Source organism: Bubalus kerabau, chromosome 6 (genome assembly GCF_029407905.1).
Source record: "Bubalus kerabau isolate K-KA32 ecotype Philippines breed swamp buffalo chromosome 6, PCC_UOA_SB_1v2, whole genome shotgun sequence".
NCBI classification, from domain to species: Eukaryota; Metazoa; Chordata; class Mammalia; order Artiodactyla; family Bovidae; genus Bubalus; species Bubalus kerabau.
The window spans coordinates 9,826,899-10,067,633 of NC_073629.1; the positions used below are offsets into that span (position 1 = coordinate 9,826,899).

The 240,735-nt window shown below is 44.1% G+C and overlaps 5 protein-coding genes and 1 pseudogene across 10 annotated transcripts; 3 read left to right on the top strand and 3 right to left on the bottom strand.

The window, feature by feature from the left end:
• The first annotated feature begins 76,744 nt into the window (after positions 1–76,744).
• LOC129655934 (cyclin-C-like) lies at positions 76,745–77,806 on the top strand (annotated as a pseudogene).
• Positions 77,807–89,097: 11,291 nt separating this feature from the next.
• VANGL2 (VANGL planar cell polarity protein 2) lies at positions 89,098–141,869 on the bottom strand. Of its 4 annotated transcripts, XM_055583851.1 has the most exons (11): positions 141,746–141,869; positions 140,341–140,540; positions 139,178–140,034; positions 119,706–119,881; positions 101,565–101,825; positions 101,306–101,426; positions 98,829–99,436; positions 97,926–98,062; positions 97,290–97,425; positions 93,421–93,652; positions 89,098–92,632 (listed from the first exon to the last, which is right to left on the bottom strand). In XM_055583851.1, exons 5-11 carry the CDS (start codon positions 101,633–101,635, stop codon positions 92,372–92,374), a joined length of 1,566 nt encoding a protein of 521 aa, XP_055439826.1. In that variant the 5' UTR covers positions 101,636–101,825; positions 119,706–119,881; positions 139,178–140,034; positions 140,341–140,540; positions 141,746–141,869; the 3' UTR covers positions 89,098–92,371. The 4 variants fall into 4 exon arrangements, with proteins under 4 accessions (XP_055439826.1, XP_055439827.1, XP_055439829.1 ...); XM_055583852.1 differs by lacking the exon at positions 139,178–140,034; XM_055583854.1 differs by lacking the exons at positions 119,706–119,881; positions 139,178–140,034.
• A 4,534-nt stretch (positions 141,870–146,403) lies between these two features.
• Positions 146,404–146,805, bottom strand: NHLH1 (nescient helix-loop-helix 1). The gene has a single exon (XM_055586728.1). The coding sequence runs from the start codon at positions 146,803–146,805 to the stop codon at positions 146,404–146,406; it is 402 nt and encodes a 133-aa protein (XP_055442703.1).
• Positions 146,806–158,124: 11,319 nt separating this feature from the next.
• Positions 158,125–172,410, bottom strand: NCSTN (nicastrin). 2 transcript variants are annotated; one of them, XM_055583858.1, is made up of 17 exons: positions 172,254–172,410; positions 170,706–170,810; positions 168,240–168,363; positions 167,694–167,815; positions 167,132–167,277; positions 166,212–166,362; positions 165,442–165,551; positions 165,053–165,205; positions 164,310–164,414; positions 164,050–164,127; positions 163,039–163,211; positions 161,149–161,251; positions 160,947–161,042; positions 160,385–160,472; positions 159,955–160,109; positions 159,498–159,710; positions 158,125–158,912 (listed from the first exon to the last, which is right to left on the bottom strand). In XM_055583858.1, the coding sequence occupies exons 1-17, from the start codon at positions 172,336–172,338 to the stop codon at positions 158,790–158,792; spliced, it is 2,130 nt and encodes a 709-aa protein (XP_055439833.1). In that variant the 5' UTR covers positions 172,339–172,410; the 3' UTR covers positions 158,125–158,789. The 2 variants fall into 2 exon arrangements, with proteins under 2 accessions (XP_055439833.1, XP_055439834.1); XM_055583859.1 differs by lacking the exon at positions 172,254–172,410 and adding an exon at positions 171,755–172,190.
• Positions 172,411–172,440: 30 nt separating this feature from the next.
• Positions 172,441–216,414, top strand: COPA (COPI coat complex subunit alpha). Of its 2 annotated transcripts, none has more exons than XM_055583855.1 (33): positions 172,441–172,595; positions 177,779–177,892; positions 178,078–178,151; positions 181,401–181,481; positions 182,962–183,038; positions 183,750–183,859; positions 188,067–188,176; positions 189,721–189,820; positions 190,677–190,812; positions 192,101–192,183; positions 197,401–197,551; positions 198,475–198,541; positions 199,486–199,561; positions 201,479–201,561; positions 202,637–202,776; positions 203,490–203,575; positions 203,663–203,828; positions 206,817–206,979; positions 207,081–207,227; positions 207,954–208,143; positions 208,266–208,361; positions 209,512–209,600; positions 209,990–210,113; positions 210,956–211,045; positions 211,206–211,315; positions 212,129–212,206; positions 212,373–212,441; positions 212,958–213,094; positions 213,326–213,512; positions 213,600–213,710; positions 214,246–214,407; positions 215,309–215,503; positions 215,761–216,414. In XM_055583855.1, the coding sequence occupies exons 1-33, from the start codon at positions 172,556–172,558 to the stop codon at positions 215,818–215,820; spliced, it is 3,702 nt and encodes a 1,233-aa protein (XP_055439830.1). In that variant the 5' UTR covers positions 172,441–172,555; the 3' UTR covers positions 215,821–216,414. The 2 variants fall into 2 exon arrangements, with proteins under 2 accessions (XP_055439830.1, XP_055439831.1); XM_055583856.1 differs by having other exon boundaries at positions 203,690–203,828.
• A 5,214-nt stretch (positions 216,415–221,628) lies between these two features.
• PEX19 (peroxisomal biogenesis factor 19) lies at positions 221,629–227,131 on the top strand. The gene is made up of 8 exons (XM_055583869.1): positions 221,629–221,737; positions 223,131–223,240; positions 223,652–223,817; positions 224,251–224,336; positions 224,550–224,711; positions 225,439–225,615; positions 225,781–225,825; positions 225,994–227,131. Exons 1-8 carry the CDS (start codon positions 221,668–221,670, stop codon positions 226,075–226,077), a joined length of 900 nt encoding a protein of 299 aa, XP_055439844.1. The 5' UTR covers positions 221,629–221,667; the 3' UTR covers positions 226,078–227,131.
• The last annotated feature ends 13,604 nt before the right edge of the window (positions 227,132–240,735 follow it).

The following is a 240,735-nucleotide window of genomic DNA, read 5'->3' on the forward strand; positions in this document are numbered from 1 at the left end:
CATTCATTTTTCTGAAATTGAGCTGTAGGAGTTGCTTGTATATTTTTGAGATTAGTTGTTTGTCAGTTGCTTCATTTGCTATTAGTTTCTCCCATTCTGAAGGCTGTCTTTTCACCTTGCTTATAATTTCCTTTGTTGTGCAGAAGCTTTTAAGTTTAATTAGGCCCCATTTGTTTATTTTTGCTTTTATTTCCAATATTCTGGGGGGTGGGTCATAGAGGATCCTGCTGTGATGTATGTCAGAGAGTGTTTTGCCTATGTTCTCCTCTAGGAGTTTTATAGTTTCTGGTCTTATGTTTAGATCTTGAATCCATTTTGAGTTTATTTTTGTGTGTGGTGTTAGAAAGTGTTCTCGTTTCATTCTTTTACAAGTGGTTGACCAGTTTTCCCAGCACCACTTGTTAAAGAAAAGCTAACACCTATCCTACTCAAACTCTTCCAGAAAATTGCAGAGGAAGGTAAACTTCCAAACTCATTCTATGAGGCCACCATCACCCTAATACCAAAACCTGAAAAAGGTGCCACAAAAAAAGAAAACTACAGGCTAATATCACTGATGAACATAAATGCAAAAATCCTTAACAAAATTCTAGCAATCAGAATCCAAAAACACGTTAAAAAGATCATACACCATGACCAAGTGGGCTTTATCCCAGGGATGCAAGGATTCTTCAATATCCACAAATCAATCAATGTAATACACCACATTAACAAATTGAAAAATAAAAACCATATGATTATCTCAATAGATGCAGAGAAAGCCTTTGACAAAATTCAACATCCATTTATGATATAAAAAAAAAACTCTCCAGAAAGCAGGAATAGAAGGAACATACCTCAACATAATAAAAGCTGTATATGACAAACCCACAGCAAACATTATCCTCAATGGTGAAAAATTGAAAGCATTTCCTCTAAAGTCAGGAACAAGACAAGGGTGCCCATTTTCACCATTACTATTCAACATAGTTTTATAAGTTTTGGCCACAGCAATCAGAGCAGGAAAAGAAATAAAAGGAATCCAAATTGGAAAAGGAGAAGTAAAACTCTCACTGTTTGCAGATGACATGATCCTCTACATAGAAAACCCTAAAGACTCCACCAGAAAATTACTAGAACTAATCAATGAATATAGTAAAGTTGCAGGATATAAAATCAACACACAGAAATCCCTTGCATTCCTATACACTAATAATGAGAAAATAGAAAGAGAAATTAAGGAAACAATTCCATTCACCATTGCAACGAAAAGAATAAAATACTTAGGAATATATCTACCTAAAGAATCTAAAGACCTATATATAGAAAACTATAAAACACTGGTGAAAGAAATCAAAGAGGACACTAATAGATGGAGAAATAGACCATGTTCATGGATTGGAAGAATCAATATAGTGAAAATGAGTATACTATCCAAAGCAATTTATAGATTCAATGCAATCCCTATCAAGCTACCAATGGTATTCTTCACAGAGCTAGAAAAATAATTTCACAATTTGTATGGAAATACAAAAAAATCTCGAATATACTAGAGTTTAAAATGACTTGTGTGGCACTATTACAATCCTACATTATTCTTCCTTGAGTTACAATGGGATTATTTCCCCAAAAGCCCAGTGGAAGTTGAAAATGTCATAAGCCAAAAGGCATTTAATAAATCTGCTGCTGCTACTGCTGCTAAGTCGCTTCAGTCATGTCCGACTCTGTGCAACCCCATAGACAGCAGCCCACCAGGCTCCCTCATCCCTGGGATTCTCCAGGCAAGAGCACTGGAGTGGGTTGCCATTTCCTTCTCCAATGCATGAAAGTGAAAAGTGAAAGGGAAGTCACTCAGTCTTACCTTAAACTGCTCAGGATATTCACGTTAACCTACAGATGGGCAAAATCATCTAACACAAGGCCTATTTTATAATAAAGTATTGATGAATTCTCATGTAAGTTATTAAATACTGTACTGAAATAACTGAATGGACATATGGGTACGGAATGGTTATAAATGTACCAGTTATTTGCCATCATGGTCATGTGGCTGACTGGCAGCTGTGGCTCACTGCCCTTCCCAGCATCACAAGAGAGTCTCATAGCACACATTCATAGTTGGGAAAAGGTCAAAATTCAAAGTGTGGATTCTACTGAATGAATAACACTTTCGCACGATTGTAAAATCAAAAAATTGTAAGTTGAACCATTAGGGATTGCCTGTGCTTACCTTTATCAACGAGATCTGTACTTTCCCTTGCTTTGGTGTTGCTGTTTAGCACCCTTTCATTTCAATATGAAGAACTTCCCTTAGCATTTCTTGTAAGGCAGTTCTCCCTCAGTTTTTATTTGTCTGAGAAAGTCTTTCTATTTCATTTCTAAAAGATAGTTTTGCCAGGTATAAATTATTCCTGTTGGCAGTTGTCTTCTTTCATCACTTTGAATATATGATTCCACTCCCTCCTGGACTGCAAGGCTTCTGCTGAGAAACCTTTGACAGTTTTATGTGGGAATTTACTTGTATTTGACAAGTCATTTTTCTCTTGAGGCTTTCAAAATTCTATTTTTGACTTTTGGCCATTTAATTACAATGTGTCTTAGTGTAGACATTTTTGGACTCAACCTATTTCTATTGCTTTAAACTTCATGAATCTGGATATCCATTTTTCCCCAGATTTGGGAAGTTTTCTGCTATTATTTCTTTAAATAAACTTCTGCCACCTTTCTCATTCTTGGGTTTTATGTTCCACTGGGGTGCTAGAACCACTCAGCTGGACTCTGGAGCACTCATAAATGTATCTTTGTCCATGAATGGTTGTTAAATTGGTGTTTCTGTCGTAGGACATGGACTAGAATCTCTTATTCTACCATCTAATTGAAGTCATTCTAATATATCTTTTTATTTTTTTTTTTTTTCTAATATATCTTTTTAAAGTGTATCTTTCTCTGATCATAAAATAACAAATATATGCACATTGTAAATAACTCAAACATTTCACAAGCAAAAATTGCCTACAATCTCTAAGATAACCACTATTAATGATTCGATATTTTTAATTTTTTTGTTTATTTGGCTGTGCTGAGTCTTAGTGGTGGCACAGAGGATCTTCAACCTTCATCACAGCATGTGGATTCTTTTAGTTAGAGCACACAGAATCTTTAGTTGTGGCATGCCAGATCTTTTAGCTGTGGCATGCCAGATCTTTTTTATAGTTGCAGCATGTGAATTCTTAGTTGTGAGATGCAAACTCTTCATTGTGGCATGAGGGATACAGTTCCCCAACCAGGAATCAAACCCAGACCCCCTGTATTGGGAGCATGGCATCTTAGCCACTGGACCACCAAGGAAGTTCTGTGATTCCATATTAAAAGAACTTTTTTACCAGAATGGAGTTTTTGTAGAACTTGCTTTTTTTTTTTTTGCTTATGAATATTTCTTAAATAAAATTTAAATGTCAAAACATGTAGCTCTATGACATTCTTTTTGCTTTTGATTAAGTTTTTACCTACAGATAGTTAAAATACAAATAGAGCTTTAAAATGCATGTAGCAATTAATTACATCTCCAGTTGTGGTGAGTGGGGGCTTCTCATTGCAGTGGTTTCTCTGGTTGCAGATCATGGGCTCTAGGTGCACATTCAGTAGTTGTGGTGCATGGGCTCAGTAGTTGCAGCTCACAGGCTGAGTTGTCCAATGAATGTGAGATCTTCCTGGACCAGGGATCAAACCCCTGTCCCCTGCATTGGCAGGTATATTCTTTACCACTGAGCCACCAGGGAAACCTTGTTTGGTGGATTTGAAGCCAATCAAATTCTTCTGAAATTTAAAAATTTCTTTAAACAGCCCAGGACTGTTGGAGAGGGCCCATGTGCTGGAGACTATGTAATGGAGACCAGCTCTCAAGACCTCAAGATTTAATGGGAAGGAGTGGGAGAGTTGAATAAGGAAGAACTGAAATAATGATGGGAACAATAAATGAGCATAACAAAATTCACCAAAGTTAAATTAATCTCAAATACTGACTATTAATTAGGGCTTTCCTGGTGACTCAGATGGTTAAGAATCTGTCTGCAATGCAGAAGACCCAGGTTCAATCCCTGGGTCAGAATAATCCCCTGGAGAAGGAAATGGCAACCAATCCCAGTATTCGTGCCTGGAGAATTCCGTGGAAAGAGGAACCTGGCAGGCTCTAGTCCATGGGGTCACAAAGAGTCCAACATGACTGAACGACTAAAACACACACTGGCTATTAATAATATTATCAGTCAGCGGAACAGGATTGAGAAATTTGTTCAGGAAGAAGGAAGGGCTTCAGTAATAGAGTCATGGAGGAATCAAAGAATAAAGAAGAGTTATGTCTATGCCCATGCAAGATGGCCTAAAGTTTGGGGAAAACTTCTTTTGGTAGAGAGTGCCTTTTTCTCAAGGAGATCAAGAAAAAAATAAGATTTCCAAGGTCTTTCAAAGGAGAAAAAATCAGAATGTGGAAGTCAGGGCAGGTAGAGAAACATCTTCAACATCTAGGATGCCCCAAAAACAGCAAAAACAATTAGAAATCATGGCATGGAAGGGACTGCTACATCATCAAGAGTAGGAAATCTACCAGAATTCACCTTAAGTAGGGATAGCACTGGGGAATTACTACTAAAACAAGAACTAGGAATGTGTCTATGAATACCTAAGAGGTAAATAAGAAAAGAGCTTATAAGAAAAACTAAGCTTACATTTCAGTATAGACCAGGAAATAAAAGATAGACTTCTTGATTCTTATATTTCCTTGAACCTTTTAAACTTCCACCATATGTATTACCAATGACACGCTCTTTTCCTTTGGAATCTATAACACCAGATTCCCCTAGCCTTCCTCCTTTCTTATTAGCTGCTTCTCAGTCTCTTTCTGAACCCCCTTCACCTATGCAGGACCAGTAAGGACTGGAGCTAAGGCTCAGACATGGGCCCCTTTTACTTCTCCACCTACATGTTCTTCTTATATGATGTCAGTGATTCTCATTGTCTTAATACAATTTATAAGCTAATGGTTCCCAAATTTATATCTTAACCCTAACCTCTGACCTTACCTCACAGACTGTCTCTTTGGAATCTCAACTCTACCCCTAATTCACATATCAAACTTAAGAGGTCAAAAAGGAGGGGTAAAAAAATCTCTAGATTTAAAATCTCTGGATTTCCCTCTCCAAGCCTTTCCTTATGCTACTGTTTCTCATAAGAGTAAATGGCACCACTGCTATGGGACATTCTCAGTCAGAGCTCTCTCTAGGCCTGAAGACCACCCAACACTCACCATGTAATTAATTACCTTTTTCTTTCTTGCAGGAGACAAAAGGAATTAACCAACTGTAACTAATCTACTATTCTGTAGGCAAACCCATGAAGATCTGCATGCTCCATTCCCAAAAGATAAATTTTGTAATCAGGGAAGAAAACATGCAACGCCTACAAAATTTCTACCAAAAATTTTTTTTCTTTGTCTAGAAAGTAAGCTTCTTCCTTAATAAAATGGAGGAAAATGCATCACCATTAAACTGCTTTGACTGAGGTAAGACAATTGTGACTGACTGTCCTGGAAAGGTAATAAAAAGGAAGAAAAGTCCTTTTCCCTTTTAAGCAGACTCCAGTCACACCAACTGGTAGTTCCAAACCTTTGGCATGGCCTCCAACACCCCTACTACCTTGTCACCCCTTCTTTCACAGCATCCCAATCACACTGATCTTCATTCAGCTCCTAGAATTCTCCAAACTCTCTTGCTTCTGTGGCTTAACATAAAGAGTTCCCTCTGCAATACCTTTTACACACATACATACAAACACACACAGCACACACAGCAGGTTAGCTAATTCTTATTTAGTCTTCCAGATCTAGCTTCTACATAATTTCTCTGGAGAAGTCTTCTTTGACATATTCATCCTCATACCCAGTTAAGTCAGCTGTCTGTTATATAATCTCATAGCTTCCTGTATTTCCCCAATTATTTATAAAGCTTATAATTTTATAAGATTTTATGTAATTTTATGATTGATATATCCATATATCTAGACATATATCTCCACTGGAATTGAAATTCCAAGAAGGTAGAAAATTCTCCAGAATCTCACATGGTATCTCAGGTACTGTAAGAGAAACCCAATAGCCTTCTTGTGAATTTGAGAAACTAAAAGAGTTGGAAAAGCTACACAGTCTTTTCCTCATTCCTATCTTTTGGGTATTGCCCATCCTTCTACTTCCCTCAAGGCCAACAGATAAAGATGGAGGAGAAAATAACCCAGAATCAATCAATGAGTGCTTTAGAAAAAGTGGCCCAGGATGCCATGAAGTATTGTAGAGGTGGGGAGTGACCAGTATGAATTAAGGAAGGACTAAAATATTCCTTGGCATACTTTCTTACATTCTAAACCAGAAATCACAAACTAAGAATTCCTTGGCACTTCAGTGGTTAGGAGTTTTGCTATCATTGCCAAGGGCCCAGGTTCAATCCCTGGTTGGGGAGCTAAGATCCTGCAAAATGTGCAGCAAAAAATTAAAAAAAAACAATCACAACTGGAAGCTGGAGACCAGGATTCTATCTACAGGTATTTGGCCCCCACAGTGCTTTTTTAAAAATTAATAACATGAAAATAAAATTTATAAGGAAATGCAAAAACAAAATAGTAACATGAGAAATTGGAACAATTCACTTAAAGATCCTGGTTTTTTTTTTTTTTTTTTTTAATGTTTTCCATATATCTGACCACAGTGGAACCACATTTCTACAGAGAAACAATTATCTGGTGCTGAGTAGCATTGGGGAGTAGCATTAATCCTATTCTAAATGGGACTTGCACTCTACACTTCATCCCTGGCCTGACCTGCCCATTTCTTTCATTTATTATATCTGCCTGGTAAATGTTTAAGTTTTCAACTCCTGGACTAAACCATGAAGCTTTGCCCGATATCATGTTGGTAAAAGGGGCAAATTAGCCACACCCAAAATAACAATGCTTGATCTTCCTTACCCACTCCCCAATTCACCCTCAAAACAATGCTTGGACCCTGTGTGGCGTTAGAATGTTTACCTGAAGTTTTTAGTAAAGAACCACCCAACCTGTCCCCTCGGGGTCCAGTGTATGAGAAGACTGCTGCAGATGGATGTGGGACAGAGAGAAGGGAACCCTATTCCAGAGTCACTAGACAGACATTTCATCCTGAATTTCAAGGCGACAACAATGGATTGAGATGTGACTTTTCAACTAGAGAAGAAGCGAGTATGACCCCTGACCTTCCTCTTCCTGGAGATGGGATATAGATAATTCCTGTGTGAAAGAAGGAGAGGAAAAAAATCACTGCTCTTTTACTATCAGAGCTCCAGAATGAATGGCATATGTCCAAAGATTTCACTTCCTCACATCTAGCCTTACCACTCTTCTGAAGCTGCAATCATAAAAGGGGCCGATGTCTAGACACAGAGGTCTTTACTCTGTATTCTGGTGCTCGCTGCAGCATTTGACCTTACAGAATCCTCCCCACCCTTAAGTTTCCCCCTTTCAGCTCTCGTTAAGTTGCACCATCCTAGTTTTCTTTTCCATCCTTCTGGCTCTTGCTTACCTCTCCTTAACTTGGCTTCTCTTACGATTCCTGTTCCATAAACAGACTTGTGTCCCTAGACTCTGTTGATTGGATATCTCGTGAATGTCCCATAATCACCTTAAATTCTACTTTTCTTTCTCCCTTTATTCATTTCTATAGGCTAACTATAATTAATGCTTATAGTGACCCAAGGAAAGGAGAGCGTCTGTATGAAAGCCCTTCTTGGGGTCCAATAACAATCCAAATCACAGGGTGAATTCACAACAATTGAAAACAAAGGGAAAAGAAACTTTAACATTAAGCTTCTTAGAACAGATATTTTCAAGGGAGGAAGGGCACAGAAAAAGAGCCTATTTACTATAGTGGACAGGATATGTAGTTTGAAAAAGCATAGTAAAAATTATAATTCTATAATTAGAAAACAAAAAGTACCATTTCAATAACTAATACTACAAATAAAATTTTTTACTAAATAGCTATTACTATTTATTTATTCAATAAACATTGAACTACTCACTCTGTGCCAGGTGCTAAGTATGGATCTTTAAAAAGATAAGCACAGCCTTGGTCCTCAGGAATCATGGGAATAAAAGACAATAAACAAATAAAAGATAATAAATATATATAGATCCAAATAGGTAAACAAAAATAAACATGTTGTTACATGTGATAAGTGCATTGTGATAAGTGATAAATGTGATAATCACTTATCACTGTGATAAGTGATTGAAGGAGGCCTTCAGAGATATTGACAGCATCTTTGAACATGCCAACCTCCTACACCTCAGGGTCTTTACAATTGCTCCTCTCTCTTTGTGGAGATCTCTCTCCCGAGCTCCTTGTCTAGCTAACTTCTTCTCATCATTCATATCTACACTAAAACCTCATCTTCTCAAAGATCAGGCTTTCCTTGATTTTCCTACCTAAAATTGCTCCCAGCCTCCCCACCATTTATTCTGTTCTATTATCCTTTATTTTCTCATAGCACTATCACTATTCAAAAATACACTGTGCATTTCCATATAGATTTACTTTTCTTTTCCATACAGGTTTCCTGTTTGACTCCCCCCACCATTCTCAAGATCAATGAAAATATGGATTTTGTCCCTTTTCTTCACTGTATTCCTACCACTGAATAGTGCCTGATGCAAAATAGGCACTCTATGTATTTGATAAATCAATGAAGGAACAGTTAGAGAATAATAGGGAAAAGCCTACCTAGATAGGGTGATCAAGCAAGGCTTCTCGAAGTAGTGAATTTTTCATTTTTGTTTTTTAATTTACAAGTATCAAAATGCAATGAAAACTTCTTATCTGATGTATATAAACACACACAAAAAATAGAAAAATTCTCTTCCTCTTTGAGAAGCCCCATACCCCATAACTGATATGTCAGAGTGATGAGTAGACATTCAACATCCTTTCCATCTTCCTTCCAAGTGCCTTCCTGTGCTATAGAAAATAGAACATTAGATAAACTATATTTTCTATAGTTCCATGAGACTAGGGCAATGCCTTTTTCTTCACCAAATTTTTGATATACAGATATGACCTTGAAGAAGTCAAAGAGTTGGATTTAATCAGTGTTGACAATTCAGAAATAGAATTCAGTTGAGAAATGAAATTCACAGAAATTCATAACTTGACTATATTTGGGAGATGAGAAAGAGGAATTGAATTATGATGAGTCATCTTAGTGACTGAGATTCAAAGATGAAGAAAAGTTGAAAGAAGAAGATAATTAATTCAGTCTTGAATGAATTTAAGGTGTCTGAAGCGTGTGTGTATGCTCAGTCTCTCAGTCATGTCCAATTCTTTGTGACCCCATGAACTGTATCCCACCAGGCTCTTCTGTCCATGGAATTTTTCAGGTAAGAACACTAGAGTGGGTTGCCATTTATTACTCCCAGTTATCTTCCTGACCCAGAGATCGAATTTGTGTCTCTTTGTTTCCGGCATTAGCAGGTAGATTCTTTACCACTGCATCACCTGGAAAACCCATCCTCATGCTATTCAGTGGGCAATCAGAAATACAGGTCTAGAGCAAGGGAGCATAGCTGTGGCTGGAGCTACAGATTTAAGAGCCACGTGCATTTGTGTTACAGCTAAAGCCATGAGATTGGTGAGATCACTCAGGGAGTGTGCGTATAGTGAGGAGAGAAAAGAACATATAGGGAGCCGGGAATAACACCACTGAGAAGGAGAATCTAAGAGATGAAAAAAAGTAGAATTGACAGGTAGGAGAACCAAGTGATCACAAGGTCATACAGTTTAAAGAAAAGAGAAGTTCAAGAAAGTGGAAGTATGACAAATTCTGCAGAAAACTTAAGACAAAATTTTTTGTAAGTAGCATGTCATGCATGACCACAAGATGAGCAATTTTAGCTTCTAACCTTGTGTTTTAAGACTATAACACCACTGCTTTGTTACAGTCATCAGCTATCCTCAAGCCACTGCCCCCCATTTCCTGAAAAGTTTAGCTTCTAGCTGCTCATGTCCTTCAACACTACTACTGTCATAATTCTATCCATGCATTAACCTAGTTTTTCAGATTCTTGACCTCCTCTCCTCCTCTCCTCTTGAACATCCTAGTATATTCCTCTTTCTAGCTCCTCCTCACCACTCCTTGACTTGGTTTCTCTTCTGATTCTTGTACCATCATAGACTTGTCTCCCTAGATTTCACTGACTGGTTACCTCCTATAGCTATGGGCTAGTACCAAAAGTTACAGTTCTTCTATAATTTAATTCCAAGCACTCCACTCTCTCTAATCACCACCTTTCTTTTTTCCATTTCACTCCCTATTTTTCCCCAATACCAATAATCCTTTAAGCTCCATCCTCTGATCTATGGTCCATTAATCTAACCACTATTCATGATCCATCATGTCTCTTATGTTATCACTTTTCCCCTTACCTAGTTTAAATTCTGTGTTTGGTTATCATCCCCACTCCCTCCCTTACACCCTCAACTACCTTGTTCCATTTGGGGTTGTACTTGCCTAACAAAAAATAAAAAAATCAATACTGATTAAATCCAAGTATTGGGCTCTTTTGTGTTTAAATTTGCACATCTAAAGGTAGATGGAGAAAGGCATACAACTATGCTATGACTAGTCTCTCTTACATGTATGATCCCTGACTTCAACATGTGTGTTCAACTCAGTCATGTCTGACTCTTTGCGACTCCATGGAATGTAGCCCACCAGGCTCCTCTGTCCCTGGGGATTCTACAGGCAAAGAATACTAGAGTGGGTAGCCTATCCCTTCTCCAGGGGATCCTTCCAACCCAGGAATTGAACCAGGGTTTCCTGCATTGCAAGCAGATTCTTTACCAGCTGAGCTTCCAGGAAAGCCCATGCTGCCAGGCAATTGTATTTTATTTCCCCAGTGCATTCTCTCATTCTCCTAAACAACTAGCAGATAAGGGCAGGGAAGAAATAAGGGGCACCGCTTTTTCAATTCTTCTTCACTCATCCTCTCACTCTCATTTCCCTTATTGAGAAAAATAGAAAGCAGAAGAGTATTTCCATTCGCTACCACTGTAAGTATCTACTTACCTATGTCTGTACCCTATTCTGTCCTCTCTCCTGTTACTATAGACAAATTTAACTGTGTTGGGAAAAGGATTGTTCTTTTCCTTATGCACCAGAACCCATCTCCTCTCACCTACTCAAGGACATTGCTCCAGCAATTCTCCCAATTCTCTTTCTACTCTGACAAATTCCCTTACTACCAGATCTTCCCTAACAGATTACCGACATAAACAAAAGAAAAATCTCTTGATCCTACTTCCCTCTCTAGCTACTGCTTCTTTTTTTCAGTAAAATCTCTCTTTATTAACCCATTGAAATGCTCTGTTCTCAATTTAATTGACCTATTAGCCACATTTGATGGTCAGTCCCTCCTTTCTTCTTGAAACATTTCTTCAATCATCTTCCAGGATATCAAACTCTCTTGATTTTGTTTCCATTTACTGGCTACTCCTTTGTTTCTTTTGCTAGTTTTCTTATCGTCCTTGCCTTTTAACAGTAGATTACTCCAAAGCTCAGTTCTTAGAATATTTACCTTTTCTATCTATTCTCATTCCAGTGATGATCTCATCTACTGTCATAAGTTTAAATGTTATTTATGGAAGATAATTGCCAAATTAATATCTCTAATCCATTTAAGCACTAAACTCCATCCTTTATCCAGATGCCTCAAGACTTCTACACTTGAATGTCTCCTAGGTATCTCATATATAAATGGTTCCCACAACCTTCTTTTTCTACAAAGTTCCCCACCTCAGTAAGTTGTGACCCCATCCTTCCAGTTACTTGGGACAATAATCTTTGAATACTCCTTTGATCTCAGACTCCACGTACAATCTGTCATCATATGCTATTGGTTCTCCCTTTAAAATAGATCCATAATCAGCTCCTTCACTGCTATTACCCTGGTCCAGATCACCAACATGTGTCATCTAAGTTACTGCAGTAGCCTCTAATAACCCAGCTTCATATCTTGCTCTTTCAATCTATTCTCATCACAGAATGATCCTTTTGAAAACATCAGACAGAACACATCACTCCTCTGCTAAAATCTCTCCACTGACTTTTCATCTCACTCTGAGCAGAAGTTTGGGTCATTAAAATGATCTATAATAAGACCTTACATGACATGACCTTCTCCCATCCATTACTTCTTTGACCTCATTTTCTATTAATTTCCCCCTCACTCTCAGTCATTCTTTGAACATGCCAAGTACACTCCCATCTCAGGGCCTTTATACCTGCTATTTCCACACTCTAGAATGATAGTCTTCCATATGTAAGGTTCACTCCCTCATCTCCTTCTGGTTTTTGCTCAATTGTCATTTTCTTTGGTCTGAACAAAAGAGAATGGTTGAAGCTGGAGATATAGATTTGGGAACAATTTGTATCTGGGTGACAGCTGAAGTTATAATATTGGTAAGGTCACCCAAGGAGTGTGTATATATGTATGAAAAGGAAAGACATGAAAAAAAAAGATGATTACCTACACAGAGCCCTAGGTAATGTGGTTAAGGAAGAGACTCCCACCTGAAGAAGAAAAAGGAATCAAAAGAGAGTTTAGAAAAACCAGAAAATCCTAGTGTTGCAAAAATTCAAGGAAAGGGAATTCTTTTAAGAAATAGGATATATGTAAATTCTGCAGTAAACTTACATAATATATGAGTTTGATAAGTAGGAAGTTATAAGGAACCTTAGCAAAGACAGCCTCACTGACATGGTTTGTTGAAGCTGGTAAACAATGAATTGAGAAAATGGCTAGAAGATATGGAAGTAGAGACTGAAATTGGAAATTACTATTTTAAGAAGCTTAGTTCAGTAGAGAAAGAAGATTCAGATGTTAGATGGGAGTGAATGCTGGTAAATGAGAAGGAAGGATTTTGTTTTCATCATTCAGCTCTGTTTGCTTCTGTTTGACTTCATTCTCTCCCAAATCTCTCCAAGTACGCATGGCAGGACAACCTCCAGAAGCTCGACTTTTATTTATTCTTTACAGCTCATGACCTCACAGGCTGACCCTGATCATTGCTCTCATTGTGTACATATCAATCCCTAACAAGGATTGCCCAGACAGCCTGGGTCAGGGGCATGCATCTATGATAAGGATGGCTAGAGCACATGAAATGTGATCAGCAGCCCTACCAATACCATGTAGAAGGAAAGAAAAGGAGTTTCCAAAAGATATGGGTATTCAACATACAGAAAATCAAAGTGATGCTAGAGAGAAGACAAATAAATTGAGGGGAAAAAAAGAGTGGGTCATTGGACTAGAGATACTGATGAGGCTTGTAATTTGTGCAGAGAAATGACACAAAAGCTAGCAAAATTAAAAGCTGTCAAAAGGTAGGATATAGAGGTTTAATATTCCAGACAGGTAGAACCATTCTAGATGGAATTTGGCAAGATCTAGTTTGTGGATATAGAAGAGGGTGATAAAAATGAAGATCTGGGACTTCCCAGTGGTCCAGTGGCTAAGAATTGGCCTTCCAATGCAGGGGACTTGGGTTTGATCCCTGGCTGGGGAACTAAAATACCACATGCTGTTGAGCAACCAAACCTGCGTGCTGCAACCAAGACCCGATGCAGTCTAAATAAATAAATAAAGTTTTAAAAATGAAGATCTGAGTCAAGAAGATTAAAATACTAGGTTAAGATTATTAGCGATAGATTTAAGGTCTTAAACTAGTAAAACAGTAAACTTAGGAAAACCATCTGTGGTACCTGAATTAGTTATCTAACAAAAATCTGTGAGCACCCATTAAAACATGTAAAGCACACAAGGAAACAATTCATTATAATTTAAAGTTTGCATATAAAAAAAGGAAAGTTAAAATTAGAGCCCTCAAGCACAGAAAATAGTAGGTTGACAAAAACTAGTGATTAATGCTTAAAATTATTAAAGACATAAAGTAAAACAAAAAGTAAGATTTATAAAATTAATTTATAGAAATGAAGCATATAATCACTGAAATTGAAAGCTCAATAGATATTCAGCCTTAAAAAAGAAGGAAACCCTCTTATATACTTCAACATGGATGCATCTTAAAGACATTATGCTGAGTGAAATAAGCCGGACACAAAAGAACAAATACTTTATGATCCCAGTTACAAGAAGTATCTAGAGTCATCAAAATCATAGAAACAGAAAGTATACTATCATATTCACAATGTGTTTGACATCAGATATGTGGTATTCTACACAGCAAGCAATTCTCCATTATCAGCTGGGTGTCCTACAATTCAATTCAGTTCTAACACTATCTATTAATACCTGGAGCTACTGATAGATCTGACAGGTCCCATCAATTCATGGAAAATAGATGGGAAAGCAATAGAAACAGAGACTGACTTTATTTTCTTGGTCTCTAAAATCACTGCAGATGTTGACTGCAGCCATGAAATTAAAGGATACTTGATCCTTAGAAGAAAAGCTATGACAAACCTAGATAGCACATTAAAAAGCAGAGACATTACTTTGTCAACAAAGGTCCATATAGTCAAAGCTATGGTTTTTCCAGTAGTCATGTATGGATGTGATAGTTGGACTATAAAGAAAGCTGAGCACCAAAGAATTGATGTTTTTGATCTGTAGTGTTGGATAAGACTCTTGAGAGTCCCTTGGACTGCAAGGAGATCAAACTAGTCAATATTAAAGGAAATCAGTCCTGAATACTCATTGGAGGACTGATGCTGAAGCTGAAGTTCCAATACTTTGGCCACCTGATGCAAAGAGCTGACTCATTAAAAAAGACCTGATGCTGGGAAAGATTGAAAGCAGGAGGAGAAGGGGACCACAGAGGATGAGATGGTTGGATGGCATCACTGACTCAATGGACATGAGTTTGAGCAAGCTCCAGGAGATGGTGAAGGACAGGAAGCCTGGCATGCTGCAGTCCATGGGGTGGCAAATAGTTAGACACAACTGAGCAACTGAAAAACAACAGTCAACAGATTAAGGGCTCAGTTGGATGAAACTGTACCCCAGCTCTCACTTCAGATGCCAATCACAAGTTCTCAATTGTTATCTGAACTTCTGTCCAAATGGGCTGTAAATCAGGGTTCCCACAACTCCTTCCTTGGGTTCCATAATTTACTAAAATGTTTCAGAGAACTCAGGAAATTACTTATATTTATTCATTCATTATAAATTACTTATATTTATTCATTCATTATAAAAGGACATGTTAAGGGATACAGAAAAACATCCAGAAGGAGTTGTGTAAGGCAAAGAATGGGGGAAAGGGCTCAAAGTGTTCACACCCTCACTAGTCACGCTCTCTTTCCAGCACTTCCATGTGTTCAGCAACCCAGAAGCTCTCTAAACCCCAATACTTGGGGGATTTTTATGGAGTTGTCATCACACAGAGATGATAGATCATTAATTCAGTCTCCAGCCCTCTCTTCTTTCTGGAGGATGGGAGATGGAGCTGAAAGTTCCACACTTTTAATCATACTTTGGTCTTTCTAGTGACCAGTCCCCAACCTGAACTATCCAGGATCCCACCAAGAGTCATTAGTACAAAAAACATTTCTGCCTCGTGAATTTCCTGAATTCCAAGATATTTAGTTGCTCTGTGTCAGAAGCTGAAATCAAAAACAAAATATTAGAACAAAAGATATTCCTAGTGCCCTTAAGAATTAAGAAACTACCAGGATTTTGAGAATTCTGTGCCATGAACTGGGGAAAGGGAAATATATATTTTTTCTATTATTTCATATGAAAATTTATGAGTCCGGTTGTAAATAAATTGAGAATGAGATTGAAAGCAGAACATCAGATGGAAAAGTGTGGCCAGAGGCATAATTTAGACTTCTTGTTAATATTCAAACAAATGACTCTGACAAATTAGGAAACTGGTTATACATATGGCAAAACCAATACAATATTGTAAAGTAAAAAAAAAAAAAAAAACTCAGACAGAGGGACTTCTCTGGCAGTCCAGTGCTTAAGACTTGCTTCCACTGCAGAGCGCACAGATTTGATCCCTGGTTGGGAAGCTAAGATCCCACATGCCACGTAGCGTGGCAAAAGAATAAATAAATAAATAAATAATAAAATCTAAAAAAAAAAAAATCAAATGTAAAAGTTAGATAATAAATCTGCATGCACCAGGATCTTTAAGGAACAATGTGATTTGTATTAATGCAACTTGTTCAGGAACTGAAGTTTACCTGTTTAAGCAATTTTCTTGTATTATAAACATTTATGGAAATCTGTCTAGAATAGTTAGTTAATTAGCACCCTCTTTCTTAAACAGAAGATAGCAACTATTATTTTTCCATTTCTTGATTAATCATGTATGTCAGTATAACTATTAACTACTGTATTCTACCAGGTTTTCCTGAATTTTGCAAGACATCACATTGCCAACAAAGGTCCATATGGTCAAAGCTATGGTTTTCCAGTAGAATGTGAGAGTTGGACCGTAACAAAGGTGAGCACCGAAGAATTGATGCTTTTGAACTGTGGTGCTGGAGAAGACTCTTGAGAGTCCCTTGGATTTCAAGGAGATCAAACCAGTCAATTGTAAAGGAAATCAATCCTGAATATTCATTGGAAGGACTGATATTGAAGCTGAAGCTCCAGTACTTTGGCCACCTGATGCAAAGAGTTGACTCATTAGAAAAGGCTCTAAAGCTGGGAAAGATTGAAGGCAGGAGGCGAAGGAGAAGGGAATGACAGAGGATGAGATGGTTGGATGGCATCATCGACTCAATGGACATGAGTTTGAGCAAGCTCCGGGAGATGATGATGGACAGGGAAGTCTGGTGTGCTACAGTCCATGAGGTCACAAAGAGTCGGACACAACTGAGCAACTGAACAACAACAGTCATGTTTTCCTAAAGTCTCCTACTATATCAGGAGAACAATAGTTACTTCCTTTATCGTAGAAACTGTCTCTTATAACCCAGTACCTTCTAGCCTGATGTTTCACTTTTGCTGTGGTCTGCAAAATACAATTGCCATTGATTTCATGTGAATTAAGATTTGGTAGACTCTGAAAGATGATTCCAGGGCCTCTCCTACAAAGCCATAAACAAAGGCATGGTGGCAGCCATTTTAGGAGCCTAGCTTTTCTTTATATACTATTCCTCCTGGTCAGGTAATCTGAATGTCTGAAGTTTCTGGAATGGCTTCCCTGGTTTCTCAGTGGTAAAGAATCTTCCTGCCAGTGCAGGAGACATTGGTTCAATTGCCGGTCTGGGAAGATCCCACATGCCTTGGAGCAACTTAAGCCCGTGCATCACAACTATTGACCTCGTGCTCTAAATCCCAGGAACCACAACTGCTGAAGCCCACACAACCTAGAGCCCATGCTCTGAAACAAGAGAAACCACCTCAATGAGAAGCCCACATACCATGACTAGAGAGTAGCCCCCACTCACTAGAAAAAAGCTCATGCAGGGAGGAAGACCCAAGACAGCCATAGGAAATTTTCCTTCTAGGTTCTTCTGGCTAACCCAAGAATTAAGTCAGCATGAGAGAGATGATCAAAAGAAAATAAAAGTTTAATAGCATGCATACCTGGGAGAGACACAGGAAAACTGAGTAACTTGCAAAATAGTCCAAACTCTAACCTTATATACCATATTTAGCTAAAAACAAAGAGGGTGTTGGGGTAGTGGTTTGGGATTTCAAGGGGAAAGAGGGCAATTCACATGGAGATGGGAAAGCAAATGTTTGGTAAACAAATGTTTGCCGGGCCAGGCAGAAACTATGGGACACAGAGTGGATCCTGATCGCTAGGCCCTGTTGAGTTTCCCCACCACTCCTAGCCCATAGTCTTTGCAGGTATCTCTGGTGATAGCTCTATTCCAGGAAAATCCCTCTGTCTGAATTCTTTTAGGCAATTAGGGAGAAGGTCAAAGTTTCTTCCTGAGTCTTTTGGGACCTGCTTGTTTTCAGTTCAAAATAATTCTCATGCCAAAGAGATATTTTGGGGTGGCACATTTTGCTCACCTACACTCTGCTTGCTTGAGTGTAAAATATGCAAGCCAACTCTGGGCTCTATACTTCCTTGCTTTTGCCTTATTCTTTATCATATAAGAGCTCCTGCCAAAAAGAATCTGAAAAAGTGTGTGTGTCTGGATATATATATATGTGTGTGTGTATATATATATATATATATATATATATATCATCAGTTTATATTCTATCATGTTTTTATGAAGAAGCTGAAGTTGAACAGTTCTATGAAGACCTACAAGACCTTTTAGAACTAACACCCAAAAATATGTCCTTTTCATTATAGGGGACTGGAATGCAAAAGTAGGAAGTCAAGAAACACCTGGAGTAACAAGCAAATTTGGCCTTGGAATATGGAATGAAGCAGGGCAAGGACTAATAGAGTTTTGCCAAGAAAATGCACTGGTCATAAAAAACACCCTCTTCCAACAACACAAGAGAAGACTCTATGCATGGACATCACCAGATGATCAACACCAAAATCAGATTGATTATATTCTTTGCAGCCAAAGATGGAGAAGCTCTATACAGTGAGCAAAAACAAGACCAGGAGCTGACTGTGGCTCAGACCATGAACTCCTTATTGCCAAATTCAGACTTAAATTGAAGAAAGTAGGGAAAACCACTAGACCATTAAGGTATGACCTAAATCAAATCCCTTATGATTATACAGTGGAAGTGAGAAATAGATTTAAGGGCCTAGATCTGATAGATAGAGTGCCTGATGATCTATGGACTGAGGTTCGTGACATTGTACAGGAGACAGGGATCAAGACCATTCCCATAGAAAAGAAATGCAAAGAAGCAAAATGGCTGTCTGGGGAGGCCTTACAAATAGCTGTGAAAAGAAGAGAAGCAAAAAGCAAAGGAGAAAAGGAAAGATATAAGCATCTGAATGCAGAATTCCAAAGAATAGCAAGAAGAGATAAGAAAGCCTTCTTCAGCGATCAGTGCAAAGAAATAGAGGAAAACAACAAAATGGGAAAGACTAGAGATCTCTTCAAGAAAATCAGAGATACCAAAGGAACATTTCATGCAAAGATGAGCTCGATAAAGGACAGAAATGGTATGGACCTAACAGAAGCAGAAGATATTAAGAAGAGATGGCAAGACTACACAGAAGAACTGTACAAAAAAGATCTTCACGACCCAGATAATCACGATGGTGTGATCACTCACCTAGAGCCAGAAATCCTGGAATGTGAAGTCAAGTGGGCCTTAGAAAGCATCACTACAAACAAAGCCAGTGGAGGTGATGGAATTCCAGTTGAGCTATTCCAAATCCTGAAAGATGATGCTGTGAAAGTGCTTCACTCAATATGCCAGCAGATTTGGAAAACTCAGCAGTGGCCACAGGACTGGAAAAGGTCAGTTTTCATTCCATTCCCAAAGAAAGGCAATGCCAAAGAATGCTCAAACTACCGCACAATTGCACTCATCTCACACGCTAGTAAAGTAATGCTCAAAATTCTCCAAGCCAGGCTTCAGCAATATGTGAACCGTGAACTTCCAGAAGTTCAAGCTGGTTTTAGAAAAGGCAGACGAACCAGAGATCAAATTGCCAACATCCACTGGATCATGGCAAAAGCAAGAGAGTTCCAGAAAAACATCTATTTCTGCTTTATTGACTATGCCAAAGCCTTTGACTGTGTGGATCACAATATACTGTGGAAAATTCTGAAAGAGATGGGAATACCAGACCACCTGATCTGCCTCTTGAGAAATTTGTATGCAGGTCAGGAAGAAACAGTTAGAACTGGACATGGAACAACGACTGGTTCCAAATAGGAAAAGGAGTTCGTCAAGGCTGCATATTGTCACCCTGTTTATTTAACTTATATGCAGAGTACATCATGAGAAATGCTGGACTGGGAGAAACACAAGTTGGAATCAAGATTGCCGGGAGAAATATCAATAACTTCAGATATGCAGATGACACCACCCTTATGGCAGAAAGTGAAGAGGAACACAAAAGCCTCTTGATGAAAGTGAAAGTGGAGAGTGAAAAAGTTGGCTTAAAGCTCAACATTCAGAAAACGAAGATCATGGCATCCGGTCCCACCACTTCATGGGAACTAGATGGGGAAACAGTGGAAACAGTGTCAGACTTTATTTTTCTGGGCTGCAAAATCATTACAGATGGTGACTGCAGCCATGAAATTAAAAGATGCTTACCCCTTGGAAGGAAAGTTATGACCAACCTAGATAGCATATTCAAAAGCAGAGACATTACTTGGCCAACAAAGGTTCATCTAGTCAAGGCTATGGTTTTTCCTGTGGTCATGTATGGATGTGAGAGTTGGACTGTGAAGAAGGCTGAGCGCCAAAGAATTGATGCTTGTGAACTGTGTTGTTGGAGAAGACTCTTGAGAGTCCCTTAGACTGCAAGGAGATCCAACCAGTCCATTCTGAAGGAGATCAGCCCTGGGATTTCTTTGGAAGGAATGATGCTAAAGCTGAAACTCCAGTACTTTGGCCACCTCATGCGAAGAGTTGACTCATTGGAAAAGACTCTGATGATGGGAGGTATTGGGGGCAAGAGGAGAAGGGGATGACAGAGGATGAGATGGCTGGATGGCATCACCGACGCGATGGACGTGAGTCTGAGTGAACTCCGGGAGTTGGTGATGGACAGGGAGGCCTGGCGTGCTGCGATTCATGGGGTCACGAAGAGTCGGACACGACTGAGCGACCGAACTGAACTGATATACATATACACACACACAGACACACACACACACACACACACACATACATATACATTTACCTACAGCAATGTATACGTTGCAGGAAGGCGGACCCCTTCCAGGGCCCAAAACTGGGCTCTTGTCTAACACTCGGAAATGAATTGTCTGAGGAGACACGTGTGCTGACAAAGCAAGAGATTTTTTTTTTAATTTATTTATTTTAATTGGAGGCTAATTATTCTACAATATTGTACTGGTTCTGGGAAAGGGCACCCAGGTGGAGAGCAGTAGGGTAAGGGAACCCAGGAGAACTGCTCTGCCGCATCACTAGCAGTCTCGGGTTTTATGGTGATGGGATTAGTTTCCGGGTGGTCTTTGGCCAATCATTCTAATTCAGAGTCTTTCCTGGTGGCGCACGCATTGCTCAGCCAAGATGGATGCTAGCAAGAGGGATTCTGGGAAGTGGACGGACACGCGGTGTCTCCTTTCGACCTTTCCTGAAGTCTTCTGGTTGGTGGTGGCTTATTAGCTCCGTATTCCTTATCAGGATTTCCTGTCATAAAACAACTCGTGCATATGGTTACTACGGTGCCTGGCCAGGGTGGGCGGTTTCAATCAGTGTGCTTCCCCTAACACATATGTATATGTATGTGTATGTATATGAATGACATTGCTGTACACCTGAAACTAACACAACATTGTAAATCAACTATACTTCAAGAAAAAGAGAAACAGAAAAAAATAGAAAAGCTCCTGCCCTCTGCCTCATTTTGCAGTTGTCCAAATGGAGATTGTCTACTTCATAAAATGTTAAGTAAAGATTGCTTGTATCACCTAAATTGTCTTCTTTAATCATTATTTAACAGGCCTAAGATTTGAGGGAAAAGGCTGGACTAGAGAACAAATTTAAATTACTTTATTTAAATCACTGTCCTCAAAGTCCATTGGTGTCTATGCACAGAGAGTTTCTCATTGGGCATCACTTTGCTGTCATTTTGGCATGTACACTTCCTGAGAGCCCATTCTCACTCTCTTTCCCCTCCTCTCAAACTTTCAGGGCCCCCAAAGCTAGTGGAATGCCCATCATTGCATACAGGTTCACTTAAGTCCATTGTTAAAATTTCAGAAATTTCACAAGCCTGTTGTTAAACACAGCCATTATTAAAAGCGAAGTTATATAAGGTTACATTTAAATAAAATACATTTTTTAAAGATAATTAGTACTCACTTCCCAATTATTTTACTACACTTTACTATTCTATGCTCTTGAGACTATTTACATGTATTGTACAGGTAAAGTAGAAATACTACATAATGGTACACATCGCTACATTTAAATAAAATACATTTTTAAAAGATAATTAGTACTCACTTCCCAATTATTTTACTACACTTTACTATTCTATGCTCTTGAGACTATTGTATTGTACAGGTAAAGTAGAAATACTACATAATAGTACACATTTTTATGCAAATGATACCACAGAATAGACAGGCGCTACCAATCAGTGTTCTGTGGGTTTTTGTTTGCTTGTTGTTGTTTTTATTAGAGAAGTGGTTTTTAAACATATGGTAGCACACCCCAAGGGGAAAACTGAAAGACATCTGTTACTCTATTATGCAGACCAATTTCAACTATCACAGTAGTTCCCGTTTCAGAATGGGATCTGAACAGCATCTGAACCAAGAAAAGGCCTGTTAAGGAGCTTTTCTAAACCTATCACTTCTCTGAAGGATTTTACCAGGCCCATAAAATTTGCAGCTGCTGCTGTGGTTTTTTATAAGCAATGCATTTATAAATCGTCGACTATGCCTTTATCTTCAGTAGCAAATATTCAACACAAGTATTCAGCTGAAGAGAAGTCAGAGTGAAAGAAGAGGCCAGGGAAGTTTGTCGTGACTTCTTTGGAAAAACTGAACATGCCTCATAGGAGGGAGTTAGGAGAGGCTGAGTTGTTGAAGGAAAGCTCCTAAAAACAAAGCAATGGAAATGCTTCTTTCTGTGAGATGAATGATCAAAGTAAAGGAAGTGCCCCTTTCTATGGTTTATGAGTCATTTTCTGTTTTAATTCTTCCTGTTTGGCCTTGGTTTTTCCACAAGTAACAGTTGAGTCTGTACCTTTCTTACCTCCCCTCCCAGGTGGGCATTACCAGAGCCCTGGGGTTAAGTGAATACACTGGGGACTCTGAAGCACTTTGATGTTGAAAGCTGTTAGGGAGTCAGAAATGACTTACAAATTTGCAAACTTTCCATTCATTAATCTGTAGAAACAAGCTCCGGAACTAGCCCTGGTCTGAACCGCATCTTTGTTTGTTTGCTTTTTCTTCCCTCTTTCCTTTCTTCCCTCTCTGTCTTTGTCACCTTTTCTTTCTTTTTGATCTGTTCCCCCTCTGTCCTTCTTTCTTTTTTCTCTTGTGTTGTTCTTAGTCGTGTACATGTATCTTGATTAGGGAGTCCTGCCACAACAGGAGGAAGTAAGATTCTGAATATAAGGTTTTGAGGCTTGTAACTGAACTAGTTATTTCACTGGCTGCTGCTGCTAAGTCACTTCAGTCGTATCTGACTCTGTGAGACCCCATAGACGGCAGCCCACCAGGCTCCCCCATCCCTGGGATTCTCCAGGCAAGAACACTGGAGTGGGTTGCCATTTCCTTCTCCAATTCATGAAAGTGAAAAGTGAAAGTGAAGTCGCTCAGTCGTGTCTGACCCTCAGCGACCCCATGGACCACAGCCTTCCAGGCTCCTCCGTCCATGGGATTTTCCAGGCAAGAGTACTGGAGTGGGGTGCCATTGCTTTCTCCCTATTTCACCAGAGGCATGAGAAAAAGATAGATAAGAGAAAGAAGCAAAACAGTGTTCTTCTGAAAGGAGAACCATAAAAATAAAAGCTCTTAGCCTTGTTTACCTTTCCTACGCTATGCTATGTTATGCTAAGTCACTTCAGTCGTGTCCGACTCTGTGCGACCCCATAGACGGCAGCCCACCAGGCTCCCCTGTCCCTGAGATTCTCCAGGCAAAAACACTGGAGTGGGCTGCCATTTCCTTCTCCAATGCATGAAAGTGAAAAGTGAAAGTGAAGTCGCTCAGTCGTGTCTGACCCTCAGCGACCCCATGGACCACAGCCTTCCAGGCTCCTCCGTCCATGGGATTTTCCAAGCAAGAGTACTGGAGTGGGGTGCCATTGCCTTCTCCGTTTACCTTTCCTAAGTAACATCAAAGTACCTACATCTGAGGATAATAATAGCTCAACTCCGTGTGGATACTGTCTCCTGAGTATTCATCAAATAGCTGGAAAGATTATGGACTTTGTCATGAATCAGCCCAGAAAATTGTCCAAGCCCCTCCTCATTGGTTGTTTGACCTGTGTGAGCTGCTCTGTAAGCCTGTTTCTTTGAGGCCCACACTCAGGCAGGTCTCAAGGGTGCAGCCTACTGACTGTTAATGGCCAGTATCATCCTAATTGGTCATTGACTGTGCTATACTTGTTGCTAAATGATTTTAGTCAATACCAGTTACATTAAATAGTAAAGAGCCTCTCACAGAGCCAGCCTGGAACATAGTAGTGGATGTTCAATAAACTTTAATCCTACCAATTCTTTTTCCTACTCACCAACCCCTAAATCTCCTCACCAACACCAACCAGGAAGGAATAGAAAAAAATAAAATAGAAGTATTACTTTTATGTTCCACAGCTCACAGAAAGGAAAAGTGAGACACAAAGGTGAATGGACCAACACCATAATGAATCAGAGGCACCAGCATTTGATCAAGGCTCCTCACATCTGATTCAGAGCATTAACCACAAAACTCTAGGCCTCCCTGGTAATCAATTAACACTTTTAAAGTTAAAGACGCATCAAGATCTGGGAGTCAGAAAAATCTGGGTTCAGAGTCTATCCCTGCCACTTATTCTCTGTATGATCTCAAATAGTCACTTAACCTTTCTAAGCCTGTTTTCTCATGTGTAAAATGGGACCAATATACTGAAATGTTTAAGTGAAGTAATGCTTGTACGTGTGTGTCTGTTAGTCCTTCAATCCTATCTGACTGTTTGCAATCCCATGGACTGTAGCCCACCAGGCTCCTGTGTCCATGGAATTCTCCAGGCAAGAATACTGGAGCAGGTTGCCATTCCCTTCTCCAGGGGATCTTACCCACCTAGGGATCAAACCCAGGTCTCCCACAAAGTAGGCAGATTCTTTACTGTCTGAGCCACCAGGAAAGCCCAATGCTTGTTAAAAGGAACTTAAAACAGTATTCTTTCTTTGTGAGTTTGGGCTAAGTCTACAAAACCAAAAATAAAACAGTAGATGCCAAGCTCTCCTCACAAAGCTTGCCCTTTATTGAGGAGTTTACAAAGGAGATAATCAAAAGCAGGCTTTGTGACCCTCAGCATATTCCCTATAATCAAGAGTTAAAGTTGAAGAGATGAGGAAGCACAGAATCTCTTTAGAAGAGTTGTGTAAATGCTGTGTTCACAGTGCGGGGAAGGGGAATTTTCCATCACCTTAAGCTGACTGGAAGGGCTTCAGTAGAATCATAAGCAGCAGATCATTCAGCATGATCTGTGTCCTCTGGAGTTTGGAGATAGACAGGCCTGGGGCCACAGAGCAGAGTAAAAAAGAAGGCTGACCATCCACAGATGGCAGAACAGAAATAAGAATATTTCCTCATACCAGACACAGGCTGTCTAAAATGGAGTTCACACAGAGCCAGTTTGAAAGTTCATGATGCCATAGATGTACCCTATGTTGATTATAGGAGGCTCATTCCTGGGAGGTGAAGTTAAAAACCAGCCAGTCGGATAAGAAGCATCACCCACATGACAAGAATTACAGTTAAATAGTCCCATCAGGGGAATCTTGGAAGAACCTACAACACCCCATTGTAATAAGCCAACAATATTAATCTGCCCCTTTCCAGGTAACAGAGGTACATAAGAAGGGCTCAAATCTCCACACTACATCTTTTGCAATCCAATGCCCTCTTTCATAGCATTATTCTCATAGTCACTTATGGTTCCAAATTCCTGCTTCTGCTAAATTAGTTCAGTTTAAAAATCCTGCTTCTGCTAAATTAGTTCAGTTTATGGATCATTTGATATCTATGTGTATTTCCCTATTCTTTACTACCTTAAACCAGACCTTTGGAAGGCTTAAGATCCCTTTCAAAATTTCTACCTAAAAAAATTCCATTTACACAAACCTGTTGCTGGAAAGAAGATTGTACTGAAGGTTTTTGAAATGGGGGGGAGGTGGTTTAAGCAACACAAAGATTTCACTATCATTTTTATCTTCCCAGTAAACATTTCCATCTCCATTCTTCTGATAATAGACCCTTCCTCTCTAGGCCAAAATATAGTCACATGATTTGTGTAGGACAATCATTGTGCCCTATATCACTGGCACTGATGATTGATACAGGGATGGACATGTAATCCAAGTAAAGCTAATTAGAGAAGATCCCTAGGATTGTTATATATATATGTGTGTGTGCTAAGTCTTTTCAGTTATGTCCAACTCTTTACAACCCTATGGACTGTAGCCAGCGAGGCTCCTCTGTCCATGAGATTCTCTAAGCAAGAATACTAGAGTGGGCTGCCATGCCCTCTTCCATCAAACCCTGGTCTCTTACAATCTCCTACACTGGCAGGCTAGTTCCTTACCACTAGCGCCACATGGGAAGTCCCATTATATGCATACTGCTGCTGCTGCTAAGTTGCTTCAATCGTGTCCGACTCTGTGCGACCCCATAGACGGCAGCCCACCAGGCTCCCCCGTCCCTGGGATTCTCCAGGCAAGAACACTTGAATGGGTTGCCATTTTCTTCTCCAATGCATGAAAGTGAAAAGTGAAAGTGAAGGCGCCCAGTCGTGTCCGACCCTCAGTGACCCCATGGACTGCCCCCGACAAGGCTCCTCCGTCCATGGGATTTTCCAAGCAAGAGTACTAGAGTGGAGTGCCATTGCCTTCTCCGATATGCATACTAGTACCCAAAGAAAACTCTCTGTTGTCATTGAGATGGGTCTGATAGTAGTCATATCTCTTACCACATGGCAAAGTCCTGTCTGCAGTAGAGAAGAGTAAGATGCACATGGAGAAAGAAAGAGTTAAGCAGAGATTAGCAAGATAGGAGAAGGAAGGAGAGAAGGCAAAGAGAGAGAGAGAGATCTGGCAATGTTAATTTAAGTTTCTGGCTCCAGTTCCCTCAGCTCTGGTTTCCATAACTCTTCCTTAGATGCTACAGACTCTCCTAGAATCTTTCCAAACTTTATGAGCCACTAAGATTTTTTTATTGAAACTTCTTTGATTTGGGTTGTGTTACTTTCAAACATAGGAAGGCTAATTCATACAAAATTTTTTAAAAACCTCCAAAAAAAAAAAAAAAACCCCACCTCTCTAGCCTTAAAAGCCCTTTCCTGGCAGTTTCAGCTGCATGAAACAAATTTTGGTAAATCCTCTTTTCATTTTTATTCTGTCATAAATATTTTCTAATTTTCCTTGTTATGGCTTCTTAGAGACCCATCATTTAAAAGTGGACATTTAATTTCTAAATACATGGAGTTTTTAAAGTATCTTGAATATTAATTTCTCATTTTGATATTAACTTCTCATTTAAATGCTTTCTTCTCTGCAATCACCCTCTGTTTTTTCAGTCTTCTAACTTTACTGAGGCTTTCAATGGCTAAGTCAAAGATCTCTCTTAATAAATATCACATTCCATTTGAAAATATGTGGGTTATTTTCAAACATCTTTTGATGTTGATTTCTAACATAATTCCACATTGATAAGAGAACAGACTCTATGATTTCAGTGCCTTTAGACCTTGAAATTTTTGCACCTTGTTTTAGGTCCCTGTATATGATCCAGTGTCTCCTCATTTATAGTCCATGGGAACTTGAATAGAATTTGTATCCTACTGTTGTGTGAAAATTATGTAAATCTTAATTATGTTGAATTGGTTTATAGTGCTTTTCAGGTCTACTATATGCTTCTACTTTTCTGCATACTAATTTTATTAATTTTTGAGAGTTTGAGGTAGAAACTCCAACTAAAAATCTTATCTACTTAAAAATGATTGTAATATATAGTGGAACTATGTATAACTTTGTTCTGCATTTTCCAAGTCTCCTGTAAATGTGGTATCATACTTTCATAGTTTAAACAATATATAAAAAATAAAGAAAAGAATAAAAAGCCCCTTCCCCATTCTACCCCCAGGACAGTTCACCCCAAGTACATCTATAGCTTCTTACTCTTTTGCTAGCTTCACGCTTTTTCCTTGCTTCTTTCTTCTCTTTTATGTTCCCTCCTAGAATCAAAATTAAATGCCTTCCCTTTTTTATTCAGAATAGTTCAGCCACTTTTTTTCATTATATTAGTCCCAAATCCATTTCCTCAGGTTACATCCTTCACCATGAGTGCTTTATCAAGGTATTTTTCTAAAGACAGTTCAATACAAGAAAAGTCTTGTGCCATTTGTTGACTGTTGGGAAAAAGTTCAATCCAGATCAGTTCAGTTTAGTCACTCAGTCATGTCTGACTCTTTGCAACCCCATGGACTGTAGCATGCCAGACCTCCTTGTCCATCACCAACTCCCGGAGCTTGCTCAAACTCATGTCCATTGAGTCGGTGGTGCCATCCAACCATCTCATCCTCTGTCATCCCCTTCTCTTTGTGCATTCAATCTTTCCCAGCATCAGGGTCTTTTCCAATGAGTCACTTCTTCAAATCAGGTGGCCAAAGTATTAGAGTTTCAGTTTCAGCATCAGTCCTTCCAATGAACGTTCAGGACTGACTTCCTTCAGGATTGACTAGTTTGATCTCCTTGCAATTCAAGGGACTCTCAAGTGTCTTCTCCAACACCACAATACAAAGCATCAATTCTTCAGTGCTCAGCATTCTTTATACTCCAACTATCACATCCATACACAACTACTAGAAAAACCATAGCTTTGATAGATGGGCCTTGTTGGTAAAGTAATGTCTCTGCTTTTTAATATGCTGTCTAGGTTGGTCATAGCTTTTCTTCCAAGGAGCAAGCGTCTTTTAATTTCATGGCTTCAGTCACCATCTGCAGTGATTTTGGAGCCCAAGAAAATAAAGTCTCTCATTGTTTCCCCATCTATTTGCCATGAAGTGATGGGACCAGAGGCCATGATCTTAGTTTTTTGAATGCTGAGTTTTAAGACAACTTTTTCACTCTCCTCTTTCACTTTCATCAAGAGACTTTTTAGTTCTTCTTCACTTTCTGCCATAAGGGTGGTGTCATCTGTGTATCTGAGGTTATTGATATTTCTCCCATCAATCTTGATTCTAGCCCAGCATTTCACATGATGTACTCTCAATATAAGTTAAATAAGCAGGGTGACAATATACAGCCTTGACAGACTACTTTCCTGATTTGGAACCAGTCTATTGTTCCATGTCCATTCTAACTGTTGCTTCTTGACCTGCATACAGATTTTTCAGAAGGCAGGTAAGGTGGTCTGGTATTCCCATCTCTTTCAGAATTTCCCACAATTTGTTGTGATCCACACAGTCAAAGGCTTTGGCATAGTCAATAAAGCAGAAGGAGATGTTTTCCTGGTATTCTCTTGCTTTTTCAATGATCCAGCAGATGTTGGCAATTTGATCCCTGGTTCCTCTGCCTTTTCTAAATTCAGCTTGAACATCTGGAAGCTCATGGTTCACGTATTGTTGAAGTCTGGCTTGGAGAATTTTGAGCATTACTTTACTAGCGTGTGAGATGAGTGCAATTGTGCAGTAGTTTGAACATCCTTTGGCATTGCCTTTCTTTGGGATTGGAATGAAAAGTGACCTTTTCCAGTCCTGTGGCCACTGCTGAGTTTTCCAAATTTGCTGTATATTGAGTGAAGCACTTTCACAGCATCATCTTTCAGGATTTAAAATAACTCAAATGGAATTCCAGCACCTCCTCTAGCTTTGTTCGTAGGGATGCTTCCTAAGACCCACTTGACTTTGCATTTCAGGATGTCTGACTCTAGGTGAGTGATCACACCATCATGGTTATCTGGGGCATGAAGATCTTTTTTGTACAGTTCTTCTGTGTATTCTTGCCATCTCTTCTTAATATATTCTGCTTCTGTTAGGTCCATACCATTTCTGTCCTTTATTGTGCCCATCTTTGCATGAAATGTTCCCATTTCATGTCTCTAATTTTCTTGAAAAGATCTCAAGTCTTTCCCATTCTACTGTTTTCCTCTATTTCTTTGCACTGATCATGAGGAAGGCCTTCTTATCTCTCCTTGCTATTCTTTGGAACTCTGCATTCAGATGAGTATATCTTTTCTTTCCAGATATTCCTTAACAACATTTTGGATAATTGGACAGGTTAATTATTTAAGGTTTCTCAGCTATAAAATTACATTTTAGAGTTAAAAGATCTATATAGGTGAGCTAGCCCAAACCTTTAATAAGCTTAGAGAAGTTGAGTAGCTTGTTAGGTTCAAAAAAGAGTTAGTAGTGTGTCAGGGCTCTTGCGTCTTTGTCCAGGACCTCAGATCACCAGATAAGAGCAAAACTCTTTATGACCTATTGCCATAACATAGGTTGGTTTAGGTTTGCAAACTCAGTTTTCAGAAGGAACCTCTAAGCTCCAGTATCTAAACTATAAGTGACATAAAACAGATCACTAGATCTCAAAAAAAATTATATCTGGAATCTTTTCTTTAAATGAAATCTATACTGTTGAAAACAAAAATAAAATAATAATAAATATACTAGTTCAGATCCTCCAAGGAACAAGATGTCAAAGATTTATTGGGGGAGATTTTTAAGAGAAAAAGAGAAAGAACTGGAGAAAGAGGGAAGCTCTTGAGACCATGTTGTAGACCAGACCCTTAGGAAAAGAGAGAGGAAAGGAAAAAGAATTGTGTGAATAGAGTTTCTGACTGACTGCCATGCAGTTCTAAGACAGTCTCAGCTTCTAAGACAGTCTCAGCTAGGCTGATGAATCCTCAAGTTAAAGTCACCCATCAGAGGAGTCTGAATCTTGCAAGGAAAAGCCTGCATTAGTATTCATATCACATTCAATCATTGAAAAAGAGCAGCCCATGAAAACCATGACTCCATTATAAGCACAATGTTGGATTCAGAGCATGCTGCTAGAACTATCAATCAATTAACCTTCGTGCAACAAAAGATCTCAGTGGCACACTTTCATGACTACCTCATTTTTTTGGTTTTAAACTGATGCTGCATTTGGTTCTTTTCTCTATCTTCCACTTATATTCTTATTGTTTTCATGGGGGGAAAAATGAAAGACACAGGAAACAATCAAATGGAAGTTGTAGCGTTGAAAAATACAAGATCTGATATGACAATTCCCTTGTTGGGCTTAACAATTACAAAATAAATGATCAGTGAACTTGATGACATAGTAATAAAAACCATCCAAATTTAATAATAGACGAAATACTTTAAGAAAGAGATAAAGACAGTACTTCAGTGAAGTATGGCACCATTAAGCAGAATAACATAAATGTAGTCAGAGACCCAAGAAGGGAGGAGCAAAGAGCTATTTCAAGGAATAATGGACCAAAATATTCCAAATCTGGTAAAACTATCACTATAAACTTACAGAGCCAAGAATTTCCATCATCCCCAAGCAAGATACACATAAAAACCACAAAAAAGTGATATCATAACCAAGTTGTTGAAAACCAGTGATAAGAAAAAAAAATCTTAAAAGCAGTCATGGGAAAAGGAGTTTTACATACAGAGGAAGAAAGATAAGAATTATTGCAGATGCCTATTAAAAAGAAATTGCAAGCAAACAAACAACATCTTTAAAAGTATTGAAAGAAAAAACACTAAATCTAGAATTCTATCCAGAGAAAATGCCTTTCAGAAAAGAAGGCCTAGAAAATAGACTTTTAAGAAAAATAAAAGGACAAAATTCAAGTTCTTAAGGCTAAAACTTAAAGATTTTAGATGGAAATTCAGGTATATACTAAGGAATAAAGTGAACTGGCCCTGATCTCACCTAACAAAGCTCAAAAGGAAAACTCAAAATATTAAACTGCTTCCAAGTAAATTAATAGCACACACAACTTAGAATTATTTTTTAAAAATACAAAAACTTCCAATAACCTAAAATTCACGGTATGTGACATCCAAAAAAAAAAAAATGATCAGGCATGCAATAATATGACCCATTATGAGGACAAAAAAATAACAGAACCAAAAAATGACACAGATCATTAAAATAATAGAAAAAGAAATTCAAACAGCTGTTATAAACATATTCTATATGTCCAAGAAGGTAGAAAAAAGCATGAGTATGTTAAGGAGACACATGGAAAGGAATTCCCTGTTAGGACACAGCACTTTTGCTTCCATGTGCGTGTGTGCTAAGTCACTTCAGTCATGTCCAAATCTGGGACCCTATGGACTGTAGCCCCCATGCTCCTCCATCCATAGGATTTCCCAGGCAAAAATACTGAAGTGGGTTGCCATGCCCTCCTCCAAGAGGTCTTCCCTACCCAGGGATTGAACCCAAGTCTCTAACATCTCTTTCATTGGCAGGCAGTTTGCTTACCACTAGCACCACCAGAGAAGCCCTTCATTGCCATGATCTGTGTTCGATCCCTGGTCAGAGAACTAAGATCCTGCAAGTCATGTGGCATAGCCAAAAAAAAAAAAAAAAAAAGGAGAGACATGGAAGATATAAAACAGGCCCAAATTGAACTTCTAAATATGAAAAAGTGCAACATCTGATATGAAAACATTCACTTATTGAAATTAAGAACTTATTAAACTCTGCATTAAAAAAAGATTAGGGTACTTAAAGACATAGCAACAGAAACTACCAAAATGAAACATAGAAAAAAGACTGAAAGCAAAATAAGAGTTATTGACATTTAGGGCAATTTCAAATCGACTAGTATACATGTAACTTGAGTCCAGGAAAACAGAAGGGGCAAAAAGTTTGAAGAAATAGCAGTAAAATTTTTCAAGTTTGATGAAATTATAAACTCATAAATACAAGATAGTCAATAAAATCCAAATACAAAAAGACTTAAGAAAACTCTACCAAGATATATCAATCAAATTTGTTTAAAACCACTGATATAAAGAAAGAAGCTTAGAAGCAGCCCAAGGAAAAGGGGCATATCATGTACAGAGGAATCAAGATAAGAACAAAAGCAGACTTCTCACTGAAAATAATTCAAGACAGAAGGCAGTGGAGCAACACCTTGAGAATGAGAGACAAAAACTGTCAACCTAGTGGACTTCCCTGGTGGCTCGGTGGTTAAGAATTCACCTGCCAATGTAGGGGATGCAGCTTTGATCCTTGGACTGGGAGGATTCCGCATGACTTGGGGCAACTGAACCTATGTGCCACAATTACTGAACCCACGCACTACAATTATTGAAACCCATGTGCTCTCTAGAGCCCATGCTCCACAACAAGATAAGCCACCACAGTGAGACATAGCCCCTGCTCACCACAACTAAAGAAAGCCCGAGGGCAGCAATAAAAACCAGCATAGCCAAAAATAAATAAATAATTTAAAGGAAAAAAACTATCAACCTAAAACTCTATACCCAGTGAAAATAGCCTTCAGAAACAAAGCTGAAATAAAGACTTCTTCAGACATACAAAAGCTGAATCACTACCAGCAGACTGGCACCACAAGAAATGTTAAAGAAAGCCTTTCAGGAATAATGATAATGATACCAAATGGTTTAATCAGAGGAGGTAACACAGCTACCACTCAGGCCCTTTCTTTTCCCCTTTATTAAGGTGCTCCAGGTGGGGACTCAAGAGATGCCTAACAATGCCTCAGTACCATCTCAAGTGATCTAGAAAGGTCTTTCTAGTCCTTACCATTTAAAGTGACTTGATTCTGGGTTGTGTTTTCTCTTGGGCACTTTTCCTACAAGCAGAATGAACAACCATCAGATAATATAAATAAATATTTATGTTTATTAGTGAGTGAGTTACTGAAATGCAGTTTTACAATGCAAAGAGTCAGGAATTAACAATGAGATGGTAGTCTAAAATCATCCTTTTCCAGCATTAGTGATATATTCCAAGTATTGTTTTGATCATCAGCAATGGGGAATATGGCAGAGGAACTACAATGAGGCAGAATTTGTGCTGGAACTGAAAGTCAGACAACACCAATAGTAAAAACCATGTTATGTAATTGATAAAAGCATACTGAAATCTGACTCTTAAGAAGCTAAGTGCTAATATGCAGAGTCAATGCAATTCCTATCAAATTACCAATAGCATTTTTCACAGAGCTAGAACAAAATTTTTAAAATTTGTGTGGAAAGACAAAAGATCCAAAGTAGTCAAAACAATCTTGAGAAAGAAGAATGATGCTGGAGGAATCATGCTGTCTGACTTCAGCATACAATAATCAAAACAGTATGGTACTGGCACAAAAATAGACACATAGATCAATGGAGTAGGATAGAAAGCCTAGAAATAAACTCACACACTTATAGTCAATTAACTTGCAACAAAGGAGGCAAGTCTCTTCAATAAGTGGTGACGGTAAAACTGGACAGCTACATTTAAAAGAATAAAATTAGAATCTTCTTGAACCTCAGATATACAGATGACACCACCCTTATGGCAGAAAGTGAAGAGGAACTTAAAAGCCTCTTGATGAAAGTGAAAGAGGAGAGTGAAAAAGTTGGCTTAAAGCTCAACATTCAGCAAACGAAGATCATGGCATCTGGTCCCATCACTTCATGGGAACTAGATGGGGAAACTGTGGAAATAGTGTCAGACTTTAGTTTTTGGAGCTCCAAAATCACTGCAGATGGTGATTGCAGCCATGAAATTAAAAGATGCTTACCCCTTGGAAGGAAAGTTATGACCAACCTAGATAGCATATTCAAAAGCAGAGACATTACCTTGCCAACAAAGGTTCATCTAGTCAAGGCTACGGTTTTTCCACTGGTCATGTATGGATGTGAGAGTTGGACTGTGAAGAAAGCTGAGCACCGAAGAATTGATGCTTTTGAACTGTGGTGTTGGAGAAGACTCTTGAAAGTCCTTTGGACTGCATGGAGATCCAACCAGTCCATTCTGAAGGAGATCAGTCCTGGGTGTTCTTTGGAAGGAATGATGCTAAAGCTGACACTCCAGTACTTTGGCCACTTCATGTGAAGAGTTGACTCATTGGAAAAGACTGTGATGCTGGGAGGGGTTGGGGGCAGGAGGAGAAGGGGATGACAGAGGATGAGATGGCTGGATGGCATCACCGACTCAATGGACATGAGTTTGAGTGAACTCTGGGAGTTGGTGATGGACAGGGAGGCCTGGCGTGCTGCGATTCATGGGGTCGCAAAGAGTCAGACATGACTGAGTGACTGAACTAACTGAACTGGGGAAGGGATGGGGGAACCAACAGTTAGGGAGTTTGGGATGGACATGTACACACTGCTATATTTAAATGGATAATCAACAAGGACCTGCTGTACAGCACAGGGAGCTCTGCTCAATGTTATGTGGCAGCCTGGATGGGAGGGAGCTTTGGGGGAGAATGGATACATGTATATGAATGGCTGAGTCACTTTGCTGTGCACCTGAAACTATCACAACATTTTTAATTGGCTATACTCCAATAAAAAAAATAGTTTTAAAAAATGGAAAAAATAATTAAAAATAAAATTAGGGCATTCTTTAACACCATATGAAAAAATAAACTCAAAGTGGATAAAAGACCTAAATATAAGATAGGATACTATAAAACTCCTAGAAGAAAACATAGGCAGAACCCTCTCTGACATTTTTTTGGATCCATCTCCTATAGTAATGGGTTCCCTGGTGGCTCAGGTGGTAAAGAATCTGTCTGCAATGCAGGAGATCCACGTTCGATCCTGGGTAGGAAAGATCCCCTGGAGAAGGGAATGACAACCCACCCCAATATCTTGCCTTTAGAATCCCAAGAATAGAGGAGCCTGTGGGCTACAGACCATGGGGTTGCAAAGAGTCAATAGGACTGAGTGGCTAACACCTTCACTTTCTTATAGTAATGAGCTTCCCAGGTGGTGCTAATGTAAAGGACCCACCTGCCAATGCAGGAGACATAAGAAACACTGGTTCAATCCCCTTCTTGGGAAGATCCCCTGGAGGAAGTCATGACAACCCACTTCAGTATTCTTTCCTGGAGTATCCCCCCTTGAGAGAGGAGGCTACAGTCCATAGGGTCTCAAAGAGTCAGACCCAACTGAAACAACTTAGCACACACACTTGCCATAGAGAAATGGAAACAAAAGCAAAAATAAACAAATGGGACCTAATTAAACTTAAAAGCTTTTTCACAGCAAAGGAAACCATAAACAAAACAAAGACGACCTACAGAATGGGAGAAAATATTTGCAAATAATGCAACTGACAAGGGTTTAAAACAGCTCATACAGTTCAGTATCAAGAGAAAAAAAAAGCACAAGACTTAGACATTTCTCCAAAGAAGAACATACAGATAGCTAACAGACACATGAAATGATGTTCAGCATTGCTAATTGCTACAGAAATGCAAATCAAAACTACAATAAGATATTGCCTAACAACAGTCAGAATGGACATCATCAAAAAGTCAACAAATAATAAATGCTGAAGAGAGTATGAAGAAGAAGGAACTGTCCTACACTGTTGGTGGGAATGCAAACTGGTGCAAACACTAGGGAAAACAGTATGGAGCTTCCTTAAAAAACTAAAAATAGAGTAATCATATGACCCAGCAATCCCATTCCTGGGCATATATCTAGAAAAGATGAAAACAGTAATTCAAAAAGATATATGCACCCCAACGTTCATAACAGAACTATTTACAATAGCCAAGACACAGAAGCAACGTAAATACCCATTAACAAATGAATGGATAAAGAAGATGTGGTATATTCATACAGTGAAATACTACTCAGCCATTAAAAGGAATGAAATAATGTCATTTGCAGCAACATGAATGAACCTAGAGATTATCATACTAAGTCAGAGAAAGATAGATATCATATGCTATGATTTATATGCAGAATCTAAAAAAATTATATAAATGAACCTATTTACAAAGCAGAAATATACTCACAGACATAAAAACAAACTTATGACTACCAAATGGGGAGGGATAAATTAGGAATTTGGTATCAACAGATACATTCTACTACATATAAAATAAATAACCAGAAAAGACTACTGGATAGCACAGTTCAGTTCAGTTCAGTTCAGTCGCTCAGTCGTGTCTGACTCTTTGCGACCCCATGAATCGCAGCACCCAGGCCTCCCTGTCCATCACCAACTCCCGAAGTTCATTCACACCCACGTCCATCGAGTCAGTGATGCCATCCAGCCATCTCATCCTCTGTAGTCCCCTTCTCCTCCTGCCCCTAATCCCTCCCAGCATCACAGTCTTTTCCAATGAGTCAACTCTTCACATGAAGTGGCCAAAGTACTGGAGTTTCAGCTTTAGCATCATTCCTTCCAAAGAACACCCAGGGCTGATCTCCTTCAGAATGGACTGGTTGGATCTCCTTGCAGTCCAAGGGACTCTCAAGAGTCTTCTCCAACACCACAGTTCAAAAGCATCAATTCTTCGGTGCTCAGCTTTCTTCACAGTCCAACTCTCACATCCATACATGACCACAGGAAAAAGAATAGCCTTGACTAGACCGACCTTTGTTGGCAAAGTAATGTCTCTGCTTTTGAATATGCCATCTAGGTTGGTCACAACTTTCCTTCCAAGGAGTAAGCATCTTTTAATTTTATGGCTGCAATCACCATCTGCAGTGATTTTGGAGCCCCAAAAAAAATAAAGTTTGACACTGTTTCCACTGTTTCCCTATCTATTTCCCATGAAGTGATGGGACCGGATGCCATGATCTTCATTTTCTGAATGTTGAGCTTTAAGCCAACTTTTTCACTCTCCTCTTTCACTTTCATCACAGGGAACTGTATTCAATTTCTTGTAATAATCTATGATGGAAGAGAATCTGAATCATATACATATAACTTTGCTGTACACTTGAAACACTGTAAGTCAACTATATTTCAATTTTTTTAATTAAATTTAAAAAAAAAAAAGAAAGAACCTGACTGCCAGGTTGATGTTACAGCTAGTTAGATAAACTTGAAATCTTTCTTCTCTGGATCTCAGTTTCTTCATATTTAAAATTAGGATTTTGGTTAAATGTCTCTAAAACTCCTTCCAGTTCTAACTTCATGTGAATCTATACATACAGCTGAATTCAGGCTAACCTCATCCTGTCTGTGACTATCTCGGCCCTCTCAGTCTGACTCGTTAGCAGTAGGGAAATTCCCACAACCCCAAAATAGCCATTATTTTTTTAATTCAAAAGTTAAAATTCAACAAGCTAGATGGACCTTAAGGGCTCTATGCTGAGTGAAATAAATCAGACAAATATCATATGATCTCACTCACATGTGGAATCTAAACCTTCCCCTCACCCACCTCCAAAGAACAAAAACAAAAAACAAGCTTACAGATACAGAAGAGAGATTTGGTGGTGTCATTTGATGGGAGTGCGGCAAAATAGGTGAAGGGGGTAAAAAAATAAACACTTCCAGTTATAAAATAAATAGGTCATCAGGAGGCAATGTACAACACGGTGACTATAATTCATAATACTTTATTGTATGTTTGAAAGTTGCTAAAACTGTAGTTCTTAAAAGTTCTCATCACGAGAAAAAAAATTGTAACTACTTTTTTTGTATGGTGACAAATGTTAACTAGACATATTGTAGTGATCATTTCACAAGACAAACAAATATTGAATCATTATTTGGTACACCTAGAACTAACATAATGTTATATGTCAACTATGTCTCAGTTAAAAATTAAAATTAGTAATTGTTAAGTTTGAAAATCTTTTCAAAATTTATATATCATTTAATATCCTTGAAAAGGCAAAACGATAGGGACAGAGAACAGCTCAGTGGTTGCCAGGGTTTGTGAGTGGGAGACAGGCTGACTACCTATGGGCAGCACAAGGGGATTTTTCAGTGTGATGGAACTGTTTCATATCTTGAGTGTGGTAGTGGTTATATGACTATATGCATTTGAGAAGACCCACGGAAGTATATATCACAAAGATTGAATTTTACCATATGTAAATTTAAAACTAATTAAATAAGTCTTTAAAGAATGAGTGAATAATTTCAGTGGTGATTCACATTCTTTCCTTTAAAGTTTACATCATTTTAACATATTCCAGGTAACTTTCCAGGTATTAGATTTAACTTCTCATTTGAAAATCTAGTCTCTTAAAAATGTCTTAGCATATACTTCAAACATATATAATGTGTAATTTAAAATAAATACTTAAAATATTTATATTTTCTGATTTACATTGATAATTTAAAATTTTTTCACTATTAAATTGTAAAATATTTTAAAAATTTAAAATTCTCAATGTAAATCAGAAAATATATATATATTTTAAGAAAAAAAGGGAAACTATGATGATTGTGATTCAGAGGTAAAATTCATTCCATTTTATGGTAAAGAAAGACCATGTCATTTTACCTAGACAGTCTTAAAAGTAAATCTTCTTTACCATCTATTAACAGATTATTTTATTTGCTTTACCAAATTAATAACATCTATTGAAATATCAACTTCTGGTGTTTCCATGTAAATGTTTTGTCACCTTTGTTTTGCCTCTTTTTTAGAGTGTATTTCCCAAAAAAGTATCCTTTGTGAAGTTTTGCTTGTTTTCCTTATTTGTAAAGTTTGTATGTTTTAATATTTTGTACATATGTAAATATTTCTGTGTTTTTTATGTCAGAGTAAGAAAATAAATGTCTTTTGTATATACATGTAATTTTTTTCCTATTATGAATAAAATTGTTACAAGCTTGATAAAAAAATAAAAAATAAAATACATTGTTTTTAAAATGTATTTCTCAATACAGTGTATTTCTCAAGAACTTAAAAAAACCAGATTTATTGAAGTAAGTTACACATCATAGATCCATCTGTTTCAAGTGTGTACACTTCAATTATTATTAGTAAATTTACAAACTTGTGCAATCATCACTATAATCTAGTTTGAACACATGTCACCATCCCAGAAAGATCCCTTATACCCATTTGCAGTTTAGTTCAGTTCAGTTCAGTTGCTCAGTATTGTCCGACTGTTTGCGACCCCATAAATTGCAGCACTCCAGGCCTTCCTGTCCATCACCAACTCCCGGAGTTCATTCAAACTCATGTCCATTGAGTCGGTGATGCCATCCAGCCATCTCATCCTCTGTCATCCCCTTCTCCTCCTGCCCCCAATCCTTCCCAGCATCAGAGTCTTTTCCAATGAGTCAGCTCTTCACATGAAGTGGCCAAAGTACTGGAGTTTCAGCTTCAGCATCATTCCTTCCAAAGAACACCCAGGACTGATCTCCTTTAGAATGGACTGGTTGGATATCCTTGCAGTCCAAGGGACTCTCAAGAGTCTTCTCCAACACCACAGTTCAAAAGCATCAATTCCTCAGTGCTCAGCTTTCTTCACAGTCCAACTCTCACATCCATACATGACCAGTGGAAAAACCATAGCCTTGACTAGACGGACCTTTGTTGGCAAAGTAATGTCTCTGCTTTTGAATATGCTATCCAGGTTGGTCATAACTTTCCTTCCAAGGAGTAAGCGTCTTTTAATTTCATGGTTACAGTCACCATCTGCAGTGATTTTGGAGCCCAAAAAACTAAAGTCTGACACTATTTCCACTGTTTCCCCATCTATTTCCCATGAAGTGATGGGACCAGATGCCATGATCCTCGTTTGCTGAATGTTGAGCTTTAAGCCAACTTTTTCACTCTCCTCTTTCACTTTCCTCAAGAGGCTTTTGAGTTCCTCTTCACTTTCTGCCATAAGGGTGGTGTCATCTGCATATCTGAGGTTATTAATATTTCTCCTGGAAATCTTGATTCCAGCTTGTGCTTCATCCAGCCAGCATTTCTCATGATGTACTCTGAATATAAGTTAAATAAGCAGGGTGACAATATACAGCCTTGATGTACTCCTTTTCCTGTTTGGAACCAGTCTGTTGTTCCATGTCCAGTTCTAACTGTTTCTTCCTGACTTGCATATAGGTTTCTCAAGAGGCAGGTCAGGTGGTCTGGTATTCCCATCTCTTTCAGATTTTCCACAGTTTATTGTGATCTACACAGTCAAAGTCTTTGGCGTAGTTGATAAAGCAGAAATAGATGTTTTTCTGGAACTCTCTTGCTTTTTTGATGATCCAGCAGATGTTGGCAATTTGATCTCTGGTTCCTCTGCCTTTTCTAAAACCAGCTTGAACTTCTGGAAGTTCACAGTTCATGTATTGCTGAAGCCTGGCTTGGAGAATTTTGAGCATTACTTTACTAGCGTGTGAGATGAGTGCAATTGTGTGGTAGTTTGAGCATTCTTTGGCATTGCCTTTCTTTGGGATTGGAATGAAAACTGACCTTTTCCAGTCCTGTGGCCACTGCTGAGTTTTCCAAATTTGCTGACATAGTGAGTGCAGCACTTTCACAGCATCATCTTTCAGGATTTGAAATAGCTTCACTGGAATTCCATCACCTCCACTAACTTTGTTCGTAGTGATGCTTTCTAAGGCCCACTTGATTTCACATTCCAAGATGTCTGGCTCTAGGTGAGTGATCATACCATCATGCTTATCTTGGTCATGAATATCCTTTCTGTGTATTCTTGCCACCTCTTCTTAATATCTTCTGCTTCTGTTAGGTCCATACCATTTCCGTCCTTTATTGAGCCCATCTTTGCATGAAATGTTCCCTTGGTATCTCTAATTTTCTTGAAGAGATCTCTGGTCTTTCCCATTCTGTTGTTTTCCTCTATTTCTTTGCATTGATCGCTGAGGAAGGCTTGCTTATCTCGCCTTGCTATTCTTTGGAACTCTGCATTCAGATACTTATAGCTTTCCTTTTCTCCTTTGTTTTTAGCTTCTCTTCTTTTCACAGCTATTTGCAAGGCCTCCCCAGACAGCCATTTTGCTTTTTTGCATTTGTTTTCCATGCAGATGGTCTTGATCCCTGTCTCCTGTACAATGCCATGAACCTCAGTCCATAGTTCATCAGGCACTCTATCTATCAGATCTAGGCCCTTAAATCTATTTCTCACTTCCACTGTATAATCATAAGGGATTTGATTTAGGTCATGCCTGAATGGTCTAGTGGTTTTCCCTACTTTCTTCAATTCCAGTCTGAATTTGGCAATAAGGAGTTCATGATCTGAGCCACAGTCAGCTCCTGGTCTTGTTTTTGCTGACTGTATAGAGCTTCTCCATCTTTGGCTGCAAAGAATATAATCAATCTGATTTCGGTGTTGACCATCTGGTGATGTCCATGTGTAGAGTCTTCTCTTGTGTTGTTGGAAGACGGTGTTTGCTATGACCAGTGCGTTCTCTTCACAAAACTCTATTAGCCTTTGCCCTGCTTCATTCCATATTCCAAGGCCAAATTTGCCTGTTACTCCAGGTGTTTCTTGACTTCCTACTTTTGCATTCCAGTCCCCTATAATGAAAAGGACAACTTTTTGGGTGTTAGTTAAGGGATTTTTCAACCTGATAATGACTTTGCTAACACAGAATCACCAGACTCTCAGCATTGTAAAGCTCTTAATACCATCTTGCTCACACTTCCCCCACATGCTCAAATGCCTCTGTAGTTACTGAGCCTAGTTGGACAACCTTCAGTGAGAAGTGATTGCCTTACTTAGCAACCCATTTCATTCCTGGGCAAGTCAGCTTATTGCAGTTATTCTTTAAAGCTTTGAAGCCTCACATGGGCCACCTCCCATAAGCCCTAACCCTCAGCTTAAAAATCTCAATAAGTCCTAACTCCAGAAAACTTAAGACTGTAAAAGTCAAATCTCTATTCTAGGAAAAGATTTGGGATCTCTGGAGCTGAGCATTAAACTATTATCCAAGGGAAGAACCAGGGAAGGTTTCAGTCAGTTCAGTTTGGTCACTCAGTCATGTCCAACTCTCTGCAACCCCATGGACTGCAGCACGCCAGGCTTCCCTGTCCATCAGCAACTCCCAGAGTCCACCCAAACCCATGTCCGTTGAGTCAGTGATGCCATCCAACCATCTCATCCTCTGTCATTCCCTTCTCCTCCTGTCCTCAATCTTTCCCAGCATCAGGGTCTTTCAAGTGAGTCAGTTCTTCACATCAGGTGGCCAAAGTATTGGAGTTTCAGCTTCAACATCAGTCCTTCCAATGAACACCCAGGACTGATCTCCTTTAGGATAGACTGGTTGGATCTCCTTGCAGTCCAAGGGACTCTCAAAAGTCTTTTTCAACACCACAGTTCAAAAGCATCAATTCTTCGGTGCTCAGCTTTCTTTATAGACCAACTCTCACATCCATACATGACCACTGGAAAAACCATAGCCTTGACTAGATGGACCTTTGTTGGCAAAGTAATGTCTCTGCTTTTTAATATGCTGTCTAAGTTTGTCATAACTTTTCTTCCAAGGAGCAAGCATCTTTTAATTTCATGTCTGCAATCACCATCTGCAGTGATTTTGGAGCCTGAGAAAATAATGCCTGTAATTGTTTCCATTGTTTTTTCATCTATTTTCCATGATGTGATGGGGCCGGATGCCATGATCTTAGTTTTTTGAATAAGTTAGGTGACACCAAAGGAAAAGTCCAAGAGATTGTTTAAAACCATTCAAGGCAGAATTTTGAAGTCAACCAAGTCAAGGGGATGCATCAGTAAAGTAGATCAAAAACACTACTGTGTAATTTTAAATGAAACTAAGAATACTTACATTTTAGTATATTACCCCACGCCATGAATTCTCTCACTTTCTACTAAGTAATAACTTGTATGATTGATCCTTGTGTATTACACTGAGTGAAAAATGAGTGGGTGGGTCATGATCCACCAAGGGGTACTAGGAGAGTTAGATGCTGGGGAAATTACAAAACCACCGGTGGCTTCACGGGCTCGTGGCCTATACAGTCACAAAGCCACATACTGAGAAGGTCCCTTTGTTTGGTTGCTGTCCTGCAATTCTTAATAACTTTTTAATAAGAGACCCTGCTTTCATCTTGCAACAGGCCTGCAAATTACATAGCTACTCATGAAACCCATTTACACATACCAGGGGTATAAAGTGGGGAAGATAGAAATAACCACACATCACATTCACACAGCCCCCTAAGATTTCAAAGTCCCTCTGCACATCTTTCTTGACCCACAATTTTTCTTTTAAGAAGGGGAAAAAAAAAAAAGAGGAGGAATAGTTTTAGTTTCTCCAAGGGCCCAGAGGATTTAAAAGAGATGTTATCAACTGTATGGTTTAATCTTTCCCTGCCCATTTTGTAAATAAATGAGATCAGGTTTGGGGATGTTAAAAGACTTGTCCAAGGTTACACAACATATATAATACTAGGAGCATGGCTTCTTTTTCTACAGCAGTATTTTTTCCACTATACCGTGTTGTCTCTGTGGATTGTGAGCTCCAGAGGCCTGAAACTGATTATGTGTTGTCTTTGCAGGATTGGAGAGAGTAACCAGAGAGTGTGTATGTAACTACTTCCATTTTTTAAATACATCATTATTTACATTTGGAGTATCTCCTTTGATCTTCTCAATAAGTATATAAAGTAATGAAGCTGGTACTGTTATCCTCACTTGCAAGTGAAGGAAACAGTTTCAGAGAGGTAAATCTTTTGTTAAAGAACTTTATGGTGATTGAGGGGGCAGAACGGTGGGCCTTTCCCTTTCTTGTAAACTTCTGATCATCTCTCACCATGTGGGATACCTTCTTTCCATTTCTGCTATGGATACACCAGTGCTATTCTCCCCAAATGGGTAAGAAATCAGATGTTGATTAAACACTCACACTGAATAAGCACCCAAGAAAAACTAGAGCTATAGAAAAAGAAGCTAAAATCTATATATGTGTATACACATATGCATGTGTGCTAAGTCTTTTTAGTAGTGTCCAACTCTGCAATCCTATGGACTACAACCCGCCACGCTCCTCTGTCCATGGGATTCTCCAGGCAAGAATACTGCAGTGGGTTGCTGCTGGGGTCCAGCCCCAGTTGGATCCAGGGATTCCCTTGGGAGGACGGCGTTGGCTATTAAAAGGGTAGATAAAAGGAGAAAGAGACAGGGAAAGAATTTTGCAGTTAAGGAAATAGAGGAGAGAAAAGAGGCTGATATTCCTTGGTTTATACAGAAAGCCAATAAAGCCCCAGCACGGGACTTGCTCTGTTCACGTAGGCCGCAGGCGCCCTCTCAAATAGCTGAAGGTGCCGAATGGGTCTTAGAAGCCCAGGCAGGAAAGTGAATGCAGAGGGCCCCTGCACTCCAGGGAATCAGCCTGAAAAGGAAAAGAAGAGAAAGAAGGACATGGGGAGACCAAGCTTCGGTGAGCAAGGCCCACACTTTATTTTCCAAAGTAGTTTTTATACCTTAAGTTGTGCATAGAGGATAATGGGGGTGGTGGGGTGGTGGTGGTAGAGTCATGCAAGGTCAGCAGTCCTTGATCCTTATTGAAGCCAGGCTTTCTTTCTGCAATCTTATCATATGCAAAAGCTTTAGGTGATTTACACCATCTTCTGGCCAGGAGGCCTGTTAACATTTTATGACCCTTTCTTCAGAAAACTTATTTTTCTCTAAAGGTGATTATTCTAAAGTCAGGCACCACCCTCCAAAAGCATTAGATAAAGTTGCATTCCTATAGGGCAAAAGTGTGGTGGGCTATGACAAGAAAAGAATTAACTCAAGGGTCCATGGCTACAAACATTAAAGCTACTACTTACATTTCTATACACCAACTAAATTAATCAATACACTCCCAGGGACACAGTAGGTAATGGATATGGAAACTTGGCAGCAAGAATTAGCTCAACAAAGAAATCCTCTACTAGTTCTATTCTAACAATTTTAATTCTCTGAGAAACTCTGCTTGTTAGAATATCTTAAACTTCCCGTGCCTCTCGTGGTTGGGAGGCTGTGAGCAATCACATGCGTAGCTGCACGAGTCCGAACAAATCTGTCAGGCAAGCTAGAAAGTCATCAGAGGGGTTTGAATTGAACACTCCTATTATACCCAAGAGAATTATTAACTAGAGCTCTAAGTTGATTTTCTTCAGAGAAAGGTGGTTAGGGATAGCCCCCTGTTAATGTCAGAAGAGTTGGTGAAAGTCATGAAATAGTAAAACAGACAGATTTTGGTTTTAGGGTAGATGCTCGGACAGGTCCAGGGGGCCTCTTGAGCCCTGACTCGCCTTGCCCGTCAGGGCTCTCCCACATGACCTTGTCATGGGTGGGAACTCCCGTGCTGGCTCCTGGCAGGTTGCCATTTCCTTCTCCAAGGGATCTTCCCGACACAGGGCTCAAACCCAAATCTTTTGTGTCTCTTGCATTGGCAGGAGGGTTCTTTACCACTAGCACCACTTGGGAAGCCTCATATATACATATAGTCACTCAGAAAGGTAATGACTTAGTCTTATTTGAATTTTAGGAGTGAAACAGTCATTGTTATTCATGTAGCCCAACATATAAGAAATCTGAGGTCAGCCCAAGGTCACACAGAAAACAGTTACAGAGGGGACCCAGGCTTTCTTGCTTCCAGGCCCAGAATGCAACTTGGCTGCCCTGGTTCCCTTCCTAAACTCTTTGCTTGGTTACTCTGTAAACCTGAGAGTCAGCTATAGACAACAGTCACCACACAGCATCTCAATCTGTGTGGCTTGGGGCAAGATGACAGATGGGGCAGGATCCAGGGGAATTTACAAGTCATTATGATTGTGTTAGTCCTCAATGCAGACGAAGTTAAGAGGTAGTCAAAATTTATTACACTGTAGTATTTTCATAATAGTACACTTGTGAAATAACCACACAGAAACAAGTGAGAGGAGGAAACAGCAGGTTTACAAAGTTAATAATTACATTGTTCCCAAATCTGGAACAGGATGGCTTTCATTACCTATGGTGAAAAGTGGTGGTGCATATCACTAGGATGAAGATGAGCTTTTTAAATAAATTATAATGAAACAACTAGACCCTTCCCACCTCTTTGATGCCATACACAAGCATAACTCCAGGAATATTAAAGACCTTAATATCGAGGCAAAAATATAATGATTTCCAAGATAATACAGGAGAACATATCAATGATCTTGGCAAAAGAAAGGATTCCTTAAGCAAAAGATAAAATGCACTAATCATACTCACACATTAAAATTTTTTTCAATCTGTTCACCTAAAGAAATCACCAAGAAAGTAAAAAGCCAAGTCACAAACTGGGACCAGATATTTTTAACATATATAATGACAAAGGACTAATATCTGGAAATATATAATAACCTCCTATGAAGAAAGAGAAAGAAAAACAATAAGACAAAGAGACAAAAGATAAAAGCAGGCAATTCCCAAAGGGCAAAGGAGAAAATCAAATGTTCGGTGAAGACATGAGAAATTGCCCAACCTCTTTAATAATCACAGAAATGCAAATTAAAAGCACAGTGAAGTACCATTCAGATCAGATCAGTTGCTCAGTCGTGTCCGACTCTTTGCGACCCCATGAATCGCAGCACGCCAGGCCTCCCTGTCCATCACCAACTCCCGGAGTTCACCATGACTCATGTCCATCGAGTCAGTGATGCCATCCAGCCATCTCATCCTCTGTCATCCCCTTCTCCTCCTGCCCCCAATCCCCCCCAGCATCAGGGTCTTTTCCAATGAGTCAACTGTTCGCATGAGGTGGCCAAAGTACTGGAGTTTCAGCTTTAGCATCATTCCTTCCAAAGAAATCCCAGGGCTGATCTCCTTCAGAATGGACTGGTTGGATCTCCTTGCAGTCCGAGGGACTCTCAAGAGTCTTCTCCAACACCACAGTTCAAAAGCATCAATTCTTCGGCACTCAGCCTTCTTCACAGTCCAACTCTCACATCCATACATGACCACAGGAAAAACCATAGCCTTGACTAGACGAACCTTTGTTGGCAAAGTAATGTCTCTGCTTTTGAATATGCTATCTAAGTTGGTCATAACTTTCCTCCCAAGGAGTAAGTGTCTTTTAATTTCATGACTGCAGTCACCATCTGCAGTGATTTTGGAGCCCCCAAAAATAAAGTCTGACACTGTTTCCACTGTTTCCCCATCTATTTCCCATGAAGTGATGGGACCAGATGCCATGATCTTCGTTTTCTGAATGTTGAGCTTTAAGCCAACTTTTTCACTCTCCACTTTCACTTTCATCAAGAGGCTTTTAAGTTCCTCTTCACTTTCTGCCATAAGGGTGGTGTCATCTGCATATCTGAGGTTATTGATATTTCTCCCTGCAATCTTGATTCCAGCTTGTGTTTCTTCCAGTCCAGCGTTTCTCATGATGTACTCTGCATATAAGTTAAATAAACAGGGTGACAATATACAGCCTTGACGAACTCCTTTTCCTATTTGGAACTAGTCTGTTGTTCCATGTCCAGTTTTAACTGTTGCTTCCTGATCTGCGTACAAATTTCTCAAGAGGCAGATCAGGTGGTCTGATATTCCCATCTCTTTCAGAATTTTCCACAGTTTATTGTGATCCACACAGTCAAAGGCTTTGGCATAGTCAATAAAGCAGAAATAGATGTTTTTCTGGAACTCTCTTGCTTTTGCCATGATCCAGTGGATGTTGGCAATTTGATCTCTGGTTCCTCTGCCTTTTCTAAAACCAGCTTGAACATCAGGAAGTTCACGGTTCACATATTGCTGAAGCCTGGCTTGGAGAATTTTTAGCATTACTTTACTAGCTTGTGAGATGAGTGCAATTGTGCGGCAGTTTGAGCATTCTTTGGCATTGCCTTTCTTTGGGATTGGAATGAAAACTGACCTTTTCCAGTCCTGTGGCCTCTGCTGAGTTTTCCAAATTTGCTGGCCTATTGAGTGCAGCACTTTCACAGCATCATCTTTCAGGATTTGGAATATCTCAACTGGAATTCCATCACCTCCACTAGCTTTGTTCGTAGTGATGCTTTCTAAGGCCCACTTGACTTCACATTCACACCTTCAAATAACAAAAATATATGTCTGATAATATCAAGTGTAAAAGAGAACACAGAGCAGTGGAAACTTGGTAAAAGTTATACATGCTGGATGCAGAGAAATTTGGTATAAATAGTTTCACCTTTTCTTCCACTTAGAAAGTTTACCCATAATCGTATACCCTAGACTTGAAGGAATCCCTGACATGTGCACCAAAAGACACGTTCGAGAATATTCACAGAAGCATTGCGCTTACTGACTCAAACCCAGAAACAACCCCAATGCTCTTCAACAATAAAATGCATAAATAAACTGTGGTTTATTCACATAATACAATATTATACAATAGTAAAAAAAAAAAAAATCTATAGGGAACTTCCCTGGTGGTCCAGTGGTTAAGAATCCCCCTTGCAGTGGAGAGGACTTGAGTTTGATCCTTGGTCGAGGAATTAAGATCCCATATGCCATGGAGCGACAAAGCCCATGTGCCACAATGACTAAGCCTTTCTCCCACAACTAGAGAGTCCATGCACTGCAAGAAAAGATCCTGCATGACACAAGACCAAAGCAGCCAAATAAATGATTTACCGAAAAAATAAAATAAATAACTACATTAAAAAAAAAAAACTATCTATCTCAATCTCATAGCATAGTGATGCATGAAATAAGATAGTCAAAATAACATGTGTGGTATGATCTGTTTATATAAAGATATAACCAAACAAAAAGAAGCTATATTTTTTAGGGATGCCAACAACCCTAAGGGCTTCCCTGGTGGCTCAGATGGTAAAGAACCTGCCTACAATGCAGAAGACCTGGGTTCATTCCCTGGGTTGGAAAGATCCCCTGGAGAACAGAATGGCAAACCACTCCAGTATTCTTGCTTGGAAAATTCCATGGACAGAGGAGCCTGGTGGGCTACAATCCATGGTGTTGCAAAGAGCTGGACACGACTGAGCCACTTTGACTCACTGACTCAACAACCCTGAAGTTTAAAAGTTGTTAAGCCATAAGGGAAAAAAATGACAATCGTAAAGTCAGGACAGTGTTACCTAGAAAGCGGAAAAAGGAGCAGGTACCAGGGAGGGACACAGAAAACAATGCTCTATTTTTAAAACTGGATGGTGTATATGCTAGAATTTGCTTTAAGTTTAAACTAGTTCATTAAAAAGTATATAGTATGTTAAAGCATGAAATTGCCATTTTATATGTCAAATCTGAGAATATATTGATATTTTACATGGTTTGATATAAAATACACATATGAATATGAGTTTACGCAATACAGTCTGAGTAGGATATATATCACAATAAAAAATGAAGAAGAGGGATTTCCCTGGTGATCCAGTGATTGAGAATCTGTCTTGCAATGCAGGGGATGGAGGCTTGGTCTCTGGTCTGGAAACTAAGATCGCACATGCATTGGAGCAACTAAGCCCATTTACTGAGCCTGCATGCCACAATTAGAGTCTGTGCGATGCAATGAAAGATCCTGCATGACACAGGGAAGATCTCATGTGCCACAACTAAGACACAATGCAGGACTTCCCTGGTGGCTCAGCGATAAAGAATCTGCCTGCCAATGCAGAAGACACAGGTTCCATCCCTGGTCTGAGAAGATCCCACATGCCCCGAAGCAACAAAGCCCATGCACCACAACTACTGAGCCAATGATCCAGAGCCCAGGGACCACAACTATTGAGCCTATGTGCTGCAACCACAGAAACCTACATACCCTAGAGCCCGAGTGGGTAAGCACTGGGCTCTGGAGTCAGACAGACTTAGGTTTAAATCTCAGCCTGCTCACGAGCTGCATCCCTGTAACCTGATGGATTGTTATTAAGGTGTTGATTCCCTCATCTGTAAAACTGCTGTAGTGATAGCACCTATCTTACAAAGCTGTTATGAGGTATATGTGCATGCTTAGTCACTTCAGTTGTGTCCGACTCTGCGACCCCGTGGACCATGACCTCCCAGGCTCCTCTGTCCATGGGATTCTCCAGGCAAGAGAACTGGAGTGGGCTGCCGTTTCGTTCTCCAAATCTGACCTGAGACGAGCCAAAACGACCACCACAAGTATGAAGGATAGACATAAATTTAAATGAAAAAGGTGTTAACAGTGTATATAAATAGCTTAACACAATGCCTGGCACTTTGGAAATAAACTGATGTTAGTCATATTATTGAATCCCTTTCTCTTTCCTCATATTTCTTCAGAAAACTTCAGAAATATACAAAAAGTTATGTGAACATGTTTAAAGAGCACATTCCCAATGCAAGTGCTATGATTATTTTTATGCTCTTGCATGTCCACCTTAGTCCATTATCATTGATCACCCTGACAGCACTGAAGGGAAAGCAGCTACTAGGAGTTAGGACAGAGCTACCACCACTTCCACATAGTAAACGTGAAAACAGCACTTGAGTTCCTCAAGAGAGAATTAAATCATATTCTTCCTAACCTTAACATCCGAGTGCAAAATTGAGATCCCTGAACTCAATAAAACAGGACGCTTCAAAAAGTCACCTAGAAGTCAACCAGTCGAATCCCTTCAATTCACAAAGAACCAAAGCCCAGAAAGGAATCTACAACAAATGCCAACCTATCTTTCCAACAGACCCAGCTGTGCCACTGAGGCTTGGTCAGACTTCCAGGGGAGCAGTAGGAGCAGTCCCTTTTCAAACAGAGCTACAGGCTGTTCAGACTAGGGTGGATTTCTGCCTCATCCGAGTCAGCAGATGGCTTGGTTTTTCTACTCTGAAACTTTTTTAAATTTGGATTTGTGCTATTTTGTATAGAACATTAAAAAATAAATAGGAAGTGGGAGGTAGCCATGCAAAATCAGGATGGACCTTGCCAAACGGTCCACATTCCATCTTCGTAAGTTACCCCACCCCACTCTCCATCATCAAGAGGTACCGAAGACTGGAAGTTCAGCTGAAACCTGGAACCAGAAGAAAGCTTAAAAATCTCTGGCTTATTTTATATTCTGTTTCAACCAGCCTAATTAAAACAAAAAAGCATATGGAAAGAAGTCCAGTTATACAGAAGTGTAAACATAGTGTGGCTCTCTTCTTCAAACTTCAGGAAAGGACATCAGGTTTCACATTATAGTTTGGCTGGTACTCACAAGTGAATTAAGATGAAGCGAAGGGGGCTCCCCTGGTGGCTAAGTGGTAAAGAATTCACCTGCCAATGCAGGAGACATGGGCTCCATCCCTAAGGGAAGATCCCACATCCCCCAAAGCAACTAAGCTTGTATGCCACAACTACTGAGCCCCTGCCCTGCCTGAGAGCCCAGGAAGTGCAACTACTCAGCCCATGTGCCGCAACTATTGAAGCCCGTGAGCCATAGAGCCTGTGCTCCACAACAAGAGAAGCCACAAAGTGAGAAGCCATCATCACTACTGCAGAGTAGTCCCCGCTCACCACAACTATAGAAAAGCCCACACAACAACAAAGACTCAGCACAGCCAAAAAATAAATAAAATTTTTTAAAATTCAGACAAAACAATGGGCTTCCCAAAATTTAGAGCCAAGTGCCCAGCTGCATCCTTTAAAAAATTCCTAAGATACCCTCAGCCTGTGGTGTCACAGATATCTAACAACTAATCCCTGGGCCTCTGTGTTCTTGAATTAATCATTTAATAATACAAAAAGTCCCCTTGGTAGCCCCACCATAAATTATGGCCCAGTACGACTTCAGAAACTCTAAAGAAACTTAAACATGAATTTTTTTTAATTCAAAATGAAAATAAATACTTATACTGAACATGCATATTATCTTCCCACATTTAGCTTACATTACCTTTTACTCAAAAGATGCCCCTTTCAAGGATACTTGTGTGGGTATGTGTGACTTGAGTTGCGGTGGTGAAACCAGTCATCAATGATTACTTACTTCATTTGAAGCTGGTAAACCCCACAAAGCATGGCCCAGAAGTGGAAAATTGTGGATGATTTCACTGCTGTGTGGTGAGTTACCTTGTAAGGAAACACCTATGAAAGTGTTGTAGGGATTCTTCTCAGTCCTGGAGCCTGTGTGAAAAAGGCCTTAGCTCCTCAGTTGCACTGGCCAAGACTCATGTTGCTCCAGTTCTGCTGTTACTCACATAGACCAACTCCAGTGTTTAAAATTGAGTGAATACTATGGTCCAGCTACAGACATAGCAGCATATGGAGAAGATTCTTGTCTATTAAATTCTTATTCCAGTCTAACATAGTGATCATGACGCTAAAATTGAGGTATTATCCCATTAATCATTTGACGGGTGTCCAATTGCTGAGCTTAGAATGCCATGTTGCAAGTGATGGGAAATCTGGCAAATCTTGGTGACAGCTGCCCTTCATCAGACCACTTCAGGGTCCCATAGAAATCTGCACTGTTATCTTGGGCTAGTCACTAGCTTGCAGTGGACGAGGGCCACAGTGATAAGTAAGGTATTTATCTATCAGTTTGCTAAATATAATTCAACCCCTCCAGCTCTTTTGTCTGTGACACATTGCTGCTTATGGGGAGCTGGTAGGCCTGCTGAGGTACCAAGGAAACACCTCACCCCTTTGGGCAAGTGTAAAGTTTTTCCTGAAGGGAAGGTCTTGGCCATACTCTGAGGAAGTGAGTGGAAATTTGTGAGTCCACTGTTGGGTCATAAAAACATAAATGAAAAACACCCATGGGTAAGGCAAATGGGGAACAAAGAACGATGCATGTGGGAGAGCTGGTACCTGGGCTCAGGCTCCAGAGCTCACGTAGAGGCTCCCTACATTGGCAAACTTCTTTTTAACTCTGCTAAAATTATATGAGTTAGCAGATTTCTTTACCACCAAGGATCAAATATTATGTGTGGGTTAAATAAAATAAGAAAATGCTTTGGAAATTTTAAAGTGTTATTCAAATGTTCAATTAACATGAATATTTGAATATTATAACATTTGGATCTCAGCAAAATTAACAGCACTACACAGAACCACAGATTTTTTTTTAACATTTCAGACAAATGAAAAATTTAAGGGATAGTAATAAACATCTACATAATCAACACCTAGTTTAATAAATTAAAATTACCATATAATTTTAAAAAGAAATCACCTTTTCTTTAAAAATGTAAAGTATACTTGCCAGGTTTACTGGTGCTTATTATTCCTGTGCATTTTTAAAATATTTTCACTACATAATACCTTTCACAAAAGTGTTATGTTGCATGTTTTCAAGTAGTATACTACATATATTCTTCTATAATTTTCTTTTTTGTACAACATTGTGTTTGAAAATTATATTCATGTTTATTCATGATGCTGTAGTTTGTTTTCACTGCTGTGTAGTATTTCACTATGTGAATAAACCATAATCAGTTCAGTTTAGTTCAGTTGCTCAGTCATGTCCAACTCTTTGCAATCCCATGGACTGCAGCAAGCCAGGCCTCCCTGTCCATCACCAACTCCCGGAGTCCACACAAACTCATGTGCATCAAGTCAGTGATGCCATCCTACTATCTCATCCTCTGTCATCCCCTTCTCCTCCTGCCCTCAATCTTTCCCAGCATCAGGGTCTTTTCAAATGAGTCAGTTCTTTGCATCAGGTGGCCAAAGTATTGGAGTTTCAGCTTCAACATCAGTGCTTCCAATGAACACCCAGGACTGATCTCCTTTAGGATGGACTGGTTGGATCTCCTTGCAGTCCAAGGGACTCTCAAGAGTCTTCTCCAACACCACAGTTCAAAAGCATCAATTCTTCGGCACTCAGCTTTCTTTATAGTCCAACTCTCACATCCATACATGACCACTGGAAAAACCATAGCCTTGACTAGATGGACCTTTGTTGGCAAAGTAATGTCTCTTCTTTTTAATATGCTGTAGAGGTTGGGCATAACTGGGTATTTAATTAAGGGTTTTTTCCCCCTTTGCTTTGCTTTTCTATTTAAAAGAAGACTGAAAATGCACATGTCTCCTTGTGCCCATATTTAGAGTTTCTTTAGGCCCTCTTCTCGGAAAAGGCAATGGCACCCCACTCCAGTACTCTTGCCTGGAAAATCCCATGGACAGAGGAGCCTGGTAGGCTGCAGTCCATGGGGTCACGAAGAGTCGGACACGACTGAGCGACTTCACTTTCACTTTTCACTTTCATGCATTGGAGAAGAAAATGGCAACCCACTCCAGTGTTCTTGCCTGGAGAATCCCAGGGACGGGGGAGCCTGGTGGGCTGCCGTCTATGGGGTCACACAGAGTCGGACATGACTGAAGTGACTTAGCAGCAGCAGGCCCTCTTACTAACTGCAGAATCACAAGATCATCAGGTGGGGGCCTCAACAGGATTATCGAATATTATGAAATTGTTCTCCAAATAACTGAAGCAATTCTCATTCCTGTTGCCTCATCTATAACCAGTATTGGTTAGATACTAATAACCAGTATATTGTCAGACTTCCATTTTTGCTGATGACTGTGGAGTGTTTAATTCATATTGCAATTTTAATTTTTATTTCTCTGATCTTTTAATAGTTTATTGGGCATTTGGAGTCCCTCTTCTGTGAATTTCCAGTCAACTTTTCAGCCCAATATTACTTTAATTAATTAATTAATATTAATTTGTTTCTTTCTCTTGACTCATAAGAGATTTATATACATATATGCACATATATATATAACATAGTCGAGGCTATGGTTTTTCCTGTGGTCATGTATGGATGTGAGAGTTGGACTGTGAAGAAGGCTGAGCATCGAAGAACTGATGCTTTTGAACTATGGTGTTAGAGAAGACTCTTGAGAGTCCCTTGGACTGCAAGGAGATCCAACCAGTCCATTCTGAAGGAGATCAGCCCTGGGATTTCTTTGGAGGGAATCATGGTGAAGCTGAAACTCCAGTACTTTGGCCACCTCATGCGAAGAGTTGACTCATTGGAAAAGACCCTGATGCTGGGAGGAATTAGGGACAGAAGGAGAAGGGGACGACAGAGGATGAGATCGCTCGATGGCATCACTGACTCGATGGACGTGAGTCTGAGTGAACTCCAAGAGTTGGTGATGGACAGGGAGGCCTGGCGTGCTGCAATTCATGGGGTCGCAAAGAGTTGGACACGACTGAAAGACTGAACTGAACTGAACTTATACACATATAACTGGAGAAGAGAATGAGAACCCTCTTCAGCATTCTTGCTTGGAGAATTCCATGGACAGAGGAGTCTGGCGGGCTGCAGCCCATGAGGTCACACAATCAGGCACAACTGAGTGACTAACACACGTGTGTACATATATGGGCTTCCCAGATGGCTCAGACAGTAAAAAAACTGCCTGCTATGTGGGATACCTAGGTTTGATCTCTGGGTTGGGAAGATCCCCTGGAGAAGGGAATGGCAACCCTCTCCAGTATTCTTGCCTGTAGAATTCCATGGGCAGAGGAGCCTGGAGGTCTACAGTCCATGGGGTCTACAAAGAGGCGGACACAACTGAGTGACTAACACTTTCACTTTTCATATACGTATATATCCCTTACATAACACACGTATACACATTGCAAATAGAGAAGTCCCAATCTATGATGCATCTTTTTAACTCTCTTCAAAGAATTTTTTTGACAAACAAAAGCTGTTTTATTTTAATGCAGTGAAACTTATCATACAGCTTATCTGTTTTATGTTTTAACACAAGATAACAAAGTAGTTTAGATACAGTAGATTATCATCTGTATGAAAAGTGGGAAGAGAAGAAAATATAAATGTATTTCCTAGACACACAGAAAGATTGGAAGGATAAACAATAAAGCATTAACTTTTGAGTGGAGGATAGTGGTACTAAGCTCGTGGCAAGGTCAAGAAGCAACAGTTTCAACCAGATATGGAACAATGGACTAGTTCCAAATTGGGAAAGGAGTATGTCAAGGCTGTATATTCTCACCATGGTTATTTAACTTATACGCAAAGTACATCACGCAAAATGCCAGGCTGGATGAAGCACAAGCCAGAATCAGGATTGCCAGGAGAAATGTCAGTAATCTCGGATATGCAGATGACCACCCTTATGACAGAAAGTGGAGAGAAACTAAAGAGCCTTTTGATGAAGGTGAAAGAAAAGAGTGAAAAAACTGGCTTAAAACTCAGCATTCAAAAAACTAAGATCATGACATCCAATCTCATCACTTCGTGCCAGATAGATGGCAAAACAATGGAAACAGTGACAGACTTTGTTTTCTCGGGCTCCAAAATCACTGCAGATGGTGACTGCAGCCATGAAATTAAAGGACGCTTTCTCCTTGGAAGAAAAGCTATGACAAATCTATACAGCATATTAAAAAGCAGAGACATTACTTTGCCATCAAAGGTCCATATAAGTCAAAGCTATGGTTTTTCCAGCAGTCGTGTATGGATGTGAGAGTTGGAAAATAAAGAACGCTGAGCACGGAAGAATTGATGCTTTTGAACTGTTGTGTTAGAGAAGACCCTTGAGAGTCCCTTGGACTGCAAGGAGATCAAACCAGTCAATCCTAAAGGAAATCAATCCTGAATATTCATTAGAAGGACTGATGTTGAAACTGAAACTCCAGTACTTTGGCCACCTGATGCAAAGAGCCAACTCATTAGAAAAGACTCTGATGCTGAGAAAGATTAAAGGCAGGAGGAGAAGGAGACGACAGAGGACAAGATGTTTGGATGCATCACTGACTCAGTGGACACGGGTTTGAGCAAGATCTGGGAGATGGTGAAGGACAGGTAAGCCTGGTGTGCTGTATTCCATGGGGTCACAAAGAGTCAGACATGACTGAGCAACTGAACAGCAACAACAATTAACTTTCAAGTGGAGGATAGTGGTGTAAATGTTGTTCAAGGGAAGAAATAGGTACACAGTCTAGTTAAGAATAAATAAATGAATCTAGTTACAATCTAGATTACACTTTAGGAACAAATAAATGAAGTCAAAAATGAGATTTTCAACAAAAGACAAGTAGAGGAACTTCCCTGGTGTTCTCCTGGTGTGACCCAGAACCCACCTGCCAATGCAGGGGACATGGGTTCAATGAACCATAGGGTCCAGGAACTAAGATTCCACATGCCACATGGCAATTAAGCCCACCTACCCCAACTACTGAAGCCTGCATATCCTAGAATCCATGCTCTGCACAAGAGAAGCCACCACAATAAGGAGCACACATACTCCAACTAGAGAGTACCCTTTGCTCACCACAACTAGAGAAAGCTCTCGAATAACAATGAAGACCCAATGTAGCCATAAATAAATGCATTTTTTTTTTTAAGTTGAAAGCTCTCTGCAAAGTTCAAGCAATGTCCTCTGAAAATGCAACTTGATCTGAACCCATTGAGTCAGGGCTTCTTAAACCTGTGAATGAATTGCCCTTAACACCTTATAGGAGAAGGTAATGGCACCCCACTCCAGTGTTCTTGCCTGGAGAATCCCGGGGATGGGAGAGCCTGGTGGGCTGCCGTCTATGGGGTCGCACAGAGTAGGACACGACTGAAACGACTTAGCAGCAGCAGCAGCAGTAACACCTTATAATAATTTAATGCCACATTATCCATCATGTATGGGTGTTTCACCAGTTGTGGCCATGAGTGACCAGACCTGTCATGGGCCTACCCATTGGTATTTCATTTGGGAAGAGTTCTAGCTTTCTATTTGCTATAACATTCAGGTTCATTAAAGTTATGGACAGAACATCTGGCCATTGTGGTTTGGATAAATAAACTGACACAACCCTGGGCCATTTTGTTTTTTAAGTTCTATATCGATGTTTTATTGCTCTCTTTTCCTTCTGGAGAGGTGGGCAGTGAAATCATTGAATTTCAAGGCAGTGAATCTCAAGGTTTACAAATTTCATCATCTCTCCCACCGAATGTGTGCCCTGATGACTATTATTAGACAAAGATATTGCAAAGTGAGAGATAATGTCTTTAGAAATCATTTACTGATTCCTAAAGATTTCTAAATGATTTACAGAAATCATTTACAACAGTCCTAAGTGATTACTTATGAACACATGTTATAAAGGCATAAAGGTACATAAGGTCACTAAAGCATCTGCAGGTGAAATTCACTTCTCTTGTATACAATCAACCCAATTCAGTTCAGTTCAGTTCACTCACTCAGTCCTGTCTGACTCTTTGCGACCCCATGAACCACAGCACGCCATGCCTCCCTGTCCATCACCAACACTCGGAGTCCACCCAAACCCATGTCCATTAAGTCGGTGATGCCATCCTACCATCTCATCCTCTGTCATCCCCTTCTCCACTGCCCTCAATCTTTCCCAGCATCAGAGTCTTTTCAAATGAGTCAGTTCTTTGTATCAGGTGGCCAAAATATTGGAGTTTCAGCCTCAGCATCAGTCCCTCCAATGACCACCCAGGACTGATCTCCTTTAGGATGGACTGGTTGGATCTTCTTGCAGTCCAAGGGACTCTCAAGAGTCTTCTCCAACACCACAGTTCAAAAGCATCAATTCTTCGGCGCTCAGCTTTCTTTATAGTCCAACTCTCACATCCATACATGATGCTGGAAAAACCATAGCCTTGATTAGATGGACCTTTGATGACAAAGTAATGTCTCTGCATTTTAATATGCTGTCTAGGTTGGTTGTAACTTTCCTTCCAAGGAGTAAGCGTCTTTTAATTTCATGGCTTCAATCACCATCAGCAGTGATTTTGGAGCCCAAAAACATAAAGTCAGCCACTGTTTCCACTGTTTCCCCATCTATTTCCCATGAAGGGATGGGACCAGATGCTATGATCTTAGTTTTCTGAATGTTGAGCCTTAAGCCAACTTTTTCACTGTCCTCTTTCACTTTCCTCAAGAGGCTTTTTAGTTCTTCTTCACTTTCTGCCATAAGGGTGGTATCATCTGCATATCTGAGGTTATTGATATTTCTCCTGGCAATCTTGATTCCAGCTTGTGCTTCTTCCAGTCCAGCGTTTCTCATTATGTACTCTGCATATAAGTTAAACAAGCAGGGTGACAATATATAGCCTTGATGTACTCCTTTTCCTATTTGGAACCAGTCTGTTGTTCCATGTCCAGTTCTAACTGTTACTTCTTGACCTGCATACAGGTTTCTCAAGAGGCAGGTCAAGTGGTCTGGTATTCCAATCTCTTTCAGAATTTTCTACAGTTTATTGTGATCCACACAGTCAAAGTCTTTGGCATAGTCAATAAAGCAGAAATAGAGGTTTTTCTGGAACTCTCTTGCTTTTGCCATGATCCAGCAGATGTTGGCAATTTGATCTCTGGTTCCTCTGCCTTTTCTAAAACCAGCTTGAACATCTGGAAGTTCACGGTTCACATATTGCTGAAGCCTGGCTTGGAGAATTTTTAGCATTTACTTTACTAACGTGTGAGATGAGTGCAATTGTTTGAGCATTTTTTGGCATTGCCTTCCTTTGGGATTGGAATGAAAAGTGACCTTTTCCAAAAGTGACCTTTGGGAAACTGCTGAGTTTTCCAAATTTTCTGGCCTATTGAGTGCAGCACTTTCACAGCATCATCTTTTAGGATTTGAAATAACTCAACTGGAATTCCATCACCTCCACTAGCTTTGTTGATAGTGATGCTTCCTAAGGCCCACTTGACTTCACATTCCAGGATGTCTGGCTCTAGGTGAGTGTGAGTGATCACATCTTTGTGATTATCTGGGTCTTGAAGATTTTTTTGTACAGTTCTTCTGTGTATTCTTGCCACCTCTTCTTAATATCTTCTGCTTCTGGTGAATGGTGAGGTCCATACCATTTCTGTCCTTTATTGAGCCCATCTTTGCATGAAATGTTCCCTTGGTATCTCTGATTTTCTTCAAGAGATCTCTAGTCTTTCCCATTCTATTGTTTTCCTCTATTTCTTTGCATTGATCGCTGACGAAGGCTTTCTTATCTCTCTTTGCTATTCTTTGGAACTCTGCATTCTTATAGGTATATCTTTCCTTTTCTCCTTTGCTTTTTGCTTCTCTTCTTTTCACAGCTATTTGTAAGGCCTCCTCTGACAGCCATTTTGCTCTTTTGCATTTCTCTTCCTTGGGGATGGTCTTGATTCCTGTCTTCTGTACAATCAACCCAAACATTTACCAAAGCCACCATGAGTGAGGATGAGCTGCCTTCTTTCCTTTGAGGCCTGACAGAGCATAATTTGTACAATACCACTGGACGCTGTGGACCCATGGGGCAAACTAGCCTGCCTGATCATTCCTAGAACCCTTCTGTTAATGTGTGCCATGTAGTAGGCTATACAAGCCTGGGGCCACCCAGCACCCATTTAAGAGGCCCTAAATATGATCTGGTGTCAAAAGAAAAAGAAGACGAAGCACCACAGGAGTCCCTAAGATTTCGGAACATGGGATCTTACTTTGGAACAGAGCAATATTTGAGAGAATTGTCAGGAGAATACAGTCAGTTGATAAAGATAAGAACAAAGATAGCAGGACTTCTCTGGTGGTCCAGTGGTTAAGAATCCGCCTTGCAGTGCAGGTGATGCAGGTTCGATCCCTGGTCGGGGAACTAAGATCCCACGTACTGCATGACAACTAAGCCCGTGTGCTACAACTAGAGAGTCTGTACCCCACAATGAAACATCCCTCATGCCACAACTAAAACACAAGGCAGCCAAATAAATAAATATTTTTTAAAAAGATACCTATGAATAGAAAATGACCGCAGCCCTGGTTGTGTTATTAACCAAAGAAACCATTTTATAATGACCAAAACAAAGTTAGAAAAGAATTTGAGAAATGTTTATTTGTCCAGAAGCGAGAAACCCCTGTTTTCACAATTAATGCAGTGCCCAAAAGCATAGCCAGATTCAGTGTAAAAGTTAATTTTGAGAAGAGCACCCACTTTGGTAAGACAATATTTTGCCACCTAACAGAATATGCAGAAACAAAAAGACTCTTCATCTCCCCTACAGAATGCTTCAATTTTACACTTTTTTAAAATTCAAAACACTATTACACTCAAAACACTACACTTCTGACACCAGCGTGTGGGTTTCCTGCATGTCAAGCAATTCTCTATGACACCAACTGTGTGTCCTGCAGTCATTTCAGTCCTGACACTGTCTACCTGGAGTTAGCATTAGAGCCCACAGATGAAGGGCTCAGTCCCATGAAACTACCCCCACTTTACAAGTCTCAGGTTATCACCTGTGCTTCTGAACAATCAGCCATAAACCAGGGTTCCTAGGACCCCTTCTTGGGTTCAGTAACCTGCTAAAACTTCTCACAGAACTCAGGGAAACACTTCTGTTTATCAGTTTATTATATAATAAAGAATATTAGAAAAGACACAGATGGACAGTTAGATGAAGACATAAGGTGAGGTCTGGGAAGGTCCCATGGAATTGGGGTGGTCCCCTCTCCCAAAAGGTGAATGTGTTCACCAACTCAGACTCTCTCTGAACCCCATACTTTGGAGCAAGTGGTGGACAAGAACTGAGGAGTAAGAGTCCCCCATATTCTACCTGTTCATGCAGCTGAGATGTGAGAGTTAAGATTGAGGCAAGCTGTTCAAATAGTGTTTGGCTGTTCCTTTTCTGCTGAGAGAGAGATGTTATTGCAGCAGCGTAACAGCAAGCCCCACAAGTATTAGCCAAAAGGCTATAAGGAAGTGTTCACTTAATCAAAGTATCCACAAAGTTAAAATTAATGCTGTCAGTAGTAAGGAAATAAGGGTTTTTGGTAGACCAAAACCAGAAGTTCAGTTCCTCAAGCCTGGGTCCATCACATGAAACAGTAAGTGCAAAACCTCACATTCCTGACTCAGTACATGCTAAGTCACGTCAGTCTGTAACCCGCCAGGCTCCTCTGTCCATTGGATTCTCCAGGCAAGAATACTGGAGTGGGTTGCCATACTCTCCTCCAGGGGATCTTCACAACCCAGGGACTGAACCCACATCTCTTATGTCTCCTGCATTGGCAGGCGGGTTCTTTACCGCTGAGCCACCTGAGAAGCCCAACTGACACAGAGCCACTCTCAAGTGTCTGGTTAAATCATTGCCTTCTGCTCCACAGAGAAACATTTGCTTTGTCCTTCAAGGTTATTAGAGGTTGAGCTACTTTGTATTAACTGTTTATAGAAATCCTCTCTTGGAGGTGACATTAAGCTGACATTTGAATGACAAGAATCTGGCAAAGGAAAGTCAAGTGATCTACATTTCAGGCAGAGAATACCTAATACAAAGACCCTTCACTAAAAATGAATATGTGTTCCAGGAACAGACAGAAGGACTGAATGTGGAGAATGAAAAAAAGATAACCCATATGTTTTTTAGCTTGAGCATGTAAGTGGATGGTGATGCTGTTTAATGACACATAACCACCAGTGTGAAATAAAATTCATATTTTATGGCAAGATGAGAAAAATATAAACATAAAAATTCTTCTCTGCCCTTTGACCTCTGCTCTCCCAACACTCAGCCTTGGACAAATGGTGGTGCTTCAGACAGTAAAGAATCTGCCTGCAATGCAAGAGACCCGGGTCAGGAAGATTCCCTGGAGAAGGAAATGGCAACCCAGTCCAGTATTCTTGCCTGGGAAATCCCATGGACAGAGAACCTGGTGGGCTACAGTCCATGGGGCCTCGAAGAGTCAGAAAGGACTAAGCGACTAGCACTAACTAACTAACTCTCCTAGCACTATGCATTGCATATCCACATCATGCACTGACCAAATCTCCCTCATCAGCAGGAATACTTGTTCAACCATAAACAGCAGCATTTTCCTGGCATCAACAAGACAACTCTTTAAAAGATACCTTTCCTTCTTGATCACTTATCTGTAAGAGAGAAAAAAGTGGCCTCCACAGCCGTGGCTTCTTTCCACCAGAGGCGTCCCTCCCTGCTCCAGATGAGGGTGTAGACAGACTTTCCCCCAAAGTTTTCCTTCCCTAGCTGGACTTAGTCTGTCCCTGACCAACGCAGGCCCTTACTCGTCCCTCCCGGTTTTACCACCAAGGCGGGAGGAGATGCACCAGGGGTAGATCTGATGACATCTCAAATTGATTTCTGGTTCCTTACCACCAAGACCTTTGCTTGATTTGCCTTTTCCTCTGATACCACCAGGGACGGAGCAGAGTAGCGTTTCTGGAAATGTTTTCCGAGGTAGGACTAGCAGGGGAAACATCCATCTTCCATGCGCCCATGCACGTTCCTGAGTATAGTCCTCTCCGCAGTAGCAGCAGTCAGTCATAAAGGGATGAACAACCAAGATGTCCCTTCTGAGGGGCACCACACCGGTATATGTGATAGCAAAAGGGTCACCAGTGAGGAAAAAGCGATTTTTGTCCTCAAGCTACTAGGGCCGATCCTTCCAGTTCATTCCCACAGATTCCATAAAAGAAGTATCTAAGGAGTTGAGACAAAAGCCACCAGAGAGCCTCCTCTGATCCACTAACAGCACTACCGAAGGAAGAAGCCTGCTGTACTTCCAGTCCGGACTTCTCTGCCTTTATTCTTAGAAACCTCACGCTCGCTAGCAGCGCTTCCAAAGCCCTCTAGCCTGAGAGACATTCCTAGAGCTAGAGCTCCATCTCACTCCCAAACGTGCTCTTGTAACTTTTGGCTCCTAGCAAGGCTAGACACTTCCATACATGGGGTCTAAGTAAAAGCACATGGTATGGATCACAATTCCCTTGAAAGTCTATAACCTGATAGATTAGGTTAGTAGTTTTAATTCCCCCACGCAATTACAAAATGGTCAAAGAGATCAGGAAAATGTGACCAAGAAAAGAAAGTTCGGCCCACAAGATTTGCCCATCTCTGGCCACTCCCCTTGGACGGATGTTGGGTGTCTCTTGGCATTGGCAGGTCAGTATAAACCCACAACAATGCTCCCCTTTTTGGGCTTCCTTCAGTCATTATGTGCACCTCAAAAACCACAGAGCAGGGCTCATCACTTGTTTCACGCAGGGTGTGTCATTCATTCACACAAGCACACAGTAGAATTAGTAGAGTTAAGAGGAGAAACATGTATACTGAGAAAGCAGAGAGGCTAGAGTTCTTGAGTGTTCTTACCTTGTCCTGAAGATCCCGGATGAGCCCCCAAGATGTTGGCTTATGGTGAACGATGTCAGATTCGTGATCTCCGAAGAAGATTTAGCTTTGGGACCAGGGACCAGGCTTGATCACTCAAGAGCTTTTGTGTAGCAGAGTTTTATTAAAGTGAAAAAGGAACAGAGAAAGCTTCTGACACAGACATCAGGAGGGGGGATGGAGAGTGCCCCCCTTGCAAGTCTTAGAAAGGGAGTTATATAATTTTTCAGTTGGTTATTACAGTAAATCAAAAGAATGTCTCAAGGTTGTAAAGGTCTTACCAGATCCATGAAGGAGAAACATGTCCTAGAGCAGGATCCATTGTTGTTATATAAGCCTTAGTACAGAGTCTAAACTGAGTTGTTTCATTGTGTAATCATCAGCTCTGGACTTAAAGAAAAAAAGGTTTGTCCTTTTCTCCTCTTTGAGAACTCCAGACCCCTCTCTCCTCCTCAAGACTCCAGACTTATTATTGACCTACCTAGGAATTGATTCTCTTATCTTTCCAGGAATTCTGGAAAATAGGATTTCCATGTGGCTTGTTAAAAATTCAAGGAAAATAAAATTCTGAACTAACAATTCTTAACTCAGGATTTCCTCAAACAGTGCACACTGTTTTATCATCTATTTATAAGTTTTGCAAGGCAAAAAGCTTGCCCTATGGATTCTGCGGTCTAAGCATGAGGGATTTCCATAGTCTCTCTTTCCTTTGCATGCATGCTAAGTGGCTTCAGTCATGTCTGACTCTTCGCAACTCTATGGACTGTAGCCTGCCAGGCTCCTCTGCCCTAGGGATTCTCCAGACGAGAATACTGGAGTGGATTGCCATGCCCTCCTCCAGGGGATCTTCCTGACCCAGGGGTTGAACTCTGATTTCCTGCATCTCCTGCATTGCAGGCGGGTTCTTTACCATGGAGTCACAGGGGAAGCCTCTCTTTCTTTTAGTTTTGAGCAATTGTTATATAGATATATATATATCAGCAGGGCACATTAGATGCTCCACTTCTCTCTCACTTTAAATTTCCAAAGAGAGTTTTTGTTCATTTATTTATTTATTTATTTTTATTTTGGATTTGAATTTTTTTTAATTTTCACACAATTTTTAAAAGTTCGTTTACATTTACAGTCATTACAAAATATTGGTTATATTGCTACCCAATATATTGGTTATATTTGCAAATGGTGAAATTTCAGTCTCTTTCTCTTTTTTAATTGAAGAATAGTTGCCCTACAACATTATATTAGTTTCACAATATTAAAGATTCACAATATTAAAGGTTACATTTCACATATAGTTGCTATAAAATTTTGGCTATATTCCTTGTGTGTACAATATATCTTTGTAGCTTATTTATTTTATACATAGTAGTTTGGTCCTCTTAATCCGATGCCCCTATTTTGCCCCTCCTTCTTCCTTCTCCTCACTGGTAACCACTAGTTTGTTCTCTATGTCTGTGTATCTGTTTCTTTTTTATTATATTCACTAGCTTGTTCTATTTTTTAGATTCCACATATAAGCGATATCATAAAGTATTTATCTTTCTCTGTCTGACTTATTTCACTTAGCACGATACCTTCCAAATCCACCCATGCTGTCGCAAATGACAAATTTTATTATTTTTTATGGCTGAGTAGAATTCCATTATGTGTGTGTGTATATCACATCTTCTTTATCCATTCATCTGTTGACACACACTTAAGTCACTTTCATATTTGGAAATTGTAAATAATACTGGTAAGAACTGAGTCTGATCCTTGGGTCAGGAAGATCCCCTGGAGAAGAGACTGTCTACCCACTCCAGTATACTTGCCTGGAGAATTTTATGGGCAGAGGAGCCTGGCGGGCTACAGTCAATGGGGTGGCAAAAAGTTGGATATGACTGAGTGATTAACACTTTTACTTTCTCAGACTTTTAGAAGAACATTGGGGTGCATGTATCTTTTCAAATTAGTGTTTTCATTTTGGGGGGGGTATCTGTTTAGGAATGGAATTGCTGGGTTCTATGGTAGTTCTATTTTTAGTTTTTTGAGGAAACTCCATACTGATTTCTACAATGGCTGCACCAATGCACATTCCCACAGTATACAGGAGTTCCTTTTTATCCCCCCCACCCCCCTGCCAACATTTGTCACTTGTGTTCTTTTTGATGACGGTCATTCTGACTGGTTTGAGGTGATAGTTCATTGTGATTTTAATTTGCATTTCTCTGAATATTAATGATGATGAGCATCATTTCATGTGCCTGTAGATCATTTGTATGTTTTCTTTGGAAAAATGCCTATTAAGGTCCTCTATTTTTTAACTGAGTTTTTTTATATTGAGTTGTATTAGTTCTTCATATATTTTAGATATTAACCCCTTATCAAACATATCATTTGCAAACATCTTCTCCCATTCGGTAGACTGCCTTTTCATTTTGTTAACAGTTTCCTTTGCTATGCTAAAGCTTTTGAGTTTGGTTAGATCCCATTTGTTTATTTTTGCTTTTGTTTCCCTTGCCTGAGGGGCAGACCCAAAAAGATACTGCTAAGACCTATGTCAAAAAGCATACTGTTTTCTTCTAGGAGTTTTATGGTTTCTGTTTCTACATTTAAGTCTTTATTCCATTTTGAGTTTATTTTTGTATGTGGTGTAAGTGTTCTAATTTCATTCTTTTACATGTAGCTAATATTCCTAGCACCACATACTGAAGAGGTTGTCTTTTCCCCTTACTTCCTTTATCATAAATTAATTGCCCCTAAGTGCATGAATTTATATCTGAGCTCTCTATTCTATGACTGTTTTTATTACCATACCAGACCCATACTGTTTTGATTACTATAGCTTTGTAGTCATAGTCTGAAGTAAAGGAGTATGATACCTCCAGCTTTGTTCTTTTTTTTCAAGGTTGATTTAGCTACTCAGGGTATTTTGTAGTTGCATATATATTTCAGGATTATTTTTCTAGTTCTGTGGAAAATGTCATGTCTATTTTGATAGGGATTGCATTAAATCTGTAGACTGTTTTGAGTTGTATGGACATTTTAACAATATTAATTATTCCATTCTTTTGGATTCAGTGGGAAAAGGCGAAGGTGGGATGATTTGAGAGAATAGCTTTGAAGCATGTACATTACCATATGTAAAACAAATTGCCAGTGCACATTCCATGCATGAAGCAGGGCAACCAAAGCCGGTGCTCTGGGACAATCCAGAGGGATAAGGTGGGGAGGAAGGTGGGTTAGGATGAGGGGGGCACATATATACCTGCAGCCAATTCATGTTGATGTATGGCAGAAGCCAGCAAAATGTTGTAAAGTAATTATCCTACAATTAAAATTAATTAATTAATTTTTAAGAAGTCTTCCATTCTATGAACATGATATAACTTTCCATTTACTTGTACTATCTTCAGTTTCCTTCATTAGTGTTTTATGGTTTTCAGAGTATATGTCTTTCACTTCCTTGGATAAGTTTATTCCTAGATATTCTCTTCTTTCCCTCTCTCTTTTTTATTTTATTCTTAAAACAAAAGGTTTATTTGTTTAAAACTTTTATTTTAGTTACCATTGCTGACCTGAATAAAGTAACTCCTTCATTAATCAAGGAAACCTATTGACAAAGTCCTAAAGTCCCATGATTTAACACTCACTTTTTAGCAATTATTTGGACACAGTTTCCTTATTGAAGAGAAAGAGAGGCTCTTCCTGGTCAAAAAGTTTTTGTATCCCTTGTTTTCAAGCAGAAGTTTTTCCATGGAGCTAAAATGACATTTTTATCAAAGGAAACCTTCCAAGTTGGCTCCTCTTGGTTAGGTTCCTATTATAAGGTCCCATTACTCTTTCATTACATTCAGTATTTTGTTATCAATACCTGTGAACAAAGACCACATCTGTAGTATTCATTGCCATATCACCAATACCTAGCATAGTTCCTGACACATAGAAGATACTCAACAATTATTTGTTGAGTGAAAAACACTGGACACATACAAAGAAGCTTCCAGAGCATCAACCACAAGATCATTATGATCTCAAAGACTGCATAGTAATTGCAATGACTTTCATAAAGAAACTTGAGAAGGCATTTATTGGTATATTAAATTCTTGATACATGGTGGTAGTTTACTTTCATTCTATACATATGTTCAGTTCAGTTCAGTTCAGTCTCTCAGTCGTGTCCGACTCTTTGCGACCCCATGAATCGCAGCATGCCAGGCCTCCCTGTCCATCACCAACTCCCGGAGTTCACTCAGACTCACGTCCATCAAGTAAGTGATGCCATCCAGCCATCTTATCCTTTGTAATCCCCTTCTCCTCCTGCCCTCAATCCCTCCCAGCATCACAGTCTTTTCCAATGAGTCAACTCTTTACATGAGGTGGCCAAAGTATTGGAGTTTCAGTTTTAACATCAGTCCTTCCAAAGAACACCCAGGACTGATCTCCTTTAGAATGGACTGGTTGGATCTCCCTGCAGTCCAAGGGACTCTCAAGAGTCTTCTCCAACACCACAGTTCGGAAACATCATGCTTCGGTGCTCAGCTTTCTTCACAGTCCAACTTTCAAATCCATACATGACTACTGGAAAAACCATAGCCTTGACTAGACGGACCTTTGTTGGCAAAGTAATGTCTCTGCTTTTGAATATGCTATCTAGGTTGGTCATAACTTTCCTTCCAAGGAGTAAGTGTCTTTTAATTTCATGGCTGCAATCACCATCTGCAATGATTTTGGAGCCCAAAAAAATAAAGTCTGACACTGTTTCCACTGTTTCCCCGTCTAGTTCCCATGAAGTGATGGGATCAGATGCCATGATCTTAGTTTTCTGAATGCTGAGCTTTAAGCCAACTTTTTCACTCTCCTCTTTCCCTCTCATCAAGAGGCTTTTTAGTTCCTCTTCACTTTCTGCCATAAGGGTGGTGTCATCTGCATATCTGAGGTTATTGATATTTCTCCCAGCAATCTTGATTCCAGCTTGTGCTTCTTCCAGCCCACCATTTCTCATGATGTACGCTGAATATAAGTTAAATAAGCAGGGTGAGAATGTACAGCCTTGACGTACTCCTTTTCCTATTTGGAACCAGTCTGTTGTTCCGTGTCCAGTTCTAAATGCTGCTTCCTGACTTGCATACAGGTTTCTCAAGAGCCTGGTCAGGTGGTCTGGTATTCCCATCTCTTTCAGAATTTTCCACAGTTTATTGTGATCCACACTATCAAAGGCTTTGTCATAGTCAATAAAGCAGAAATAGATGTTTTTCTGGAACTCTCTTGCTTTTTCGATGATCCAGCAGATGTTGGCAATTTGATCTCTGGTTCCTCTGCCTTTTCTAAAACCAGCTTGAACATTTGAAAGTTCACGGTTCACATATTGCTGAAGCCTGGGTTGGAGAATTTTGAGCATTACTTTACTAGCGTGTGAGATGAGTGCAATTGTGCGGTAGTTTGAGCATTCTTTGGCATTGCCTTTCATTGGGATTGGAATGAAAACTGACCTTTTCCAGTCCTGTGGCCACTGCTGAGTTTTCCAAATTTGCTGGCATATTGAGTGCAGCACTTTCACAGCATCATCTTTTAGGTTTTGAAATAACTCAGCTGGAATTTCATCACCTCCACTAGCTTTGTTCGTAGTGATGCTTTCTAAGGCCCACTTGACTTCACATTCCAAGATGTCTAGCTCTATGTGAGTGATCACACCATTGTGATTATCTTGGTCGTGAAGATCTTTTTTGTACAGTTCTTCTGTGTAGTCTTGCCACCTCTTCTTAATATCTTCTGCTTCTGTTATCTCCATACCATTTCTGTCCTTTATCGAGCCCATCTTTGCGTGAAATGTTCCCTTGGTATCTCTAATTTTCTTGAAGAGATCTCTAGTCTTTCCCATTCTGTTGTTTTCCTCTATTTCTTTGCATTAATCGCTGATGAAGGCTTTCTAATCTCTTCTTGCTATTCTTTGGAACTCTGCATTCAGATGCTTATATCTTTCCTTTTCTCCTTTGCTTTTCGCTTCTCTTCTTTTCACAGCTATTTGTAAGGCCTCCCCAGATAGCCATTTTGCTTTTTTGCATTTCTTTTCCATGGGGATGGTCTTGATCCCTGTCTCCTGTACAATGTCATGAACCTCATTCCATAGTTCATCAGGCACTCTATCTATCAGATCTAGGCCCTTAAATCTATTTCTCACTTCCACTGTACAATCATAAGGGATTTGATTTAGGTCATACCTGAATGGTCTAGTGGTTTTCCCTACTTTCTTCAATTTAAGTCTGAATTTGGCAATAAGGAGTTCATGATCTGAGCCACAGTCAGCTCCTGGTCTTGTTTTTGCTGACTTATAGAGCTTCTCCACCTTTGGCTGCAAAGAATATAATCAATCTGATTTCAGCATTGACCATCTGGTGATGACCATGTGTAGAGTCTTCTCTTGTGTTGTTGGAAGAGGGTGTTTGCTATGACCAGTGCGTTCTCTTGGCAAAACTCTATTAGCCTTTGCCCTGCTTCATTCTGTATTCCAAGGCCAAATTTGCCTGTTACCCTAGGTGTTTCTTGACTTCCTACTTTTGCATTCCACCTGTTACTCAGTCACTAAGTTGTGCCTGACTCTTTGAAACCCCATGGACTGTAGCATGCCAGGCTCCTCTGTCCACTGTCTCCCAGAATTTACTCAAATTCATGTCCATTGATTCAGTGATACTATCTAACCATCTCATCCTCTGCTGCCCACTTCTCTTTTGCCTTCAGTCTTTCCCAGTAACAGGATCTTTTCCAATGAGTTATCTCTTCACATTAGTTAGGCAAAGCACTGGAATTTCAGCTTCCAGCATCAGCCGTCCCAATGAATATTCAAGGTTGATTTCCTTTAGGATTGACCTGTTTGATCTCCTTCACCCCAAGATACTTTCCAGAATCTTCTCCAGCACCACAGTTTAAAAACATCAATTCTTTGGCACGCAGTCTTCTTTATGATCCAACTCTCACATCTGTACATGACTACTGGAAAACTATATGGACTTTGTCAGCACAGTGGTGATATCTGTGTGTGTGTGTGTGTGTATATATATATATATATATATATATATATATAGTATTTCAGTCACTCAGTCGTGTCTGACTCTTTAAGATCCCATGCACTGCAGGATGCCAGGCTTCCCTGTCCATCACCAATTCCCAGAACTTGCTCAAACTCATGTCCATCGAGTTGGATCTCCTTGCAGTCCAAGGGACTCTTAAGAGTTTTGTCCAACACCACAGTGAAAAAGCATCAATTTTTTGGCGCTCAGCTTTCTTTATAGTCCAACTGTCACATCCATACGTGACTACTAGAAAAACCATAATTTGACTACACAGATGTTTGCTGGCAAAGTAATATCTCTGCTTTTAATATGCTGTCTTAGTTGGTCATAGCTTTTCTTCCAAGGAGCAAGCGTCCTTTAATTTCAGGGCTGCAGTCACCCTATGCAGTGATTTTGGAGCCCAAGAAAATAAAGTCTGTCACTGGTTCCACTGTTTCCCCATCTATTTCCCATGAAGTGATGGAACCAGATGCCATGATCTTCGTTTTCTGAATGTTGAGCTTTAAGCCAACTTTTTCACTTTCCTCTTTCACTTTCACCAAGAGACTCTTTAGTTCTTCACTTTCTGCCATAAGGGTGGCGTCATCTGAATATCTGAGGTTATTGATATTTTTCCTGGAAATCTTGATTCCAGCTTGTGCTTCCTCCAGGCAAGTGTTTCTCATGATGTACTCTGCATATAAGTTAAATAAGCAGGGTGACAATATACAGCCTTGACGTACTCCTTTCCTGATTTGGAACCAGTCTGTTGTTCCATGTCCAGTTCTAACTGTTGCTTCTTGCCTTGCATACAGATTTCTCAGGAGGCAGCTCGGGTGGTCTGGTATTCCCATCTCTTTCAGAATTTTCCAGTTTATTGTGAACCACACAGTCAAAGGCTTTTGCATAGTCAATAAAGCAGAAGAAGATGTTTTTCTGGTATTCTCTTGCTTTTTCGATGATCCAGCAGATGTTGGTGATTTGATCTCTGGCTCTTCGGCCTTTTCTAAAACCAGCTTGAACATTTGGAAGTTCATGGTCCACATATTGTTGAAGCCTGGCTTGGAGAATTTTGAGCATTACTTTACTAGCGTGTGAGATGAGTGCAATTGTGCGGTAGTTTGAGCATTCTTTGGCATTGCCTTTCATTGGGATTGGAATGATAATTGACCTTTTCCAGTCCTGTGGCCACTGCTGAGTTTTCCAAATTTGCTGGCATATTGAGTGCAGCACTTTCACAGCATCATCTTTTAGGTTTTGAAATAACTCAGCTGGAATTTCATCACCTCCACTAGCTTTGTTCATAGTGATGCTTTCTAAGGCCCACTTGACTTCACATTCCAGGATGTCTAGCTCTAGGTGGGTGATCACACCATTGTGGTTATCTTGGTCATGAAGATCTTTTTTGTACAGTTCTTCTGTGTATTCTTGCCACCTTTTCTTAATAGCTTCTGTTTCTGTTAGGTCCATACCATTTCTGTCCTTTATTGTGCCCATCTTTGCATGAAATATTCCCTTGGTATCTCTAATTTTCTTGAAGAGATCTCCAGTCTTCCCCATACTATAGTTTTCTCCTATTTCTTTGCATTGGTCACTGAGGAAGTCTTTCTTATCTCTCCTTGCTGTCTTTGGAACTCTGCATTCAGATGAGTCTGTCTTTCCTTTTCTCCTTGGCCTTTCACGTCTCTTCTTTTCTCAGCTACTTGTAAGTCCTCCTTAGACAACTATTTTGCCTTTTTGCATTTCTTTTTCTTGGGGATGGTCTTTATCCCTGCCTCCTGTACAATGTCATGAACCTCCATCCATAGATCTTCAGGCACTGCATCTATCAGATCTAATCCCTTGAATCTATTTCTCACTTTCACTCTATAATCATAAGGGATTTGATTGAGGTCATACCTGAATGGTCTAGTGGTAGTGGTTTTCCCTACTTTCTTCAATATAAGTCTGAATTTGGCAATAAGGAGTTCATGATCTGAGCCACAGTCAGCTCCCGGTCTTGTTTTTGCTGACTGTATAGAGCTTCTCCATCTTTGGCTACAAAGAATATAATCAATCTGATTTTGGTATTGATCATCAGGTGATGTCCATATGTAGAATCTTCTCTTTTGTTGTTGGAAGAGGGTGTTTGTTATGACCAGTACATTCTCTTGGCAAAACTCTGTAGGCCTTTGCCCTGCTTCATTTTGTACTCCAAGGCCAAATTTGTCTGTTACTCCAGGTATCTCTTGAATTCCTACTTTTGCATCCCAGTCCCCTATAATGGAAAGGATATCTTTTGGGGGTGTTAGTTCTAGAAGATTCTAGAAGGTCTTCAGAACCATTCAACTTCAGCTTCTTCAGCATATTAGTGAGGGCATAGACTTGGATTACTGTGATATTGAATGGTTTACCTTGGAAACGAACAAAGATCTTTTGTCATTTTGGAGGTTGTATCCAAGAACTGCATTTTGGACACTTTTGTTGACTATGAGGTCTTCTCCATTTTTTTTAAGGGATTCTTGCCTATAGTATTAGATATAATGGTATTCTGAGTTAAATTTGCCCATTCCAGTCCATTTTAGTTCACTGATTCATAAAATGCCGGTGTTCACTCTTGCCATCTCCTGTTTGACCACTTCCAATTTACCTTGATTTATGGACCTAACATTCCAGGTTCCTATGCAATATTGTGCTTTAGAGCATCAGACTTTACTTCCATCACCAGTCACATCCACAACTGGGCATTGTTTTGCTTTGGCTCTGTATCTTTATTCTTTCTGGAGTTATTTCTCCACTGATCTCCAGTAGCATATTGGGCACTACCGACCTGGAGAGTTCATCTTTCAGTATCAAATCTTTTTGCCTTCTCATACTGTTCATGGGGTTCTCAAGGCAAGAATACTGAAGTGGTTTGCCATTCCCTTCTCCAATGGACCACATTTTGTCAGAACTCTCCACCACGACCCATCCATCTTGGGTGGCCCTACACAGCATGGCTCATAGTTTCATTGAGTTAGACAAGGCTGTGGTCCTTCTGATGACTTTGATTAGTTTTCTGGGATTGTGGTTTTCATTCTGTTTGCCCTCTGATGGATAAGGACAAGAGGCTTGTGGAAGCTTCCTGATGGGAGAGACTGACTGTGGGAGAAACTGGGTCTTGTTCTGATGGGCGGGGCCATGCTCAGTAAATCTTTAATCCAATATTCTATTGAAGGGTGGAGCTGTGTTCCCTCCCTGTTGTTTGACCTGGGACCAAACTATGGTGATATCATATATAAATATAGTTAGTTTTTTAATTAGTTAGTAAGTTTTGGCTGTGCCGGGTCTTTGCTGATGCTTGGGCTTTCCTCGAGTTGCAGCAAGCAGGGACTACTCCAGTAGTCGTGAGAAGTTGTGCAGTGCACAGGCTGCTCTTTGTGGTGGTTTCTCTTGTTGTGGAGCACTGGCTCTAGAGCACTGCAGGCTTCATAAGCTGCGGCACATAAGTGCAGTAGTTGTGGCCCTGGGGCTCTAGAACACGGGCTCAACAGTTGTGGTGTATGGGCTTAGTTGCTCCATGGCATGTGGAATCTTCCTGCAGCAGGGATCAAATTCATGTCTTCTACATTGGCAGGCAGATTCTTTACCACTGAGCCACCAAGAAAGCCCTGATATCTCTGCTTTTGAATATGCTGTCTTTGGTTTGTCATAGCTTTCCTTCCAAGGAGCAAGTGTCTTTTAATTTCAAAGCTGTAGTCACTATATGCAATGATTTTGGAGCCCAAGAAAATAAAATCTGGCACTGCTTCCTCTTTTCCCCTTTCTATTTGCCATGAAATGATGGGACCAGATGACATGACCTTAGCTGGGTTTTTTTAAATATTGAGTTTCAAGCCAATTCTTTCACTCTCTTCTTACACCTTCATCAAGAAGCTCTTTAGTTCCTCTTCACTTTCTGCCATTAAAGCAGTATCATCTGCATTTCTGAGGTTGTTTATATTTCTCCAGGTAATCTTCATTCCTGGAGAATCAACTGGAAAAGGTCAGTTTTCATTCCAATCCCAAAGAAAGGCAATGCCAAAGAATGCTCAAACTACCGCACAGTTGCACTCATCTCACACACTAGAAAAGTAATGCTCAAAATTCTCCAAGCCAGGCTTCAACAATATGTGAACTGTGAACTTCCAGAAGTTCAAGCTGGTTTTAGAAAAGGCAGAGGAACCAGAGATCAAATTGTCAACATCTGCTGGATCATCGAAAAAACAAGAAAGTTCCAGAAAAACATCTATTTCTGCTTTATTGACTATGCAAAAACCTTTGACAGTGTGGATCACAATAAACTGTGGAAAATTCTGAAAGAGATGGGAATACCAGACCACCTGACCTGCCTCTAGAGAAACCTGTATGCAGGTCAGGAAGCAACAGTTAGAACTGAACATGGAGCAACAGACTGGTTCCAAATAGGAAAAGGAGTACGTCAAGGCTGTATATTGTCACCCTGCTTATTTAACTTATATTCAGAGTACATCATGAGAAATGGTGGGTTGGAAGAAGCACAAGCTGGAATCAAGACTGCCGGGAGAAATATCAATAACCTCAGATATGAAGATGACACCACCCTTATGGCAGAAAGTGAAGAAGAACTAAAAAGCCTCTTGATTAAAGGGAAAGAGGAGAGTAAAAAAGTTGGCTTAAAGCTCAACATTCAGAAAACTAAGATCATGGCATCTGGTCCCATCACTTCATGGGAAATAGATGGGGAAACAGTGGAAACAGTATCAGACTTTATTTTTTGGGGCTCCAAAATCACTGCAGATGGTGATTGCAGCCATGAAATTAAAAGATGCTTACTCCTTGGAAGGAAAGTTATGACCAACCTACATAGCATATTCAAAAGCAGAGACAGGTCACCGCCGCAGAGCGGACCTGAGGCCATCAGATCAAGGAGCGCGGTGACGGGAAGGGTTGGGTCTATGGTCTCTCTGTGCGCCGCTCCAGAGGCTGGCGCTTTTTTATCAGAGCAAGCTGTGTTCCATGGCAGGGAACTTTTGGCAGAGCTCCCACTATTTACAATGGATTTTGGACAAACAAGATCTGTTGAAGGAATGCCAAAAAGATTTAAAGTTTCTCTCGGAATAAGAGTATGGGAAATTACAGATATTTTTTACAAACGTTATCCAAGCATTAGGTGAACATCTTAAATTAAGACAAGTTATTGGCACTGCTACGGTCTATTTCAAGAGATTCTATGCAAGGTATTCTCTGAAAAGTATAGATCCTGTATTAATGAGTCCTACATGTGTGTTTTTGGCATCCAAAGTAGAGGAATTTGGAGTAGTATCAAATACAAGATTGATTGCTGCTGCTACTTCTGTATTGAAAACTAGATTTTCATATGCCTTTCTAAAGGAATTTCCTTATAAGATGAACCATGTATTAGACTGTGAATTCTATCTTTTAGAATTAATGGATTGTTGCTTGATAGTGTATCATCCTTATAGACCTTTGTTCCAGTATGTGCAGGACATGGGCCAAGAAGACATACTGCTTCCCCTTGCTTGGAGGATAGTAAATGATACCTACAGAATGGATCTTTGCCTACTGTATCCTCCTTTCATGATAGCTTTAGCTTGCCTGCATGTAGCCTGTGTTGTACAGCAGAATGATGCCAAACATTGGTTTGCTGAGCTTTCTGTGGATATGGAGAAGATTTTGGAAATAATCAGGGTTATTTTAAAGTTGTATGAGCAGTGGAAAATTTTTGATGAGAGAAAAGAGAGGCAACTATTCTTAGTAAGATGCCGAAACCAAAACCTCCTCCAAACAGTGAAGGAGAGCAGGGTCCAAACGGAAGTCAGAACTCTAGCTACAGCCAATCTTAAAACATTCTGAAGAATTTCATAGTGGACCAGTTGGAAATAAACCACTGGACAGATTTCAGTAATGTCTTCAATGGAACACAAATGAAAATGAATAGCTTGTTTCTGTCAAGCATATTGGGAAGTGATTTTATTTTTGCAAAATGTTTTCCTTACCTAATTTGATTCTAATACATAATTGATTAAAGTCTATTGTTTATGAAAGTTTGGAAAGGTTCTAAGAGGACCTACAGACAGACAGACATAGAGTTTTGAAAATTAATAGCTTCTGATTAGTATAATTTTTCTTAATTTGGATAATAGAAATTTTAACTTTTTATTAAGCCAGAAAACATGAAACATAATTTGTTTAAAATTCTCTTTGGTCACTGAATGACCAAAAAAAGGAAATAAGTCAAATATATGAGGGTCTTTTTTTTTTTCTCCCCTCCTTAAGTTAAACTTTAAAATTGTATTTAAGGAATCAAATCTTACAAAATCCTGGAAGATTTTGGTGATGATGATGATGATGATTTCAGGGAAATGAATCAATTACCTATGATTTTAAAATGTATTTTATGCTGGAGAGGGTGTGGAGAAAAGGGAACCCTCTTACACTGTTGGTGGGAATGCAAACTAGTACAGCCACTATGGAGAACAGTGTGGAGATTCCTTAAAAAACTGGAAATAGACCTGCCTTATGATCCAGCAATCCCACTGCTGGGCATACACACTGAGGAAACCAGAAGGGAAAGAGACACGTGTACCCCAATGTTCATCGCAGCACTGTTTATAATAGCCAGGACATGGAAGCAACCTAGATGTCCATCAGCAGGTGAATGGATAAGAAAGCTGTGGTACATATACACAATGGAGTATTACTCAGCCATTAAAAAGAATACATTTGAATCAGTTCTAATGAGGTGGATGAAACTGGAGCCTATTATACAGAGTGAAGTAAGCCAGAAAGAAAAACACCAATACTGTATACTAACGCATATATATGGAATTTAGAAAGATGGTAACAATAACCCTGTGTACAAGACAGCAAAAGAGACACTGATGTATAGAACAGTCTTATGGACTCTGTGAGAGAGGGAGAGGGTGGGAAGATTTGGGAGAATGGTATTGAAACATGTAAAATATCATGTATGAAACGAGTTGCCAGTCCAGGTTCAATGCACGATACTGGATGCTTGGGGCTGGTGCACTGGGACGACCCAGAGGGATGGAATGGGGAGGGAGGAGGGAGGAGGGTGCAGGATGGGGAATACATGTATACCTGTGGCAGATTCATTTTGATATTTGGCAAAACTAATACAATTATGTAAAGTTTAAAAATAAAATAAAATTTAAAAAAAATAAAGTGTATTTTATTCAGTAGTTTTGGTATCTTGCCATGGAGGATACTAGCCCAGCCTAGCAGAAAAGTGCAATATGTACAACATACTTTGACATTTTAAAAGTTATACTCCATTACCATTTTGAAATGCTGGGCAAACATTTTTTAAAATTGCATTTAATTCAGTTAATCGGGCATTTTGAAAGCTAATGGATGAAAACTGTAATATGGTTGAAATTTGGTAACATTTTTGTTATTTTTACTGTGAAGTTTTTATATGACATACACACCCTAGTTTATTTTTGTGTCTTAGTGTGGACTTACAGATTTATCACAGGAATCCTGAGCCAGGAACACAGGTTTCAGGCTAGTTAGATACTGCTGCTGCTGCTGCTGCTAAGTCACTTCAGTCGTGTCTGACTCTGTGCGACCCCATAGACGGCAGCCCACCAGGCTTCCCTGTCCCTGGGATTCTCCAGGCAAGAACACTGGAGTGGGTTGCCATTTCCTTCTCCAATGCAGGAAAGTGAAAAGTGAAAGTGAAGTCGCTCAGTCGTGTCCAACTCTAGCAACCCCATGGACTGCAGCCTACCAGGCTCCTCCGTCCATGGGATTTTCTAGGCAAAAGTACTGGAGTGGGGTGCCATTGCCTTCTCCACAGTTAGATACTGGCTGTTCTTAATTCTCATCTGAGTGTAGGACTTCAGACTAAATGTTATATCACTGGGACTTTGCTGCCTGTAGAAGTTACTAAATTACATGATCGTTTTCTTCAGACTTGAAGGAGAGTGATAAAATTTGGAGTCATAGAATATTGATGTACAATTTAAGGATTAAAAATTTTTATAATTCAATTGTAAATAATGGATTATTAAATGTTGACTTCCTAGTATAAAACTACAAGAATAAAAATACATTCTTTAGCTAAAAAAAAAGAAAGCAGAGACATTACTTTGCCAACAAAGTCTGTCTAGTCAAGGCTATGGTTTTTCCAGCAGTCATGTATGGATGTGAGAGTTGGACTGTGAAGAAAGCTGAGCACCGAAGAATTGATGCTTTTGAACTGTGTGTTGGAGAAGACTCTTGAGAGTCCCTTAGACTGCAAGGAGATCCAACCAGTCCTGGGTGTTCTTTGGAAGGTATGATGCTAAAGCTGAAACTCCAGTACTTTGGGCACCTCATGCAAAGAGTTGACTCATTGGAAAAGACTCTGATGCTGGGAGGAATCGGAGGCAGGAGGAAAAGGGGACAACAGAGGATGAGATGGCTGGATGGCATCACCGACTCGATGGACATGAGTTTGGGTGAACTCCGGGAGTTGGTGATGGACAAGGAGGCCTGGTGTGCTGCGATTCATGGGGTCGCAAAGAGTCGGACACGACTGAGTGACTGAACTGAACTGAACTGAATCTTGATTCCAGCTTGTGATTCATCCACCTCAGCATTTCACATGATATACTCTGCCTTTAAGTTAAATAAGCAGGGTGACAATATACAGCCTTGATGTACTCCTTTCCCAATTTTGAATCAGTCTGTTGTTCCAAGTCCTGTTTCTTCTTGACTCACATACAGGCTTCTCAGGAGACAGGTAAAGTGGTCTAGTACTCCCATCTCTTTAAGAATTTTCCACAGTTTGTTGTGATCCACAAGAAATGAAGATCATGGCATCTGGTCCCATCACTTCATGGCAAATAACTAAGGAAACAATGGAAACACTGACAGACTTTATTTTCTTGGGCTCCAAAATCACTGCAGATGGTGACTGCAGCCATGAAATTAAAAGACAGTTGCTTCTTGGAAGAAAAGTTATGACAAATCTAGAGAGCATATTAAAAATCAGAGATATCACTTTGCCAACAAATGTCTGTATAGTCAAAGCTATGGTTTTTCCAGTAGTCATGTATGGATGTGAAAGTTGGACCATAAAGAAGGTTGAGCACTGAAGAATTGATGCTTTTGAACTGTGGTGTTGGAGAAGACTCTTGAGAGTCCCTTGGATTCCAACGGGATCAAACCACTCAATCCTAAAAGAAATCAATCCTGAATATTCATTAGAAGGACTGATGCTGAAACTGAAGCTCCAATACTTTGGCCACCTGATGCAAAGAGCAGACTCAGAAAAGACCCTGATGCTGGGAAAGATTGAAGGCAGGAGGAGAAGGGGACAACAGAGGAGGAGATGGTTGGATGGCATCACTGACTCAATGGACATGAGTTTGAGCAAGATCTGGGAGATGGTGAAGGACAGGGAAGCCTGGTGTGCTGCAGTTCATGGGGTCACAAAGAGCTAGATACGACTGAGTGACTGAACAACACAGTCAAAGGCAAAGCAGAAGTAGATGTTTTTCTGCAACTCCCTTGCTTTCTCCATGATTCAGTGAATGTTAGCAACCTGATCTCTGGTTCCTCTGCCTCTTTGAAATCCAGCTTGGAATCTGGAAAATCTTGGTTCACATACTACTTAAGTCTAGCTTGAAGGATTTTGAGCATAACCTTGGTAGCATGTGAAATGAGCACAGTTGTACAGTAATTTGAACATTCTTTGGCATGGTTCCTCCCTGTAGCTCAGACAGTAAAGAATCTGCCTGCAATGTGGGAGAACTGGGTTAGATCCCTGGGTCCAGAAGATCCCCTGGAGAAGGGAATGGTAACCCACTCCAGTATTCTTGCCTGGAGAATTCCATGGACAGAGGAGCCTAGTGGGCTACAGTCCATGGGCTCACAGAGAGTCGGACACAACTGAGCAACTAACACTTCCTTCCTTACTTGCTTCTTTGGGATTGGAATGAATGACCCTTTCTAGTCGGAGAAGGCACTGGCAACCCACTTCAGTACTCTTGCCTGGAAAATTCCATGGACGGAGGAGCCTGGTAGGCTGCAGTCCATGGGGTCGCTAAGAGTTGGACACGACTGAGCAACTTCACTTTCCCTTTTCCCTTTCATGCATTGGAGAAGGAAATGGCAACCCACTCCAGTGTTCTCGCCTGGAGAATCCCATGGACGGGGGAGCCTGGTGGGCTGCCATCTATGGGGTTGCACAAAGTCGGACATGACTGAAGAGACTTAGCAGCAACAGCAGCAGCAGTCCTGTAGCCACTGCTGAGTTTTCCAAATTTGCTCACACACTGAGTGCAGCACTTTAACTGTTAGGATTTTTAAATAGCTCAGCTGGAATTCTGTCACCTCCACTAGCTTTGTTAATAGTAATGCTTCCTAAGGCCCACCTGACTTCACAGTCCATAATGTCCGGCTCTGGGCGAATGACCACACCATCATGGTTATCCAGGTCATTAAGACCTTTTTAGTGTAGTTCTGTGTATTCTTGCTACCTCTTCTTAATGTCTCCTGCTTCTGCTTAGGTCCTTACCATTTCTGTCCTTTATTGCATCCTTCCTTACATGAAATGTTCCCTTGATACCCGCAATTTTCTTGTCTTGTCTTTCCCAAGATCTCTTGTCTTTCCCATCCTATTGCTTTCCTCTATTTCTTTACATTGGTCATTGAAGAAGGCTTTCTTATCTCTCCTTGCTATTCTCTGGAACTCCACATTCAGTTGGGTAGAGTTTTGTCTTGTCTTTCCCTTCATCCCTTGCCTTTTGCTTCTTTTCTCAGCTCTTTGTAAAGCCTCCTCAGACAACCACCTTGCCTTCTTGAGAGGCAAATTTCTCACTGCACTCACTGCACTTGGTGTGTGAGCAAATTTCTTTTTCTTTGAGATGGTTTTGGTCACTGCCTCTTGTACAGTGTTTTGAAACTCTGTCCATAGTTCTTCAGGCATTCTGTCTACCAGATCGAATCCCTTGACCATCTGGTGATGTCCACATGTAGAGTCTCTTGGGTTGTTGGAAAAGGGTGATTGCTATAACCAGCATGCTCTCTTGACAGAACTCTGTTAGCCTTTGCCCTGTTTCATTTTGTACTCCAGAGTCAAGCTTGCCTGTTACTCTGTGTATCCCTTGACTTTCTACGTTTGCATCCCAATCCCCTATAATGAAAGGACATCATTTTTTGGTGTCAGTTTTAGAAGGTCCTGTAGGTCTTCATAGAACCAGTCAACTTCAGCTTCTTCAGCATTAGTGGTTGGACATAGACTTGGATTACTGTGATAATGAATGGTCTGCCTTGGAAAAGAACAGAGATCATTCTGTTGTTTTTTTAGACTGTACCCAAGTACTGGATTTTAGACCCTTCTGTTGACTATATGGGCTATATTCCATTTCTTCTATGGGATTCTTGCCCACAATAGTAGATATAATGGTCATCTGCATTAAATTCTCCCACTCCTGTCCATTTTAGTTCATTGATTCCTAAGATGTTGATGTTCACTCTTGCCATCTCCTACTTGACCACATCAAATTTACCTTGTTTCATGGACCTAACATTCCAGGCTCCTATGCAATGTCATTTTTTACAGCATTGGAGTTTACTTTCACCACCAGACACATCTACAACTGAGCAATGTTTCCACTTTGCCCCAGCCACTTCATTCTTCCTGGATTTATTAGTAATTGCCCTCCGCTCTTCCCCAGTAGTATGTTTGCATACCTTCTGACCTGAAGGGGGCTCATCTTCCAGTGTCATATCTTTTTGCCTTTTCATATTGTTCATCAGGTTCTATCTGCAAGAATACTGGAGTGATTTTGTGTCTCCCTCTCTAGTGGACCACATTTTGTCAGAACTCTTCACTACGACTCGTCCAGCTTGGGTGGCATGGCTCATAGCTTTGTTGAGTTATGCAAGCCCCCTCACAACAACAAAACTGTGATTTGTGTGTGAGTTCTCGGTTATGTCTGACTCTTTGTGACCCCATGGACTGTAGCCAGCCAGGCTCCTCTCTCATGGAATTTTCCATGCAAGAATGTGGAGTGGGCTGCCATTTCCTCCTCCAGGGAATCTTCCCAACCCAGGGATTGAACCAGCAACTCCTGCATCTCCTGCTTTGACAGGTAGAATCATTACCACTGAGCCACCTGGGAAGCCCAAAGGGGACTACACCATAGCAATTAATATAGCATTGAAGTACTAATACACTAAGGAAGCTTATCTGAGCCTCTCCACACTTGGTAAAACTCTTGAATTTCCTCTGTTCTATTGATCATATTGGCAAAAATTTATGGTCAGATACTTTATATTGTAAACTGTTCCTTTAATTTCTATGGCCTCTAGTGATAAAGTCTAATCAGCTTGGCTCTTTTTAGGTCATTATAAATGTCTCTCTGGGTCAGTTATGTGGTCCATTGAATTGGTTTGCATAAACTCTACACATAAGGCTATACCACAACATGTCATTCAAGAGTGCCATAAATAACAGTTTGATGTAGATGGTGCAGTTCTGTAAAACAAATAACAATGAGTTTACCAAGCTATTTATTTTTTAAAAAAATTTTTTTAACTTTTATTTTTAAATTTTATTTATTTTCTTTTTGCCTGTGCTGGATCTTGGTTGCTGTGTGCTGGCTTTCTCTCTGTGTGACCAGTGGGGGTTACTCTCTAGTTGTGATGCAAGAGCTTCTTGATGGCGTGACTTCTCTTCTTGTGAAGTACAAGCTCTGGACTACAAGGGCTTCAGTAGTTGCCACATGTAGGCTCAATAGTTGTGGTAAGGGCTTAGTTGCCCGGCAGCATGTGGGATCTTCCTGGGCCCATGATCAAATCCATGTCTCCTGCACTAGCAAACAGATCCTGCCTGCCACTGGGCGCCCTGGGAAGCCCCGACCTTTCTTACTATATTCATGAAATTTAGATCTCAACAGATCTCCTGGACCAAGTATCTGAGTGTTAAGGCATATGTGGGCCCCTGAAGCTGTCATAGAAACAAAAGCTTCTTTTAGGGTCTTGTTCTACAGAACAACAGCAGCAACACCTGGCACTGTGGACTGAATTGTGTTCTCCCCCAAACTGATATAAGTTGATACCCTGACTCCTAATGTGATGGTTTTGGAGTTGGGGCCTCTTAGAGTTAATTGGGTTCAGATGAGGTTTTGAGGGTAGAAGCCCCATCGTGAGATTATTCTTTGTATAAGAAGAGGAAGAGTCCAGACCTCACTCACTTGCCACCAAAGCCCTCACCAGAATCTGACCACACGAGCACCTTGGTCACAGACTTTCAGCCTTAAGAACTGTGAGAAAATAAATTTCTGTTGTTTAAGCCATCCAGTCTAAGGTAATTCTATGACAAACCGAGCTGACACTTGGGAGCTTGTTAGAACTGCTGAATTTTAGACCCTATCTCAGACCGATTGAATCAGAATCTGCATTTTTATTAAAACTTCAAGTGATTTTCATCCTTGCTACATGGCACAATTAAAGTTTGAGCAGCTCTATTTTCAGGACCTCCCCCAAGATAGAATAAAAACCATCTTAACATTTCAATTCTAGGAAGTAGGTTCTGGGGTGTCAAATTCTTCAGTATTGTCCCAACCAGAAGTACCAAACCACAGACAGGTCCTTGAAAATGAAATCTCCAGAATCAGTTTTTCTTGCTTCTTTTTAAACTGGATTTCATCTTTGGGGTCAGAAGTAAAGTGTTAAGATGTAGGCAAACAGGCGGAAGACAAGTAGGTTTTCAACAACTGTTTTTTCAGCCTTATTAAAGTATAACTGACCAATAAAATGTTATATATTTAAAGTGGACAGTGTGGTGATTTGACATATCTACTTTGTGAAATGATTAGCACAATCGGGTTCACACATCCAATATCTGACATAGTTACCTTTTTTTTTTAAATGTGTGTGATGATAAAGCTTAAGATCTACACTCATCACAAGTTTCAAGTACACAACACACAGTCACGATGCAGTCCATTAGACTCCCAGAGCTTCTTTGTCTCATAACGGAGGCAACATATCCTCCAACAATTCTTCCCTGCATATCCTCCAACAACTCTTTACTGCAGTAAAAACTATTCTAGTCAACTCGCCCTCAAGTCACACATTCTTATGAAAATAAGAACAAGCATTAACAGGAACTTGAAAGGCATCAAAACTGTAACTAAGTTAAACCACTGTGGACTCATGCAAATGTTCAACTGTCACCCTGCTAATGGGTCACCAGACCCTCCTCTTCCGTTACCTTTATCAGATTTCCAAACTTCATGGAAACACCTGAGGAATCCTGGCGAAATAGTACAGGCTTTCTTCTGAATCACAAGTGCCTATATTATTTCTTTTATTGCTAGGTCTGTGTCTAGAACTAAGATTATGCTTGGTTTTGCTTTGTTTTTAATAGGCTTTATTTTTCCTCCTAGTTTTATTGAGATATAATTAACATACAGCACTGTATAAGTTTAAGGTATACAGCATAATGAGTTGAATAACATGTATTGAGACATGATTACCACAATAAGTTTAGTTAACATCCTTCATCTCATGTAGATACAAGAACAAAAAAAGAGAAAACCCCTTTTTTTTCCTTGTGATGAGAACTTTTAGGATCTACTCTCTAAGCAACTTTCAAGAATACTGCCCAGCAATACGAACCATTGTCACCGTGTTGCTGTATTAATACATTCCCAGCACTTATTTATCTTTTAACAGAAGTTCATACCTTTTGGCCAGACTTTATTTTTCAGAGCAGTTTTGGGTTCATGGCAAGATTGAGCAGAACGTACATAAAGTTCTCATATGGACCCTACTCCCACATATGCATTGCCTCCCCCATCAGAGTGGTTCATTTGTTACAACTGATGAACCTACACTGACCTCCCAAAGTCAATAGGTTACATTAGGGGGTGTTTTGTTTTAACCATAGCTTTATTTTTTATTTATTTGACTATTCTGGGTCTTCATTGCTGCATGCGGGGTTTGTCTAGTTGCGGTGATTGGGGGCTATCCTGACTATCCATCAAGGTGAGTTCCTAACTTCAGTGATAGATGCAGTACTTCCATTAAAAAAAAGAATGTGTCTTTTCAGCTAAGTTACAAATATTCTTTGTTATATGACCAATAAGTGGGATTATCTGAAAGCACCTTTGCCTTCAGAAAACGCCAAGAGAAAATACAATTCCATAGATTAAATATTGCAATCTGACCTTAAATCTGTTAATTCCTAGGGCTGGCGTTAGAGAAAGAGGTTCATGAGGTTAAGTAGACTCCTCCAGGGTCCACAAAGATGGATTCAACAAAGCCAGGAACATATCCACTCTTACCAACCTTTAGTCCCAGGCTGGGAATATCATAGTAAAAATAGGAATAACTTCAGAGGCATGGTAAGGTAGAAATTTGGTCACAGTAAGTCAAAAGCTGGCTTTGAGATGAAAGTGAAAGTGAAGTCACTCAGTCGTGTCCGACTGTTTGAGACCCCATGGACTGTAGCCTACCAGGCTCCTCTGTCCATGGGATTTTCCAGGCAATAGTATTGGAGTGGATTGCCATTTCCTTCTCCAGGGGATCTTCCCAACCCAGGGATTGAACCCGGGTCTCCCACATTGTAGACAGATGATTTACTGTCTGAGCCACCAGGGAAGTAACAGTTTGAGATGAAAACAGTACGTGAAATTAAAAGCCTAGTTACAGAAGGAACAGAGCCATAAGAATGAGGGGCTATAGTTTCAAGGGAAGTTTCTAAAAATTTTTTTACATTTATTTTTGCTCTTTTGGCTGTGCTGGGTCTTCGTTGCTGCACACGGGCTCTAGAGCACATGGGTTTCAGTAGGTGTGGCACAAAGGCTTAGTTACATGTGGAATCTTTCTAGACCAGGGATCAAATCATGTCCCCTTCATTGGCAGGATTCTTGACCACTGAACCACCAGGGAAGTCCAGAAAAAAATTTTTTAACTCATTCTCACGAGACCTGACCACAATTTTAAAGGGAGAAGTAAATATATGATCCTTTTTACATGTCCCTATTCCACGGTGGTTCAGTGGTAAAGAATCTGCCTGCAAGTGGGAGATGCAGGAGATGGGGGTTCGATCCCTGGGTCAGGAAGATACCCTGGAGGAGGAAATGGCAACCCACTCCAGTATTCTTGCCTGGAAAATTCCATGGACACCAGAGCCAGGCGAGCTGCATGAGTCGCAAGAGTCCGTGGGGTGGCACAAGAGTCAGACACAACTGAGTGACTGAGCACAGAGCACACACATTGTATCATTAGTTCTTTATAATTCATTATTCATTCAATACACTTTTTAATTGAACACTGACTGTACGTGAAGAACTGACATAGATGCTAGGAATATGAACAAAGTAGAGAAAGTCCCTCCCCTCAAGAAAGTACTGTTACTGGTGTTGGTTCTTAAACAAATTACTTAAATTTCTTAAAGGTAGGCTCTCTGAGCTCCTTGGAAACCTGCTAGGGCTAACCTGTGCTCTGCTTGTGAACAGGCCACACAGTCTTGTGTTAGGTTATCTGGCTTGTCACCTCCCTGTAACTCAGATCTTCCTCCAGGACAAGGACAAGACTCTGGTCTTTGCATCCTCAGAGCATGGCAAAGGAGGGGACAGGGGAGAAGAGGACAAAATCCAGTAGTAAATGGGTTAACTTCACACAGGGATGTTTTCATTTGTTGGTTTGTTTATTTTTAACCTTAGAAAGAATTTTCTGTGCTAAGCATTTTGGCCAAAGTCACAGAGAAGCTTGGGTCTGGGTAGAGCTGAGAGAAAGCCCCTCATCTCTCAACAATAATTCCAGGGCTTGATTACAAGCACAGTGTCAACTTAAAATTCCCATTTTAAATAAATGACTCCTGCTGGAATATTCTTTTGTACAGTATCTGAAAGATTAGAGAGATACTGGTAGAAATAAAGCGATCCTTAGAAATATGAGATACACTTCAGGAATGTGTCTTAGTAACAAGTGAGGGGCTGTCACTATTGAATGAAATCATCAACTGTTCTCTGAAATTCCCATGAATTTACCCAGAAAGGAATCTTTCCCTCCTCCTTATCTTGACAACCACCCCAGAGAACAGCTAAGTCTTCACCTTCCCAAGTGTTTCTCTTCTCAGAATCAGAGTTCAGAATAAGCAGCTTCCTTTTTCATTCACCCTGACAAGGGTGGAGCAGTGACGAGCTCACACTGCCCCCTCCTGGTCCACGCACTCCCTAACAAGGAACATACATGCACTCCTTCCTGACCTTCTCAGGCCGTTTTCACTCCTGTTAAAAAAAAAAAAAAGAGGAGAAAAAAAAACCAACAGAATGCCCCCACAAAAGTCAAATGCCTTTATTTTATATATAAAAAAAATTTGTACAGTTTTAATTCCTATGTTTAAGAAAAAAAAAAAAAACCTAAAATTGCCATAATGTTTAGATCCACTGCAAACTGTAAAAACAAGCTTTTTATATATTAAAAAAAAAAGAATTTACATTTTACAACTTTCTACATGCATGCACAAGGTCTCAGCTCTGTAACCCAAAAAAAGGGGGGAAAAAATCTAGATCCAACAGTGGAAAATTCTACATTTACAATCTCACTTGGAAGGAACTCAAAAAGCCCCCTTCCTTGCACACACAAAAGAACAAATCACAACAATCACACACCAGGACCAACTCCATCAGCAGATGCTGCCCCGTGGGGAAGGCAGAGGAAAGAGAAGACAGACTGACAGACACCACAGAGGGGCAAAGGGAGCTCATCCAGGCCCAGAAGAGAAGGACAGAGGCTTCAACTCTGGGAAACAGCTGTTTCAGATGAGAAGGGATCCCAATGTCTCATCACAGGTATTGCAACAGGGTTGGCAACAGAACTGAAGTGGGGAGGGGACGTGAAAAGGAAAGGGCTGAGATGAGGGATGCGGTAGGAAGAAAAAAGGAGAGGCGAGAGGGAAATAAACAACAGAAATAGAGAGCACGAACAGGAGCGGAAGACACAGAGACCAGTGGGGACAGCGGCAGAGTGGTGAGGTAGGCGCAGGACTGAGGCACAGCATCCGGGTGTGGAGGGGAGGACCACCGGCCTTCCCAGGCGGTGGAAAGGAAGGCCTGGGAGCTGTGGTGGGGACGAGCTAGGACGCCATGGGGCCACAGAAAAGAGCACTGGAGAGACGCAGCCACAGCATCCGTGATGACGGTATGCGGGGTGGGGGTGGTAATGGGTGGGCACACCCCCACGAGGGAAGGATGAGAAAATCCAGCCTGTGATGGGACCGACAGAGTGGGGGACACTGGTCAGAGGGACCGAGGCAGCTACAAACCCTACCTCAGTTCACAGTATGGAGACAACTTCCCATACAGGAGAAGCAAAAGACAAACACAGCCATACACGTGACAGTTCATCCTGACATTTTAAAAAATAACAATAACAGTAATCAAAGAAGACAAGGATACCACAGTTCTGACGCAAAGGACCAAAACACTACCAGTCTCAGTCACAGCCCTTAGTGCTTAGAGAGAGAGTTGGGGGTGGGAGGGGGGAATGTCTTTTTGTTTTAGTTAAAAGGAATGAAAAAATCACAGTGATTAAAAAACATGGCAGGTTCTTAAAATAAACACTCCCCCACTCCTCATCTAGGGCAGCAACTATGATCACAAATACTTTCCCTCTCCCCACCCAACTCTTCCCCAAACCACACCACATCCCACTCCTGCCCACAACGGCAGTGACCCCAGTCACCATCCAGGCCCCCTTTTCCAGGATAGTGAGGTATTTAGAAATGTGACCCAGAAGGGATTCCTCTGAAACCAGGTCTTTGAAGAAAAGAAAAAAAAATACCTTCCCAGGACCCCCAGGACAGGATGTGTATCCTCAAACCCACAGCCCCAGCCCAAGGCTGCCCTCCAGGTCCTGCCTAAGTCAGCCGTGTAACCCACCCATGTGCAGACAAAGTAAGCACTGGCTGAAGAGCCCTTCTCGAGGAAGTGGTGTGTGGACAGATGTGCTTTTCCAGAAAGGACGGCAGGACAAACAATCCCCAGGCTCCAGGGTTGCCAATACAGAGAGGAAGCCTCTCCTAGAGATCAATGGGGGTCTTATCCCAGGGTGCCCTCTGCAAGGCGAGAACCAATGCGTTTTCCAGGGGAGAGATGGGCCAACAAGGGGCATTGTGAGTTACTCTGAGGACGGGCCCAGGGACTGCTCCAGCCGGGCCACGAGGACACTCCCTGACCTGGGTGCTGGCTGGAGGTGTGTGAGTACTCCTTAGTTCTATTCCCCTTGGCTAAAACTATATCATTTAGGGATGTCTGATTTCAAGGCTCAGATTTACAGTGAAATTAAGTATTAGAAGGCCAGCAACTTTTGCTCAAAATGAGAGTGAACCTCTCAAGAATTCAGATTGGGTGCAAAGACTATGGAAGCTAAATGGGGTGAGGGGCTAAGTACCCAACAAAGGCAGCAGTCTTGGTCCCTCATCCTTTACAGAGGGAGACCAGAGCCCAGAAAACCAGGCAGAGAGGGAACGGGGGGGAGGGGGGGGTACCCTGGCCAGCCAAGGAGAAGAGACCCCTGAGGCAAAGAAGTGGACTTAAGGCAGGGGATGAGGAGGAGCTGCTGGCTACCCCCCAAAAAAGTGATGAGGCAACAGGTCTCTGGAGCTGAGAGAAGAGACAGCAAAATGGGGTGGGGGGGTGGCTGGTGAAGAAAAGAAAAACGTTTGTCTGAGACCACTGGGGTGGGTCAGGGTCCAGCCAAGCCACTAAATCTGTACAGAAGTCTACGTGGCACCCTTCACCAGGAAGGGGGAGACCCACCCCAGCATGGTGGGAGCAAAGGTGTGGGGAGTTCAGAGGGTAGTGGTCAGCGATGTTCACGGGGCTCTCTCCTGACCTTCCCCAAGGGGCTGCCTAGGAAAGACCCCGTGGAAGAAAGATACTGCCCCCCAGGGCCCAGGAACTTCCCCTGCTCTGAACATGTGGATGGGGAAGAGGTTCGAAGAGCTGGAAGCAAACAACACTTGTTGGGAGGCTCCAACTCGGGTTGTGTGGAAGGACACGGGGGGTCCCTGCTTAAGAATTCCGGGTTTGCTCAGGTGGGGTGAGCCAACGGGGGAGCAGGTCCATCTGCCGCCAGGAGGCTGTGGGCAGCGCTGCCCGGGGGTTTGGCACTGTGGCTCTCTGGAGTCAGATCTGCGCTCCCTGCCCCCCGCAACCCCCAGAGAAATCATTTGGGGAACCACTGGAGAGAACTGCTCTAAGAACCTGGGTTCGAGTGGGGCTCTGCCGGGCCCTTCCAGAAGAGACTGTTGGCGGGGAAAGGAGAGGGCGAGAGGCACTGATTCCTGCAGGGCCCGGAGTGACACAAAAGTGAGGGGGTGGGAGGAGGGAGGGGGACTTCCCAGGCACTGTTGACGGCAGGATGGTCTCTCCAGGTTCGCATGGGGTAAGTAAGGACGGGGGAGGAGATGGGATGGGGAGGGGGATAATTCAAGTAAAAAAAACACTAGAGCAAGAGGAAGAAGGGCCACGGGCACGGCAGGGCCTGGGAGCCACGCCCCCACCGCCACCGCAGGAGCCCCCGCGCCTCCCAGGCCCTCTGCCGCTGCGGTCACACGGAGGTCTCAGACTGCAGCCTCATGACAAACTTGTGCGACTTGGGGTCCACAAATTCCTCGGAGAGTTTGAAGAATGGGACCTTCTTGGTGCTGACCACCAGGCTGAAGTCCTGGCGTTTCAAGAGGAAAACAATGCCATCCTTGAGCCCATTGGTTACCGGCTCCTCGCTCACAAGTGTCCACTGTTTGGCCAGCCAGCGTTCCTTGTGATACTGGATGGTGGGTCCAGCCGCCAGGTACCGCTCCAGGAAGGCCTGAGGAAGTGAAAGGGGACTTCTCAGGAAGTTTTCCCTCCCACCTACCCACCTCCCCTTTACCCCTCTGGGGGTAAAGCTTCCAAAGACCACCAAGATGTCCCAAGCTCACTCTATGAAAACGATCTCAGAATGTTAGAGCAGGAAAGAGCCTGAGATCATCTGCCTGGGACCCTGGTTTATCAATGCAGGAGCGGGAGCCCACAGCGGTGGTGTGGCTCAGCAGGGTCAGGTCTGGGACTGGCTCTCCTGACCCCTACATCTCCTGCTCTTCCCAGGTACCTGCTATGACCCGGGAAAACCCTCCCTTGTCCTCCTTCCTCTTTCTGCTCGAGTGGATAGCACTCAACAGAGCTGCACCAGCAGAAAGCCAGAGGCCTCACAGTTGAAGTGCAACATCTGTAGTGACCTGGTCCCCAAAGATGGCTCAGGGGAGGCAATTCTAGGAAGCTGGCCACAGAACTGGACGGTGGAACTGGCTCAAAAAGAGCATACAGCAAACAACGTCTGGTGGGAGTTTGGATCTGAAAATTCTGGAACCTCTACAGAGATGAAAAATAGGTCTCAGTTATTCCCCAAATGGTCCGCAAACTCCCTCTTCTCAGCACCTAAGAATGCTACCCCATTCAGAGATGGAGGAGATGGAGTAGGGATGAGAGACTATAAGGAGGTAGGGACAGGAGAGGGATGGAGGATAGGGAAGGAAGTGAAAGAATCAGGGAGAGGAAGCAGAAGGGAAGGGGCCAGAGTCAGGGAGAGAGAAAGGATGCTGGGGCAGGTGGACCAACCTTGGGCGTCATGTCGTGTGTGATGCAGAACTCAAGGTGCTGTAGGATGCTCTCCATGGTGTGGTAAGGCTGCTGCTTGGTCGTGCGAAGGTACTTCTGCATGGCACGGGCCATGGATGCGAAAATGGCCTGGGCTGCCTCCCGGGGGTCCATCACCTCCCTGGGGTTCTTCTGCTCCTCTTCCTGCAGCCGCTTAATGTGAGTGAAGGCCTCCTCCACTGCTACCACAAGCCTGGGGGAGACAAGGGGTGTGGACCAGGCTCCCACCTTTCATCTTCCCCCCAGCTTCAGCCCTCCAGCAGCCTGAGAGAGGTCAGGCCTTTGTGCTCTGCCTGAAGCTATAGGCTCTCATCTGGACTCAAGAACCAGGCTTTGGAGGCTGTGTTTGTGCATATGAGAATGCATGTGTATGGGTGGGAGGCAGAGGGTCTTCACCCCTCTAGAAGTAGGAAACAGCTGTAGAGCTCAGTGAGCCCAGCCCGCAACCCATAGAGGACAATTCAGTGTCAGAGAGACAACTATAGATTGAGCCCTAGAAAAAGCCTTCTTAATTAAGAGCCCCCCTGAACTGCACTTCAGTGGGTGAAACATTATTAGATATAACTACATCAAAATCACACATGTCTATTCAACCGTGATAGCATGAGCAACATTAACTAACACCTGGGGTGGGCAAAGGTAAGGCAAAACAATGTGCTACAAATCAAGAAGGAAAAGGTAAGAACACAATAGAAAATGGGCAAAGAAGTGAACCAATAATTCATAAGAGACCTGAAAGGCTGAAAAAAGATGATGCTGTTACTAGACAGAACTAAGAAAATTAAATGTTAATAGGATACTACTTATTCATCAAAATGGAAAAAAATTAGGCAAATGACTATCATCCAAATACTGGTCAGGATGTTGAAAGTATTCTCTGAGTACTAGACAGCAATAAGATGCAACAAACCAGATATACAGACAGAGTGAATCTCAAAAATATGTTAGTAAGAGGGAAGCAGGAAAAAGAAGCCCATTTACATTAAAAGTATAGAGACGTGCAAACGAACACCAGTATTGGGGAAACCCAGGAACCTGGGGACTTCAAGTAGCTTAGGATAGCATTCTGGGCCAAGTACACATGTGGATCTGTGTAATTCTGCTGTATCTCTGTTTATTCTTTTGTCTCCCTGAGGGTCTCAATAAAGTTCCTTTAGAAAAGATCCCTCTGTCTGAGGTGAACAAGGGGGAAAGTTTTCTCTTGTTTACAACCAAGGTAATGGGGAAGGAAAGGGTCCCCTATGGTAGCAGCAGCCCAGGAGATCCAGAGATCATGGTCAAGGCAGAAGGCAGAGGAGGCAGGAACTTTTCCAGCTTCCTTCCCACAGCAACTGGAGACTTGCTGCAATGTCACAGAAATGGGGCTGTTAATCTTCCATCTACTGCAGCCTCGTGTAAAAACAGGATCAGATGCTGGAGAAAAGGGAACCCTCTTGCACTATTGGTGGGAATGTAAAGTGATACAGCCACTACGGAGAACTGTATGGAGACTCCTTAAAAAATTAGGAATAAAACTTCCATATGATCCAGCAATCCCACTATTGGGTGAATACCCTGAGAAAACCATAATTCAAAAAGACACATGTACCCCAATATTCATAGTAGATACTAGTACATACAATAACTAGGACATGGAAGCCACCTATTTGTCCATCAACAGAGATAAAGATGTGGTATGTATGTGTGTGTGTGTGTGTGTGTGTGTGTGTGTATATAATGGAATATTACTAGGCCATAAAAAAGAATGAATTTGAGTCAGTTCTAGTGAGATGGCTAAACCTAGATCCGATTATACAGAGTGAAGTAAGTCAGAAAGAGAAAAACAAATAAAGTATATTAATGTATATATATATGGGATCTAGAAAATGGTATTGATGAATCTATTTGCAGGGAAGGAATGAAGATGCAGATATAGAAAATGAACTTATGGACACACTGGAGAAAGGAAAGAGTGGGATGAACAGAAAAAGTAGCACTGACATATACACACTGCCATGCATAAAACAGATAGCTGGTGAGAAACTGCTGAATAACCCAGGAAATCCAGCCTGGCGCTCCCTGGCGACTTAGAGGGTAGACTAGGGGGAGAGGAGGGAGGCGATATATGCATGATTATGGCCGATCTCTGCCACTTTCTGCACCTTCTGGCAGAAATCAGAAATCACTCTATGGCCGAAAGTGAAGAGGCACTAAAGAGCCTCTTGATGAAGGTGAAAGAGGAGAGGGAAAAGCTGGCTTAAAACTCAACATTAAAAAAACTAAGATCATGGCATCCGGTCCCATCACTTCATGGCAAATAGATGGGGAAACAATGAAAACAGTGACAGATTTTATTTTCTTGGGCTCCAAAATCACTGCAGATGGTAACTGCAGCCATGAAATTAAAGGACACTTGCTCCTTGGAAGAAAAGCTACGACCAACTTCAGTTCAGTTCAGTCACTCAGTCGCATCCGACTCTTTGAGACCCCATGAACCGCAGCACGCCAGGCCTCCCTATCCATCACCAACTCCCAGAGTCCACCCAAACCCATGTCCATATGACCAACCTAGACAGCATATTAAAAAGCAGAGACATTAGCTTCGCCAACTAAGGTCCGTATAAGTCAAAGCTATGGTTTTCCCCAGTAGTCATGTATGGATGTGAGAGTTGAGCTATAAAGCTGAGCACTGAAGAATTGATGCTTCTGAACTGTGGTGTCAGAGAAGACTCTTGAAAGTCCCTCAAGGAGATTACACCAGTCAATCGTAAAGGAAATCAGTCCTGAATATTCACTGGAAGGACTGATGCTGACGCTGAAACTCCAGTACACCTGAAACTCCAATACTTTGGCTACCTGACTCATTGGAAAAGACCCTGATGCTGGCAAAGATTGAAGGCAGGAGGAGAAGAGGATGACAGAGGATGAGATGGTTGGATGGCATCACCGACTCAATGGAAAAAGGTACAGGGTCAGGGCTACCTTCCTCCTTCGAAGCCTGTAGATCATGTGTGAGGAAGGGCAGTCCCAAGACCCTCTGTTCCTCCCCTGTAGAAATACCAACAGATGAAGGGCCCTGGCAAGCAGTCGACACCAAGAAAGAATCTTCAGGCATGAACAACATTCACATAACAATATGAACAGGAAAAAAGGAAGCATGAGGACAGTGTTTAAGAATTTACCAGGATATGGGCACTAGAACCTCATTTTTTGCAGATAAAAATGTACCATCTGCTGAGCAAGCCTCCAAGATCTCCTGGAAGGAGGGCTGGTCCAGCCTCGGTCCCTGCCACTGCCAGGGAGGCTCACGGGCTTTAACGGTCCCTGCCCCACTGTGCAGGCAGAACTCAAAGGCCCCATCCACCTCCACCAGATCCCCGTCCCCTGGTCATCCAATAATCTTGGTATGTTTTGCAGAGGTAATGAAAGTGCCAAGTTGGCTGACTTTAAAATAAGGAGATTACTCTCCAGCTGGTGGCAGAAGTCAGAGACCTGGTCTTGCTGGCCTCAAGGAAAACTGCCTTTGGGTCCAGGTGACCAGGAATTGATTCTGCCAGCAACCAGTGAGCTTGGAAGGGGACTCGGGCTAAAACTAGATTTGCTCTCGATTTCAGCCCGTGAACCCTGAGTGGAGGAGGGTTCAGCTCACCTGCGCCTGACTCTCAGGACTGCAAGACAGTAAGTGTGAGTTGTTTCACAGCGCCCAGTTCATGGTGACTTGTGAAGGCAGCAACAGAAAACGAACGCACACATCGCATCCACATCATCATCGGTTACAGAAGCTAGGTGGTCCTCCTCTCCCCAGCCTCCCCAGCAGCCCCCCAGCAGCCCCACTCCTCCCCAAGACCCACCTGGCCCTCCGCTTGCGCACCCTCCGCTCATGCTCGGCCTCCTCGTAGTAGTACTCGTTGTGGCTGTTGTCCCGCCTGCGGGCCGCCGCTGCGATCACAGCTCGGGACTGACCCGTGGAGTTGTTGGTACTGTTTTCTGCACAGAAGCAGGAGAGAGAGAGGCTGGTCCCTTCAGAGCGCCGCCTTGATTCCCACTCCAGGAAGGCTGGGGCCAGCCCCCCAACATGTCCAGAGGAAGCTGTGTCCACCCCCAAGAAACACCCCCCTTTCCCATCCCTCCTGGCCACGATGTCTGGGCAAGGCCCACAGGAAGGCCGCCAGGAGGGCACCAGAGAGCAGGAGTCCCGCACGGGCTCCTCCCCAGGGTGGGAGATTCGGGCCTCCGAGAGCGAGGGCTGAGGAGCAGACACAGTGGAGCCAGAGCAAGGGACACACCGTAGCATAAAGGGAAAGAGAGGAGACTCAGCAGCTAAAACTAGCCACCTGGTGTGGAGGGAGAGGACAGAACAGGAGGGGCTGGGACACAGTCCGAGGAAGGAGAAAGCATGGGAAGATGGGAGAAAGAGGAACGGGAGGCAGGAACTTGGGAGTCCTGCTTGGGAGGAGACCAGGAGACCAAGGAGCAGGGCCGCTCACCCTCTCCGAGGGAATACACCTTGAAGCCAGACACTTTCTTGGCCAGGACGGACTTGGGCAGGTTGAGGAGGGCAGGGTTGTAGACAGGGAAGTCATGGTAATACTTCTCCAGGATCCACACTGCCACACGCTGGATGCTGTGGGGGAGACGGCAGGAGGGGGAGGCAGAGAAGACAGACAAGGGGCGCAGGGGAGGGACACAGCAGGGCAGGTCAGCAGGGCAGGAGAGGACAGAGGGTAGGGATAAGCTGCTTCCAAGAAGCCTGGCTCGGGGCCTGCGGTCTACTCACCAGGCCCCTAAGCCTTCCCCAGGGCTGGGCCTGCTACTCCTTCCCTGCTGTGCTGAAGCCCAGGGGAGAAAGGGCAGGGGGCCAGGATCCCCAGCCAGGGGTCACCTCCTCCCCTCCAGCATTCCCCTCAAGATTCCCTGCAGGATTGATGACAATCTGGGTGGCGGGGGGGCATCCTGCCCACAAGTCTGGGGGGCCGAAAAACCTTCCTCGTCATCTTTTCCCTGGGGGGGCCCTTCCTCTGGCCAGCGCATCTCATTGACTGCTCACTGAGTGCCCTCAAGAGGCTGTGCCTCCAAGAGCTAGAAGCGTGCTGATTCAGAGAATCACACCTATCTCCTCTTTGGTCCATCCCTCTATAAGATCCCCAGTCTCTGTTCATCTATTCACTCCAGCTCCTAACTCCCACCCTATCTGCTCCAGGACCCTCAGCATGCTCCCACCATCAAGCAGCAAACACTGCTGAAAACCTAGAATGTGCAGAGCACACAACTGCCCACCCAGCCCTCCGAGCGCGCCACCTCGGGCCCGCCATCACACCCCGCCGCCCTAAGCCCTGCAGCCCCCTCCGCCCCCGCCCCAGGCCGGGCTGCCTGTCCCCACGCGCCGGCACCTGAGATGGCCCACGTTGTAGAAGCGGCTGGCCCCGTCGGTGGAGCGCACGACCTTGAGCGTGAACTGCGGCTGGAGCTGGCGCAGCTCCAGCAGGACCACGGCCAGGTAGTGCACAAAGAGCAGGGCGTCCACCAGGGACACGGCAAACTGCACCACGCCCTGGTAGCTGCGCTCGCGGGCGTCCAGAATGCGAACACCGTAGAAGAGCCAGTAGGACACGACGAGCAGGAAGACGAGCACCATGAGCAGGGCGCGCAGCACGAAGACGCGGGGCAGAGAGGCCTTGGGCCGGCGGAAGAACAGGGCCCAGCTGCCCAGCAGCAGGATGAGCAGCTTGAAGGCGACGGAGATGAAGAGGCCTTCGCAGGCCGTCCCGCACGGCTCCAGCTCCTCCCGCCACAGCAGTGGGGGCAGCAGCAGGAAAGCCAGAGGAGTGAGGAAAGAGAGCAGGGCCAGCGTAGCCCCCGCCGCCACACCCAGGTGCCGGGAGCAGTCCAGCGGGACGCTGTCTTCCATGTCCTTGGCGATGCGCGTGAGGTCATCGTGGGAGATGCTGTGCTCTGAGGTGCCCGTTACCACTGTGGTCGTTTCCCCCCAGTTGTCGTCCTACAGCCCGAGCGGCCGTGGTGAAGGGGAAGAAGAGGAGGAGGAGGAGGCAGGGACATGGGAGAAGAGGTGAGTGGGAAGAAGACAGAGAGCAAAGCAGGGAGAGGAGAAAAGAGGGTAATCAACACACACGCAGCCATCCAAGTATTTACTGAGCTCCACTGTCAGAGGAGCCTGGCGGGCTATAGTCCATGGAGTCACAAAGAGTCGGACCCAACTGAGAGACTAACACTTTCCCTGCATGCCCAAGTCTGGCCTCTGCAGGGATGGCACATCTGAGACCTGGGCCTTCGGGGAGCTTCATGCTGTCAGCCAACCAGGAAAAACATGCACCCTCAGAACAGAGGGTCCAAGAGAGACGCCAGGGAGCTGCTCAGTCAGAGAATGGGATCTGAGGTCAGACTCCCAGGCAAAGCAGGCAGGCTCGAGCAACCCACTTGCAAGGCCAGGATGAACCATGCTGTGCTGTGCTAAGTCGCTTCAGCCATGTCCAGCTCTTTGCGACCCTGTGGACTGTAGCCCATCAGGCTTCTCTGTCCATGGGGTTCTCCAGGCAAGAATACTAGAATGGGTTGCCATGCCCTCCTCCAGGGAATCTTCCCAACCTAGGGATCAAACCTGAGTCTCTTACATCTCCTGCATTGGCAGGGTTCTTTACCGCTAGCACTACCTGGGAAGCCCAAGGCCAGAGTAGGCAATAGGCACCTAACCTCGGAGTACAGAGAGCCACTTGAGTATCTGGTTAAGGGAGTGACCTGACCAAGGCAGCATGGGGGAGAGAAGAGGACACTGAGAGGAAGGGATGGGGAAGGTGAGAGACTAATGCAGGGCATGCAAGACATGGTGCAGACTCAGGGCCACACTGGGTCTCTGGTCTGCCTGGCTGGCTCTTCTGGCCCATCTGAATGCCCACCACATGGGCATTTCCCCAAGGAAAGCGGAGTCTGAACAGAAGGCGGAAAGTGGAGGCACTGCCTGTCTCAGCTCAGGGAATCCGTGAGTAACCACAACCACTAGACCTACAAGTGTGCTCCAAGTTTCAAGAGCCTGGGCACACCCCCCAACAACAGAAGAGCTGATCAGGATCACTTCAAGAACTCAGAAGGCCAGGTCTCTGGGAGAAGACGGGATTGGGAAAGAGGGAGAAAGATCATTTCCCTCAGGTACTGATCTGCTTCCAAGCCCCAGGAATCCCCAGGGTCAGTCATAGAGATGTCTCGTGAGGTCTCCAGCTCCCTAAGATGCTCCCAAGGAGGAGGAATGATACATGGACCACCTCAGTCACCCCAAATCCTGCCTCTTCCCTCTTCTAGCACTGGGCACTGCTTCCTGCCCTCCCTTCCAGGGGCACACAGTGGGCCAGAGAGGCCGGAGCAAGAACAACCAGCAGAAAACCCCCTTCCATCTCCCCAAGCTCACTTCTCTTTCTCTGTCAACTCCTCCCTCTGACTAGCGGGTGCTATTCTACAGTCGGACACCAGAGGGCACCAGAGTGCCCAAGGGAAACTTAGGGCTGCCACACCTCCAGCCCCCACCCACCACCATCCTCCCACTCCAGATTCCCAGTGCCCTAATTGGCTGGCATGAGCCCAGAGAAGAGGCAATTCCCATTACACAGCCCAGGTCACATGGGTCATAAAAGATGACGGAGGCTGCTGCTTCCAAAGGGATCTCTGAATTCTACCAAGATTCTACAGAATTCTACTGAGACGAGGTCCTACCTTGGGACCCTTAACAGAAGTATGACCCAAAATGCCCTCCTCTCTCTGTCGAAAGAGGCCAGGTTTCCAGTCCCTTTCCCTGGACCTCCAGCTTCTCGAGGGATCCAAGTGGAAACACCTGGTCCAGACCTCAGCCCCTGACGCTCACCCGCTCATCCCCTCTCGTGGACTCATTGTCCAGCAGGGGCTCCCCTGGAGCCTGGATCGTCACCGACTTGTCCCCCCGGCTCCCGTCTCGGCTCTTAGAGCGGTGTCGGTCCCGGCGGTCCCTGCAGCAGAAGGCCAGGGGAACGGGCACGGAAGGTCAAGGGGAGGACCCGTGCTTCTCAGCGGCCAGCCTCAGCCCGCCAGCCCTGTGGTGCTCCCACCCCGCTCCCCGACCTGCGTCAGCCCTCATGCACACCCACCTGTGCTTGCGGGAGCTGCGGGAGTGGCCAGACTTGTAGGAGTAGCCCGAGTACTGGGACTCGGTGTCCATGGCGTCCGAACGCCGCGCCTTGTAGCGCTCCAGGGCCACAGGCTGGGGCCTTCTGGGGGGCCCCCCTGCCACCTCCTTCAGCACTGGCTTCTTCAGGCCAAGGGGCACCTTCAGGAAATCAACCGTCACCCTGAGGGACTCTATTTTGCTGGACAGGTGGGCTTGTCTCAGAGAAAATCAAGCGGCGCTCCTGAGGAAAAGAAGCAGCTGGTCAGGGTGGGGCTGGAGCTCTCTGTGGGGTCAGAGCACAGAGGGAGGCCGTGCCCAGGAAGCAGCCGCAGGAAGCTCAGGGGAGCCTTGCTCCCACCTGAGAATGCACCCCCTCCCCCAGGCTCCTGCTCTCTCCAGTGAGCCCAGTTCCTCCTGCCCTGCCTCCTAGAAAGAGCAGCCCCAGACTGTGCCCCGGGGTGGGGAAGATGACCGCAAAGGCCACCCAGAATGACCCAACTCTGGACCCCCTGCAGGGGAGAGCTGGGCAGCACTTTCCTATTCTCAGCCAGGAACGGGGAACGTGGGTTCTGGCCAGGCCAACTGGCTGGTCCAGTGTAGACCACAGCAGGAGGCAGCTAGCTTCAGTCCAGAGGCTACCCCAGGCCTCTCATCTCCTCCCATTCTTAATGTCTGAGTGCCCACAGGGGGCTGCCTATGGCGGCTGCTCTTGGCGTTGTCTCCCCAGCATGTATGTCAAACATACCCACAGTTACTGTGAGGTTAAGCTGGCTGCTCCCCTTAAGGCTGTGTGTGTGTGTGTGTGTCTGTCTGTCTGTCTGTCTGTGAGTGGCCTAACTTGTGTGCATGCACAAATGTGCTCACATGGCCAGGGTGAAGAATGTAAACTACAAATCACGTGGTGAGGGGCAGGAGGGGAAGGTAAGCAGAAACCATTCTCTAAAAACCTGACATCCTGAACCAGGCAATGTCAGGAGCTTGTCTGACGGCTGTGGATCAAGGGGCAGCGTCTTTCTTCTACATTTTCACCTTCCAGTTCAGCAGAGGAGAGGACCTCTCCTTCTCCCGTCCTCCCTAACTCTCACCCAACCCTGCTTACCACCTCACAACCCAGCCCCGACCCCTCCACAAAAGCCCCCTTCACCCCCAGCACCCAATGGTACATCCCTGGGCACTGAGCAGTTATTTCCCACCTTCACTCACTGAGTCATCGCCTTTTGCTTAGGCCCCATCTAGAAACCATATCCCCTGCCAAGCCCTGAGTACAGTGGGGAAGAAACCCCGGATTCACGGCCCAGCAGGGTTGGTGCATGTAAACAGGGGCATATAAAGAACTAACTACATCAGTGATGAAAGGAGAAGGACAAGGACAGTATGACAGACAAGCCTGAGGAGCAGGGCTCCTTTAAACTGAGTGGTTCTGGAAAATCTGAGAGAACAACAACCAAGCCTGAAGGAGCACAGGGGCTAAGCAGGTAGAGTGGAGGGGAAAGCCTGCAGAGCAGACAGCCACCCACAGGAAGGCCAAAGGCAGCAGAGAGTTGGGTGGCCCAGTGGAGCCAACTGGGTGTGAGGAAGGGAGAGGCAATGGAAGGTGAGGCTGAAGAGGTGGCCAGGGGTCAGGGTATTGCAAACCCCATGGGTCAGGGAAAGTGTGCGTGTATGCTAAGTTGCTCAGTCACGTCAGACTCTTTTCGACTCCATGGACTATAGCCCGCCAGGCTTCTCTGTCCATGGAAGTCTCCAGGCAAGAATACTGGAGTGGGTTGCCATGCCCTCCTCCAGGGCATCTTCCCGATCCAGGGATCAAACTCGCGTCTCCTGTGACTCCTTCACTGCAGGCAGATTCTTCGCTGCTGAGCCACCGGGGAAGCCCCGGGTTGGGGGAAGAGCTGGGTTCATTCAGTGGGAAGCCTGGGAAGGGTGTTAGCTCTCCAGACAGAGACTGGAAAGAAGGGAAGGCAGAAGTAGGGAGATGAGGAAAGAGGGGACTGCAGTGATGGGGCAGAGCAGCAGAGGAGGTGTGAAATGGTCACCTTCCTGACACATGTTGGGCAGGACCAGCAGGACTTAATTGGACCGGCGGAAGGGGAGGGGAGCATCAAGATCTCTGGCCTGAGCATGAGAGGAGGTGGCAGTGCCATTATCAGGTGGGAAGACTGGGGAGGAATTGGTGAGTTCGGTTTCCGGCATGCTGAGTTCACGGCTGTGAGACAGGCAGTTAAACAGGCAGCTGAGTGTCAGAGGAGCTAGACTCAGACAAGAGTCTGAGCTGGAGGTATGGATGGTGTGCAAGGTCAAGGGAATGAATGGGATCACCCAGCGAGAGGGTTAAATGGGGGTCCCTTAGAACCCCAACATGTAAACATGTCCGAGGACACAGAACAGGCAAAGGGGTGAGGCCATGAGGCCAGAGGAGCAAGGAGACCAGAAGAGTGGGCTCTCATGCAGCCAAGAATTACTGTTTCAAGGTAGGAACAGAATCAGCCAGGTCAAGCGCTGCCACGAGGTCAATTATGCTAAGAACTAAAATGAATTTGCTTTATGTAGTTGTTAACTTTTCTCCAACCGAACTGAACCATCAGTAACTTGAGAATAAGAACCATGATTGGTACGGACCTGTATCCACCACCTTTCCACTGGCACACAGCTAGTAACTGATACCGCCTGACTCTCGGGGAAACTGCAAACACTGCAGGGAGAGGAAATAGATGCTACCTCATTCATTTATCTTCCTCACAGAGGTATGTGGAGACACTCCATGGCCTGGTGATGTTTGTCCACAGCCCCATATCAAGACAAGTATGTGACAAAGACACACGCAGGCAACGGAGACAATATCTCAACCCACCCACCCTAAACCCTTCTAGAAACCTTTGCCACAAACAAGGCCCTATTCACCTTCTTATCTGCAAATTATGTTGGACTCCTCTACCCCATCTCCCAAGAACCCATTCTACTGGTCTCGTCCCTGATACGGTTCAGACACATCGCCTGTATCTCTCCTGTTGTGGTTCAGCCCATTCTTTCTGGTCTTCCACCTACAAGCTCAATTTCACCAGGAGGTTCAAAGAGAACATGTGGGTGACAGGGTGAGGGAAGTGGAAAAATAAAGAGAAAAAGGACTGCCATGGACTCAAGTCTAGACAGAGACACAATAACCCAGACTCTCTGAATTCTCACGTCTGCCAGAGGACTCAAGAGCAAAAAGAGCCTGGGATTTGAACCCGAGTATCTGAGTTTAAAACCTAACTCTCCCACTGAGGAGCTGTGTGCTCATGCGCAAGTTACTTAACTTTGCTGTGCCTGGCAGCCTGGTAGGCTCATTGGTAAAACAGGGGAAATGATGTTTTACATCAATACCTCATGGGGTTGTTGTTAAGTATACTGGGGATAAAAGAAGTACTTTAACAAACTGCTCAGCAAGTAATAAGTTAAGCAATTAATACACTCTGACTTCAGGGTCACTCCTGCTCCAATCCCCAGACACTTCCTCTGAGACTTGGGAAAAAGGTGGTATAAATAAATCTTGCTGCTTGTACAACTAAAGTCACACACACACAGCAGATCAGAACCACCACTTCAAACACAGCCAGGAGGGAAGCTGATGCCATTGTGCTTCCCCTACAGATAAATTTCAAACCAGACAGGGTGCCAGTCCCCTCCCAACCCTTTGTTCTAAACTGTTCCAGCCTAGAGCTCCCTACCTTCCTCCCAGCTGCTGATTAAAGGCCCAACATAAACCTGGCTCCCCTGGCCTGCTTCTCCCACCCCTACCCCAGCTCAAGGTACTCAGAAAGCACCCAAACATGCTGCTCCCTCCCCTGCCAAACAGAGAGGCCAAAAATGAACCCAGTTTCTGAGACCTTTGCCTACTGTCTCATGGAGCACCCCAGGAATCTAACCCAAGCACTGGAGAGGCTATGGGGAGGGACTTAAGGTGAGAAACGAGAAGGGCAGAAGTTCCCCTTGTTTAATCGGACCCAGGAATTAAGGGTTTGGAGGGTCTCCCGGGTGGGCAGCATTCCCAGGGAAGAGGGTGGGGGAGGGGATCACTGGATGGGATCAACAAGTGGAAATATGGGAGGCATGACGGACCGGGAGGGAAGTCCGGACTTCGTCCAGGGCAGGGAGGGCCCTGGTTTAAACGGTGGGAGGCTGTAAAAGGGAATGTGTTCTGTTGCTTTTCACCATGCCCCCAACCCCACCTCAGGAACAAAAACACAGAGACTCGGTCCCCTGCTCAAGCCAACCATGGATTATCTGGGGTTAAAAACAGGCCAGAGAGGAGTAAGCGAAGGAAGAGAAAGTCTGTCACAAAAAGGAGACCTTTCTCCCCTCCAAAGGCCTTTCAGAAATAAAATTAATGGAATGTGTCTCAGTATCATCCCGTGAGGATTGGGGTGAGGACCAAGGGGGAGAAATGTGGGGGCTTTTGTCCCCGCTGCCCAGCTTCTCCCACATTGATCACCATGGCAACCAAAGCCCCCTGTTGCCTAGGTGATGGCAGCCAGGTCCTGGAACCCATACCCAGCATCCAAAGCGAGAGAGGTTATGGAGGTGGGGGGGTAGGGACAGAGCGGGAGAGAATGGGGTTTCTCCTCTGGCGGCCCCAGCTTTTGTATAAGCTCTGGGATCAGGTTTCTTCAGGAAACAATCAGAGGCCTTTGGAAAAAATACACTCAGAACCTGGCAACAGGCAGAGGGAGTAAGGCCCTGGGTAGACAGGGAGGCATGGGAGGGCTTGGTGTTGGCCAAAAGGCAGACCAAGACTAGACCCTTCCCCACTGCCCCACCCAGAGGAGCAGCCTAGGTGGATGAGACCTTGGACACAGACCTGGCAGCCTCTGGCCAGGCGCGGGCTGAGGACCAGAAGGCAGGCGGCTCGGGTCCCCACCTCTCCCCACTGCTCAAGGCCACCACACCACCAGTCCCAGCCCCTGTCAGGAGTGGGGAAAGAGGGCAGTGAGGACCACCCAGACAGGGCTGGGGACAGCACCGTGGGGGCAGGGCAACCAGGTGGAGAAGATGGTGGGGAAGGACAGAACAGACATGCACACAGAAGACAGGGCCGGGAGTTCCAGACCAGTGTTGCCACGGAAGGCACTCGCAGAGGAGTTCAGAATGAACTTCCAGCTGGAGCAGGCAAGAGGAAGAGAAAGAGGACAGGAAGCCAGAAGTTCTCCTCTGACAGGGGCAGCACTCTGATCGGACCATCTTTTAAACAAATGGTCTTCCTCTCCTCAGCCCAGGACAGAGGAAGTGTGGTCCTGCCTGAATGCAAGGAAATGGACGTGATCACCCCTTTAGACCCCTCCTGCAGAGGAGTCTGTGGACCCTTGCCCACGAAAGGTCTCTGGTTCCTGTAGCCTTCAAAAAGACTGAATCACTGTGCTGTACATCTGACACTAACACAACAGTATAGATCAACTATACTTCAATTTTTGTCAAGTGTCTGATTCCTACACAAGAACCTAGGTCTTACTGCATGTACCGTGCACCCCCTTCCCCACTAAAACCCATGGGAGGTGTGGCCATGTGGGCCCCCAGCCTCATGGCTCCCTAAGCGTCACCCACCACAGCCTCAGTGTCCAAGGATATCAATGTGAGTTCCACCCAAAATGCTGGATGCCCACCCTCCAGAAGGCCCGCCTCCCAGCCCAGTATCCAAGGAGCTAGATGTCTGTCCACAGAGACGGAGCCCCTTGCCAAGACATCAGCTAGTGGGAGGCAGGGCAGATTCCAAGTCACAGCTGACTGTCCAGCTTGGTCCTCCCCTTGCCACATCGCTCCGAGTCTCACGGGCATGCTCAATCCAGGCCTCCCTCTCAGACACTGGTGGACACAGGAAGTGTCTGGTGTTGGGATTGGGGGAGGCAGCCCCTAACACACTCCCACAGAGGAGAGGGAAGTGCCAGGGCGTCTGATTGCGCCCTCATCATTCCCCATGCTCACCCCACCCACCACGGGAGGAACAGTGGGCTGACCCATGCAACTCTTGGTAGGCTCCAGCACTAACACAGAAGAGGCCTTCCAAGGTGCGACCCCAAGTTTCACAGATGAAAAGGTAGGGCCAAGAGAAAAAAGGGTGCTCGCGCCTGGTACTGCATCTGAGGCAGCCCTTTCTGGCCTCTTTGTTAGAAAGTCCTCACTGACACTGTGACCCAGGCGTGCTCCTCTCAGAGTGAGACCAGGTCTCTCCCTGGCACTCCTTCCAGACTCTGGTTCTTGAAACAGCCAAGACTAGAAGATGGCCAGGACAGGAGAGAATTCACTGGCTCCTGCCCTGTCCCTTCTCCTCTCCAGTGACATAGGGACAGAGACTGGACAGGGCTCAGCTTGTTGAGATAGTTGAGACTGAAGAGCCCCTGCCCCTTGCCCCTTCCCCTCCCCACCCAGCAACCACTCCTGCCTGAGGATCTCCACGTTTCCTCGTCATTCCCATCTAGCCGTGCATTGGGGACAAGCCCTCCATCCCAGAAGGCCCATGCTGGGTTCTCTCTACTACAAAAACAGCTGAGGCACAGAGTGGGCCAGGACCAGCCCCAAGCCCTAGACCAAAAGGGGGCTTCACCCCCCACCCTCATTCCTGTACCCTGAAAAAAAACACCAATGTCCTTAAGTGACAATACCGTCCAGGGGGCCAGAGAGAACAGTTGGACCTCAGTGGACCGAGGGGTAAGAAAGAGCTGGACCCAGGAGTCTAAAAGCTGGCACCGAGCCCCGCCCCCGCCCTATAAACCCAGCACTCTCCCAGGGCAGCCCCAGACATGAGCTCACCATCCTGAGAGCCCTGGGGCAGGGGGCACGATCCCTCTCCTCCCTGGGCTGAGTAGCAGGGAAGGCCTATGCTTGGGTCACCCAGACAGCCCATGCGGCTGTTCACCACCAGACCCCGGTGCAAGGAGCCTGCCAGGGAGGGGGGTGGGGGAGCCTCAGACTGGGCTCCTGGCCAGGATACCTAATCTGGCGTTCTAGCTGAAAGGAGCTGGGGGAGCCAGAGGCAGGCCTTTCTCCATCTATTTCCCTCACTTCCCTCTATCTCAAGCAAGGGGGAGGCTGAGTACCCTCCAAGTCCATAAACACACTTGAACACAGATACACGCACGTGCACCCCCACACTCATATTCCCCCTCGGAAACCTGGAATGGCTCCTGACTGCCCCACCCAGCTCCACCCGCCCTGGCCAGGCAGGTTCTGTAGAGACCTGCTCCGCTTTCTCGCCAGCACCCCCACCCCCACCCCGGCGCTCAAAGCCCTGCTCCCAACGCACTGCACACAAGTACACGCATGTTGCACACACACCACCGCGGTCCATTCCCTGACTCCCCCAGACCCATTCCCAGTCCGTCTGGAAGGGAACCCTGGGTGGGAGGATGGAGCATGGGGCAGAAAGGGTGAGTAATCCCTTTGGCATCTCTCCCAGGGGCAGGCCAGAAGGGAGTCGGATGCTGAGCTGGCAAGAAGGGAACCAGGGCTTCTAGGTGGCTGGATCCTCTGTTTAATTCTCACCCATGAGCAGCCCCCTAATTCCCACCCACCAGGCTCTGAACTTCTTCCTCCCTCAGCTGGAGCAAAGGCCCAACCCCTGCGTGCCCACCAAGGAAGCTGTGGAAGAGTCAGGCAGGAAAGCGGGCCCCGTGAGTTGTCCTCAGGGCCAGGAGAAGGTGGACCATGGTGGGCAGACAAGCTGGGTTGACCCAGAGGCCACGCCTCTCCCTCTTCTCAGCCTGCTCTCCGAGGCGGGCCCCAACCGCCCCTAACCCTGAGACCTACAAAGCCTGCTCACCCAGCCGCCGCCTCGGGGTGGGGTCAGCGGGAATAGAAAGCAGTTTTTCAGGATGAGAAGTCAGCCACCCTTAGGTCTACACGTGGATGGGAAGAGCTGTGGCGTGGGGACACGGGCAACAATGGCCGGTTTGCGTGGCAAAAGAAGCAGGGTGCGAGACGCAGTGTGACTAGGGGCAGGGGTGGCAGACCCGGGTCTCCCCATTCTGAAAACCTTTTCCTCCTGCTTCATTCCAGGGCCTCTGACCTGGTAAATCAGCCAGTTCCTATCCAGGAAAACCGTGCCAGCTGAAAGGCCCAAGCACCAACCAACCTCCTCCATCTTGACAAACCCACAACCTGAGGTTTTCACTCTTTCGGAGGAGCCTCAACATGCCCCAACCCTTGTATCTGCCACCCCAATCCTGGAGTCAAGTAGGTGACAAAGTGTTTCTGTTCATACTCAGTTGCTTTTTGAGACACTGCAGTCACGCCTCCTCGGGCTCAGCACCTGCTTCTGTGCACCCCCACTCCCCGGACTCCCTACACAGACACACCCTCTCTTCTAGCCAGAGTTGGGGAGCCAGGAGCTCTCTGGTGAAACTCTCTGGGGTCTGAGGGGATACTGTTAGGGGGTTGCTAGAAAACTCTCCAGGGAGAGCCAGGCCCTTCCAAACAAGACTCCTTGGGTCACGGTGCTGGAGCCCCCACGTGCGAAGTGACCCAGCAGAGAGGAAGAGACCAGCCCCCGAGGACGTTCTGTCCAGGCGGCAGGCCTGCCCCAGGCTGTGCCAGCAAGCTGCTCTACCCGGGAGACCCCCATTCTTCCAGCAGACTGACACCCTCTCTAAGGACAGACTTCTTTTACAACTCAGGCTGACATCTGGACTCATGTCTGCTTTTCAGGAGACAGAGAAACTATTCAAGTTCAAGAATAAAGGCAATAATGAGCAAACCTGAACACATGAAACGAGAGGATGGAAAGGCGGAAAGAGCGCCTTGGGAAATGGAAGAGAAATGACATCAGACAGACCTGGCACAGCCTCTGACGAGCTACGTAATCTTAGATGAGCCCCTGGCCCTCTCTAAACCTCAGTTTTCTTACCTGCAAAATGGGGATAATGGTGACAACTTCAGAAGGTTGAGGATTCAACAAAATAATGTACACAGAATATCCCAGAATCAAGCACGTAATAGATGCTCAATAAAATGTTAGTTTCCCACCTCTTTCTCCAATAGAGGGTGAGCAGCCAGTTCCTTTCACTCACTCCCTGTTCCCAAAACCTCACTGTGAGAAGTAAGACCCCACCCAGAATAAGATGGAACCAACACTCTGGCTACCGTGTTGGCCTCAGCCCCTATATGACGGCCGCTCTCTAACCTAGACCACACCCAGGTCTGAGAGAGCAACCAAAACCCTTCATCCCACTCTCTGCCTCTTTCCTCGGAGGCTCCTGGATCCCCCAGCCTCTCTCGTCCCCTCCCTGCTTCCACATTTAGAGTGAGGCAGGGCCTGGGCTCTAATCACCTCCTTCTCTCCTGCAGGTGCTAAGCCTAGCGGTGTGTGCAGTGGTAGAAGGGGCCCCCAAGCCTCCCGCCCCACTCAAGCCCCCAGCTTCTTCCCACTCTCCCCTCTCACTGCCCCACCCTGATTACCAGGATATCCTCAGCTCTGCTGATTCTAAGCCGCTTCTCCCAAGCCCGTTCCCAGCTGTCATGTCTGTAATTACCAGCCTTGCCAGGGGCATCAGACAGGCACAGCAACACCTAATTTCCAAAGTGCTCTTGGAAACTAAGTAGAGGCCATACCAGGCCTCTACTCTGTACCAAGCAGGGTGGAGAGAAGGATGGAGGGATTCTTCCTGACCCACCTCATTTCCCTCTAGAACACAGGAGAAGAGGTGACAGAAGGCTGCCCAAGCCAGATCAGCAAAAGACAGGATTAAAAAAAGGGAAGGCTTCTGGGGAATGGGTGTGAGTAGGATTTACTCCCAGGCCTTTTCCTTCATCTCTGCTATCAAAATCTCCCCATGAACAGGGTTACCCACCTGGAGACTGTGAGAGAAATTTCAGGTCAATTCAGAGAGAAGGAAAGTCAGTGCCCAGTAAAACAAGAAGATGGATACCCACAGGGAAGACGGCAGATGCATACAGGAGGGAGCTGCCCAGGAAGGAGGAAAGAAAGCAAGTTTTTAAAAGTCCCATCTGCGACCCAGACTCTGAGAACACCAATAACATCCCAGCCTCTCCTCTCCCTAATACCTCCAACCTCACCCACCACACAAGGCTTCGTTTCATAGGCAGGAAAACTGAGGCCAACCCCCCAGTTAATACTTCAGGATCCAGTAACAGCCACTGCGTGTGGCTCCCTGGCACCCCTGCTCCTTCTTACTCGTGCTCAGCCTCTACCTGCAGCGCCCTCCCAAGTCCCTCCCTGCTTGCCTAACTCATCCTTTAAATCCAGCTAAGGTGGACCCTCAGGGCTAACCCTGAATCTTCACTGGAAGGACTGATGCTGAAGATGAAGCCCCAGTACTTTGGCCACCTGACTTAAAGAGCCAGCTCAGTGGAAACGACCCTGATGCTGGGAAAGATTGAGGGCAGGAGGAGAAGAAGGCAATAGAGGATGAGATGGTTGGATAGCATCAACGACTCGATGGACATGAGTTTGAGCAAACTCTGGGAGATAGTGAAGGACAGGGAAGTCTGGCGTGCTGCAGTCCACAGAGTTGCAAAGAGTCAAGCATGACTTAACCACTGAATAACAAAGTTTGATCCACACAGTGGAATATCATTCAACCACAAAAAGGAGTGGAGTTATGATGCTCTAATGTGGATGAGCCATGAAAAAATTATGTTAAGTGAAGGAAGTCAGACACAAAGGGTCACACATTGCACCATTCCATTTACATGAAATACCTTGAATAGGTAAATCCATAGAGATAGAATGCAGACTGGTATTTGCCAAGGGCTGGGAGAAAGGGAACGGGGAGCAACCTCTTAATGCATACAGGTTTCCTTTGGGGATAATGAAAGTGTTTTCAGAAAGAGGCAGTGACAACACTATAGGTGTACGAAGCGCCACTGTTCACTTTAAAACAGCTAACTTTAGGGAATCCCCCGGTGGTCCAGTGGTTAGGACTCCGTGCTTTCACTGCTGAGGGTGCAGGTTCAGTCCCTGATGGGGGAACCAAGATCCCACAGGTTGCATGTGCAGCCAAAATAAATCAATAAACTGGCTAATTTTATGTTTTGTGAATTTCACCTCAGTTAAAAAATTCCCAGTGGTCACGTACAGTTATGTACAGTTGTAACAGTTGGACCATAAAGAAGGCAGAATGTCAAAGAACTGGTGCCTTCAAACTGTGGTGCTGGAGAAGACTTCTGAAAGTCCCTTGGACAGCAAGGAGATCAAACCAGACAATCTTCAGGGAGATCAACCCCGAATATTCACTGGAAGGACTGATGCTGAAGCTGAAGCTCCAGTATTTTGGTCATCTGATGTGAACAGACGACTCATTGGAAAAGTCCCTGATGCTGGGAAAGGTTGAAGGCAGAAGGAGAAGAGGGCATCAGAGGATAATATAGCTGGATGGCATCACTGATGCAAAGAACATGAACGTGGGCAAACTCCAGGAGATGGTGAGGGACAGACAAGCCTGGCGTGCCGCAGTCCACGGGGTCACAAAGAGTCAGACATGACTGGGCGACAGAACAACAAAAACTTTCAGTGAAGGGCACATCTCCTCTGGGAAGTCTCCCTGCCACCCACACCTGGACCAAGCACTTTTGCTCCATGCTCTGGTAGCCTCCTCAACACACCTCCATATACTACTCAGGGGGTTACAATGAATCAGCATGTTTATGCACGTCTCCCCTGTGAAAACCCATCTTCTTCACCTTTCCATGCCTGTACTTCACACAGCACCTGGCAGAGAATAGGCAGTGCCCAACATGGTCTGCCAGAAGTGCAGAACCAAAGTCTAGTTCTCCCCTCCAACCCAGAGCCCACTCCCTTACTAATCATGCATCAGAACCTGAACCATTCCAGTTATCACTTGGTGAGAGCATCCCAAGCGCCAGGCACTGTGCGAAGTGCTCTCTATTACTTCATTTAATCCTCATAAATGGGCTTCCCTGGTGGCTCAGTGGTAAAGAATCCGCCTGCGGCGCAGCAGTTGCAGGAGCCACGGGTTCCTTCCCTGGGTAGGGAAGATCCCCTGGAGGAGGGCATGGCAACCCACTCCAGTATTCTTGCCTAGAGAATCCCCATGGACAGAGGAGCCTGGTGGGCTACAGTCCATGGGATCCCAAAGAGTCAGACATGACTGAAGTGACTTAGCACACACGCACAATCCTCATAAACCTAAGAGGAAGGGCCTATTATTAACTCCGTTTTACAGGTGAGGCTTCAAAAGTTATCTAGTCTATCCAAGGTCTCAGATCTAGGAAGTGGCAAAACCAGAATTTAACAGCTAGCTGACACCCAGGGAAGGAGGCCCAATCTGGGGTAGGAAGATGGTGTCTTAAGACATCTAAGAGGCTAAGGAATGGGTTTTAAGAACTTGCCCAATGTCCTAACACTTCTAAGTCCTAATTCCAGCCAACTCTGCTGGACTCTTCATTTTGGCCTCACAGTGTGAGATGCTCAGGGGAAAAACAGCAAAGAAGACTGGAGATCCGCAAACTCAGGGGATGGGGGTGGGGGTCCCAGATGTCTTCCCTGTTCTACTGGAAGCTTCTATATAAGTCAAGTTCATGCCTTCTTGACTGGAAGGGGTCTTGGAAACCAAATGAGCAAATAAAAGTCTGTCCTGCTCTAGAGCCAGGGAAGGGTACCCTTTCTCGGATCTTTAAGAAGCAGAAGGAGCCGAGGGGGGCATACCAGAGAGGTCAGCCCCCAGAAGAATTAGGGAGAGAGAGGGGAGGAGCAAGACAATGTGGGAGGAGGGGCCAACTCAACCACTAGTTTCAGCGTGAAGTACTTTCAAAGGCAGCCTTTCCTAAGGTCTGACCACAAGTCCTCCTCCTTGGAAGAGCTCCCCACCCCCCAAACACACCAGTATAATATATCATGCATTCGATCAGAGGACAGAAGCAAACAAGGCACCCCAGAGCACACCGTCCAGATTCAAGTGCCGCACTCGCCCCTGGGGACCTTACCCAACGGAAGGAAGGGTGTCAGGTTTGGGGCAATCGTGCATTTCTTTAATCCAGTCTTTTCCTTCTCTGCCCCACCCATTTTCTAACTCCTACTGCTCTTATCACGGGGACTTAAGAAAGGTGGGGAGCCCTGGGGGCTAAAATGCAAACATTCCAACTGCACATGCCCCTTAAGGACTCCCATTATGCAATTACCCAGAGACCCTAACGGGCCTGTGCATTCACAGTCTCAGCTTCTAAAGCTGGATGCCTTGACCAGTTCCTCTGGCACCAAGAGGGAAATGACTGAGTGTGAGATGTGCAAACAAGGCATGCATGCCTACCCTTCCCCTTCATCCCAAAAGAGAAATAATAACAGAGAGAAAACACCCTCAGTGGGTGCTTGCCCCTTCCTCGACATACGGACAACCGCCCTCCTGGCAAGTTGAGCCCCCTATCCATCACCCTCAGACCTGGCCCCAGATCGCATCTCCATCCCAATCATGCTTCTCACCAGGAAAAAGGGGAAAACTGTGAGATAAATCTGTACAAACTCCTGAAAAAACATCCCCCTCTGCTCTCCCCAGACCTCCCATGCCACCTTCTGAACCCCGTGCAACAGAGAACCGAAGATGTCCGGACCAGGTCTCATCCCTCCAGGCGTGCTCCTTCCCACGCCTCTATCCCATACCAGAATCCCCAGACTCCTCAGGAACTGTAGGGTCCCAGAGGCAGGGCAGAGTTGAGTGGGCTCTGAAGCAGCAAACTCCAAGGTGGCTTTATAGGACAAGTGGAGCCTGAGGGGAGCTGAACATGGGCTAAGAAGCCAAGAATGTGGCCTCTCCAAGCACAAGAACCCAACCTATAAGGTGGAATAAGAGGATATCCCTCTGATTCTTTCCCCTGACTTCTCCAACCCCTCAGACTCCCCTTGGACTACAACCCAAATCCCTATTCCATATTCCCCACCACACACACAACCTTTATCTAGAAAAGCCCATTTCCCAAAACAGGTACCTCAGGGGTCTCAGATACTTAAGGCACTACCCTCAAAACCAGGGCAGGGCATCCAAGAAGCCTCAGAACCCCTCCAGACAGCCCTCCCTTTGGGCTCCCTGCCAAGAAAATCCGCCTGAAGAGCCAAGTGGCAGTACCCCCAACACACACTCAGAAATACACACACCACCTAAAGCAGGCACACGGTGGCACTTATCTATCAACACAGGTCGTACACAAGAGAACACAGATTCACTCACATCTCTTTCTAGTACACAGGTGTACACACACCTACCCAGGTACACCCTATTCTGCTCTTACACACCCACCTTCCTCAGAACCTCTTTCCCATAAACCCCTCCCCAGTTCACACACAGAGACACACACCCCTTCCCCAGAGTATACCCATAAATACATATCCAAACACACCACACATGCATGATCAGCTGCTCCTTGCGTGCACACACACTCAGGCACAGATAAACACCTTCATCTCCAAATCCAGGGGCCCACCTGCAGGGACACGCAGCATGTCAAGGCGCACACATACACAAAAACAAAAGAATCACGCACACTGATGCTTCACCAAGCCTCTAAAACTCACAGATGCAGAGCCCACAGCCCCTTAGACGGGTAAAGACAAGTGGAGAGAAGGATGCCGGCGCCTGTCCTCTGGGCCCCGGAATACAGTGCCGGGGTCTCCAGCCTCCAGCCCCATCCTCGAGCCACACACACGCCCCCTCCACTCTCCTCGGGCGGCTCCCGGGACTCCACCTCATGCCCTGAACGCATACCTGCCCGGGGTCCTCCCCACACTCCTGAGGTGGGTATGCACCCCTAAACATCCTCGCCTTCCAGTACCTCCAGACCGCGATCCTTGCACTGCCTCTGCCTCCACCTCCAACACACACACACTCCCGAGTCTCCAGCTCCAACCGGCTCCCCTGGGAACACTGAGGCCCCCGCCCCGGCCCCGGGCCCAGGAAAGTCCCCGGCTCTCCAGGCCCGGGCTCCGCCCCCTCCCCAAGCGCCCCTTCCTCTCCCCAAAGTTGGGGGGCACTCCGCTGTGCAGTGGGGGGATGGACCGGAAGGGGGTTACCCCACGCCCCCTTTCCCCATAAGCCACCCCGCTCGCTCCGCGGCTGGGCACCCCCTGGCCCCTTGCATGATTGTCCCTCTGTTTCTTTTCTTTTTTTTTTTTTTTCAAACTTTGCTCGCGCCCCCGCGGCCCGGCACTCACCCGCCGCTGCGAACTGCCGGGTGGGCTCGGCCGGCGCCCGGCTCGGCCCGGCGCCTTTGTATCCGCAGCGTTCGGGTCGCTCCGAACTCCGCGCTCGTAGACGGGCAGCGCGGACGTTGGGGGGTGTAGAGGGGGGCTCCTGAGTCCGGTCGCCCCCTTTCCGTCCCAGACCGCTGTCTCTTCCCCCTCAGGGCCCCGGGGGCAGGGGGCCAGAGGGGAATGGGGGGCGCTCAAGCTCCCATGGCGGGACCAAGGATCAAGGAATCAGGGATCAGGAATCAGATCGGGAGCCCGCGGAGGAGGGGGAGGGGGCAGAGGGGGAGGGGACGGGAGCCGAGGGGGTGCAGGGGGCGGGGGAGCGCGCGCTCCCGGGTGCCGCCTCCCGGCTGTTCCCGCAGCCGCCGGCCCGCCCGCCGCCGCGTCCATTGTCTGCGGCCCCGCTCTTCCCCGAGTCGCCGCCTCCCCCCCCAGCCTTTCGCATCCAGATGCCCGGCGGCCCCCCAGGATCCTGGGAATCAGCAGCGGGGCTGTGACCCCGGCCCAGGACGGGGTCTGGGAGATGCCTCGATTCCTGGCCTGGGCCCAGCCCGCATCCCCTCCTGGGGCTGTTTCCCTCTACCCGCCTGCGGGAGACCTAGCCCCCAGACCCTCGGGGATGGCGATGTTCAATTCTTAGTGCCACAGACCCGGCTACACGAAATGCAGTGGAATCGGGGACGTGGAAAGATTGAGTTTTACCCCCCGAGGGCTGCGAGAAGAGAAAGTCATCCTTGATTTTAATTACTGGCGAGAAACGCTCCCTTCTTGCCATTCCTACGGGAGTTTTTCTGACACTGTCACCACCATATCCCCCCCGCTTCCCAAAATAATTTAATTACTTGGTGTTCTAGCTGCGAGCGGCGACCGCCCAGTCAGTCTGGGATGCTCTCTCATTAACACTTTTTTTCCTCCCCTCTGGTTTGAGCGTTGAGATTAATTACAAAGGGAACCCTGCCCTAGGGGAGTGGGGGAGGAGGGGACGACGAGGGCGCCCGGGAGTTTGGATGGCGGGGAGAGAGGCCCTTCTCCCAGGAAACCTCCAAGTGTAAAAATGCGTTGGCCTGTCGGGTCCCTAACCCCAAGCAGGCAAGGCTCTCGTCCCCAGGGGTTTCACATATCCTGGAGTTCATAGCACTACACCAAGGATTGTAGGGTATCACCAGTATCCAACATAATCAGTCATTCCTGCCTTAGAGTACGCCAAGAAACCAGTTAGGTTCATGAAGTTGGGTCATAACAGCTTTGAACCCAAAGAGACTGACCCCATTATAAAAGTCTGGGTTTGTGAGAAGTCTATGTAGCCCTTGGAGTGAGTGAAAACGGAAGTATTGTTACAAAATCATTAGTATTGTGTGCAATTCTCCACTTACTTAGAATAGTAATACTTCAAAACACCTTTGCACACTTCTCCAGCAGGGCAAGGTCTCTCCACATCTCAACATCCTCTGGCTTCCAATCTTGATACCTTCTCACCCAACCCTGTGATTAAAAGTCTCAGAGTAGGAGACTCCCAGACTCTGTACCTGACTTGTTTGGGGATTTTTCTCCTCTCTGATGAAAAAATTTTTTGAGACTTAATCTCATTCCCTTTGGTCATCCATTCTAACCTGACCAAAGATGAGAACAGAGTCATCTTTGTCCCTTGCACTGTGACCATTCCAATATGTCATTCTTTAGGTCTTAAGAGAGCCTTAGGATACACTTCCCTTCTTCACCCAAACACTTGCCTTTCTTCATCCTCTTTCCCACATCACAGGTCAGCAAGTGACTCAGCACCAAGATTACATGAAATGTGCAGATTCATCATTTCAGGTACCCAAGTCCCTGCATGCCTCTGAGTGCTCATGTTCTGGGTGCCTATCACGTGCCAGGCCCTGGGCTGCACTGGGGGCCTTGGCGGTGCCCATGACCAGCTAGCTGTATGGGGGATAGCTGGCAGGAGAGCTGGGGAAGGATAAAGGGAGGTAGGCTTAGGGTACTACCAGCTCTGCGCAGAGCACCCCCCACACCCCCGTGCTGGGCAGCAAGTGTGTAATTTGACACAGTGTTAGGCTTGCCCTAGCTGCCACAGCCCTGGCTGACTATCCAGCAGGTTTACTGTGAACTGTGTTCAACATGACAGTAGCCTGTTTCACAGACCTCAAAAGGGCCCAAAGAATGGGAAACGTGACTTCTGGTGCCAGAATTACAGATAACTCTGTAGTTTCTCCCCACCTAAAGCTTGAAACCTAAGTCAGGATGTCAACAAATGAAGCTTCAGGATTAACAGAAATCAGGCATCAAACTGGAATAAGTTCCATCCCTCTTCTCTCTCTGAGGATGACATCGGGGGCTTTCACTTTTAGCTCTGTAACGAAACCACTGGATTACAGAGGAGAGGTCCGACATTAAATCTGATTGGTGTGTGTGTGTCCCATGTGTCTATGCTCTGAACTACCCTCCACCCTAACCCCTAGGATGGAAGCCCATCTGGACTTCACATATCCTTAATTCACAGAATGAAGAAATGGAGACCCAAAGAAGAGGCCCATGCACCTTGGGGCCCAAGGGAACTAGTCTAATTCTTTAGCAGGGAGGAGAATGTTGAGGTGACAGGATTTCCCAAAGAGGTCAACCTAGAGTGACAGAGGAAGGTCAGGAGCCTGAAGGACAACAGAGTGGAGCAGACTGGACTCCAAATGCACAGCTCCTAACTTGGAGCACGTGGGCAAGTTTCTTAATTTCTTCAAGCCTCAACTTCTGCATATAAAATAGAACTAATAAGGTAACAGAAGGAACCCCCGAGCAAAGCCATAGTGCCCCAGTCCACACCCAGCCAAATGTCCCCATTCTCTTATGTGCCTCGGGGATTCCTGGTGCTTTGGTGAATCTTGATTAAATAAGGGGGCATCCAGACAAAAGCCAGGGTCCTCAGTAGTAATCCTTTCAACTCCTTACCAGCTCATGGGCCTGAGGCAGCAGGGTTGGGGCAGGCCGACCACAGGCCCCTCCGGAACCCTGGAAGTTTGAGTCTCCAGCAGAGATGCAAAGAGCTCAAGACATGGCAGTGGACACTCTCCAAGGAAGGGTCAGCGCTGAAGAAGCATGTGCTTTCCGTGCAGGTGAAGCTGTTCCTGGAAGTAAGGGCCCGTACCAGAGTGGCAAAGGTTAGGTCTTCAGTTTTGGTGAAAAGTAGGGCCCTTCCCCAGCTTCACTGCTTAGAAAGAGGAATCCTTAGTATCTTGACCAGATATGGAAGTCACAGCCTATAGAATAGCCATCAAAGGTTTCCAGTGTCTGTGATTAATAATATCAGCCACCTCCCAGGTACAGGGAACCCCAGTAATGTACCCCATGCAGGACCAGAACCACCATCTTTTTAACCCTGTTGATAAAACTGGAGACAGTTCAATCTCCCAGGTTATCTCGTGCTTTCTCCCCAGCACCCACTTTCCTAGAAAGGCTAGTCTCAGTGCTTACAATAGTATTTCCAGACCCAGTTTGTATTGTGAAATAACTGGATTTTTTTCACTTTTGGTGAAAAAGGAAACAAACTAACTAACTAATAAAAAGCCCATACTTGATTAAGAACTGTGAGATGTAATAGGTTTGCTGTGAGGAGTCTTTTTCAGATAAGCTCCTGATCTCTTTGAGAACAAGGACCAAACCTCGTTCATATCCACATGAATGTCACATAAAAGTCACTAAGTTAGTACTGGTTTCCTTCCCATCTAACTTTCCTTCTCTTTCTCTATTCCACATGCACATGTGTGTGCTAACTCACTTCAGTCGTGTCCGAGTCTGTGCAACCCTATGGACCATAGCCCACCGGGCACCTCTGTCCACGGGATTCTCCAGGCAAGAATACTGGAGTGCGTTGCCATGCCCTCCTCCAGGGGGTCTTCCTAATCCAGGGATTGGTCCACGTCTCTTTGTCTCTTGCATTGGCCAGAGGGTTCTTTACCACTAACACCACCTGGGAAGCCCCTCTATTTCTCACCTACCCCCAAGCTTTACTATTCCCTATTCGTCCAATCTTTATCAAGCGTGAGCTTCCTCAGATCCCATCCTATTATCACCAATTTTAAAAGTTGCCTATAATTAAACCAGTGGTTCTCAACCGTGACTGCAGATTTTAATCACCAGGGAAGCTCTGAAAACATACCAATACCCAGGACCCATGCCAGACTAATTAAACCAGAAACATCCAGGTTGTAGCCCAGCTATCAGCACTTTTGTGTGTGTGTTACACTGGACATTTGTTGCTGCATGAGCGCTTTCTCTAGTTGTGGTGTACAGGCTTTTCTTTGCGGTGGCTTCTCTTGTTGCGGAGCACGGGGCTCTAGGGTGCTAGGTTTCAGTAGTTGTAAAACATAGTTTAGGTGCCCCGTGGCATGTGGGATATTCCCAGACCAGGGATTAAACCCATGTCCTCTGCGTTGGCAGGCAGATCCTTAACCACTGGACCATAAGGGAAGTCCCAGGTAAGTTACCTTAGTGATACTAATGTGAGAACCACTAAATCAAACTCTTTGTGATACTCTTCCTCCTTTCTTGGCACAATGAATGCCCCCACCTCCCCTGCCTAGGACTAATCCCTCCATATTTCATTAGATCCTGTCCGTTCCCATTTCCAACTCTTATCCCCAGGCTCTCCTATATCGATTATAACTTCCAACTCTAGTAGCAAAATAAAATATCTCCCACCACTCTGCAGCCTCTTCTTGCTTCAGCCCTCTCTTTTATTTTCTTATCATCCTGTGTTCTCTAAACAATGGGTTCCTCTCTTGCACGTTGGTAGGAATGTAAACTGATATAGCCAAAACAGTGGGAGACTTCTTTAAAAACTAGGAATAAAACTACCATCAGTTCAGTCACTCAGTCATACCCGACTCTCTGCAGCCCCATGGACTGTAGCACACCAGACTGTCCATCACCAACTCCTGGAGCTTGCTCAAACTCATCTCCATCAAGTCAGTGATGCCATCCAACCATCTCATCCTCTGTCGTCCCTTTCTGCTCCTACCTTCAATCTTTCCTAGCATCAGTATCTTTTCCAATGAGTCAGCTCTTCACATCAGGTGGCCAAAGTATTGGAGTTTCAGCTTCAGAATCAGTTCTTCCATTGAATATTCAGGACTGATTTCCTTTAGGATGGACTGGTTGGATCTTATTGCTGTCCAAGGGACTCTCAAGAGTCTTCTCCAACACCACAGTTCAAAAGCATCAATTCTTTGGCGCTCAGCTTTCTTTATAGTCCAACTCTCACATCCATCCATGACTACTGGAAAAACTATAGCTTTGACTAGATGGATCTCTGTTGGCAAAGTAATATCTCTGCTTTTTGATATGCTGTCTGGATTGGTCAGAGCTTTTCTTCCAAGGAGCAAGTGTCTTTTAATTTCATGGCTGCAGTCACCATCCGCAGTGATTCTGGAGCTCAAGAAAATAAAGTCTGTCACTGGTTCCATTGTTTCCTCATCTATTTGCCATGAAGTGATGGGACCGGATGCCATGATCTTAGTTTTTTGAATGTTGAGTTTTAAGTCAGCTTTTTCATTCTCCTGTTTCATTTTCATCAAGAGGCTCTTCAGTTCCTTTTTGCTTTCTGCCATAAGGGTGGTGTCATCTGCGTTATCTGAGGTTATTGATGTTTCTGCCAGCAATCTTGATTCCAGCTTTTGCTTCATCCAGCCCAGTATTTCTGATGATGTACTCTGCACATAAGTTAAATAAGCAGGGTGACAGTATACAGTCTTGATGGATTCCTTTCCGGATTTGGAACCAGTCTGTTGTTTCATGTTCAGTTCTAACTGTTGCTTCCTGACCTGCATACAGATTTCTCAGGAGGCAGGTCAGGTGGTCTGATATTCCCATCTCTTGAAGAATATTCCACAGTTTGTTGTGATCCACACAGTCAAAGGCTTTGGTGTAATCAATAAAGCAGAAGGAGATGTTTTTCTGGAACTCTCTTGCTTTATCGATAATCCAGTGGATGTTGGCAATTTAATCTCTGGTTCCTCTGCCTTTTCTAAATCCAGCCTGAACATCTGGAAGTTCACAGTTCATGTACTTTTGAAGCCTGGCTTGGAGAATTTTGAGCATTACTTTACTAGCATGTGAGATGAATGCAATTGTGCGGTAGTTTGAGAATTCTTTGGCATTGCCCCTCTTTAGGATTGGAATGAAAACTGACCTTTTCCAGTCCTGTGGCCACTGCTGAGTTTTCCAAATTTGCTGGCATATTGAGTGTAGCACTTTTACAGCATCATCTTTCAAGATTTGAAATAGCTCAACTGGAATTCCACCACCTTCACTAACTTTGTCCGTAGTGATTAACCCTAAGGCCCACTTGACTTCACATTCCAGGATGTCTGGCTCTAGGTGAGTGATCACATCATCATGGTTATCTGGGTCATGAAGGTCTTTTTTGTATAGCTCTTCTGTGTATTCTTGCCACCTCTTCTTAATATCTTCTGCTTCTGTTAGGTCCATACCATTTCTGTCCTTTATTGTGCCCATCGTTGCATGAAATATTCCCATTTCATGTCTCTAATTTTCTTCAAGAGATCTCTAGTCTTTCCCATTCTATGGTTTTCCTCTATTTCTTATAAAACTAAATAGAGTTTTCTATTTCATATAAAACTACCATATAACCCCGCAATCCCACTACTGGCCCTATACCCTGAGAAAACCATAATCAAAAAAGATGTATGTGCCCCAGTGTTCATTGCAGCATTATCTATAATAGCTAGGACATGGAAGCAACTTAGATATTCATCAACAGATGAATGGGTAAAGATGTAGTACATATATACAATGGAATATTAGTCATAAAAAGGAACGAATTTGAGTCAGTTTTAGTGAGGTGGATAAACCTAGAGCTTGTTATACAGAGTGAAGTAAATCAAAGAGGGAAAAACTAATAATGCATGCATATGGAATCTAGAAAAACCGTACTGATGAACCTGCTTGCAGGGCAGGAATAGAGATGCAGACCCAGAACAGAATTGTGGATACAGTGGGGGAAGGAGAGGATGGAATGAATTGAAAGAGTAGCATTGAAACACACACATTATCATATGTAAAACAGATAGTTAATGGGAAGTTGCTTTACAGCACAGGGTGCTCTGTCACAGCTAGAGGTGTGGCATGGCATTCGAGGTGAGAGGGACGTTCAAGAGGGAGGGGCTGTGTGTACACTTATGGCTGATTCACGTGTTGTATGGTAGAAACCCACACAATACTGTAAAGCAAATATCCTCCGATTACAATTTTTAAAAAAAGAATAGGTTCCTTACCCCCATCCTTCACTCTTCAGCTCCTTATAACCAGCCTTCCTCTCAATAACTCCCCTTTTCCTGATTTCACATATCTATATTTCGAAGAATGCAGCCTTTGGCCCCTTGACTCCTTACCTTAAATGCTTTCCTGAAGTAATGTCATTCTCTCCCTTAGCTTCAATCAGTACTTACTTATTGTTGTTGTTCAGTCGCTAAGTTGTATCCAACTCTTTGTGACCCAATGGACACAGCACCGCAGTCTTCCCTGTCCTTCACTATCTCCTGGAGTTTGCTCAAATGCATGTCCATTGAGCTGATGATGCTATTTAACCATCTCATCCTCTGCCACTCCCTTCTCCTTTTGCCTTTAATTCTTCCCAGCATCAGGGTCTTTTATTGATGCTCCTAAATCCAGATCTCTCTTCTGAACATCAAGCTCATAGTTCTAGGAGATTTTAACTTGCCTATTCTTTGGGTCCACTAAATGTAATAGGTTTAAATGAAACATATTATCTTCCCTCCCCCATCCCAAGTCCTTTGGCTTATTCAGACCTTTCTCACTTCCAAACTTGGATCACTCCCTTCCACTCTATCTTTCTCTCTGTTGCCAGTGTGATTTTTCTGAAAGAGAAATCAGTCTACCCCTCCATTGCCTAAAACAATTCAGTGACTCCCCACTGTCCACAAGATGAAGTCAAAACTTCTTGGCACTCCGTGTAAGGACCTTGAGTCTCCCCCTCCAGCCTTATCTCCTATTGCTCCTTGTGTATTCAAATCTCAAACTTGCAACATGCACATTTTCTAACTAGACCCACCAACTGATCTACCAGCTTGAGGCTTTGTTACTGCCTCTGCCTTTACATGGTATCACAAAAGTCTTCGCAACTAAAACAAAGTACTCCCTTTACATCATGTTTTTTTTTTGCCTGATATCTCATCCCCCCACTCTCTGCCTAGAGATTCTGTATGTCCTTCAGGACTCGGCTTTGGTCTTCTTTTTGTGCACGTGTGCTTAGCTGTGTCCAACGCTTACAGCCTGGAGTGGGTTGCCATTTCCTTCTCCAGGGGAATCTTCCAAACCAGGGATCAAACCCACGTCTCCTACATCTCCTGCATTGGCAGGCAGATTCTTTACCACTGGAGACTTCAGGGATGCCCTATGTCTCCTTGTTGACTCCTCCTCTACTTTCCTGACAAGAATTAGATGTTCCCTTCCCCAGAGAGCCTCCTTTGCACTCCCAGAGCTCTGCATTTTACGACATTCTATGGTAATTTTCTATTTACTTTTCTCTCTGTCCTGCTGGTCTGTGAGCTTCTGGAGTGAAAGAAGCAGTGCCTAATGTATCTTTCGACACCCAGAACTTGGCTCAGTAAGTTAGAGTCAGCAGTAAATGTTGTCTAGTGAAACAGAAAGGAGAAGAGTATGAGAGGAGATAAACTAGAATGCTTGATGTCAAAGGGATCTTTCTGTATTTTACAGATAAGGAAATAGGGGTGGAGCAGGTAACTCATTGTACCAGAATCATACAGCAAATTAAATGGCAACACCAAAACTGGAAACTAAATGTCCTGATTTCTTGTTCAGTAGTCTGTCAACTGTACCACATTAACTGAATATTCATTGTTTCACTTGAAATAAAGCTACAAGGCAGTGGCTCTTAGCTTTTTGTGGACCCATGCTCTCATTGAGACTTTGGTGAAAGCTACAGGCTCTCTCCCCCCCAAAAAAAAAAAAAAAATTGCACATAGAATTTCACATCCATTTTCAGGGGATTCAGGAAGTTAGTGGTTGAGTGGAGGATGACTGGAAGGAAGAAGAATCTAGAAATGGAGAGACCAGTGGAAGACTAATGCAGTAGTTGAGGAGTGAGAGAGAACAAGCAGGCTGCAAGAGTAGGGGGATAGAAAAGAAAGTCCAGCTTTCAGATGTGACCTGCAGGTGGGATGCACAGAGCTGAGAAAAGAGGAAGCATTTAAGACGACTCAGGTTTCTGGTATAGATGTTAAGGAAGATGGTGATGTCACACATCAAATTAGGAGCTGCTGAGAGAGCAGGTTTGAAGGGTAGATAAGGTGTCTCATTTGACAGGTGTCTTAAATGTCTGCAGGCCATCAGGGTGGGGATATCTATAGGAAGCTGGCAACAGCACAAGTACCTTCCACATCTACTCCCCCCACTCTTCCTCAGGCCATCTGGATGATCTATTTTTCCCTGAACCAGATGCATACTTTCCTGCCTCCATCCCCTTTGTTCATCCCACGTACCTTACACTACATTCACCCTTATCCAAAATATTTCAAGGTCCAATTCAGGTGCTGTTTTCTCTGTTAAGTTATTCCTGACACCACCAATGTGATCAATTTAATCTCTCCCCTCTCTAAAGTCCTAAATTTTTCTCTGAACCTCTCTTACCATATTTTCTATTTTGAATTTCAGTTGTCTTATTGAGAAAAGGGCAGAAAAAGAGAGAGAAAGAAACCAAGGAAAGATATCACAAATAAATGACAAATAGCGAGATGGAGAATTTAAACCTAGCTATATCAATAATCATATTAAATGTAAATGGTCTAAACACACCTATTAAAATGCAGCATTTGTCAGATTGAATTATAAAGAGTGATATTAAACTATATACCGCCTACAAGAAACACCTTTAAATATAAAGTTATGAATAGGTTAAAGGTAAAAGGATGGGAAAATATATGCCATGCTAACACTAATCAAAATAGAGTTGGACTTACTATATTAATACTGTGCTAAAGTAGATTCCATGGCAACGCACTCCAGTACTCTTGCCTGGAAAATCCCATGGACGGAGGAGCCTGGTAGGCTGCAGTCCATGAGGTCGCTAAAAGTCAGACACGATTGAGCGACTTCACTTTCCCTTTTCCCTTTCCTGCATTGGAGAAGGAAATGGCAACCCACTCCAGTGTTCTTGCCTGGAGAATCCCAGGGACGGGGGAGCCTGGTGGGCTGCCATCTATGGGGTCGCACAGACTCGGACACGACTGAAGCGACTTAGCAGCAAAGTAGATTCCAAGGTAAAGGTATTAATAGAAATAAAGAGGATCATTTTTAAATAATAAAGAGGTCAATTCATCAAGAACACATAATAATTCTAATCACATGTATGCCTAGTAACAGAAATAAGTACATGAAGCAAAAACTGATAGAACCACAATGAAAAATTGACACAGTTATAATCAGAAATGTCAATAAACATCTCTCAACTCATAAGACAAGAAGACAGAAAATCAATAAAGATATAAAGGACTTGACCATCACTATCAACTCACTTGACCTAATTGACATTTATAGACCATTCCACTCAACAACAACAGAATACGCTTCTTTCTCAAGTGACATGGAAGACTTTCAAAGATAGACCATATCTTGGGCCATAAAAATAGGCTTGATAAATTTAAAAGGAATCAGACGGTACAAAATATATTCTCTGTCCACAGTAGTATTAAATTATATATCAATAATAGAAAGATAGCTGGAAAATCTTGAAATATTTGAAAACTAAGTAACACATTTCTAAGTAATTCATGGATAAAATAAGAAATCAAAAGAGAAATTAAAATTTTTGAACTGAATGAAAATAGGAACACAAACATAATCAAATCTGTGGGATGTATCTAAAGCAGTACTGAAAGGGAATTTACAGCTTTATCAGCCTATTAATAGAAAAGGAAATATCCTCAAGTCAAAGATAGCAGCTTCCACTCTACAAAATTAGGTGAAGAGTGCAAGTTAAGCCCCAAGTAAGTGAAAGAAAGGAAGTAATAAAAACCAAGCAGAAATCAATGAAATAGAAAATTAATAGAGAAAATCAATGAAACCAACAGCTAGTTCTCTGAGAAGATAGGCAAAATAGATAAATCTAGCCAGACTGATCAGAAAAACAAGAAAAAAAAATATGAATGACTAATATCAGTAATGAAAGAGATGGCATTACTGCAGATTCTAAAGATGTTAAAAGGATATTAGAAAATAAGTATTAAGGTGGCTCTATGCCAATAAATGTGACAGTTTAGATGAATGTAAAAATCTCTTGAAAGTACCAATATGTCAAACTCACTCAAGAAGAAATAGATTTTCTGAACCACCCTGTAACTATTAACGAAATTAAATTGTAGTTAAAAACCTTCCCACAAAGAAAACACCAGGTGTAAATGGCTTTACTGGTGACTTTTACCAAATATTTCAAAAAGAAACAATATCAATTTTATACAAGCTCTTCCAGAAAAGTAGAACACAGGGAATACTTTCCAAGTCATTATATAAAGCCAGCATTACTCTGACACTGGAATAAGACAAACAAATTACAAGGAAACTACAGACCAATATCCAATATAAAATAGTTGAAGAATCCTTAACAAAATTTTAGCAAGTCACATCCAACATCATGTAAAAAGGATAATACATCCGGACCAAAAAATTCTAGGTGGATTTAACGTTTGAGACATTGAAAACATTTTAAAAGATTAAAAAGGAGGCAAAGGGAATACATGGTCATCTCAATATCTATCAAAAAAACATTTGACAAAAATTCAATATCAATTTTTAATTTCAAAAAAATTTTAATAAATTTGGAGTGATAATAGTGGGCATCTACAAAAAATTATGGGTAACATCATATTTAAAGATTGGTTCTCCTAAGATCAGGAAAAAGGCAAGGATGTATGTTCTCCCCACTTTTGCTCAACATTATGCTGGAGGTTCTGCTGCTGCTGCTGCTAAATCTCTTCAGTTGTGTCTGACTCTGTGCGACCCCATAGACAGCAGCCCACCAGGCCCCCCCCATCCCTGGGATTCTCCAGGCAAGAACACTGGAGTGGGTTGCCATTTCCTTCTCCAATGCATGAAAGTGAAAAGTGAAAATGAAGTCGCACAGTCGTGTCCGACTCTTTGCAACCCCATGGACTGCAGCCTCCCAGTCTAGCCAGTGTAATATGGCAAAAAAAAAAAAAAAAAGCATTGGAAAGATTGGAAAGGAAGAAGTAAGACTGTCTTTATTCAGAAACAACATAATCAGACTTCCCTGATAGTCCAGTGGTTAAGAATTTGCCTGCCAGTACAGGGGGCACAGGTCTGATCCCTGGTCTGGGAAGATCCCACATGCCATGGGGCAACTAAGCCTGTGTGCCATAACTACTGAGCCCATGTGTCACAACTGCTGAAACCCACACACCTGGAGCCCATGCTCTGCAGTAAGAGAAGTCACTGCAATGAGAAACCCATGCACTGAAAGCGGAGAGGAGCCCCCGCTCTTTGAAACTAGAGAAAAGCCCATACACAGCAATGAAGACCTAGCCCAGTCAATAAATAAAGGAATAAATAAATGAATAATTTTTCCTGCTGCTGCTGCTAAGTCGCTTCAGTGGTGTCTGACTCTGTGCGACCCCGTAGTCACATAGTCCCATAGTGTTCTCCAGGCAAGAACACAGGAGTGGGTTGCCATTTCCTTCTCCAATGCGTGAAAGTGAAGGCATTCAGTCATGTCCGACTCTTCGCGACCGCATGGACTGCAGCCTACCAGGCTCCTCTGTCCATGGGATTTTCCAGGCAAGAGTACTGGAATGGGTTGCCATTGTCTTACATAATCATCTTTAAAGAAAATTCAATGAAATCTTTTTTAAAAGTTATTAGAACTAATAACTACATTTACCAAGATTTCAATATATAAAATCAATATGCAAAAATAAATTACATTTCTGAATACTAGCTATATGAATTTCCTAAAGCTGTCAAAACAACAAAATATCACAAACTGAGATGGTTTCAAACAGCAGAAATGTATTATCTCACAGTTCTCAAATCCCTTATGATTATATGGTGGAGGTAACCAGTAGACTGAAGGGATTAGATCCGGTACACAGAGTGCCTGAAGAACTATGGACAGAAGTTCATAACACTGTACAGGAGGAGTAACCAAAACTATCTCCAAGAAAAAGAAATGCAAGGCAAAGTAATTGTTTGAGGAGACTTTACAAACAGCTGAGTAAGATTGAAGCTTCCCTGGTAGCTCAGACGGTAAAGCATCTGCCTACAATGTGGGAGACCTGGGTTCAATCCCTGGATCGGGAAGATCCCCTGGAGAAGGAAATGGCAACTAACTCCAGTATTCATGCCTGGAAAATCCCATGGACCAAGGAGCCTGGTGGGCTACAGTTCATGGGGTTGCAAAGAGTCGGACACAACTGAGCAACTCACTTCACTTCATACAAACAGCTGAGAAAAGAAGAGAAGCCAAAGGCAATGGAGAAAGGGAAAGATTATCCAACTAAATGCTGAGTTCCAGAAAATAACAAGGACAGATAAGAAGTGAAGTGGAAGTGAAGTCACTCAGTCGTGTCCGACTCTTTCCGACCCCAAGGATTGTAGCCTACCAGGCTCCTCCATGGATTTTCCAAGCAAGAGTACTAGAGTGGGTTGCCATTCCCTTCTCCAGAGTATCTTCCTGACCCAGGGATCGAACCCAGACCTCCCGCATTGTAAGCAAGACACTTTACTGTCTGAGCCACCAATGAACAATGCAAAGAAATAGAGAAAAACAATAGAGTGGGAAAGACTAGAGATCTCTTCAAGATAATTGGAGATATCGAGGGAACATTTCATGCAAGGATGGGAATGATAAAGGACAGAAACAGTAAGGATCTAATGGAAGCAGAAGAGATTAAGAAGAGGTGGCAAGAATACACAGAAGAACTATACAAAAAAGATCTTAATGACCCAGATAACCACGATGGTGTGGTTACTTACCTAAAACCAAACATCCTGGAGTGTGAAGTCAAGTGGGCCTTACGAAACATCACTAGGAACAAAGTTAGTGGAGGTGATGGAATAACAGCTGAGCTATTTCAAATCCTAAAAGATGATGCTGTTAAAGTGCTGTACTCAATAGGCCAGCAAATTTGGAAAACTCAGCAGTGACCACAGGACAGGAAAAGTCAGTTTTCATTCCAATCCCAAAGAAAGGAAAGGCCAAAGAATGTTCAAACTACTGCACAATTGCACTCATATCACATGCTAGTAAGATTATGCTCAAAATCCTTCAAGCTAAGCTTCAGCAGTACATGAATCAAGAACTTCCAGATGTACTACCTGGATTTAGAAAAGACAGAGGAACCAGAGATCAAATTGCCAACATTCACTGGATCATCAAAAAAGCAAGAGAGTTCCAGAAAAACATCTACTTCTGCTTCATTGACTATGCTAAACCCTTTGATTGTGTGGATCACAACAAACTGGGGAGGATTCTTAAAGGGAAAGGCATACTAGACCACCTTTCCTGCCTCCTGAGAAACCTGTGTGCAGGTCAAGAAACAACAGTTAGAACTGGACATGGAACAATGAACTGGTTCAAAATTGAGAAAGGAGTATGACAAGGCTGCATATTGTCACCCTGCTTATTTAACTCATATGCAGAGTTGCTGCTACTGCTGCTAAGTCGCTTTAGTCGTGTCTGACTCTGTGTGACCCCACAGATGGCAGCCCACCAGGCTCCACCGTCCCTGGGATTCTCCAGGCAAGAACACTGGAGTGGGTTGCCATTTCCTTCTCCAATGCATGAAAGTGAAAAGTGAAAGTGAAGTTGCTCAGTCGTGCCCGACTCTTTGCGACCCCATGGATAGTAGCCTGCACCAAGCTCCTCTGTCCATGGGATTTTCAAGGCAAGAGTACTGGAGTGGGTTACCATTTCCTTCTCCAGGGAATCTTCCCAACCCAGGGATCGAACCCAGGTCTCTCACATTGTAGACAGACCCTTTACCATCTGAGCCACCAGAGAAGTCCCTTCTTATCTCTCCTTGCTATTGTTTGGAACTCTTTTCTCATGACAAATAGAAGGGGAAAAAGTGGAAGCAATGACAGATTTTATTTTCTTGGACTCTAAAATCACTGTGGATGGTGACTGCAGCCACGAAATTAAAAGAAGCTTGCTCCTTGGAAGGAAAGCTATGACGAACCTAGACAGCATATTAAAAAGCAGAGATATCACTTTGCTGACAAAGGTTAATATAATCAAAGGTATGGTTTCTCCAGTAGTCATGTACAGATGTGAGACGTGAACCATTAAGAAGACTGAGCACTGAAGAATTAATGCTTTCGAATTGTGGTGCTGGAGAAGACTCTTGAGAGTCCCTTGGACTGCAAGAAGATCCAACCAGTCCATCCTAAAGGAAATTAACCCTGAATATTCATTGGAAGGACTGATGCTAAAGCTCCAATACTTTGACCACCTGATGTGAAGAGACGATTCACTGGAAAAGACCCTGATGCTGGGAAAGATTGAAGACCAGAAGAGAAGGGGGTGAGAGAGGATGAGAAGGTTGGATGGCATCACTGACTCAGTGGACATGAGTTTAAGCAAACACTGGGAGATAGTGAAGGACAGGGAAGCCTGGCATGCTGCAGTCCATGGGGTAGCAAAGAATTGGACATGACTTAGCAGCTGAACACTTCCCTGGTGGCTCAGACGGTAAAGTGTCTGTCTACAATGCAGGAGACCAAGGTTCGATCCCTGAGTCAGGAAGAATCCCTGGAGAAGGAAGTGGCAACCCACTCCACTACTCTTGCCTAGACAATCCCATGGACAGAGGAGCCTGGTGTCCATGGGGTCGCAAAGAGTCAGACGCTACTGAGCAACTTCACTTCACTTAGCAGCTGAACAACAACTCAGTTCTGGAAGCTAGAGGTCTGATATCAAGCGGTTGACACATCCATGTCTCCTCTGAAGGATCTGGGAGAGAATCCTTCCTTGCCTTTTTTAGCTTCTGTTGTTTTCTGGCAAGCCATGGGTTCCTTGGCTCATAAATGCATCACTCCAATCTCTACCTCTGTTTTCACATAGCCATCTGTTCCCTGTGGATTTTTACATTATCTTCCCTCTCTGTATGTTTGTGTCCAAATTTCCCTCTTTTTATAAGGACACCAACCATATTGGATTAAGGACCCACCCTACTTAATAAGTATGACCTCATCTTAACTCTAATTACATCTGTAGAGAGTCTATTTCCAAAGAAGTTCACATTCATAGGAACTGGGGGTTAGAATTTTTACATAACTCTTGGGTGAGATACAATTTAGCCCATAACATTAGCAAAGAACACTCAAAATATTAAAATTATAATCTATAATAGCATTAAACAATATAAAATATTTAAGATAAGTCTGAGAAAAGATGTGTACTGAAAACTAGAAGACATTGCTCAGATGAATTAAAGATGACCTAAATAAATGGGAGGATAAACATTGTTTATGGGTCAGAAGACTCAATGTTGTTAACATTTCAGTTCTCTCAAAACTGATCTAAATATTCAATGCTACCCCAAACAAAATCACAGCAATCTTTTTTAATATAAACTGACAATATGATTCTAAACATGATATAGAAATGCAAAGTACTTGGAAGAGTCAAAACAACTTTGAAAAAGAAGAATGAATTTGAGCAATTTATATTATATAAATTCAATATTTATTATAAAGCTACAGTAATCACGACAGTAGAGCATAGGCAAAAAAAGATAAATAGATCAGTGGAACAGAATAAGGAGTTCATAAATAGATCCACATACATATGATCAACTGATCGTTGATAAACATGCAGAGGATAGTCTTTCTAATATAGAGCATTTGGGTATCTACATATCCAGGAAAAGAACATCAATCCATATCTTGCATCATACACAAAAATTAATTCAAAGTTGATCACAAAACTAAATGTAAAACATAAAACTTCCAGAGAAAATGTATGAGAAAATCTTTGTGACATTTGGATGGGAAAAAAGCTCTTAGATATGACATTCAAAATGTGATCCTTAAAAGATATAAAATGATAAATTGGACTTTACCAAAATATAAGAACTTGTGCTTTCAAAAGACACATCTAATAGGTGAAAAGATAAGTCACAGACCCAGGGGAAGTATTTGCAAATCACATATTTGATAAAGAATTTATCCAGATTATAAAAATAATTCTCAAAATTAAAAAAAAGAAGTGATATATAAAAATACTGCAAAGGTATAAATAAAATTGCTCTTTTAATTAAAAAAAAGATGGATTGTTCAATAAATGGCATTGGGATAATTAGCTAATCATTGGGAAAAAGCAAAATTGGATTACTATCTCATTTCTTATATCTAATGAAATGCAGGTAGATCAAAGGGCCAAAGGTAAACAGCAGCAACACTAAAACAATAATTATAATATAAATACTAGAAGGAAGCCATGGAGTTTCTTTTTTATCTTATGATCTTGGAGCAGGGAAGGCCAAGGCTTAAATACAGAGTCCGTAAAAGAAAACAACTATAAATTTGACTAAATAAAAATGTTTTGCATGGCAAAATAGTTAGTATCTATAATTCCATAGATTTTACAATCCTATAATCCTACAATCAATTAGAAAATCCCCAACAATCAAACAAAACAGTAAAACAATACTTACCACTTTACCTCTACCTGAACAGCAAAACTTACAAGCAGAATAATGTCACTTGCTAGTGAGGTGGTAGGAATTAGAGACCATCACAAGCTGCTGGTATGAAGATGCGTTGATACGTCTTATAGTACAGTTTAGAGGTGTCTCATAAAATTAAATATGTGTGTAGTCTATAACCCAGTTCCATTCCTAGGGATATAATCACCAAAAATGACCCTGCAAAGGATAAATAAACTGATATATTCAAGGATATCCATTGCAGGAAAAAACTGGGGGAAGATCTTATATAATGAATACATGGTATCAATAGTATATGCATATGGCATATGCAGATAAAAAAAGAACTAGTTCAACATATGTTCAGTCACTTCAGTCGTGTTAGACTCTCTGCAACCCTGTGGACAGTAGCCTGCCTGGCTCCTCTGTCCATGGGATTCTCCAGGCAAGAATACTGGAGTGGGTTGCCATGCCCTTCTCCAGGGGCTCTTCCTGACCAGGGATCGAACCCGTGTCTCCTGCATCACCTGCACTGCAGGCAGATTTTTTTACTACTGAGCCATCAGATCAGATCAGATCAGTCGCTCAGTCGTGTCTGACTCTTTGCGACCCCATGAATCGCAGCACGCCAGGCCTCCCTGTCCAACACCAACTCCCGGAGTTCACTCAGACTCATGTCCATCGAGTCAGTGATGCCATCCAGCCATCTCATCCTTTGTCGTCCGCTACTCCTCTTGTCCCCAATCCCTCCCAGCATCAAAGTCTTTTCTAATGAGTCAACTCTTCACATGAGGTGGCCAAAGTACTGGAGTTTCGGCTTTAGCAAAATTCCTTCCAAAGAAATCCCAGGGCTGATCTCCTTCAGAATGGACTGGTTGGATCTCCTTGCAGTCCAAGGGACTCTCAAGAGTCTTCTCCAACAACACAGTTCAAAAGCAGCAATTCTTCGGCACTCAGCCTTCTTCACAGTCCAACTCTCACATCCATACATGACCACAGGAAAAACCATAGCCTTGTCTAGACAGACCTTTGTTGGCAAAGTAATGTCTCTGCTTTTGAATATGCTATCTAGGTTGGTCATAACTTTCCTTCCAAGGAGTAAGCGTCTTTTAATTTCATGGCTGCAGTCACCATCTGCAGTGATTTTGGAGCCCAGAAAAATAAAGTCTTACACTGTTTCCACTGTTTCCCCATCTATTTCCCATGAAGTGATGGGAGCGGATGCCATGATCTTCATTTTCTGAATGTTGAGCTTTAAGCCAACTTTTTCACTCTCCACTTTCACCTTCATCGAGAGGCTTTTTAGTTCCTCTTCACTTTCTGAAGCCCATATATTGAGCTTTAGATTCCATCTCACAGGAACAGCGGAATAGGATTTTAAAACACAATGTTCAGTAAAAATAAAAAAATAAGATATATTATACATCACAGTATTGTCCTGAAATATAGAAACATGCAAATAATGTAATGCACTGATCATGGATACACTCATGCATCAATAAGGGGATGAAAGGGAGATTCAAAGACATGCACTAAGTAAATGAGTAGATTCCTGTGGGAGGGGTGGCAAGGAAAATAGGGTCAAGGATGGGGAAAGAGGGTGCAACAAAAAGTGGGGCATGGACAAATCATTCAGTGTGCCACAAACTGAGGCATTTATTTGATAAAATCATTGCAGTTGAACAAAAGCAGAACAGAAACATTTTTGTTTTACTTAAAATCAACTGTATTATTTTATTTTATGCTTATGCATTGATTTGGCTGTTTCAGGTCTCAGTTGCAGTACAGCAGCTTAGTTCCCCACAGCATGTGGGATCTTAGATCGCCAACCAGGGATCAAACTGCATCCCCTGCATTAGAAAGTATATTCTTTATCACTGAACTACCAGGGAAGTCCTCAATTGTATTTTTAAAAGCAAAAATATTGCATAAAAATTTTGAAAAGATAAATGAAGAAGCTTTTTTCAATAAGCCAGTGAAATGAACAGGCAATTCACAGAATAAACACAAACATCTAATAAGCATATGAAATTATCATCAACCTCAGATAAGGAAAATTCTTGTTGAAGAAAAATTTGATATTTCTTTTGCCCATAAAGTTAGAAAAAATTTAAAAAGAATGATAATATCCTTTGCTATGAAGGGTATGAAGAAATGTACACTCGTGTGTGGTTGGAAATAGTATAGAAAATAACTTATGAGAACTTCATCTGAAAAGTCAAATGGACTGGAATAGATGAATACATATTCTCAAGGTAAATGGTAACAGGTGCATGTTCAGACAATATAGCAACAATAAAAGCATAATTTCTCCTAATATAACCACTGCATATTGACCTTTGTTATGCATTAACATGGGGTTAAGGGCTTTACATGTTATCTCTAATAAGAATACAGATATTTGAAGATTTCAAGTAACTCACTCCAGGTCACACCAAAACCCATGTGATAGTAGGTAGATGATCTCAGTACAATTCAACTTGGTGATTGAGATGTGCACAGAAACATGCATTGAAAGTAAGAGGAAGCAGGAGGAGCCAAGTTTGGGATGTCCTGGAAGAGAAAACATCTCTGTTGTCTTGAAGGATGAGTAGGACAGACGTAGGTGCAGTAAGCAGAGAAACCACACGAGCAAAGGCACAGAAGCTGGGAACGATGTGGAATGTGTCAGAGACTTCCTTAGAACATCAGAGCACAAAGTGTGAAGGATGGGATAGTATTAATAGTTGGGGTGGAAAGGTTTGCAGGAGCTGCACCATGAAGGGACTTTCATGCCATGTTGAAGAATTTGGATTTTATTCCAGAAACAATGTTGTTGTTGTTCAGTCTCTAAGTCACGTCCAACTCTTTGATCATGGACTGCAACACACCAGGCTTCCCTGTCCTTCACTATCCCAGAGTTTGCTCAGATTCATGTCCATTGAGTTGGTGATGCTATCTCATCATCTTATCCCCTGCCGCCCTCTTCTCCTTTTGCTTTTAATCTTTCCCAGCATCAGGGTCTTTTCCAATGGGTCTGCTAGAAATAATAGGGAGCCACTAAAGGATCTGATGAGTTTGGGTGAACTCAGGGAGTTGGTGTGGACAGGGAGGCCTGGCGTGCTGCAATTCATGGGGTTGCAAAGAGTCAGCCACGACTGAGCGACTGAACTGAACTGAAAGGATCTGAGTCTAGAACTGTCCTGATTAGATATGCACTGGGGGTGGATCACTGGTGGCAGTCTGGTGGGTGGACTTAAGGAAAGGAAGCCAAGAAGCAAGGAAACAGCTTGGCAGCTGCCATGGTCCAGGCAGACAAAAGCAGGGGTGGTACTGGTGGAAATACAAAAACAGTTCCAAGTCTGCTTTAGAAAGCAGAATGGATAGATGTTGATGGTGGATTGGAGGTGGGAGCAGAAGGAAAGAAAAGTGTGACAGTCAGGGCAATTGCATGTGGATGGTTCATTATTCATTTAAGAATACCAAGGGAAAAGTTGGGTTGAGGGGTGGAGAGAATAAGGAGGCCAGTTTAAGGTTATGAAGGTGGAGATTTCTGGGAGCTATCCTAGTAAAGAGGCCCAGCTCTTTAGTCACAAACCCAGAGAACTAGCTTCTTTCTGGACAGTTCTTCAATGGCTCTTAAAAAAAAAATATGTATTGATGTGGCTGCAGCAGGTCCTAGTTGCAGCACTCGGGAACCTCTCGGTTGTGTCATGCGAACATTTAGTTGCCGCATGTGGGATCTCTCTGACCAGGGAGACAGCCTGAGCCCCCTGAACTGGGAGCGTGGAGCCTTAGCCCCTGACCCGCCAGGGAGTCCGCCCTCGGCAGCTCTTGTTCATCGTGCCCTTAGTGTATCACCATCACTGCCAGCATCCCCGCCGCAGCCTCCCACGGTCCCTCCCTCCACGTCGTTGGTTTTGGAAGGTAGTACCACCGTTCATTCGGGCTCCCAAGCCAGAAACCTGGCAGCTGTCTCCTAACCTAACATGTTTCATAAATCACCAAGTCCCACTGAATCTACATTTAAACAGCTTTCCTAAATCTGTCCTCTCCTCTCCATGCCCTCTGCCACTGCCTAAAGAGACTCTCTTTTCCTCTCACCTGACCCTCTAAAACTGTTCACAGCACAGAGCCTACTGCTGCTTGTTTGCCTTCAGAACTGACCTTAGAGTGATATTTCTAAACTGCAAATCTGAGCGTTTATCCACCCTGCTAGATAACATTTACTGGGCTTCCCAGGTGGCTGCAATACAGGATACACGTGTTCCATCCCAGGGTCAGGAAGATCACCTGGAGGAAGGCATGGCAACCCACTCCAGTATTTTTGCCTGGAGAATCCCACGAGTAGAGGAGCCTGGTGGGCTACAGCCCACAGAGTCACAAAGTGTCAGACACAACTGAAGCAACTGAACACACACTCACAGACAGCATTTACTATTTTCCCATCTCCATGTGGCAAAGGACATGCTCCCTAGCATAACAAACACCACTGCCATTCATCACTTCCTGCCACACCAGCCCACTGTATTTTTAAGTCCTAACAATACCAGACTGTTCACAATGTACCGTTGCTCACAAGGCCTCTTCAGGCCTCCATGCCTTCCTACGCACAGTGCCTTCTACCTGGAATACCGCTGTCTCAAGTTGGGTTTCCTGGAAAAGAGATTCTTACGCACTGAGGTATACGCAGGAGGGCGCTTCCCGGAGGGAACTCAGGAATACCTGTTAGGTGTGAGAGAGGCTGGATTAAGCTGCAAGAGAAGTTGAAATACACTGCGACTGCAGAAGAGGCATCCGGCAATCCCATGGGGATTCTCAAGCTGGGCTAGCCCTTCATGGCTGTCCCTGGAAGGGGGCTGTGTGAACCCACACACCAAGCAGCCCTTGCGTGCACACTGCCTAGGGAGGGCATGCAGCCTGAAGCAAGATGGCTTTCCTCCTCCACAGGCAACTCTGGACAGGCTTGGCTGTGGGTCAACACTGCTGTATCTGGGGAGGCGAACGCTTTGTCCAGGGAAGGAGGAGATTTGTAAAGGGGGGTCCTGGCAACACACTGCAGAATTCTCTGCAAGCACCTTCATAGATCTGGCAAATCCCCTTCAGTCTTTGAAACCCAGCTCAGATTTTACCTGCTTCCTTCCTCATCAACACTCCCTCTGAATAAAGCCTGACTTCTGTTCCTTGCATAGGCTTTTCATCCTCAGGAAATGCATGTTTCCATGTCTGCCGCCCCAGCAGATAGTGAGGAGAGTGTAGGCCTGTATTTCAGAAACTACAACAGTGTCTAGCCCACATTGGCTAGCTAATAAACGGACAATGTACTGAATTAAATGGGATTGACTCGTGAAGGAGACAGCTACAAGGTTATAAAAGAAGGCTGGAGTATAATCGCCAGTAAGGATGGCAGAGAGGTACTCGTCTTAGGTCCCTCTCACTTCACTTGGGAACCAGGTGAAACCCAAGAGTCCCAGATTAAAGCAACACAAGGCTCTCCTGCTTGGAATAATCAAAGCAGGGCAGGAAGACTGTCACCTGTAAATAACCATGAGGCTGATGGAGCTGAGAGGCAGAAGTAAGACCTAGAGGGAAGGAGAGGAAGTTAAACAGCTTCGGGCCTCTGCACCGTACCTGATAATTGTCACTTAGATTCCAATATGAAAAATGACAGAAAAACAAGCACACCGACATGCACATACAGCTGCCAAAGCAGCAGCCAAGCGTCCGCAGACACAGAAAACACACACACACACACACACACACAAAATGAATAAAAAGGAACACAGGAAAAAACAATCTGAAAATTATACAGCACTGTTATATGTAAATGAAACACCCATGAATTTCTATCTTTATTTATCCCCAGACATCAATCAACCCACATTCACCTTCCAGAAACCTCTGGCAAGAACAGGAGTTTGGATTGCAGGTCCCACCACATCTCCTTCATCCTTTGTCCCCAGTCCAGCATGGTCTTCTCTTTTCCTGTTTCTTAGCAGCTCCCACATTCAAACGCTTAAGCACAGCACAGCATGTATATGTGTATTTATAAGGGCTTCCCTGGTGGCTCAGATGGTAAAGAATCCACCTGCAATGTGGAACACCTGGGTTTGATCCCTAGCTTGGGAAGATCCCCTGGGGGAAGGCATGGCAACCCACTCCAGTATTCTTGCCTGGAGAATCCCATGGACAGAGGAGCCTGGCGGGTTGCAGTATCGTCCATGGGGTCGCAAAGACTGAGCAACCAAGCACAGCACAGCAGGTCCCAGCCAGAGGGATAAATGTGAGAACATTCCCTAACTGTGGCCAGTAGGGGGCAGTGCTCCACAAGAAACAATCAGAACTGGCTTAAAGAAACCTGCTTTAAGTGAAGACCAGGGAAGAGGAGGAGCAAGAGGTCCAACCAACGCCGCCTTCTGATCATATTCCCTGACCCAGGACTTCCTCTTTTTCAGCTTCCTCCGCACCCACTCCCTCTTCTCCTCAACGGCACTGTCTCCATCCTCAGTTTAGCAGATGCCAGACTTTGGCTCTACTCAACTTTCCAGAGAAGCCTGGGCTAAGGGATCCCATTCTCTAGTGCCCCCCACCAAGTCTCTAGTCCCCTCCTACTCTATCATGGTTTCCAAGATGGTCAGGACTCTTGAGTTTTTGGTTGGACTCCTGACTGATGCCCAGGAACCCACACAGGGAGCTTGATTCCAAGGCCACCTCTTGGAGGAGCCATGCATCCTCCCTGGCACCAAGGGCACAGCTAGTCTGGTGGCCCTTTGTCTTCTCTGGCCTGGCACACGGTACACGGCACAAACCGGGCAACAGTACAGGTCGGCCCTCTTACTTACAGCCCCTGAGGTGCCCTAAGTGAGCACGTATTCCCTAGTGGCTCCGACGGTAAAGCGTCAGCCCACAATGCGGGAGACCTGGGTTCGATCCCTGGGTGGGGAAGATCCCCTGGGGAAGGAAATGGCAATCCACTCCAGCACTCTTGCCTGGAAAATCCCATGGATGGAGGAGGCTAATAGGCTACAGTCCATGGGATCACAAAGAGTTGGCCACGACTAAGCCACTTCACTTCACTTCACTTCATCATGCTAAGCACCGCCAGGATGATCTCATTTAACCTTCCTAACATCCCTGTGTTGTTTTTCAGGGGCCAAGTCGTGTCCGACTCTTTTCGACCCCATGGACTGCAGCATGCCAGGCTTCCCTATCCCTCACCATCTCCCGGAGTTTGCCCAAGTTCGTGTCCATTGAATCAGTGATGATTCAGCATCCCTGCGAGGCAGGTCTTACCTTCCCATGTGGCAGAGGAGGAAGTTGAGGCGCAGGGAGGCACATGCTTTGCTCATTATGGCACAAAGCATAAAAGTCAAGGATGGGGCTAGGCCACAGGGCATTCTCTCCCCTCCGGCACAACGCTGCTGGTTCTGCTGTGGCCACCACACTACCTCCCTTCTCCCCAGCTCCCTCTCTGCTCTCTTCCCTCTTCTCTCTGGCAAACTAGCATTCAGGGATTGTGACCTTCCTGTCAGCTTCTTTCTCCTGCCTCCAATCCTCACTCAATCAGATTTCAAGAGCTTATGGAAAGGACATAAGAAAGCAGGAGTCAGAAAGAGAAGGCAAAGAAGGCCAGCCCCGCACTGGGAAGGAAGGAAGGTGAGTGAAAGAGGGAGAGGAGCCCTGTGCCCAGATGAAAGGGGCACAGGCAGGGTCTCCATTGTGTGGGTACAAAGGGGCCATATGCCTGGCAGCCTACACAGTGTGTGTGGGTGTGTGTGTGTGTGAGGGACGGGAGGAGTGGCTAAGAGGTCCCCTTCATCCTTTCAAACCCCTGAGGCCCTGCTGTCTGTCACTAGGGGTGGAGTTTACGGATAAAAGGGCAGAGGGGAGTAATTATGACAGACAGCACGGGAGGGTCAAGGCTGGAGTCAACCGGGGATGGCAGAGGACTTGGAAAGCTGAAAGGGGCGGGGCTTGATGGGAAGGGGCTGGAGGAGGAATGGGTAAGACCCATTTGCCAGGTGCCTCCAAACCAGCCCTGCCCACCCACTGGCCCCACGTGCTGCATTTTGGAGGTTGTGAAATGAGGACCCCCCAGATGCTTCCTCTACTAACCTGTTCCTCCCCGCTCCCTGAATGTTAGCCCCGGAGTGCTCTCTCTCCCCTCATCCAGGGACTTCTACCTCCCTGAGAGTCTCCTCTCCCAGGGCCTGGTCCCCTGCTCCCTTCCCCCTCCCACTCCCACCTCCTCCATCTCCAGTCCCGTGGAGCAGAGCAGCAGCCGAGGCCAATTGATTATCTGAAGAAATTCGGAGCTAGCAGCAGAACAGCTGCAGCTGCCCCCTCTCACCACCTCCAGGCCCTCAGGGATCCTTGAGGGGAGGGGCCCAGTAACCCCTTCTGCTTTCCAGCAGGACACAGTGTTGAGAGAGAGGCAGGGCGCTCAGGGGACTGAGGTTGCTGTGCAGGGGAAAGCACAACGACCTCGGGGCCAGGAATGGAAGACACCGGTTCTAAATCCACCATCGTGGAGGAGTTCCATCACCTTTGCATTTTACTGGCTCTTTAACAAGGGTGTTGGAGTCCGCAAATTCTGTGTTCCCTTCCAGCCCTGGCCCCTTGTAGTCCTCAGATTCTCCCTGGTCTCTGCTCAGCCCTCCCTCTTGCCGGGCTCTAGGCAGAACACATTTCCTCTAAATATCAGCCTCTTCCTCTATGGGAGTTCCTCCCTGAGTCTAACTCAAACTGCTCCTGCTGCTGATGTCATCCTTTGCCCATCAGAGATGACAACAGCACCTATCACGTGCTGAAGGACATCCCAGCATTTTCCACCCAGTGTTGCGAGCTTATGGTTGAAAAGGGTCTTCAAGTCTACCTAGCCAGTGTTTCATCTGGGCAGGAATGGCTCACTGGTAATTCTGCCTATTTGGACTCCTCCTCCTTGAGGCAGGCACTCCCACTGCTGGACAGCTCCAGATGTTGCAAAGTTTTTTGGAGTTAAAAATCTGTTTCCTGTCACTTCCACCTGCTGGTCTTCATTCTGCCTCCTGGGGCCTCATAGAATGTCTGTTTTTGTTTTTCTTTCAATATTTGAAGATGGGTATCCTATTATCCCTAAGTCCACACTTGTAAAGGGCTTCCCTGGTGGCTCAGACGGTAAAGAACCTGCCGGCAGTGCATGAGACCTGGATTGTTCAATAAATTCAATCCCTGGGTTGGGAAGATCCCTTGGAGAAGGAAATGGCTACCCACTCCCGTATTCTTGCCTGGAAAACTCCATGGACAGAGGAGCCTGGTGGGCTACAGTCCATGGGGTCACCAAAGTTGGACACAATTGAACAACATTCACTTTTTCTACACTTGTAAAGACACATATCCTCCGTGTTTCACCTGTTCCTTCTGTGAAGTTATTTCCAGACTTCACAGACGTGAAGTGTGTGGTGCCTTCTTGACCACACAGCTCTGAATACTCTCTAGTTTATCGAAGTTCCTGTTAAAATAGGAGTCCCTAGAGCAGCACCTGGCAGGCTGGGTCACTTCAGAGAAGCAGAGAGGTACTGGCAGTATAGGACACAGAAAAATCTGGGTGTGAACTTCCTCTCTTCCCCTAACTAGCTGTGTGACTTTAGGCAAGGCTCTTTTCCTCTCTGGACTCTAGTTCCCTCAACTATAAGGTAGCTTTAGAGCTGCTCCCAGGACTCCTTTGCTATTCCTTCAGCTCCCCTTTGCATCCCTGCCCCTATTTCCCTCTTAGTCCCGGGGGCTCCACTGTGTTCTTTCCAGCATCCAAAAGCTGAGGAACACAAAATGGGCCAAGAACTGTGACCGCGAGGAATTTTGACCCAGCTCAGAGGCAATAATGATTCATAGCCACAGCACGAATTGTTGCATAGCCCAGCAGCAGGGACCCACAGACACACATTTACCATGGGTTTCACTAGGACACTCAGCTCCTTCTCTGATCCACAGAGCACAGGAGCAGAAGCACAACATCAGAAGAGTCAGTAGGTGTTCCTGGATGGGGATCAAGATGGAGGCACTCCACTCTAGGTGGAGGAGCCTAGGACCTGCTACACATTCCCCTACACACTCTGGCACCCCTCTTCTCTCTTTTTTCATTTTCCCACCATAATGAGCTCTCGTGACCCCATAAGAAGTCTTCAAAGCTTGGGACCCTCAATGCCTGCCCTACCATAACCTGCAAGCCAGCGTCCCAACCCGGTCGAATGATCCACAGCCATACCTGGTGCTAGAATGAGGTCACTTTAATTTCTCCTTGTATATGAAATCAGAATTTCAACAGGAGGGACTCACACATGGGACACAGACCCCTGAGGGCCCACTGTTGGGGAGAGGTTCTTAGGAAGAAGTGAGGATCCTAGGGGAAGGTTAGAAAGAGAAAAGAAGCAGGCAGGACTGGGGTGGGATTGTCTGGGGATGAAGGAAGCTGAAGAAGGATCCAGGAGTGCTGGAAAGGTAAAGGGGGTATCATCCCAAGGATTAGGGTATCAGGACAGATGGGTCCTAGGAGGGGATATGGGTGTGGTGAGGGAAAGGGATCCCCCACACACCTGGAGTTGCAGAAGGAACAAGAAAGGGAAGGGAATAACCAGGGAGGAAGTAAGAGAGGCCAGGCGAGGGCTGCCAGGAGCCTCCTCACTCTACCCCAAAGTGCACGACTCGGCAATAAATAGCAATATTTATAAATAAATAAGTAAATAAATAGATGAATAAATAAATACGTAAATAAATAACATCCTTGTAGAGCTAGGAGTTTGGTGTGAGGGAGGTGGAACATGGGGAGTGTGAGATCGCATCTCTTCTACACAGGTTCTCTGGCCCTTCATTCCATCACTGACCCCAGCTAGTGAGCAGGTGGGCTCAGCAACCTGGGGGGAGGGCGGGGACAAGAAGGCCTCAAGGTGGGGGTGGGGTAGGGGTCTCTCCCCTGCTAAAGGCAGCTTAAGGAAAGAGAAAACAATACAATAAACAAGTCATGGGGCAGAAGAGCTGAGCTTTCCCAGAGGGCAATAATGGGGCATAACCCCTGCACCCGACAGAGAAATCAGTGTGGGCTTCTCACATCTTTGTGGTGGGCGGGGGAGGAGGAAGCAGACATGAGATCCAGCCCACCCACTGCCGGGCCCTTTTGCAGATACTCTGGGCTGAGTCTGGGGACATGCTCCCCTACCCCAAGATCTAGGTTTCCCTTCTTCTAGCTGCACACAAGGAAGAAGCAAATCGGGATGGTTGGGTGGAAGGGGAAGGGAGAGGGCCAAATAGCTCAGAGAGGGCAAGGCACTCACTACCAAGTAAGAACCGAGGTTTGTATATGCTAAGCCTCAGGAGAGACATAGAAAACAGGGAGTTTTCCCACAGTTCCCAGCTACTGAGATGCCCCTCAGAGGAGTTAACTCCCCGAGCCCCTGCCTCCCAGGGCTAGACTGAGATGCTTAAGAAAATGCCCACCCCACTCTAATCCCAGCCTTCCCCCTTCCTGTTCTCATGCCCCCTCCCTACTATGGGCAGGAGAAGCTGGAACGGGGTAGAAAGAGGGTGGGAGGCAGAGTTGGGGTCTGGGGAAGGGGCAGGGAAGTCTCTGAAAATTTGGGACTAGGAGTAGAAGAGGCAGCAGCCCATGAGCGAGCCAAGGGGGAGACGCCAAGACTATACCCGCCACCCCAGCAAACTTTTCTAACCAGCTGGGCCCCAACCACTAACCGTGGAAGGTACCAATGAAAGGAGCCCTCTGGGTGCCTGGGTGAGTCAAAGAAAGTCGCTTTCATGACCCACCAGTGGGCACTCTGCCTGGGCCCAGGGCCTGTGGGTACATGCCATGCCGAGGTACAGGGGCTCAGGAAGGAGAGGCCGTTCTAAGCAGTGAGCGGGTGAGAAGGGACCACAGCGAGGCCCGGGGAGACGGGTGAACCCAGCGGGGAGGCAGGCCGCGTTCACACGTCCAGCACGTGGTTCAGGTAGGAGATGTAGCAGATAGCCAGGCGCAGGATCTCAATCTTGGAAAGCTTCTTGTCCGGGGGCAGCGTGGGCAGCAGCTTGCGCAGCTCGGCGAAGGCCAAGTTGAAGGCTTCCACACGGATCCGCTCCCGCGTGGCATGGGCCGTGCGGTACTTGGCTGTGGCGCGCCGCCGGCGCCGGCGCTCCTCGCGGCTCAAGTGCTGCAGGTCTTTCCGGCCCGGCTCTCCAGGTTCCAGGCCCCGGGCCGGGTCCCCTCTCGGCCCCCCGGGCCCCGCCCCGTCAGGGCCCGCCCCGCCCCCACAGTCGCTGAAGCCGGACTCGGTCTCAGAGTGGGTGAGAGGCAGGTCCAGCTCCATGGTGTCTGAGTTGAGCATCATGATGGATACCCCCCGCCCTGTGAGATCAGGACCCCCTCCCCACCCCTCCCTCTGGGAGCCTAAAAGCTGGTGGTGGGAGGGGCAGGAAGGGCCTGGGGTGGGGAGGTCTGCCACTGAGCTCAGGAAGTCAGAGCCACTTCAGGGTTCCATGGTCAGGGTTCTGGTCGGGAGTCTGGAAGAAAGAAGAGGAAATGAATAAGGTCAGAGGCAGGAAGGAGGGGACAGCTCAGAGATGCGGAGCCAGGAGGAAGGTTTAAGATGGGCTGGGAGGGGGAAGGTACTGTAAGCTTGGGGAAAGGACAGCAGAACATGGGGAGGATTTGGGGGAGGGGGAGGGCACAAGATAGAGGAGAGGTGGCCCCAGTGTAAAGAAGTAAGAGGAAAGCTGGAAAGAAGGGAGGAGACCCAGAAAGTCAGCAACTGGAAAGGAGGAGAACCGGTGAGAAGAATACAGGGCAGGATAAAACTAAACAAGAGGATTAAAGACCTACATGTAGGACCTAACGCTGTAGCTCCTAGAAGCAAACGCAGGGGGAAAACTTCATGACATTGGACTTGGCAATGATTTCTCACATATGACACCAAAAGAACAAGTAACAAAAGCAGAAATAGACAAATGGGACTACATCAAACTTAAAGTCGCCTGGGCATCAAAGAACACAATCAGCAGACTGAAAGGGCAAGAATATTTGCAAATAAAGGGAAAGAATGTTTGCAAATAATATGGATGATAAAGGATTTATATCCAGAGTATTATGAAGAACTCCCACAGTTCAATGAAAAAAAAAAAAAAAAACTTGACCAAGAAATGGGCAAAGGACTTGAAGACATTTCTCCAAAGATGATATACAAATGGCCAGCAAACATAAGAAAAGATGATCAACATCACTAATCATCAGAGAAATGAAAATCAAAATCACAATGAGATGTAACCTCACACTTGTTAGGATGATTATTGTCACACACACACACACACACATAACAGGGATAGGGAGACATTGGGACACTTTGCCCTATTGGTGGGATTGTAAAATAGTGCAACTGTTATGGAAAGAGTATGCAGTTTCCTTTAAAAATTAAAAATAGAAGTACCACATGATCTCACAATCCCACTTCTGTGTATATGTCCAAGAGAATCGAAATCAGGATCTTGAAGAGATGTCTGCACCCCCTGCTCACTGTAGCATTATTCACAATAACCAAAATATGGACACAACCCAAACGCCCATCAAAAGATGCACGGATTAAAAACGTGGCATGTACTCACAATGGAATATTATTCAGCCTTAAAAGGGAAGAAAATCCTATCACCAGTGCTACAATATGGAAGAACCTTGAGGACATTATGCTAAGTGAAATAAATCAGTTGCAAAATTGCAAATATCCTATGATTCCACTTCTAGGATGCATCTAAGTAGTTCACAGAAAGTAGAATGATGCTTCAGAGTCTGAGGCCAGGAGTATGGGAGGTATTGCTAAAAAGTTACAGAATTTCAGGTTTACAAGATGAAAAAGTTCCCGAGCTCTGTTTCACAACAACATGAATATACTTAACGTTACTGAACCATACACTTAAAATTTCTAATTTTATGTTATGTGTTTTTATCACAATAAAATTGTTTAATAATTAAAAGGACAGAGAACTAAGCAAGACTGGAGGAGCCACAGCTCCAAGAGAGATGGGCTATGGCTCTAAACCTCTCCCACTTGTGAGGGGAACGTTGCAAGCCTTGGCCCTGCCAGCCCCTCCCTCCCAGGGCCCCTCTCCACCCTGGCTGCTTCTGTACGTGTGTGTGGAGGGGTGAGGGTGATAAGCACGCAGATTGCCCTTTGTAGAGTGGACTGGGGCATATGGAGCTCAGCACTGCTACCCAGCTCAGTCCTTCCCAGCCCCCAAATCCCACACAGCAGGACCATAGCAGACGTCAGATCCTACCACCCTGACCACTAGAATCAGGGGGACGTAGCTCCTTTGGCAACAGTCCCCCTGCCCAAGACAGCCCCTTCCTCCAGCTCTGTCATCAACACTCTCGACCTTGCTGTTCCCTGGCCCTTGTGGCAACTGTGCAAGGAAGACTGGAGAATGGGAATGTAATCAGCTCTCCATTCCACATCCTCCCCCAGCTCAAGGGCAGTTCAGAGATGGTCTGCAGAGGAGGATAGGGATAGCTTTTAGGGACCTGTGTTTGGGGCTTGGCTAAGGTTTGTCTGTCTCTGAGAGCAGAGGAGGTCAGGGAGAGGCAGCTGGAACATGGCCCGGGAAAGGCTGAGGAAAGGGCTTCGCTCTGGGGGAATATCAGGCCGAAACAGCGGATCGCTCACTGTGGGCTCTGCGGACTTAACTTCCAGAAACAGAAGCACAGAGGCTCCTTCGCCATCACCGTCTCCCCTTCCTCACCAGCCTGAGTTCTCCTGCCTGAAGCAGACCTTCACAGGGGTCAGGACTCGCCAGCCTTGCCCCGCCCCACCGTGCAGAAAAGAGGCTCAACCGAGTAGCTCACTAACAGTAAGCTCTGAGGGTTGAGGGGTGTGAGATCATCACCATCTGATGCATGTACACACACAACCATAACACAAAACAGAAGGTGAGTGCTGAAATTTAGGCGACAGCGTAGGAGGCCCTGAAGTCAGCACCTCACAGTATGTGTTAATGCTGCAACTCCCCACTCCATGCTCCAGGAGTTCAGTGCCGGGTTCTCCACACCAGTCACAGCCCGGTTCCCCCTCTCCCTGGCCCCCACATTCCTTCATCCCTGATCACTTTACCCTTCCTTCCCCCAGCCCACTCCATCTGCTCCCAATCTGACCCCAGTCCCATTTCCACCTGCCCCACTGTCCTCCCCAACTCCAATCTGCACAGCAGCGTCTATTTACCCATCAAGTCAGTCCTCGCCCCAAAATCCACTTCTGCTCTCAAAGTTCCAGGCTCCGAAGATCTGCAGTTCCAAGCATCCAGGGAAGGACTTCCTGCCCCGCTTCTGCCATCCCCAGCCCCACTGAGAATGATAGGCACAAAGAGTCCAAGGGGAGAAGTGGGTAAGAGGGAGGTCCAGGGATGCAGAGAGACACAGCACGAGACAGAACTAAAGGGAGGCTCTGGGTGGGGACTTGAGCCAGAGAGTGGGAGGGACACGCCCAGCCTTCCCAGCCCGTGGTTCCCCCTTTACCTAGGAGAACCCTGTGAGGGGATCCAAACTGGCAGGACAGGGGGCCAGCGCTGACAGCCCCAGTCTCCTCTGGCTGCTCAGAGCTCATCCGTCTGCAAAGTTACTGACCAGCTTTCTAGACCTCTCCAGGGCAGCGTGGCATGGCTGTACAGGCTCCGGGGCAGATGAGAGGGGTACACATGTTGGGGATAGGGGGCCCAGGTGGAGGTGGTGAGCTTAGCCAGGTACTGGGGCCACCCACACTCACATGCACACACACACTCACAGACACACACCTGAGCTGGCCCAGCCCTATGTATATATATGGAGATACACACACACACCCCCAGCTCTCCATTGGCTGGCCCAGCCCCCCTTTCTCATCAATATTAAACAGTCAAGCCAGGCAGCCATTGGCAGAGAGATCTGGGAACCCCCCTGGGAGCTGGGGGCGGGGGCTGGCCCTGAGGGGGGCGGGGAGTGGGGGAGCAGGGACATCTGTTCTCCATGCATATTTCATAAGCAAGAAATGGAGAGCTGGGGAAGGGGTGGGGCTGGGGCGAGAGCCAGGGCAGGATCACAGATGAACCCCCTCAGTCTCTCACACCAGAGGCGGCAGGGACAGAGGCCCCTGGCAAGCCAGGTTAAACCATGGTCCCATTCTGAGTCCCAGCTGGACTATGATAGCCCCTTCCCCTGTCTCCTTTTCCCTGGGAAAAAGACTCCCCAAGGTACTAACAGGGAAGTCTAGAAAAGAGCAAGTGGACAGCACTAAAGCACGGAAGAGAACCCTAGAGTCCTTACCCTCACCAAGCTCTCATTCTTCGTAAGGCTGGCTCCCACCAGCCCCCTTGCCAGGCTACCTGGGACTACTGTTCAGGCCCCTGCCCTCATCACCCCCTGGGACTCACCGCACCCTCTTATCCCAGCCCCCAGCCTCCCACCTACCCCATCACCAGAGGAGGAGTGGGGTCAGATGCCTGACGCAGATCCTACAAAGAGTTTTTCTAGGCTGGCTGGCCCCATCGGACCCACTGGGAATTGGGGACTCTCAGGAGGAAAGAGGTGAGGCTAAAAGGAGCAGAGCACAGGAGTGCCGAGAGAGGAGGAACCAGGGTGGGAAGGACACTGGCGGAGGAGGGCAAGCACCCAGGCAGGCGGCAAGCATGCTGGGGCATCAGATGAGCCATGCAGAACACCAGCTATAAAACAATATGCAAATGGGCATTGATTGAGTTCGCATCAATAGCTCAGCTGCCTCCAGTCTGCGTGTGCATGTGTGTGCGTATCTGAGGGTGTGTGTGTGTGATGCAGGGTGGCAGGAGCAAGGGAGCAAGGGAAGCACCACAGAGAGGCAGTAGGCTATGCTTCAATACCTAAAGTTCTCTTCCCCACTCAGCTGTTGAACGTCTTCACTGAACCTTTGTGAAGATCCAGCAATGAACCGTGGCTGGGAAGACTCCCAGAGACTGTATGCTACAGTGAAGAAAGCTCTGTCGGCTGTGTGACTTTGGACAAGTAACTTAACCTCTTGAGCCTCAGTCATGTCCAACTCTTAGCGACCCTCTGGACTGTAGCCAGCCAGGCTCCTCTGTCCACGGAATTTTCCAGGTGAGAATGCTGGAGTGGGTTGTGATTTCCTTCTACAGGGGATCTTCCTGACCCAAGGATTGAACCCACATCTCTGGCATCCCCTGCATTGGCAAGTGGATTCTTTACCACTAGCACCACCTGGGAAACCCTCTTGAGCCTCAACCTTTCTTTTCTGTAAAATGGGGTTAACTATAGCTGCCGCTTAGGTTGCCAGGGAGATTAAGTAAGATAATGCATGTCATGGGCCTGGACCTTAGTAGGCGCACAGCCTACCTTCAGGCTTCTGGAAGCACCTGCCATTTCCCTGTTGCTGATCAACCTCTTCTGGGCTTTCTCCAGGGTAAGGCATTCCCAAAGGGGAGTCCTGTAATTCTTTCCCAAGCTCCCCCACCACCACCCCCACTCCCAGGTCTGGGAGGTGCCAAATCCCACCTGGGCAGGCCCAGACAGGTGCCCAGGCGCCAGCAGATGGGCTGAGCTGGAGGGGAAAGGAGGTTTGAGGAGGGGGGCTGGGGGGCAGGGGATCAGGTGGCATCTCAGCTCTTGCATCATCATTGCCATGGTGCTGATTAAAAACCAATCTCTACCTAATGAGCCCCCAGCAACAACAATCCTACCTCCCCCACCCTCCTGCCCTCCACCCCATCCAAGGAAATTGGGCAACTAAGAGATTCAGGAGAGAGTGTCATGGAGGAGAGGAAAGATACAGAACGACTGGGAAATGGAGAGGAGACAGAGGAAAGGAAGCGGGAAACATGGGGAGACACTGAGACAGAGAAAGGATGAGAAAGCAGCGTCGTCAGGGCACAGACACGGGAAAGATGCAGAGGAGTGGGAAGACTCCTGATGGGGAGATGGAGGGGTAAAGGGGACGGAGACCAAAGAGAGAAGATGGGAGCAGAGCTGCCAGGCTGCCAAGGCTTTGTGAAAGACTCAGGGATGCAAGATATAGGGGGACAGAGATGTGGGGAGAGACATGAAAAGAGGAGACAGTTAGGGAGACACAGAGCTGGGTGAACTGCAGATGTGGAGAATAAACATATTCAGGGATGGACAGAAACTGATGCTGGGAAAGAGTCTTGAGGGCCTCTGAGACAGCATGGAGATACACAGACACGAGGGAGGCAGAGTGCAGAGGGTTGTGAGGAAACAAAAAAATGAGTGGAGACAGGGAGACAAGGCGGGGAGACAGGACAAACAGAGCAAAAGTGAGGACATTACTGACATGGTGAGGCCTGGCTTCGAGGTTGAGACGGCGAGAAGAACAGCAGAGCCTGGAAGGACCCGAGAGGCAGAAAGGAACCGTGGTAGGGTGGAGATGGGAGACAGAAACCAAATCCTGCTCCCAGCCTCCCGCCTTGTAGGCAGTTTGGCTCAGATACAGTGGCTCTGCAACCTCCATCCCTGGAGCACCCGCCCAGGCTGTGCCCAGCGTGAGTTGAGGGCTGAGGGCACAAATGGGCAAGAGAGTGCTCCAGGACCACCTCTGCCTCCTCTGCTGTCCTTCCAGGATCCTGCACTTTGGAGCCTCCAGCCCCAGTCTTCACTCAGAGATCAGTTTCTGTTCCTTGGGAGAGCAGCTAAGAAGAACATAAGCATGTGATAAAGAGGACTTCCCAGGTGGCACTAGTGGTAAAGAACCCACCTGCCAATGCAGGAGACACAAGAGACACGGGTTCGTCAGTCCCTGGGTCGGGAAGATCTCCTGGAGGAGGACATGGCGACCCACTCCGGTATTCTTGCCTGGAGAATCCCACGGGCAGAGGAGCCTGGCGGGCTACAGTCCACAGGGTTGCAGAGTTGGACAGGACTTAAGTGACTTAGCATGTACGCATGCGCATGAGATGGTCATTGTGGTTTATTTGCTAATTCACATCCGACTCTTGCGACCCTGAGGACTGTGGCCCTCCAGGCTCCTCTGCCCGTGGGATTCTCCAGGCAAGAGTACCGGAGTGGGTCGCCGTGCCCTCCTCCAGGGGATCTTCCCGGCCCAGGGATCGAAGCCGGGTCTCCTGTGCTGAGGACGGATTCTCTACCGGCTGAGCCACCGCGCGGTGATGAGGAGCTAAAAACAAGCGGTGGTGGGCAGAGCTACTAATTCTACTGAGCTTGGGGCCGGCAGACCGGGTCCGAGTCCTGGTGACCTTGGGCACATCATTAACCTTGACTGAACCTACGTTGTCATCTGTGAAAGGGCGACAGTGTCACCTCCCTCACAGGGCTTTGTGCCCCTGCGCGTGGGGAAGTGTACGGCCCCCTAAGCCCTTAGGGCGTGCACTGTGACTCAAAGGTGGCAAGAAGCTTCTCTGCACATGTATACGAGGCGTGATGACTGAGGGAGGCTGGGGGCAGTGCGGAGGTCAGCCTGGGTTGCCAGCAGCCCCAGGCCCTGAGTGGGGAGGAGAACCCTGGGAGCTGTTTAAGGGCCTTTGCTGTGTGGGGGGCAGGAGGATGGGGATGGGGGTGGGAGGGTCAGTGTGGCTCTGTGGCTTCATTGCTGTTTTGCATTTTATAAGGCATTCACTTTTTTCAGATTGTTCCTCACCATCTCTTTTCATCACCGCACTGCAGGCCTGTGAGGTAGGTGGTGGGGGAGGAAGGGGGGGTGGGGTAGGGAAGACACAGGGGCAGGGGCCTGCTCCTTGAGGGTGGGGGTAGGGCCTGGAGGAGCTGGAAGCCGTGGGTTTGGCAGGAGAGGGGGTGACATATGTGGGGAGCCCTGGGGACCCAACCAGGCAAGCGACTGGCAGGGAGAGCAGACGGCGTTAACCCTCGCTGTGCCACACCGCCGGACCCTTCCCCAGGAGTGGCTGGGGGGCGGGGCTGTTATCAGCTGTGCTCGGGGTCACAGGAGCCTCGGGCAGGAGCCGCCGTGTGCCTGGGAAGCGGCGGCTGTCTTGGATCTCCTTCCTTCCTTCCTTCCCTCCCTTGGCTGCTTCCAGGAGCTCTCCCTCTGTCTCCCTGTCTCCACCCCTGTGCCCCGAGGTGACAGCGGGTCTCCACCACCCTGGCGGACAGCAATCTGTCCCTTTCTCTGCCGCCAGCCCGCTGGAAGCCCCTGCGCCCTCTCTCACCCCCGACCCCCTAGGCCTGGTCGCCTTTGTCTTCCCTCCTCTCCGCTCACCTCTCCCCAGCTCCGAGCCCATCCTCAATCTCATTAGGGCTTCCTCCGACCACTGCCCACCCCCCCGCCCCCCGCAGCCTCTCCTACCCCCTCCCCCATCCATCTGTCTCCCCCAAGCCCTCCTCTTTGTGTCCACCCATCTGTCACCACCAGCTCTGCGCCCACTCCCCCTGGCCACGCCCGCCCGCCCGGCCTCTCTCCCCTCAGGCTCAGCTCCCTCGCAGGCTCCCCGGCTCCTTCCCTCCTTCAGCCCAACGAGGACTGCCTACTGCCACTTGCCCTTCCCTCCTTTCTTCTTTTCCCAGATAACCTTTCGGCTCCGTTGTTCCTTCTTTCCCTCCAGTTTCTCTTAACTCCTCCTCAGCTGATGGGGGAAGAAGGAGGGGACTCTGGGGTCCCGGCCCTCAGCCCCTGAGCAGCCAGCCAGCCAGAGCCAGCGCTGGTAACATTTACTCACAGTTGCATCATCTCCTCAGGCCTCCTGAGGTGCCCAATCCCCTCCTGCCTCCATGGCCTCTCCGGATGGGGACAGGGACTCCAGCTGCCCCCTTCACCACAGCTAAGTGCAAGCCCCTCTACCTTCTGAGTGTGGGGCTCCGGAAGAAATCAGATCCCACCTGACCCTGACCTTCCAAGGCTCTCTGCTTCCCAAAGGTCACTTCAGCAAGCCCCACCAAGCTTGTTTTGAGTTGGGGAGGCTGAGTTTCAGGATGGCTTTTCTACCACGCCACGCCACTACCCACAGTCATCTGTCTCTGTGTTAGAGGGCAATCAGCCCCCCACCCCCACCCGGCCCCCGCCGAGGGCTCACTCTCCCAAGGGAGAACTAACTACCTTAGAAAGCTAGCGAATCAGCCAACCCTTCAAGCCATCCCCTGCCCTGAGGGGTTTAAGATTAAAGGGAAAAGGGAAGAGAGGCGGCCAGAGCAGGGCAGGGCCTCAGACGACAGCCTGCACACAGATGAAAACACTGGGGCCCAGAGAGGGGAGTGCCCTTTCCAGTCACACACAGCACGGGAGGTACTTGAAACTCCTCCCTACAAGCCTGCCCAGAGCAAACCCTCCATCCTCTGAACTCAGGTAGAACCTGTTTATAGCACTGATTTTGCATGGAGCAAATGCTGCCTGGCCTGGTTATTTATCCCATGCTGCCATCAAGACTCTGGATCCCAAGTCTCTATGGGAAGGTGCCGTATCTCATACCCTTTTATGATGCTGGGACAGAGTGCCTTGCCCATTGTCAGGCTCAATAAATGTTTATTACCGCTGTAGCTGCCAGTGCAGATACAAGAAATGTCTGACACAGCTCTAATATGCTGTGGAACCTTCAGCAAGCCACGTCACTCCTCTGAGCTGCCGTTTCTCCATCTATCAAATGAGTTATACCATAAACACAATTCCTAAGGTCTTAGTATATGGTCCCTGGAAGAAACAAAGTCCTTTTGAACAAGGTGGGATGTTGGTGTGGAACACTAGACTCTGGATGGGAATACCTCCTCCCAGGGTGCACCTCTGGGAGCAGTGACCCGGATGTGGGAAACAGGAGAGTAAACCCTCTACTCGGAGAAGCTGGGAAGAGAAACCAGGGAAGAGCAAAGCCTTCGGTCTAGTCTCCAGGGACCAGGAGTCTCAGAGTGGAGACAGAACAGACTGGGTCCCAGAGCAGGGTAGACAGTTACTCAACTGTGCACGAGGGTTGGGTGGAGGAGGCGCAGTGTGAACTGGCAGTGGGTAGGATGCAGGCAGGGAAGGGAAGGAGGCAAGGTGCGGGGAGGGGATGACAAATTTCAGAAGGCACAGGACTGAGCAGGGCCTTGGACCGAGAGAGAAGAGGGAGGCTAAGGAGTTAAGTCTGTGGCCTTTCGATGCTGCTGGTCAGTCCTGTGTGGTTTCCAGGACACAGGAGGAGCCAGGGGAGGAGTCAGACTGTGGTCTCAGAGAGGGGACCCCAGTGAGGGTCTATGCCCCTTCCATGGAGCCCACAAACCATGTTCTTTGGTTTTGTAAGTTTCGGGGAGAGGAGGGAGGGTGGGGTAGGCATAGTGTGGAAGGCAAAAGACAAGCTTCGCTGCAGATTCCTCCCTAGGCGGCAGGGACTGACATCCTGTATCCTTCTCTCCTGCCCACCCCATCCCTTGATTCTTCCCAACCCTCTGCTTCCCTGTTCAGCCCCCTCACTGGTTCTCAGCCACTTCCCCACTTCCCCAAATTGCCAGCAGGATGAGGGAGCTTAGTACTCTGTCCGCTGGGAGACCTGTTGGCCGAGGGAGGCGTGGCGTGGGCCCAGGCGATGGTGGCAGCTGTGCTCAGCTCCCGCCAGCACGGAGCAGCTTCTCCAGCTCAAACCGGGAGGGGTGTGGTGGAGGGAAGGCGGCGGGGTTTATTTCCCCCACAGCCCCAAACCCCAAACAGCCCCCTGAGGGAACTTGGGAGAGAAACCTCGAGAAAAATCACCTCCTCTCAGCAGGATTTGCAAAGGTAAATAGTTCTATCAGGAAACTAAGAGGAGCGCTTAGGACTCTGAAAATGGGCAGTTCGTTTCCATCTCTGCTGTCTTCACGCACGTTGGAGACAGGCTCTTGGCCAACAGTGAGGGGAGAAGGCTGGCTTCAGGCGCCACTCCTGCAGGTTCGCTTCCACGCTCAGCTGATTCAGCCCCTTCCCAGCAACATCCAGCAGCTCTGCCATACTCCCGAATTCTGCCTATGAGGACCCAGGGAATTGGAGTACCTCCCTAGCACACAGAGATCCTTTCTAGAAGCCTGTAAGACTACTCGTTTTGGTCTACAACATGCCCACTGACAGAGCCCAGACTGCTTAGCATGCCACCCAAGCATCTTTGTGACCTGCCCCAGCCTCACTGCCTCAGTTCCTATGGCTCAGGCACACTGAACAACCTACAGTTCTCAAACGTGACCCATGCCTTTTCCTGGCTCTGTGCTTCCACACCAGGTGAGCTCTAAATTGCTGCCCAAGTGCCTCCTCTCTGCAGCTTTCTAAATGCCATCACCACTGCCTTGAACCCCTCCATGTGCTGCCAGAGTACTGTGGAGAGGCTGTGATTTCTCCATTTATTTCACCTAGTTGTGTTTCTCTCTTCACCCCAGATGTGAGTTACTCAAGGGTCAGGGCTGCTTGCTGTACTCCCTTCATCTCTGTACCCCAGCTTGGGTATCAGATAGGAAAAGAAATGTCTGTCAAATGCAGAGTCGCAAGAAACTGTTCACATCACACTCACGAGAGGAAAACCAGGGGCCAGAAGGGAACTAACTCTTCTGCTAGAGTGTCTGTGGTTTTTGACAGTCATACTCCTGGGGCCCTCTGGGGACTGAGAAGAGAGCACGGGAGGTTGCAATTCTACGTCTCTAATCTAGGGTCACTGAACAAGGGGGCTGGGGAAAAAAATAGGTAATGGTACGGGTTGTGTGGGGCAGTCTGTTTTAATGAAACTCGCTATTTATATATTTACAAACACACACACATACATACACACAAAGAAAAAAAAGGAAACAAAAATAGATATTACAGCATAATAAAAATTACAACTGAGTACTGTGAGCTGGAGGTGGGATACCCACCCGGCAGCACACCCCCCTGATGTGCCATCTAAGGGCCTGGAGACGGGACAGCTGGAGGGAGACAGAAGGCTCAGCCCACAGATGGCCCTGTCCTCCTGAGGGCTTCCTTGTCATTTGTTCCTGGCATTCAACCCTTCATGTCCTTCCTGGTCAGGAAGGGAGAGGGGGGAGCAGGGAGCATGGGGAGGTACAAGCAGGAAGGAGAGAGAAAACAGACACTGAAGAAGGGGAAGTTAGGGCAGGCAGCTCTGAACCACCATGGGGCAGGAGTCAAACAGGAGCAGGAAGCTTCTATTCGTCATCCCAGGATCAGGCAGGGGCAAGGAAGAAGGAACAGGGAAGAGCAGACAGGAAAGGGGAGATGCGGGCGGTGGGTGACTCGATTATCTCTCACGGTCTCTTTTGGGCAGTTCCGCTTTATGTCAACGTCAAGTCTGAGCCAGACCCAGAGAGGTTCCATGACAAACTAGTGGTTTATGTCCCAGTGGGACAGATGATCTAGGAAGCGAACTGCAGAGCTGGCGGGAAAAGCTGGGGTCCTCTTCAGTAAGACACAGATCCTGGTTCCCGGGGAGTGATGAAAAGGACATCGGCTTTGGCATTGATGCAGTAGGTGACGATGAGAGAGAAGACGAGGATGCCGAAGCCCACTATCAGGGTGATAAACTGCAGGAGGGGTGGGCAGGGGAGGAGAAAGGTGTTCTCAGAACTCCAGGCAGCTGTGGTAACTGCTCGGGGCGGGGAGGCAGGGCACTAGAATGCTGGAGCTGGCTCTAAGCGCCAAGTACTGAACCATCACAGGCAGCATCTCCCCAGTCTGGGGACTCAGCCTCCCCATTTGGAAAGAGGAGTAAAATACCTCTGTCCTTGCTTTGCATTTTTTTACTTAGATTTTAAGCATCCTGAAGGCAGGGCCATGACCTTGATTCTCTGGTGGCCAATAACGTGATTGTGACCGGGGCTCAATAAGCATTAGAGCAACATTCTAGCTCCGGTAGGTGGGTGTGCCGGGCAGTAGTGGAGCTGGGGAAGGGCTCATACTGTCCCCTTGGGTCTCCACAGGTGCACACGGCCAGGACGAACACATACGCAAACTGTCCGTGAGGACAGGCTTCCTAACGGTGCGTGCTGGCTGACCAGGGACAGATGTGCAGCAGGTTTGGGGGGCAAATGAGAGCTAGCAGGGGTAAGAGACAAGAGGCAATAGAGAGAGGTCAAAGAGACCTCTGCCACCCACCCTCCCCATCTCACCTCCAGCTCTTTGCTGGCTATCAGAAATATCCGGGCGCGGATGTCTTTCCAGCGGCTCTCGGTCCACGTCGAGTATTCGGTAGAGCCCCACTGCTTCAGTTCAAAGGCAGGGGACAAGGCCCTGGCCAGGCGTGCCGTGGAACGCACACAGTGGGGGAGTCGGTCCGTCTCATTGGCGTTCAAAGGGCCCTGAACCCAGGTGTACTCGTACAGCTGCACAGGACACAGGCCACAGCAAGGGGCTGACGCAGACCTCTCTCACCCACTCCCTTTACCATCTGGTTAGTCCGTTTTGACCCAGGCTGCTGCCTCTTCAGTATTCGAGTTCAATGGGCTGCATCCCTCCACCTCTCCACCCCAATCCCTTGGGTCCAAGCCTAGGAGATCCAGCAAACTTCCCAGTGGAATGGGGGTGGAGGGGGCCCTGGGGTCACCTCTGATGTCCACTACCACTCACATCCTTGTTTTCATTGGGGACTTGACTCGGGTCCTGGCACTGCTCTCGGGTAAGGTCCATCACCTTGCCAGTCAAGTTGGCCAAGGCATACTGTACAACGTAAGTGGCGTTGGTGGGGCTGGAGACGGCGATGTAATGCTGAAGAGGCCCATCACCTGGGCGGAGACCACACGGAAAGGGGGGATTCAGTGGGTGGCGGGGGTGGGGCGGTGGTGAGGCGCAGATGGGCAGGGCCAGAGAGAGCCCAAGATTGGCAGCAGCCAGAGAAGAGAAAGTCAAGAGAAGAGAATCCAACAAATTTCAGGAGGAGGAGAGGAAAACGGGGGACAAGAAAATAGGAAAAAGAAAGAAATAAAGATTAAATCAAAATGATGACTTTTTCTGTATCCCTTCCCTTGGTTAAGGACTCCACCCCACGCCAGGTACTCACCCAGGTAGGACCTGAGGTCCGGCCTGAGGATAGACTGGAACCATGAGTTGTTGGCTCTAACCAGGAACCCATAGAGCAGGCGGGTAACCTAGGATGGGGATATGGGGGAGCCCAAGCAAAGTTTTATTAGTAGAGATTTCTGTCATGGGGTAGGAACCAGATTGGCCAGACACTGGGGTAGGGAAAATGGTGGCTGGTGAGAAGACACAGACGAGGCCCGCTGGGGGAATGCCCAGGGCATCAGCGGTCCTCACCCGCACATCCAGGCCTGCTAGATGCCAAGGTGCGGGAGACCAGGCAGGGGCCAGGATAAAGGATGCGGTAGCCCACTGTGTGCCAGGGAAGTCGCTCAGTCGTGTCCAGGTCTTTGCGACCCCATGGACTGTAGCCCACCAGGCTTCTCCATCCATGGAATTTTCCAGGCAAGAGTACTGGAATGGGGCGCCATTTCCTTCTCCAGGGGATCTTCCCAACCCAGAGGCCTCCATTGCAGGCAGACGCCTTACCGTCTGAGGCACCAGGGAAGACAGACAGAAAGGAACAGGGGCCCACTTGCTCCTACCGTGTGGGGATCAGCCTGTATGGTGTCATTGAAGCTGGCTCCTCCTGCGAGCCGGTACAGGGCGCGTGCCAGCACCGTGGCCACACCTGCCAGAGCCTGCAGGAGGAGAAGAGGGGCTGAGTGGCCCAGACCCCTGACCCCCAACACTAACACGTAAGCCTCGTGCACTGTGGTCCCCGTGCTCCCCCCAACCCGGTGCTACCTTGGCAGTGTCTGTCACAAAGTTCAGGTCCTCTTCAGGGCTCTGCCCTGCAGGGTAGGTCACATTAATGTTCTCAGCAGTGTCGTAAATGCTTTGGTAATAGCTGCCAGGAAAGCCGGAATGAGCCTTGGCTGCACTCAGCCAGGGCCCAGCCCTTTCCTCCCTCCACTGTCCCTCCTGTACGAACTCGGGGGTCTCATTTTTCCTCATCCGAGGATGAGGGAAGAGAGAAAATCAGGATCCCATATTGAAGAAGGAACAGAGAATGGGGAAGTATGAGCGCAGGTGGGAGTGCTTGAATACAAAGACTTGTGTGACCGATAAGACAGAGGAGGCAAATGAGACCAAAATGCAGAATCTGCGCCTTCCTGGGAGATCCTAAAACATCAGCAACACTTCTGTGTCATTTGGGTCAGAGATACAGGAGGGTGGCTGAGAGAACCCTACCACGCATTATCAGAGCAATCGTATGATCGTTTCAACGCACATTCATAGTGAAGGTGGCTTGGGAGCAGAGGGTGACGAGCAGGCCTGCCCACAGACATGTAACACTACACAAGGTCAAACCACCTCAATACTCATTGGAGCCCCAAGGAGGCAGATCTCAGAAGAGAAGGTAGGAGGAGAGAGCTCCCAGCCTCTACCATCACTGAATAGCCTGCCCCACAAGGAATCAAGTCAATCACATGGTCAAGTCCAACGTGTGTTCAAATGATGGATCACCTCTCACCACACAGCAGTACAGAAGATAGGTTTGGAGAAGAGAGCTGACCTTACATACTGGAACTGTCACCACCCCAAATAAATGAGAAGGTGCTACTGGGCAGAGGCTGGAGAACCAGAGCTTATGCATTTTGACTCAGAAACTCACTTGGGGGCTTCCCTGGTGGCTCCGTGGTCAAGAATCTGCCTGCCAATGCAGGAGACGTGGACTCGATCCCTGGTCCAGGAAGATACTACATACCATGCACCAACTAAGCCCCTGCACCACAACTACTGAGCCTGTGCTCTAGAGCCCAGGAGCCCCAACTACTGAGACCACACACCACAGCTACTGAAGCCCTCGAGCCTCGAGCCCGTGCTCCACAACACAATGAAAAGCCCATGCACTGCAACTAGAGCGGTCCCCACTCGCTACAGCTAGAGAAAAGCCTGCAGGGCAACAAAGACCCAGTACCACCAAAAAAAAAATAAGTAAGTTAAAAAAAAAAAAAAAGAAACTCACTTGGCCTGTTGGAAGAAGGGAAGGGAGGCTGGGGGCCTAGCAATCCAGCCTGAGTAAAATCCCATGGCCCTAGCCATCGAGTTAGGGGCAGTTTAGGGATGTCAGGACTGGCAGAAAAGTGACTAGCATGGCCTTGCCCAGTATCTCTGGAGCCCCCTCAGCTGCAGGAACATTTTCACACCCACACTGAACCACACGCAGTTGCCACACAGTAAGAACTTGTGACATTTCAGGGTGAGTACCGTCTGTGTCCCCCGCTGGCCAGCCCCGGGCAGGGACAGCTCCATGTCCTCCGGCCACAGGCTCCCCATCACCACTCTACTGTGCGTTTGTAACGATGCCCTCTGCTGGCAGCCCTGGGGAACTCAGGCCCCTGGAGAGCGTGGAGAGGTGGAACCACGGATGAGGAGTACCGAGCTACAAAGGGACTCAGCTGAGGATTGTTTTCTAAAATGAACATCTCGTCCAATGAGAGGATCGTGTGAGATGAGAACAGGACACTGAGCAAAGAACACAGATTGGCCTGCGGTTCTGGAGAGGGCGGCATGGGGACAGGGGCGGGCAGGGGTTCCTCTTGACACAGGGACACTGTCCCTCTGCGGGCCTCAGACTGCAGAACAGACCCTCTTCAGGAATGACAAGGAGGCGGGCTGGGCAACGCTTACAGGTTATGGAAGGAATCAGAGTGGTCAGCAAGAACAACGCCAGAGACGTTTCGCGCTCGAAGAAATCGCTGCAGAGAAGACGGTGGCAGAGGCTGGGACTGATTCAGCCTCCTGAGGACCACGGTGGGGACACCAGCGCCACTCTGCTCCAGGGTGCTCAGGAGCGCCTCCACCTGGGAGAGGAGGGGCATGAGCTGACGGAGGCTGCGAGGGGAGGAAGCAGGAGGTCCCTCAGTCCTGAACTGCTCCCCAACTTTCAAAGCAGCCCTAAATCCGCCTGGGTCTAAATCCTGCAAGCCTTTTGGGATCAAGCCTCTCTGGATTTTCCTGCAGCGTCTACTATCCTGTTTAAATCACCACACAAAGAAGGAAGAGATCAGTGGTTGTTGTTTTTTTTTTCCCATATTTATAGGTAAACCCAACTGCCCTCAGGACATTGTCTTAGCCCATGTCTTACTAATTATTTACTGTGCAGAACTGGAGGAGCAAAAAATAATACAAAACAGTGCTGCGTGCCATACCAGTAGTCCAGTCTAGGCTGTAAGAGGCAAGGGTGATAGTGAAGCTGGGCTGGCAGGAAGAGGACCTCAGGGATAAAACAGAGCTACAGCTGTACTTTGAGGGAGGGAGGGTCTTGAACAAGGAGTGAGGGAAGTGGAAAACAGTTTGGGTAGGGAGTCTGACACAGCCAGGAATGGGGCAGGGTAAGCAGGACAGCTGGGTCCCTGGGGTAGCAGGGAAGAAAGGAGACACCCACACCCTGTCCTAAGTGGGCTGTGATAGTTCGCTAGGTACCGAATGATCAGAGAACCCATCCCAGGGAATAGTGACAAGAGCTGAGCTTATGGTTTTCCCAGGGAACTGGAACAGGTGGGGAGTTCACCCTTTTAGTCAACACCCAACCTAAGGTCCTGTCTCACACGCCCTGGAGGCCGGTGGGGATAAGGCCAGGGCAAGCCCATATTTTGAGCTGCTGAAACAGGAAGTGAGGGGGAGAGATGCTCAGGTTACCTGGTTTAGTACAGTTTCATTTTTCTGAGACATGGGGTCGGTGTGCATCCAAAGCTCTAGTGAGTTTCTTAAGGCCACCTGGAGGTAAGATGAAGGAGCAACGTTTATAATTAGTCTCCCCTTCTGGCCCATACCAGGAAGAAAGGAGTGGGAGCAGAAGTCAAGGGAAGAGGCGGCAGCACCTTCAGTGAGGACGAGGGAATAGCTGAGGGAAAGCTTTGAGGAGGCAAGGAAGAGGCGGGAGGAGACATGCCACACACCTGTCCCAGCTCCACAAACGAGTCGATGTTTTCTAGCTGCACAGGAAACTTGCCATTCTCCATGTCGTAGACCATTCTCGAGCTGCCAATGTAGTCAAAAGTTTCCTGAGGGGCACAGACAAGTGGGAAAGGGAACAGAGATCCCAAAGCATGAGGGCAGCCTCAGTGACCCGGGGCCAGATCCTCAGAGCTCTTGGCACAAAGGCTACTACTGTCCGCGTTCTCTCAACTGCTGGCCAGCCGAGTCACACGACCCTGCCCTCCTCCCGACACTGCCTCCTCACATGTGTGTGTCACAGGACTTCCTGAGCCCAGACATGGGGAGAGCAACAGTGCATAGGCCCAAGGCAGACACCAGCTGTTATGTGCCTGCTTCTTGCATCTCCCCTCACCTCCACCCACTCAGCCACAGTTGCTGGTTCCCCTACTCCATGGCCGGGCTGTGGTGGCGGCAGGAAGAGGCGGGAGCCTCAGGGATCCTGGGTGAAGGAGGCAGGGGAAGGGTCCACAGAATAAAATAAATAGACTGCAGCAGTGGGGGAGTGAGGGAGTCGGCAGTTTAGCAATTCTGGGTCAGGGTACAAATGCTTCCTGTGATGAGGGAGCCTGAAGGGGAGACACGGAGACTTTCCAGAAGCTGAATAGCAACTGGGCCAAGGGCTGAGATCTTCCCACACCATAGCCCCTCCCACCTTTACCACCTGCTTCTTCCCGCCATCCCACCCCAGCGAAAGAGCGCTCACCCCTTGGAAGAAGACAAACATGACGTTGCGGGGCAGGGTGTCCGCATCAGGCGCCTTCTGTAGGGCTTCGGCTGCGGCCAGCTGCGTGACGAAGGAGGCCACGGCGCTTTCAGCCCCTGGGGCCACGTTCCAGAAAAAAGAACGGCTGTCCAGCTGGATGCAGCAGACAAGGCAGAGGGGGTGCACTTTGAAAATGGAAACTCGGGCCAGATCCTAGTCCCCCCTTCCCCTGCTCTGGCCAAGAAAACATCCATATCCTGGAGCAATGGCTAGACACCCACAGTCCAGATCCTGCTCCGTCTGAGGCTCCCCACAGTAGCAACCTAGAGGCCTGATAAGCCTGTCCTCTCTGTTGCAGTCCTGCCCGCCCTGATCGGGCCAACACTCACTCGGGTGGCAGCCACCACCACCCTGTCGTCGGGCTCCAGCGTTCCAGATGTGTTTATAGGCTTCAGCAGGCTCCACACGTTGTAGTCGGACAGGGGGTCGCAGACGATTTCTGAACAGGACACAGGGAGAAGGCGGCTATGGAGGCAGCCTCTGACCAGGGCCCACGGACTCTGTGAGTCACTTCTCCGGCTCCGTTCTTCCACGTTGCTTTCTCTGCCGCTGGAGACAACCTACCTCGATTTGTGTGGAACCGGTCCCCCTTCTTCAGCCCTATGCTCCCTGCTCTGCCCAGCGCCCCCTGCTGAGCCTACCCTGCCCCTACAGCGGTCTCAGCCACGCTCGCTGGCTGCCCCTTCCGCCCACCGGGTGCTCCCTGCTCTGGCCAGTGCCCCTGCTGGGCCCACTCTGCCCCTACAGTGGTCTCAGCCACGCTCGCTGGCCGCCCCTTCTGCCCACCGGGTGCTCCCTGCTCTGGCCAGTGCCCCTGCTGGGCCCACTCTGCCCCTACAGTGGTCTCAGCCACGCTCGCTGGCAGCCCCTTCTGCCTACCGGGTGCTCCCTGCTCTGGCCAGTGCCCCTGCTGGGCCCACTCTGCCCCTACAGTGGTCTCAGCCACGCTCGCTGGCCGCCTCTTCTGCCCACCCACTGCTCCCTGCTCTGACCAGCGCCCCCTTCTGGGCCCACCCTGCCCCTACAGTGGTCTCAACCACGCTCGCTGGCAGCCCCTTCAGCCCACCCCGGGCAGCCAGCTCACCCCAACGTGCCCCACCTGGGCTGATGCTGAATGAGCTCTGGATGAGGCTGCGCCGCATGCAGGTGACGGTGCTGACGACAGCGTGCATGTGTGAGAAGAGCTGCATGGCGCACAGCGGGAAGGCCGGCGCCGAGCCGTTCGGACTCAGGTTGTGATCTCGGTAGCACTACAAGGGGAGGAGGACCCTAGTGAGGCTGGAGCTGTAGCGTCCCTCCCACACCCAACAAAAGGAGGAGGGCCCGGCTCCATCCTTCAGCCGCTCCCACATCTGTCCCTGAGCTACAGGCCTGTACCCTGTCTGGTACAACCACAGGGGCTATAAGGTCAAAAAGAACAAGTCACCAAGAGGTGCCAAGGGTCACAGACTCAACGACTTAGCAGGGGCTGATGAAATTACCCTATACCAAATGGCCTGGTTCAATATGGAGCTTTGGTCACTGTTTCTAATGTGATTTGCTGTAAAGAGCACCAAACTGGGAGATGAAAAAGCAAATTCAAGACACCCTGGACATCAACTCACCATGAAACTTTTGCACAAACCTCTTAACTGCTCTGTGTATCAAAATTAGAGAACATTAGCTTAGAATTAGAGAACACTAGAGCTAAAAAGAACTTCAGAAATTACTAAACTGAATCTCTCAATTCCTAGTCCAATGCTCTTTCTTACCATACAAAGTGTTCTTAATCATGGCTCTACAGCTTATCTCATATTAAACATTCTTTATGTTTTGTTCTAGTCTAAAAGCCTTTAATGTTATACTTTAAGGCAGAAGAGAAATAGGAGAGGGGAATATGAAAAAAATAAACCTCTTGGCTCTTCTTGGAGCAATGGCCTTTCAGAGGGTAGACTAGTACAATGAGGCTCCCTCCAAACAGGAGGAGAGCCTGACAAATAATTCTAAGTAAGAAGTGCTAAGAGCTGGCAGAGTCATTACCTGCTTAATGACATTAGTTTCATTTTCATCTTCAAGAAGAAAGATGGGGAAACTGAAGTCTTCATAAGCCAAGCCATCGCCCACCTTGTTCCACTGAAAGGCTCTGCAGTGAGCAAACTGTGACCCATAAGAGTTGGAATAAATACCTGAAAGGGAGGACAGGGGATAGGATGTTGGGACACCAAGCACTTAGAAACCAGGTAAGGGAGGAGGGCTAGGCTATCACAGAGTTGGGACTAAGAGTTCCAGAGGGAGTGACTCAAAAAGAAGCAAGCATCAACTTCTCATCACCTACAGTAAAACAGACACTGTATCAGGGACCCCTAGGCTAGCCAGTTGGGGATCTGAACATGTGACAGAAAGGGAGAATGGAAGGTAAACAGAGGATGGGGGAGCAGGAGACAGAAGAGATGAGAGGCAAAGACAAAGAAATCTTGTTTGGGAGGCAGTTGCTCACAGTACACACAAACATGTACTCCTTCACAACCTCCACCCCCCAGAGAACGAAGCAACGATGAGCCCTGGGTGACAGCAGTCTGCCCTGACCCACTGGGGCTCTTACCAAACCCATCATTGGGACACTGCACACTGGGAGAGAAGCCTGAGGCAGGACTGGGCTTGGCTAAAGACACTGCAAGACCAGCAATTCGGCCGGATCTCCCCTTCAGCTTCTCCATCACATCCCTGGAATGGGGCAACAATGCCATGAACGAAGGCAGGGAGATTATCAGGCAGCCTGACATCCTGCCCTCTAGGGTGGAAACAAATGCGGAATTAGGGGAATCACCACTGCTGACTCATTTCTTGTCTTTTCGGTCTTTTAGCTTCTGAACGAAAACTATGACCTAATCTGAGCTCAAGGCTTCATCTCATCTACCCCTCTCTGTACATCCCTTTCCTTCCTGGGGTCCTTACACACCCAGAGTTCTACTTACAAGGTCACCGAGACTCCTTTTGATGGCACATCTTTTGCTCTGAGCACCAACCCACCCCCTGCCTGGCAGGACCAGGGAAGCCGAGGGCAGTTTACACTCACAAGCTGGAAGACTGTTCCCTGACTCTCCCCTTCTCTGGATGCATTTCCCCAGCAGGAACACCGAGTTCTTACCTGGTAAAGAGTGTGCCCTCTAGCAGAACCACGTAAGGGGGGTTAGGGCCATCAGTCAACACCCACTGCAGGTCCTCTTCCTTCTCTACTACGTGGATAACCCCTGTGTCCCCACTAATGGAAGCTGCCAGGATAGAATGAGTCAAATTAAAGCATCCACAGCTAACAATTCTGACTTTGCCTCACTGATTCTGCAGATTATTCACCACCATCACTGCCCCCCCCACCCCACTTCCAAAATGTCACAAGACATTGGGTTAATGCAGCCAACTCTAGAGTGAAACTGAAGGGCAGAACTGCCCTGGTTCCATCTGAAGATTACTAGGAAAGAATGGAGGACAAAGGAGCTCAGAAGTCTTACTACAGGCCTTGCTTGTTAAATGTCAGAAAGGCTCTGTGATCTTCATTTTCTTGTCCTCTTCCCTCAACCTCACTAAGGCTTATATACGAGATTCTGTAGCAGTAGACACCAAAGTTTTTAAATATGTGTTTTCTCCAGAAAATGGCAGGCTCTAGATGTCAAGCCTGGAGTTCCAGCACTAAATCTTCCTTTGTGCAGATTTCCGTGCCCTCATAGCCTCCATGGATCTCTATTCCTTTGCCCTATTTGGGTAAGACTTCACTTGCTTTTGGTCAGTTTTGGGTAAGGTTAAATCAAGAGGTTCAAGGAGATCTGTAGAACAGAACTTCCCAAATTATGGTCCTCAAAGAGATTAGATGTGCTGATATTAAAGTCCTCTCATTTCTGGGGACCAAGCATCTTCAAAGAGCTTAGGCTGTTCAAAGAGTTAGGCTGCTCCAGGCCAGGAGCAGACACATATATTACCCCAGGATGCTTTACAGATAACTTGGAAGTATCTCATACTATAGGGAAAGAGTTAAAGAAAAGGAAAGGAAAGAAAGCTATAGATTACCCCTTCTGAGCACTTTTAAAAGGGTCCAATTGAAACAGAGCATTAGAAACAGAAAATCAAATCTAGGTCTTTAACTCCAAATTTAAGAGGGTGTAGCTTGCTCAGGATGGACAGATATGAAGTAAGATTTAGAAATAAGTAGGCTGGAAAGGAAACAAGATCCTAATGAGGAAGTGGCCAGAGACCAGCCCCTCCTCTCTTGCCCCTCCATATTGGCTCCAGGCTTTATCTCTACAGGCTACTGCTTTGCTTCCCACAGGGCTGCTCAAAGGACATGTAGCAGAACGACTCAGTCCCAGAGGGGATATTGTAGAGCTCAGCTTCAAGAGGATGGGAGCCTCGCTTTTTGCACTAAAGTGGAGTTCCAGCAAGATCAGCAGTACAGTCTGATCTCAGTCCACACTGGACCTGGCTCCCTTCTCCTCACAAGCCTAATTTAAGAACAAGGTCCGACAAAAATTTTAATTGGAACTGTTTGGGAGTTAACGCACTCCCAGTACTTGCTGTAACAAGGACATGGATAATTAACACAGGATATAGCCAGGGGATGGGTGGGTAGAAAAACAGTAATTGCCACCTTGAGCAAGTCCTTCACTTCCAGTGTCTAGTTTTTTACAACCGAACGAGGTTTCAGACAATTACAAAGTACTGCTGAGATGGCACTTAGCATCACCAATAAACATCTATTAAAGGTGCTCTGACTTTCAGCTTTGTGCACTTATATTCTAACCATTTTTACGGGAATGAACAGATTCAGAGGGAACCAATTTGATGAAGAAGCCACGATCTGACTCTAAGTTTCCTGCTTCCCTGTAAAAAACTACATTCTACCAAAGCTACTATCCAACAAACAAAATCTGAAGACAACAGGTGAAGTAGCAAGGAACTGGAGAATTCAGCCTTTTGATTACAACTTTTTTCCCTCATAGTTTTATAACCATATCAGGTTGACATGGGACACATTTACAAAACATAAAGACAAATTTAAATGCTTTATTATTTCCTCTTGCAACTATTTGGCTTTCTCAATGTCTTCTTCTTCAAAGGGTTCACTGCCTTAAAGAAGCTCATTTTGGTTCCAAAAAGAGCATTCAGAGTGCAGATGATGACTGGACTTCATAGAGTATGAGGCTTCTTCTCCTAAGAAAGAGTATGGCTTTCTACCTAACTTACTGGGTGGTTAAGAGTCCTAGATTAGAACTTAGACCACCAAATCCAAGCTTTATCACTGACCAGCAGGGCAATCTTGGAAGTTACTCACTTCTCTAAGTCTCTGTTTCATATTGGTAAGATGGGGGGTAATAACAGGGGCTACTTCATGAGGTTGTTGTGATGGTTAAATGATATGCACACATAAGAAGTTTAGTATGTAGTATTTCCTCAGTGTTTGTTCTTATTAATTACCTCGCCTGATTTGACAAATGGTTCTCTACCACCTACTACCCTCATCGCCTAGTTTGTGTTGAGGTTACCTACAAGACTTGAATCATTACACCCAGGGCACAGACTGAAATGTCAACGGCCACGAACACAGTTCCCAATCTCAACTCACACTGGCAGCCAATCTGATGAGTAGCATTAAGCAGACGGACACAAGGAGCTGTTTTATTTAAGGGGATGTAGATCTTCCTCTCCACTGAGTTTCCTTCACACAAACCTGATCAGAAGATAAAAAATGTAAGAAGAAATTGGAAGACATTGGTGCTAGCCTCTGTCATACCACAACTAGGTTGAAAGGTTTTGGGTATATCATACTTCCCAAAATGGGACTGATGTCTACCCTTCTCACCTCCTAGGAACATTACTGGAATAAATAAATGCACTCAGCTATGTACTACAGAGGGTTGCTACAAATCATAAAGCGACAGACACTGAAGCTTAATGAGAAAACACTTGATTCATCAAAGCAAAGGCATTTAACATTAGATGTACCTGATTCTGGTTGCATACTCAACCACACTTCCATTCTTCTACTCTGTATATACATCACTAATTAGTTAATAAACTGGTGCCAAGTCTAAGAATATAGATTACAACAACAACAAAAGTCTCCCTGAGACATTTTTCCAGGAATCTGAACAGAACTGGGAGAAAACTTATTCCATATACCCTGTCAGTTAATCTATTATTAGTAAGTAATTTGTGTGTGCCCACAGTGTGGGGCAGCTAGTTTTCCCTTTGTTGTTGTTGTTTAGTCACTAAGTCCAGTGCCACTCTTTTGTGACCCCATGGACTGTAGTCCCCCAGGATCCTCTGTCCATGGGATTTCCTAGGCAAGAATACTGGAGTGGGTTGCCATTTCCTTCCCCAGGGATCTTTACCGACCCAGGGATCTAATCAGCGTCTCCTGCATTAGCAGGCGGATTCATCACCACTGAGCCACCAGGGAAGCCCAGTTTCTCCTTTGGAGATCTTTAAAACAAACAATCTCAATTTGGGGGAAGGTATCATCATGTCTATAAACAGGCATGTTTGCATTTTAGGCCCTCATATACCAGAAAGTAAATGCGTGTAGGTAAACACCTGTGCACATTATAAATGCCTAAAGTTCCTTGAGTCATTATTTCACAGCATAAACAGTTAAGAGAACTAATATCTTACCTTAGTCTCACTTTATTAATGGGACAAACGGAGGGGAAGCACAGGGACGCGGGTTTACGATGGAATAAAACGAGAAAGAAATAAGGCATCTACCTTCCTTCGCGCCGCAATGCACCCACAGAACCAGGCGCTTTCATCTTAAAAGTCTAAACGCATTGGAAAGAAAGCTGAACTCTTAACACTTGTCCTTTCTGATTTTGAGTGGGGTGGCTGGGCCGTGGGGGAAACGAGGTATCCCGGCAAAGTGGGAGAGAGTTGAGCTGGAAGTTCAAGAAGAGGCCTGGAAGAGGAAAGAGACTTGACCTGCCGCGGGGGAGAAGGGGCCCCTCAGGTCCAGGCAAAGGGGGAACTTTTGTCGTAGGAACGAAAAAGAGAGGATTTACAGGGTGGGGGGACGGAGGGGCTGCGGGGACCAGATGGGAGACGGCAGCGCTCGCGGCTGGGCAGATCCGGAGGGTTCTCCTTACAGACTGGAGCTCACGGGCAGGGGAGGCCTCACCTGCCAGTAGGACGCAGAAAGACAGAAGGCGAAGAAGACTCCTACTTCCCGGGTCAGCCACACAGCTGCCCCCAGCGGTGGCCATCTTGCCTCTCAGCTGAGCGGAAACCTCAATTCCCACCTTCTCAGGCAGTGGCCTCTCTAGGCCAACCCTGGTTCCGTCTCTATGGCCCGGAGCTCTGGGGCCGGAAGTTCGTATCCATGGAACTTCCGGGAGTCGATGCGGAGGGACGCTGACGTGGAGGCGACCATAGGGCGGCAGGGAGTGTCAGGACTCGGATTAACAGCTCGGAGCCTGAAGGATGCTAACCAAATTTGAGACCAAGAGTGCGCGGGTTAAAGGTAATGGAGATTAAAAGAGGGACCGCGGAGGTTGGATGTCAGGGGCAGCCCTGTCACTGGGGAAGAGAGAGGGAAGATTTAACGGGCTGAATTGGGCCCACCGTACGAACCTAGAGGAACCTGAGACAGAGGGAGGCTATTAGGCCTGGCGGGCGATTCACCTGCAGTCCGGTCGCCTTTAGTGTGCCCTTGGGATTTGGTTTAACTGTAGTGGTTAACGCACCGCGGGAGGTTCGTTTGGCTCGCCCCCTGTTTCTTTCTCCTCCCCTCTCCTGGGTGCTGTACTGCTACTTTTATTCTCATCTCAAAGCTCTATACAGTCAGCAAAAACAGGACCGGGAGCTGACTGTGGCTCAGATCATGAACTCCTTCTTGCCAAATTCAGACTAAAATTGGAGAAAGTAGGGATAACCGCTAGACCATTCAGGTATGACCTAAATCAAACCCCTTATGATTATACAATGGAAGTGAGAAGTAGATTTAAGGGACTAGACTTGATAGACAGAGTGCCTGATGAACTATGGACGGAGGTTCGTGACATTGTAGAGGAGACAGGGATCAAGACCATCCCCATGGAAAAGAAATGCAAAAAAGCAAAATGGCTGTCTGAGGAGGCCTTACAAATAGCTGTGAAGAGGAGTGAAAAGCAAAGGAGAAAAGGAAAGCTAGAAGCATCTGAATGCAGAGTTCCAAAGAATAGCAAGGAGAGATAAGAAAGCCTTCCTCAGCGATCAATGCAAAGAAATAGAGGAAAACAACAGAATGGGAAAGACTAGAGATCTCTTCAAGAAAATTAGAGATACCAAGGGAACATTTCATGCAAAGATGGGCTTGATAAAGGACAGAAATGGTATGGACCTAACAGAAGCAGAAGATATTAAGAAGAGGTCGCAAGAATACACAGAAGAACTGTACAAAAAAGATCTTCATGACCCAGATAATCACGATGGTGTAATCACTGACCTAGAGCCAGACAATCCTGGAATGTGAAGTCAAGTGGGCCTTAGAGAGCATCACTATGAACAAAGCTAGTGGAGGTGATGGAATTCCAGTGGAGCTATTTCAAATCCTGAAAGATGATGCTGTGAAAGTGCTGCACTCAATATGCCAGCAAATTTGGAAAACTCAGCAGTGGCCACAGGACTGGAAAAGGTCAGTTTTCATTCCAATCCCAAAGAAAGGCAATGCCAAAGAATGCTCAAACTACCACAGAATTGCACTCATCTCACACGCTAGTAAAGTGATGCTCAAAATTCTCCAAGCCAGGCTTCAGCAATACGTGAACCTTGAACTTCCAGATGTTCAAGCTGGTTTTAGAAAAGGCAGAGGAACCAGAGATCAAATTGCTAACATCCGCTGGATCATCAAAAAAGCAAGAGAGTTCCAGAAAAACATGTATTTCTGCTTTATCAACTATGCCAAAGCCTTTGACTGTGTGTATCACAATAAACTGCAAAATTCTGAGAGAGATGGGAATACCAGACCACGTGACCTGCCTCTTGAGAAACCTATATGCAGGTCAGGAAGCAACAGTTAGAACTGGACATGGAACAACAGACTGGTTCCAAACAGGAAAAGGAGTATGTCAAGGCTGTATATTGTCACCCTGCTTATTTAACTTATACGCAGAGTACATCATGAGAAATGGTGGCCTGGAAGAAGCACAAGCTGGAACTAAGATTGCTGGGAGAAATATCAATAACCTCAGATATGCAGATGACACCACCCTTATGGCAGAAAGTGAAGAGGAACTAAAAAGCTTCTTGAGGAAAGTGAAAGAGGAGAGTGAAAAAGTTGCCTTAAAGCTCAACATTCAGAAAACGAATATCATGGCATCTGGTCGCATCACTTCATGGGAAATAGATGGGGAAACAGTGGAAACAGTGTCAGACTTTTTTTTGGTGGGGGGGGGGGGCTCCAAAATCACTGCATATGGTGATTGCAGCCATGAAATTTAAAGACACTTACTCCTTGGAAGAAGTTATAACCAACCTAGATAGCATATTAAAAAGCAGAGACATTACTTTGCCAACAAAGGTCTGTCTAGTCAAGACTATGGTTTTTCCAGTGGTCATGTGTGGATGTGAGAGTTGGACTGTGAAGAAAGCTGAGCGCCAACGAATAGATGCTTTTGAACTGTGGTGTTGGAGAAGACTCTTGAGCAACTGTGAGCAACTGAACTGAACTGAATTGGATTTGAATTTCAGATAAAAAGCAAGTAACATTTTAGTATTGTTGGTTATCTGAAATTCAAATTTAATGGGACGTCTTTTATTTTTATTTCCTGAATATGACAGCTCTAAAACTTGTGCGTCACTGAATGTAGGTGGATTGCAAACAACTGATATTGCAATAGTAGTCTCTTAGAATGTTAGAATGGCAGAGGCAGAGATTTGGGGAAAATATTTGTACCTTGACTCTTTACTAATATAAAATTTTTTTATAAAAGATGCAGCATAACAAAGTGGTTAGAAACTTGCTATTTGGAGTCATATGGGCTTACTTTGGAATTCTGAAACATTCAGTAATGAACTTGGAGAAGGCAATGACAACCCACTCCAGTACTCTTCCCTGAAAAATCCCATGGATGGAGGAGTCTGGTAGGCTGCAGTCCCTGGAGTCCCTAAGAGTCAGACACGACTGAGTGACTTCACTTTCACTTTTCACTTCCATGCATTGGAGAAGGAAATGGCAACCCACTCCAGTGTTCTTGCCTGGAGAATCCCAAGGACGGCAGAGCCTGATGGGCTGCCGCCTGTGGGGTCACACAGAGTCAGACACGACTGAAGCGACTTAGCAGCAGCCACAGCAGTAATGAACTGCAGGACTTTGGGCAACTTAACATTTCTAAATCTATTTCCTTATCTGTAATACATGAATAATTAACATTCTTTTTTAGAATTAAAATGAGAAAGTATATAAAAGATGACTGGTGTAGACTCAATAGCTCAAAAACTGGAGGCCATTGTTAACGGGAGAATAAGTTTTGAGAAGTTTCTATGTCTCTTGGGAATCTTGATCATAAAGAAGAGTGCCATTAAGAATTCCTGGATGGTTGAAATGTGTCTTTATAATCCTGAAGCTTTCTCTTCTGCTCCTAATTTCCTTATTGGGCATAGGGAAGAAAATTGGCCAGGGAGGGAATATCAAGATATTTGAGAGTTAATATCTATTAATGAATGTTCCTGTACATAATGGGAATGAGAGTGGGGAATGTGCAACCTAATGAAAAACGGACAGCTTAGAAGAAGAAATAAAAGTGTTAAATAAATAAATGAAAATATTCTTAACCTCACTAGTAATGAAAGAAGTGATGTTAGAGTACTAAAACAAAATAACAAATAACTGATAACATCCCATTCTCAGTACCTTCAGAAACTTGGTCAGACTTTATGTTGATACAGTCTTTTTGCAATCAAATAGTATCTACCAAAATGTTAAATGTACATACCCTGTTCCTGAACAAATCTCATTTCTAGTCTTTAGTGTAAATCAGTAATAATACAAACAGACTGGATTATGTGTGGAAACATCTTCATTGGATCATCTTTTCTGGTAGATAAAAAGGGAAAAAACTTAAATGCCCATTAGTAGAATAGTTTAAAAAGTGGTATATTTGTACATTGCAGTCATTAAAACGAAAGAGGCTAAGTCTAGATGTACTTAAAATGTTATGAGATACATTATATGTAGTTAAGTGAAAACAAGTTTGTAAAATATTAAAATGTTATCTCCATTGTCATAAAACAATATGTATTGCATTAAAAACCTGAAAGTATACTCTCCAAACTTCTGTGGACTCCCATTTCCAGTCATAATGGAGTAACAGAGACCAGGTTTATCGTCCCACCTTAAATACCTGCACAACTGAACAAAACGTGTGAAACAAAAGCTTTTCAGACATTGGAAAACAGGCAGTGCAGGAGAGTGATTCTTGCTTGTTCAGTCACTCAGTCGTGTCCCAACTCTTTTTTGACCCGGATGGACTGTAACTCACCAGACTCCTTTGTCCGTGGAATTTTCCAGGTAAGAATACTGGAATGGGTTGCCATTTCTTACTCCATGGGAATGACTCTTGAGAAAAGGGAAATAAACAAGATGAGTCCGGCTTCCCTCATGGCTCTGTAGTAAAGAATGCCTGCCAATGCAGAAGACGGGTTCAGTCCCTAGTCTGAGAAGATCCCACATACCACAGAGCAGCTAAGCCCGTGAGGCTTAACAACTGTTGAGCTCGTGCTCTAGGACTTGGGAGCCGCAACTACTGAGCCTATGTGCCTCAGTACTGAAGCTCGCATGCCCAAGAGCCTGTGCTCCACAACAAGAGAAGTCACTGCAATGAGAAGCCTGCACACTGCAATGAAGAGCAGCCCTTGCTCACCGCAACTCGAGAAGAACCTGCACAGCCCCAAAGACCCAGCACAGCCATAAATAAATAAGTAAAATTTCTTTAAAAAAAAATCAAGATGAATCCTATGATTGTGTTAGCTTGTTACCTGGAGAGAGTTTCCAGGCTGAAGTACAGGGAGGAGGAGAAGAGCCCTGTGGTCTCACTGAGAAGACAGAGTTTAGAGTTCGGGGAAGCCAAGATAGCTAGAATTTGCTGGACAAAATACTAGAGAAGGAAGAGGAACTGCACAGAGGAACTTGAAGTTCTGCAGGGGATCCTGTCAGGCCTTTGTCCGAGTACTAATGCATGTGAGGAAATAAACCAAGGCCTGGGAAAGAACCACTGGAGAGGAGAAGGCAGAACTATCCATGGAGCTCACATAGAGCTGGGAATAATTTGTGTTCCCACTGGCCAGTATAGACCTCCTAATACTATAGGGCATCATATAGAAATCTCAAAAGGGTATTGCTTTAACAGTGATGCCAGATCAGATCTAGGCTAAAGGCTGCTGTGGACCCATCCAAAACTTAAAAAGCAAGCCTTAAAAGGATCAACTAATTCCAAGTGACTGCATCCTACATCAGAGCCCAGCAGTATTTAAGGTAATATAACAAAAAAACCCAACACATGATACCATATAAGTCATAATGTGTGGCATCCAGTGAATGAATATATGAACCCAGTTTTTACTTAGCTGTCCCATTTTCTTATCACAGTTGGCAGGAGGTGACATTGTGGGGCTTACTTTGCTCATTGGATCATTGTCTTTTTTTTGTTTTTTGTTTTTTTAATCCAGGACTCAGCTTTCACCCCAAAAGACCCTGGATCCTGACCAGTTTACACAATGGAGTCATCCAGTTATGGGACTATCGGATGTGTACCCTCATTGACAAGTTTGATGAGCATGATGGTAAGATAACAGTTTCTAGGAAGAAGCTAAAAGAAATATAAGTATTGTTTTCTGGAGTAGTTTAAGCTTTCTTTAGGATTAAAGAACATGGGAGGGATAGAACTGGAAAATTCTGAATAAGAATCACCTTGGAGACTCGGAGCATAACTGTCTTTTTAACATGTATTGCCTGCTTTCTTCCCTAGGTCCAGTACGAGGCATTGACTTCCATAAGCAGCAACCACTGTTTGTCTCTGGAGGAGATGACTATAAGATTAAGGTATAGCGGGCCTGTCATGACTTGGAGTAAAGGACAGGCAATGTGAAGTTTGGGAATCACAGAAGGGACTGAAAAGCCAGATGTCTCATTTGTATAGAGCTCAGGCTTTTGACATTATCCAGAGCATCCAGTGAACATTTATTGAATGCTTACTATGTTGCAGATGCTGTTTTTTATTTTTAGAATTCAAAAGTAAGTAAGAAATGGTCTCTGTTCTCAAGGAGCTTTTATTCTAGTGGAGGAGTTAAATATACACCCTAATAATGACATGTACAGATTAGTGAATATACCATAGATAAACAAAGTGAAATGGGTAAGGACAATCTAAGTACAAGAACAAAAAGCATGACATAGCTGGATACATTTGAGAAACTATAATTAGTTTTGGATAAAATCTGGAAGAAGTGAGAGGAGCAGAAGATGAGAAGGGCCGGATTATGGAGGACCTCTCTGTAGTACTCAGAAGTTTGGATGTTATCATACAAATAACAAGGAACCATTAAAGGAGTTTAAATAGAGGGGTGATACTAGATTCACGTTTACGTACTTATTTATTTGGCGGGACTGGGTCTTTGTAGCTGTACAAGCTTTTCTCTGGTTGCGTGAGTGGGGGCTACTCTCTCATTGCTACGTGCAGGCTTCTCATTGTGGTTTCTTCTCTTGCTGTGGGGCACAGGCTCTATAGTGCACGGGCTCAGGAGTTGAGTGTGTGCACAGGTGTAGTTCTTCCGTGGCATGTGGGATCTTCCCGGACCAGGAATCAGACCTGTGTCTCCTGTATTGGCAGGCCGTTTCTCACCACTGAGTCACCAGGGAAGCCCCCAGGTTCACACTTTTAAAATAAAAAAGGTTACTTAAATGGCAATATAGAGAGAAGATTGGATGACTCAGGCAAGACTGGAGGCAGATACTAGTTAGGTCATTTGCAAATGGTCATTGCAAAAAAAAAAAAAAAAAAAAAAAATGGTTATTGCAAAAGTCCATGTGCGAAAGGGACAGAGCGTGAGCTTCGGCCGTGACATTAAAAATGCAGAGGAAATGACGTATCCAACCACACCAGAGAAATTTTCTTCATGGAAAAAAATAATCTTTTTCAGAAGCTACCTTAGGAAGCTACAAATTACACAGTAGGACTTATGTAACAGGCATGAGGAGTGACAGCTACCTGTAGAGAAAATGTGCATTAGAATGATAGGGAGCACAGCTCCCTTCCTAGATTTTAGGCACTGATCCTGGGGGCAGGCAGTGGAAGCTTGGACCACCTGATGGGCCTCAGGAGCTCCTCAGGCTGTCTCTCCTTGGTCATATTTCTAGAAAAGTGATGACCACTGAGTATTACGCATGGTTAACTTGGGTTCTTCATGATCTGTTTAAGACAAACACTGAGTGACATTTAAGAGAACAATTTTTTCCCAAAGTCATTAGTACTTTTGAAAATGAATTATCTTTCATTTACTTGCAGTGTTCAGATCAGTAGAGCAAATCAGTAGAGACAGTTGATTAATGGTTGTCTGGAGGTTGAGGGGATTGGGAGAAAATGAGGAATGACTCCTAATGGGTATAGTTTTCATTTGGTGGTAATGAAATGTTCTAAAATTGATTGTGCTAATGGTTAAATAACTATGTATTAAGAACTACTGAATTCTAGAATGGGTGAATTATATGGGATTTGAATTATATCTGAAAGATGTTATTAAATAAAGAAATTAGCTAATTGATGGGTATGTAGTGCTGTCATGCTGGGATTTATATTTCTCTGATGAAAGTAGGATCATCTTGAAAAGTCATATTTGTGGACCATCATATTTTTTGCTACACCCAGATAAATGTAGCATTAGTGTAATCCTGATTTACAAAGAGTAAGATAGGAATCACAAATGGCTCAGGTCTAAAAACCCTATAGGTCTTTCAGAATTCATAGTTCTGGAACTTGATAGAGGCATATAAAGGAATCAAGATGATTTGAAGCAAGAAATAATGGAAGTTTAAAAAACTGAACTCTATAAGGGGGAAAAAGCTAGTTAACACAATAGTATTTATGGTATAGTCTAATTTTTGTGTGAAAGTCAAACTCCACTGTATGCATGTGTATTTATAGATGACTCAACAGATGAAGGTGAGGATATTCTAATATTTTCACTTTTTGTGTTGTTTATCTTTTCTCATTTCTGCTGCACATCCCTTTTGTGCACCTACTAAGTGTTAGCTGCTACATTAGATGCTGGGGGTGTAGTGTTGAGCAAGATGGACAAGGACCCTGCCTTTAGGGAGCTTACATTCTTGTTTGGAAATGCTGGATTTGGGGTTATTCAAATTTGTTACAGGAAATGGATCATTTGTGATTTATGAAAGAAAACAATTTTTAAGTAAAAATAGGAAAAAATAGTAATAGGCTGGCCTGGATAGATTATGCTGCTGCTGCTGCTAAGTCGCTTCAGTCGTGTCTGACTCTGTGCAACCCCATAGACGGAAGAAGCATTAAATTTTATAGAAGGAAAAAAGGCGTCTGTTTTCTTTTTATACTTTTGGGAGTTTTTCTGGATGGGAAGTGTGAGCTGTCTTACATTTATGGTCTTGGTTTCAGCGTCTTTCTCAATTGTGTCCATTGATGCCTGATACTTGGATAACTGTCTTAACTTCTTATCTAAATATGATATTTTTCTGCTTAGCTCAGTCTATCTGAGCAATGTTGTATTTTCCATAGTGTTGAGTTAAAGTATATTTGCATGATAGGTGAGTACAGACCATGAATGTATGGGCATCATTTGCCATCAAGCCTAACAAAAGATGATGCTATATGTTATATTATTGTTTCCTTTGAAGTCATATCCGTCCTACTTTTTTTTTTACCCACAATTAAGGTGATAGGTAAGCACCAAGTAAGGGGTCTGTATTCAAGCTAAGAACACAATTATTCAGTAGAACAGTTTCAAGCTGAGCCTTAGATAAACATTTTGTCTTATTAAATAGACATGATTTCTTCCCAGAAAAAAAGAAAAACCTTTCCATCATTTTATCTTTTAGGTTTCCTTAGCCTTGCTTTTTCCTCTCCCCACACGTGTGTAGCTGACTTACGTTTTCATTCGTAGTCTTTTCCCCTCCAACCTTAAACAAGATTTCCTGTCAAGATTTCTGCCTATTTAAAGATGCCAAAAGATAAATCCCAGCTTGTTTATTGAGAAACCTGGGCCTTATGGAGGCTCACAACTTTATGTCCTTATTCCTTTAGTTGAATTTTTGTCTTTGCAGGTGTGGAATTACAAGCTTCGGCGCTGTCTCTTCACATTGCTTGGGCACTTAGACTACATCCGCACTACATTTTTTCATCATGTGAGTAACTGTTGTGGCTCTAGCTTTGGAGCATTCTTCAGTTTCCCTGTAGGAATCTTCTCCATTCTCCTGAAGAATGCTTTTGATGACAGAATCACATTATTGATTCTTCTAGGATCTGTAGAGTGTTGGCCTCTCTGCTTTGTTTGCTTCTGTAAGAGGAAGCACTCGGAGTTATGTTTGAATTTAATTGGATTCAGTGGCCTTTATGAGGAAGGCATTGATTCTCTGTAGGGAAAAGTAGAGATTTGATTTTAAATTTGCTGAACTGGCAAACAGAAGTTTGCAGGCTAATCACATGTGGGGTGTTACTAAGTAGGTGTTTCTTGGAGGAATGTCAAGATAAGATGCCATTTTGACGCTAACCAATGTTTTGAAGCATTGACAATCATGTGCTTTTATCCTAGGACTTTAGGGTCTGGTAGAGGCTGTTCCCTGCGCCGAGCTTACTACCTTTTTTGATTTTTAGGTTTCATAGCAGACAGATACTGAGTTAAAGATTAAGACTCCCAGCCTCTTAATCTCATCCCATCCTGACTGGATTTCTCTATAATTATTAATATATGCTGTTAGAATTAACTTGTACTATTCCTTGACTCTTAGTAAACTTAAGTCTCTTGAATTAAGTAAGAAAAAGTATAACAAAATAAACAATAAATTCTGGGCTAATTACACTCTATTTCCTTTTTTAAAATTAAAAAGAATTAGGGTAGAATAGGAGAAGATGAATGTGAAAATTATAGCTGAAATAGTTGAGAATGACAACCATTCAATAGGTACTTTATTTAGAAGGAACTCTTTGTCATTGCCACGAAGGGCTCACTGAAGACTCCTGCCCAGAACAAGTTACCATTCAGCTGGAAACTTAGGAAAAATTTATTTCCTTTTATTTTTTTCAGTTTAGTAAGTGTGTGTGTACCTTGTGCTCGTTAAGTTCTTTGCTAAACACTGGAGAGACAACTGTGACTAAGAAATACTTCCTTCTCTTAAAAAGTTTAAAGAGTGTAAAAGGGATGAATTGTTTTTACATGTTACTTTCTGCTTTCTTCTCTGAGACTCTGAAATTTTTTGAGACTGGATGGTCTGGCAGGGACAAGTCAGACTTTAAAACAATATTCCAATCTTAGAGTTAAATAGAGATCCTTTCACAGGATCTTGATTTACAGGATTAACTTTATAAATATAAATCACATATACATAAGCACATATGTAAAAGTAATTGTAAATATATATTATACTATTTGTCTCTGAGAATCTATTATGGTCTTGCTTCCACTCTTAAACCTTATAGTTGAAAGTACCGAAGTTGGGAAGAGCTGGTAGCATGGTGAGGAGGAATAGACCACTAGCCTGGTAACTCAGAATCGGTTAGAGACTAGCTGAGATGTCGGACAATGAAGTATTTCCCCCAAAGAGAGAAATGGAACCTGGAAGAACACGTCTGTTAATGTTCAAACCCTTTGTCTGGAATATTTTTCAGGAATATCCTTGGATTCTGAGTGCCTCAGATGATCAGACCATCCGAGTGTGGAATTGGCAGTCCAGAACCTGTGTCTGGTAAAGCAGGAGACAGAGAGCTCAAAAAAACCTTCATTTCTAGTTTTCTCGTAATCAGCTTCTCTTTAGAACAATCATCTCCTGTCCCTAATGGGCTATGTCTGCTGATTAATTACTGATTGTAAGACACTCTTGTATATAAAAAGATAAATACAGAAGCAGTGTCATTAGTAATATGTGAACCTGGATTTTCTGATCATTTCTTTCCAGGGGAAAGAAGTCATATAGCTAGGCTTTTGGGACAGAATTTTTAGCTGGTTTTCAGTTGTTTCCGAGAAACCTGAGTCAGGGTCTAGACCTCTGTCCTGCCTCGTGTTTGGTTATAGAGCTTTTTATAAGTATGTAAGGACCATTTAGTGACATCCTTTAAAAGGGATACCCCCTTAAAAGCTAACAGATAGTTTTAGTATGAATAAGATTTCATTTATTTTGATAGTTTAATGCATCTTTAATGAGAGGAATGCTGTGCAGTCTCAGTTCTTTTGAAACTAGTAATAAACACTGAAACATTACAAGCGAGAAGAGAGCCAAGCTTGAAACAGCCGACTCTGCTTATTATTGTTAATTCAGAATTGTTAGGATGTCTTGCCTTGGCCTCCAAAAGAGTGTATTTGGACATGCACCTGTTCAGTGTGGAATATGGCGTTTGACATGTGGGAGCCTGTTGGTTCCTGCCTCTGATTTGGTATTGTCTTTCTTTCCCTCTTGCAGTGTGTTAACAGGGCACAATCATTACGTCATGTGCGCTCAGTTCCACCCTTCAGAAGACCTGGTCGTGTCAGCCAGCCTGGACCAGACTGTGCGCGTTTGGGATATTTCTGGTGAGCTGCCCAAGTTCAGGGGACAGCCTAGTTGTGTCTGGCGCAAAACTGCAATTGCTTAAAATAGTGAGGGTAGTTGAGTTGGAACAGAAAAATTTAGAGTATTCTGTTTTCATGTAATAGTGTCTTTGTTTCTGAGGATATTAAATGTGCTTTCATGGTTCACGTTAGAAGTATTCTAAGGAAAGTGGTTGCTCTAGAAAATTTAATTTTAAGAAAATTCCACTTTTTAGTTAGATTAGTCTTTGTACTGTTGGGAGTATTTAAGAATCAAGCTTTCCACTAAAATAAGAAAAATCTTTGACAGAAATGAAGTTGGGGAATAGATTAGTACAGGGAAACAGGGCTTTTAGATCCTGTGGCTTCATTTAGAAATAGGAAAATCCTTCTATTATATACCGTCTACTGTAAAGAGAATGAGGGTTGGAGGAAGGATTTTCATGTCCAGAAAACCTTTTAACAGGCAGACTTCTAGGATGAAAAATTAAATAACTTGTAGATTTTGAGTAGTTGGGATAATTCCTCCTTTCATAGTTTATATACAGTATCTTAATTTGGGGATAAGAATTTAAATTTTTAGGACTGTATAGAGGAGAATTGAGAATTTAAATGCAGAGAAAGGGTTGTACCTATGAGATTGACATACTGGAAAAATGGAAGTGCTTTGTTGAGAAATGCAGTAGGGAAATGAAACTAAATGCTATAGTTCTCTGCCCAGTTAGATTTATTTAGCAGTTGCTAAATTGTTTCTACTTGTTTGTTGCCTTAAAAACTCTTAGAGATTGGACTCTGAAAAGTCCATGGCTAGTCCACAGAGCACTGTTTCCATTTTGTGAAAAGGACTCCTCGTAGGTCTTTACCTGGTTCTTTGTGGTAACAAAGAAAGTTGATAACTTTTCCCAGCTCCTTGTGTCGTGGTGGGCTGGAGCAGTATGATATTAATACTTGCTGTTCTAACCATTAATAAACAGCAAGTTGAAAATTTGGATTCCTGGGCGCAACATTTGGAATGTTGTAATAGCAGTTAAGATTCATGTAGTATGGAAACAAGCCAAGGGGAAGATGAGGACAGTGGGAAAGTAAAAGCTCTGCATCATGCTCTGCAGTTTTCAGAGGTTCAGAATCAAGAAAGAAGTGGTAGAAACAAGATTGTATTGGAGATAGGGCAGTCCTACTCTGTTCTCCTAAGGGCTTCTGCCATTGCAGTTTTTCGTCAGACTAGCTAGGTTTTTTGAAGTACACCCAGATGTGACCAGCCATGCCAGCAGGAAGAGATAGGCACAGGCACTGTGGATCCTGTGCCCTCTCCTCACTGCTAGTACCAGGGAGCTTGTTATTCACTCCTCCAGTAACCAAGCTTTGACTTTTAATAGTTTTTAACTGTGCACACTTTCAAAGCCCTCTCTGTCTCAGCATTTAGGAGCCAAATGGGGCTGGATCCCAGTTTATGCTGTTTCAGCTGACCAGGAGCAGTTACTTAGAATAGCCTTTCTCAGCTGGGGATCTGTGAGAGAGTTACCTGCTACTAAGACACTTTTTAGTGACTGTTTTCTCAGAGAAAGTTCTAAGAATGGTGTACAAGTACTGCCATTCTAGATCACAGAGAAGTGAATTTGTTATATGAATAAACTGATCCTTAGACCACTGGAGCTTAAATCTTTCCTAGAGCATGGGGATGAGAAGGGCCTTATACTGCTCCACTCTTTAAGAGTAGTGTTTATGCCACCTGAAGCTGGCAGGGCAGTTTCCTTGTGACCTAGCTAAAGCAATTTGGGGTCCTTAGGTAAATGGATTCTCTTTGGTCATCATGAAATGCCCAGGGTAAGAAATCATTTTCTTCACTTTCGTAGGAAAACATTTGCATCAGAATCAAATGCCCTAAATCAGAGAAGAGAGGGAGAAATTTTGACCCCAGTTGGGGTTTATGCTTGCTCTTGAATGTGTAAAGTGCATGGATTACTGTATAATAACATTATAATTGCTATACTTAGTATGTGTGGTACTGAAAATTTTGTACTAATGTTACTAATGTTAATGCTCTCTTCACCATTTCTAAGTGTTTTTCTGTACTCACAACTCTCTTGATTTCCAGTAACCCCTTAACCAGAGTGGAAGGAGATGCTTTGGTATTTAACCAAGTGGAAGGAGCCTTTGGGATAGACTTACACATTCTTCCTCCTCTAGAAGTCAGCATACTCTTTTTAGCAGGGTTCTTTTGCCTTGGTTCAAATAAATCTGAACACAGGAAGAGAAATTAGCAGTCAGCTTCGTTAGGAACTAGAGCTAATATTGACAGTATTTCCAAGAGGAAAAATTTAGTTCTGAGTCAGAAGACAAAAACCCTCAAATCTAGAGGACTGGTTAAAATTCTAATCTTTCTGAGTACCTCTCTTTGAAGAGGGACACTCTCTGCACTAAGTAAATAATAAGAAAACAGAGATCTTTAAGGAAAACCTGTGTTCTAGATACCTCTCCCATGAGGATTAAGCCAGGGGGTTTAGCGTAACCTGATCTTTTGTATTAGCCTGGCAAAAAATATTTGTTTAAAAGGGGATATATTTACAACCTAGATTTTAAAAATGTTATTTTTTTAGCTTGAGCTTCCAAGTAAACTGACAGTGAAATTATTTTAATGTGCTTATACTTTTGCATGTCAAGCCAGGCTTAATCTTTGAAATGACTACTAAAAAAGTATTAATTTGCTGCCAAATCCTGTGCTTATGCCTCTCTTTTTACTACTTCCCCTGGTTCCCATTGGGAAGTGTGCATCAAACTGGTCCATTCTGAGAGTGTCCTCCCTTCCCTCTGGATTTGAGTAGCTGCTGTAGAAATTTTCCATCTGTCGTTCAGTCCTAGTGAGTAGCTTGTTGAAGGCTCAAATATTTCTTCTCAAAGTATCTTTTCACTGCCTGTCACTATTCATCTGTCTGTTTTTGCTCTTCCCCTTTTCCTGGATCGTTACAAGCAATCACAACAAAGGCTTCCATTCTGTCATACAGCTTTCCTTTTAATGTGTTTGTTGAAGCTTATTGGAGGTGAAGTTCCTCACAGCTGTCTTTGTATCTTCCTTTGAATCTGTTTCATGCATCAGACTCATTAGAAAAAGTTGACAGATCCCATTAAAGGGATAAAGTGAAATAAGTGAAAGGAGGCATCCCTGTGATAATGTATTTATGAAGCCTTGGAAGAATGCTTATTTTATTTTTTTAAGCATTGGCCTTATTTCTGTCTATCAGTTGGCTAAATGCTTATCATGGACAGGGTGCAAGATAAGTAAAACTGTTGTGCCCTTTTAAGCACTTGCTTCTCTAATGCTGATGTTTATATGCCATTATAATAGAAAAGTTATTTTGTAATTTTAAAACAGTGAAGATAAATACAGTCATTGAACTTAAATTTTTTGTACTTTCTTACAGGTGCCAACATTTAGACTTAAAACTACTTTAGGTTTTGTTTCCAATGATAGCTTTTTCCCCCTTCTATTACAGATATTTGGCTTTTTAATTTTGTAAATGCCAAGTAGTTTCATTTTCTTCTCCCCACCTTCCAAATACTCCAGAAGATAGGATTTTAGTCCCAATTGCATTTTCTCATCTATAAACTGATATTATTATACCTGCTTGCCTACCTCAGAGGGTTGTTAATCAGATCAACTTTGAAAACTGCAGGTGCTTTTCACCTGTAAGGTAGTAGTGTTGTAATTTGGGTTCTGACTATAGCACAGATAATTCAAATTTTAAAGACAGATTGTTGTTGAGCCATAGGTGTTGGTCCTATACACATAAGACTGACCTTATCCTGGTGTCTTTTTTCTGTTGTTTTCGAATTATAGGCTGATTTCTCCCTGTAGCCTCTGAAAATTTTAATGACAAAATACATATATTCAGATCTATAACCAGTCTCTTGAGCAAGTGTTTAAAGGAATAATGAGAGTTTTAATCATTTTGTCCACTGACCAAGAGTCAAGAAGGAAATGAGAGTACACTTTTTGCAGTTTATAGTTTTACAATATCATCCACCAAATAAACTGTTTTATATTTGAGATACATAAGAGCTCTTGCATCTTTCTTCAGTCTCCTTAAATTTCTTTTTCCCTTCTTTTTCCTTAATTGTGGTGTATCACTGTACCTTTGGGTGCTTCGATTACTGTGCTCTTTTTGGTAACATTATGTTTACATCTTTCATCCCACTCCTCACCCCTTCAAAGGTCTAAGGAAAAAAAACCTGTCCCCTGGTGCAGTGGAGTCGGATGTGAGAGGAATAACGGGGGTTGATCTCTTTGGAACTACGGATGCAGTGGTGAAGCATGTACTAGAGGTACTTATCTCTCTAGCCAGTGGCTGGATATGGGCTTTTCTCCAGGGAAGCAGTGACAGTATGCTGTTCATGTGTTCATTCCTTCAACAAAGCTTATGCAGGGCTTATTGAGTGCCAGGTGCCATTTGAGGCACTGAAAATAGAATGGTAGGTGAGCCAGTAGACAATTGAAGTTTAAGTGCTACCTGAGCAAGAATCATGTTACCTTTTAAACCCACTGGGTAGAGAGGGAGAAAGCTGGCATAGGCTCCATCACCATCCCAAAGCAGAGTCCATTGCCAAGCCTCTTGGGAAAGGGGAGGATAGTTAATCAAAGTTATTGAGAACCAGTCATGTGTAAGTAACTTGTTTGCATGGTGGGAAAATAGAAAGGCATAAGGGAAAGAAACTAGATTTTTTAAAGTATCTAATCTTTACAGCTGTCTGCAGGTAGAGATACTATTAACTTCCTTTTGCAGATGAAAAATTTGAGGTTTAGAGAAAGTAAGTTATTTACCAAAATCTACATGTGTCTTGAAGAAGGAAATGGCAACCCATTCAAGTATTCTTGCCTGGAGAATTTCATGGACAGAGGAACCTGGCAGGCTACAGTCCATGGGGTTGCAAAGAGTTGGACACAACTGAGTGACTAACACACACACACACACACGTGTCTAGTAAATTGAAGAACTGAATTTTGAATTTGTGTCTGACTCCAAAACCCAGGTGTTTTTCACCACAGTATGGTACCTTAAAAATACTGCTAATTTGACACTACTTTATCTGTGATTCCGATACAGAGTATAAACTTATAAATAGGTTTATAAGATATCTTATAAAAGATATCTTAAAATCAGCAGTTCTTAAACTTTTTGGTCTGAGAACCTTTTTATACTCTTAAAACTTATTGAGGACCCCAGAGAGTTTTTATGTGCATTATATCTGTCAGTTTTTACCATATTTGAAATTGAAACCAAGAACTTTTAAAAATGTGAGATATATAAGGATATAGGCTATTAGCCATCAAAGCGATGACATCATCACATGTCATGTAACCTCTGTAAAACTTTATACTCATGGGAGAATAAGAGTGAAAAGGGTAAATAGCATTTTAGTATTATTATGAAAGTAAGTTTTAACATTGCTGGGGTTTCCTAAAAAGTTCTTGGGGATAGAGTTTCTTGACCGTACTTTGGGAATTTCTTCATTAAGTTACTAAATTGGTCTTTATTTTTGAGATGCTAATAGCTGGTTGGAGAAATACAATATAATTGGCCAGAAACAAAGCAAGACAGTATATCCCAAATGCAAATGAAGCTGAATTTAGAGGAGAAAGGATTTGGGAATTCCCATGAGAGTTTGGGAATAATATTGGATAGACTGATGTAGTTAGTCACTCTCATGGTCAAATCTTACAGCAGCAGTCCCTTGAGTCTTTTTCACATGGAGTGAAAATCAGAGACATCTTTTATGACCATGAGCATGGTCCACTGGTCCATTGCTTTGAGTAACGGATATGAAGAATCACTTTTTTTGGTTTTGCAAACCACTTTTTTTTGGTACAGGGTCATGATCGTGGAGTTAACTGGGCTGCATTTCACCCTACTATGCCACTCATTGTATCTGGGGCAGATGACCGTCAAGTGAAGATCTGGCGTATGAATGGTGAGTGAAGTAACAGTGTTATCATACCTAAAATATTGGCTGCTGACCAGCAAGCTGAAAAAGTCAAGTGTTCTGGATTTAGTGACGCATTTTTCTACCTTAGGTTTTACGCTTATCCTGGGAACATGACAGTTGCTCTCTTCCCTCTTTTTCATTTGATGGTATCCTGATTTGGAGGAGTATGAATGTAATTTTAAATAAGAATTCCATTTATTCAACAGCTACTTATTGAGTACCTACTCTGTACTAACCATTGTTCAAGGCTCTGAAGATACAATGATGACTAAACCAGATAAAATTCCTGCCGTATGAAGCTTTTATAATGGAAGCTGGTGACAAGGCAGGGTAAGGAGATGAAGAATGACAGAGAAGAGGTGCTATAGTTGATAGGCCAGTCAGAATGAAATAAAGAAATACTTAGATTCAGAGTCATAAATGAAGGAAATTGACCTATTAGAAAGAAGTGGGATACTACTTAAGATTTTGTAGTATCTAGCATTTGGTTGGCACCCCACTCCAGTACTCTTGCCTAGAAAATGCCACGGATGGAGGAGCCTGGTGGGCTGCAGTCCGTGGGGTCGCTAAGAGTCGGACACGACTGAGCGACTTCACTTTCACTTTTCACTTTCATGCCTTGGAGAAGGAAATGGCAACCCACTCCAGTGTTCTTGCCTGGAGAATCCCAGGGACGGGGGAGTCTGGTGGGCTGCCATCTATGGGGTCTCACAGAGTCGGACATGACTAAAGCGACTTAGCAGCAGCAGCAGCAGCATTTGGTTAAAGGATGTCATAATTCAAAATCCCAAACTTATAGTAGTAGGGAATTGTGGTGACCTAATTCTTTTTTGTCTTTCAGAATCAAAGGCATGGGAAGTTGACACCTGCCGAGGCCATTACAACAATGTATCTTGTGCTGTCTTCCACCCTCGTCAAGAGTTGATCCTCAGCAATTCTGAGGACAAGAGTATCCGAGTCTGGGACATGTCTAAGCGGTAAGGGGTTACAGTGGTGTGTGACCAAACCCAGGAGAAAGCCCCTTTCTCTCTTTTACTCTGTTTTTTAAAAAATCAGATTAATAATTTGTGTTTCTTATCATCCTCTGCATATAGAAAAATCAAATTATATTTTATGAAAACTTGAAGATGAAAGGGTAACAGGCAGGAAGGCCAGGGGTCTCCAAACAGAGGAAATAGCCTGCAAGTGTCAGACATTTTTATCTCTCTTAAGCTGCAGGAGGAAACAAACTAGCGATATTTTTTTCCTTCTCTATACAAATTTAAAAGGAGGTTTCTCTTAAAATACTGTGTTGCCATAATGACACCTGATTTCACCTGAAGTTAACTATTCCCAAACCTTGAGATAACCAATGCATTTTTAATGGAAATGTTTATCTTAAGCTATGCTAATATACTATACATTTACCCCAAACTGTCTTCAAGTTGGTCCTGCCTAATAGCTCAGAACCTACTTGACAAACCAGTATGTTATACTCAGATATTGTTGCCCTAATCTATGTAAATGAAACTATTTGTATGGTAACCTGTCCTTCTACAAGATTCAAGTTAATCATTTTATGGCCCAGGATGAACCATTTGGTGCCAAGATTATCCCAAAGTGCATCTTATGGGTGAGGGGCCTGGTGCTATTCTGAGTTTTAAGACATTCCTTTCTTTTATTAACAGACTGCTAGTGTTATAACATCCAGCTGAAGACTAACAGGGGGGTACTCTTTCTGCCCCCTTCTGATGCCTATGTCAAAAGCTTTCTCTATCTCCTTTATACTTTAATAAAACTTCATTACACAAAAGCTCTGAGCAATCAAGCCTCGTTTCTCGCCCCAGATTGATTTCTTCTCCTCCAGGGGCCAAAAATCCTGGTGTCTGTGTGTGATTCAACAACAGCCTGTCAAAGGGACCCAGAGATTAGCCATCATTTACAAATTTTCCATCAAATAGAAATTTCTGCTTGTGTTCTTTTTCTGCTTTATATTTAAGCAGTTTCTTCTGTAGCTACAGAAATAAGGAATATTAAATGAAAACAGTATGGTAGAAAATTATGATGAGTGGGGAAGTCTTAATACCAAAGCCATAGAGTCGGTTTAAAGTCCTCTTTCTGTTCTTTGGTAGAATTTGTCCTGTCTTTATTTAAAATGTGCCCCTTCACTATACTTGGTTTACTTTTTATCAGTGTGTTGGCCTCCCACTCAATAGTCTTGTATGTGATAGACTGAAGTTTTCTTGGAAATTAATATTTTTCTTTGTATACCTTTTGCTTTCCTAGCACTGGAGTTCAGACATTCCGCAGGGACCATGATCGTTTCTGGGTCTTAGCTGCCCACCCTAACCTTAACCTCTTTGCAGCAGGTAAGGGCCATTTCTTCTCTTTTTCCCTTTGGTTCAGTTTTTAAGACTTGAGAGTGATTCTCCATTAACTTTGTCTCCAGTAAGTATATAGTAGGATGACATGGAAAAGTAAAAGTCTAAGAGCCATGTAGTTGAAGCTTTTCTCCTTTTCCCCCCTATATCTTCTTGGCACAGTGTTCTTTTTCCTCCAAAATTCATTTAATAATGAAGCTCATTCTCTCTCTCTTTTTTTTTGTGGGGAGTGTGGGGCGGGGGGGTCATACCATGTGGCTTGTGGGATCTTAGTTTCCTGACCAGGGACTGAACCTGGGCCCTTGGCAGTAAAAGCACTGGGTCCTAACTACTGGACTGCCAGGGAATTCTACAGCCCATTCTCCTTGATTAGTTCCTTAGTTCCTTTTTAATTAGGAGACTTAGAGACTAATACCGGACACTTGAGGTTCTCAGACTGAGGAGCTAGAAGCTGAGTGTTACTCATCAATTTAGCAGATGCATACTGAGTATCAGCCCTAGTCTGGGTGCTGATATTCTAGCAGTGTATAAAACAATGTCCCTTACTTTATGGAACTTTTTGAGTTATAATAATTTAATATATTGTATTTGGTTTGTTAATATTTTGTTAAGGACTTTTGCGTCTATGCTCATCAAGGATATTGGCCTGTTTTTGGCTTCTTATGGTCTTTGTCAATTTTTTAGTATCAAAGCAATGTTTTCCTCATTAAATGAGTTAGGAAGTGTTCTTTCCACTTCAGTCTTTGGAATAATTTGAGAAGGATAGGTATTAACTCTCAATGTTGGTAGAATTTACCAGTGAAATCATCTGGACCTGGACTTTTGTTTTTGGGGAGTTTGTGGATTACTGATTCAATTTTGTTAGTAGTATTTGGTCTATTCAGGTTTTCTGTTTCTACATGACTCGGGCTTGGAAAATTGTATGTTTCAAGGAATTTATCCTTTTTTTTCCTTAGGTTGTCTAATTTGTTGGCATATCATTGTCGTATTCTCTTATAATCCTTTGTATTTCTGTGGTATCAGTTGTAATTTTTCCTCTTTCATTTCTAATTTTATTTGGGCTTTCTTTTATTGTGATGAGTCTGGCTAAGAGTTTGTAGATTTTATCTTTCAGAGAGCCAATTCTTAATTTTTTTTCTTCCTTTTTTTTGGTTTCTATTTATTTCTGTTCTAATCTTTATCGTTTCTTCTTCATACTCACTGACCTTTGCTCATTCTTCATTTTCTGGGTTTTTTAATACATTTAGATTGCTTGAGATTTTTCTTGTTTCTTGGGAATAGACCTGTTTCACTGTGAACTTCCTCTTAGAGCTGCTTTTGCTGTGTCCTATAGATTTTGTTTCCATTTTCATCTTTTTCCAGGTATTTATTTCTTCTTTGTTATTTTTGTTGACCTACCTGTTGTTTGTAGCTTATAGTTTAGTCTCTATGTGTTTGTGTTTTATATAGATTTCTTCTTGTAGTTGATTTCTAGATTCATACTTTTGTGGTTGAATAAGTCAACCACAAAAGTTGAAATTATTTCAGTCTTAAATGTATTGAGCCTTGTTTTGTGGCCTAGCTTGTGATCTGTCCTGGAGAATGTTCAGTGTGCACTTGAAAAAAATGTTCAGTTCAGTTCAGTCGCTCAGTCGTGTCCTACTCTTTGCAACCCCATGGACTGCAGCATGCCAGGCTTCCCTGTCCATCACCAACTCCCGGATGGAAAAGAATGTATTCTGTTGCTTTTGGATGGAATGTTCTCTATTAATTCTGTCTGGGAATGTGTCATTTAAGATCGGTGTTTCCCTATTGATTTTCTGTCTGTATGTGACCTGTTCATTGATGTTGGTGAATATAATGTCCTTTACTATTATTGTGTTGTCAGTTTCTCCCTTTATGTCAGTTTCTCCCTTTATTTCTATTAATGTTTGCTTTATATATTTAGGTTTTCCTGTGTTGTGTGGTTAAATGTTTGCAAATATTATATCCTCTTGTTGGATTGACCCCTTTATCATTATGTAATGCCCTTTGTCTTTTGATATGATCTTTGTTTTGAAATCTATTTTGTCTAATATGAGAAATGTCCCAATTTTCTTTTCTTTTACATTTGCATGAAATATCTTTTTCCATTCCTTCACTTTCAGTCTGTGTGTCTTTAAATCTGAAGTGAGTCTCTTGTAGGCAGCATATAGATAGATCTCATTTTTTTTTTTAATCCATTCAGCCACCCTAAGTATTTTGGTTGACACATTTAGTCCATTTACATTTAAAATAATTATTGATAACTATTTGCTTATTGGAGGAGGGCATAGCAGTCCACTCCAGTTGCCTGGAGAATGTCATGGACAGAGGAGGAGACTGGAGAGCTATAGGCCATAGGATCGCAAAGAGTCAGACACGACTGAAGTGACCTAGCAGAGCACAGCATGGCATGTGCTTATTGACATTACGTTAATTTTTTTCTGGTTGTTTTTGTAGTTCTTCTCTGTTTCTGTCTTGTTCTCTTGGTTTCCTCCCTTGCAGTTTGATGGATTCCTTTAGTGTTAGTACGTGTGGATTTGTTTCTCTTTATTTTTTGTCTGTCCGTTGTTTGTTGTTACCATAAGGTTCATATATATTGAACTGTATATATATATGTCTATTTTAAGCTGATAGTCACTTAAGTTCAAAGAGATTATAGAAGCGCTCCATTTTTAACACACACCTCATTTGTTTTTGATGTCATATTTTTATTTTGTGTATCCCTTAACTATTTTTTTTTTTAATTTTTATTTATTTATTGCTGTGTTGGGACTTAGTTGCAGCACACAGGATCTTTCGTTGCAGTGTGCAGGCTTCTCTCTACTTGTGATATTCAGGTTCAGTAGTTGTGGCTTGGGGGCTTAGATCTCACACCCTGCATGTGGCATCTTAGCTCTCCGACCAGGGACTGAACCCACATCCCTTGCAGTGGAAGGCAGATTCTTAACCACTGGACCACAAAGAGAAGGCCCTCCCTTAACTATTTATTATAGTTGATTGTACTACACCTGACCATTGAACAGTGTGGAAATTGGGGGCACTGACTGTCTGTGCAATCTAAAACCTGTGTATAAGTTTAAAGTTGAATCTCTAGATGTGGGGTTCCATATTTGAAGATTCAACCAAGCATGGATTATGTAGTAGTATCATACATACTTAGTGAAAGAGAACTGCATGTAAGTGAGCCAGTGCAGTTAAAACCCATATTGTTTAAGGGTCAGCTGTTCTCCCTGTCTTTAACCTTCATATTAGCTTTTTAAGTGGTTGATCCACTGCTTTTACTATGTGTTTGATTTTACTAGTAAGATTTTTCCTTTCATGTATTTTCTTGTTTCTAGTTGTGGCCTTTTCTGCTTAAAGGACACCTTAACATTTCTTGTAAGGCTGCTTTAGTTGTGATGAATTCTGTTAAGGTTTCGCTCGTCTGAGAAACTCTCCAATTCTGAATGATAGTTTTGCTGGATAAGTAGTACGTCTTTTCCTTTCAGCACTTTACTCTTGCCATTTTAATTAAAATATGTCATGGTGATGATCTCTTTGGGTTCATCTTATTTGGGAATCTCTGCTTCCTGGCCCTTGATATCTATTTCTGCAGGTTAGGGAAATTTTCAGTCATTATTATTCAAATAAAGTTTCTGTTCCTTTCTTTCCTTTGGGAATCCTATAATGCAAAAGTTAGTATGTTTGATATTGTCCCAGAAGTCCCTTAAGTCTCCTCACTTAAAAAAATTTTGCTATTCCGATTGATTTCCACACTTCTGTCTTACAGATCGCATATCTGTTCTTCTATTTCATCTAATTTTTTGATTCCCTCTAGCGTAATTTTTCAGTTATTGTATTCTTCACTTGTGATTGGTTTTCTTATATTTTCTAAGTCTTTGTCGAAGTTATCACTGAGTTCTTCCATTCTTCTCTCAAGTTTGGTGGGCATTATTATGATTGCTTCTTTGAACTCTTTATCAGGTGGATTACTTACCTCTTTCATTAGGGTTTTTTCTGGGGTTTGTTTTGTTTGGAACATCTTGTCTCTTCATTTTGAATGACTTTTGGCATTTGTTTCTATGGATTTAAGCAAAACAGCTACCTCTCCTGGTCTTCACAGAGTGGCCTTGTGTGAGAGCATCTCCTGTGTAGACCGCACCTGGCGCTTCGGCAGGCTGGCTGGAGCTGGAGTGCACATGGGCAGGCATAGGCCCTGGGGAGTGTGGGCCGGTGGCGTCTTGGTGGGGTGGCTGGGGCTGGAAATGGGCCTGGGCAGTCCCTGGGGAGCACTGTGCCTGAGGCCCTGGAACTTCTGTTTGTAGTGAAGGGAAATAGACCCATAAAACAATGAATATGTGAAACATTGTATGGTGAAAACTGCTTTAAAGGAGAGTTAAGCAAAAGTAGGTAGGATAGAGAGGGAAGAGTGTGGGACTGCCGCTTTGGAAAAGTGAAGAGGAATGACATATGCATTGACAATAGGAACAGCAAATACAAAGACCATGATGTGAGAGATGTTTAACATGTTGAGGAACATCACAGTGGCCAATGATAGGTGAAGTAATAGAAGGTAAGACCAAAGCAGAATGGACTTTGCCTTGTAGGCCATTCGAATTTAAGATTTTATCCTGAATGAATGGAAAGCCATTGGAAGGTATTGGGTAGGGAAGTGACATGATCTGGTTTATGTGTGGAGTGCACACTTGGAGGACAAAGATTGAAAGTTTTTCTGAAGGATGGATAATGCTGGTAGAGAAAAGTGAAACATTTTTTAAAAACAGAATCAGGAAGTCTTTTTAAACTAATATTCATTTATTCAGCACATACCTTTTATGTTTATTATATGATAGTGACTGGGGAATGATGGAAATTATTGTAATTTATGCTTTCAGGGAGCTCAGTGTATAGTGGGGGTGATATACCTAAACAATTACAGTGCAAGATAAGTGCTATGATGGAGGTTTGTACGGGCTGTTAGAACACGAAGGAGGACTTGTCTAATGTGCCAGTATGATAGAGTGAGTATTGGGGAAGGATTTACAGGTGTTCACTTGAATAAAGATTCCAAGAATTGTGGGCATTCAGACAAATAAAGATTGCATTTAAATATCTTAACTTTGTTTGTAGCATACATACACAGTCATTATCTTCATGTATCTGCTGTTTCCAGTTTTCTTTCTTACCTGCAGCTAATTCTTCTTCCCTTTCCCTGTGGCCCAGGCCATGATGGTGGCATGATTGTATTTAAACTGGAACGAGAACGGCCAGCCTATGCTGTTCATGGCAATATGCTCCATTATGTCAAGGACCGATTCTTACGTCAGTTGGATTTCAACAGCTCCAAAGATGTAGCTGTGATGCAGTTGCGGAGGTAAAGTAGACTAATTTCTTCCCTCCAAATTGTCTCATCTGTTACCATGATACAGTACCTGCAAACTGGACTCTTGTTCTTTTAACAACATTTTGGATCTCATCTCCTGTCACAGATAGAATCCCCAGGAGCATGTTGGGCAAGGTCATGAGACGAATGGGAGCACCCCTGTTAAGAATGTTAGAGATCCTGAGGAAAGGAAATCATACAGCCAGTTTGGCAGGTGTCTTGAAAACTGGAGAAAGTTTCCTGGTTGAGAGTAGCCCAACTTGCTTTTATTTGGCATTTCTTTTCTATAACTCTTGCTTTGCTTTTCAGCAAAATGCACAGAACTCTAAACCAGAATATATGTCTCTGGAAACTCTTAACTCTGAAGATATGATAACCTCTGGGGTGCCTGGGAAAAGGAGCTATCCTCTTGGAAAGCCAGCTGTATTAGCATGCTGAAACATTCATGGTAGCAAGCTTTGGCATAAGGGTTTGACAGTCACTCTCCAGCATTACTACAATAAAAAGATGGGTTTATGTTAATATTCCAAGGGCCAGGAGAAACTAGCCCGAAGCAAATCACATCATGTTACTCTGTGGTGTCCACTGCAATAATGTGTAGGAATTTGTACCCAGGAAGAACCAATCCCACTCACTACAGTGAGTGCTCACCATACCTTCTGTTGAATAAGTAGACTTGTACTAGGTGAGCTTTTTAAAAACACTTCACTCAAAGCTGAAATAGGGGAGTCCCTAAGTCTTAAAGGAAGGAAGAAATAGATGCATTATTCATTAATTTTTTATTCTTGATTATAAAAGTGATAAGTATATGTGTAAAGATTAGATAAGAAGGAAGTACAGGAGTAATTCCTTTTTTCCTGTTTTCATTATATCTCTTTCCTAAATTTCTCTTTTCTTGGTATACATATCTCTAGTGGTTCCAAGTTTCCAGTGTTCAGTATGTCGTACAATCCAGCAGAAAACGCAGTCCTACTGTGTACAGTAAGTAAACCTCCTGGCATTTCTTCATTTCCCATAGGTCTGTTTCTCATGCCCGTAGAGGATCTCTGATGGCTTCTTAGAAACTATTTAATGGTCATTTTGAGAGAGCTGAAATAGTAAACAAAGGCTCAAACCAGGTAGACTTCAGTTCTCATGTTCAGGGTTTGTGTACTTATATCTGTCATAAGGTTGACAACTTCTAAACTTAATGGAGCATCAAGTCAAGTCACCCAAATCACTAAAAGTAATTTGAAAGTATGTTTGGGACTGTATCCTGTGCAAAGGAGATGCTTATCTTGATCTCTCTATTTGGGTGAAAATAGTAGAGCTGATTTTGAGAGGCATTGCTTTCGTTATTGTTAGCTTGGGGCCTCATTGCTTGCCATACAATTTTTTAAAAAAAGAAACAACATCCTAATTTTAGTGCCCTGGTTGCCAAATCAGAAGAATGAAAACTTATTTTTCCCAATAGGACTTCTAGTTTCTGATCCCAGTCCTTTTTCAATATCTAACTGTCCCATATTTTCCTCCTGGCAATTTTCTTTAATGTCTTTTTTTTTCCTTCAAACAGACTTTAAGCTGATGAGTTTACTCAGGGGGGCATTGGAATATTGGTTTCTTAATCTGTTAATTTGTGGAATAGAGAGCAGTCCTTGCTTTCATTCAGAAACCATGTCTTTGGAAGATAAAAGGAAAAGTTGCAAAGATTTGGACATGACTTAGCAACTCCAACAACAGCAACAAAACTTATGTGAATGCTGAGTTCTCTGGCAAAGAGCCCTATAAGTTTTAGCTGTAGAAGCGTCCAAATGTCCTCTGAGTGAAGGGTGTGAAGAGTATAGTTTCAGATTGCTATCTGTGTAATGATGCTGTTTTCTATGTCAGAATAAACTGGTATCTGGGGGACTCCTACTAACAATTTAATTTCTCCCATTCCTCTACAGAGAGCCAGCAATTTAGAAAATAGTACCTATGACTTGTATACCATCCCCAAGGATGCCGACTCCCAGAATCCCGATGGTAGGCATTCTCTTTGTGTACCCAGCTCTGCTCCTAGCTCTCCTCACCCGAATCATCTCTTCTCTTCAAGTTTTTCATTCCATCCCCAGGCCATGGCCACATCACTCATGTCGTTGGCAGGTGCTGCTGCCAATTGCATCAGAGGCGACCATGGTGTGAAATATTCATGTTCCTCCTCCATTTTATTACTCCAGCTAGATATATATATTTTATAATTTGGTTATTAGACACTCTCCATTTTCTCTTTCAGCACAGCATGTTATCCTAGTTTATTGTCAGCTGATATGACTTTCACCCTGGTAGTTTCATTTATTTAAAAATGTGGTTCCAATCTCGCAATGTCTCATCCTGGGACTAGGGATTTATGCTCTCCCATCCATATCCAGATCCGATTTGCTTCCTTTTGCATGTCAAAACGAGGAGGCTGTTAACAGCCCCACACCCCACCAGGGATCCCAGGATCCAGCTGAGACCCTGCCTACCTCTTCCATCACCACCATCCCTTGTTAATGTCCTTACCATTAGCACTTGCTGACAAAACATTCTCAGAATAGATTTGAGTCTCGTTTATGCTTCCTTTAGTGTACTTCCTCCAGCTGATTTGTAGGTCAGAGGCTTCCACCTCAGGTCCCTACTCTTAACAGCATACTTTCATGATATTTTAGACCCCATCAACAGAGTCTGAGAGATATTTTGCTAGTTCTGCCGTATTGTGGGTGCTCCTGTGTCGTCATTGCTGTTAATATGATCACTGTTGTGTAAGTGTGGTCATGGTGAGAAGAGAAAACCTATATGTCTTTGGTATCCATAAATGAAAAGTCTCCCTTATAAATTAATCAGTTGAGCCATTTCTGACCAATTTTTTTTATCTGGTCCCTGCTTATCCATCCCCTTGCTTCCTTTCCCCATCTGTTTACAGTTAATAGAGTCTAAAATATTTTTGCTTTGTCTTAAAACCACTTTTGTTTTCTCCTTTCCATTTTATGAGGGAGATGATAATTATTAAAGGAATAAAGATACAGTCCAATGATAGGGAACATAGAGGAAGAGAAAGAGCAAAAGCTGGAATAATGTGGTTCTCCAGCCCCTGGAAAATGGGACTGTTGGTTGTGATAATAATTAATTTTGTTAAAATTGCCTGAGACCTCTGATTGTCAAGGGGTGGCCTGGCAAGGCTGGCCAGTGTGTATTGTCCAGTGTCCTGCTGATACTGATAGATAGAGTATTTATTTAGTGCATTCTTCTGTGTATCCCCTTTGAAGTTTCCCAGAGGGTGGAGTGCCTATTTAGAATTCTAATTAGTCAGTGAAATACTTGGAAACTGAGAAGCATTTTGTAACTTTCTTCCTGGTATTAAGAATGATTGATTGACATTAATGGAGCAACAACTTGGTGCAAAATTCTGCCCAGCATAGAGCTGCCTGGATTTAGTTAGGAACTCTGTGCCCCACCCTGCTCTACTAGGAGGTCTGTATTTGCATGTTAAAAGCAGCAGAGCAGCTGGGTCCTGGAGAGAGAGCTGTGTCTCTCCTCTAGCTTGTTGAGACAGGAGGTCCAAGATACTCACAGGCTGCTTGCTTTGTGCCACAGCTTGGCCAGAGAGGCCCTGCTCGTTAACTTGATGGAGTGTGCTGTCTCCCAAGATGGGTGGTCCTTCTCTGCCAGTATATGGTGTTGGCTCAAATCACTTGGCCTAGAGAGAAGAAGCTTGGCAGGGGTAGAGGTTGGAGTTTGGAGGGGACTGGTGGGGAAAAGTCCCTGACAATAGCCTCAGGTTATGGCTGAATTAGTTAGGAAGCAGCTGAACTGGCAAAGTCAGCATGGCAGCCAGCAGGACTGGCAGCTTCATGGCACCTGACTGTGTCACCTGCCAGTAGCTTACCACATGCTCCTGCCCTTTGGTTTTGTTCTTCTTAGCTCCTGAAGGGAAACGATCCTCAGGCCTGACAGCTGTTTGGGTTGCTCGAAATCGGTTTGCTGTCCTAGATCGGATGCATTCGGTGAGTTAAGACTAAAAAGGGAAATTAATTTGGGGAGTGTGGTGGCAGTGACCTCTGTATTGCAAAATAAAGAGCGTGATTTTTCTCTTATTCTCCCTTGGGAAGCTGTTTTCCTTGTGTATTGGCTTCTTTCTCCTAAAAAAAGTGAAAGTGTTAGTCCCTTAGTTGTGTCCCCACGGACACAACAAAGTGTTAGTCCCCTTTGCGACCCCACGGACTGCAGCCTGCCAGGGATCTCTGTCCATGGGATTCTCCAAGCAAGAAGTAGGAGTAGGTAACCTTTCCCTTCTCCAGGGGGTCTTTCCGACCCAGGGATTGAACCCAGGTCTTCTGTACTGCAGGCAGATTCTTTACCATCTGAGCCACCAGGGAAACCCTCTTTCTCCTTAGTTCTACCCCATACCCCTTGGGGAAAAAAGGCCTTAAAATTTATTTGATTGGGTGGAGGATCACTGTGGCTCTGGGCTTAAGAACCAAGCTAAACTCACTCTTGATAACACAGGGGCCAAAGAAACATCAAATTTGAAATAGGTGAGCTGGGAAGTCCCTGGCGGTCCAGTGGTTAGGACTTAGTGCTTTTACTGCCGGGGCCAGAGTTCAGTCCCTGGTCAGAGAACTAAGATCCTGCAAGCCGTGCAGCTTGGACTTGTCCCCCTGCCCCGCCCCCCGCCCCAAATAGGTGAGCTGGATAAGGAGTAGATCCTCTGCCTTATCCTACTACATCCATTGGTATTTAAAATATAATGGATTCTAAAAGAGTTAAGCAAAGCTCTCTCAAGAAAATATTTAACAAAAATTTAAGCCCCAGAAGTGCTCTGTTCTCTCTCTGGTTGATTAAGGAATTCAGATTTTAGTTAGACTTCTTAGGATATTTCAACTGAAGAAAAAAGAAGGGCTATTAAGACCCTATCAAGAGGATCTTAGCTAGAGTGGTCTACATATAGTGGTGATTGACCTGGACAGCCAGAAAAAAAAAATGGTTTATCAAAGCTGAGGAATGATTGCTGAGGGACATTGTCACCTGTCATCATCTAACATGTATTCCTCTTAACCCCACCTTTTATACTCATTTCAGCTTCTGATCAAGAATCTAAAGAATGAGATCACCAAAAAGGTACAGGTGCCTAACTGCGATGAGATTTTTTATGCTGGCACAGGCAACCTCCTGCTTCGAGATGCAGAATCCATCACGCTCTTTGATGTACAGCAGAAGCGGTAACATGTCAGATATCCCTAAGCAGAGAGGTTTATAGTGGGGGAGAGTGGAAATCTTTAGTGGGAGCTTTTTTCCCCAAGTGGGTTTGACTTGTGGCTTGGCCAATTTTTGTGCTATAATTCCAAGGCTCTTTCTCATCACTTTTTTCCCTCTGTGATCACCCGTCATCCTGTACACACACACACACACAAGCGTTACAAGGGGCTTGTTAATTTGTTTTCAGAGCATTTATCTGAACAAAGATTGCTCTTGGGACTTAGAATAATAGGATCACAGGAATGAATGGCATAGTTCCTGTACTTAACAGAGCTTATGGGGCAGTGGTGAAAATAGACATACACAAGTTCCTAATAACACATGGGAATGAGGGTCAGGGAGTTGAGGAAGGTGGAAGTGTACAGTGTGAGCCAAAATATTTGTCACCGAACTGTAATACAAAAATGCTTATTTGGTGTTAAGAAGTTAGGGGGAGAATGGATACATATGTATCTATGGCTGAGTCCCTTTGCTATTCACTTGAAACTGCCACAGCATTGTCAATCAGGTATACCATAGTACAAAATGTTTTTGGTGTTAAAAAAATTAATTAAATGCCAAAAAAAAAAAAGAGAGAAATTAGGGTTTACATTAATTTGAAGATGAAGAGGAGGTAAGTCATAACCTGGAACAAGGGGATCAGACCCACTCATGTTTGCCCTTCTCTCTATCCCAGGACTCTGGCATCTGTGAAGATTTCCAAGGTGAAATATGTTATCTGGTCGGCAGACATGTCCCATGTAGCACTACTGGCCAAACATGGTAAGTCTTGATTATATCCACCCTGATTTGAGACCAGCCCCTCCCTCCCCGTCCCTGCCAGTCTACTTCACTCACCCTGTCCAGCAGAGCACTCATGTCCTATGCCTCTTACAGCCATTGTGATCTGTAACCGCAAACTGGAGGCTCTGTGTAACATTCATGAGAACATTCGAGTCAAGAGTGGGGCCTGGGATGAGAGTGGGGTATTTATCTATACCACAAGCAACCACATCAAATATGCTGTCACCACTGGGTAAGTTAATTATCTGAAATACAGAATGGGAGAAAGTGGCTTCTTAAAATCACTATCCTGTCTCAAGAGACATACTGAAGTCCTCTTTGAACTGTCTTTATGGAAAAGCATTGTTTGGCATATATGTGCTGGAGAGATCAGAACATTCTTTTTTCAGCCGTTTTAAAATTGTGTGAAATATGACACAAATATAGAAAATTATATAGGTTATAAATATATGAAATAGCAAACAGTTATATAATGAACATCTGTGTAACTGCCACCCGAGGTAAGAAATAGAACATTTCCCTTTGCCATGTGGTCCCTATTGATCACAACCCTCTCTCTTCACCACACAAAGAAAACGTTATTCTGACTTTTATGATAATTTCCTCCTTGCTTTTCTTTGCAATTTTACCACCATTATTTTATCAATAAAATAATGATTTAATTTTGCCTGCTTTTGAACTTCATATTAATTAAATCATGCTGAATATATTATTTCATATTTTGCTTGTTTTGCTCAATATATTGTTTGTAAGATTCATCCATGTTATAGCTCTAATTTATTTGTTTTCATTGTTGTATAATACTCTGTTATATGAATATAGCACAGTTTATCAGTTCTATGCTAGACCGATAGTTGGGCCATTTCTAGGTTTTGGCTGTTAGGAACAATGTTCTTTTAAACATTCTTATATGTACTCTGGTTCATATGCACATACATTGCTCTAGGGCGTTTCCCGCGAGCAGAATTGCTGGGTCGTAGAACATGCTTATCTTCACATTTGCTCACTAATGTGAAAGAGTGGTATTAGCAATTTGCATCCCCCCCCAGCATTGTATAAAAGCTTCCTTGCTTGTCACCCTGGCGGGCACTTGCCTTTGTCAGACTCATTTTTGACTGGCAGATATGTGATGTATTTTGTAATTTTACGTTGCTATTATCTGATTCCCAAGGAGATTGGACAACCTTTTTTATTTAGCCATCCATCAGTATTTCCTTTCTTATGAATTTTGTTCAAGGCTTTTATCTTTCGTTTAAATAAGTTATCCTTGTTCTTTTATTATAGGAGTTCTTTATTTATCTGAACATCAGTCCTTTGTGACGGCAGTGTATTGCAAGTACTAATATCACCTCCCATTCTGCTACATATTTTTTTATTCTTTTGAGATCCTTTAATGAACAGAAGTTCTTAATGTAGTTGAGTTTATGCATCTTATCATTTATGGATATCAAGTTTTGTGTCCTAGTTAAGAACTCTTTATTGACTCCAAGATCAAAAGAACATTCTTTTACCTTTCCTATGACAACTTTATAGTTTTGCCTTTTGCATCTAGGTCTATAATCTACCTGAAGTTGATTTTTGTATATGGTATAAGGTGTAGTGGGCTCAGCTTTACTTTTTCATAAGGACACTCAGGGAGAAGGCAATGGCACCCCACTCAAGTACTCTTGCCTGGAAAATCCCATGGATGGAGGAGCCTGGTAGGCTGCAGTCCATGGGGTCGCTAAGAGTCGGACATGACTGAACGACTTCACTTTCACTTTTTACTTTCATGCTTTGGAGAAGGAAATGGCAACCCACTCCAGTGTCCTTGCCTGGAGAATCCCAGGGACGGGGGAGCCTGGTGGGCTGCTGTCTATGGGGTCGCAAAGAGTCGGACATGACTGAAGCGACTTAGCAGCAGCAGCAGCATCGTGTATTGAAAAATACCAACTTTTCCCCATAGTTCTACAGAGCCATCTTTGTGATATATGAATCACGTTTACAGAAATGCAAAGATCTGTTTTCTTGTGGTCTTTTGTCTATCTGCGATCGAATTCTGCACTGTCTTGAGTGTTATAGTTTTGTAAGTCTTTACATCTGGTAAAAGAAAGTGAAAGTGTTAGTCTCTCAGTTGTGTCTGACTGTTTGTGACTCTGGGGACTATAGCCCCCAGGCTCCTCTGTCCATGGAATTCTCCAGGCAAGAATATTGGAGTGGGTTGCCATAGTAGGTCCACAAATCTTTTCCACTTTATTTTTAGTTTATTAGGCTATTTTCAAATAATTTGGACTTCTCTATTGTATTTTTGTTTTCTATTTCTTAATTTCTACTATTGGCTTTATTTTTTTCCTTCCAAGTATATTCTTTGTTTTAACTTTTAAAAGAACAAAAAAGTCTTTGAGATGGATACTTATTAATTTTTAGTCTTTCTCCTAATATTAAACATATAGAGCTCATTAATTTTTGAGTATTCTTCTAATATGTGTGTACTTAACACTATAAATTATCCTTCAAGTATTGTGTTAGCTATAGTCATAAGTTTTCATTTGTAAACTTTTAATTTTCGTTTAGTTTAAAACATTACATGCTTTGCATCATTTCTTTGTATGTCAGAAGTCTTCACATGTACCTGTCTTCTACTTTCACTTATAGCTTATAAGGAAGGATTTAGCTGTTCATAGTGGTCTAGTGGTGCTTCCCTGGTGGCTCAGCAGTAAAAGAATCTGCCTGCAGTGCAGGAGACCTGGGTTCAATCCCTGGGTCCAGAAGATTCCCTGGAGGAGGGCATGCCAACCCAATCCAGTACTCTTCCCTAGAGAATCCCATGGACAGAGGAGCCTGACAGGCTACAGTCCCTAGCATCAGAGAGTCGACACAACTGAAGTGACTAAGCAGTAGCAGCAGTGGGCTAGTAATTATATATCAGAACTTAAGGTTTTTAACTTTCAGGTCTGGTTCTGATAGCTGTGTTTCTTAGATTGTAGAGTATTAGCTTATAAAGAGAAATCATACCATCTGCCCCACCTTTTCCCACTTCACACAAGAGAATAAAATAAGTACGTCTGGCATTTAGTTCTGCTGTTTTTTGACTCACTTCGCATCTATACCATTGTTCAAATGGCACTTGAGAAAGGGGTAATAAGATAAAAGACTAGGTCCTAGACTTGTCTTACTTCCTTATAGGCTGGATTTACCCATGCATTTGCTGAAAATTGTGCTCTTGAACTCTTATTCTCAGGGACTATGGGATCATCCGAACTCTGGATTTACCTATCTACGTCACTCGGGTGAAGGGCAACAATGTATATTGCCTGGACAGGGAGTGTCGTCCTCGGGTGCTCACCATTGATCCCACTGAGTTCAAGTTCAAACTGGCCCTGATCAACAGAAAATATGACGAGGTATGAAATGAGGAAGCATATTAGGAGTACTGAGAGGGGCAGTGCTCCTTTTTTCCTAGAAATGATCTCTATCTCCTGCCTACCCCACCCCAAATGTCTAGGTGCTACACATGGTGAGGAATGCAAAACTTGTAGGCCAGTCTATCATTGCTTATCTTCAGAAGAAGGGATATCCTGAAGTGGCACTGCATTTCGTCAAGGATGAAAAAACTCGCTTTAGTCTGGCACTGGAGTGTGGAAACATTGAGGTGAGAGAAGTAGGGTTATAAGCCCCATATTGTTGCAGAGCAGGCGAGGGGATTACGGTGGCCTTGGGAAGACATTCTGGGCTTGCTTCTTCAGCCAATGTAATGAATTTTAGGATTTTTTAAGTTGTTGAGCCATCTTCCTGTTGCGTATTTGCCCATTTTTGCTTCTGCCACAGCATTTCTACTGTTGTTGTCATTCTGAGTTAGTCTGAATTCAGTAACTTTTACAACAGAAGCATGATAGCATAGAATTTGAAAAATCTCATTATTTCCTTGACATTGATTTGCTGATTGGCTGCTTGGATGAAGGAACACTTACTAAATGTTGAGGTGTAGAGTCTGTAAACATTATTTTTAAGTGGGTGGAAATAGTTCTGAACTTCCTTCTTCCATTACTTCTTCTGAGGAGCCACATTGTTCGTCAGACAGGAAATATGATAGCTAAGCAAGAATTGACTGTATGAAATCAGCAACTGCTAGAAGATGATTTTGTTGTAAATTTCTGAGGAGGAGGATAATGTGATCTGATACTTCAATCCATGGATCCTAAGGGATCCTATTTGTTGATTGAATTTTCAGTAGAATTACTGAAAGCAAAGCTAGGTGGAATGAAGTATAAAGAGTTGCTTGGGAGATTTATTTAGAGATGGACATTTTGTCTGCAGACCCTGGTTTTCAGTCATAATAACCTCCAACTTGTTAACTCTAATCCTGGGGATTCTTTAGATTGCTCTGGAAGCAGCCAAAGCACTGGATGACAAGAACTGCTGGGAAAAGCTGGGAGAGGTGGCCTTACTACAGGGGAACCACCAGATTGTGGAAATGTGTTATCAGCGCACCAAAAACTTTGACAAACTTTCCTTCTTGTACCTTATCACTGGCAACCTAGAGAAACTTCGCAAGATGATGAAGATTGGTAAGACCCCAGAAACTAAGGATGGGAAGAGAGGTTCTTGTGGGCAGGAAGACGGCAAATAGAGGCAAGAGAGAACTTGAGAGAGAAGACCTAACTTAGTGCCTCTTCCTGTCTTGGTGCAGCTGAGATACGAAAGGACATGAGTGGCCATTATCAGAATGCCCTTTACCTGGGAGATGTGTCCGAGCGGGTGCGGATCCTGAAGAACTGTGGGCAGAGTAAGTATCCAGAACTCACGTGGGGTGGGGGGTGCCCTCAGGAAGTACTTTCTTTATGGCAAGTTATTCATGTATAGTGGTGAGGGGTTTTCCTTCATTGCACATTTTTCAGAAGAGACCGCATGCTCCTACCATGCTCAGAAGACTTTCTTCAAAGCCAAATGGAGGGACAGCCAGAAAATATAGTCTCTCTAGACACTGGTAGGAAAATAGCTAATATCATGGGGAAAGTGGGTTTTAAAAGGTCCTGGAGCAGATACTATAGTAAATGTAGTTGGTTGAATGCCATTAGAGTTTTATTATTTACTTTAAGTCTGGGGGTTTTACTCATATATTTATTTTATATTTAAGGGATATTTTTTAGAATCCACCGTATATACCAAGCATCACACTAGCACTTGAGATACATTAGGGAATAAGAAAAGTGAAAGATGTGGTTTGGACCAAGGTGCTGCCTGTGAACAGCTGAGCAATGGTCAGATTTGGCATATGTTTTAAAGGTTGAACCAACATAATTTGTTGAAGGGGACTGATGTGGGATGTGAAAGAGAAGAGAAAGGAATGAGTTCAAGGTTCTTGTTAACACTGATAGATCTTAAGGATAAGCAACTGTTTTAGTTATTTATCACTGTATAGCTAGTTACCCAAATTTTTAAAACAATAAACATTGATTATCTCAGTTTGCAATGTGACTTAGCTGAGAGCCTCTGGCTCACTAGCTTTCATTAGGCTGCAATCAAGGTGTTAGCCAAGACTGCAGACTTCTCAAGGCTCAAGTGGAGGAGGATCCACTCCCCCGTTCACCGTGTGGCTGTGGGCAAGCCTTGGGTCCTCACTGGCTATTTGCTGGAAGACGTCAGTTTTCTGCTATGTAGGCTTTTCCATAGGGCGGTTCACAGTATGGCAGCTGGTTTCCCTTAGAGCAGGTGGGGGCACCTCAGATTAAGCCATGTCTTTGTATCCTAATTTCACAAATGACATCCCATCATTTCTCCCACGTGCTGTTCATTAGAAGTGAGTCCGTAAGTCCAGCCCACACTTAAGGGGAGCGGATTATGCCAGGACTTGAATACCAGGAGGCTGACATCAGGACGCTGATGGGGGTACACTTGGAAATGTACCTTTATCACAAAGTCTGTTTTCTTCACAGAGTCACTGGCCTATCTCACAGCTGCTACCCACGGCTTAGACGAAGAAGCTGAGAGCCTGAAGGAGACATTTGACCCAGAGAAGGAGACAGTGAGTCTTTATGTAAAGCGTCTCTGATTACAGGATTAACTCTGATATCTTGGGACTATTTAAACTTACAAGGGGCTTCCCTGGTGGCTCAGAAGTTAAAGCGACTGCCTGCAATGCGGGAGACCTGGGTTCGATCCCTGGGTCAGGAAGATCCCCTGGAGAAGGAAATGGCAAACCCACTCCAGTATTCTTGCCTGGAGAATCCCATGGGCGGAGGAGCCTGGTGGGCTACAGTCCATGGGGTCACAAAGAGTCGGACATGACTGAGCAACTTCACTTTCACTTTCAAACTTACAAATGTCACTCCCACTGAGATCAAAAGAAGCTCCACAACCTCCCCTACAATGTTCCTGAGAGCTGTTTGCTTTTAACCTTCTTTTGCCTTCCAGATCCCAGACATTGACCCTAATGCCAAGTTGCTTCAGCCACCTGCACCTATCATGCCATTGGATACCAACTGGCCTTTATTGACTGTGTCCAAAGGGTTCTTTGAGGGCTCCATTGCCAGCAAAGGTAAATGTCCACTTCTTCCATAACATTTTTATTGTGTGCTTGTTGTGTGAGAAACTGTTCTAGAGAGTACCCTTAGCCATAATGTCCTTTCCATCTGTTCTTTTTTCTGTGCGACGCCTCATGGAGCACTGAAATGCCAGTCAGAGTTACTGTACAGCGTTTTAAAAACTGAATAAAATCATGCTGAGATCATGAAAATTCAGAAAATAGGAGGGAAAGAGGTCTCTTAGGTCATGCTTCTAACAACCACTGTTAACTTTTGGTGTATTTTCTTAGCTTTTACCATATATGTAGTCATACTCTCCATTCTGTGTTTTATCATTCATGACATACAATCTTAAGATACAAACCTCAGCTGCCTCAGTTCTGTCATGTGAGTATACTAATTTGTTTCTTCCGAGTTTCTTGGCAACTAAGAGCCTACTTAAATAGACCTTGGGCATTTTGTACCCAGCGCTGCTCTTTCCTCCATATCCTCCCCTCTAACCTTTGTCCTCACGCCCTGTTTACACAGTAGTGGTGCTAACTTAGCAAAGATCTCAGCAAGAAATGCCAAGAATTGGTACCGAAGGCTGGTTAGTAAAAGATTGTTTAAGAGGCAGTTTTTGGTAGCAGGAAGGTCAGTTGTTTTCATCTCTTTTCTATTCCTTCATTCTGTGAAACCTGTGCTAACCTGCAAGTTAGCATGACATAGATACCACAAAAACAAATAATAAACACAAACAGTAAGTAGACAAAGCATTGGTACCTGCTTCTGTAGGGATACATCTTGCCTGCAGAGGAGGCCGGATCTCAGAGTTAACCGACTGTAACCAGCTCCTTTCTGTCCCTTCCCGCTGTAGGGAAGGGAGGTGCGCTGGCTGCTGACATTGACATTGACACTGTTGGTACTGAGGGCTGGGGAGAGGATGCCGAGCTGCAGCTGGATGAAGGTAAGATGCTCATCTCGGGCTGTACTGGGCAGATGGGCTCCTTGGACTGGGCTGTGGGCAGTTCTGCAGGGTCCTGGACCATGGGATCCCAACATTTTTCTTGCCTTTGGCTAAAATTGTCATGTTGCAAATCTATTTTGTGCCTGGATTTTCCTTACAGATGGGTTTGTGGAGGCTACAGAAGGTTTGGGGGATGATGCTCTTGGCAAGGGACAAGAAGAAGGAGGTGGCTGGGATGTGGAAGAAGATCTGGAGCTTCCTCCTGAGCTGGTAAGTGGAATTCTCACCCTTGTATGGTTCTCTCCATTTCCCCCTGTGGAGGTCAACAGCCTTGTCACCCCCCGACCCCTCTCCTAAGGACCCCAAAAGGGCGGAGATCTAGATCCTCCTAATCTGCTCTTTATCTCCCACTTGAAAGGTAGAAGAACATAACTAGGGTTGTGCAGTGGCAGCTTATGAAAAGGCAGCAAGCTTTTTTGTCTGAATTGGAACTTTTGGTATATAGCTTTTGTTACAACTACTGAAATTTCTACTATTTTGAGAATCATCTTCCACAACCACCGCCCCTCACCAGCAGAGGCTGGGAATAAGATAGAGTTTTGTTTAGATTTATCAGGACAAATTGATGCTTTTGAAGCATCAATTGAAGAATTGATGCTTTTGAACTGTGGTGTTGGAGAAGACTCTTGAGAGTCCGTTGGACTGCAAGGAGATCCAACCAGTCCATTCTAAAGGAAATCAATCCTGAGTATTCATTGGAAGGAATGATGCTGAAGCTGAAACTCCAATACTTTGGCCACCTGATGCGAAGAGCTGACTCATTGGAAAAGACCCTGATGCTGGGAAAAGATTGAAGGTGGGAGGAGAAGGGGACGACAGAGGATGAGATGTTGGATGGCATCACCGACTCACTGGGCATGAGTTTGAGTGGACAGGGAGTTGGTGATGGACAGGGAGGCCTGGCGTGCTGCGGTCCATGGGGCCACTACTACTGTGGAGTCGGATGCTGCTGTGCGACTGAACCGAACTCAGGACAAATTGCGTGAATGCCTTAAAAAATGACTCATTTCTCTTTTTCCCTAGGATATACCCCCCGGGGCAGCTGGTGGAGCTGAGGATGGGTTCTTTGTGCCCCCAACCAAGGGAACCAGCCCAACTCAGGTAAGCAGAGAAATACAGCCCTGGAGGGATAAATGTTTGTGAGGTGGCTGTACTTGATTACATGTGTAAAGAATATTGACACTCTTCTGTTACAGATACAGAGTAGGATTGTTGGGAAGAGAAGGAGCAAAAGTTCACTTGTCTTGGGTTTTCTGTTCCTTGTTAGATCTGGTGTAATAACTCTCAGCTTCCAGTTGATCACATCCTGGCCGGCTCTTTTGAAACAGCCATGCGAGTGAGTCTTAAAGTTACCTTGGCTTTCACTGAATGTGCCTGGGGTCCCAGGGGGATGGCTGACTCATCTTAACCAGATGGAAATTATTATACCCACAAGGGCAGAGGTGTATATGTATCACCTCTCATCTGCTTTCAGTACGGCTTAGTAATCTCTTAAAGAGGATTCGTCCAGCCATTTTCCACTGGTTTATAGCCTGCTTTCTGGCTCACATCAATGAAGTCAGCACCCCTTCACCCCTTCATGAACAGGTGTGTGTTTTGAACACTAAGCCGTGTGCTGTGGTAGCAATAACAGTACCAGCAGCTGCAGCAACCACTAACATCTAATGTTCACTGTTGGCCAGTCACTACCATGAATGCTTTATGGGTATTATTAAATGAAGTAGGTCCTATAATTAAATATAATTTATTGATGAGGAACCAAGTAGAGAGAACTTAAATACCTTGCCCAGGGTCAACTAGTTTTTAAGTAGCAGAGCTCAGATCCTTATGTTTTCTTCCTCTTGTATTCCAGCTCCTTCACGACCAAGTAGGGGTAACCCAGTTTGGCCCCTACAAGCAACTGTTCCTGCAGACCTATGCCCGAGGCCGCACCACCTATCAGGCTCTGCCCTGCCTGCCCTCCATGTATGGCTATCCTAATCGCAATTGGTAAGGCCCCTTGCTTCTCTCTGTTCCAGCTTGTGGTAGATATTTCAGATGGTAGCCTCAGGGAATATCAGCATTGTCCCAGAGCTGATGTTTCCTAGTAGGAAAAAATCTTTGGCTTGCCACTTTTCCCTGGCTTTTTTCACTGTAGGCTGTTGTGATCATGTTTCCAGAAGAAGTTAGGTTGAGGTGGGCTCCTAATCATCCTGTCTTCTTTCTACTTTTCTCTTTCAGGAAGGATGCAGGGCTGAAGAACGGTGTACCAGCTGTGGGCCTGAAGCTTAATGACCTCATCCAGCGGTTGCAGCTGTGCTACCAGCTCACCACAGTTGGCAAGTTTGAGGAGGCTGTGGAAAAATTCCGGTCCATTTTACTCAGCGTGCCACTTCTTGTTGTAGACAATAAACAAGAGATTGCAGAGGTGAGAGCAGTCTAGCTGCTTGTCATAGTGCTAGGCACCCCCCCTAGTCGTGCATCTGTACCGTGACCTTTTGTCCCCTCTCTCCAGGCTCAGCAGCTTATCACCATTTGCCGTGAGTACATTGTGGGTTTGTCCATGGAGATAGAAAGGAAGAAACTGCCCAAAGAAACTCTAGAACAGCAGAAGCGCATCTGTGAGGTAAGACCTCTGAGCAGTACAGAGGCATCCTCCCTTATACCCTCTGAATGAATGAATAGTAAGTCACTTCAGTCGTGTCCGACTCTGCGACCCTCTGGACTGCAGCCCGCCAGGCTCCTCTGTCCATGGGATTCTCCAGGCAAGAATACTGGAGTGGGTTGCCATTTCCATGTCCAGGGGATCTTCCCCACCCAGGGATCGAACCAGGGTCTCTTACCTCTCCTGCCCTGGCAGGTGGGTTCTTTACCGCTAGTGCCACCTGGGAAGCCTCTGTGGAGTCTGAATTCTTTAGGTCTCAATATGGGGAGTAAGAGAAATTTGGGCCTGTTTCTGTGACAATAGAATGTATTTCTCCACCCTTCTTCCTCATCCCATAAGTTCTCTATAACTAGGAGGCAGAAGCTTTCTCTGTTTTATAGCCAGTCCGGTTTTTATTTGATTGTTTTGTTGTGTTTTTAATGCATGTGCAACAACTTATAAATGATCTATCCTAGCTTTAGCATCAGCCTGACATGTTCCTCCTTCTGTCCACCAGATGGCAGCCTATTTCACCCACTCAAACCTGCAGCCAGTGCACATGATCCTGGTGTTGCGTACAGCCCTCAACCTCTTCTTCAAGCTCAAGAACTTCAAGACTGCTGCCGCCTTTGCTCGGCGCCTGTTGGAACTCGGGCCCAAGCCGGAGGTGGCTCAACAGGTATATGGGAACTCCTTCAGTGAGCATAGGAGAACTGGATCTCCTCTTACATGGAGGGGGTCGAAGACCAAGGTTCTTGTCTCAGAAACAAAGTGCTGTATTACAGCATTCAACAAGAGAGCCAACAAGATGCCATCCTCTGTTTACATACAGAGGATGAGGACCTCTGTATGGCATGAGGACCCCCTTTTATTCCTGGAAACTAAGCAAATACCTTACTCAGACATGGCTCCACTGTGAGAGTGTGACCTGTGACATCAAATAGCTCCTCTGTAGCTGAAAGTCAGCCCCGCACTGTCCTTAAGTTCTAGGTTTCTCCTTACCAACACCAGTTACCTCCATATATATACATGTCCCATTACTTGTGCTTTCTGTAAGCTTTTTTATTTGGGCAGTGAAAGCCAGTTTTAACCCTTTCCTGGCTAACCATGACAATTCTCAGACTTAGTGGAGAAGTATGGGTCTAGTTGGCCTTCCCCTGTGGCTCAGCTGGTAAAAGAATCCACCTGCAGTGCGGGAGACCTGGGTTCGATCGCTGGATTGGGAAGATTCCCCTGGACAAGGGAAAGGCTACCTACTCCAGTATTCTGGCCTGGAGAATTCCATGGACTGTATAGTCCATGGGGTCGCAGAGTTGGACATGACTGAGCGACTTTCACTTCACTTCACTATGGGTCTAGTTCCATAGGGCCACTTTGGGATAGAAAAGGAAAAACCCTGATACAATAGGAATGGCAGTTATTATTCCTTCATATGACCTGTGTGGAGGACATATTCTGTATTCACTCAGTACAGTTGCTTCTTGCATCAAAGAAACTGCTAAACCATGGTGTTGAGGTCATTTGAGTTGTGGTGTGCGGTTTTCAGTCCTTTTAAATAAAACATTCCTTCCCTCCCTTAGACCCGCAAAATCCTGTCTGCCTGTGAGAAAAACCCCACAGATGCCTATCAGCTCAATTATGACATGCACAACCCTTTCGACATCTGTGCTGCATCTTATCGGCCCATCTACCGTGGAAAGCCAGTAGAGAAGTGTCCGCTCAGTGGGGCCTGCTATTCCCCTGAGTTTAAGGGTCAGATCTGCAAGGTCACTACGGTAAGTACTGTCCTTGAGAAATGAATCTAGAGTATTGAGGGGAGGGGAAAGAAGGCATATTGGTCCTTTTGTTTCCTGTATTCCCGCCTCACACCTTAAGGTAAGTGACATTGGAGAAAGGTAGAACGTCTCCCCACCACTCCTTACCAATCAGTAACCATAACAAAGCACTCTCCTGTGCTCACTAGGAGGGCAGGGAGTAGACTCTCTAGGCTTCTCACCCTCAAAAACCCCTAATCTTTTTTCTTCTTCCACAGGTGACAGAGATTGGCAAAGACGTGATCGGTTTGAGGATCAGCCCTCTGCAGTTTCGCTGAGGCCGCTTTCTGTGTGTAGGGTCAAATACCATGTTTCCCGCAGAGAGCCAGTCTTTATATTCTTCTAGCTCCTTCTTCCTTAACTACTCTTCGTGTTGGTGTCTGGTTCTCCCTGCCCTAAAATCTAATGTCCTTTTCTCTTCTTGTATGGCTAATCAAGTCTAAACCTGACTTTTTTTTTTTGCCTCTGAGAACCTCGCATCTTCTCAAGGTGACTTACAGTTGTGGTCACACTTAGCCTTGCCTTCCCAGCCTAGATCTTTCAAAGAACATTGGTGATGAACATTTAAGTAGTAAATTCCTTCAATATTTATCCTTTACCTTTCCACCCCATGTGTACCTTTTGTTAGAAAGGAATGAGATGTAATAAATAAGATAGCATCTTTAACTCAGTCATACCAAGCTCTTAGCCATCCCCATTTTCCTTGGGCATTTAAACTCCTAGGCAGATATAGCCTCTCTGTGCCCAGAAACTTAAAGTCTGAGAAGAAACTGTTTTCCCAGAAATGCATATCACTTTTTGTTGATTTATTCTTTCCAAAGATTGTTCTTGTATTTTGTTTCTCATACGAAATAAAGTAGATTTTTATGAGAGTTTTGTGGCTTGTCATTTATTTCCTGGACACTCTCACTTTCCTCCTTACTTCATGTAGCTGCCCCATCCAAGCAGATATCTTTCCTTCAATAATTATTTTCAATTACAAAGGTAGTAAATACCCATTGATTTTTTTAAAGTAAACTGCTGTGAGAATGGTAGAAAGCAAGTAGTTCCCTATTCCATTGTTGACTGTAACCTTCCATCTATTGCTAATTAGTAATACACTGTATATAGTACAACATATTTTGCTTGTCATGTAATAAGATTAATTTGGTAGAGTGATATAATGCGCCTTTGATTAAAATATGTACTGTCATTTCAAATTCATGTTTTCAATAAACAGTACATTTAGTTCACAAATCAATAAATTTAGAAAGCTATTCAGTGATGTCTTCCTCCTCTGCTTTCCCTCAGCCACCCAGTTCCTATCACCTTCCCCAAAACAGGTAACTGCCGTTGTTAGCTTCCTTAAATCCTGCCAGAGGTTTTTTTTTAAATGTATATACAAGCAGATGTCAATGTGTTCTTCCCTATCCCCCTATTGTATCTAAATGGAAGCATACTACTTAAGGATTTTAAGTTGCCTTTTTATTGATGGATATACTTATTGATTGATATTTGACTATTATAAACAGTGGTGCAGTGAACATCTTGAACATACATTGTACAGGTGGGGAAAGTGAGCCTGGAGGATAAACTCCTAGAATTGTGTGATTCCTACATCAAAGAGTGCAGGCCTGTGTATCTTTTTAGCTTTAAAAGATGCTTTCTTGGTACCTCCTTGGTCCAGTGGTTAAGACTGTACTTCCACTCTATGAGGCACAGGTTCAATCCCTAGTTGGGGAACTAAGATCTCACATTTAAAAAAATTTTTTTAAAAAGATGCTTTCTTAAACATAGTATCCCCAAAATAAGTCTGCCTTTTCAAAGAATTTGCATACTAATTTCATAACAGTTTCTCAAGTTATAAACATTCTTACTGTAACCGAGGCAAGTTGATTATTTTGGTAAAAGTTTTTTCAGTTTAAAACTTAAATTATAAAATTAATTTTGCATTATCAATATAAACATAATGAACTAAGGGATATGAAAAAAGTGGACAATCCTCATGAAGCTTACATAATCTTAGTTCAGCTGAGTCATGTCCGACTCTTTGCCATCCCATGGACTGCAGCACGCGAGGCCCCCCTGTCCATCACCAACTGGGAAACAAAATGGATAAATGTGAAATAATTGAATACCAGACAAGAATTTGAAGCTGGTTAATAAACAGTGGAGAACCAAAAATGTCCTTAATCAAGAGAGTAATACAAAGAAAAGGCTGTAAAATACTCATGCAGCAGTGTTCTGATTGCTTTGCCAACAAAGATCCATCTAGTCAAGGCTATAGTTTTTCCAGTGGTCATGTATGGATGTGAGAGTTGGACTGTGAAGAAAGCTGAATGCCAAAGAATTGATGCTTTTGAACTGTGGTATTAGAGAAGACTCTTGAGAGTCCGTTGGACTGCAAGGAGATCCAACTAGTCCATCCTAAAGGAGATCAGCCCTGGGTGTTCATTGGAAGGACTGATGCTGAAGCTGAAATTCCAATACTTTGGCCACCTGATGCGAAGAGTTGACTCACTGAAAAAGACCCTGATGCTGGGAGGGATTGGGGGCAGGAGGAGAAGGGGACGATAGAGGATGAGATGGCTGGATGGCATCACCAACTCAATGGACATGAGTTTGGGCGAACTCCGGAAGTTGGTGATGGACAGGGAGGCCTGGCGTGCTGTAGTTCATGAGGATGCAGAGTCGGACATGACTGAGCGACTGAACTGAACTGAACTGAACTGAATAAACAATGGAGAACCAAAAATGTCCTTAATCAAGAGAGTGATACAAAGAAAAGGCTGTAAAATACTCTTGCAGCAATGTTCACTATACATGAAAGGTAGGAGATGAGTAAATACTGAGATGAGGTGTTAGGCGTTTCAGTAGTAAAGCAAGTTTAATGGACTTCCCTGGTGGTACAGTGGATAGGAATCCGCCTGCCAATGCAGGCGACACGGGGTCAATCCCTGGTCTGGGAAGACTGCACATGCCACGGAACAATTAAGCCCATGCACCACAACTATTGAACCTGCACACCTACAGCGTGTGCTCCACAACGAGAAGCCATGCACCGCAACTGAAGCGCAGCCCCCTGCTCTCCATAACTAAAGAAAGTGCGTACACCAACAAAGACCCCGTGCAACCAGTAAACAAATGCATAAAAAACAGTAAAGCGAGTTTAAGAAATAGAACAACCATGCCTATTTTCAACTCCATCTTCATTCAATTACTATCTGATACTTTCCTTATTAGCATACTTATAGTACTATATTAATGTGAAGCCACTAGAAATACCTGTAACATGAGCTTGTTATGAGTACAGTTGTATTAGAGAGACACATGTAAGCAGTTTGGAGTTAACCTGGAATAGATGTTGCAGCTATTGGGGAGAAAGATTAATCAGGGAAGAATTAGATTATGGAAGTTTAGATGTGAAAACAACCTTAGAGTTTCAACTTTCATGTTTGTTTGTTTTTTTTTAATCATATTTGTAATAGAGTCCTAGAATGGAGAAAGGTTTTGAACAAAGCAATTTAATAACAGAGTTGAGACTAGCATTTAGGTCTTCTGACTTCTAGTTCAGAGTGTTTTTCCCAAGTTACAGTACGTGTGCTTGGACGATCACAGCAGGTTTTGCACAGGTATGACTTTAAAAGTATGTGTCTTATATGTCAAGGAAAGAGTAAGTACCTAATCTGGTGCTTGACATACTACTCAAGTGTGTTTAGGAAGCTAAGGATGAAAGTCAGGAAGTGACTTTTTTCATTTAGATGTGGTTTCTTCCTTTTAAACTTTATGATACTTTATCCTGAATTCTTATAAGACAATGACCTTGGCCATACTTGCTGTGTCTATGTCTATACCCACCTCCAGCCTAATGCCCAGACACCTACCTTAACAGCAAGGGCTGGTCCTGATTTATCTCTCTGTCCTCCATGGTGCCCCACATAGGATCTTGAACAACAGCAGATGCCCTCTAAGTGGTAAAGTAGGTTTGTCTAAGGCAGTTGATGCATTCTGGCAGATCTAAATAGAACAATTCCAGAGAAGGGAAGGGATGTCTGGAGTTGTCTTGATCTGAGTCTCCCCCAACTACACATGATTGACTTCGGTATAGAGAAAAGGCTATAGGTCAGGGAAGTTCAGTTCAGTCACTCAGTCATGTCCAATTGTTTGTGACCCCATGGACTGCAGCACGCCAGTCTTCCCTGTCCATCACCAACTCCAGAAGCTTGCTCAAACTCATGTCCATTGAGTCGGTGATGTATCCAACCATGTCATCCTCTGTCGTCCCCTCTTCCCCCTGCCTTCAATCTTTCCCAGCATCAGGGTCTTTTCCAAGGAGTCAGTTCTATCAGGTGGCCAAAGTATTGGAGTTTCAGCTTCAGCATCAGTCCTTCCAATGAATACCCAGGACTGATCTCCTTTAGAATGGACTGGTTGGATCTCCTTGCAGTCCAAGGGACTCTCAAGAGTCTTCTCCAACACCACAGTTCAAAAGCATCAATTCCTCAATGCTCAGCTTTCTTTATACTCCAACTTTCATATCCATACATGACTTCTGGGAAAACCATAGCTTTGACTAGATAGAACTTTGTGGTAAAGTAATGTCTCTGCTTTTTAAAATGCTATCTAGGTTGGTGATAGCTTTTCTTCCAAGGAGCAAGTGTCTTTTAATTTCATGGCTGCAGTCACCATCTGCAATGATCCTGGAGCCCAAGAAAATAAATTCTCTCACTGTTTCCATTGTTTCCCATCTATTTGCCATGAAGTGATGGGATCAGATGCATTATCTTAGCTTTCTTAACATTGAGTTTTAAGCCAACTTTTTCACTCTCCTCTTTCACTTTCATCAAGAGGCTCTTTAGTTCTTCGTCACTTTCTGCCATAAGGGTGGTGTCATCTGCATGCCTGAGGTTATTGATATTTCTTCCAGCAATCTTGTTTTCAGCTTGTGTTTCATCCAGCCCAGCATTTCTCATGATGTACTTTGCATATAAGTTAAATAAGCAGGGTGACAATATATAGCCTTGGTGGATTCCTTTCCCGATTTGGAACCAGTCTGTTGTTCCATGTCCTGTTCTAACTGTTGCTTCTTGACCTGCATACAGATTTCTCATGAGGCAGATCAGGTGGTCTGGTATTCTCATCTCTTGAAGAATTTTCCACAGTTTGTTGTGAACCACAGAGTCAAAGGCTTTGGCATAGTCAATAACGCACAAGTAGATGTTTTTCTGTTCAGGGAAGGGAACTCTACAGTAGCCTTTTTGCTTAATCCAAAGTCCAAGAGTCACTTTTCTACCCGATTTGATTAGACTAATATCCAGTTCTAAGTTCTTGGCCCTGTGATAGTTTCAATGGGGTACAGGAAATGTGAGATAGCCAGTAGATTCTGCAGAGAAACATGCCTCTTTAGGATCTGAGAGAGCAAAGAGTAGAGAATGAATGCCTAAGTTTTAATCTCTAGCCCAGGAGCTAGGGGTGCAGCACTGAAGATGACAGATGAAAATCCTTGCCATCATCGTGCTTAAATTGCAAAGGGCTTAAGGGGAGATAGAAATGATAAATAAGTGAAACATATAGTATGTCAGATAGAGGTAAGGGTTGAGAAAAATGGAGGGAAAGTGGGCAGGATTTGTATACGTATGTGTGTGGGAGGGGTTGCAGTTTTATTTAGTGAGGCCAAAGAAGGCATTTCAGAGAAGATGACATGTGAGTAAAATACTGAAGTGGGAGAAAACTACCATGTTGGGTATGCCGTAACTGCAACTGCCTTACTGATTACAAATGCACAGCTTCTGCTGGCTCGTAGGCAGTTTGTCTCAGTTTGGCATACCCACAGCTCTGGAAAAAATAATAAGGAAGCCGGGTAATGTGGGAAGTTGAAAGAAAGGAAGCCAGGCCAGTAAAAGAAAAAAAAAAAAAAAACAACCTGGCAGAAGGTAAGAGTAAACTCACCTCTGTTAGGTCAACGTGCCAGTAGAAAGAAGAGGGGTGGCGGGGGGCTGGGAATTGGAGCCTCCTGTCCCTTTAAAAATGGCGGCCTGGCACGGACCAACAATACCATTGGTTGCGCGAGCAGAGGGGGCGGGCTCAGGGGAGGGGCGAGCGGAGCCGCGGAGTCCCACCTCCTACGGCAAGTCAGAGGTGGCAAGATGGCCGCGGCTGAGGGGGACGGTGGTGTCCGGGCCGAAGCTGACCGGGAATTGGAAGAGCTTCTGGAAAGTAAGAGCCCGTCATGGGAAAGCCCCAAAGAGGGCGGATGTAAGGGTCCATTCAGGGGGGTAGGTAAACCTGCGATGTTTGGGGCGGAGCAAGAAAGGCTGTCCAAAGGCTGGACGGGGGCGGAGAGTCTGACTGCGACCCTCGAGAAAATCTCTGGGTCACCCTCTCCTTCCTCTGCAGCGGTAGTTGAGGAGTTCTCTCTGAGTCCCTGAACGGCCCACACTGTTGATCGCCCTGCCGGAGGGGAAACTAACCCAGAGGACGTTTCACGCTCCCTCTCCAAACTCCCCTTACTTTAGATTAGTAAGTTGTTAAGTCTTGACTTTCTCCCCACCAGCAGCAGCATTTGGTCCTCGGGGGGCAGCGAACCGAACAACCACGGATTGCTTCCATTAACTATTAGCAAGCCTGTAGTGCGTTCTTCTGTGCACTCTCCTGCCCTCCTTTACAGAAAAGACACTCTTTTCTTTCTCCCAGTCCTTTCATCCACCAGGCCCCTTTGCAGTTCTTTCATCATGTCAGAGCTCAAACCCTTCCCATTATTTTGAAAAACAGGGTGAGACAGCCTCAGGGGAAGACAGTTCTCTTTTGAAAGGAGGTGGCTGTACTTTTCCTTCTCAGCCCTGCCATCCACTCCTCTCTGGTTTGGTTTCTTGTCCACGGTGGGGCTGGTGTCTTACCCCTAGGCCTGGCAAATATAGTGGTGGTGAGAACACAGGTTTTTCAGGGTAGAGGTGAATACATTTTGTCTCTTGCTCAGGCACAGAGTGGGCAGGTGGAAAGATAAACAGAAATGGTGAGAAGTGCTAAGTGACTGTGTGAGTCTGCAGAGATGAGGCCACAGGGAGCTCTAGCAACTCTGGGGAGGGAGACCTAAATTGAAAGAGAAAAGAGAGTTCAGGGCCCTCCGGTGGAGTATAATATGGAGTCCCTCAGTTTGTACCAGGACCCATGGGAAGCTGGGTGAAACATCTTAAGGCTTCTGCTCTCTTGCCAAAGATTATTCCTTGTAGGGCTCCAGAGTGAGTTCTAGGGGGGGTTAAGGACATCTGTGTTCTCTGTTCCCCTTGAATATCTGTATGGGATTTCTAGGAACCATTAAAGTATGGCAAAGAGGCATCATGTAGATGAACTGTTGTCTTACAGCTTTGAGAGATGTTTTTTCCACCTTAAGAGATTTCTTCCTCTATGATTACAATACATTAGGTAATGGGGAGGGGGAGGGAGAAGCTTATTGAGGAGTGGGTCAGGAGAGGGAGACTCAAAAAAGGAGAGCATTTTAGGAAGGTTGGCAGCTTGAAAGATTGTTTTCTTAATGCTTTGCTCAGAAACCCCTCTAGCCTTGCATTCTCATCCATCACCAACACATACACTGTGTCTCTTGTCTCTGAAGGTGCTCTTGATGATTTCGATAAGGCCAAACCCTCCCCAGCACCCACTCCTACCACCACGGCCCCTGATGCTTCAGGGCCCCAGAAGAGATCGCCAGGAGACACTGCCAAAGTATAAATTCTACCCACTTAAGGGATGGGGAGGGGATGGGCGTGCAGCTCCAAGCAGAGATGGGGCAGGCCCTTGTGGGCCAGAGGGGAGTCGGGAAGGGTGCCTTGGCCTCACATTGCTGAGTGCTCTTGCAGGCCTCAGTCCTTGTGAAACAGGGACTTGAGATTAAGTAGAGGGATCTCAAAGAACAGATTTAAATGGTTGGATTGGGAATGCCAGCCCATAGCCTTCCCTCAGTGGCCGGATGCCTTTTTGCTGTTCTCATAAAGAGAAGTAGTCAGAATGTCCAATTGAGGTGGGTAGGAGGGAAGCACTGCATCTCCCAGAGCCACTGCCTGTGGCTTCTGTCAGAAACCATGTACAGTGGGGCGCCAAGTAAGAGATGTACTTTGGCCACATTCTCGCCTGCAGGATGCCCTCTTCGCCTCCCAGGAGAAGTTTTTCCAGGAACTGTTTGACAGCGAGCTGGCTTCCCAAGCCACTGCAGAGTTTGAGAAAGCAATGAAGGAGTTGGCTGAGGAAGAGCCCCACCTGGTAGAGCAGTTCCAAAAGCTTTCAGAGGCTGCTGGGAGAGTAGGTAAGGAGGGGAAACAGTGGGAAATACCTGAACAAACTTCTTGGGTTATTGTCCCTTGACAACACCGAAATTTTTTGTAAAAGTTGACAGCAATTATGATACCACTGCCATGGGATGGGGGAGGAGATGGAAGGAAAAAGGAGACCCTGTTTAATGAAAGGGGTGAGATAGGTTGGAAAGTAACAGAAAAGATTATTGAAAAGGGATAATTTTAAAGATCAGTGTTAATGTGGGTGTCATTGTAGAGAACAAACTGAGACGCAGTCCATGTAGATTTGTGAAAATAACTATGAAGATAAATGTAGAGTATTCAAAGATTTGGAGTGTAGTAATTCACTAGTAAATGCTCCATGTCCAAGCTGGTAACCAGGTCAGTCTAAGCAAGCAAACAGTTAAAATCCTAAATGACATAGGCTCTTTTAATCTCTCCTAGGCAGTGATGCGACTTCGCAACAAGAATTCACCTCTTGCCTAAAGGAGACGTTGAGTGGACTAGCCAAGAATGCCACTGACCTTCAGGTGAGGGGGAAGAGATAGGGAACCACAAGGGTCCCACTCACAGAGACTTCACCAGCAGTCTCAAAAGACAGACTCTCTTGGCTATCATCTCAAGTCTGTTCTTGCCTCACTATTTTGCTACAGGCATGTTTAAATAGTTCTTTCCCACCTGAAAAGTTGGTAAATGTCCCAGGAAGGTGGTATACTTGCTCATTTCTCTTCTGTCCTTTCCAGAACTCTGGCATGTCAGAAGAGGAACTGACCAAGGCCATGGAAGGGCTGGGCATGGATGAAGGGGATGGGGAAGGGACCATCCTCCCCATCATGCAGAGTATCATGCAGAACCTACTGTCCAAGGATGTGCTGTACCCGTCACTGAAGGAAATCACAGAAAAGGTTTGTGAACTTCTGTTTATGCTTTTCCTCCTTATTCCTTATTGTATCAACTCCCATGGGCTACTTTGTCTATTTAGAGACTATAAAGACAGAGTAACTCAAGTGTACAAGTTCATCTGTTGTTTTCTCCTTTGTTTATTTATTTGGAGGGGGAGAGTTAAGGAGGAGTTGTGTCTCCAAGAGAGTAAAGCTACTTTACTGAGGATATTTAAGGTAGAAAGGGAAATCCTTCAGCTCTATTAATAGTTTTCTATAAACTAGTCTAAGACTCTGTTGTTGTCTGATCAACTCCTTCTTGCATTTCCAATTTCATTCATTTCTCCAACAAGATGTCACTGATGGTTTACTGACTTTATGCTGTGAACAATTTTAAGAGTAGTTTAAATGATGGTCTCTGCCATCAAAGAGTTTATAGTGTTACTGGAGAGACTTTTAAAAGTTGTTAAACACAAAAGAAGGAATATGTGACTGAAACCATATGTGGCCCTTAAAGCCTCAAATATTGACTGTCTGGCTCGTCACAGAAAAAGTTTGTCATAAATGGTGACCATAAAGGCTAGCATAGCCAGGTGATCTGATTGAAGTCAGTGCTGCTTCTCATGCTAAACTTGCTTATTTAGTTTTTCCTTCTCCTCTGTTTCTGGCCCCTTCGTGTTCTTCGTATTTTATGACCCTTACTTATGCATTGTTCACTTAATTCTTCACCACCCATTCTCTGTTTACTTAGTATCCAGAATGGTTGCAGGCTCACCGAGACTCTCTACCTCCAGAGCAATTTGAAAAATATCAGGAACAACATAGTGTCATGGGCAAAATATGTGAGCAGTTTGAGGCAGAGACCCCCACAGACAGTGAGGCCACTCAGAAGGCTCGTTTTGAGGTGGTGCTGGATCTTATGCAGCAGGTAAGGCCTCCATTTGCTGTCTGCCTGCTGCTTCTGTCTGCTTGAGTGTTCATTGCAGGCGGATCCTGAAAGGAGGCCACACTGCCAAACCAAAGTGGAGGAGGGAGCACAGGGGAGGCCACAAAGCATGGGCTTATCTCGTGTTCCTCTTCCTTTATTTTCCAGCTACAAGATTTGGGCCATCCTCCAAAAGAGCTTGCTGGGGAGATGGTGAGTATACCATCTCATATACTTTAATCTGAGCCTAGGTTTCCATTATTCTGTAACCTTTAGTGATTCCACCTAAGGTAATAATAGTGGCTGCAGGGGATAGACCTTCAAAAGCTCTAACTTTTTGAAATGGGAGGAGTTATCTGAGTCCCTTCATCTCTTCTCCAGCCTCCTGGCCTCAACTTTGACCTGGATGCCCTTAATCTATCGGGCCCACCAGGTGCCAATGGCGAACAGTGTCTGATCATGTGAAACACAGCACGCTTTCTTCCCTGATTCCCAGCCGTGGGGGAACGTCTGGAGTCAGAAGAAGCACTGAGAACTGAGGCAGGAGTGTCGTCTACCGGAGTGGCTGCCCACTGCCATCTGTCATCCCACCCAAGATTGTGCCATACCAGCTGAGGCTTTTTCTCTTTGTAGGAATAAGGCCTGTTCTGCAGATCGTTACTGTGAACCCTTTCCATTGTGGTTTCTGCTGCTAGCAAAGGCCCAGCTACCTTCCAAGTGAAGGAAGGCAACTCTTTTGGGGCAGGCACCTTTTTCCCTCTCCCAAAGTAATGTTACACAGGGCCACACTGATGTTCACTTTTGTACCCCGGGTCTTCGTGCCTTGTCTCTCCTCCCTCTCTTGGACCTGGGGAGCAGGGACAGCGTCCTAAGACTCTGTATTTCTGTACTTCTCTTAAGCAGGGCCTTTGGGAATGAGTGCAAAGAAACTTAGCCTGGGCTGGGGCCATAGGTCTGTCACCACACCCTCTTGCCTTCAGACTGTTGTGAATTCTCCAAAGTAAGTGGAGGGCTTTTGCATCTAATCACAGGTTGAAAGAGAAGCCCTGGAATTCTCCTCTCTCCAGGTACAGAGTCCTCAGCTCCCTGTCCAGCTTGAGAACTCAAGCAGCTGCCCTGGTTCTTTCTATAATGCTATGTGATCTGGGTGAACTCAGCCCTTGACCTTCCTTTACCCCCTACCTCTCCTCTCATCTCTCTACTTTAAATACCTCTTCATTCCAACCCTTCTCTGAGCCCAAACTGTGAGGAAAAAGTCCTGTCCTGTTTCCCCTGTTCTAGTCCATCCACCACTCTCACCAGCCCGGCTGTCTCGCTGGCAAGCGTGTAATTATAGTGTCATGTCTAGGAAGTGAATGACTGCTCTTCCTCAGTTGCATACCGTTTTCTTTTACACACTCACACTTCTGATTTCTTTGACTGCTGCCCATTGATTCAGGGAGGTAGCTTGGGAAAAGGGAGGTGGGATGCAGCCTGCGCCCTTTTTCCTGATGAATAAATATTCTGAGTGAGGACGGTAGCCTGTATTTCATCCAACTCTTTTTCTAATCTTCCTCAGCTTCTCTATGCTGCCGCGTGAGGTGTGTTAGCTTAACACTGCTGGGTTCTACCATCACGTCTCTTCCCAGCTCAGTCTGTACCTCAGTTGGTAGAGCAGACTGAATGACCGACCATCTTTCCTCATTTTCTCTGTTTTTGAAGCCTTTAAATTGGTATTGTATTTTAACATTTTACATTATTATGTTAACGTTAGTAATGTATTGTTAACATGTTTTCTAAATTGTTTTTGTTGGAGCTGACCTTGCCTTTCACTATGGGAGCCAGTGGATCTGTAGATCTTGGGTACCACATGTTGGTGGATACTCTGGTTCAGACCAGCTGGCTGTCCTGGTTCAGCACTCAGAAAATAACTACCAGAGCAAATTTGTACTTTCCATTTGTGGCACTCTGATCACTTGACATGACACTCCCTTGGGCTAAGACTTTTCACCCCTTTAGATCCCCTACACGTTCTGTGGTATTGGTGAAGAAGGAAATATTTTTAAGACCTCAGGCTGTTTAGGAAGGTCCAGCTATTGTACCTTAGAGTAGGGAAGAGCCCAGGCCTGAGTCTGAGACTCCTCGCCTCTGCAAGAGATGGGAAAGGACAAGCAGACCTGTGATGGTGGTCACAGGACATGAGTGGCCAAAATTGTCTCCTCATAGCTCTAGCCAAAAACTGAACGAGGATGGGAAGAGTGGGCAGGACAGAAGGGCCCTGCCCCTTGATCCATGTACCAGTTTTCTTTTATACATTCTCACTTCTGCCAGCCTGGCCAGGACTTACTCCAGGAACCTAAACAGGTACCACCTTAGTTTTGTTCCTGAGACATTCATTTTCATTTTCATTTTGATTGAACATGATTTGATTGGCCTCAGGTTACTGTCTGTTCCAAAAATACTATTTGAACTCTTCTAGGGCTCATGGAAAGATAGAGCAGTCTTTCTCAGACTGGTAAAGGTCCTTTGGTAAAAGACCAGGTGTTGTTTTACAAGTGTCCTGTCCTTTGCCCACCAGTATGTTTTCCGTATGCACAGTTCGTATTGTGGGCGACCCACCATAAAAGTTTGACAGCACCAAATTGACCAAATCCCTTCTGCCTGATAAAGCCACTCCTTATGCATTCAGATATTATAGCAATGTCGGAATGCTAGGGACTTCACTGACAGTCCAGTGGTTAAGGCTCCATGCTCCCAATGAATAGGGCACCAGTTTGATCCCTAGTCGAGGATTTAAGATCCCACATGCCACAAGGCACAGCCTAAATGAATAAATATGAAAAAATGCTAAAAAGTTTCTAAAAACTGAATTTCTAACTAGTCTTGTCACAGAGTGGTAAACTACTCACAGATCAGTACAAATTTCCAACTACCTGAGTAGCTGTGCTCTGGGGCCCTCCTCAGTCTCTCCACAGCTGCATCAGCCAAATAGATACATTTCTATACTTGTTCCATGTGAGTGTTGCTTTTAATGAACTTTTTCTTTAGCAAGAATGTGTCACTGTAAGGAAGTTTCGAATGTTTTTCTAGCCTTCCTTTTGCTACTTAAAATAACCATTACAAAGCTTAGTTTTCAGTTGTGCATGAAGTGTTTAGGCTGCTGCTGCTGCTAAGTCGCTTCAGTCATGTCCGACTCTGTGCGACCCCATAGACGGCAGCCCACCAGGCTCCACCATCCCTGGGATTCTCCAGACAGGAACACGAGTGGGTTGCCATTTTCTTCTCCAGTGCATGAAAGGGAAAAGTGAAAGTGAAGTCGCTCAGTCATGTCCGACTCTTCGCGACCCCATGGACTGCAGCCTACCAGGCTCCTCCATCCATGGGATTTTCCAGGCAGGAGTACTGGAGTGGGGTGCCATTGCCTTCTCCGGTTTATGCTACTGTCAGACTTTAAAGGAAATGCCCCCTTGTTCCAAAATTCTGTACATTAGAAAACAAATTCTTGGTTGTTTAGATGGTTTAATGAATTAAGAATCAAGTTAATACTGTGATAATGGGGTCAATTTCCTATGATTTTTGGAACATCCTGATAAGGGCCCCATGTGTGTGTACTAAGTCGCCTCAGTCGTGTCTAACTCTTTGCGACCCCATGGATTGTAGCCTGCCAGGCTCCTCTGTCCATAGGATTCACCAGGCACAAGAATGCTGGACTGGGTTGCCATGCCCTCTTCCAGGGTATCTTCCTGACTCAGGGATCGAACCCACAGCCCAAGGATCCCATGAGGCACTTACGCTATTGAGATGGCTTTTTGGGAGCTTAGGAGAAATGATGGCCTACAGTAAATCAGGTAGAAATGACAGACCATATGAGAAGTGATCAAAAGTCTTAGCGGAAGTGTGCATGCAAGAATGAATGTATATTTCACTGGAAAATCCACCTGCTGACTGTTTCTCAGGAAGGCCTTGGGAAATTTTTTTATAAAGGAAAGGCCCTGATGAAGGGGTCACCAGCATGATTGAGAAGTTAAGAAGGGTTGTCTCTGGGTGGAGGCTGATGGAAGAGGATGTTATTTAAGAACTGGTTTCCCTGGTAGTGGTGGGGATGATAGGATCCTAGCATTTGCCTCTGAAAGCAGAGACCAAATGGCAACACTTCACTCTCAGAAGCAGAGTGAATGAATTTCCATAAGGGCAGCATGGTCAAAGAGGAGGAGACTAATGGAAAGTGAGTCCTAGAGGCCATAGATAGACAGTCAAGGAGGATAAATCAATTTACATATAATTAAGAGTAACCAACAATGGTTGAACAGAAGACTGAGGTCAGTAACTTCAATGAAAGGTTACAATTCCTTGCCCAGTTTCTAGGCTTGAGACAATTTTCAGACTAAACTCCTCAGTTGACCACATCATTTACTTAGTTAACCACACACTCAGGAAAGAAGACTGTCCACATTTTTTCAGTTGGAATACAAGGATACAGGGTCTGAGTTGACACTGAAACCCAGGGACTTAGAGCACTGCCACACACCTCCTATCCCTGCACCCTCCCACCCCAACCCAATTACCGTAGGAAAATATGGGATCAGATAATAAATGGAGTGCTTGCCCAAGTCTGTCTCACAGTGGGTCCAAAAATCTATAGTCATTTTTCCAGTTGCCATAGGTAATCCAAATGGACATATTTGGCAGTTGGCAGAAAGCCCAAGTAGAACCCCTAAAACTACACCCCCACCTCTGCCAAGAATAGTAAATAAGTACTATTGCATTCTGGGGGAAATGGCAGCAATTAGTTATACTCTTTCAGAGTTAAAAAGGGCACAGGGTGTTGGTCCCCATCATATCCTTGTTTAGTCTCACCATCTGGCCCTTGCAAACACCGACTAAGATGGACTGCTGTAAACTTGTGCAGTTAGTAGTCCTGTTCTGGCCCTTACATCTAGACTTGATATTCTGGTTGAACACAACAAATCTTACATTGGATGAGCTTCATCTCTGGCTTGTGTAGATAACAAGAGTCTTCACCTACAAACACATGTTGAGTTGATGAGAGAAACACACTCCCTTGTGGCCCATCTCATAAGAGGCTGGACACATTTACTGGAGAATGACACAGCCTCTGATACAGGTATGTGCCTCTTAATTTGTACTATTTGGCCTTTTTTTTTTAACAGAAATTTTCCCAATCTAGTGAGTATGTTCTTTCAATATTAATCACGAAGAAGTATCAGAAGTAGTTGGAGCTGCAGTTGATGGTCAACAATATATGGTTTTTTTTGTTTGTTTTTTTTTATGTTTTGGTTTTAATATAGTTATGTTAGTTCTTCCTCTCCCTGTCACAGTACAGTCCAAAAGAATCTGGATATTCTGTAATATATCCCATTTGTTTGCTTTATTAAGCTTATGCTACTCAGGTATTGAGGATGTGCTAATCAGATCTGATGAACAAACTGTCAATTATTCTGGATTCCTTGTTGAGACACATACACTCCAGAGGGTAGAAGATAAATTCTTCAAAAGACGCAGGGCCCTGCCATGTTGGTTAAGTTTCTACGTGTCCAATGATCCTTTCTAAGGTAAATGTAAGTTATTGTATCTTGTGCCTTTTACCCTAAGAAGCACAGTGCCTTGGTAGGCATATTACAGTTTTGGAGGCAGCATAGTCTGAGCTTGGGAATACAATACTGGCCTTCACAGCAGGTCCAGGCTACCATACAAGCAGTCCTGCTGCTTGGGTCATAACACCTGGAAAGTTCCATAGTTCTAGAGGTACCTGTGGTAAGAAAAGATGTGTGAATTGTCTGGCAATCCACAGTAGGAGAATTCCAGCACAGATCTCCAGGGTTCTGGAGTTAAGTGGTTGTTTCTGCAGTAGAGAAAGTTTCACCATTGCAAAGCATCTCCTGGCATACTGTTAGGTCCTGAAAGAAATTCAGTTGTCTGACCACAAAATATCAAGTGACTATGTGACCAGTTGCCCATATAAACAGCGTGTTATTGTCAGACATGCCAAGTCATAAGATTCGGTGGATACAATAACAATATATTTTACAGTGGAAATTGTTCACTTTGGAAGAAGCCCAAGCAAACTTGGCACAAGCAAATTAAACAAAGGGCCCCAGGCCTTCATATTACCTATATCTGTTGCACTAAAACCTTTCTTGTAGCTCATACCTATGGCAACATAAGAATTCCTTCAACCATTTGACAGAGGAAAAAGTCCAAGTCTTGTTTGTGGATGGCTTAGCTTGATCATGTTAGGGCAAACTAAGCCAAGTAAGGAACTGCTGCTTCTCAATAGCCTTTTCCTGAGTGGTCCTGAATCCTGAGAGACAGTGATGAGGGGAAATTCTCTCAATGAGTAGGACTTCAGGCAGTTTAGTTGACCATCCACTTTGGAGAAAGAAGTGGCTGGAGGCAAGGATATACATGAACTCAGAGTCAGTGGGCTGGTTGGTCAAGGACCCAAAAGGAGCAAGATCAGAAAATGGGGTCTGGTAAAGAGTGTTTAGGTGGATCTGTGAGAGTGAGACTTGTATTCCCCAGAAGTGGGACTTGTATTTACTAAATAAATAAACTGTATGGATAGGATAATTTAGTTGGGACAATTTCAGCTATCCTGGTTCATGCATAGTGTAGTTATAAATAGAATCTCCCTGGTGGCAGAAATGGAGCCTGTTTTTCAGCCTGTTAACATGAACTCCTTTCTTACCCAGGCTGAGCTCTGCTGTTTCTAAATGTCTGTCTTGTCGGCATCAAAGAGCAGTGCTGATCCCCTTGTTAAGTACCACTGTTCAATGAGAACAGCTCACCATTTGGTGCCAAGTTGATCACATCAAACCTTTTCCATTCTGGAAAAAATAACAGTTTAAGATTCTGATCAGGACTGATATATTTTGCTTTGCCTGTAAGTGCCTGAGCCATTTGCTGGCAATTGGGCCCTACGTAAGAATGCCATGGAACAAGGTTCTCAGTTAATGGCAAAGCAAGTACAGTAATGGGCACATGACAGTGGGGCCCACTGCTCCTAAAAATACCTTTTTACCAGAAGCTTCTGACCTGATAGAGTAGTGGGATGGCCTTTTGAAGGTGCATCTGTGGTGCCATTAAGGATGGAGTGCTGTCCTTCACAATACAGTATAAACCTACATGACCATAATAGGGTGCTTTATCCACAAAAGGTAGAATTCATGGGTTCTGGAACCAAGGGGTGGAGATAGGCATGACCCTATTCAATATCACTTCCGTGAGCCACTTGAAGCATTTATACTTCCTGTCCTTGCAACTTTAAATTCTGTGGGTCTGGAGATCCTGTTTCCTAGAGTGGAGATGCTTCTACCAGGCACAGCATAAGAATCTTAATAAACTTAAAGGTATGGCTGCCATCTGGTCACTTTGGGCTCCTAATGCCAGCAAATTATCAGGCAGAAAACTTGCCATACTGTCTGGGATAATTAACTCCGTTATGAGGAGTTAGGATCACTTTTACATTATGAATACAAACAGAAAAGTGTTTGATGCACATGTGATCCCTGGGTTAACTTTTAGTTCTCCTGTACTCAATTTTAACTGTAAATAACTAAACACTTATGGCCTGGTAGGGCATGATCTCCAGGGGCCCAGAACCCTCAGGGATGAAGATCTGGATCACCCCAGAAGTAAGCTATCTAGACTAACAAAAATTGTAGTCAGCAGGAAGATGAATCTGAAATAGGTGTCATTGAAGGAAGATGATGAGTGTCATCTGCAATTTCTGGACCAATTGCAAACCCTCTTGTGTTTCCAGAAATTGTGACTAACTTGACTTATGGATAAACTGCTTAGATATAGAGAACTTTATAACACAAATGGCCCCAATATAGTAGACATTGTTGGTACTCTGTCCAGAACCTCTTTACCAGGAAGTGAGTGTTGGCTGCTAATGGCTCACTGCTGCATCTTCTTGGGAATCAGTCTCTGCCAACAAAAGCCACTTGTGGAGATCCCTGGAAGGTTGGTCCTTCCCAGGGATAACACCACAGTCGATGGTATGATATTAGTTCCTGTTCAGAAGTCAGTCAGGATTCTGATAGGGATTGCATTATCAGTGATGATATGTAATTAGTAATTGTGTTGTCAGCAAATGATACTAAGGTACAAAATTCCTTGTTGCTTTCCTCAAGGTGAGCCATTTATGTGCCAAGAGCTCCCAGTGGAGGCTAAACTTACCAGCTGAACCTATATCTTTGCCTAACTTTTCCTCTTGTCCTATCTTGCTTCACTCACTCCATTATAGGTTTTACTTGAGAGCACTCCCTCAATAAACCACTTGCACAGAATCCCTTTCTTGGACTCTGCTTCTAGGGACTCCAACCTAAGACAGGAGATAATAGTGTCAACTGAGAGATTTGAGTGTGACAGAAGTAGAGCAAAGAGCAAGTGTTGAGTTCAGTTTGGGAAGGTTAAGGTGCCATTGGTGGAATAGAAGAGAACATCCTCAATCTGGTAAAGTACAACTACACAAAAAATATACAGCTAACATCATACTTAAGGATCAGGAACAATACAAGGATATCAGCTGTAACCACTTCTAGTCAATATTTTGCCAGAGGTTTTCAGTTCAGTTCGGTCACTCAGTCGTGTCCAATTCTTTGCAACCCCATGAACCACAGCATGCCAGGCCTCCCTATCCATCACCAACTCCCAGAGTACACCCAAACCCATGTCCATTGAGTCAGTGATGCCATCCAACCATCTCATCCTCTGTCGTCCCCTTCTCCTCCTGCCCTCAATCTTTCCTAGCATCAGGGTCTTTTCATATGAGTTGGCTCTTTGCATCAGGTGGCCAAAGTATTGGAGTTTCAGCTTCAACATCAGTCCTTCCAATGAACACTCAGAACTGATCTCCTTTAGGATGGACTGGTTGGATCTCCTTGCAGTCCAAGGGACTCTCAAGAGTCTTCTCCAATACCACAGTTCAAAAGCATCAATTCTTCGGTGCTCAGCTTTCTTTATAGTCCAACTCTCAGATCCATACATGACCACTGGAAAAACCATAGCCTTGACTAGATGGACCTTTGTTGACAAAGTAATGTCTCTGCTTTGGAATATGCTGTCTAGGTTGGTCATAACTTTCCTTCCAAGGAGTAAGCGTCTTTTAAATTTCATGGCTGCAATCACCATCTGCAGTAATTTTGGAGCCCAGAAAAATAAAGTCAGCCACTGTTTCCATTGTTTCCCCATCTATTTGCCATGAAGTGATGGGACCAGATGCCATGATCTTCGCTTTCTGAATGTTGAGCTTTAAGCCAGCTTTTTCACTCTCCTCTTTCACTTATCATCAAGAGGCTCTTTAGTTCTTCACTTTCTGCCACAAAGGTGATGTCATCTGCATATTTGAGGTTATTGATATTTCTCCCGGCAATCTTGATTCCAGCTTGTGCTTCTTCCAGTCCAGCGTTTCTCATTATGTACTCTGCACATAAGTTAAATAAACAGGGTGACAATATACAGCCTTGACGTACTCCTTTTCCTGTTTGGAACCAGTCTGTTGTTCCATGTCCAGTTCTAACTGTTGCTTCCTGACCTGCATATAGGTTTCTCAAGAAGCAGGTCAGGTGGTCTGGTATTCCCATCTCTTTCAGAATTTTCCACAGTTTATCGTGATCCACACAGTAAAGCTTTGGCTTTAGTCAGAGGTTTTAGTCGGGGCAATTAAGCAAGAAAAAGAAAAGACATTGAGATTGGAAAGGAAAAATAAAACTGTATTTGCAGATATAGGAAGCCTTAAGGAATCCACTAAAAAACTATTAGAACTAATGAGTTCAGCAAGGTTGCAGGACTTAAGTTCAATATACAGAAATCAGTTATATTTTTATGATTTGCAGTGAACAGTCCAGAAAAGTGAGACTAAGAAAACAATTCCATTCACAAAAGCATCAAAAAGAATACTTGGGATTAAGGGAGAAGAATACTTAAGAATAAATTTAACAAAAGAAGTACTGTTAAAACTAGAAAATATTGTTAAGAAAGATCTAAATAATGTTCATGGAGCACATTGTTAAAATGTCACTACAGATCATCCTCGATTTACCGTGGGGTTATGTCCTGATAAACCCATTGTAAGCTGAAAATGTCCTAAGCCAATACATTTAATACACTAACCTACCAAACTCATAGGTTAGCCTAGTCTACTTTAAACATGCTCAGAACACTTAATATTAGCCTGCAGTTGGGCAAAACCATCTAATACAAAGCCTGTTTTATAATAAAGTGTTGCATATCTCATGTAATTTATTGATACTGTACTGAAAGTGAAAAAGAATGATTTTAAGTGTATTGGTTGTTTACCCTCATGACTGTGTGGCTCATTGGGAGCTGTGGCTCACTGTTGCTGCCCAGTGTCCTGAAAGAATATCCTACCACATATCCCTAGCCCAGGAAAAGATCAAAAGTCAAAGTACGGTTTTTACAGAACGTTTATCTCTTACACACCACCATAAAGTAAAAAAATCGTAAGCTGAACCATTGTCAGTTGGGAACTGTTCTGCTCCCTAATCTCCATATTCAATGCAATCTCTATCAGAATCCCAGCTTGCTTTGTGGAAATTGACTAACTATTCCTAAAATTCATATGGCATCACAGTGGACTCAAAAGAAGAAAATAATCTTTAAAAACATCCTACAAAGCAATGATAATCAAAACAATGTGGTGAGGGCTTCTGTGGTGCTCAGTGGGTAAGAATCCACCTGCCAGGGCAGGGGACACAGGTTCAGTCCCTGGTCCAGGAAGATCCTACATGCCATGGGGCAACTAGGCCTGTGTGCCACAACTACTGAGCCTGAGCACCTAGAACCTGTGCTCTCTACAATGAGAGAAAGCCTGCAGGCAGCGACAAAAACCCAGTGCAACAAAAAAACAAATCTTAAAAATGTGGTGATGGCACATAGAAAAGACATAGATACAAGTGGAGTAGAATTAAGACTCCAAAGTAAATCTATATATCTGTGGTTAACTGATTTATTTTACAAAGGGGCCAAAACCATCCAATGAGAAAGAACAGTCTTTTCAACAATTGCCCCGGGACAACTAGATAGCCACATGCAAAATAATACGTTCAATCCTTACCTCACCCCATATAAAAAACTTAACTCAAAATAAACAGCTAAAAGTAATAACTGTGTCCATGGGATTGTCCAGGCAAAAGTACTGGAGTGGTAGCCATTCCCTTCTCCAGGGCATCTTCCCAACCCAGGGATCCAATCCAGGTCTCATGCATAGTAGGCAGATTCTTTACTGTCTGAGCTACCAGGGAAACCCAAGAATTATATAGGACCCCAAAAGCATGAGCAATGAAAGAAAAAGATAAATTGGACCTCATCAAAATTAAAGTTTGTGCTTCAAAGGACACCATCAAAAAAGGGCAAAGACAGCTCACCGAATGGGAGAAAATATTTAAATCACATAACTGATGAAGGATTTCTATCTAGAAAAACTATGTACTCTTATAACTCCATAATAAAAAGACAAGTAACCCAATTTAAAAATGAGCAAAGGAGGGCTTCCCTGGAGGCACAGTGGTTAAGAATCCATCTTCCAGTACTGGAGACAGGGGTTCAATCGCTGATCCAGGAAGATCCCACATGCTGCAGAGCAATTAAGCCTGTGTACCACAACTATTGAGCCTGTGCTCCGGAGCCTGGAAGCTGCAACTACTGAGCCCATGTGCCGCAACTACTGAATCCCAAGAGCCGTAGAGCCTGTGCAGTGCAACAAGAGAAGCCATTGCATCACTGCAATGAGAAGCCTGCACATCACAACTAGTGACTAGGCCCTACTTGCCGCAACTACAGAAAAGCCTGCACGGCAAGGAAGACTCAGCACAGCCATAAATAAAAATTTTTAAAAGAAAAGTGAAAGTCCCTTGGTTGTGTCCGACTCTTTGCGCCCCATGGACTGTAGTCCATGGAATTCTCCAGGCTAGAATACTGGAGTGGGTAGCCTTTCCCTTCTCCAAGGGATCTTCCCAACCCAGAGATCGAACCCAGGTCTCCCACATTGCAGGTGGATTCTTTACCAGCTGAGCTACCAGGGAAGCCCAAGAATACTGGAGTGGGTTTTTAAAAGAAAAACAACCTATAATTTTAAAAAGTGAGCAGAGGACTTGAATAGACATTTCTCCAAAAGAAACAAAAATGAGCAATAAACACATGAAAAGATGCTTGACGTTGTTAGTCATCAGGGAAGTGCAAATCAAAAATCAAACCCATTAGGATGTCTGGAATCAGAAAGTTATTAAACATTGGTAAAGATGGGAAAAAACTGGAACCTTTATACATTGCTGGTGTGAAAGTAAATGGTACAACAGCTTCAAAAGCTCTCTGTCAGTTCCTCAAATGATTAAACATAGAGTTAACCATATGACCCAGCAATTTAATTCCTAAGTATATGCCCCAAAGAAATGAAACATATGTCCAAACAAAAACTTGTATATACATTTTTATAGCAGCATTTTTTGCAATAGCTGAAAGGTAGAAACAACACTAACGTCCATCAACAGATGAATGGTTGAACGTATACAATCGAATATTTGTTTTAAAAGAAGTACTGTTACATTCTAGCAGTCAGTTCAGTTCAGTTCAGTCACTCAGTCGTGTCCGACTCTTTGTGACCCCATGAATCGCAGCACGCCAGGCCTCCCTGTCCATCACCAACTCCCAGAGTTCACTCAGACTCACGTCCATCGAGTCAGTGATGCCATCCAGCCATCTCATCCTCTGTCGTCCCCTTCTCCTCCTGCCCCCAGTTCCTCCCAGCAACAGAGTCTTTTCTAATGAGTCAACTCTTCGCATGAGGTGGCCAAAGTACTGGAGTTTCAGCTTTAGCGTCATTCCTTCCAAAGAAATCCCAGGGCTGATCTCCTTCAGAATGGACTGGTTGGATCTCCTTGCAGTCCAAGGGACTCTCAAGAGTCTTCTCCAACACTACAGTTCATTCTATACAATGGGTGAATTTTGGAAGCATGCTAAGTGAAATAAGCCAGTCACAAAAGGCCACATACTATATGATTCCATTCATATGAAAGTCCAGAATAGAGAAATCTATAGGGATAAAATAGATTAGTGGTTTCTTGGAGAGGGGTGGGAGATGGGGGTGGGAGGTGATACCTAAAGGAAACTGGGTTTTTGTGGGGTTTTTTTAGTGGATGAAGATTATTGAAAATTGACTGTGGTTATGGTTGCACATATCTGTGAATGTACCCAAAGCCATTCAACTGAACGCTTTAAATGAGTGAATTGTATGGTAAGTGAATTTCATCTCAATAAAGCTGTTTTTTAAAAAGTGCATTGGCTCTCAGATGTGTCAGTCTAAAGCTTGAAGGAGAAGCCTAGTTTGGAAATAAATACATGGGAGTCATCATTATGTGGATAGTAGTTTGAAGTGAAGTGAAGTAAAAGTTGCTCAGTCATGTCCAATTGTTTGCAACCCCATGGACTATACAGTTCATGGAATTCTCCAGGCCAGAATCCTAGAGTGGGTAGCCTTTCCCTTCTCCAGGGGATCTTCCCAACCCAGAGATCGAAACCAGGTCTCCTGCATTGCAGGCAGATTCTTTACCAGCTCAGCCACAAGGGAAACCCAAGAACACTGCAGTGGGTAGCCTATCCCTTCTCCAGCAAATCTTCCTGACTCAGGAATCGATCTGGGGTCTCCTGTATTGCAGGCGGATTCTATACCAACTGAGCTATAAGGGAAGCCCTCATCTCTATTAAATGTCGCCTCAGCAGAGGTGCCTTCCGTAACCACATATGTAAAAGAACACACCTACTTAGGTAACCCACTTTTACCCCGCTTTATTTTTCTTTACATTTAATATTTAATATTGTCTGCATGGCCCTCTTCTCCCCCTACACTCCCAACCCCTGCACTAATAAGTTCCATGAATGTTGGAATCTTGGTTTGTTTTATTCACTACTGCAGCCCCAGTACCTAGAAGAGGCCTTACATGTAGCAGGAATTCAATAGTCGTTGATGGAATGAATGAATGAATGAATAGAATGTTAAGGCATTAGGTAGTTAACTGTGTTCTAAAGTCCTCTTAGGTGATGGGGTTATAAAGATGAAAAAGACATAGCCATTGCCCTTATAGAGCTTATATTCTAGTAGTATAGATTACAAATATATAATTAGAGGTTAAATATTATATGTTCAAAAATTGTATAAAATGCAAAGTGAAAGAACAAAGAATGATGATAGTGTTCAGTTCAGTTCAGTCGCTCAGTCGTGTCCTACTCTTTGCGACCCCATGAATCGCAGCATGCCAAGCCTCCCTGTCCATCACCAACTCCCAGAGTTCACTGAGACTCACGTCCATCGAGTCAGTGATGCCATCCAGCCATCTCATCCTCTGTCGTCCCCTTCTCCTCCTGCCCCCAATCCCTCCCAGCATCAGAGTCTTTTCCAATGAGTCAACTCTTCGCATGAGGTGGCCAAAGTACTGGAGTTTCAGCTTTAGCATCATTCCTTCCAAAGAAATCCCAGGGCTGATCTCCTTCAGAATGGACTGGTTGGATCTCCATGCAGTCCAAGGGACTCTCAAGAGTCTTCTCCAACACCACAGTTCAAAAGCATCAATTCTTCGGCGCTCAGCCTTCTTCACAGTCCAACTCTCACATCCACACATGACCACAGGAAAAACCATAGCCTTGACTAGAAGGACCTTTGTTGCAGGATACTATTATGGCTGGCATGGTTAAGAGTTGTCTCTCTGAGGAAGGAGTATTTGAGTAGAGATCTGATTAAGTGGACAGAACAAGTCTAGTAAAGATCTGGTAGGTGAACATTCCAAGAAGAGGGAACAAGTGCAAAAGCCCTGGGGCTCTTCATACTTTGGTCAAGAGTGACAACAAGAAGGCCAAAGGGCTAGAGCAGGGTTAAAGCTAAGTAGTATCAGAGAAATAGGAGCAGTATCATGTAGGGCTTTCCTTGGAGGCCCTTTTGAGCATTTTGATTTTTATTGTGTGATGGGAAGCTTTTGAGCGAGTGATCTGGCTTACATTTTAAAAGGTCAATCTGACTGCCCTTATTTAACTAGTTGGGCAATAATGGAAGTAGACAAACCAGCTTGGCATCTGTTGCAATAGTCCAGGTATTATAATAATGACTTA

Excerpts from the sequence above, each read along its gene's own strand:
- VANGL2 (XM_055583854.1), bottom strand. The coding sequence starts at position 101,635 with ATGGACACCGAGTCCCAGTACTCGGGCTACTCCTACAAGTCTGGCCAC. Across the intron at positions 93,653-97,289 it reads GTGCGCAAGCGGAGGGCCAG|GCTTGTGGTAGCAGTGGAGG; the intron begins GTGGGTCTTGGG and ends TGTCTCCCCCAG. Across the intron at positions 92,633-93,420 it reads CACACGACATGACGCCCAAG|GCCTTCCTGGAGCGGTACCT; the intron begins GTTGGTCCACCT and ends TCACTTCCTCAG.
- NHLH1 (XM_055586728.1), bottom strand. The coding sequence starts at position 146,805 with ATGATGCTCAACTCAGACACCATGGAGCTGGACCTGCCTCTCACCCAC.
- NCSTN (XM_055583858.1), bottom strand. The coding sequence starts at position 172,338 with ATGGCCACCGCTGGGGGCAGCTGTGTGGCTGACCCGGGAAGTAGGAGT. Across the intron at positions 164,128-164,309 it reads CGTTTGTGGAGCTGGGACAG|GTGGCCTTAAGAAACTCACT; the intron begins GTGTGTGGCATG and ends TCTTACCTCCAG. Across the intron at positions 160,473-160,946 it reads TACAGGCTGATCCCCACACG|GTTACCCGCCTGCTCTATGG; the intron begins GTAGGAGCAAGT and ends TCCCCATCCTAG.
- COPA (XM_055583855.1), top strand. The coding sequence starts at position 172,556 with ATGCTAACCAAATTTGAGACCAAGAGTGCGCGGGTTAAAG. Across the intron at positions 190,813-192,100 it reads GTCTGGGACATGTCTAAGCG|CACTGGAGTTCAGACATTCC; the intron begins GTAAGGGGTTAC and ends TTGCTTTCCTAG. Across the intron at positions 208,362-209,511 it reads CCTGAAGAACTGTGGGCAGA|AGTCACTGGCCTATCTCACA; the intron begins GTAAGTATCCAG and ends TTTTCTTCACAG.
- PEX19 (XM_055583869.1), top strand. The coding sequence starts at position 221,668 with ATGGCCGCGGCTGAGGGGGACGGTGGTGTCCGGGCCGAAGCTGACCGG. Across the intron at positions 223,241-223,651 it reads CGCCAGGAGACACTGCCAAA|GATGCCCTCTTCGCCTCCCA; the intron begins GTATAAATTCTA and ends TCTCGCCTGCAG. Across the intron at positions 223,818-224,250 it reads AGAGGCTGCTGGGAGAGTAG|GCAGTGATGCGACTTCGCAA; the intron begins GTAAGGAGGGGA and ends AATCTCTCCTAG.